General features: G+C 42.6%; 1 protein-coding gene across 7 annotated transcripts; it reads right to left on the bottom strand.

The window, feature by feature from the left end:
• Positions 1-1,844: 1,844 nt before the first annotated feature.
• Positions 1,845-217,746, bottom strand: FMNL2 (formin like 2). Of its 7 annotated transcripts, none has more exons than XM_066611970.1 (28): positions 217,187-217,746; positions 91,806-91,889; positions 78,863-78,943; positions 78,049-78,125; positions 71,644-71,727; positions 69,259-69,411; positions 60,299-60,407; positions 59,277-59,353; positions 58,752-58,845; positions 51,388-51,462; positions 44,213-44,323; positions 39,106-39,255; positions 33,323-33,424; positions 30,823-31,135; positions 28,880-29,083; positions 24,441-24,461; positions 21,375-21,499; positions 20,627-20,826; positions 18,975-19,209; positions 17,417-17,485; positions 16,857-16,937; positions 15,524-15,653; positions 14,041-14,204; positions 13,300-13,401; positions 12,311-12,409; positions 10,402-10,525; positions 7,162-7,208; positions 1,845-4,678 (listed from the first exon to the last, which is right to left on the bottom strand). In XM_066611970.1, exons 1-28 carry the CDS (start codon positions 217,301-217,303, stop codon positions 4,640-4,642), a joined length of 3,267 nt encoding a protein of 1,088 aa, XP_066468067.1. In that variant the 5' UTR covers positions 217,304-217,746; the 3' UTR covers positions 1,845-4,639. The 7 variants fall into 7 exon arrangements, with proteins under 7 accessions (XP_066468067.1, XP_066468063.1, XP_066468069.1 ...); XM_066611967.1 differs by having other exon boundaries at positions 4,597-4,678; positions 7,115-7,208; XM_066611966.1 differs by lacking the exon at positions 7,162-7,208.
• Positions 217,747-242,856: the final 25,110 nt, after the last annotated feature.

Below are 242,856 nucleotides of genomic sequence, written 5' to 3'. Positions count from 1 at the left end.
TTTGCAGTATAGATGACAGAATAGGGTGTCTTCGTTCTGTTGCCATCAAGTGTAATAAAACATTAATCATCCCCCTCATATGCAGCAAACTGATAACTTCTTAGTGAAGAATTATTTGCAAATCTCTGGCTATAGCTAATTGTAAGAGCACAGTAATAAAACGTCCAGGAAATTATAAAGTAGTGGGTGCGGACATGGTGGTGACTGGTCCAGAATTACATGGCAAGAGTGCCAAGGCTTGAAAAGATGTGGTTTTATTCTGTTGCGCAATTGCTGGGACTCCAGGATCTAGATCAGCACATTTTAAATATAGATATGTTAATCTTGTAAAAACATCACAACACTTTACTGTGTGGGTGTGGCTTTTTGTTTTTGAGAAATGTGCAAGTACTGCTAACTAGTTGAATTACATGCCAATAGTAAAACCTAGTTACAGTATGTAGGTTAATAGCTCATCATGTCTAATGCTCAGTTGTATGTTGAACTGGAAGGAGCAAATCATAGCACTAAAACAGCTGGAATTTAAATTATAGCTATTCTTCCCCTCCACTCCAAATGCAACAGAATTTATGTAAAATACTTTGACTTGCATAATTTACATGAAGAAACATGTTTCTAAGTAAATATTTTTAAAGCATTGTCTTTATTTTTCCATTAAAAATAAAAAGCTATACATATAAAATTTCTACAGACTTATTTCTACAGACTGCCCTCTAGATAACTTGCTATTGAGATACTAATTTTGACACTCAGAACCTGCTTAGTACCAGCAAGATTGTTGCCTTGTGTGCTTTTCAGACCATGACTTGGAATTACAAGATAAAACCTCTCTCCTTTCCTTGAGTGCTTATAAAATAGTTTCTGCTTTTTCTATAGTTGGATAATTTGTACATTTGGACAATGTAGCAGAAGCAAATGAGAGTATGGGAACATAAAGCTGCACTCTAATGCACATTAACCTTAGAAGGAACCTCATTAAGCCCTGTGGGTTGCATCCAGAGTAACTGGATGCAACCCACAGGGCTTAATGAGGTTCCTTCTAAGTGCAAATTTAATGCCTTTCAGCTCCCTCTCTTTGGCAACAGCATGATATGTAGCACAGGGGAGGGAAAAATAACCAGGAACCATAAGAACACGTGTAGTTGAATCTTTAGTTTTTTGTGCTCCCTCTCTGTTCTGTATCCCACACAGTTGCCAAAGGTTCATTGATGCTCAGCAGCAGCTTTGGTGGGTGGGCAGGCTAAATGTAATATCTGTGCTTTAGAAATGAAGGTGGGACAAAATGAAAAGAAGGCAGTGTTATACCATTCGTGCCTGGAGCTTTGCAGAGGAAAGACATGATGAGAAAGTGTTTAGGTAAGATGGGCATGGTTAGATGTTCCTAGAATTGTGATGGTTCCGGAAATCTTTGTGTGATGGGCATTGTCAAACCGTTGTTGCATTTGAGTGGTTTCCTTTTTATTCCACAACACTATGGGAGTAGGCTTGACCCATCACTGCTAGAAGAGTGATTAAAAAAAAAAAATCTTGGACACACTGCTTGTTGTGTAAATCACAGCTTTCACTTTCTCAGTGTTAAAGCACTTCACATTCCCCCCATGTAGAAGGGAAAGAAAATGAGAGAAGGAAGCTATGGAGTTTCAATGGTTCAGTACTGCATTGAGCCTGTCCATGCAACTGGTAGTATGAGAATGCCAGTAATTGGCGGGATGGGGGGGAGTGACACTCAACTGCATGACCACCTTCAGGTTTTTGGCAACATTCCTGCTATGCGCATATGTCTGGCCTCAGTAAGATCAAGGTGCCTGAGTAAAATCAACAACTAAGAAGGAGCTATGGAGCAGTTGTAGTAGTGTAAATAGTTTATTTAATCATATGCCATGAACAGATCAGAAAAGTAACATGAACTGTTTTTATAAAACATGGATAATATTGCTAAGAAGCAGGTCTATTACTAGATAAAATATCTGAGAACATGCCAATATTACAGCCCACTTGTTCATATTTAAATGTTTTTAGTATATTTTGGAATACCCTTGCAGCTTGAACAGCCCTTAAATTGTTGCCAAATTGTATTTGATTTCAATAGTCATCTTGTCATGACGGAAAAGGTGTAATCTTGGCATGTTCTCTTTAGCATGTCAAATACGCACTGTTGTAAGTTGAGGGAGTGACTGGCAGTTTAAAATAAACTTTCTGTGAATAGGTAAGCAAATGCCTAATTTTGGAACCCCAAACTGTTTTAGTTAAATATAAAAAAACTATAAGTTAAAATAACATTCAGATTGTATAGCACAGGCTGATGTATTTTCAAAACAATATTTACAATATTACCCCAAGGCTAGAGTGGGAATTAAAGAGAAGTGTAAAAACCATAAAAAAGCACCAATTTTGTAGCAAAATATCTGTACATTTTAAAACATATTATTATATAACTACACATTATCAAAGGAATATGGGACCTTTTACCAGTGGTTCACATACGCACAACATAAAAGGAAAGGAATTCATTGGTTAAATACTATACAATATATTTTACAATTAACATAGTGATGCAGTGCTACCAGCAAAGGTAAGCTATAAGCAAGATATCCCTTAAGCTTCCATCCAGTTTTTGACTTGGGAATAAACCAAGTGTGCTTATAGCAATATTGCGATCTGAAACAGTTGCTCTTAGTGGCTAAATCCACTTTAGACGTTCTAACTGGTTCAAAGCTCTATTACACAAGTACCCCATGAAAAGAAAGAGTTCTGGAAACTGGACACGTTTTTCAAAAGATGTCTACCTGCACTGCTTTACTTTCAATGGGATGTGAATCTGAACACACTACTTTCTCTACTGAGGAATGCACATCCCACTGAAAGCAAGGGAGGGGACAGAAGTGATCTGACTTTCAGGTGTGCATCTATCTGGTATGCAGGTTTTGCGCCTGCTTCTATGGGCAGTTCTATGGGGTGACAAAAGTTCCACTTCAGGTTTGAGAATACATGTGCGGATGTAATACACCAATAACTGCACTTCAACTGTGATACAGCTTTTGAATCGTGCTCCAACGTGGATTGTCGCAAGGTACAAACAGCTGGGTAGTTGAACATTTGTGCAGCACAAAGATGCAAGAATGCTCATGGAGGGTTTTCTAATTTTCTTAGGAGGGCACCAGATTTTCCCACTGTTCCAACAATGCAGTGTTTCTCAAACTGTGGGTCAGGACCCACTAGGTGGGTCGTGAGACAATTTCAGGTGGGTCCCCATTTATTTCAATAATTTATTTTTAATATATTAGACTTGATGCTACCATGATATGTGACTGCATTTGGGAAAATGTTATAGACCTGTACTTGTAACAAGCTACTATGTATATTCTTTTAACAATGATAGTAAAGGAAACACTCCTGGGTAAGTGTGGGTAGGATTTGCAGCCTAGGATAGTTAAAAATTTTCCTGCTTGATGATGTCACTTCCGGTCATGAAATCACTTCCTGTGGGTGGGTCCCAACAGATTCTCATTCTGTCCCGGTGGCTCCCAGTGCTCAATGTGAGAACCACTGCAACGATGGGACAGTTATGATCAGGAATTCTAACACTGATTATTGAGAAGTTAGTATCTTAGTGCTAATTAATAAATAACATTGTTAACCCAAAAGCTGCCTCTATCTGAACAAAGTAATGCAGTTTTCACATGTCATTTTTCTGTATATGCAGTGTGGTCAAACTCTTCAGTTGTACTTGCTGACTTCTGCTTCATTACCATCCAGTATAGGAGGGGTGAAAGTGGTCAGTTATGTATATGATAGAAACCTCATTTTATCCCATCCTATTTACAGCAGAGATCCCTAAATCCAAATCTTTATCATCCCTTTTCACTTTTACCCTTTGCAAACCACTCACATCTATCTCAGCTTTGTTTTATTGATGCTTCCAACAGCCTTAAAATAAAATGAAATGTTGAAAGGGTATGATTTACATTATATGGATTTCCCCCTTTTACACCTGGTAAGTCCTTGTCTATGCGCATAAATCTCCATACGCATATATAATATTAATAAGTGCAGAAGAAGCTCAGAGCTCTTACCTTCTTTGACTGTGCAGGAATGTAGTAAAAGTTGAAAACAAAAAAGTCCACAACAGATCACATCCAAATATTACCTATTTACAACAGGTTATGAAATCGTGGTCCACTGATGACCATTAATTACGTTGGATGTCGCCATAACAAAAAAATACAACATGTATTTTACATTTTGGTTAAAAACACTGAACAAATGTATTGGTGTAAAAAGATACCCAATCAAATAAAGTCCTATTGCTTTGATTAATTTGAGCAGGTACTTGAAGTTTAGGCACTTGGTAGCTACAGTTGAGTGAAGAACCCATCTTTTCTCTCTCTCTCTCTCTTTTTTTTTTGCATTCCTATGTATGTTCTGTCATTGCTGAGCCCTTCAGACGATAAGTTAATGTACTGTGATCAAGGCCGTGATTAAAATGATAGCGCAAATATAGTTCACATGGCAAGGAATCAGTCAAGCACACTTTCTAACTTTATACATGCAGGTTCCCCCAATCCAGCTCACATGGTGATTTCGGCACCATTGAGTGAGCGCAAATTCTGGTCATCGAAACGCCTCCTCACGCTTCGCCTCACCGCATCGGCGCGTCTGTAGGGCTGGTTTCTAAGATCTGTAGGGAAGAAACACGAAGCTATTAGGAGTGGCCTCTGTCTCAATATCTAGCCAAGAAGAGAGTCCTGCTGGAAGCCAATCAAAGCAGCTTGAAGCAAAAGAGAAAAAGGGACTGTTTAAACTCATGGCAAACTTGAGCAAATCTACTGCTCCTTAATTACTAACTGTAAGAAAAGGTAGAGTCATTTGTGGAGTTTCTACCTAATAATATTTAATGCAAGGGGCTTATATCATTCTTCATTGGTGGTTGCATTTGATAAACCAAATAGCTTCAGGGTGGCTTGTGGGTGACTGAAGTGGGCCATCTCAAAAGCTTCCTGTACATGGAAAGGATACTTTTTATTTTCCCTGGCTGTGTAAGCAATCTTCATGCATGGAAATTCAGCTGTCGGGGTGCTTTCAGCTAAGTTCCCCCACTGGAATACTATATAGTGCACCCCCAAAAATCTTTGAATTGGTTCCTATTGCTTGCTTCTTACAAGGAGAGAATGGATGGTGTTTAATCACAGACAGGGGTAGCGGCAGGATTAGATACTAACGCTGGACTGCACTAATGAGAGTTGGATTTCACTTATTTCACCACTCTCTCCCAACCCTAACTTCTCCACTCTGTATTTTACTATTCCCTGTATGGGAGGCAAATCTTGATGCAAAGTAAGCAAACCAATCTAACACTTTCCAGGATATACAATTTGGATTCTTTACCTTTGTCAACAGCTTAAAGAGACAGTTACAGTAAAATACTATTACAACTTCCTTTCCCAGTTGCCCCAATCCACAAGCAATCACACAACCATCTTATAAGATTTACACCTCACTCAGGTGTGCCTAGTTGCTAGGTTGTAGCAACTTGCCCATCCATTCATATATTTAAAAGCCTGAGCTCATCCCTCGCCTTCACTCATGATGGAACAGCAATAAAACAATCCAGTCAAGCAGTGGGAAGCCAGTTCATGCATGACTTGGATGCATGTTGGTCCCAATAATGTTTGAAAAAGTGAATTGTGTGGGAAGGACTGGTTTGTGACTCTCCCACAGGAGTATTGCCCTGTCCTGTGCTATGCTGTCGGGCAACTATCCTGACCATGCTATTCACTTCATTTGCTGAAACTAGGGACAATACTGCAGTGGCGAGTGGGGAATCCACCCATCTAGCCTCTCTCTTCACCAAGTGAGATTTCAACAAGAATACAACCTCTCTACACACAACTGGCTCATCATGGTAACAAGAACTAGCTAGTTGCCTACGTTCTATGGTTTTAATCACTTGGTCATGCTGGATTTTGAGTGCCAAGCATACTCCTGTCCAAAAAAGGTAGCTTTCCACCCAATCCTAACCAACTTTCCAGCACCAATGCAGCCCTGAGATGAGGGGGGAAAAGACATTCCTTGACCTTGAAGAGGCCTCGTGTGACTGCCATCCCCACCATGGAATGCATCAGTACTGGAAAGTGGGTTAGCATTAGACAGTTTATATTGGATGTTCACATTTCAGAGAAACATTGCCTACCTAGCAGATGCAGATCAGAGCCTGCCTGGCTCCGCTGCTCGCTTGTTCCACAGAGCTTTCATCATTGGCTTTCACAAGAAATCTTAACACTCTCCATGGTGGCAGCAGTTTTGTATGAGGGCTGTTGCCGGCACAATGGGAGACCAGAGAGGACAGGCTTGCCTGAGCCCAGTCTTCAGTCTCCGCAGCTCCTCACGACCCGAGTCTGGCACAGAGTCTGGCAGCTGCAGTGGAGGAGTTCAGTGGGCACGAGGGAGGAACAGTCTCTTAAGCTCTGTCCAAGTGCCAAAAATCACAAGCACCCAGTTTCTCATTCCCTGAATTTTGTTCCATTAATTGATGCTGTCGCCTTTGCAGGGTCTCAGCAAGGAGAGAAAATAAATTTTAAAATGGTACCCAGAAGCTCCCATGACTGAGATATTCTGCGTTTTCTCCTTTGCCAGAGATTAGATTCTTACTGTCCCTGCTCCTGTGCCTTTAATTGCAAAAGTGTAGCTGGTGAAGCTTTTTGTATTTCTACATCATTGGCTGCATGTGTTGTTAAAAAGCACAAGGTCTAGAAAGAAGAGGGCAGGCTTGTCTTTACATACCTCCCCATTCTGAAGTATGCAAGTGTGAAGTATACAAGTATGTATGTAAACATACAGTATGTCGGTCTTATACATAACTCCTCATCTGTCTGAAAAGGGAACTAACCATTAAGCTTGTGACTTCACAATGATTTCATCTGATGCAAGCAAAAGCAGCAATTACATATAAAAACACTTTATACAGAGGAAAGCTCTTAAAGCACAAGGAAAGCTCCTCAATCCTGACAGTATCTCTTACTCCTTTGCACTCCTACCACAACTACTCGGCTGGGGTTTGTAGCAGTTTGTGTGGCATACAGAGAGAGGAGGAAGCCAAGTAAAAAGTGATGCTTGCCAGCTCTGTGTATCCTCCACCACCGGTGTGCTAGAAGAAATCCTTACCCTCGAGTGAACATTTGGAAATTTAGTGATATTATTCTTCTTTAGGGCTAAACAGAAACAAAAAACACAGAATGATGGTTAAGTTAAAATGGGATGGAACGTGAAGAGCAACTCAGCGCCAAAAAAAGCCTAATAAAATGAAATTATAAAAATCCCAAATGTGTTAGCAAGTAGAGCACGAGAGGGTGAGGCCAAGGCAGTCAGAAGGAGTTAAAAAGAGACAGGAGAAGAAGAGGGAGGCCACCCGAGTCTCCTACTAACAAAACTCCAAGCTGCTTTGACCACAGGCTCCAGGATGACTGCAGAGCAAGTAACTTGAACGAGCAAACAGGAGTTGAACGAGTTACATCGCAGTTTTAAACAGCCCCAATGAAATACTCTACCAGCAGGAAATGAAAATGCTGTTTTCTTTAGTGTCTCATTTTTTGTGTCAAAGACAACAGCATTAAAAAATGCATGCAGAGTTAAGTACCGCCCAAGTTTTCATCACAAGAGCTAAAGTGATCCAGTTCCATGACAATAACCTGGGACATCTGTGTCTGCTGAGTAATTCTGAAAGCTTTGCTGGCTCTGATCTTCCACCTGGATATTTTCATTATCCAGTGTTTGATTCTTGATCAGAAAATAAACTAGCATGGTTTATTTGTGAAAAATGGTTTGATATTTGTGTCCATCTTCTTAATATTTGGCTTAGAAAGTAAAACTTGCATAAGTACAATGAAGCAGGCCATCAGAGTCCTGGTTTTGCTCAGGCTCTTCCTTACAATGACGAAGGATTGTATTTATTTAATTGTATTTTCAATTAAGTTACCATGGAACTGAAGCACACGTAAATGTGGGCGTGACTGAATGAAGGCGTGGGATTTACGGGCAATTTATCTGATTTCACATGCCAACACAGACATGCAAGTTTGATGGTTAGAATGGCTGGTGTGGAATGCTTTTGCAAATCACAAAGAAGGAAATGACAACTGTCTCTTGAGTGCAACAAGGCCAAGCCTGTGAAAGGTCAGCTCAATTGGTACACACTAGACCTATTTCCAGATGTAGATTGAACTTAACAGAGGTTCATGCAACACACATCAATTCAGAAAAGGAAAGGATGGAAGAACCTAGAGAGTTTGACATAGAAAAACCAAGTGAACAGTCTGTCACGTTTCTCATTACGACCCGCAAACACCTTTTTCAAACTGTGTGAGCCGATGTATAGCACAGCTGCCTTGGGCCCAAGTGCCATTTCTGTGACTTCCAACACTTGCTGTTCTATGGCGTTTAGCGCATAGACCAAGGATGCTTCTGGAATGCGAAAGGTGGTGCAAAGTATCATGTGGCTGATGGAAGGGAGCAAAAGGTAACTGGCAGCTAAAAACGTGCAATGAGATGATGATGGAGAAGAAAACTCCAAGGGGGTGCCAGACATCATGAATCCATTCAAGAGCCACATTGCCTTACACACAAGTGGAGAAACGTCAAAAACCTATAGAAACCTTTTTTAAGAGCATCGGGTGTGAAAGAGGAATAGTTTAGTAATGGAATTCCTCTGTGAGGACAGGTTCGCAGAAAAACCGAGAGCCACGCTTGGCCGTTCGAGCGGTAAAGGGCACTGTCTTCAGCACTGCATGGAAAATAACAGCCAAACAAGACAGAACACAGTAAGAAGCAAAGATCTATTTGCATTAGTACATTGTTAGTGCTTTGTTAAGGATGTCCTCAGAAGGCTATCAGTCATTTAACCAATAGAATGTGTTCAGCTGGGCATATTGTCAGAACCATGGTTCTGCTATTGCAAATTGGTGAGACTGGTTTAGAACTAAAAAAGAGACATGGGGGTGTCTCTTCAGATCATTCAGACCGGCATCATTTTATCTCAATACAACTGTCTTTCATGTGGCCATTTTCTTCCTTTGACAGGCTCTTTCATTTCATAGGGAAATGAAATTGCCCAATCAGAGCAAAGTCTTGATTAGCACAGAAAATGACTCATTCAGAAGAGCCGGCAATTCCAGAGGGTTCTAGTGGAAAAGGGCTTCAAGAGTGGTTTGCATGGATGCCGTTTTTAAAATCACTATACATTTTCTTTGAATTTGAGACTAACTGCCTCAGATATTACTTTTCACAGAATGACCTAGGACCGGGTACACACACAATTCAAAGAAAGCGTATCTATGAGTTGGTGACAGTTAATGTCAGGAAAACTTCAAAATCAGCTGTTTATCACCTCTTTCAAGTAACAACACACACACTACAACAGCCACAGAAGTCGCCCAAATCAGATTTCAGGAGCTAATTTCTCCATTGCAGGACTATTGTGCTCCCACTGTGGTTATATCTGCTATCAATTAGGTCCAGCCACTGTCACACTATTCGTTCAGTCTTGGATTGCAGAAATAGACAAGCATTAGTCTGCTGCAGGAAGAACACACCACTAACTCCAAATATTAGTATAAAGCAGTGGTTCCCAACCTGTACCCCCAGGGCTACTTGCCAGGAAAATTGAATAATGGCAGAAAGAGGCAGGTCTGTATTAGAATGCCTTGCAGCACTGGCATGGCAGGAAGGAAGGCAGCTGTGAAAGCCCCAGAAACTGCTAGTTTTTAGTCATCAGCTTGTGTGTTATTGGATATGGATCGGTAGTTGAAAGCATATAAATTTGAAATAATAGCCATTATATTAATTACCAACATTTTGCTAAAATGAGGGGTACAATTTATGGAGAAGAGCTACCAAGGGGTACGCAAGTGAAAAAACTTTGGGAACGACTGGTCTAAAGCATTCAGCAATCCAAACCAAATGGTTTTTGCCTCAGTTATGTATTTAATGCTGTGGCAATAACTGTTAGTCACATTTTAAGGAGAAAACAAGCATGTAAATATTAGGTAAACACATGTATGTTTGGACTCTGCACAGAGACCAAACATATGCAGAGATTTAACTGGCATGCATCTCTTACGCAAATATCTCTACCAAAGCTCTACAGTGTCTGTGGCTTTAGTCACAACAACATGCTAACAAGAAAGAGAACTCAGAAAGGCATAAAGGAGACCTCTGCCACTGAAAAGGCATGAAGTCATGAAAATTTAGCTTCACTAGTAACTGAGCCCAGTTGGTTAAATGACCGGTACATTTAAGCAATGCCAATGGATTCAGTTTATAATGGTAGACAAGAGAACTGCTACACGGAGAAAGCTACGATAAGACACACTGTGTTGCCTTTGGAACAGCCTCCTATTTGTTTGTTACCTGTGATGATATCTTCGATAGCGCCATCCTTCCCCTCGTATACATGTCTATTGTCCTTGACTTGTCGCCTTCTAAGCTCTGCAATCAGCTCTTGCTGCTGTCTCTTTGTTTTATGGGACGGAGACTGAAAGGGAGCAGAACAGCATTGCAAAAGATCAGAAAAAAGTCAGGCACAAAGGCATGCATACCCTTTCCCTTGTCAAAAATAAAAGGCACCAGATACAACCTCAATTTGCAGAGAAGGGGTTTGAGTTCAACAAGGAAAAAAAAGGGGGCTCAGCTCCTTTGCAATATTTTTTCTAATTTCAGCCTAGTCCGGAAGCAGGTTTCACTTTACAAAGTGAGATGTCAGATCATTTTTCAGCAGAAGATGGTGGACAGTTGTGGTTTCCAATCTGCAGTTTTATGATATAAAGGACATTCCCTACATTCTAAGGAATGATGAATTTTGACAGTATTGCCAGGATCTCATAACTTATTAGTGTGATTATCTTGCCAAAATTATCCAGGTTTGCTATTGCAACTCACCATGCTAAACACAGTTCTCCGTGACTTAAAGATCTCTATTGGCTCCCAGTTCATTTTTGGACACAAAATAGAGTACTGTATATATAAAGCTCTAAATGATTTTTAAAAAACCCAGGATATCTAGGACTATCTTTTCCCAAAAGATTCCACCTATCAGCTGAGATACTCAGTGGTTGGGCAAGTGGTCACCAGAGAAGGGCCTTTCCTGTGGTGGCTCACTGATCACGGTACCGTTGGCATTGCCAGGCACGGCGTGCATGGCATGGAGGTCACGGGGATGCTTTTTCCTGGTCTGATTCTAGGATGGAAGCTTCTAACAACACACCTGAAAAATCTTACCGGTGTGAGTACAGTGTTCTGTACCAAGCAGAGCAATGGAAATTGCTAGACTACTTTAAAATTAAGCATGGCAATTCATATTCTCCATCCATTGCCACTTCTGCTGCATGGCTATTATTTTTGGTTAACACAGAATTATATCTCTGCATTGTATTTCTTCCTCTTACAAAACTGCCTGACCAAGATAACAGCCATTCAATCTTCATAAGCATCTCTGGATCAAAACACATTCACAAAACACATTGTGGAAGGGCTTTAGGATAAAAACAGCCCAATCCAGGCTGCCGTTGCCGCCTAACACTGGTGCTGGGTGTAGTAAATGTACCATAAAGCATATTTGCACCACCTGACAAGTAAGCAGCACCAGTGGGAAAGCCTGCACCACCCCAATGCTGCAGACGAGGCCCTGGCCACCAGTGGAGCCCAAGTAAATACCGAGTGGCGCAGGGGTGTGGTGGGAAGGCAGTAAGAGGCATTTATGGGCTGAGGGAAGGGCAGAGACAGGGTGGAATGGGAGGAGAGAGAGGCCTAGGAGGGGGTGGGACCGGTGGAGGCCTCCTCCGCTGAATCCTAATCTCTCTGTCAGGTTCAGAAGCCCAACCAGCAATTTAGCTGGCGCATACTTGAGAAGCCCCATTGAGCTCAGGGTAATGTCCTATTCCCCCAAGGAGACCTCTAACCCACTCGGATGCAGCACAGGATCCAGCAGAAGAAGCTTGGAGGTGCCACTCCTGTGCTGGATAGGATTGGGTTGTAAAAGTCTTTTTGAGAATTAGAACCACCGGAAATGGGCACATACATGACTTCCTGACTTCCAAAACACCTTCTTGGATAGTGGCTCTGTTAAAGACTGATGTGAGACAGCTTCATTAGCTATCTTTGAGAGAAAACATCCCAGGGACTATGGTTTGGGGTGCTGCTCTTTTGTTGAGCCCTCAAAATGAGAGAAAATAAGGTGATAACTTTTCCTGGCCCGATACCTGTCACTGTAACGATTTCATACATCTCAAGTCTAGTTGCTCAAGATTTGGTTGTTTCCTACCTTTTGGTCTTGTTGCTCCATCAGTGCTTCTTGCTCTAGGAGTTTTTCCATTAGTGCCTGTTCTTGCTTTTTTCTCAATTCATTCTCTTCTTCAGCTTGCTGTTGACGTTTTGAAAGAAAATACATACCAGTGAGTGCTGGTAACCACCACAAGTAAATAGAATTTTTTTTTTGGTTCACTCAAGCCAGACGCAAATCCATTAATAACAAGTTTAACTTGGGATGTTCTGCCTGTGCAATGGGGCACAGCTTGATTTCTTGTGTCCTTTGCAATGTGATATGCGGTTTTGTAATAGATCATATTGTGTTTATAGCACTGTGACTGGTCTTTGCTGCTGTGGTGTTGGTTATTACTTTTAAACTGTTGTTTTTATAGAGCTTTACATTCTGTAGGCTGCCTGCAAGAGGAAGTCGGGGTACAAATATTTTAAATAAAAAAAATACAAATTGTAAATTCTCTCTGAAACATCCCCAAACTGCTGCAGATCAAACTGCTTCCTCTGTGTGCTGGTAAATCCCTTACATTATGAAGTATCTGAGATGTGCTGCTACTTGTTCAAATGAGCATGTATAACATGTGAATGGGTCACAAGAGCAGAGAGATAGAGACTCATGGAGTAGCCTGGAAATTCCACAGAATCACCACTTTTTCAAGACCTCATTCGGAAGTGTAATTCCTTTTATGCCTCTGGTTTCCTTCACAACACAGCACAGCACAGAAGTTCCCATTTTATCTCAACCAATGACATTCCTTTGAAGTAGTTTCCACTATCTATTTGCCTCTTGCGAAGGAGGTGCAACTTAATTTGCACTATATCTGCCTTGATTAATTCAATAGAGATCTCCGTGCTAGTGTGTACTTTTGGTCCTTGTAAACCATGGAGTTGGAGCTGATCGTTACCTGCCCCATAATCACAAAGGGAGGCTTTGCTGAGAAAGTGCCTCTGCATTCATAAAACTACTATGAAACACAAGTTACAATTATTTACCTTGTAAGCTTTCACAAATCGGACAAAAACTGGGAAAAAGACTGAGGGTGGCGTCGTCTTGGGATTCTCTCCAAAATATTTCACAGCATCATCAAAGGCATCCTGAAAGAGAAACACTGTTCTTCATTTCATGTACTAAAAGTATCAATTTGAAACAAATTGCATCAAAACAAATACGAGATACCACTTAAGTGAAACACCCCCTTCCCATCTCCGTTCCTCCCTCCCTTTGATCTTTCCCACTGCTTGTGTCGGCCTGCCCATGCTGGCACAACGTCACCCTGTCCCAGTGCCACTCCAGCTCTGCTGGGTCAGCACATGCCCATGCACTGGCCCAGCCTGCTCTCAAGAAGCCGCAAAAGTGCTTTACAGCACATTCATAACATTCAGGAGCCGGCACAAGGGCCATGTGCCGGCTCGGGGGACGACAACAACAGGATTGTGCCGAAAGTCTGCCAGACAGTGCCAGAAAAAGAACTGACATGACTTTTGCCACACAATTCAAGAAACTCTTGGATTGGGGTGAATGTGTGGCTGCATATGTGATACTTATGGATGTGATTTACAGATGCATTTTCCTCCCCTGGAAAAATAAAAGTCTAGTGGTGGTGCAAGAAGGAACAGTTCCAGTTTGGGCTCTGAGTTTCCAAGGACAAGCTTGACAATACTACATCTGCCAGAGGAGTGTCTCAATGCCACTGGATTTTCTGACAAGAACAAACTTTTCCGTTTGGCTATTACCTGGGCGATTTTTGCATCATCCTGTAACTTCTTCAGCTTTCCTTCATTGGTCTGAATGAATTCCTTCAGCATGGTATTATGGTCATGCATAGTGAATTCTCGCTTTGTTAAGTCCAGGCCTCTTTGGAGTTCTTTTACATCCAGTAGAACATTTTCAAGGGATACTAAAAAGGAAAAAATAACATACATCCAAAAAGGTTAACACGGACCACAGATGTTACCTATTTGAACCCTACCATCTTCAGTAAAAAGATCTCATACAGCAAAGAGTGGGAAATATGCTTGCCTGAGACCTTAGAGAGTTTCATCTGAGATATGCTGCCATGTACAGCTGCTACTACTAAAGGTTGATAGTGTCTCCAGTGCTACACAGAAGATCAACAGGCCCAATGCTAATCCCTTATGTCAGTGCTTTCCAGCACTGGCATAGCGGTGCCAATGGGACATGTGCTGCATCCAGCAGTTGGGTGTCGGTCATGGAGGACTCCTCAAAGTAAGGGAATGTTTGTTCCCTTACATCAGAGCTGCATTCCCTTTATGTCAGTGGTGGAAAGCACTGACATAAGGGGTTAGGATTGTGCCCAAAGTGATATAACTGCAGGCCAGAGGACTTAAAGTCTACTGGTAGGACTGACACCAGAGAAAGAGGTCAGCTAGGAAGAGAGGTTGAGGAGCATGGATCCCATGAGAAAAGTGAGCAAGAATACTTCATGGAAGGGATTGTTTTAGATGCCGTACTCAAAACGCACCTATATTGATATAGCTACCAGCTCCTCCACATTTTTTGTCATGTCAGGTGAAGTCACGAAAAGACTTCAGAAGAGGCAGTATTTTTTCTGAGGCCGTGTTTACACAATGTTTATGCAACATACCTGTTAGGTGGCTCGTCATGGCATGTATGCCATCATAATGAAATCTCTGAATTGATGTTTTTACACATACCAGCAATCAGAACTGTGCAGTAGCAACCAAAGAGGCATGCAAACCATGCCAGTTCAGAAATACAAAGAAAATCAAAGATGCTGGTCTTAAAGAATTTAGGAACAAAGCCTGATTACTAGAAAGGAGGAGGTTATTTTAAGAATATGCCAAAATACACTAGAAGATATTCTTGACGTATGCAGCTTCTATGACTTGTGGCACTCATCAAATCATGATGACTGTATGCAACCTCCAGGTTTTTAGAGGTTGTATATCTCTGAATTCCTATGCAAAACAGTGGCAGCAGAATACAGGGATCTTGTGGTCTTGTGTGCTCCAAGAGCATCTGATGGGCCAGTGTGAAGCTGGACTAAATGGGTTCTGGCCTGATGCAGCAGGGTTCTTCTTGTGTTCTAAACTCATCTTAGATGCCCACCTAAGGGCATGTTCTACAGGCCAAATCACTTCCAAACAGATACCTTTGCCATACAGTGTTAATATATGCATGGAATAGATCCAAACATCCTTCAGATTTCTGGACAGTGAATCACGGTCACATTACCTGCAGCAGCTTTCTCTACATAGTGAAGCTCATTATAAAAAAGTGATACTTGTTGATATTTTTCCTTCACAACATTTGATATATAGTGCAATAGGGTTTGTTTTCTGTCTGTTGATTTTGTGTCCAGTAGCTGCAAATAAAAGGCAAAAGAGATGTGTTAGATTAGAGGCTGTATCTTAAGAAAGCCATTCACAACTAAGCGTCAGTGAAATAAGTGAGAAATTAGTTGTGAGTAACTTAGGCCTCATGAATTTCAATGGGACTTACGGCCCATTCGATCTGCTGCAGTAAGTCCAGTTACAGTGGTGCAAAAGGCATGCCACTGCTAACCGCTCCAGAACCACTGGCGCAAATGACCAGAGGTTCTCCACACCTGCCAATGGATCACCCAGGTTGCACAAGAGCAGGTAAGTGGTGGGGGTGGGGGCAAGTTGTTAGCAGTTCAGGGGAGGGAGGGAGGAGCTTGGTGGCAGCTGTGTACACCTGATCCTATCCTCGTTTCCCGGCCAGAACCTGCCACTGCCTCTCCTCAGAATTATCCCACCAAAAGAAAGATGATGTGGGTCTGAGGAGATCCACTGACAGTCAAGAAGCCTACTGATACGTAAGTATAAAATATTTTTACTTACCTCTCCCAAGACATCTGGTCACCGCCATGCCCCCCTACAGCATGCAGTGAACACTCTATAGGCAGTTCTACATGATATGGACTGATGGAGGATAGGAATGGGCTGTTAGCCACTACTTTCTTAGGATACAATCCTTTAGATAGCTACATGGATCCCAGATAGATGCCGTGTTCAGTCCATTAATCAGGTTTGATTAATCAATTAAAACCTTTTTGATCTATTAAAAATTCCTCCAAGGGCATCAATTTGAATATATTTCAATACAAACATAAAAAGTAAGCATCTGGCACCATCCTGGTAGACATTTCTCAAGAACGCTGACAGACTTATAGCAAAGGCCGACAGAGTAAGTGATGGTGTTGAAGGGACTTTCCCGCGACTGAGAACTTAGTACAATCTGCCATTCATACTTCTTTCTTAGAAATTGTCCCCTGTGCTGTGACTGATATAGTAAAGAAGAATTCCATAAGTACTCAGAACATCAACTACAGGAGGGTTGTAAAGTTTTAGGGATCAAATCCACCTTCAATTTATATGTGAGCTAAGACGTTTTCAGCAATTTCCACATCAGCATATTAACGCCTCACAAAAAGGATACATGGCTCTTTGCATCACTGTCAATCATATTAGCTGTGAGAATGAATGGTGAGGCACAAGAAACCTTCCAGTCAACCATATGCGGCAGTCAATTTTTTGCTGCTTACCAGATCTAAGCTCTGTAGTTTGAATCCATAAACAGCTCCCCTTTTACTGCTATTCATATAGTTTCCCAGAGCCAAGATTATCTGTGCAAATCACAGGGAACAAAAAGATCAGCATCAACAGATAAGAACATTAAGAACAGCCCCACTGGATCAGGTCGAAGGCCCATCTAGTACAGCTTCCTGTATATCAGAGTGGCCCACCAAGTGAACACACTTCAGGGAGCACACAAGACAACAAGATACAACCTGCACCCTGTTGCCCTCCCCTGCATCCGGCATTCTGAGGTAGCCTGCTTCTAAAATCAGTAGCTTGTACATACCAATCATGACCTTTAACCCATGATGGACTTTTCTTCCAGAAATTTATCCAATCCCCTCTTAAAGGCATCTGGACAAGATGCCATCACCACTTCCTGTGGCAAGGAGTTCAGACTAATTACATGCTGGGTCCACAGCATTTTGTGATCAAAATAGCAATGTCAAGTATAAACCCTTTAGACGACCATTAATAGTAACCTTTAATAAATACTAAGGAGAAAAAAAACCAAGATTACACTTGCCTCTAGTATTTTCTTTAGCTTCTGGGATGACTTTATTGAGACAGATGCTGCAATTATTGCGTGAAGTTGCTAAAGCAAACACAAGAAATAATATGAACATCTGTAAAAATTAAGAGCAAACAGTATTTGAAATCTACAGATTTCTGCAAGACAGAGCATGACCACATTCAGAAGTCACAACACATGCCATTCAGATCAATGATATTGTGGTGCTAGCAACCACGGTTTCCTGTACTCAGGTAAAATTGGAATTCTCATTGTTATAACCCACATCTGGAAGCTAGTTTCCTTGTGTTGAACACAAATGGGACTTGAGAAGAAGCGCGCAGACCCAAGGCTCACTGCAGCACATTCTTACAATGACATAACACACAGCCTCTTATCCAGGGAAGAGGAAACAAGCTCCACAGAGTACCGCATGAGTGGAACAAGAAAAGAGTTCCGCTGTTGCAAAATGGCCGCCAAAAGCATGCCAAGCACTCAATCAGCAGCCATCTTCAGAGTGCAGCTACAAGAGGCAGCATCACTCCCCATCCATTGCTGGACCCTACTGCAGCCACAGGAGCAGGTAATACAGCAGCAGGAGGGGGACGGGCGGGAGGAGATGGGGAGGGGCTAAATTGGACAGGGGAAGAATGGGGGTGGGGAGACTGTGGGAGGGGGTTTTCCAGCCCCATTCTCTCCTCAGTCTAGTGCCAGCTCAAGGGCTGATGCAGGTTCGAGGCAACCCACTGGAGAGCTGGAGGCTTACAGAAGGATAAGAGGATTTAAATCTCCTTTCCCTTCTGAAGCCTACTGATCTGCCTATTCCCCAGGACACAGCACCTTCCTTTTCAGAGCAGTGACACCAGCAGGGGGAGGGGAAGGATAGGATTGGGCTTACATTTTATCATTACATCTGAATGCAGCCACTGCCTGACATGGGCCGAGTCCTAAGGCAGAATTGTATGGCACAGCAGAAAGCACCTTTACCTTTCTTCCCATTTCACCAACTAATTGGGGATATGGCTGATTTTTAAATAGGATTTCAAACTGTACTTGGTTAACGTAATGCAATTCATTGATGAAACAATTCTTTTGCAATTAAATTTTTCTTCCAATTGATTGAAGTTGTTATTTGCAACTGCTCAGCAATGCTGAATAAAGCTGCCGGACCTGATCTTTCAGTAGTTTCAAGTCGAGCCCTTAAATCAACAACTGGATACAATTCATCAAAGGTAACAAAGCCCCTAACAAGGCATAACGCCAACCCATCTCTGAATGATAGAAACTACAGGGGTAATCCTAACCCACTTTCCAGCACCGACATAAGGGCAATGCAGCTCCTAGATAAGAAAACAAACTTTCCCTTACTTTGAGGAGACCTCAGTGAGTGCCCCCCAACTGCAGGATGCAGCACACGTCCCTTTGGCACAGCTATGCCAATGCTGGAAAATGGGTTAGGATTTGGGCCTAAATCAGAGTAAATTGTTAGAAATGAAACACGCAGAAGCTGAAGCTTCAAAATTCAGTTCTAATCCCTTTCAAAAGACATCTCTCAGCTTCGCGTCTCACTCACTGGAGTCAGCATCTGGATGCTTTCTGCAAAGTTTCCAATGAATGCCATGATGGTCATCTTCTGCATCAGCCTCTCAATCTTGCTAAACTGCATCATGAACCGGTCTTCATCTGACAAGTTCTCAAGGGGTTTTCTCTCCCGCTCATAGAGTCGCAACATTTTCACTTCATTTTCAGTGGGCAGGAACCTCATCAGGCATTCTACAAAATCTACTGGCAGTGTCTTCAGATCAAATCTGAAGAAAAGGCAGAAACAGAAAAATTAAAAAGGCAAAAGTTTTCCATAGGGAAAAGTAACAAATCTATGGTCAGTAGAGATTATTTTCAGTAAAGTCAGCTAATGAATGATGGTATGATTTCCTTGCAATCCTAAGTCACTTCATTTTATTAAAGTTACGGATATTTAAGGCCACATCACAATTTACTTCACAGTCCCAACTGCTGCAGGTGCAACAGTTTCACATCAATGTTTGCTGTAGCCAGCAGTCTGCATTTTTAAACATCTATGCATGTAAACCCACTGGGCTGCAGCTCCCCACAAACAAAGTACAGGTTGAGACTAATTATTCACATGGGTTCCTTTCCAAGCACTCACGTGGATGGCAAAAAACGCACTATAGTAAATCAATTTTAAAAAACAAAGTTTCTTTGCCCAATCACGACTAGTTTTGGAGATATAGCATAGCCTCTTTAGTGAATAGTTCAAGTTGCTTCCTCATGAGGAAGCCTACACCATGGCTTCCTCATGAGGAAGCTGACTGAACCATTCTCTATACTATATCTCCAAAACTAGACGTGATAGGGCAAAATGGATGCCATTTTTGGAATTAGCACCCCAAATTCATATCAGACCACTATAAAGTTTGGGAAAAACTTTTCTGACCCTCAATTTTGTAGGCCTGTGTAATTAGTCTCTTCCATAACTTGATAATATGAAGATTTGCATATTTTCTCTTCTGTCATTTGCAGTTAATGAGTAGAGTAAGAAAAAGGTGCTTATTTCTGGTCATGACTTTCTTAATGACATCACTTCCTGCTTAATGACATCACTTCTGGCCCTCAGTACTCATCATGAATGCACTTCGGCCTGCTGTATGAAACGGGTCTGACACCCCTGATCTAAGATCTGTGAGGCAGCAAAATGACTGAGCTGTGCATCAAGATTTCTCCAATTTAAATCTCGCCTCTTCCACAAATGAAAATGCTACAGGATGAAAAACAGGCCCTTTCACACTTCCCTAACACGTACAGGTACCACATTTACCTGAAAATTGGATACAAATTGCTGCTAGACCTGAAAGTATCGTAAAACTATAATCATGGATTGCCTACATTAATGACATTCTTCCAAAAACCAATGATTGGTTTCGACAGTAAAACCAACTGGTTGTATCATGTTACAGTCGTATGCAGTCCAATCCGATGCATATCTTTACAGTAGGAAATCCCCCTGAGTTCATTGGGCCAACTCTCAAGTAAATAAACATAAGAGTGAATCCTGAGGATGATAACCTGGGGAATATATTTATATGAGCACCACTAATATATGAAGAATAAAAACAGCTGCGTTAGATCTTCTTCAACTGCAGAAATACTACTTGCCAGGTAAAATAATATATCTGAAACTACATTCTTAAAAAGACTTTTACTCACGCCTGAATAGCTTTGCATATCTCATCAGCAGTCTTTCCAGCTTTTCTTAAGGTGATAGCTAAATTTTTGGCCCTATTAGCTTCCAATAACGTGACTTTGTTGGATCCTTTTTGAGTTATTTGCTTGCTTGAAGAGAGGTCGATGGCTGGGCCCTGGGCTTTCGTCTTGAAGATTTCTTCAAATTCATCCACATTTAAATCCTTTTTTTTAAAAGACAGAAATCAGCCAGGTATAAAAACTACAGTGAGCTACACAATCTGCGTACAATCACAGTTTGTGAACATGTGCTACATTTTATTGACACATGCACAAAACAATTTTAAAAAATCCCTGAACTCATATAGTCTGCAGCAGTAGTTCAAAACAGAGATACTATGATGAACATAGGCAGATTGTGAGAGATTATTCTCAGGATCGCGCACATGCTGTGATTTCATGGTACCATAGAAAACCTATGTGATTTGGCTGAATTCAGCTTCTAGAGATTCAACACAATAACAGATCTCTATGGACTGCTGAAAATCTACTAACAGCACAGTCCTATGCATGTTTACTCAGAAGTAACTCCCACAGTGTACAAGAGGACTCACTCTCAGGTAAATGTATATACGTTTGCAGCAAAAATGTCCTACCTAAAGTATATGACAGTCTCAAAATGACAGTCTCGAAAAAACTCCTTTTTTCGAACGCATGCAATAACTTCCAGAGGAAGCTTCCCAAATCAAAAAACAATATACAGAGTCCATACCTCCAAGATCCTCTCGTCATCAATTTCATTGAAGACTGTCCCATTAATCTGATTAGGCTTTAGTGCTACCCAGTTAAATACTGGCATGCGGAACTTTGTCTTAATTGGCTTCTTGATTTTCACAGCTGTGAAGAAAGCAGAGGGCACAATTACAAATTTGAGAAGAGAAGCTAAATATCTGGCATAACTTAAGAGCAATTCTGGAAGATGGCACTTCAACACTGGGGGAAAGTTGGCAAGACATAAACATATTAAAATTAGACTGACGACAAATCATCAAGGAGGAGGAAAAACGTTTTCTCTAATGAAGTGGGTTTGCCTAACATTCACATAAGGGAAGAGTTTTAATACAGTATATATTGTATGTGGCACATAGGCTGCCTGTATTTAGGCATTTCTGTAAAGGTTTATTCTCCAGTCTTAGCAGAATCATGCCCTGGGTTATTAGTTTCTTTGACATCTTAATTTTGGTAGTCTACCTAAGTGCCAGATCCTATTCAACTTTCTAGCACTGGTGCATCCTCAATGCAGCCCCAAGGTAAGGGAACAAATATTCCCATATGTTGAGGAAACCTCTGTGATTGCCTTCCCATCACAAGATGCAGGGCATATCCCATTGGCACAGCAGCACCAGCACTGGAGAATTGGATAGGATTGGGCCCTAAATCTCCCGAACATGCTTTCTGAAGGATGATTTACCAATGGGTAAATAAAAATAAGAAGCAGGAAAATGTAGTTTAATTACTAAGAGAAAAGCTTTCTGATCCCAGAGCCATTAGGCTATGAAGTTCTCAGTCAAGGGGGTTTGAGAAAATATTCATCAATGGAAATATTCTGTAATTAGTAATTCATTAATTATAAGCATTAGTTTTCAGAACATTCAAGAGATGCCTTTAAGGGAGGACATAAACCTAAAATGTTAATTAAGGCACAGCTTTTAAGATGGCCCCACAGTTTAAATATTTGGGCTGCAATCCTGTGTGTACAGTACTTAGCTAGAAGAAAGTCCCACTGAACACAGTGGGTCTTCTGAGAAAACATGTGTGGGATTGCACTGGTGGTTAATCCATCAACAAAACTACATTCTTTCTCAACTACATGTTTTTAAGAGCACACTATATAGCTTGAAATGGGACACAATAAGTGCTGAGTTCAATTTCTAGTGTCTCCTGTAGTAAAGAACTGTAAATGTACCGTGCCCCACAACTACAAAGGAATAAAGTCCCATCATAAGCAGAGAAAATGCTACCCTCTTGTTTTAAAAATGTATGTTATTCAGTGAGCGAACAAGCAGTGGGTCAACTGCATTTGTTCAGAACAAACTAGCGAACCTTTAATGTCTTTTGCAGGTTGCAAAGGGTCCAAGAAAAAACCCTTGCTTCTCATTCCTCCAGTTTTGAAAAAGTGACTTGGGATCCAATCTGATTTTCCAGCACTGGTGCAGCCACAAAACAGCCCCAAGGTAAGGGTGTAAATGTTCCCATACCTTAAGGAGTCCTTAAAGGATGCAGTGCATGCCCCATTGGCATGGCTGCACTACCACTGGAAAACTGGATAGGATTGGAACCCCAGCCAGTAAATTGAGACATAGGCATGCAAGTGATAGTATTCATAGTGTTGGAATTCATCTCCAAGATTGGAAGGAAGGAAGATTGCCCATGAAGCATTCTCATCTTTATATTGTCGGGCTGGATGGACTCTCGGAACTGTGAATCCCAATTTGATAGCTTGCAGACTCATGTCATAAGATGATGTCATGAGACATTCAAGGATCAGAATCAAAGTTCACAGTCCAGATTTGCTTAAAAGCTCATCCTGCTTAGATGGAAGGTTACATCACCAAGACAAAAATGTTTCCACCTGATGATAGCTGAATGGTGATTTACGGCCCAATCCTATCCAACTTTCCAGCCCCGGTACAGCTGCAAAGCAGCCCCTAGGCAAGGGAACAAATGTTCACTTGCCTTGTGGAGGCCTCCATAACTATCTTCCCACCTCAGGATGCAGCAACAAGCCCCACTGGTCTGGCTACACCACGGCTGGAAAGTTGGATCGGATTTGGCCCTTAAACCTTTATAGTCTAGCAAAAGAGGGGATACTGCACACTACGGTGTTACAGAGAATACCCTATGGTTTCTGGTTTATGGAAAAAATAATGGAATACTGCACTCAGGTATATTTAACTGGTAAGCACCCCAAAACTAGCAAGATGAGTGCTGGTGGTGGGAGGTTCAGAAGGTCCCTATTACAAGGAGTGCACAGTCTTTTTTCTTCATAAGAACCACTGTCATTTGTCAGACCAAAGGGTTCTTTCAGTCTGGCAGTCTGTTTTCCAGAGTAGCCAGTCAGATGCTTCCCAAGCAGAGAATGAAGGCAGTCTAATCCACCCCCACTGTTGCCTACTTCAAATTTCCCATATGAGAAAACTGACAAGGGAAATGTTATAAATATCTCCTGTCTACTTCCACAACCTTATGCAATATAGTGGTTAAGCACATATGTAATGAAGCAGGAATCCCTGAAATTCAGCTTAGTCATAAAATCAATAGCTGACCTTGGACAAACTTCTCTCTCTTAGCATCAGGTTTCCATTGTAATGGGGGGGGGGATACTTATAGGGTTGCTGTCAGGATTACCAAGCTCAAGTACAAAAACCACTTGGAGAATTTAGGAAAACTTGCTATGTATTACTGTTACATTTAAGCTGCACATACATCAATACTAAACCTGTCAATAAAGGCATAGATTAGGTTTTTAGAATTTGGTGAAGTAAGAACTGACCCCATGCAAAAATGAGTTGCTGATTCAGGGCCTTGCTTCTATTGTTTCTCACAGAACAAACTTATTCGTGCATGCAGTTTATGCTCACAAGGATGAACAAAAACAATGACACAAAAAGTTTTGTGCCATTTAAATAAACTCAAACGCAATTCATGCTTTTAGAGAACACAGAAAGACAATTTTAAAAGTGACATACAAGTGGATATGGTGATACTAGGACAATAAAAGGCAACACTGGAAAATAGGGTTAAAAGTACTTAAAATACTTAGCAGGAAGGAACCTACAGAAAAGCTTGATGGGCCCGTCTTACAAGGAAGCAGAGGGAATAAAGAAGAAAAGGGTTAGCTATGGTTGCAATAGTACAGGTCATTTAATCACTCACAAACAGAATGATAACTATGAACTTTTCACTATTAAGGGCTGCTGTTCAGGGCTGCTTCACACATTACAATGTTTTCTAAACAAAAATAATGACTTTGTACTTCAATTGTATGGACCAGGCAGTGTTCATATACAATGGATGCAACGAATACAAAGTTACTACATTCATGGTGAATATAATTTCCCCCGTTTGGTTCTCACAGTGTAGCAAAACTGCTGAGAATGAAGCCAATACCTAACAAGTGCATTTTACTGACCTCAAGCCTCTTCAAGGTAAGGGAACACTCACCTTGGGGCTGCATCGGCACTGGAAAGTTGGAAAGGATTGGGCCCTAAATAGATGCAATGCTCTGGCTTGGAGTTAAAGAAATCCACACACATGCACATGAGGCAGGAAGGAGGGTTGTCACTTTTCTGTTCTCTTACACCTTACAAAATGCTCTCTGGAAGGCTCCCCCCTTTTCAGAGGGAGTTTTGCAGGACCTAGCCTTTGCATTAAAGGTGCTTCAGAAATTCACAACGTTGATCTCTAAAAATATTCCAGATGTGCTACATTCCGCAGGGGTCTACACACTGTGGCTTGGCTTACTATCCAGTTATCCTTTATGGTCAATTAACCCTACCCGGAGTCCTTTGGCATGTACAGATGGATTAGGAGAGAGGCAAGGCCTTCCTTGATTTGTACTGGGGTGTGCTGTTTCCACTGTTCAGAAAATACTTTAGCTGTTTCTTAGTTCCTCCAAATCTTAGCACAAACCAGAGCTCTAGAGAAGGGACTGGTGCACTGCTTATCATCCCGCCTGCCAGGGACATTCACCCATGGCATCATGGCAAATGGATTTGTAGGTGCCTGACTTTATGGTTAATACTTTGATCCTTGTGCTACTTTTCATTGGATGAATTATTTCCAAATTCACTAATCTGAATAAGTAAACAGTTGTTGTTTTTTTAAAAAGGTAATCCTGTAATAAAATATACAACTGTCTCTTTTTCAAAATGTGACAAATCAATCAATTATTTGCATCTTAAATTAGCAACTACTGAAAACCAAAATACAAAGCATTCTTGTCCATTCATCTCCAATTAAAGATTATGTTTCAGACAAGCTTCCTATGTGGGTATTAGAATACACAAACTGTGCTCTTTGGAATTTTTGTTCATTTTGCTTCTGAATTTTTCTGCACTTCAGTTCTACCATTTTCAAGAAAGGCACTGAAAATGGCAATAAATTTCACCCCAAGTCAAAATTCAGCCTGGGTCCAGCTATGCCTAAATTGGCACTAATACTATGAAACTTTTCTCATTAATGAGCTTTGCAAAGGGCCCTGAATGGATTTTAATGAGCAATCAGAATCATGGTTCATAATCCTCCAAATCACACCTGACTCAAAGGAAACAGTATTAATTATAGAATGACAATAGATAGCAAATTAGAAGGCTGGCTGAACATTAGATGTACAGAAAGGACTGGAATTAATGACAAAATCAAGCCAAGGGCCGCACATTGAAAAAATGGAATAGGCTGAATGGAGCTACTCAGACAATGTGAAAGCATTCCAGAACCTGAAAGTGAACCTCTCTTCTGCCAACTTCACGTATAATGTCAGAGGATGGATGAGCAAGGATGTTGGACCACATTCAGAAAGAGAAAAGTCAAAGAACGTTCTTTCCAGAAAGCCTTGGACTTGGTTAGCTGAAGATAGTGGGGTGCCAAATAAATGTCCCAGAAGCACAGAGGCTTTGTATCCCAAATGCTGGTGGCTGGATTTTTTGGATTCTTTGTTTTTAAATAAGACTGCAAGAGAGTGTCTAAATAAGATGTATATGAGTTGGTTCAAATATCCCTTTCTTCCTTCAATTCTATTATGAAATCTGTTTTTTTGAAACTGTCCCTAAAAGCCCAATCCCCCACCACACTACAGCATGCAGCCTTGCCAAAAAGCCACACACTGCAAGCTGTAGTGGGGGAGGGGAAACCTGAAGGCAAAATGGGTGACATATGTCTGAGGAGACCCATGGGCAGCCTGAGGGCTTACATGGAGATAAACTTACTTATCTCCATATGATTGCCACCATTTTGGTGGTGTATGTCTGAGGAAAGAAAAGGGGTAAAAAGGGGTAAGAAGATTCAGGGTGTGTGACTGCTGTTGGATCCATCCCCTCTCTTCTCCCTCCCCATCCATGGCCTGCCCTCTCTGACTCTCAAGAATTTGGGGGGCCGCTGCCGTGCAAGTGGTACTACCTGCTATTCCTAGCAGTGGCATGTGCATGACAACACATCCCATTTTGTGACCCAGTAAGTGGGCTGCACTGCTGAAATGAGAGTTACGGCAGTGCGGCCCTGTGCAGTACACTGTGATAGGATCGGACCATTAAAAATCTTTGCCGATTTAGACAGAATGAAGAGAAGTGTCATCTGTTTAAAATATATTAGGAAGGCTTGCCCAAGCTATCTCAATCTACAGTTACAACATCCTTCCACAGCATGTCCTATACATTACCAACTGGTATTCACTTGCTTGCCAGTGGTTTGATGACCCACATCCACAAAGCTCCCATGAGGTACACAGGGTCTCAGACCTCCATTAGCCCAGGTGTTGGTCTAATATATTAAAGGGCACTTGGAGGGAATGTGCACACTTCAAAACTATGATGCTCAACATTCCTATCTCCCTTTGGAGGTCTGGACTTCTGGCTGAGGGATCATCAGCTCATATGAACACTTGCAAGTGCCTTCTATTGAGTCAGACCATTGATTCATTCAGCTCAGCACCATCTACATGGCTAGACAGCAGCCCTCTCCTTCTGAGTCCCAAGTATTTGTTCCATCATTGAGCTACAGCCTCTCTCCAGCTCACCAAGAGACTAAACCTCCATTAATTTTGGATAGATACTGCTGGGCCAATGTGATTTACTGTATGAAACAGACAAAGTTTTTTTTACAATTTAACTATCATTCTAAAAAGAGACCAACCTAGTGAAACTTCAGTGATGTTCAGACACATTTAGGAAATCTGATCAGGCCTAGAATTTTCTTAAGCACGTGAGGTATAATTTGGAACAGAAACTTTGAAACTTTGTAATACAGTATCTTGGTAAAGCAATTTAAAAAAAAAACATGGTTGAGCCCCTCTGGACCTAATAGCAACACAAGCAAACACCTGCCTCCAATCCTGGTGGGCAGGAAATGACATAAGCCTTCCTTCATTCCTGAAGCCTAACTCAGTCAAGTATAATTTTTCCTGTGACATTTTCTTTCACCAATGTAGTCACAGAAGCTATAAGCGCTAGCAGAAGACTGGGGTGGGGGAGACATAATCCTTTCCATCTGGCAATTTTTCTGCTAAAATATTCCCCAAAACCCTTCACACAAACATGAGTTTCTTCTGGAAAGCGCAGTTTGGAGCAGGGATGCCTTTTCTGCCTCCTAAAAATCAATCATTGCACAGTGAATGCCCAACATCTAATGAATGTCAAGACTCGCATGCAAGTACTGAGAATTCCAGACCAATTCTGTGCATGTCTGAACACCAGGGAACACTGACACCCATCAAAATGTGTCTGTCAGAACTGATCCCAGTTTGTCCAAAAAGGACAAAAGGAGGAACACACATCTGTTTTAGGACACTCACAAAATTCATCTGGGACTGTTGGCATTGACATGCAAATGTCAACACTCACTAAATTGTGGAGAACAAACAAATACACGAAACAGAGGCTGTGTTAAGTGGGAATGCTAAATGTTCAGGTGTCTTCTGTAGCAAACACTCCACTTTTCATAGAAAGGCCTGCCTCATTTGGACATTTACAAGCACTAATAACAGATGGCATTTCTTAGCAATTTTTCACTACCACTGTGATCTCATGAAGTAATTCTAAAGTTTAGAGTTCAGAGTTTAGAGTTTATAAAGCCTCTGTTTAACAGTATTAGAAGATAGGATCTAGGCATTCTCCTAACAGCTTCAAATCCTTAAAGTTATTCATAGGGGGAAAACTCTTCCATTTTAAAAACCTGGTATTGCCTCCACAATGCCTCTCTTCTAGCAGGCACAATAGAATATAAGACATATATTATTTTTTTGTAAAACTATCGTCTCAAACTTTTAAAGATGGTAATAGATCAGTACCTCTTAACGCTGCCATGTCTTCCAAAAGTTAGTCTGCCTTGAAATTGCCACTGCTAAGAATTGTAGTGTCAGGATACTGATTAATGAAGCATTCAGTAAGGATAGCATTTGATAATTTTTTTCAACAACCCTCCTGACTAAATCTTCTTGACCAGCTAATATCCATTCTATCACTGCCAACAAGACAGCAATCAGTGATGCCTGCTCCTTCTTACCTGCTAATCCTGAGTTGAACACTACTGTAGGTGAAGCTGTTCCTGGAAGAGGAGGAGCTGATGGGGGAGGTGGGGGTGGGACCGGGGGAGCTGGGACCGGATCTGCAGCTGGACCAGGAAGAGGAGGTGGTGGAGGTGGCGGAGGAGGAGGTGGTGGTGGAGGTGGTGGAGGAGGCATTGGTGCTATCACTGGATCATTTTGCACTGCAAAATAGAATGGCAAAGGCATTTAAAAATATCTACCAAGACATGGAAGTGTTCCCTGCAAACACACAAAAAAGTTTTTCTGGACTACAGGATTGTGAAAGCCACTGATATCAGCATGGTAAACATGACGAGGGGAATTAACATGATGAGCTCTGCTATGTATCTTGTTCACAGAGAGAAAAGGCTGCCAAACAGATGTTCTTTTAACCAGCTTCCTCATGGCTGGTGTACTGTGAGAATGGACCTCATCATAAGCTGGCGAGCTTTGCATTAGCTTTCTTTCCTCTTCCTCCACTTGGCTGATAATGGAAAGGGAGAGGGTGCACTTGTGCAGCTGGGTAAGCATGACAGCAGATGAATGAAGAAGTTGATATTCTGGTGTGTGCATTTAGGAGTCAATTTTTCTGAAAGCAAGACTAAGGGAGCAGGATGTGGAACTGTGCTTTTAACTAAATTCATGTTAACTGACTGTGGTTGGGAGAATTTCTTCTGTCCCTATGGCATTTGCTAGCTTCATGACATGTGCATATACTGCTACATTCTGTTGGAAGTTCTGGCTCCCAGTGTTATTTTTCATTGGTCACTTATAGCCCCTTGAATGTCATAGCTCACTGCAGTACCACCAGAAGAAATTACATTCAAGATTATCTTAAACCTGTAGTGTGTAGACTCAAACCCATAAATTAAATACACATACCATGACTCAAAAAGAGTTGCCAGGAGTAAAACTGATGGATCCTGTGTCTAATTCACAGGCCTACAAAATTGAGGGTCAGAAAAGTTTTTCCCAAACTTTATGGTGGTTTGATATGAATTTGGGGTGCTGATTCAAAAAATGGCATCCGTTTTACCCTATCACGTCTAGTTTTGGAGATATACTATAGCCTCATTAGTGAATGACTCAAGCAGCTTCCTCATGCAACCAGATGCAACCAGAGCACAGTTCCAGTCATATTCGGCCAAGTGGGCCAGAGGCTTTCAAGGAGACAAGAGGATGGCCATGGGCCGGATTGAGGCTGGCCACGGGCCACATGTGGCCCCTGGGCCGGGGTTTGGAGACCCATGGACTAGAGCACCACCATGAAAGGGGGAGGCATCTGGTGTACCCCTTCAGATACTAGTGGATTGTGTCCCAGTCCTGCTCAGGTTCTTAGCAATTGTGCTAAAATAGCTTTCAATAGTACCATGCTTCAAGGTAATTTTTTTCTGCTCTCTCTAATAAGACTATTTGGCTACAGTGAACAGTACAGGGAGAGTGTAACGGGGCTGGGAGTGGGTGGCGGTGGACGGTGGGATGGGTGGCCAGGGTCGTGGGTGGGGACAGGATGACATTGGGTTTCCCAGTCTGATTCATTCATTCATTCAGGTTGTGGCACGAAAAAGGTTGAAGACCACTGGCTTAGCTGAAGAGAATGGAAAGTGGGAATAGGGTTTGGTAAGTTGTTCAGGATAAGGATGTGTGTGTTTGTTTTGCTTATGTACATAGTTGGAATAGAGAAGAAAATGAGACAATCATGCAATCCAAGGCAAGTTAATCAACAAACCAGCCTTTAAGGTGTTTTGTAGAAGGTAGGCCTTGTTGTTTTCAGGGAATTTACTTACAAGTGAATACATTGTAAAGGCAGTGGTAACTCTTTCAGTGGGACTTTAATGCATGCAGTTTTCATCCAGCCTCTCCATGTGTGGTCACAAGGCTTGCATAACAGTTCTTGATGACTATTTGCCTGAGTTCTCACCTGCTTCTGATTCTGCTGCAGAGGCGGGTAATGGGGGTGGTGGAGGTGGCAATGGAACAGACGTTGTAGCGCCAGAAACCGATCCTGCGCACGAGGTAGCTGCAACTTCTGACCCTGGTAGTATTCCAGCAGTCACCCCAACTGGAAGAATGTTGATAACTCCATCTCCTTTCTTCTGAATTTTAATGGACCCCTGCTTCTCCAGCTCTTGGATCTTTTTCTCCAGTGTCGACTGTCGTTGAATGGCTTCCTCTTTTTCTTTGACCATTTTTCTCAGTGTGTGAACCTGTGTGTTGGCATCTTTATAAATTTCCTGCAAAACAGCCCCACAGGCAAAGAGTTCATTTGCATTCAAAGGACAACAAAGCACACAGATTGGAGAAAGAATATGAGGCAGGATTTTTGGCTATGCTCTCTCACTGTCTAGAAATGTGTTTTGATGCTCGCATATTTCTTCTTTTCCAGATGCTTTGCTTGTCACTTCCTGCATCTTAACTGTACACTCACTATAAGAAGATATATAAGGGATTTCAATTATGGCCACCAAGGAGGCCTTATGTCGGGGTCCACAGCAGTGATATTCCTTGCTAGAGAGAGAAGGAAGGGCTATATTCATCCCAAGTACACAGAACAAATTGTATGACACACCAGTTCAATTAAGTCCATGGTAATCTCTTTCAGGTGTCCTAACAAGACTGCCTGATGTATAATGGAAGTTATCTACTACTCCTAAGTTTTCAAGGAAATAATGAATCATTTTGCAAGGAAGGGGAAGCCCTTCCTTGCTAGGTTTAAGAGAAATGGCACTGCTAGCAACTTAGAGCATCAGTGTATTGTCTGGATTGTATTTCCTTAAATAGACCATGTGTGGATCGAGGGAAGAGTAAATGCAGAACATACATTATTATTAAAAATATTTATATACAGGTGCAGCCTATTTATCCACGGATTTTTTATCTGTGGATTTGTCTCAACGGGGGAACTGAAAGTCACACACACCTTTGCCTCCTTTGCCCTGCACTGCCCTGCTCCATTTCCAGGCAGCCCAAAACACTGCAAAAAGGCTCTGCCTTCCCCAGGCAGGGAAATAGCCCTTGAGCCCTGGAAGAGGTTCCCCTTGCAAAGGAACAGTAACACTCCTGGAGCCCCTGAGCCAGCAAAGAGGCTGAAGAGGGGAAAGGGGGGGGGCGAAAATCTCTGTAGCCAGAACACATGCAGCAAGGTGGAGCTCTCTCTCTCTCTCTCTCTCTCTCTCTCTCTCTCTCTCACTTACTCACTCACTCACTCACACAGGGGCAGGTGTGGTAGCAACAGAGGGGATTGCTTTAAAAAAACCCAGGGAGTGTTTGCCAAATCCCCCCCATTGAGATGGTGCAGGCAAACACCAACACAAGCAACGCCCCCCCCCAATGGTGCAGGCTATCACGGACACAAGCAAGCCTTCCCACCAAGCAAAGCATGAGATTTAGCCTATAATCATCTCCACACTTTCCTAGGAGTAAGCCCCATTGACTACAATGGGGCTTACTTCTGAGTAGAAACGCATAGGGCTGGACTCTTAAAAGATCTGCATCCCATGTGAAAGAAGCCCAGCAGCTAGCAAACGGGAGGGCTGTGTGCGGAGGGGATTGATAACAGCTGCCTTAGTTTCCTTCCATCCGGAAGTGTCAGGCTGCAGTGTATTTGTGTAACTCTATGGAATTTAGTACAACACGTTTTTTGTTAATCGCGCCGAGTCATGGAACGGAACTAATGCGGATAAACAGGCTCCACCTGTACTGCTTTTTGATATAAATATTCATAAAGCAGTTCAATAAATAGGAGACTGAGGGCCCAATCCTATCCACCTTTCCTGTGCTGATACAGCCATAATGCAACCCCAAGATAAGGGATCAAAATTCCCTTACCTTGAGGAGGCCTCTATGACTGCCTCCCTACTGCAGGATGCACTGCATGCCCCGTTGGTACAGCTGCATCAGCGCTGGAAATTTGGATAGGATTGGGCCCTGAGGCTGAGCTCCAAAGAGCCCCTTGTGTATCTGAATGTATCTGTGCACCTGAACAGAATGCCCGGAATGCCCTGCAGATCCTCAACACGCAGCATTAAAAGTTCCTGGTTCACAGAGGACAGCTTATCATTAAGTGCAGAGAGCTACAGTTAGAGATTCACAGAAGCCATGTGGCATGAACTTCATGTGACCCTTCTAATTTCAGCTTAAATCTATAAAAAGATACAATGACATAATTACATATTCCACACATTAGCAGCTGTCAAATGAAAGGCAGAATTATTTGCAGAAAAGCAAAGGGCCAGTTTGTGCACACTGAAATTAATTACATAGCTCTAGCAGCCTGTCAGTAAATTGGCCTATAGTCAATTGTGGTTTTAAAAAGGTGGATATAGTTCAATATGTCAATAAGTTTGACATATTTGTGAGCAACCATGGCTGACCATCTGGAGAGTGCTTTAAACAACATAAGGTGCTGTCAATGCACTTACCCGAACAACATCCAGTTCTTTGTTTCTCTGCATGAGTTGTTTTTCCAGTTCCACAATCTTTGCCATAGCTTCATTCTCTGTGTCTTGAAGTTTCTCTGATAACTGTACATTGAGGGGGGGGAAAGGGTGATCTAGTGAAGACTTCATAATGATTAAAAAATTTAAAAAGGCCAAAAATTGAAATACGTACAAAATCTTGGCTGTGTATTGACACTGCACTGAAATCCAACAGAATTGTAACAAATTATCATTGGATAATACAGTATAAATGTTTGGAAAAATGACTAGGGATTTTAGAAAAGGAATACTGAAGAGGAGACACTCTCGCTTGATGGGGATAGATGGGGATCGCTTCAGGTAAGAGTGATTTTGGGGGCACAAGAAGTAGGGATAAGAGCCTGGGGTGGCAGTAATTCTATTACTTATGAGCTCCTGATACTCATCACTTGTTAGTTCAGGGCAGAAGTGTCAAGTAAAACACCCATGGGCCTTATCAAGTTTTTTAGGCAGTCCACAGTGTCATCTGTGCAATCCCTACCAGTTTCCACACAAATTTCTTGAATCACTTTGAGTGTTAGGATGTTGATGTGCTTACTAGACCAATCCTTTGCATGCTTATGGTTGGCAACCTTCAGTCTTGAAAGACTATGGTATAAGCCTACAGCACCAGGTATTCCCAGGCGGTCTCCCATATCCAAGTACTAACCAGGCCTGACCCTTACCCTGCACATCCCTGATCTTGTCTGATCTTGGAAGCTAAGCAGGGTCAGGCCTGGTTAGTACTTGGATAGGAGACCGCTTGGGAATACCTGGTGCTGTAGGCTTATACCATAGTCTTTCGAGACTGAAGGTTGCCAACCACGCATGCTTATTCAGGACGTTTATTCCTACTGTGTTCAGTGGAATTTATTGCTATGTAAGTGTATGATCGCAGCCTAAATGACTGATGGCCCAATCCTGTTGGATACCTACAGCAGCAGAACTCCCTGTCCACCACCATAAGTGTGTAGCAACATTGCAAATGGTGTGCCACTGCTGTGCTCTTCGGGTCTGCTGGTGCAAACAGCCAGAGGACCCAAGCAAGTGGCTCCGGCTCCTGGACACTGCATTGGAGCAGGTAAGATGGCAGAAGGGGCCATTTAGGAAGAGGAGTGGGACAAATAGGCAGCGTTTCAAGAGCAGGAGGACGTGGATCCTGGCACTGGCAGCACACGCCAGGATGCTACCTCCATTATCACAGTCAGACATGCCCCCGACTCTCCTCAGCAAAACACACCTATTTATGGCCAGGTGGCCTACAGCGTAGTAAGTAAATATATAGTACTTACCTCCCCCAGGCCATCTGCACAGGTTCCTCCCCCCCCCCCCACAAATGCCTGCAGTGTGTGCTCTGTCGGCAGAACATGGTGGGGGATAGCACTGGGCTTTTTACTCACTCATGGTTGCTATTGCAGGTCACAGTGATGCATTATGAATTTAAACATAATTGTTCTCGCATTTGTGCTGCAAATGTTTAAAAAACGGTAACTTGCCAAAGTTTTAGGAATTAATTCTGTTCTTTACAGTTTTCAGGTATAATTGAGGTGGATTGACATTTTAGTGCCGAGCGTGACTGGAACTGAAATTCCGAAGTAAAGAATTGTGAGTTTGACCCATAAAAAACTGCTAGATAATAACTTCTGACTCTAACCTACTTGGAGTTTGACTTGATTCTTGCTTTGGCCTAAGGACCCAGGTCAACCTGCCTTTCACACAAAATATCCCCATTTCTGTCATTTCTATCTGCAGTTAAACATTTCAAGGAGCAAGGCTCAAGAACACCACTAACTGCCAACTCGAGGCGACAGTGCTGGTCATTGTAGGCTGACAGCCCAGTCCTGAGCTGCCCGGAGCTGCAGGACACAGTGGCTCCACGGAGGGCTCCCACCGTATCCAGTGCCTCCTGCACTACCACGGGAGGCTCCTTGGCAGAAGGGGACGTTCATCCCCTTCCCCTAAGGCAGGGGTGCCCAAACCCCGGCCCTGGGGCCACTTGCGGCCCTCGAGGACTCTCAATGCGGCCCTCAGGGAGCCCCCAGTCTCAAATGAGCCTCTGGCCCTCCAGAGATTTGTTGGAGCCCCCACTGGCCTGATGCAGCTGCTCTTAACATGAGGGCAACTGTTTGACCTCTTGTGAGCTGTGGGATGAGGGCTCCTGCCACTGCTTGCAGTTTCACATCTGTGATGCAGCAGAGGCAGCAAAGGAAAGGCCAGCCTTGCTTTGTGCAAGGCCTTTTATAGGCCTTGAGCTATTGCAAGACCTTCATTCATTCATATACGTTCATCTTTAATATATTCATTTATGTAAACTTATGTAAATTTATTCAAATTTAAAATGTAAATTAATTCTATTTTTCCCCTGGCCCCCGACACAGTTGCAGAGAGATGATGTGGCCCTCCTGCCAAAAACTTTGGATACCCCTGCCCTAAGGGAAGTAGCCCCACAATGGGGCTACTCACTTTAGCAGTGACTGTTTGGTCGCCGCTAAAGTAAAGGCGCTCGTGTACGGCGAGCAGCCCTGCCCGAGCGCCTTGGATCCTGCGGAGCTCGGCTCTGCGGATCTGCCTCTCCCCCGCCCCCGACCACGCCTCCCCCACGCCCCTGACCATGCCCCATCTCCCATTCTGCAGCCTGGCAGTCCTGGAGACCGCCAAGTCACGGAACTCAGGTGCCCACCATGCGCTGGCTCAGCACCAGCCGGAGCTGGGTTAGCTCCAGCGGGAGCCCAGCAGAAAGCACCCCAAATGAGCCTTACGGCACGTTTGCAAATGTGGTCCGCACCGCGGAGGCCTGGACCACAGGATCGGTCGGGCTCTCAGCCGGTTAGGCAGCTTCATACGCTCTTCATTTGAGGACTAGATTTATACTATATTTTGGCAGCAGCAGGGACAGGATTCTGATTACAAAACAGTTCACTCTATGAACACATTCTCTTTTATTTTGCCAGAGATTGTGAACATCTAAGTTATGCCCTAAAACAGGGGTGTCCAAAGTTTTTGGCAGGAGGGCCACATCATCTCTCTGACACTGTGTTGGGGGCCGGGGGGGGGAGAATTAATGTACATTTAAAATTTGAATAAATTTACATAAGTTTATATAAATGACTATATTAAAGATGAACTTACATATACGAATGAAGGTCTTGCAATAGCTCAAGGCCTATAAAAGGCCTTGCACAAAGCAAGGCTGGCCTTTCCTTTGCTACTGCTATTGCATCACAGACGTGAAACAGCAAGCAGTGGAGGGAGCCCTCATCCCACAGCTCAAGCAAGAGGTCAAACAGTTGCCCTCATGTTAAGAGCAGCTGCATCGGGCCAGTGGGGGCTCCAACAACTCTCCGGAGGGCCAGAGGCTCATTGGAGACTGGGGGCTCCCTAAGAGCCGCATTGAGAGGCCTTGTAGGCTGCAAGTGGCCCCAGGGCCAGGGTTTGGGCATCCCTGCCCTAAAATAACTCACACCTGCAGTGAGGAAAAACCTGGGATTTACAGATTAAATCATTTTATTGCTTTAGAAAACTAAACATAAGTACTGCGTGATGGTGAATAAGTGCGGCTAAGTTCTTTTTACTGAGTCAGGCACAATACTCCCAAAGCCTTTATCTCTAGAAGGCTAAGAAACAAGGAGGTAGCTTAAGTGCAAACATCTTCTCCCCATCTATCCCATTCCAACAAAATCCCTGGAGCTGATAAATTTTTAAATGCAAAAGCCAAGCTTTCTCAGTCTGGTTCTGCTTTGCAATCACTTACTGTATACCTTAGGAGCCATGCAGATTTTTAAATGTACTTTTTCGGCATGAAACATCGATTTGCTATATTTGTTTGTTCTATATGTCCATGGAATTTGCAATTTATATGTAAATTAGTTTTCTCTAGCCTATACCAGACTTCTTGATTAAACTACTCTACCAAGTGAGTCCATATGGAATTGAAATTCAGTTGAAATTAAATACTCCAGAATTATTTGAGTCAGTAATATAAAACAAACAAACAAAAAGCCCACATTAGCACAGCAGGAGATGGGAGCACCAGATACATATGGCATGAACAGGAAACTGTATACATCACAGCTATGATTCTAGCGCCCCAATTCTATCTAATACCTTCCCCTGGTCAATACAGCCATGCCACAGGAGAGCTGCATCCTGGGGGGGGGGCAGGGCGGAGAGGAGTCCTCAAAGTAAGGGAACATTTGTTTCCTTGATTCAGTGCAAGCTTCCACTGCCCCAGTGGGACCTGCCCCAGTAATTTTGCTGGCGCAAGTCCAAGTGAACCCGTTAGGTCGATTGAGGACAGGAAGGGGGATAGGATAGCAGTGGAGCTGATGCCTCTGATATCTGCCCCCTTCCTGCACTTGACACACCCTCACCCCTGCCCTCGTCATAACCCATCTCCGGGCTCACTGTTTGCAACAGCAGCCAGGTTGTGCTCTACAGTGCATCATATTTTGCAGTGGCCATGAAATATGTTATGCTGCTGGAACACGTTCCAGGGATGCAGCAGGACTTATAGGACTGGACTGTAAATCGGCCCCAAAGTTAATTCCTTGTTCTGAGTCCTGAGTAACTACAAGTCAAGACAGCAATCAAAAAAACTTTGCTTAGCAAAAATCACCACAAACCTCTAGAGCAGGGGTGGCCAAACTGCAGCTCGTGAGCCACATGCAGCTCTGATGTATAATGTGTGGCTCGTGAAATACGCTGGACAAGTTCCTTCTTGTATCACAATTAATATAAAAAGTAAATATAAAAATTTCAAGCTTTATAATTATTTACCAGGTATAAACTGATAGTCCACAGGATTAAAACACAAGTTCAGTGTTCATGGTGAGTAAATATATCTAAGAATTTGAATGCTTCTTAAATATTGTGGCTTTCAAACATCTGACGTTTACTGTATGTGGCTCTCAAGCAACTTTGCCCACGCCTGTTCTAGAGCAAATTTCACTATCTCTTCGCTGTATAGTGCGAGCATAAGAATCCTGCTGAATCAGACCATTTAACCCAACATTTTCAACAACGCCCAGCTGTATGCTTTCAGGAAACTCACCAGGAGGACATGTAAGCAACAGCCAGCCTCTTGCATCTGTTACACAACATAGAATACTTTTCCAAATATATGTCCATTTTGAGCATGGATAAAAGCAATTCCTGAGTTCAGGTTCAAGGAGATCATTGTCCAGCATATCTTTCAAACTAACTGTGGACTTCTATGCACCCACTGCTTAAACATCTTGCGCTTTGACAAGAGTTCTCCTTCTCTAGATCTAGAAGACTCATCAATTGTGCTTGGCGGATATTTTAAGCAAAGTTGTCTAAGGCTACAATCCGATCTTCACTTTCCTGGGAGTAAGTCCCATTGAACACAACAGGACTTACTTCTGAGTAGACCTGCATAGGCGTGTGACTTTTGTCTCCACCAAGATAAGCCAGTCACGTCATTGCAGACTGAATGAAAAATATTTTTCAAACAGATTATCCAAGGACATTAGCTTTCCCTCCGCATTTCAGTATTCTCTCTCATCAAAACAGCAATTAAAAAGCAGACAAATAAAACAACTTTACTGGCACCAATGGAATCAACACAGAGGAAGTATATTTGAAACCACAGCCCAATGCATCAGTCTAGCTGTACTTTTGGGGCACAGCCATCTGCAGCAATGACACGGAAGTTGAACTAACTTAAAAAATAAAAATTAACTTCAGCTCCCACCTGCACAGTTTAAAGCAACAGTGTATATACTAACATGAGATATATTTTCTTCCAGCTCTTCCACCCTTTCCAATGCAGCATTCTTGGTCTCGGCATCTTCAAGCAAAGCTCCCACATCGAACACATTGTCCAGATAAGCTTGAATCTGCACCTGCAGCTTGTCACTCTCTGTGTGCTTCAGTTTCTGGAAAAGCCCAAAGGAAAAAAGAATTCACCAGAATGCTTAGGTTTGGCACCAAGACATACGTTGCTGAAACCCTTAATTTCTTTTCTAAACATTGCTGAACAAATGATTCATTTTAAACTAAGAAGCTTTCCCAAAAGATTGAAAAAAAATAAAAAATAAAAAGGATATTGGCAGATATTTTTCACATCCCATAATGCAGTCAAGGTCATGAAGACCCCTGGATTCCCTGGTTCAGTTGAAAGAACTTTGGAAGACTTTCAAAGAAGATAATGCCTAGTAGTGTCTAGTGCTGGAAATGCCTAGTGCACGTCTTAATTCATCTCCATTAGCAGGGAGGGGGCACAGAGAGTGGTAGTAAGATCTAGTCATTTCTGGTGTGGCTCTACCACATTTGGAACATCCCTCAATTTTTAGAAAACATTTTTAGGACGTTCCTGTTTAGGATGCCCATTAAGTATCAGGATTGATAAATACAGGAGGTTTTATTGTACTATTTATTTAGCCTTGGTCTGCCTGCCTATCTTTTATAAATGTTTACTGTATTGATGGTTATTTGATATGCGTGGCACAGCGAGTCAGACAGGGCTAGTTAGGTAGGATATAAAGAATTCAAAAGATATAAATATTTCTAAAGGAAGCTTTACATCTTCCTGAGCCCATCTGAAGCTGAGCCAAGTAGTGAAATTCTTGTCCCGCTCTTTCTTTACAGTCAGAAGAAGGGCCACAGCAAAGTGGTAGAGCACATCCTCTGAACGTAGATGCCAGCTTCAAGTTCTGCAATCTCCAGTTAATGGGTCAGGTAGCAAGTGATTAGGAGGATCAATGCTTGAGACTCTGGAAACTGCTGCCAGTCAAGAGTAGACAGTACGGAGCTAGACAGACAAGTGGTCTGACTTAGAATAAAGTAGCTTCAAATGTCCGTACAACGTAGCTAGCTGCTATATGCTCTTCTAACATTCACCAATGCTGCAGAGTGCCAATGCACAATCCATTACTTTTCACGTGCTTTTGGGGTGAGGGTTAGCTCTCTGGGCTCTTAAAAGTACAGTATGGTCCTGCTTGATCTTATGTCATTTATCACAGCTACTCTTGAGGAAGCTGAATCAGTTTTTTAACTCTCAACTTAAAGAGCTTAGTATAACTCTTTTTGAGGATTGTATTATAGTGTTTCCACATATGAATAATGTTTCTCTGATTGAATTCTCTCTCTCTCTCTCTCTGTGGACACATGCATACACATGTGTATAAAAAAAGAAACAGAGTATATATTTAAGTAAACAACAATCACACTACTGCAGCATCAGGAGGAACGTTATATGAATGATAAATATTCCTGATAAGAGTATATGGAAGTAGCTCTGACGATATTATAGCATGGAACAAGGCCAAAAAGCAGCAAGAGCAGCTAAACTCCTAAGCAACAGAAATTCTGTTTTCATTTTAAAATTCCTAATAATAGATCACCAGGGAAGGGAGAAAAGAAAAACAGGTTAAGATGGAGAAATGGATTACAAAAACATTGCTGTAGTGCGCGCCAGCAAATCCATTTCAGGTATGATAGAAAAACTTCTCTGTATAAAAACAAAATGTGTTCATTTTTATCACAGCTCCCCTGAAGGTAGCAGATAACCATGGAATTGAGTCTTTTTGCTCTAGACTGACACTATATAAAAAGCACACTACAACTGTACTGAAAATTAACTCCTTCATTCAGCAAGAACATTCACATCATCACATGTGTATTTAGTCCTTGTGTTTCCAATAGGTCTTCTAGAACCATTTTTTTTTTAAAGTTACATTTTACAACAACCTATGATTACAAAATGCGGATCTATACGGTCACCAGGGATGAATCTGGTCTCTCTTCACAAGGCTCAGTTTTAGAATAGGATATAGTTAAGACTCAGTAAGGAGTCAGGCCTCCAATTGCTCTATGGAGTACACAGTTCAGCAGTATTAAGTTTGGTGTGTGTGTGTGTGAATCCCAGATGCACTGTTGCATACATAATCCAATCAGCAAGAGCCAGGCTCCCCAACCCTAAGGACCTGCCTTAGCTGCAAGGACACAAACAACAGTTACCAATTACTGGTGCTGCGCTAGTCTTTAAGAAAGGAATGAGCCTACACAGACACTGGGGCACTTGTGCCTGATACTGTGAGCCACTATCTTGGTGCAGTAACTCATAGGATTTAGTCAGATGTCTAATTAATTATTATAACATTTTGTGTTCTGTAACATGCATGCAGTATATTGGTTGAGTATCCCTTATCCAAAGTACTTGCAACTGGAACTGTTTTGGATTTTTTCGGATTTTGAAATAATTGCATAAAAAAAACAAAATATCTTGGAGATGGGATGAGGGCCAAGTCTAAAGGCATGTGAGTCTTGGCCCCGTGTGAGGCATCATCCTACGTATCCAAGGATCTTTCAACTAGAGACACATGAGAATGAACACAAGGCCTTAGGCAGCCAAAGAAGCAACTGGCATTTGGCGCGTATGATCTGCACGTGTGCTGTCTGTCCCCTACATGGGTGAAGCCCCCAGCTAGCTATCACCCCCTGGAAGGCCCCCCACACCAAACCCACCTGCTTGGCTCTATGCCACCTTCTGAATCGCAGCCATCCGGCATGGCCAGTTTCCTCAGCCCAGCTGACTGGCACAGGTCACATGAGGTCACATGTTGGCACTCAAAAAAACTCTTTTTCTTCTTATAAACCCTTTGCTTGTAGCACTTGAGGGTGGCAGCAGCTTCAACAGTGCCTGAAGTGCTGATAATGTTCCCAAAGACCAGCTTCCATTCCTCCAAGAATGCACCAGAAAATTACCTCACACATTGTGAACAGGAGCCAGCTGCTGGGAATGGTATCTGTGCTTTAAGCACTGCTGAAGCCGCTGCTGACCTCAGACATGGTGAGGAAAGGATGGAGAAAAAAGTACCACTGCAGCCACTCACCCCATATCTTGTGCAACTCCACCTGCAGCAGAACTGCTGCTGCAAACATATATTGGATATAAGTGAATTGTTCAGATCCTCTTTTACTGTGGGACTATCCGGTTTGGCATAAAGGCCAGAGTCACAAGACCACTCTGTATGTAGCTGGACATTTTCTCCCCTGTCTGGATTACATGCTGTGCTCAATGAACAGTTGATCTGAATCATTCATCACTGGAAAGACAAATCCCATCTTCGCAGATTTCAGGTCAACCCAACTGAGGGAGATTTGCTGCACTGAGCAGAATCACAGAATCAAGTGTTGTGAAAAACAATTCAGATGCCTTGCTCTGAATTCATCACATGCAGTCATCCATGTGTAGACAGGTAATATGAGTTTCAAATCCACATTCTTTGCAGACATGTAGTCTTAATTATCTTAACCACAGCAATGGATCCCTTGGCTTCTCTTGGAGAGACAACCTCTTTGAAAATCCAATCTCATTGTCAACACCAGGGACAAAAATCAAGCAAAGGGTACAGGTAGGGGAAGAAAGACAGGGAATGTCCTAAGTCAGCAATGTTCTCATTACAACAGAGTGGGACATTTCAAGTGAACATCTGAAATTACTACTTCTTCATGACTGCAGTTTCTCACTTACACCCATGTCATCATCTGTTTATTCCATCTCTACAGTTGTGGTTAGAATACTGCTGCCAAGAAGGCAGTCATGTATTATGATTCCTGTGACTGAACCATAGGGGCACAGAATGACTAAAGCCTTCAGAAGGCTGCACAGCTGCACAGCAGCATGTCACTCTGCTTACTCAACAGTATCAGCAGAAAGGAAAAGAGAGAAAGAGTTAGCTGCCAGAATTCCTGAAATGGATCCAGCTGTCTTAGCAGCCGAGGTCAGTGCAGCGGAGGCGTACATAGTAGAAGCATTTTGTTGGAGCAAAGGTCACTGTACCAGGAGTATGAGTAGCATGTGGTTTCATTCACTTCTCTTGGCACAGTAACTGGGTGGCCACTTTGTACAAAGTGCAAAGTAAGAGGGGTATTTTTTTCCCTCTTCCAAGTTTGTGGCTTGCTTGCAGCCAAGGACTGTAGCATCAAAAGTTCAAGCATCAAAAGACCCCTGCTAATTGGGTAAGAGGCACTTTTTCAAGTAGGTGCTCCTTTTTTTAGCAAGGGGAGAGTAACTGGCCCACCTCATCCCAGCACTGTCTGTTCTAGTGGCTGTCTGCTGGTATTCCTTGGCATCTTTTTAGATTGTGAGCCCTTTTGGGACAGGGAGCCATTTAGTTATTTGATTTTTCTCTGTAAACCGCTTTGTGAACGTTCAGTTGAAAAGCGGTATATAAATACTGTTAATTAATTAATTAAAATTCACCAAATGAAAAAAGCATAAATGAAATGTACCAGGGATAAGTGGTCACCAGAGGCCTGCTAGAGAGCTAGGTGCATTTTGAAGAGGACCTGGCTTGGGCAGTAAGGAAAGGTGTTCATACAAGGAGTCCCTATGGTTGATTTTAATAGCTAGACGAGAGCTCCTATGTAGTTTGTACAGCCCTGGCTTCCCTTGAAGCAATGACATTCCTAAGGAAAGGCTGAAACAAAACCCCTGATGTGAGCAGATCGCCTGAAAGAAGCAATAGGTATCTGGCAAAATAAAAAATGCATTTCCACGTAAGTAGAGACAAACTAAGGAAAGAGAGCTGGCAGGTGTTCCCTTTTTAGAAGTGAAAATCTTCTAACTCAGATCTTTTTTGGAGACAGGTGTGAATTGTATGCATTATGTTTGGCTGGATTGTTTTCATAATATGGTTTTGTTTTAGCATGGCCAATACTTGGCAAATGTTTAAAAATGTAAAGTAAGAGCTCTCCATGGCTCTCATCGACACAGAAGGTGGTGATTGATTCTCTGCATGATCCGTCATAAGTACAAAAATACACTCAAAGGTCACATCGAGCATCATGCTTGGTTGGCAAGCGTGAGTCAAAGTAGGCTGTACTTACATCCAGATATTCATCCAGGCCGAGCTTTGTAAATTCATACTGGAGGTGAACTCTGAAATTCATGTCTTCTACTGAGTGAACCACTATGTTGATGAACTGCATACACGCCACCTAAACAAGAATGGTCACAAAACAAAAACACATAAGTAGCCCCGATTTTGCACAGAAACAAATTCGCCATGTATCAGCTGTCTTATACAGTCTAAAACTGCCTACCTATCAAACTCTATCAACTTGGGATCCTGCCCTCTGTCTCAAAGTGATAGACTATGCCAAAGAAGACAGTGTAGCACATGCAGTCATGAGGCCTTTTCAGGAATTATGTGCTATTGGTAGTTACAGATAAAGCATATTGCGCTTACCAAAATAAGAACAGTGTGTCCAAGTAAGAAGTAGGACAAGGTGAGGAGAGTTGTCAGGGGAACCTTTAACACGTCTTGATGCCCATTCTTATGTCCGGTTTTTGTGTACATCATCACCAGGACTGTGATTCAATAAGCATACCAAATACATGCCAAATGTGATACTGGGTGCAAAATCAAGCATCGCCAAAAAACCACGGGATCTGGCTTAAGAATTATTCAGTGGATGAACAAAGAAATTAGCAAGCAAAAAGCACAGCTCTGAGGAAGAACACCCCAAAGATGTCCTCTACTTCATGGACATAACTGTGGAGAGGCCACAGCTCGTTACAGAGCACTTGCTTTGTATACAGAATCTTCCAGGTTTGATCTCTGACAACCCCAGGTAAAGGTAAAGGTTGAGGGATTAGGTGATTAGAATAGCTCTTTGTCTGAGTCTCTGGATTGTCAGTCAGAGTAAACAATATTGGGCTGAAGAGACCTACAATTTGACTCAATGTAAGTCAACATTACAAGAAAGTGCAGTGGTTCTGGTGTTGGACTTAGACCTGCCAGACCAGATTCCAATCCCCACTTAGACCGGAAGTTTCCTGGGTTACCTTAGGCCAGTCCCTCTCAGTCTCACCTACCTCACTGGGTTGTTGTGAGAAGAAAAGGAGGGAAGGAACCATGCACACCACCCTAAGCTCCTTGGAGCTTCCTTGAAACTTCCTCGGAGGAAGGGCAGTATAAAAATGTGATGGAGGAGGAGGAGGAGCCAACATGTCTCCAGGGGCTCCTGAGAGACAGACTGTTTTCCCCCCAAAAAATGCAGGTCTGAAGAGGATCTGAAGATCTTTATCAGGAGAGATAAAGATCTTTCCACGGTGCAGGTACCTGAGATTTTGAAAGCCCAACTGAGGGGTGGGGGCTCGGAAACCTAATCGTCAGGGACAGTATTGAGGGAGGTGCAGTGTCTGCAATCAAGCTGCTGGCTCCGTGCTAAGATATCATATAGAAGAAAAAGCATGAAGCGTAAAGTTTAAGTTGGAAATTTAAGATAAGTATGTGTTAATATTGTCCCCAGCTTTGATTGACTGATTTGGCTAAAAGCCCTGGATACACTGGAGGTGTTAATTAGAAACTTTTTAAGGATGTTGAAAGTGCTTTTTATCTTTGTAGTGGAATAAACTGGTCGTGGATTATAACTATAAATATAATTTGGTGTGTGGACTAAAATCCAGAATTACTTCTGGACATAATTTTTATTAGACTTGAAAGAGTTTTATCTTCTTGAGACTGTTTCTTTTGTTTTGTTTTTCTCCATTAACCAAACTGTTATCTGTAAGAAAAATTCGAAGAATGCCTGACCAAAAAAACATGTGGTGGAAGTAAGGAGAATAATATACTGCGGACATCTTGTGGATTAGAGAGAAATTGCAAGATAGAGCTTCCAGATATTTGGATTCAAATGATCCTGACAAATATGAAAAAATTGCTCACAATGAGAAAACAGCAGTTGAGTTGGTCCTTGCTGATTCAAGCCAGTTTAAAGACTCTATTTCAACAGATAGATGTGTGCAAGGAGCAATTGGAAGATGTGAAGAAACAAGCAGAAGATAAACAGAAGGAGAAAGCGGAAAAGATGATGGTGAGGGATGAAATCATCATCAGAAGAGTGGATACAGAAATTAGAAGAGTGGAAAATCAACAGGATCCAGAGGGGACGCTTATGGAGATTAACACAGAAAAGATGGACAGAGTAACATGGGTGCACAAAATTTGTTGGAACAAGAAGAAAACATATCCCAGTTAATTGGAAGAATGAACATACCTTATACAAGAAAGTGTAGGCTTATTAGATTCTGTTATGGAGATAAATTATTAAAGATATTACAGGAGAAAAAATGGAAAGAAAGAAAGAAAAAGAAACCAGAGGGTTAACCTGAGGGTTAAAGAAAATTAGAGGATTTTATCTAGTTAATAACTGGTTTAAATTTACTTAAAAACAAATACATATGAAATTGATATATATGAATTAGAATGAATTAGACAAAATAGCTGGAAATGTTAGCATGTGGATGAATTGTTTTATAGGTGGTTATTATGTTAAAGAAAAAAAATGTAATCAGATTGGAGAATTAGACTGGAGAATGGTAAAGAACATATTACAAGAGATCGTTGGTTTTATTATAATTTGGAAATTAGATTATTATTATTTGATATTAATGAGTAAATTAGTTGAGATGATAAAAAGTGAATATTTAGAAAATATATTATAAGGAAAAATCTATCATATTTTATATAAGAAATACATAAATGAGTAGAAGAGTTAGAAGTAGATGGAAGAATTGTTTTATATGTTGTTAGAATTTGGTAATTAGATTATTTTGTTTTAATATTAATGAGTAATTGAAGTAAGTTTGTTTGATAGTAAGTGAATATTTAGAAAATATAGTATAGGGCATTAGGGAAAATTTAGTATATATTATATAAATAAATGGATAAACTAATAAGAGGTAGAAGTAGATGAGTAGTAGATTAGGAGATATAGTATGATTAATGAGTAATGGTCTATGGTATTTAGCACTCCTAAATGTATGTTATATGTTTGTATGTCTGTGTGTGTTAATTAAAAATAAATAAATAAAAATGTGATGAAATATGTTCATAGGAGAATAAAGCTGAGAATGTATCCAAAGATGGTAGAATAGTTTCAGATCTTTCTATAAATGAGGTTGATCCTTTTCTTAGCAAGTTGAATATGTAGACCTTTAAAGTTTCCATCCTCAAAGCCTCAATTTCTCCCTATGACCCCCAGCTATAGTTCTATGGCTCTGAAAGCATATGGACAGAAACCAGCAGAGCTAGAAAAATTGAGTTGGACTGAATGAATGGTTGCTACAATGGGGACAAATCCTCATTTCCACACTAACCAAGCACATATTTAAGGAACATGAGCTCTAGTTTACTGAAGCAAAATATCTGGGTTATTTTAAATCAGCACTCCAGTCTCTGGCATGGTCATCATAATCCTATCTGAAATGCTTTTTCAAATCCTCTATGTCAGGATGCTAGCCTTTAGGAAAAAAAACCTTTCCGTACTTCTGTCCAGGTTTCTTGACAAGTTAAAGTTCAGTGTTCAAAAGGAACCATTTTGTTTTTGTCCTCCTGCAATTATTCATATTTCAGAAAGCATCACAGAGCTTTAGACAGACCCTTTTCCAGACATCTTGACCAATGTTGTTTCTGTTTTGCTAATTAGCAACCGGCGAATATTAAAACCCCAAATGGTTCCATGATGCAGGTAGCTCAGTACCTCATTATGCAAAGCCTCTGTTTTACTCTTGCATGGCTCAGCTCCAAGCCCAAACCTTCTGAAGATGTGTGTCTATGTCACACATTGATAACAGCATGTGGGTCAAGTTAAAACCAGATGGCAGCAAAAGCGTTTGATTTCTCAAACCATGCATCATTCATTCTCAGTTGTTTCTTCAACGTAAGTATGATATTTTAATCACTAAGGGGGAGGAAGTGGTACAAACACCCTGAGGATGTACATTTTATTGGTAATAATCCCCAGTTACTGAGGTCCTTATTTCCAGATGTATGGTGTGCAAAGCAGATCTTGACAATCACTTTTAAAAATGAACACCTGCTAAAATTCTGATATTTTGCAGAAGTGATGCACTTGACACCATCCTAAGGAGTATCAAGATTTATTCTCCAGTCTTGCTGATGGATCCTGGAATAAATTACAGCTAGGACTAATTTAGCTGCTCAGATGTCACTGCCCCCAGCTACCCAACTAGTCCTGAAAAGGGAGGCTAGAAGTTTCTTATAGACTGGTAAACAATTTTTGCCCAGAACAACGAAACTGCATCTTCTGTTTTCCTGAACCAATTTTGACTGCTCATTGTGGAGAATATATTTCTGATGGTACCACTTGCTCTCATCAACCTTTCCCTGGCTTCTGCTGCCTACTCTCAAGTTTTGTTCCCTGTCTTGCCTCTAAGCTTGATTTCTGTCTAGCTGAGATGCTCTTGGATTTGATCCTGCATAGCTGTCTATCCTGAATCTGACCTTCTCTTCTTCCCAGTTCCACTCTAGGTGTTGCCATGTGAATACTCTAAGGGTGCAATCCTAACCCCTTATGTCAGCACTTTCCAGCACTGACATAAGGGCAATGCAGCTCTGAGGTAAGGGAACAAACATTCCCTTACTTTGAGTAGGCCTCCGTGAGTGACACTCAACTGCAGGATGCAGCACATGACCCATTGGCACCACCATGCCAGTGCTGGAAAGCACTGACATAAGGGGTTAGGATTGCGCCCTAAGATAGGTTTCTCAGAAGCTTGTATGCCATCTGAACTTGTTGGTATTATTCCTAACAAAGAGTGATAAGTGGCAGGTTAGCAGGCCACAAGTTGTTGGCTTCTCTCTCTTCATTCCAGACAGCAATTCCTTTAGCCACCAAAATAAGTATGTTAGCCACTCTGTTCCCCTCAGGGATTTTCATGTCTTACTTCCCTTTGTAATATACCTTTGCCAGAGGTAAGTTATGTCATTATGATCACAAATGGGAAGGAGCAATTTCATTATTGCAGCTTATTACATGTAGATCTCAGGACATGAGGTTCTCCCCCAGAGCTGCCCCTTCTATACATACAACAGCTATGTGAGGTAAGTCAGGCTGTGAGAAAATGGTCCAAGTTACTGAGCAGGTATTTGAACCTGGGTGTCCGCAATCCTACTTTGGGGGCAAGCATGAGAGGATGACAGAGATGCATGTATGCATGGAGACTAAACTGCCCTGTTTTCCAAAATGGTGAACTTTCAGTACATAGTTGAGTCCCTTCAGCATTTGGTGCACAGAATATACAGAACATGAATTAACGTGAACTATTTTCTGACCACTTTGTACCAGACATCTGTCTATTTTCTTTTTTGCTCAAAGGGGATGTGGGACCATTGAATAATTAGGCACATGCAAATGGAGGAACTGATAAAAATGGAAGTGCTAAATTTATCTATAGAGCAGAAAGAGGAACAGCAACAGAGTCACTTTTCCATCTGATTCATGAGGCATAAGTATAGAGCTGAGGTATTCAATCTGTGCGTCCCGCCTCCCTAGTGAGGCATGGCTAGCCTCTAGGAGCGTCGCCAGGTATCTGGGGGGAGAGGCTGGGCTGGGCTGTTCTGCTCTGCTGCACGTGCTGCCTGTTGACTTGTTGCTTTTCTGCAGCTGTGAACGAGGTGGGTGGGGCAGCGTAAGGCTGGGAGGGTGTGTGAAACATGGAGGGGAGGTGGGAGAGAAAGCTGGCTGGGCAGGTAGGCAGAGATGCACAAACGGCACAATCCTAGCTAGGTCTACTCAGAAGCAAGTCCTATTGTGTTCAATGGGACTTACTCCCAGGAAAGTGGGGTTAGGATTCCAGCCAAACAGTCTCTAGGTCTCAGTTTGCATCAGTCTGCAATTAGCAGATACACACAAAACAAAGTCTTCCCCTCCCCCAGCAGATTTATCACTTCCCCCTCCCTTTCCAAAACCCTCCAGGTGTGCTGCTAACAAACTCAGGGCACAATCCTAACCAGGTCTACTCAGAAGTAAGTCCTATTTTGTTCAATGGGGCTTACTCTCAGGTAAGTGTGGTTAGGATTGCAGCCTCAGAGTGCTGGCAGTCTTGTTTCTAGTGTATAATTATTTTGGGGGTAACTGAGGTGAGGTGTTGTAATGGAGAGCCGTGGCCAATAGCTACAAGGATCAGGGGAGGTGCAAGCCAGAAAAGTTCGGGAACCACTGGTATAGAGTATACATCTTGGGTTTTCAAGTACTCACCAAGTTTTCCCATCAGTTAACAGTGAATCTTGCTTTACAACAAGACTTTCTAGACAACGGTTGCATTTCTTTGACTATTATATCTCACTGATTTCTACGGTGCTCAGCATCAGTAGTTTTCAGAATTGCAGCAATAGGGCTGATACTCAGAGGAAATTAAGCATTCCCTTTAGGAAACATCAAAAAGGCATCCAGATATTTTCAACTTTTATCATTTCAATATTTGTTATCACCTGCGGCTGGTTCTGGATTAAAATCATCCAGATCCTCAATTAACCAGCAATGCTATACAGCAGTGTTCCTCAACCAGTGGTACTTGTACCACCGGTGATCTTGAGGTGGTATCTGGTGGTACACTTGGGACCTTCACCATGTAGCAGCGAGATCAGCAACACAACAGCACTAGGAGGCTCAGCTTGGTGGGCAGAGATCCAGCATATGCTTTTGTCATGCTTGAAAAAAAAGCCCTTGCATCCACCCTGAGCCTATTACCCATGTTTGTTGCACAGTGCCTGGCCCTCAATGTGGAAGTAACTGGTGATGACATCACCGCCAGTTACTTCCTGTGGTACTTCCAATAGATGGACCATGCAAAGTGGTACTGTGGGGAGCAAACACTGAGGAACACTGCTATACAGTTCTGTGAGAAAGTCCCATTGGACTCTGAGGGATTTATTTCAGTGTGAACATGCCAAAACTGGGGCAGATTGTGTTGCTAGTTAGTTATATAACACTTTCTTCCCTTCCTTTTAACCAATTCATCTGCAGCCCTGTGATGAGAGCAACTGTTGCCATTTAGGCCCATACTGTCTTTAAGATCAGCCAAGATAAACACTCTGGTGTTCACTCAGGCTGACCATAACAATCTTTTAGACCCTGATTTCCAAATGAAATATATGCTTAAGGCATTAAATATAATCCAAAGCAATGTGTGGAAATAAAAAGAGTCTAAACCAAGAAATAATGGCCATGCATCATAAGTTTATGAGGCTTACCATGAAATCTATATTGTTATCTTCGTTCCGAAAATGTTCCATCAGTTTCTCAAACCGCTGCTTTTCTCCACAGACCTGAAAAGGAATTGCAGATTGGTTCATTTATGCATCTGAACACTAGAGGGAGTGCTAAAAAAAACACAGACAAATTTTCTGCTACACTGAATTCATAGGAGTTTTGAACTATGTTAGCACTAACCACAACAATCACTGTTTAATGCTCATCGAAGGAGAGAGTGGGAAATCCCTAATATTTCAAAATCAAACTTGAACCATTTATCCACTCTGCATCTATTACAGTGAACCGTAGTGGTATCCACTTTTTACCTGCCTTGCTCCTGTCCTTTTAACAGTAGTCTAACATGCAGAGATAACACAAGTGAAGCTTTGCTTTTATGACATGTGGTCATAAAACTCCTGTATGTCAGGGCATAACTCCTGTATGTCAGGTTTCTCTTAAAGGGGAAGACGCAAGGTCAGTGAAAAAAGGCTGGCAACACTAGTGAAGGTTCACCATGTCTACAGGACATATACTTTGGGGCCCAAAGCCCCAAACCAAACAGAACATCCATGAATTTATGGTTAAAATAGTTCCTGATAAAGTTCATGCTAATGTCAAGTTCATTATGTTACAGGACCTGAGAGCACAACCTCGATGAAGACTCTGTGAGGCTGAACTGCTCCATGGATTGCAAGCATTTTAGACTGGATCCTACCCACCCTTCAGTTCTATGATCCTCACCTCCACCTATGATCCTCCTTGACCTCAGGGATTTGGGGATTGTGAAGGACATCCTAGTAACCTCAGTAAGTTTCCTTTACTGAACTGAACTGAACTCCTCACTGAACTGAGAATATGGATGACTACATGACATCATGATGGGCTGCCAATAGTAGCAGAGGTTTTTCTGGCTCCTGGTTACTCAATATGAAGCACAAATATTATCTATGGGCCTGACCAATGGACATAATGCTACTGTCTGGAGCAGTATATCTATGGCATGGCAACTCAACCTTTTGCAAAGGCCATAATCAAGCTTAAGAATCTGAGACATGTTAAATTAATATTCTGTATTTGACTGTATGCTGGCAGTTATGTAGAAATGTATGTTCATTCACAACTGATTAACAGCTCCAGACATTCAGAGCAAAACAAAAGACCAACTTTTCATTTTCATCTGTCAAAGTTATGCTCCAAAATGAATAATAATCTATGCTGGAAAAACTACATGTATTTGTCCAGACCCAAGGCCAAAGGCAGTCATGCCAGGAGAGCACTCACAGCCTGTGACCATGTTTCAAGAAGAGATGATGAACTGCCACTTCAAGATACTGAAGAGACAATGTTTGGAATTTTCTTGTAAGCAGAGCTAGTCTGACATAAGTGAAGCTGCTTTTTTCTTACGTGAACAAGCATTATAATGCAAAATATGACTGAATAGGTGGGTAAACATAGCAAAATGGAAAATAAATTCAGAGCAACAGATTCAGAACAGATGGGAAAGATAAAAGGAGGGAAAGAAAATAGAAAAATGGCAAGTTAAAGGTCAAAAACAACTTCAAGTATTATTTATTATCATGAGTAATGGATTCCAGTCAACATCCAGGTGTTTTATGTTCTCCTGTGCGCTGCTATTTCAGATCAGTCTTCTAATATACATCAGTGGTTTAAAGCCTCCCCAGTCCAATATGTTATCATTGCCTATGTGGCACTTTCCCTGAAGTTCATTGTATTATCAGCTCTCAGAATGGTGAGCATTTTCATACATTTCTTAAGAAACGGCATATTTAATAGGTTCAAGGATATCTAAGTGGCCAAACATAATTTGCTGGTGCCCACACATTGGCACTCTAAGAATTGTTCACTGTGTCAACTAATAAACAAGACCAGACAGTGGTTGCTATGATCAGTTTCTCAGTGGAGAAAGGATAAGTGTATCCACCAGAAAGTCAAGGAAATGCAGGATCAAATTCCAACTCACCTATGAAGTTCATTGGTTGATTCTCGCAAGGTACTTACTCTCACTCCAATCTAAACCACGGGCTTGTTCTGTGACGAAAGCCCAATCCACCTAACTAGCACACAGGCATAGTATGTGCTCTGTAGGGAGGGGCAGAACAGAAGTGGGGAGGGGGTGTAATGTGGGGAGGGAAGGGAGGGGGAGGATCAGGCCTGGGAGGGGGGCAGGAATGGCAGCAGTGGCTACCGCCATATCCAGACTCCCTTCCTGGGCCTGATTTCCAGTTATGGAGTTGCTCGGACTTGTACCAGCGATTTTGCTGGTGCAAGCCTAAGTAATACCATACCACCTGCTGAAGACTACCCTGTGGGAAGGGGACAAATGCCCCTTTCCCTTAGGGAAACCTCTAGTAGCCTCTCTTTCTGCACTGGATACTTCGGAGGCCATTTTGGATCTGCTGCACCACTGCACAGAACATTAATTAGGATTGGGTTATTGGTTGAGAGCAAGTTCCATTTAAATCAATAAGATCTGTATCCATGTAAATGTGTTCAGGGTTGGGGACACAGTTAAACAGTGAAGACACTTGCAAGGGACCATGTAAGTATGCTGCATAAGTTCAATCCATTCAAATAGTTTTACTTAGAAAACAATCCATCCAGGACTCAAGGCAAACATGTATTAAACCAAATGCACTTTCTAAACTATTAAATCCTAATGAAAGGAGCTGATACTTTGGACTACTATTTCCACGAGACACACAGGCCAGTTCACAGCTGTCAACATTGATGCAGAGAGTTGTAAAGTCCAATGCAGATGGGCTTTATAGACAAGGAGAAACCTCTCCAGAGGCAGGGGAAACAAAGCATTTGGAAAGCGACTGTTACAGTTAAATATTTACACTGTGACTTCCAAGCAAAGAGATGATTTCTCGGTGAAAATTCTCTGAGAGCCAGAATGGTGTAGTGGTTCTGGAGTTAGATCTATCCCCACTCAGCCTTGAAGGTTCCTGAGTGACCTTAGGCCAGTTTCTATCTCTCAGCCTCACCTACCTTTCACATCACCTTTTAGAGAAGTAGATGGTTTAGTTCTGTGGCAGAAATGTCAACTTTTGAGGGAATGAATTTCCAAAAAAAAAATGCATCATTGGTTTCACATTATAATATTTTCACAATATAATAGTGTCTCTGGAATGGACTGCCATCGTAAAGCAGGGTTCCACTCTATATGAACTGTAGTCCAGGAAAAGGATATATTGCTTGGGTGTTTATGATTGTTCTAAAGCTCAGCAGTACTGTAGACCAGCCCAAACCCCAGCCTGGGGGCCATTTGCAGCCCTCAGGAACCTCCAATCCGCCTCTGGCCCTCCAGAGACTTACTGAAGCCCACGCTAGCCCAATGTGACTACTCTCAGCACGAGGGCTGACTGTTTGACCTCTTGCGCAAGCTGCAGACCGAAGGCTCTGTCCGCTGCTTGCTGTTTCACATCTATGAAGCAGCAGCAAAGGAAAGGCCGGCATTGCCGTGTGCAAGGTCTTTTATAGGCCTTGAGCTATCATGAGACCTTCATTCATTCATATAAGTCCCATCCCTAATATATTCATTTATGTAAATTTATTCAAATTTTAAATATAAATTTTTTTCCACAGCCCCCAACACAGTGTCAGAAAGATGGTGTGGCCCTCCTTCCAAAAGGTTTGGACACCCCTGCTGTAGACTATTAAAAATTCCTGCACAAATTTTGGCAGCACTGGACATACAAACAAAGATAGCTGAAACAGAAGCAAAGTCTATCAAGGCCCAAGAGCCAATGGCCCTTCCACTGATAAATCCCATGCTTGTGCCAGCCATTGTCAACTAGTAAACTGCTGTACACATTACGACCCAAAACATTTCTTCCACTGTTCATGTGGCCTATACAGCAACTAGAATATGCACACAAGCCCTAGGACTTCACTGAGGCTTCAAATTCTAGAATGCTCAGTAGTAAAGCACAAATTTGATGTAGACTTCATTTCACAGAAAACTCAGGTTGGGATGGGAGTCAGGGAAAAGCCATGAATATGATCTCATGTTAATTATGCTTAATGTCACACATTTTCTCTCTCTCTTTGACCCATTCTCCTCAGGCTACAATTATTTCTTTTTAGCACAATGGCTTTAAGTGCTTAGCCAATTTCACTGTAGGCCAGAACTTTCTTACAAGCAAGCATTACACACTTCCAGAATGTTCAGAGAACAAAAGATCAATTTTCTTGTAAACTTCTGGTTAGGTTAACAGCAGTTTAATGTTTAGCAGGCTGAAAATGCTTTTTGTTTTTTAAGAAAGATGACTGTACCGTTTGCAGATTACGGCTCTGGGCAAAGACAATGGATTCATGTTTTCCAACACATCCTGCTATTACTTATAAAATTAAATAGCTGCAGTGACCAATAGGAACACAGCTTGCTTCTTGTTTGCAATAAACTCCCCTCCTGAGTTGCAGTACATAAAGTGAATTTCAATTAATTTCTGCAAGCAGTACACAATATACTCTTACTCCACTGCAGAGAGATATAACAAAAGGCAGGCCTCATTGGCCAAGCTATTTTTTTAACTAGGTCACTACAATTTAAAAAAAAAAAAAAAAGAAATTGAATCCTTCTATTAGAAGCCCAAAATTCTGATGCTAAGATACTGTATTTACTTGGAGTTGTGCCCTATTTCAGTAGATTTTTTTTTCTTATAATCTCATCCATAGCCCCTTTAATAAAGGGGGTGGGTGGAAATGGTTGGTGCAAGTCATTTCCCCTGTCAACTCAGGGCCCAATTCTATCCAATTTTCCAGTGCCAGTGCAGCCATGCCAATGGGTCATGCACTGCATCCTGCAATGGGGAGGCAATCACAGAGGCCTCCTCAAGGTATGGGAACATTTGTTCCCTTACCTCGGGGCTGCATTGCGGTTGCACCGGTACTGGAAAATTGGATAGGATTGGGCCCTTAATCACAGTAACACACAACTGAATTTTGATGATAGTACAAATGATAGTGGAGCAGATGCTACACTGATAATTTTTTGCTTATCTTTATACCACTTTGGAAACAGGAAACAGGTTTGATTTGTCTGTCCTGGACACGACGATAGCTAGCAAGTTTTTTATAGATATCTCATTTGTTCTAATCCACATCTTGGACCACCTGCACATCAGACTGTCTGGAAATGTTTATGTTCTCTAAAGTTTATCTTCTGTTGTAATCTACAAGCATCCATTTTTTTTTTCTCTTTGCAAATCTATGCTGCAAGAGCATCTGCAATATCATCTATTTCAAAAGATTTACAAAGTTACTAGCAATCCAATTCCATCCATTACCTCCCCCCACCTATGCAGTAGTGCCAAAATGGTGACCAATCTTGTGGAGAGAAACTGATATATGTCGACTCCACACAGACATTTAAAAGACTGAGTAATTTAAGGCGCAAGACTTATCACTAGGATCTTGCAACCCATATCTACACACATTCATGTCTTAACAGTTTATGAGACTGTTGTAAACAAAACCATTCAAAGCAAGCCAGAAGGCGAGAGTTAAAACCAAAGCATAGTTGGAGTATATTTTATTGCATGAGGGATGATAGCTACAATTCATTTCTTATAAATAAAATAAAATGACATAGAACAGGGAGAAGGGGGGGGGGTTCCCTTAGAGAAAAGGGAATGCTTGAAATCCTATTCTGCAGTTGCTGTACTGAAGAGTAGTTCTCTGTCAATTTTTTAAAAACCCATAAAATAACCCATCCAACAATTGTTAGTATCACCATAATAGACTCATAATCCTTCTATCCCAGGATGTTTTAGAGGCTGGACCAAACCAGATTAAGCACTGGAACCAACTCAAAATGTCTGCCTGACTTCCTGCCCAAATTAGCTGCTCATAAATAAGAGCTTAGCAGATCTCCACATTTCATTTTAATAAAGTGAAGAGCAACTTTCCTTTGACACGCAGTGGCCAAACAATATAGTGAGACTGTAATGAATGTAATTTATTAGAGCTGGGATAGCAGAAGGGAACATGCTAGTACACAAACGTTCTGAAGGACAACTAACAGTGTATAATGTCCAATAAAACAGATGTCCAATTTAAAAGGTCCACATCCTCATAGACATCTAAAGTCTCATTGGCGCTTATTTCAAGGTAACAGGATTGCAGCCTAACTCATTTTAGGGTCCTTAGATGATATGTATATTGCAACAAATGCAAAGTTTGTTATAGCACAACCAGAAATCTTTCCTGAGAACACCACTTCAGGGATGCAGGGACATTTCATGTTCTCAGCATTTAAATCACATTATTTTTGGCCCGATCCTACTGATGGGTTCCACCATCAAAACTAGCTTTTCAATGGCAAATCACACTTTCTATCCATTGTAAAAGGAGATTTGGAAATGGGCATAGCCACCAATTATTTTTTTTTTCTGGTGGAGGAGAGGTGGTCATGGATAAATTACTGAATCTGAACCTGACAGAAAAATGGGTTAAACTCCTACAAAGTGAAAGAAGTGAGGAAAAGCGGATCAATGAAGAGAAAGAAGAATAGCATGTGAAGGGAGGAGCAGTTAAAAGCAACCTTAAAAATTTTTATTTGCAAAAAAAATCCAAATAAGCACATGGATATGAACAAACGTTATACTGTACATCAGCGGTTTTCAAACCCTCTTGGAGAGTTTGCACTACTGCAAGTCCTTGTGGGAGCAGAGGGGAGGCAGCTGTGGCGGGGGGAAGGCAGCGATGCGATCTCCAGGATTGCGATACTCAGGAGGGCTGCAGGGACTGGGATGTACTCACCAGTGAAAGTGGAGCAATTGCGGAAGTGGAGTGCGATCACTCCACTTTCACTTCTAACAAGCTGGGTAGCGCTGCAGGCACTCGCGCAGGACTCCCCACACCCCCTATAGGCTGCTGCAGGGACTGGTGAGTGCATCCCAGTCCCTGCAGTCCTTCTGAGCGGCACAATCCTGGGGAACACATTGCTGCCTCCTCCCTGCCTCCCTCCTGCCCCCGCCCCTTAAGGGGAAAGAGGCCAGGGCCTTCAGGCTGGGGCGTTGTGACGCCCCAGTCTGAAAACCACTGCTGTATATCATGAGGCCCACTGACTTCAGAATGATTCTTCTTCTAATTGACAGTCTGAATTGATGTCAGAAGTTTCCCCGCAAATTATGACTACTGTCACTGGACTACAAGTGGAGTGAGATGCCTTCTGGAACTTTTACCCATCGTTGACATCAATTAATTTATGAATGATGCTGCATTACTCCCAGACTGTGCCTCATGAAATAAAGATTAGCCAGCAAGCTTCAGTCAACCTTATCTAACAAAACTGCACAGGCACATGCTGTTTCTCTGGTTAATGAGAGTAACCTACCTCTTTAAAATTATCAAATGCTGACAAAATAATTTCATGTCCTCCTCGTACAAGACAAACTGCCGCTAACAGTTCTAAGACCAGCGCCTTTGTTCTATGCAAAGAAAGAGAGAGAGAAATCAATTACTATAGTGTGATGACTCAGCATACACCAGATAGACGCAATGACATCTGAAAATAATAATTTTAAGGTACCACTGCTGCTTCAGTTGATGGACCCAGCCAATACCTTCAGGCAAGTTGTTGCAAAAACTTAGTACCTCATCAGGTCATTGGCCTGAAGTCCCAATTCTCTTAAAACTGCTTTGTTTTTCAAATGAACACATATATAATTCATCCATTTCAAGAACACTAAAGTCTAGTATAGTGGTCACAAGTTTAGATGAAAGCAAACCAGCCGGAGAAGGAATTAACTGGGGGCTGCAGTGTATGTAAATTAGTGGGTTCTTGCAGAGCAACTCTGAACAGACAAAAACTAATCAGCTGCACACAAAAATCTCCAACACATAAAAGGGTCTTTCTTACCTGGGATTCTTATTGTTGAGGCTTAGTGCAATTTCATTAACAGCATGGGGGTGTGACATGACCATATTGAATCCATACTAAAACAGAAATTGGAAATAGAGTTCAGTATTTGCAATGTATTAATAATCTTTTTTTTTAATGCGAGCCATTGCACACAGAAGCAAACCAAGATTGTCTCCAAATTGATCATGCAAAAGAGAGGCTGACTCTCTGATAAGTATACATGAATATTATAATTTTATACAATAATTAAAATTGTCATACAGTAACTTTAAAGTGGTGCCCTCTTATATTTAGTAGGGGGAAAGCAACTATCCCTCTTTATCCCAGCAGGGCATCTTTCCCAGGGCCATTGCTGGGGTCTTATCTGTATTTTTTAGACTGTGATCCCTTTGGGGACAGGGAATTAGTTATTTGATTTATTACAATGTAAACTGTTTTGTGAGATACTTTTATTGAAAAGTGATATACCAATAGTCTTCTTCATAGTAAAAATAAATATATTCCTGATTATGACTTTCTAGCATCATACTTTACAGCTTAGCTGCACAGTTAGGTGTCAAGCTATACAATGTAATGTGTGAAATACAGATCTATGTCCAGCATTTGCCCTATTCCCTCCTATGATCCAGATCGTACCATAGCTGCTCTTTACCAAAGAAGAAAGCTCTGAAGACCATTGCCACCTAAATCTTTTTATTGTCTTGGGAAAGATGAGTTAGTTATTTTCTTGACTTGGAGGAAAGAAGCCCACTTCCCCCTGCTAAAGGAGCAAAGATGCACTTCTAGAGTAGTGCTCTAGTGCTTGATCGGGGGAGAGCAACTGTCCTTCAACCCAGTATGACATCTTTCACAATGGATATTTGCTGGTGTTTCTCCTGCATCTTTTTAGATAGTGAACCATTTCTTGATTTATTTTTGTGAACTTTTTTGTTGAAAAGTGGTACATAAATATTCTTATTCTTATCCTTACACAATAACAATATCTGAAATTTCCTGTCCTCATAAAAAGTTGCCCATACCTGGTAATTCATTATGGCACGCAAACACATGATGCAGACATGAACGTCATCCTTTTTACTCACTAATCTTGAATTTTTTAGTGTTCTTCTGCTTGGTAAAGTGTTATACCTGCAAACAAAAGGGTAACCTAATCAGCAATTGGTACTTGAGCCATTTCTGGCTTTACATTGCATATGCGCAACAGGGAGCAAATGTATACACCACTGGCTTCATACATATCACCACCATTTTTTAGTTATGAGAACATGCTCAGGTTGTAAAATAGGTCATAGTGCATTTTTTTTTAAAGGTAACGACACAAACCATGTTATTTAAGACATTTCAATGGAACTCATAAAATACAGCACAATTGTTTGGATAGTATAAACACCATAAATTTCTTCAGTCCTGTGAGAAATTCTGAGGGTCTTTTGCTATAAAGTAGAGATTAGTGCACTTGAAGAATACTCTGCTAAATTTCTCAAATTTCTGCATCCTCTACAACATTTTCTGGGTTTATATATGCACAAAGAAAGCATTATCTACAACAGCAAGAGAAGATGCAATGGTGTTAGTTTAATAACTGTTTACACTGTGTTCATAATCTGGCACCTGTCTGGTCCTGGCACTCCCTCAATAAACAATGTCCAAAGCATCAGTTAATTATTCTTGTGCTACTTAGGCCAAAGCAAATCCACTTGTTACTTCAGAACGAAGTCTCTGAGTTGGCAATGTCTTCCTTTTTAGCATAATGCCTCTGCCAAGTGTCACTTGCCTAAAGCCTACAGAACTAGTAGACATACAGCAAGAAACACTAATAAGTATGTGCCTACACTTGCAAGCAAAATGGAATATTATGTGCGTACCTGTTCCCGATTTTCTATTACAGGGTGTGCTAACAGGAGCACACTAAAAAAAATTGACTTCATGATGAATATCTGAATAGTGCAATAGTGATTTCTTTGGAAGGCACTGATTACTAATTCACATGTTTTAGTGAAATCCAGTGGTGTAATATGCATGAGAATGCACCACTTCAGATGACAGGAATCCCTCATCTGAATACATACTGACACACATATGATACACAACCCTTATGTGTTACGTGCAGCTCACCGAAGAAATTGAACCCAGGCTTCTTCCTGGTGTGCTGCTTTCTTATTCATGGGGAGTTGTACAACTTCAGAGAACCATAGTTCTAAATGGGTGCTATTTCCATCTGCAAACTGAAGTGGTACAGTTCCAGGGAAGCTGCAACACCAGGCAATTTATCTGCTTCTTTAGATCACTGTGTGTAAAAATGACTTTTTCAAGAGCGGGCTACTAAAGTATCAATTTTACTAGTAGATTTACAGAGCATTCCTATGCAAGTCTATTCAGAAGTGTTATTTATTTCAGTGGGACTTAAGGTAATGCGTACATAATTGAACCCTAAAGCCCTAAATCAAGCATTCACATCATGTGAATACGAAATGCACAGAGATTAAGGGAGAAAGCTTTGCTCCCTATTTATGTGTGTTTATCTGGGCTGAAAAAACGTTCTTTGTGTATAGCTGTATGTCTGGGCGGTTCTGTTCATGTAATCAGGAACCCTGCCTTTATAGTAGACCAGTAGTTCCCAAACATTTTAACAACAGAACCCACTTTTTAAAATACTCTGTTGGGACCCACATAGGTTTACAAGACTTTAAAAAAGGGAGAGCTAGATATAAATTAATAAATAAAATTTATTTATTCATTAGTAAGTAATGAATAAGTAATGATAACCAGAAAGTAATAAGTAATGATAACCAGAAAAAAGACCCTCGGACATTTATCTCTCTATATTTACACATGCTTGCAAACTGCAGGAACTGAGCTCTTTGCACGGTAATTAACAGATACAGTATCTGATTTTTCAATATCCTCAAGGCTTGAGTCAATGACTTATCTGATCTTTCCATCAACCTTTGGCAACCCACCAAAAATCAGGTTGCGACCCACCAGTGGGTCCTGACCCACAGTTTGGGAACCACTGCAGTAGGGAGAGTAAATCAGAAAGAGAACGGCAGAAATAAAAGGGTGGAAGTCAAGAAGGAAAGGCAGTGGGAGGGAGACACACATGGGATCTGATAGAGGGATAACAAGAACGGGAACAGTTTGAGCAGGCAATAATGAAAGAGATTGAAGAGATGAGGCATGGACTGTGCCTAGAACTGCTTGGTCTAAACCTCTGGATGTGGAAAAGATATATGATAAAGAGAAGATGGAATAAATAGGTAAACAACACATACAGGCAGGGCTGGTGGTGGCAATGAATAATACTTGCTACCCACATATCTGCAGCTGATTGACTGTGCTGGATGTTGCCACTTTCCTTAATGTACTGGTTCATACAGTAGGCAACCTAATATGGCTAATATATGACAATATCTTCCTAGCCCGAAACATCTGTTCCAGTGACCTGCCATGTGCATTTACTGCTGCCACCACCCCCTACTGCCTTTAAATGCAGAAATGCACTTAAAAATCCTTCTAATAACGTGATTTACCAGCAATATCATTTTAATAAGTAGGTATAACTACTCACAGCTTACTTTTTTTTTTAACAATCCAGTGCTATTAACTGCCAAATAAAATAACCTAGTGTTATTAAACTTACATAAATAAAAGGTAATATTCCAAAATTGCTTTAGTGGTTATTTTTAATGGCTGCTTTACCAAATCAGATAGCATAATTTTGCAAAAACTGGGACCCTAAGCAGAAAGCAAGTTCTACTGAAATATATGAAGCCAAAAGATATTGGTCTGGATACAATTATAATTACATCTGCATTTAACCAAAACCCTTACTTACTGGTATAAAGCAAACATTAGTTTAACAGTATAGAGTTCCATGGTAATATAGTACAGTATAGAAAAATATTTCCTTTTGTGCTCACTAACAGTCTTGCCTACTCTCATTGGTACCTACTACCATGTGATGATCGAAATCACTATGTGAATATCATGGCTTTTGGACTCACTGAGCATTCTCTTAAGCAAGCATTCTAGGCCATCCAAGACAGCTGTTGCTACAAACCAGCAAATTACAGGGAAAATTCTCATCCTGTGCCCTTTATTTAGCATGGAATCTGAAACTCAGAAAATTCATCTGGGACAGGGTGACCAGATACAATGGAGGATTGAGTGCCTATACCTTTAACCATTGCATATAAGAGGGAATTAGGAATTTTAAACCCTTTCATGTTGAGCTGCACCTGCCCAAATTCCCTCTTCTGTGCAATGGTTAAAGGAATAGGTCAGCCATTTACAACCACTTTGCAGTGGCACATTAGTGTGCCACAAATTATCCCTAGGTTTGTTGCGAAAATTTGGGAGAGGGTCATTGGGGGATGTGAGCCCCCCATTGGCCGCTCGATGTGCCTTGTCAATTGTCAAAAAACCGATGGTGTGCCTTGCTAGTGTGCCATGAGATGAAAAAGACTGAAAATCACTGTTATAGGTATACTGTCCTCCATTGTATCTGGTCACCCTGATCTGGGAGCAACACCTGCAACACTGTTTCAGAGACTGTTTCAGAGACTCATACATACACTGGCACTTTCCATAACTTTCAAAGTGAGAGATTAACTACTTTCTCCCATCATGACTCTATGTCTCTAACAGTGATGAACAACAATTGTAAGCAATGGATATTTCCCTTTGGCACAAAACAAATCAATGTGACTGAATTCACTCCATTTGGAGCCCCCAGCTGAACATAAATTGTGAACTGAAAGACACCTGCATACATTCATGAGGATATATATATTTCAGATAGGTTGAAAGTTTAAATATAGTTCTGTACTTGGCAACAGACCTTCTACAGTTCTGTTCTTTTACCACTCGAGTGCAGTTCATCATGGGACTAAACATCATAAGCTATTTTAGCTCTAATATTAACCAACCAAGCTAGTTTATGTTATCGTTTGAAATAACTATTAAAATACAAGCATATCCTTGTCGTAATTTCCAATATTCCAACAAATCACATTTCATTTACACTCATTTCCCAATACTGCTCAAGGCTTGCTTTAAATGGATTTAAGAGAAAAGAAAAACTTCTGAAATGTTGTAAAAGAACTAGCAAAATGTCAGCATGCTCAAATATAGTTTTCCTCAGAAAGGTTCCAAACCCTCAGACCTTATTAATAATGCAATTCAGGGATAATTCTCACTTTAAAATAAAAACTTTTACTCAGGTGCATTCAAATACTGAATACAGGAATGACCCAATGGATGTGAAGAGCATATGCATGGCATGTATAGTTAGGAATACGTGGCTACAATCCTATCCACACTTTCTTGGGAGTAAGTCCCATTGACTATAATGGGACTTACTTCTGAGCAGACATGCATAGGATTGGGCTCTGTGTCTCTTAAAAAAATACTCCTCCTCAGATTCCAGAAAGGAATGTGACAAAGATTTTTTTTGTTTTTGGGTCACACACCTGATTCTGGACATGAGCACATTTCACATTTGATAGGTCATATGCCTATTTTGTACCTGAGTATACACAGCTAAGAACACAAAGCAAAGCAAGAGCCTTCTTTGTATTCCTTTGAAAATTCATACTGACACGAACTCTACAACATCTGAAAAAATTTTCTCAACTCATTTCCAGATGGTTTGCATCTCTTTCCAAATGCCTCAAAACCTAAGCAGGTTTAAAAAACTAGGGGTGCAATCCTGGGTCGCCCTTGGGGTGTTGCGACGCCCCAGTCTGAAAAGCCCTGCTCTAGCCAATGAGGGAAAGTAGACATATAAGAAAAGAAATGAAAATGTCCTTTCTTTCCTTCTCACAAATGTGGTCCATATTGCTAGGAAAAGTGTACATGCATAGTTCAGTTATTTGAGAATGAAACTTACTGGTGCCTTTATGAAACTATTGGGTGCCCTCCCTCCTGTATGGAGGACCTAAGGACTGCTGATAGAATGCAGTGGAGAAATTTTAGCATGGCTGTGATTGGGAAACTATCTATTCCCTTCCAAAAAAAGTAGCAACAAAGATAACTCTATTCATACTTCATGTGCTATTTCATGTTTTTATCTGCATCAGCAGCACTATCTCTGTTTTCCCCCTTTTCAGGTCTGGTATTTTTGGAGGTCTGGTCTAGAGGGTAGAGCCTCCGTTAGCCAGAAGGTCGTCAGTTCGAGACCACCAGTAGCTCCGTGAATGGCAAGACCTTGAAGTAGCTGACAAGCCAAGCTGAGTTATTCCATCTGCTCTTTGGTGTGAGCAAAGAAGGGTCTTGGCTGCCCTTCATGTGAGAGATGAAGGAGCTGCTTCTCAGCCTGCGTGGGAGGCAACTGGAAGCCGAAGTGAGACCAGAACAAGAAAGATCCATCTGAAATGGTGTGTGGTTCTTGAAAGAGAGAACCTTTCTATGATTGTAAAAATCCCCTCAAGGGATTTAGAAACAGCCTGCCTATGTAAACTGCCTTGAATAAAGTCAGAGGAGTAATTCGATGACCAGAAAAGGCGGTATATAAATACCCAGTTGTTATTATTATTATTATTATTTTTTTAGTGGGAGGAAACACCATCAGCTACCAGTTCAATCGTATCCTCCACCATTGTACAGCTGTAAAGCTGGCAGAATGGAAGACAGACTATCTAGTCCATGGGACATCATCAGCTGGAAAGTCCTGTATAAACCCTATTGAAATGAATGGAAATGGCACAAGAGAATGGCAGTGAGTATGCTTAGCTCCCATTCACTTGATGAAGTCTACAAAAAATACCTTTTTGGCACATTAAACATGTGCCGCTACCTTATAAATGAGCCAAGTGTTTGGTAAATCTAGCTCAAAATGGTCAATACTGATTGGCAGAGGTTTTTCAAGGTTTAATTCGTATTGTTCCCAGCCCTACCTGGACAAACAAGGAAATGAATATAAGAGCTCTTACACGCAAAGCAGATACTCTACCACCAAGCCACAGCACTTCCTTTAATTCACAGATTATATACAATGTGAGTTACTGGAACAGACTTTGTATATAGTCTTTATGCTGCAGGCTGATGGGCTGGCCTTGAGAGCTCCACCAGTACTGTGTGAGATTCTGGAAATAAGGAGACTAGGATCTGATACCCCATTCTGTGAAATGTAGTGTCATGAAACTCACTGAATGACCTCAAGCCAGTCACTATCCCTAAGCTCAGCAATTTTCAACTACCCTGGTGGGCACAAATAGTCTGCAGGTGTGCCACAGGAATTTGACGGAGGTTCATTTATTAGTAGGGCCATTGGGGGATGTGAGCCTCCCGTCAGCAGCACAGCATGCTTTGTCAATTTTAAAAAGTTAATGGTGTGCCTTGACAATTTTATAGCACCTTGTCAGTGTGCTGTGAGATGATAAAGGTTGAAAATCACTGCCTTGGCCTAATTACCTCACAGGGGTGTTTTTAATTGTATGCTTAATTGTATGATACCTTAAGTTCCTTGGAGTAAATAAGGAATTAAAATATAGCCAACAGCAAACAAGTTCATGGGACCCAGCCGTTTGATATCTAGGACATATCAGCTGTTAACTGAATAAAACGTATGTAAAACCATTCTGATTTAGTCAAGAAAAGGTAAGGCAATACAGAAATTGCACATGATCATGCAAGGAGTTTGTACTGGAGATTCTGATCCCATAATATGAGTATGAAGATCATTGCCCAGAGTAGGCCCGGAAGACCACTGGCCCCGAACTAGAGCATAAGGCAATATCCCTGTAACGGAAAGCATATATATGTATGGGTCAACCAATTTTACGTACCAAGTTCTCTGCTAGGCGTTGCCTCCATTACATTTCAACACTTGAGACAATGGGGTGCTTTGACAATTGACTAGGTGACTTTGGAAAAGGATTACCTAGATTCTGTGCATAAATGTAGTGTCTGAATTATGTGGGGGGGGGGAGAGATAGGGGTCCCTTCAGCCTCATCATTTGAACATTGCATAAATGAGGAACATATACGTGGGTGGTTGCCATTTACAACTACCCTTGGAATTTTAATTCAGTTTAGAACACTGTATAGAGATAAACCGAACTTGACTAGTAATGGGTTTTAATTTTTAGGTAGATTTAAAAATAAAAGTTCCCCCTTGAAGACAGTGACAAGGTCTGAAAATAGGCCAAGCAAAGCCTTAAAATGCAATAGCCTGTTATGAAATACTGTCTAATAAAAATCAAGCTAAGCAACACAAAAATGAGGCACTTCCTGTGGTGTATTTATAACTGATCACAGACAATGGGAACTCAGAAAAAAACAGTTGTCTTTTTGTCCCCAAAATTCCTTTCTAAATTTTTTTTTACACTTATACAGAAGTAAGCTTCAGCATATGAAATATAATGAGATAACACACATCTCAGATATGGAAAGGTCTTTGCCTGGAACCTTTCGCGTATGACATGGAGTTACCATCATTATAACACATGGAAAGCAGTGTGAGAGGACCTGCTGCCATGTACTACACAGCGTTCCTGGGTGTAGATTTACACCCATGACTTACGAGATTTTCCGGCTTGAAGCCTCACCAGCAGAGTGTAAACTGAAGCCGCTCCAGAGGCAGTTGGGTGAAAAGCAGCTCTGGCGGCGTTTGAACTGAAGTTGTTCAGGCAGACAAACCATTCTGGTGGCATTTTGAGACACAGATGAGCATGGAGGAGAAAAAGAGAAGGTGGCAGTGAGGAGCAAAAGAAATGGTGGTTCAGAGAAAGAAGAAAGGCATAGGAGGTACAGGGTGGGCAAAAGAGGAGAAGGTATACAGTAAGGGGGTCCATGGAAAAGGAGATGGACAGGAAAGGAGAGGAGAGGAAGAGAAAAAAAATGTAAGCAATGTACAATGCACACCTGAATTTTTAATTGCTGTTGCAAATATCTCCCAGGGGAAGGGGGGAGGAGAACATGACTGCAATCCGCATAATAAAAACATTCTACAATGGACATACAACCATCGATTTACCACATTTTCAAAATATGTTTTCTTGAAGGTCTCTGCAGTCTACACAGCTGCACAAGAGATACATTTAAGTGCATTTCCCTACAAACCACCAAATGTCCAATAACAGCTACATTATCTTCTGTAGAAAGCAGCCACATTTCTATAAATAGCTATCATGCTCCACTTTAAACAATACATCTTCCATGCTTTCAGATCAAATCTAGCCCGAACATCTGATCTTCCTCTTTACTTTTTACTCACGTGCTCTTCATGTCAGTTGCATGAGTCACTTTTGCATATTACCAGTTCTCAAAATTCCCTCCAAGCTTCTGCTATGTCTTGTTCCACACTACCACATAAGTTAAGTTACTTCCTACTCTAAAGTTTACCCAGCGCTCACGGACTATTCCAGAAAAACCTCGAGCAGCTTTACATATAGGTGTATGTAGATTCAAGCATAGTAGGTATAGTAGGCAATATAAAGTAACAAGTTTATACGAGGCAAAAATGATCCCTTTTTGTTTTCCAATGTACACACCGCATTTCACCACAACCTATGCAACCAGTGCTTCCTACAGAAAGGCCAAACCGGCTGAAGCAGAAATTATGGTAAACATAACATATGATAAGTGATCCGACATATGATATAGTTTAATTATCCTTGCCAGCTTTATTTCAATGAGCTCTGTGTACAGTATTTGTATTTTCACATCACAAGTGCTGATTGCTTTCGCAATGTAACTACTACCATGTGCCAGAACTTAACTGCTTTGCAGTTTCACAACATAAGTAAAGAGGAGGGCACTCCTGGAGACTTGATAGTCATTTGCCCCAAAATCAATTGCAAAATAAAAGTGACACAAGATTAATCTAATCTTAGCTCATCGCAATTTTTTTCTCTCTCTCTCAGCAAATGTTTACTTTAATAAATAGCTTCTAAGATTTGGCATTATGAAGAGAGTAGACTACAGAGAAGAGTCCTTCCCACATAAAACTCTCTTCTTTTCCTAAGGACGCTCTTACCGTAGAGTAGAATGTCTGCCAGAGCGGGAAATGCTATTACCAACAGGAGAGGGTAAATTACTTCCACGGTGTAGATCCTCAATGGATCGGCTCCAAGGTTTAGATTTATCCATTGAGTTTTCCATATTGTTTTCCAAGCTTTCAAAGTCAAACCTGGAAAAAAAAATAGACATGTCAATGCAGGTTTGTAAAAACACAAAATTAACCTAAAGTAAACTCTAAAAAATGAGAGTGAGCATGAGAAATGCAGATAGCATTTTCCTTCCTGCCACTGAACATCTGCAGATTTACTATGTCCCAACAGATTACAGTCAAGGATAAAGCAACAGAACACACTGCAACACATTTCCCCTTGAGCTGGAACAGAGTGCTAGTTTTATGAATATTTCACAGTAAATTTGTATCTTGGGAAATGAGTAAAGGGCTGTCACAGAGATTGAATTGAGAAAGCACCTTACAACCTTATAGAGACTTTTCCTAACTTTAGCACAGCTTGATCTACTGATGATGACAAACCTCCAGAGCTGCCTCAGAGATGTAATCTCAGAGCTCATGTCATTTTTTTAAAAAAATAAATCAAGAAGCTTTGTGCTCTAACTTGTTTGAACTGTCAATATGCAAGTAGGCATTTGCTCCAATGTTGGCCAAGACTGAGGTCTAAACATATGAAATGCATTACTGTAATCATTACACATCATTCTTGATTTTTTTTAGTCCTTGCCCAATATAGCCTGATTAAAAAGAGAGTCAATTCTCACTCCCTTCCTCTCGCACACACACATGCTTTGAGATTATTTCTCAAAATTTACCAAATTAAAGAAGAGAAAATGGCACACAAAAGTGCTTGCTAGCCTTCAATTTTAAACTCTTTAAAGCAAGCACATTTTGGTACCATATGCAATTTTTTCTACATCAATAAGGTTTTTAGAAATGTGTAATTTTCTGCTATGAATCTAATTTTAATAGAAATAAAATCCCAGTCAAGCTCCTTTCTGAGCAATAGAAACATTAGGATATCCAGTACACAGCTTAAAAATAAAACGGCATCTCCATTCATCCTAGAATCAGCAGTCCTGATTCAGAGAACAATGAGAGATGGTGTGTGTGTGTGTGTGTGTGTGTGTGTGTGTGTGTGTGTGTGCACGCGCGCTGCAGGATTCATTATCATGATGAGCATTTGGAATGGAAAACAGGCAAATGCCCCTCATGGCCTTGACTATCTATTTATTAGGTAAGGAGGCAAATGGGGAAGCGGAACTGAAAATCCTCCAAGTCATCAACTTCTCCCCAGTAGCAGAACAGCAATGTGAGAGGTTTTCATATGGGAAGTACATATGGCATCTGCATTACTTCCCCACCCCCACAAAGTATTTTTTGCTAGCAACCACACCACTGCCACAGTCAGTCTTACTCCAGCTATTCTTAAGGCTAACTCAAATAGTACAGACAGGGAAAGCAGAAGTAGGACTGTGGTATACTTTGCTTTCCCTGCTTCTCCTGGAACATGCAAAGTGGAACACGTGGAATGACACTTGGAGTTCACTGATACTAAGATAGGAAATCCTTCTGTGCAAGCTAGAGCAGAAGCAAGAGAAAGAAAGAAAAATGTCATTCACTAGTACTTTTGCTTCCCCTACTTCTATAGAACTGGTTTGCACTGATACATTCTGAAGAGTGACCTGCAACAAGAAGTTACACCTACCCAGCTCTAATGCCCAATTGTCTCAGACAGGTCAATTCCCATTCCTGCCCCACCCCCAGTATGCTGCTATTTTCCCCCTCAAAGTCCCATAGCTCCTAAGGCCACTGAACAGGTTCAACCCATATCAGTTGGTTTTGAGGTTGTCTCCTTTTTCTTTCAAATTTCCATACTTTTCTATCTCTGCATACTGAGGAAGTCTCCCCAAGTATGTAAAAACCACTTGCCATGTCTGTGCTTGGCCTCATTTAAAATACAAATTGATAGGCACACACACGCTTGAATTCACTATCTGTATATAGATGGACTAGCTGTTATGTGTGTAGAATACTACACCTCAGTGTAGTGAAGCAAACCACATGGTATTCCACATTTTCAAGCTGTTATATTAATAGCACTAATTAACATTGACAATATTCTCTGTATAATACATTGATGATAATAATTATTATTATATTGTCATTATATTTACAGTTCTACAATATACAAATTTTAGCAGTGTAAGCAGATATCTGAAAGGGATCTTTTAAAGAAAGGCATTTTACTGTTACAATGAGAGATTATTGCACCAAATTTGCTCATTCTTTAGTGCACAGTGATGAATACCGACACAAGAAATCAGCCCACATTTTAAATGGGTTTGTTTTTCTACTGTGGGAATAAATGGGAAGCCATGTCTTACTTACGTGACTGCATACTGTGCAAAAGACAAATACTCCACCAAAACATCCAGACCTTTGTTTTCTTCATTCAAAAATTCCCTGACCCAGCTGTTAGAAAAAGCATGAAATTAGCACATCTGTACAAGGTTTGTGCAATGAATCTTTCTTAGCAGATAGTTACAAAACAGTCATTATTGAAATATATTAAACGAGTGGTTCCCAAACTGGTGGTTCACAATCCACCAGGGGAACCAGAAAAGGGCCATTCCCCTTGAATTAACAGCAACACAATTGGGACAATCACGCTGCTGCCGGAGAGGGGAAGGTTTTTCCAACTTACCTGGGGGTCACTATGGCTCTCTGGAGGGTCTGGGGAGCATGCAACCCCCTCTGCAGCCCTCCCTGAGGCTTCAGAGTTCCATAAAAAAAGAAAAAAGTTCACTTCTGGTTTCCTGATGAAAACAGGAAGTTTTTTTTTCTTTTTTATGGGACTTTGAAGCCTCAGGGTAGGCTGCAGAAGAGCTCACAGCCCCCCCCCCCCGACCCTCCGGAGAGCCATAGTGACTCCCAGGTAAATTGGAAAAACTCTTCTCCGGAAACAACACAATCATCCCAATTGTGTTGCTGCCCCTCCCCTTCCCTCCCCAGCAAATACATACAGGGTTTCTAAAGTCAGAGTAGGACTTTGGGAACCACTGTATTAAACTATGCAAAACCTCCCTATTTATCATTCAGGAACATTTAGACAGAAAATGCAACCGATGCTACTGAAACCTGACAAGCCCAAGACCTCACGTAGACTCAGGGTTGACCCTGATAACAAAGCAGAGTAAGACAGTCCACTGCATGCATGGTTATGATATGCTGTTGGTCAACGACATTGTTGATCACATGGTTTAATGCAGTGGTTCGCAAACTTTTTAGTATCAGGACCCATTTTTTAAATGACACTCTGTTGGGACCCACCCAGGTTTACCAGCCTTTTAAAAAATGCAATTAGAAAGAATTGCAAACTGAAATGCAAACTGCAGGAGCTCAGCCCTTCGCAGAGTAATTAGCAGCTACAATATCTGATTTTTGAATAGCTTCAGGGCTTGAGGCAATTCGTTATCTGATATTTCTATCACATATTTGCAGCCTACCCAAAATCAGGTTGTGACCCACTAGTGGGTCCTGACCCACAGTTTGGGAACCACTGGTTTAATGTACTCTTGCAGCCACTGAAGCTGCCATTTGGGTTTTCTGCCTCAGGCACCAAAGCACCTTGGGCCACCTCTGCATAATGTCTGTGCAAAGCATATGCTTGTTCTATTGTTTGGGAAAACCTGGAAATGCACTTACAGTGAAGGACCATCATTCAGTTAACAATAAGAGGGGATAAAATCAAGCATGTGTGATAGCGGGTCTATTCAAACTATGACAAAGTCATAAAACCAAATATGTTTTCAACTTTCCTGGGGTTCTGTTGGAGAGGGAACTGACCCAAGCCATAGCAAATATAACTCACAGTATTGTTATAGCCCTCTATTCCAAAGGAAACTCAACATCTGAAGAAATCCTGGAGGGATTCATAATATACTGGGTTTTATTTTGCAGTAATCTAATGCACTTAATAGTATCACACCTATTTAGTTTTAATCTATGCATTATTTTGGGGGCAACCTGCACAGCATTGTGTTTAATAATGTAGAAATCTCTGCAAGCTTGAAACACTGTTCTTTTAATGAGAACTATATAATGAATGTGATATTAGGAAAATAGCACTAGATTTAATAAATGCAGTATCTTAGCCCACCACCACTGAGTTACAGATTTAAAAGAAAGGGTCCATATTATTTGGATTTCTTACTGTATAGGCAGAATGATACCATAATAATTCTAGACTGGGCTCAGTTCCAAATCTACACGCATTACCTTTCTGGCATAACAAGCTTCATAAAACCAGTGATCTAACCAATACTTGAACAGAGTTGATGGGCTTCTTGAAATATTGTAGTCAGAGTGGATTGGCTCACGTACTAACATTTAGCAAACTTTGAAATATTTATAGCAACAAACAGATTGCAGCATAAAGGTCATGGAAAGTGCCGAGCAAATTATGTGGGTCTTTTGGGCTCACTCCAGTGAAGAGTAAAAAAGATCCATCAATTAAAGTACGTTAATGCTAACTTAATACCCAAAACTTGATAACTATGTTTTCACCAAGATCTCTCATTTTGGCCAGATATTACTTGACAGGCCAATCCATCATAACTCCTCATGGGTCAAAGCAGCTAATGTGTGTGTGTGTGGGGGGTGACTTCTGGCCTCCAGACCTCCTCGGGCCAAAGGAACATTTGCCATGGGGTAAGTGCCTGCTGGCCCACTGGGTCTACTCAGACCTGTGCCAGCAGTATCTGTAGTGGAAGTTTGCATGCATCCAGGAATGCAGGCCAGGATGGGGGTTAGGTATCAGCATGTACTACTGCTGCTTAAATTGTCCCCTCTCTGGTCCCCACTTTCCCTACTTCCTATCCCATTGCGAACTTACCTGGGTCAGGAGGCATTAAGCATCTGCTGCCATTTGGAGGTGGCCACTGGCTACTTGCAGAGCTGGCCAGAAAGCATGTTCTAGCATGTCATCTTTTGTAACAGCTAGAAAGCACTTAGTACCTCTGGAACACTTGTTCCTGCAAGTGCGAGGCTCCTTTAAATTGCACCCTTAATCTTATTTGCATCTATACTCTTCCTCTAAGGAGCTCAGAGAAAAATATACACTGCTCAAAACAATAAAGGGAACACTTAAACAACACATCCGAGATCTGAATGAACGAAATATTCCTATTAAATACTTTGTTCCTGACATAGTTGAATGTGCTGACATCAAAATCACACAACAATCATCAATGGAAATCACATTTATTAACCCATGGAAGTCTGGGTTTGATGTCATACTCAAAATTGAAGTGGAAAAACACACTACAGGCTGATCCAACTTCGATGTAATGTCCATAAAGCAAGTCAAAATGAGGCTCAGTAGTGTATGTGGCCTCCACGTGCCTGTATGACCTCCCTACAACGCCTGGGCATGCTCCTGATGAGGTGGCGGATAGTCTCCTGAGGGATCACCTCCCAGTCCTGGACTAAAGCATCTTCCAACTCCTGGACAGTCTGTGGTGCAACGTGGCGCTGGTGGATGGAGCGACACATGATGTACCAGATGTGCTCAATTGGATTCAGGTCTGGGGAATGGGCGGGCCAGTCCATAGCATCAATGCCTTCATCTTGCAGGAACTGACACACTCCAGCCACATGAGGTCTAGCATTGTCCTGCATTAGGAGGAACCCAGGGCCAACCACGCCAGCATATGGTCTCACAAAGGGTCTGAGGATCTCATCTCGGTACCTAATGGCAGTCAGGCTACCTTTGGCGAGCACATGGAGGGCTGTGCGGTCCCCCAAAGAAATGCCACCCCACACCATTACTGACCCACTGCCAAACCAGTCATGCTGGAGGATGTTGCAGGCAGCAGAACGTTCTCCCTGCCGTCTCCAGACTGTCACGTCTGCCACATGTGCTCAGTGTGAACCTGCTTTCATCTGTGAAGAGCACAGGGCGCCAGTGGAGAGGTTGCCAATCTTGGTGTTCTCTGGCAAATGCCAAATGTCCTGCACGGTGTGGGGCTGTCAGCACAACCCCCACCTGTGGACGTCGGGCCCTCATACCACCCTCATGGAGTCTGTTTCTGACCGTTTGAGCAGACACATGCACATTTGTGGCCTGCTGGAGGTCATTTTGCAGGGCTCTGGCAGTGCTCCTCCTGTTCCTCCTGGCACAAAGGCGGAGGTAGCAGTCCTGATGCTGGGTTGTTGCCCTCCTACGGCCTACTCCACATCTCCTGGTGTACTGGCCTGTCTCCTGGTAGCGCCTCCATGCTCTGGACACTACACTGACAGACACAGCAAACCTTCTTGCCACAGCTCACATTGATGTGCCATCCTGGATGAGCTGCACTACCTGAGCCACTTGTGTGGGTTGCAGACTCCGCCTCATGCTGCCACTAGAGTGACAGCACCGCCAGCATTCAAAGGTCACCCAAACATCAGCCAGAAAGCATAGGGACTGCGAAGTGGTCTGCGGTCACCACCTGCAGAACCACTCCTTTATTGGGGGTGTCTTGTTACTTGCCTATGATTTCCACCTGTTGTGTACTCCATTTGTGCAACAGCATGTGAACTTGATTGTCAATTGGTGTGGCTTCCTAGGCAGACAGTTTGATTTCACAGAAGTGTGATTGACTTGGAGTCACATTGTGTTGTTTCAGTGTTCCCTTTATTGTTTTGAGCAGTGTATAATGTCTTGCCTATTCTTATCTTCATAACAGCCAAATAGCTTTATCAACCCCCAACAATGCAGCCTCGCCACCAGAGTATGTGTTGCATCCAGCCAGAGGTCTTCTCCAGGTAAGGGAACATTTATTCCCTTGGCTAGGGGCAAATCTCCATTGCCTGGTCTACTTGGACCCACATCTGTGAGTTAGCTAGTGACCCTGGGAAGGCAGATCAAAACTGGGAAGAGGAATAGGGCAGCTGCCAACCACACCCTTCCTGGCCTTGATCTGCTTTCCTTCCCACCGCTTTCTCCACCTCATTCTTCAAACATAACATCTGGAGTTGCATAGAGCAAGTCATGAATTTTGCTAGGCGTGTGTGTGTGTGTGCATGCACGTGCGTTTTAAGTTAACTCTCAAGCAAGTTTCCAAAAAATGTAAGAATACGATGACAAGCTGACAACTTCTACTAAAAATTTGGTTTGGAAAATGTTTCTGAAGCTTAGGGTTTAACTGATGACAAACTGCTTCAATTGCTTACAGACATTATTGGCACATAACCTCAAAGATACTGCCGAAACATTTACTTCTTTGCCAACCCTGTATTAAGAAGTGTTGGCCTAGCTTTGGTATTTCATGGTCAATTTCACTTCAACAGGCTTTGCAAAAGGTGCAATTAAACACAAAGAAGAACTTTAACCAAAATAGTTTGTGAAAGATCTAGGGGGATGCCAACACACTGAAATTCTACATCTTTCAATCAACTTAATGTGTCCTATTTACATCGCAAAATACAATTGTGTGTGCTCTAGGGCTAAGTTGATGCTCTTCATGCTTGCATGAAGCAAGTGTGTACCCTAAAATGAGAGTGGCCAGAAAGTAGATGGGGATACACTGGCAGTTCTGACTTATTTATTTATGGGTTTCATAATCCTACCTATCCAGTGAACCCCGAGGCAACTCACGAACAACAAATCAAACTTTGAATACATTTTCATAAATAATTAAATACTATTACCATTATTAAAATTTCACAGTAATGCAAACAGGACAAAGAGCAGCAGAGAAACACAAGCCACCTCAGCAGCAGGACAATCAACATAACTGTAACACCTGGTAAAACAAAACACTCTTCACCAGCTCCAAAACACCAAAAATGAAGGGGTGAAATTAGCCTCCAAAGGCAAGGAGTTCCCCAAAGGCAACCCCCCAACTGAACTTCTGGTGATGGAGGACAGTGGAGCAGAGTTACAGAGGAAGAATGAAAGAAGTGAACAAATCCACATATAAGGAGCTGCTCCTTCAGATAAACCTGGTCCCATCATTTAGGACTGGTCATGATTGCTACCTATGCACTGGGGAGCACCCCCAAACTATGTAAACTGTGAGCATGATTTGCAGTAGATCTGCAAGGATCTTTTGCTCACAATTGTTTAACAACAGCAGCAAAAAAGACATTCCCCACCGCTAAAATGATAAAATCAGTGGAGAGAACCAGAAGTGGCTTTTTGTATGAAAGGACAGTGAGCGGTGAGCTCAGTTCTGGTATCCAAAACCAATTCCCAGGTTGAGCATAAGCTCAGACATCATATTCCTTTTTAATACAGCTTCAGGGTTCCGAAACAAAGGAGATCACACAAGCCTGTCCACGAGCACACATGCCAAAATTCTCCAAGCATAAGGAATTCTATAACACACGTTCAGGAATTCCTCCACAGAGAAGTCAAAGTGAAAAAGATTGACTGAAAGTATAAAGCTCAAAAACAACTGTTCTTCAGTATTTCTTTTACAAATTGAATTGCAAGGGGGCACAATTGGTTCAAGAGAGGGGAAGTAGTAGAGAGAAACTATAGTCTAATGGTCGAGCACCAGTTCCTCTGCCTTGCGTGCGGAAGGTCCTTAGTTCAGGTGCCAGCATCTTCAGGTAGGGCAAGGAAATATCCCGGGCTTAAGCCCTGAAGAGGTGCTCCCAGTCAGTGTAATCAATACTGTGATTGAGAGATTATTGATTTGACACCTTCCTGCGTCCCCTAAGGAAGTTATCAGTTTTGACTGGATTATGTTGGGTTGCAACTATCTTCACTGTGAATGAAGAACAATATTATTAGAATATGCTTACCCGATGTGGTTGGTTCTTAAAGAAATTTCTAGTTCTCGTAATACTTGTGTGGATTCTTGAACTCTTCTCCTAAACTTCTATAATTCACAAAGCAAAAAGATGGCTGAGTGCAATATTTAGATTAACAACATGACATATAAAACCTTCAAAAAATGTCATGACTGAATGAAGTTCACATAAAATGTGGACTTTATACATATCGCATTCCCATAACCTGCAGAGGCTCACGCAGGACTCCCCGCACCCCAGGACACTGCTCCAGGGACTGGTGAGTGCACCCTAGTCCCTGCAGCCCCCGAGTGGCGCGATCCTGGGGATCGCTTCACTGCCTTCCCCCCGCCCCCGCTGGCTCCCCCCACCCCTGCAAGGACTTACTGCAGGTTTCAAACTCTGGGAGAGTTTGAAAACTGCAGGTATAATGGAAGCAGTACATTCTGAAATGAAAACTTCTCTTTTCACAGAACATTTTTCCCAAGCCAAAGTCTCCAATTTTCTATCAAGACAAATTTCTGATACAGTATTAACAGGAACTATGATTACAGATGACCTTTTCACCACATAATCTGAACATATTGCACAGAAAATTTATCCTTACTGCTTGGCAGAAATGGGATGTCTGGGGTGGGAAAGTTCACCTCAGGATAGTGAGCAATCTATGTTTGGTTTGTGGCACCTAGTCCTCTCATGATTATCTTAACACCTGTCAGGGAAAGAGATTCCCAGAGAAGGCAGGCTCACCAAGGGAAGTATTTCCTAGTGATCAGAATGCCAACACCCCTTCATTTTGTTATCAAATAAAATCAAAATCACTTACCTTCCTAGTTACAGCTGGATCAAGATAGCCTTTTAATTTCTGGATATATGTGTGTGGAGGATTCTTGACTTGAAACCTTTCCTATAGGGAAGAAGAGCAATCATTAGCCATTCACAGTTACTAGATCTGTGCTACAGTTAGATGCCTTTACTTAATATGCCTCGTTGCACTTTACGTAACAGACACTAGAATACAGGCCCAGGAGGTCAAACGCCCTATAAAAATTAAGTATGCCGAAATTAAAAAAAAAGTATTAGTTATGCATGTTAACAATACTACTACCTCTTGTGTCAATTAATTTCACAGGTTAATTATGCACTGTTAGGAAGTATTTCCGCGCGCGTGTGTGTGTGTGTGTGTGTGTGTGTGTTAGGAAGTATTTCCGTGTGTGTGTGTGTGTGTGTGTGTGTGTGTGTGTGTGTGTGTGAGTAAAAGAGAGGGAGGTGCTGCTTATCCACTAATTTTTTTTTAGTTTTCGCACATGGAATGTTTTCTTCATCCCACATTTTAAATAACAGTCATCCATTTTATACACCTCATTCTTTTGTGTCAGCAAGAGTTTTCATTCCTTAGGAAGCTGAAGCCCATGGTATTGTATGGATGTGCACACTTTTTCCAAGCACAAGAACCAATTATTTCACATATTTATACCACCCTTCCTCCAAGGGGCTCAGGGTGGTGTATATAGTTCCTCCCCGCCTTCTCTCCTCACAACAGCCCTGTGAGGTAAATGAGGCTGAGAGATACTGCCTGGACCAAGGTCATCTTGTTCTTGTTATTTACTATAACTTTTTAGGCTGTGCCAAAATAACAGTCTATTTTTTTTTCTAAATTTAACCAGCAGTTTTTCTAAAGGTAATGTGAGAACAGGAGTTCACATGGGCAATTTAAAAAACTTTAGACTAGATTCATGCTCTATTCACACATAAATTGAACTGACTCATTCGCTATCCTGGTGGTGATGGTGTCTGGCCTGGACGCCTTTAAAAGGGGATTGGACAAGTTTCTGGAGGAAAAATCCATTACGGGTTACAAGCCATGATGTGTATGTGCAACCTCCTGATTTTAGAAATGGGCTATGTCAGAATGCCAATGCAAGGGAGGGCACCAGAATGAGGTCCTGTTATCTGGTGTGCTCCCTGGGGCATTTGGTGGGCCGCTGTGAGGTACAGGAAGCTGGACTAGATGGGCCTATGGCCTGATCCAGTGGGGCTGTTCTTATGTTCTTATCCTATTGTCACTGTCATCAGAGTGGGGGTATGTATATATATTCTGGTCCCTGGCAGTTGATGATTTGGGGCCCAAGCCTATGTATCTCTCTCAAGACGTAAGTTCCATTATAGTCAATGGGGCTTACTCCCAGATAAGTGTGAATAGGATTGCAACCTTGGTCCAGCTTCTAGGTTCTTCTCTCCCGGAAGAGAGATCAGAAAGTACTGAGGATGGACTCAGATGCCAGACCACAGAAGTAGCCTCTTAGCCGGAAATGAGCTATTTCCTGCAATATGTTTTTGCCTCCTGTAGCTTGGAAAAAGACCTCTGAAAGCGTCCTTTATGTTTACATACGATTTAATAATTACAATTATGGCAACATCTCCAGCACTGTAATCCACTTCAATGCACTATGTTAAGTGTTTGCTTATCTTCTGTAAATATCCATTAAATCCACAATACTGAATCATAATATCACATCCAGTTTTTTATGTCAATAACAACAAGAAAAAAAACCCATGCATATGAATATGCTTATCGCATTCAGGTCTGCACATACCAAACATGAACGTTATTTCAATGCTAAATATTGATAACCAAGTCCTACAAGAAGAGCAAAACAGAAGGTTCTATTGTTTCGATACAGCAATGATTCACAAATCACACAGTCTTAAATACCCGTTTATGACTGCACCTGTTGGGATACATTACAACCCACATGACTTTTTCTTTGTTACAGCATTCCACTTTGATCGCTAGATGAAAGTGCATAAGTAGCAGTGGCCAATATCATATCCTGAAAACATGAACAGAAATCAAAAGCTTGTGAACTGGGTTGCAAAAGGGAACATCTAGTAAATGAAGATTCATCTCTAAGGTCAAGCTCTGGAAAAAAAAATGGTTCTTCACGTTTGTATGAAAACCTGGTTGAGGTTAAGACCAACTGGCTAACATAAATGACATTGTAGACACTTCTACCACTCCCAAATACCACAGCAGTTTTGATTTGCTTTTCAACTGTTTCTTCTATTTTTGTTTCTTCAATAATGTAAATAAAAGACTATAATACACACACTTTTAAATATCCAATTTGCATGTTCAAAACCAATATGAGGGCAACAAACTATGCAAAATCTAGAAGAAGATTTCACTTTTTTCTTTTAATCCACATTTAGGCTGCAATCCTAGGCACACTTACCTGGGAGTAAGCGCCAGTGTACTCGGTGGGACTTACTTCTGAGCAGACATACATAGGATTGGACTGTTATGGTCCAATTCTATCCCCCCTCCCTGCCACCGAAAGATGCATTCCAGTGGCGCGGTATGCTTTCCAGCCATTGCAAAGGGCCTTCTGAAAGCACAGGGAGCAGGATGCTTCCGGAACTCCAGCGGTAAGGCCAAAGCGACTCCACGCATAGCAATGGCTCCATGGAGGTCTGCCAATGAAGGTAAGATTGCAAGGGGCAGAAGGGAGGCAGGGAGGAAATGAAACAGAGAGGCAACAGATGGGGAAAGATCAGACCCAGGAAGGGGGCGGGTTCAGCAGCAGAAGTGTCTGCCAAATCCTAGCCACCTTCCCAGGCCCGATTAGACTTCAAGAATCCACTCAGACTTGTGCCAGGAACAGGTTCAAGTAGACCCACTGGCCTGGCAAGGGCCTTCCCTGGGGCAAGGGAACAAATGCAATATGCAGCAGACACCACACTGGTGCCGCTGCATGGCCACACAGGACGTTGGATAGGATTGGACTGCTAGAGAAGAATGTTATGGAAAAGCACTGGTACTCATTGTGTCTTTATTCTGCTGACCTACATAAATCATAGAGAATGCTAAGCTGCTCAGATTTATAGATCATGAAGAGTGACAAATGAATCACTCCTGCTTCTTTTCCCAGCAGACAAGTGCTAAATGTGGGTGTCTTTGGGCTTATTGGTAGGGAGCAAGGCAGAAAGGAACAAGGGGAAATGGCTTTTGAAGAGGGCTAATGAGTACCTGCCAAAAGTTAGGATTGTTCTTATGGATGAGTCTCTCTCTCTCTCTCTCTCTCTCTCTCTCTCTGAAAGGGGGGGGAGAGACAGAGCGCTGCATCTTTAAAGTATAGCTAAGAGAAGTAATGAAGAGTTTCATAGGGTATTCCCTGACGCATACCTTTCTTTAACAAACCATGTGGGAGACTGCTCATTGGATCATAAACCTGGCATGCACAATTCATAAAATGAACATTTAGTCAGAACTTGTAAGAAAAGCATCAATTTTCTGCCAGCTTCTTTTAAGCAGACAGATATCTATTCTAAAGCTAATGGCTGCAGAAAGCACATTACTCTGTTGGGAATAGTTTGCTCAAACTTGTTTACAACTGTCTGCAAATCATTCCCTCCATTCTTATTTCCTATCTCTTGTGCCCTTCCAGTTTCTATTGTTTTCCATCTACATGCAAATGAAGAGTTCTAGGAGCACAATGTTTTCTTGGAGTGCCTGGAGCATTGCTAAAACAATATATACTCCAGGGTTCTGAACTGAATGCAACTACTAAAGGTTCCAGACACAAGGGCTGGTAACTTCTCAGCTTTCATTGTAAAATTGGCCAGAAAGACTTCCTAGTTTGGGAACAGGCAGTGAAATTCAACTGCCTCAACCCCTTTTAGGGGTGAGGGTTGGCATAGAGAAGGTAGGATCATCAGCAGATGTGTCAAAACTCTGAGTCAGGGTAGGTGCCTACTCTAAAGAAAAAGGAGAGTTCAGAGATAGGACCTGCTGCAAGGCTGACATTACCCTGCTGAATGGTACAATTCAGTTATAATCCCCAAACCCTGCCTCGGGTTTACAGGGAGGTACAAGGACACAGTACATTGATCAGGTGGGAATACAGTTTGCTCAGATTTGTTCACCACAATCTCCAAACCACTGAAGAACCATTAAAAGTCATGTTTCTTGGGGAAATGGGAGGCAAGATTAAATCTGAGCTCGGTGACTTGAATGAAGACAAAGGAAATCAGTTTTTTCTAGCTGGACAACTGGGAGCAGGCCCATGCTGGTGGGAATCAACTGCTTACTCTTAGCATTTTTCTACTCTTTGCACTATCGACACGGTACACTGAAAGACTTATCACTACTACAACAAAATACTTCTCAGCTTTCAGGTTATAGAAAACATTTCAGAAACACATCCATCAGGACAAACATAAGAACAGCCTCACTGGATCAGGCCATAGGCCCATCTAGTCCAGCTTCCTGTATCTCACAGTGGCCCACCAAATGCCTCAGGAAGCACACAAGACAACAAGAGACCTGTATCCTGGTGCCATCACTTGCATCTCGCATTCTGAGGTAATGAACCCCACACCACCCCCAGCAAAGCATTTATTAAATGCAGGATTTTCTGTGCTTATAGTTATTTGTGCTTTATTCTTGCATTGTTTTAGGGCCCAATCCTATCCAATTTTCCAGCACCAAGACAGCTGCAATGTAACCCCAAGGTAAGGGAATGTTCCCTTTCCTTGAGGAGGCCTCCGTGACTGCAAGATGCAGTGCACAGTGCAGGATGCAGTGCACAGCCTGGTGGAACAGCTGCATCAGCACTGGAAAGTTGGATAGGATTCGGCATCAATCTGCTATAAACCACCTTAAAAATAATTTGTTGAGAAAATGGGCATAATCTTTGTGTTTAATGGGCATAATCTTTCCGAATTCTGCTGTCCTCTGCCATATTGATCCTATTCAAGGAGGGGTCACCTTATCCTCTGGAATTGAGTTTTGGAAGACACAGAGGCTGCTGTGCTGAAGAGGCAGGGGAATAGTGTGCTTTCATAAGCGTCCTTCCGCATGTGCTCCTTAGGATGGAAATCAATCAATAAAGGAGCATGAGTTTGGTTCCAGGATATGTGAAATAAAGTCCAGCTACAAAACCCGTTTACTTGCAGACTTCAAAGTCATAAAAGCAAACAATAAAATTAATCCGTTTTTTTCATGCGTAGTGGAATATTGAAACCAGGCACCCAACGAAACATTTTTTCCTCATGATTCTGAACTGCTCATCCTCTCACTTCTTGGGAGTTCTTCAATGAATATACAGTGTTGCTGTGTTTAGTCTAATTGTCAAGGAATTCTTCATTCTTTTGGCAGCATGTAATGCTTTTAATGATCAGAAAACATTATAGGCTAATGTATGAGCTCGTCCAAGCAGCAATTTTCAACTCCTATGAGAGTGAAAGTGCATTGTTAGGAAAATCTAAGGGAGCACATGTTTACAATTTATTTCCTGACCAACTCCATACATTTTTGTTGTTCTTGTTTCTCAAATGAAGTTACATTTTTTTTTAAAGTTAGTAAAAGCTTTTTTAAAAGGTGAAAACAGCATTTTTTGTAACTCGAATAAAGTGAACATGAGTTGAGTGCCCATCTCTGGATATTAATTTTTGGAGAACATGTCTGTCAATGGCTATTGGGTACAAAAATGCAGAGGTAGTATGTCACTGAATTATAGTTGATGTCATGAAACATTAGGAAAGGACTATTGGCTTCAAGCCCTATTCATGGGCTTGGTGAAGGGTGGATACTGTAAGAAACAGGATGCCAGAATAGATGGGTCTGATCCAGCAAAGTTATTCCTACATAGCCATCTGTAGCAATATTGCCATCTGTAGCAATCCCAATCACTGAAGGTAATTCTTACAACAACTTCCACTAGATGTGATCTACTTACGCTCATCAGCTGCTTAAGTTTCAAAATACTGAAAGCCTTCTATTCCCCAGATAAAACCAAGAGAGAGAGAGAGAGAGAGAGAGAGAGAGAGAGAGAGAGAGAGAGTTTGAGCTACAGAAAGTCCTCTTAGCTAACAATTAGACGTCCCCATCACCATCCTACACCTTTAATCTCCTGCCACTTCCCTCGAGAGGCATGAAGCCAAAGGATTTCCTTCCTGCTAGGTTATACCGCATTACTGCAACTCCCTCAAGCACAACCTGGCAAACAGAACTAGCATTCCATTTGTTGTATATGAAAATTTGAATTCAATCAAATTCCATTTTGCATATTAAAATACTTATTACGTTTGCATTATGCAGAGTCATGAATATTAAGAGTCCAGTTCTCTTCTCTTTTACTCTGCCTCCAGGTAGTCTGAAGGAACTGTTTCTTCCTTGTCTTATCGCCTATCATCACGTGCCAAACTTCATTCTACCATCTTTCTTTGTGACAGACTGCAGAGTGTCTTTCTAAAGGAGGCAGTCAGCTGGACTTAAATCAAATATTGAAATAATAATGTCCCTAATGGACTTGGCATGAGTTTCAACTCAGGTAAAAGATGCAGGCATAGAGGCAAAGAACGATATGAGGTACCAAAGATCTTTTGGATAAAGAAGTGATGGAATCAATACACTCGTATGAAGAAATGCTTATGCAAATAATCAGTTAGGTAAAAGCAGGAAAAATAATAAAAGTAATTTTATTCAGCTCCAATGAATAAACCTAGGGCCCAATCCTATCCAATTTTCCAGTGCTGGTGCAGCTGTGTCAATGGGGAATGCACTGCATCTTGTGGTGGGGCAGCAGTCACAGAGGCCTCCTTAAGGTATGGCAACATTTGTTCCCTTCCCTTGGGGTTGCATTGCGGTTGCACTGGTGCTGGAAAATTGGAAAGGACTGGGCCCCTACTCAACAAACAGTTGGATTATTTTAAGTGAGAAGTGGAACACTTCCTTTGTAGAGGAAAAAGAAAAAAGAACCAGAGAGCTTATTTCATTTATATGGTGCTTACGACATGACATATGCCAGTATGAAAAAAATTTCCATGGCAGTGATTTACTTGGTGCTTGAGACTGCTGCACCAGATAAGGCTGGCACTGGGGCACCTGTGCTACTGCTGCTTCAAGGAATCCCAGTGCAGCTGAACATACAAGAGCTGTTCAGCAATAACTGATGGTGCTTAAGGGGCTTTGAGCAAAAGCAGCAATATGTTCCTAGTGCAACCAAAGACAAAGTCTGAGCTCAAATAGTATTTTTTTAAAAATCACTTCCACCCAAAAAAATTACCACTTACAAGTTTTTAGCTTGATTCTAGAGATGGTTCATTAAAGAAAACATTTATTAAAAATTTAAAACAATAGGTCCAGTGTGAGCATCCCTTATCCAAGTAACAAGGTGAAACCTTCCCACTCCATCGTGCTCATGACTCATCTCTTTTTCCCCTCTGTACCCAAGCTGGCTCACTTTACTCACATCCAGTTAGCCTCTAGTATTCTTGCTGTCCACATTGCAGTGTTAACGCAGTGTTGTGAAAATAATTTTATCATAGGTATGCATGTAAAGAAAAAACAACTTATACATAGGGTTCAATTTGCAGTTTGGGGCATCCATGGTATGTCTTGGAACACATCACCTGAGGATACGGGGGACTATACAAGTGTGGAGAAGACAGATTTTGTTAGTAGATCATTTATAGTATAACGCTGCTGGATATTACAGGTGAATGTTGCTTAGTGATGTTCCAACTAGCGACGGCCCACATATGCAACGTTGCCTCTGGTCCCTTCCCCCTCCCCGCCCCTTCCCTCTGAAGCCAAGGGAGCTGTGCTCTCCTCACCTCCAGAGGCTTTTCTGAGCACCGCAGAGGCAGCGCGCGTAGCTTCTTTTTGGCCAAAACGACCATTCAGAGCCTTGCACTGTGTCTGCAGGGCTCAGAAAAGCCTCTGGAGTGAGGGGAGCACAGCTCCCCTTGGCTTCGGAGGCTTCATTTATTGACAAACCTTGCTTGACAAATGAGGGTGCTGGTCTGCATCCCTGTCGTTAAGTGACGCACGACTGTATTTCCAAAAGATTGCTTCCATGTAATATTTGCATATTGTTTGTATTACAGTATTTTGTATCTTAAGTGCACAGAGTTTCTTCGAGGAAAGAAAAAATTTCAGTTGTTGAAATCAATACTGATTCTTAAGAAGTAAAATGAGCATTTTTGCTATGAACTGTGATACTGAAACTGAGAATATTCCACTCTTCCTCAGTAAGAAATATTCTCTCCCTCCAGAAATGATATCACTGTGCTCCCATTGGCCATGAGGGGGCATAAATGAGCTTTGTTATGTGTTCCCAACTCTCAGTGTTAGTGCTGCCTTCCCAATATTTTTGCCACAACCCTAATAAACAAACAAATAAAATGTACTGATCAATTCCAAGTCCAAGAGATGCAATGATCATATGACTCCTGAAAGAAAACTTTTCATCAATCTATCTAACTCATACTTACTCTAGTCATGAGGGTTCTGTTTCCAGACTATAATTTCAAAAGTAGACTAGGCAAAGATAACTTTTTCCCCCCTTTTAGTACTGGTCTTACCCTCTGAGTCAGTCTACTTCTGGTGTTGTTGCTCTGAGCTTCTGCACATCTTATAATCTTTTCTTCCCCCCCCCCCATTTAAGTTTATAAGCTTTTCAACTGAAGGTACAAATACCTCTGGGGAGATAGCAACACACATCTCTTCAAAAAAACAAAAAACCCTACTTTATGTGCTAAATCAGCAACAGGATTATCCTTCCCACTTCTGGTTCAAGATTCATGGCCATTTGACAAATGCAGACACTGCTTTGATAAATCAGGGACAGGACAATATTCCAACATGTGTTTCTAGTGCCAGCAAAAACCTCACACTTTCTACCAACAATAAATGTTGGATGATTGTATTTTCTATATCATTCCTATACTACAAAATATGTATACATTGCTTTTCAAAAAGTTCACAAAGCAATTTACATAGGGAAAAATTTTTAATGGTCCCAGAGAACTCACAATCAGCAAAAGACACAAAGGGGAAAAAATTGTCTGCTAAAGCTAGAGTCCTGTGTGCATTACATTCGACATGCATGACATGCAGAACCTATCCCTGGGGCAGCTGCTTTACCGACACGCTATAACTGCATGGCTAGTGATGCAAATATTTCATGCATGGTATGCTGCATCAGAATCTCTTTCGGACATTTCTGCTCTGTGGTGGTTCTAATTTACACCCACTGGCAATGACCCCCAAGAAGCCAAAAGGTCAGCTGCAGATGGGTTACTGGAGCACTGAAGTACTCTGATGGAAGTAGAACATAATGGCAAAGAAGAAAGTGAAAAGTTTTGGAATCCCCCTCCTCAGGTGAGCAGAGAATTGACAGTAGCTTGAATAACTTATTTCTAGCAGAAAAACCCTGTAAACCAAAATGTTTCAGAGGGTAATCTCAAAATACATAAGTCTTCCTTGGATTTCCCTCTGTCCCCTGATTTAGATGCTTCACCTGTCTTCCTGAGCCTTGCTATCACTGTATCTGCAGACTTGAAGGCTGCTGATCTTTATCTGAAACGGCAGAGCTGTGTGCCATAAATGAGTACAATTGACTCTGAGGTGTGAATATCAGTGCCTAGGCCTCAGCCATATAGCAAGTGCATTCTTCCCAAATCCTGCTGGCTGACAGTGTATACAACCAAGGACAAAGCTCACAATTCATAGAGGCTTTCGCTCTAACTGTGCAGGCTGTAAGCAAACAGCCCCGAGGAAATGAGTTACTTACAGCAGATTAAGCAATTGGCCACAGTGTCTCAGTAAATTGTAATTGCAAGCTGTACAATGCTTTAAATGTTCTGCATAGAATATTCAGGAACACAAGCTGCTAGTTCTGTGCTCACAATCCATTTCCAAGACTATCTGACAACTGCTCTGGGGGATATATAAGGCACATCCTATTGAGCTGTTGGTTCTTAGTTATCACATCTGAAAAGCCTTAGTGTAACTACTGGTGAACTCACTGGCCCAGTTTCAGAAACAGTAAGTATAGCTACATGCTGTGGCTAGTCTTTTGGTTGCAGGCCTTTAATTTATTAAGAGTCCATCTAGTATTGCCAGTTGTCTCTTGTTTTAAGAAATGCAACCTTTTTTATTTGTTTTAAGTAACTGCTGCTAATTCAAAAGAACACACCACATACACAGCTGCACATAAATGGTAATTTCTTTCTCTTTGACTCACTACAGATATAATTGCACAGTGCAATGTATCCTCAAAGACTGTGGTTGCATGTTCTACTTGTTCTCAATGATGATGGATCTCATCCAGTAGCACAGTGTTTCTCAAACTGTGGGTTGGAACCCACTAGGTGGACCACAAGCCAATTTCAGGTGGGTCCCCATTCATGTCAATATTTTATTTTTAATATAATAGACTTGATGCTCCCATGGTATGTGACTGCATTTGGGGAAATGTTACAATCCTGTACTTTTAACAAGTTACTATGTATATTCTTTTAACAATGATAGTTAATGGGACTTACTCCTGGGTAAGTGTGGGTAGGATTACAGCCTAGGACTGTTAAAAATTTTCCTGTTTAATGATGTCACTTCCAGTCATAACATCACTTCTGGTGGGTCCTGACAGATTCTCATTCTAAAAAGTGGGTCCCAGTGCTAAATTTGTGAGAACCACTACAGTAGCAATTCCATCATTCTGAGAAAATAACATTCTTGAGATGTAAGGCAAATCACTTCTTCCTATACTCCCTCTTCAACCTTTTTCATGCCACAACCCCAATGAATGAATGAATGAATGAATGAATGAATGAGACTGGGGACCCACTGTTGATCCCACCCCCTCTCCCAGGACCCATGCACCCCATTGCCTCTGACCATGACCACCCCATTTCCCCCTAAGTTAAGGGCACGTGCTAAGCTGAGGGCATGGCACCATTTTCCTGGCAGGCTACTGAGGGTGTTTTGAGTACCATCTTAGGTTAGGGAGTAATGTGGATAATAACATAAAATAAGTGAGAATCATGTAAAATAAGCTTGAGAGCCCAATCCTATCCAACTTTCCAGCCCTAGTGTAGCTGTGCCAATGGAGTGTGTACTGCATCCTTTGGTGGGAGGGTAATTATGGAGGACCCCTCAAAGTAAGGGAATGTTTGTTCCCTTACCTCCAGGCTGCACTGCAACTGCACTGGCACTGGAAAGTTAGATGGGATTCGGCCCTGAGCCATTTTTGTTCCTGTAAGTGACAGGCTTTGAAAGGTTGCTGCGACCTCCCACCTCAAAATGAGGCTTCAAACCACAGGTTGAAGAACACTGGCAACTTAACTGAGCCAAACTGTATGACACAGAATGACATTGTTTCTTCTCTGTTTGGCAATGAAATGGTGACCTAGCTCTAGACATTAAATGGTAATAACGGTAGAGATGCCAAGCTGGGATAGCCATGTTGTGATCTGGAATGCTATCTATCAGGAACTGAACTGAATCCATCCAGTTTCTGCACAGGCCAAGAGACCATGCTCAATTTAATTTATTAAAGTTGTGACCAACATTCAGACAGGACTGTCTGAATCTCTCATACTACACCATGCCCATTCAACGTGAAAAGAAATACTGCAAACGGGAAATTAAAAAATGCACTTTCTCAAATATGGATAGGATATTTTCAATCAGAGTTTTATATTCAGCCTAACCAGTGACCTGTGCTGATGCAACTTGAGTGGGTTTAGACTCAAAAGTATGCATTACATACTTTCCCTGACTCGTTCCCCCAGTCATAGCATGCCTTCACGATTACCACAGAGAGATCAAAAATTCCAGTCTGGAACATTAAGAGCTCTGCACCCTTCATTCTTTTTGTTTCAAGTGGGACTGAGCTCTTCTTTGCCCCTGGACTCTCCGAAGACCTGATCACATAGCCATTACTTCCAAGGTACTTCCAGGGAAAACATGTGAATGCTTGGAAAGTTAATTTTCTAGTGGCATAAAAAAAAAACTGAATCTGCACAGATTCACAAAACTGGCTCAACATAGGCTAGGAGTCAATAAGCACAAGCTTTTCACACACCTAGTATGTGTCCAGAAGGTTGAACAAATAGGCCCTACCATGTCAATTTCTCTAGGTCAAAAAAATGAATTCTTTGAACCCCTTAAAACATAACAGGTTCTGATATGAAACCATGTACAACACCCTGAGCTCCTTGGAGGAATGGCAGTATAAAAATAAGGAGAATAAATAAAATATGGAGATAGAAATATAATGGGCCCTCAGAATCCTTGGGGATCTGTTCCATGACTTCCTGTGGATATGGAAACCAACAGATAATGAAATTCGTGGGGCACTGGGGGGAGCAAGGTTGTGACACCATAGGAAATCACCAGGCCCTTCAAAGGTTGAGTCCTTCTCCCAGTCTCTTCAGAAGGCCTTCAGAAACGACTGGAAGCCACTTCCAGTTCAGGGACACAACTTCTGGTCTCATCAGGAGGTGTTCTGAGGTCGGGGAAGGCCGTTGGAATGGGCTGCAGGCCTTCACCTGACCTCAGAATCCTTCCCAGATGCGACCAGAAGTTGCATCCACAAACCGAATGTGGCTTGGCTTTCAGTCATATCCGGGAGGCCTTCTGAGGCACAGGGAGGCCCCATTGGCCTCCCTGCACCTCAGAACACCTCCTGAATGTGACCAGAAGCAGCTTCCCATCATGTCTGGGAGGCGTTCTAAAGTTCTCTGAGCCATGGGCTCAATACCTGTGGATGCTCAAATCTGCAGATGTAAAACTAGTGGATAAGGATGATCTACTTGTAGTTTATTTCTGCTAAGCAGGAAGATTTCTGTTTTCTTCACCTGGGGAGAATGATTCCATGACGAGGCTTTGGGAATCTGTGCCTTCTAAAATATGTTAGATACACATACTGCTCCTTTAAGCAGCAGCAAGCAAAAAGCAGGTCTTGGTTGCCACTTACTTGATCACAGATCAGCTCCCATTTCTTCTCATTGTCATACTGGCGGAGTAACCTTGCTTTATCAGGAGGCAAGTTCATGGCATTCTGCAGAAAAAGAGAAAGCACATATGAGTAACCGCAGCAGGCTCAAGGCTGAGAGGAGTCAAATGTGAATGAACTGCAACAACATGGTTGTAATTACGTTAATTGTTTTCCTTTGAATTCTTGGTTAAGGGAGTTAATCCAACTCCCCTAAGGGGAACTGCAACAGGAATTGCGAGGAAAGAGAAGATAAAGCAAACAAGCACTTTTTCCATGGGATTCAGTTCAGCCTCTGTCAGGGACTCGAAGTTTTCCATGTGGGACAAACTGGAGAGAGAAGTCATGGGTAATTCACAGTGATTTCCTCCTTTTCTCCCGTCTCTCCACATACACACTTATTATTCTATTATTATGTGTACAGGGATGATTGGTTGCAGCTATGTAGACATAGACAAATGTGGAAAATATAGAACTACGTACAATCCAATCTCAAGCATTAACAGCTCAATCCTACTGGGCTGCCCTGCAAGCAAAACATGTATTCTGCTGGTGTCAAATGCTGCAAAGTAGCCATAAAGTGCACTCTGTGAAAAAGAAAAATGCTACCAATTGTAGCAAAAAATGTAGACCTATAGACTTTAATATTTGAAAGTACATCCCTTCAGCCTAATTGCCACGGTAGTAATGTCACAAACGCTGATTTCTTCAGTTATCTGTTAATTCTCTCCAACTGTCTCAACAACAAATTACATTTACTTTTGCATCAATCTAATGATTAATATTCTACCCTGGAAATGTTTGTGGTTCCCAAACTTTTTAGCACTGGAACCCACTTTTTAAAATGATACTGTATCGGAAGCCACCTAGCTTTACCAAACTTCAAAAAAAGATTTAAAAAAAAAACTCTTTAAAAATATCTAGAAAGAAATAACATTTAATCTCAAACATTTCTCTCTCTATATTTGCACATGCTTGCAAACTGCAGGAGCCGAGCTCTTTGCAGGGGTAATTAGCAGCAACAGTAACTGATTTTTTGAATAGCCTCTGGGTTTGAAGCAATTAGGGCGCAATCCTAACCCACTTTCCAGCACCAACATAAGAGCAATGCAGCTCCGAAGTAAGGAAACAAACATTGCCTTACCTTGAGGAGGCCTCCGTGACTGCCCCCCAACTGCAGGATGCAGCACACGCCCCACTGGCACAGCTATGCCAGTGCTGGAAAGTTGGTTAGGATTTAGGCCTTAGTTATCTGACCTTTCCATCACCCTTTCGCAACCCACCAAAAATCAGGTCGCCCAACCCACAGTTTGGGAACCACTGGTCTATGGTGTGACTTGACCTCCTTCCTCTAATTCAACTGTCTGATTAAGGCAGCCGGACTGTGCAACACTGGTATAGGCATGTTGCACTGTGCTGTAATAAGGTCGGAAAGAGTTGTGTCTTTGATGTTGCAATGGTCACATTTCCCCTCATTTTAGTGCTGGGAGAGTTAGTGTAAAAGATACTTTTCATGGATGTTGTGTAAAGCTGATATTTAGCATGCTTAAGCCTTTACTGACATAGACACTTTCAGGTATTTGCAAAGTAATAACTTATGATTAGTCTTGTGACACTTCCGTTCTGCCACTTTGGAAATTCACCACTGTTGCAATTCCAGGAAAGCCAGTCTACTGAAATTGGTTGGCTCCCATGAGAAAATGCATTGAGCCCTATGGAAAGTGAAACTGAGCCGCACGTGCACGCCTAGGAAACCGTGCCTCACTCCATTTTGAAAGGCAGGCTAAGAAGAACACAACACCACCAAAATGGTCCCAATCCAATGAATGCAGGCACACACAAAAAACACTCGAGAAGGAAGCCCCCCCTTCCATGTTGACAAGGAAAACGTATTGAGCCCTAGGGAAAGCGAAACCGAACCACATGTGCCTTTTTAGTCATGAGTAGGCAAACATGCCTTGGCTCCTGTTGAAGACCAGATGAAGGAGAACGTGAAGCCACCATAACAGAACCAATCCAACGAACATGGAGTTCAACAAATGCTCCAGAAGGTTATCCCTCCACCCACCATAGTAAAAAGCATAAAAACAGAGGCTTGAGCAGCTGGTAAGGTAAAACTGTTATTTATTTTTCTTTTTTTAGTCTTGTAAAAGCTAGGTGGGTCCCAATAGAGTGGGTTTTAAAAAGTGGGTCCCCGTGCTAAAACAGGTGGGAATCACTAAGACACTCAGTCTCTTCTTAAAGTCTGGGGTTAGACTGTCACTCAGGTTTTCTGCAACCAGTGAAAATGCACGCAGCAGACTGACTGCCCAATCCTAAGGGACAGCTCAATCCTGAGCTGCCTGGGGAGTCCCCACTCGGCAGCACCACAAGGGCTGCCGCTGAATCCAGCGCCTCCCACGCTACCACGGAAGGCACCTCGGGAGTAGGGGACGTTCGTCCCCTTCCCCCGGGTAAGGGAGGCAGCCCCACAATGGGGCTACTCTCTTTAGTGGCGCTCAAAGGGCGCCGCTAAAGTAAAGGTGCTCGTGCAAGGCACACAGCCTCCACGAGCACCTAGGATCCTGTGGAGTGGAGCTTCATGGATCCTCCTTGTGCCTGCCCCCGGCACGTCTCTGGCACACACACCCTCCCCACGTCACGCTGGCCTCCCCGCTCCCTCCCCGCGTCATGCTAGCCTCCCAGCCCTCCGGATCGCCCCCGTCCCCGCCCCATTCCGCAGCCCGGCAGTCGCAGGCACCGCTGAGCTGCAGAACGCAGGCGCTCACTGGGCATGTTTGCGACTTACAGCATGTTTGCGACTGTGGTCCACGCTGTGAAGGCGCAGCGCGGACCACAGGACTGGGCTCTGAAGCTGCAATCCTATGCATACTTTCCTGGGAATAAGCCCCATTGATTACAATATGACTAACTTCTGAGTTAACATGCATAGGCTTGAGCTGTAATTCCCTTGCCCTTTTCATTCAGATTCCTTTAATGTGACCAGCACCATATCAGAAACCCTGGCTATTTGTCACTTTCTTCTGGTTCTTATCTCGGCCTGTGATCTTGTGTTGACAGGCAGGCAGGAAACAAGTCCATACCTACCTCTCACCTGCCTTCCTGCAAAATTGCTCACTGAATCAACCCAGCAAGTGACTCATTTATTCTCTCCGAGTATGTGCTTTCTTTCCACTTTCCCTATGCAGAGTCTATTCCTAGGCTTGTTCTATTGCAAATGTTTTCCCTTCAGGCCACTTTTCTTGTTCTACCTTGTTTTGAAACTGCAACTATGTCTCTTTGTTCCTAACCTATACAGTAGATGCAAGAATTCAACAATAGGCCTCCTTTACATCCTTTTTTTCTGTCTTGTTCCGCAGTACTGGGTATTTCATTTTTTTTTTTATTCCAAGCTCTTCCATGCTATGTTTTTGTTGAGAGGCCTACTTTTAATCCTTTCTTGCAGACCAGGATCTAAATTGCATTCCAGGACCACAACAAAGCACCAAGGTTATGTAAAAGCATTGCTATTGGCAACCAAACCACTAAATCACCTTGAACTGTGATCTTAGAAGCAACACAAGGCTAGTGAGAACATTTCCTCTCAAAGTCAGAGCTCAGGCAAATCTATGATTCCTTGCAAAGAAAGGATTGCAAGAGATTCAAGGTAATTCAGGGTTGCTCAGATACCTCTCCTATCACTTCTTACTGACACAAGAAACATTACATCTAGTGCCCAGGCCATATGAAATAGATCTCTTTTTAGTACCCCAGCAACAATAATAGGGGTAGGATGTAGGGTTCGAGCAGCTTTTACCTGTTAGCAAATTTGACACAGTCGTCACGTGTTTTCCTATTCTACACCAGAATCCAAAAAAAGCATGCAATATGCATAATATCAGCCATCCCTGTTGACCACATTTTGACTTGAAATGAAGCATTTGCAAATCAGTCTCATACGTTTGTTACATGTAACCATCTGTACGCAAGTAACCTATCAACAGCCCAATCTTATCCCCCATCATCTCTGATTGTCTCTGGATCATAGCCATCATTTAATATAGATGTGTTATCATTAGCTCTCTGGATTAATTTGAGATGTCTCCATTTACAGGCATCCAAAAATCATTTTCCATACAAATACCGAAGATTACATTCCTAGATATATAAATGGTTATATCCTCACTCTGAGCAGACTGCTGTGTAGGAATTATTAACGTATTATCCTAATGTAGACTTATACACACGTAAACGGCTATATACAGCTGGTGTATATACTCTGTGAAAGCGCCACTAATTGCAGCTTTTTTGCACATGCACACAAAGCAATTTGCATGACTGCAGGATTGTTATAAGTTACCATCCATATGTAAGTAAGTAACATATTAACCCATTTCTGCCCAGCCCTTAGGTGTACACATTTGATCCTTGTTGCGTATATGCAACGTTGGACAGAAATGGCTTAAAAGCTCAATCCTATCCCCCGCCATCTTCCACCATGCAACCACATTGACAGAGTGCATGTGTGCTGCATGCTACGGTGGTGGGGGCAATTTGACAGCCAGTGAGAGGCAAGTAAAAATCTTTTCTACTTACCTCCCACTAGGCTGATCACCTTTGGATCTCCTCTGACCTGCACTAGCTATTTTGCTGGCCCAATTCTGATGAGAGGAACAGGGTGGGGTAGGTTGAAAAATCAGGAATAAGATCCAATGTGTAACATTGCCAAGATCAATCCCTTCCCTGCCTTGAATCACTCACTCCACCATCTTACTCCGTTTACTCAGAAGTAAATCCTACTCTCTTCATTGGGCTTACTCCCAGATAAATGTTCTTGGCATTACACTGCTAGTGTTATACAATAGCCATTTCTTACTACCACATTTTTTTTTTAAATCTAATTTTATAATAAATCCATACACTTTCCTGGGACTCTCTGATTCTGAGACTATCTACCGAGTTATACACATCTGGATTTAGATTCTTGAGTTATTACTGTGCTTTGGGTTGCCTATTAAAAATTATTAACATATATGCAACTAATTCTACCTGAAATACTCTGACTTTCTCTTGCTTTTAATAACTACCTAGTAGTATAATTTGCTGCTATAGTACTGATACCATTCTAGGTTTTCTGTCATGGTAATTGAGTGGCGCTATGTCAAATGACATAGCTTCTGAATTTTTCAGTAGAATCCAGGGGTTGAGTATGACCTTCACAATGACTGTAAATGCAGTTTAAAGGGACTCACAAAAGATATACACCGTACAGGTTCTTCCATCACTTTACTGCACATAGGAAAAAATGCCCCTGCAGAATGCCGCCCTGATTAAGGGCTCCTAAAGCACAAATTTGCCCTGCTGTTTTGGAATGAAGATGCTGTAATGATAGTCACTTCTGCAAAGGCAATGCATCCAGAGTACTAAAAGAGAGACCAATTGAGGACAACAGTTACAGCAGCTGTTAACTACCCAAAGTGCAGAAAACACTCTATCAAGTCTCCCTAAGTCCTCAAAATCAACTGCCTTATTATCACTCTGGCTGACGTGTTGCATTTGCGCACTGATACAGAATAATAAAAGCTAGTGCTGGCTGGTGCAAGATATGTGCTTAGAGTGAGAATGTTGGAACAGACCCTGGAATGTAGCCATCGCTTAACAAATAGACTGCTGGATTGTGTCTGTTCATTCATACTTTACTATGACTGGTTTTACCAGACCAGAAGCCAAAAGTTCCTTTAACTGCAATTGAGTTCACCAGATCACATTACTGGAAGCCTGGTCACACCCTTTGTTGTATAACCCTGAAGGTTCATTTCACAATAAGAGCTGATGATTGTCCTTACAGCCCCAACAAAATGCAGCTTATAGCCTTGCCATTGCGGCTATTTGTTAAGGTAAACATTCTAGACAAGTTATTTATTGCCAATGTAATATATTCCTTTTTCCAGTCTTGAGACTGTTAGCTGTGAAAAGGGTTTCCTCCTCCCCCTACCTCAGCAAATAGGTTGAACCCAGTGCTTCCCAAACTGTGAGCCGTGACTCTCCAGGGAGCCAAGGAAGCCAGCCAGGGGAGCCACAGAATACTTGCGAAAAACCCACCACCCTATACAATACATAGAATTGCAGCCTGAATGTGGAGCCACAGCCAATGGCCCAGTAGGTCAAGGAAGCCACCAGTCAAAGAAATTGGGGAATCACTGAATTAGAGGAAGAACCCATTTTTTTTGTTTAAACTCACCATTGGATCAATTTTGGTTTAAAAACCTTTATTAAATTGTTTTATTTTCAATTCAATAATACTTTTTAATGCAAAAAAAAATATACAATCAAATCAATGACCACATGAAATTACTCTCAAAACCATGGTAAGAAGCCACCTCTTTAGAGTTTTAGACGACAGCCCTTGCATCCTAGCACATATAGATTCATAAAGACCGCAGAAAACATTTGCCCCATTGGTGTTTATCTATTACTCACTCAATGGCAATTTTCATCATTTTTCTCCCCTTTAGAAATGTTACAGTCCAAGCTAAGCAACAGCCTGTATAACAGTCTGTTCACATTCTTGTCATGAATATGTACAGTTTAGACCTAGGTTAGCATGTGAAGCCTGAACCAAAGTAAGTCAGTAACGAAGAAGTGGCTAGCAGTTCCTAGCTGCAAGAATGTGAGTGAACAAACAAAAAGATTGTTGTCTCTCCTTTGCTGGCCAGAAAGGACAGACAACAAGAATTACAACCCATTGGAATGTTTAACACCTCAGTAGATTGAGGGGCGCCTGATCAAGCGGAATGGTATGCAGCTGTGAATCTCCAGTTGGGATGGGTAAGAACTAGGAGGGCTAGCAACCAGACCCACTCCGAGAAGGTTCTGTCCTCAAAAGTTTCTGATTGGACAGTCTAAATAAGTATGAAGTCACCTCAGTACTATTAGCATAAGAAATATAATGAGTGCCCCAAGGGGTGTGTCCGGTTCTTCTTGGGCAGAGTTTTTGGGGTGCAACATCCTGCACACGGTGAGCTCCATTGTCCACCATGGGCATCTGGCCTTACAGGTAGCCTGGAGCTAAGAGATCTACAAGAGTAACTGACCCAGGTGAGAGATAGGGATTAATAGAGATAGCCAGCTAGCTTTATTATTTTATTGCTGATATGTTTCCTAGATGTTTGCATGTAACAAACATCTCTAGCATTTGCATGTAACCGTATGTACTTAATAAACTAAAATCTCTTTTACCAAGTTGTCTCATTGTCTGTTGGGGACAAAGGTTCAGAATCCTGCCTAGCCATTCAGCAAGCTACCAAGTGCTCATTGAAGTCTAGTAACTTGAGGACTGAAGCTTTAATTGGAGAAAGCACTCAGTGCCTGCAAGGGATAGAATTAAGCCTAGAGGGTCTCAGTGTCCCAGGACTGAGGCACTGGAACATACAGGGTGGTGGCAGTACTACTGAACAGGGGGGCCTTCAGAGCTTTAGGGTTCGAGAACCAAGAACTCTGAGCACCCCAAACCCCCCTAAGTTTGCGACAATTCTGGAAGACTAACACGGGCAGTTGTTCAAAACCAGTTAACAGACAGATAATCTCACAACTTGCATAAACTCAGTAAAAAGCCCTAAAAAACCTGTGGGCCAAAGTAGCTGAAGGACCACCATCTACTGCATAAATATGCCCACCCTGTAAGTTCTTGAAAGGAGGCTCTCTTGCAGGCCACATCATCATTAGCAATTCAATGAGTGTTGGCTCATGAGTGTTGGTTCTCTGTTGTGGCCCTGGGAACTCTTTCCCCCCTGAAAGTGTGGTTGGTGCCCTCCTTACAGATTTTTTTAAAAATCTGGTCTCTCTCTCTCTCTCTGCTTTTCACTGTGTTAACTATTCTGTTATTACTAAGTAGGTAAGTCTTTAATTTTTGTTATAAGATGCCATGTCAGAAGGGCAAGATACACATTTATTTTTTTCAAAATAAATAAATACGTAAAAAACATAGGATGGCTATTAATAGAATGCTGGACCTGCAATAATCAAGGAGAAGTTAGGAGCTGTGGCGAAAGTAGCTCTCTTGGGCAGCACAACAGATTTCTCATCTCACGAGTGTTCCGTTTGTAGCATGAAGTCTTGGAAACAGCTGCCAATGGAGCTCATAATGCACAGTATTGTCTATAGTTCGCTAATTATACTCTGGCTCAATGATACATAGCTTCTCCGCCCCCCACCAAATTCCCAAATCATTCATGTCTTATTCTAACTGCCAAGCAATACGTGTAAGATTTCATTTATCCTCAACGCAGGCTGACAAAAGCCAGATCTTAGCAAAATTACGATAACAGACGGAAAACTGAATCGATGTTTTCAGTATCCAAAGATTGTAAATTTAGAACAGTGAACCAAGGACCTGCATTGATTTTAGGCTACCACACAGAGTTGCCTTCCAAATGGCTCCATTTTACTGACAGCTATGCATTACATGCAGAACTACAATTGTCCTGATTTTAGCTCCATTCTGTTCAAACTATGTTCATACAGCACAGCTGAGCTGTCACAACGCCAAAGTAATAAACAGTATTTTTAAAGGGCAAAAGACAGTCATGATATTAACAAATGAGCCCAGATCTGTAAACCTGATTTTTGCAGGTGTTCTGCCTGACCCACTTTCATGGAACAGAGAAACAAGGCTTGACACTGCACTATATGTACTTCGCTCAAGTTGGCTGACAGTTGGATGGAGCTCACACAATTACGCCAATTCTGTTGTGCTAAACGCTTGTGTCTAATACTAGTAACATAGAAGTAATGAGCTCATTCTACTTGCCAAAGAGACAAGCTACGTATGTGCTTCAAGCCCCGGGAGGATAGGACACATCCGGCGGAAACATGTTCCTTTCTGTGAACTGCAGGGTGGGTTCCACAAAACAGGAATTGCTCTATGCTCTGTTAACACAGCCTTGGCACCAAACAGCAACAGGAAACAATTGCAGTTAAGGTTTTTTTAATAGTCATATTCTTGGGACAGAATGCACCTAAATTATCCACCCGGATTTCTAGGAAGCAAGCCATCTCCTGTGTATCCTCTCAGTGCATTACATTCAGCTTTGGTTTCTCTCCTCACACAGTCCTCGCTATCCTCCAAAAGGGTGAAAGCCTAGGCCAGAGGGACATGATCCACACTGGCCTAACTCATACACCCACTCTGTGTTTTGTGGATATAAACACTTTCTGTTTCCTACAAAGCAGCATTCTGCTGTCTTGTAGCCGGGAAGGCTACAAGAGTCTGGATGAAGGCCAAAACGTTAGTGGGTCCATCTAAACTCAGCATTTTAAAGTCCACCCCCTCAAACAGACAAAGCTTCAACAAAAGCAGAGCTCCACTAAGGAGTGTGATGTTGAACTCTGATGTGGGCCCCCATATCCACAGATCCTGTATCTGCGGATTCACTTATCTGTGGATTGGGTCTGCAGGGACCCCTGCTTGCACCCCCTCCAGAGGTAAGGGAGCTCTGCTGAATCCAGCAGTTTAAAAAAGTGACTTTCGGTTTGTCTGTGAAATCAGAAGTGACACTTTTTATGCCTTATAAGACATTAAATTTCACTTAAGTTTCAAAGAGAAACTGGAATTTTAATTATTTTTTTAAGTATTGGACTCAATCTGACATTCATCCATGACCTCTGTTGGGTTCAGAGGACCCTCTGGAGAGTCAGGGTAGACGTTTGCCCGTATTGGCAGTTTCACATAAGTGCATGGGGTTCTGTTCTGCAGATACAGGGGCATACCTGTAATCATCTAGCTCAGTTACTGTACCTTTCTCTTCCCCCTCCAAAATTAAATAAAAAGCTTAACTCAGGTTTGCCAAAAATGATTCATCTACTTTATGCTATAGTGCAAGTTCCGATAAATGGTTATTTTTGAGGGCGGATGCACCAGTTACATAAGAACATAAGAACAGCCCCACTGGATCAGGCCATAGGCCCATCTAGTCCAGCTTCCTGTATCTCACAGCGGCCCACCAAATGCCCCAGGGAGCACACCAGATAACAAGAGACCTCATTCTGGTGCCCTCCCTTGCATCTGGCATTCTAACATAGCCCACTTCTAAAATCAGGAGGTTGCACATACACATCATGGCTTGTAACCCGTAATGGATTTTTCCTCCAGAAACTTGTCCAATCCCCTTTTAAAGGCGTCCAGGCCAGTCGCCATCACCACATCCTGTGGCAAGGAGTTCCACAGACCAACCACACGCTGAGTAAAGAAATATTTTCTTTTGTCTGTTCTAACTCTCCCAACACTCAATTTTAGTGGATGTCCCCTGGTTCTGGTGTTATGTGAGAGTGTAAAGAGCATCTCTATCCACTCTGTTCATCCCCTGCATAATTTTGTATGTCTCAATCATGTCCCACCTCAGGCGCCTCTTTTCTAGGCTGAAGAGGCCCAAACGCCGTAGCCTTTCCTCATAAGGAAGGTGCCCGAGCCTAGTAATCATCTTAGTCACTCTCTTTTGCACCTTTTCCATTTCTACTATATCCTTTTTGAGATGTGGTCACCAGAACTGGACACAATACTGCAGGTGTGGCCTTACCATCAATTTGTACAACGGCATTATAATATTAGCCGTTTTGTTCTCAATACCTTTTCTAATGATCCCAAGCATAAAATTGGCCTTCTTCACTGCCGCCGCACATTGGGACGACACTATTGGGTCGACACATTGGGTCGAAATGTTATATACATTTGCCATAGAGGTGCTTCTTAAAATAGCTTCCCCTTTGTGAGTTACCTTCATTCTAGACATGCTTATCACATGAAGTTCCCTTGTCACATTATGAATCTCCAGTCGCTCCAACTGTTGACAGGCATGTACATCCAACATGTGGTCTCACTGAGCAAGGGAAAATTTCCATGCACCCAACATTTTTGCACACTATAGATGAGATAGATATTACTGACCAGGAGGCCATTTTTCATGGTGGCCAATTAGAAGCACTTAAAAGGAGAAAGACCAACCAAGGAAAGTGCTATGAATCTGATATGAAAGATAGAAGTAGGGGTCGAACAGGAATCTTCTTAACTGAAAAGAGTGCTATGCTATCTAATTGAGCTTGTTGCTTTAAAAAAAAAAAAAAACTGGTGTCAAAAGTTGTCCTGGAGGCTTTCTGAAATCATGCTGGTGGGATATACATTTCAAAATAAAATAAACAGAAATAGTCAGTAAAAAAGCATGCATTAAAAAGGATTAGCATGCAATTATCAGGGCTAATTGCGCAAAATGGATGGCTGCTAGGCCCCAAATCTGTTCCAGAGATCTACGGACAACACTGTGGTTACTCAATGGGGAAAGAAACATGCTGACAAGTATTGTGTTTCCCAGATAGTCTGCATGAGTAGAAAAAGATCCTAGACGTTGCTAATGTGATCTTGCAGATAGGATTCCTGTGGTCGTAAAAAGGTTTTGACGCCAATCACTAGTTAGCTGAAAAAACAAATTGCACCCTGATAATGACAGTTGTCTTCTGGCTCAAAAAACATAGTGACATTAGGTAGCATCCCTCTTTTTCACAAGGTCTGTAGATTTGAACTAATCCTAACTAACTTTCCAGCACGCTGCATCCTGCAGTGGGGGGAGCAGTTATGGAGGCCTCCTAAAGATAAGGGAACGTTTGTTCCCTTACTTTATTGTTGTATTGGTACTGGAAAGTTGGTTAGGATTGGGGTGATACTCACATAGAAACCCAGCATATGTTTCAATACATGCTTAATTACTACAATATGGCTAGCTGATAAAACATTCTCATCTAATTGCAGATCCAGCTTCAACAAATTATGTCACAACACCCTTCTGATCTTCAGCAAGCTTTGCCATTTGGTTTCTTGAGAATAAGGAAATGTCAGGCTACATCTCTGTCAAGCTGCATGCACATATATCAGTATCTTTTCTAAATACCAATTTGGTGTTAAACAAAGCAAATGTGCAAAAAGGGTAATTTACTGATTCACACTTCCTTGTAAGATAAATTGGTGTTGGTTGCGGGCCTGCAAGTTTTTACACTTATGATGTCACACTCCAAAACTTTAATCCAGGGAAGAAATTCACAAAACAATTTCCTTATTGTTAATACAGTTAATTATTATTATTGTTGTTGAAGGTCCAAAGGGATTTATTTTTATGTTTCAAATCTACTCACCATGATGTCACTCGACTCCCAATCTGCAACGAGCTAGGATCATTTAGCTCTAGCCCAGCAATTTTCAAGCAGTGTGTTGTGGAACATTAATGGTGTCATGAAAGGTTGCAGGTGTGTCACAGGACTTTGGAGGACAGTCATATCTTAGTAGGGCAAGTGGGGGGATGTGAGTCCCTGGTTGGTAGTGTGGTGTGTCTTGTCAATTGTCAAAAAACTGATGGTGTGCCTTGACAATTATGCTGCAAGATGAAAAAGGTTGAAAATTGCTGCTTGAATCTAGACTAAGTACAAATGTCCTAGAGCCCAATCCTGAGCTCAGCGCACCAGCTCAATGCCAGCGTGCACTGTCACAAACATGCCATAAGAGCTCTGCCACTCAACAGTCACATGGACTACTGAGCAGCATTGAGGTAGGTGGAGATGTCGGGGGGGGGAGGAGGCATTCTGGGGCAGGGGGAGGTGGAAGGAGGACAGGGGGAAGGCATCCTCTGGCTAGGGTATTCTTTGATATAATAAATGCCTATACATTGCAGAATGCTACTCAGAAGCAGTATTTTTAACTGTATTTTTATTTTTCATACATATCTTATATATTTTCTGGTCATTATATCATGGAACATATTCCAACACACAAAGACAAAGTGCTGAATAAGTCTTATTACCAGTGCATAAACAAGAGCATGCACACCAAGCAGTTATGGAGAATGAGAAGCTTTAGTGCACCAGGTCCATCTGTCATTCTTCCTCCCCCCGACACAGCATACATTTGGTTCTGAGCTTCAATGTATCTGTATTTGTGCATTAAAATAAACATCAAGTCAAACCTGCCTTCATTCTCCACAAATGATTGAAAAAGTCCCCTTACGGGCAAAATACTATCACAATGCCAATACGTGTAGAAAATCAGAGGCGCCTTCCTCTTAGAATAAATTGCTATTACGGTGTTTTCTTTTTCTTCATAAATGAGTATACCAAAATCATTCAAGTATGTGAATCTGTTCTTCACCATCCCAAGGTGACATATGCATGCAATGCTAACCAGGAAAAAATAATCCTTTTTACAATAAATTCAAATGTATGACCTTGCCACTAATGGGAAGAGTAAAAGTTCAGAAAACAAAAGCCTTCAGGAAATAGCTGCTGCTAGGCAGAATGCAAACTCTAGTGGACTGTATGCTTTTCTTCATGCCCTGAAGAACACGGTATTTCTCTAAAAGAAAAGTAATTCCCTGGGGTACCTGAATGCTCTTTGACTAGTAACAACTTTAAGCCACTCCTGATCTGGTCTGCACTTGAACCAAAGACCTCATGGTGAAAAGCTCTGATATCCCATTACCTGTTCCTTGAGCCTGTCAATCCTCTATTAAATGATTTTTTTTCTACATCCACACAGCAGCTTCTTCTACTCTTATGTAATGCAATGTTCCTTAAGAGGGCTGTATTGATTACTCTTCTTACAGCACAACCCTAGGCATGTCTACTCAGAAGTAGGTCCCATTTATTTTTATTTCTAGGAAAACAAGTATAAGATTGCAGCCTGAACAAATGATCCTTCCTTTGTTTCAGGCACTTGCACTGAGTCAATTATCAGCCACAGAATCATATTTTAACGACTGGCAAACTGTCATTCAATCAAAATCCCAAAATCCTTTTAACCTCTATTATAAAGACATAGCCAACAAGATAGATAACTTGAAGTTCGGGTTTGATTGTCACCAAAACCAATGGTAAAAATATGTGCAGCACAATCCTATCCTGAGTTAGAACAGGCAAGCCAGAAGCATTGCGCTATATCCAGAGCGAGATAGGGCGCCAAAGTGGCTCAGTCAGAGGTAAGGAGAAACTCTTACCCCTTAGCCCCAGGTAAGCCACTGCTCCTCGGACTTGCGCCACCTCAGGACGTGCGCTTGAAGCGCTGCTCGGGAAAGGGAGTTGCGATCTGGCATAATAGCCATATCCCAGCCCCACCTCCCACTCCCTATCTGGCCCAGGGACTGCCTTCCGCCCTCCCCCCCAGTCCACAACACCAAGTTGCCCTGCCCTGCAAGCTGCCACAGAGGCTAGATGCAGCCTCCGTATGCCAACACACCTCTGTACGCTGGCATGGCTTGCTTCCAAGGAGGTGCAAACTGTGCTTTATGGCACATTTGCGACCCTCCTAGGCTGGCACAAGAGACCTGCACCAGTCTAACTCATGGTTAGGATTGTACCCTTACTCATCTAAAGTTGGACCAAAGGGGAAAATATGTAGACTTGTGTTAGTTCCTGGTACCTTCTATCTGTTTTAATAGAACAGAAAGTCTAAAACCAAGCACAGTCTCCTTCCAAGTAGCCCGTTTACTGGTGTCTCCCTTGAGCTTCTATTTTGACTGTTGTCCCTTTGATATAAGGAATCTTCTCACTCCTTCTGCTGCGTAATTACGAGTACATGTGCTTAGGATTGCAATTTAAGACTTCAAAGATTTCTAAAGAGATTCTCAAAGTGCTTCTAGTTATTCTGCATGCAATCCAAATGGTCAACTACAAACACTTTTACTACATCCTATCTCAAAGCACATAAGTTTGTCAAAGAATATAAAGCAAGCAACTGAAGGGGAGCATATGGCAAATTCTGAATAAGGAAGGATTCAGATTAGGTATTTCAACATAAAGTAGGCTTTACAGTAATAGACTCAGAGTGTCAGAAACAGAAGACGGAAATGGGCCTTCCTTTTTCCACAGCCTGAATTCCCAAGTTATTTGCTTTGTTAGGATATATAAACCTAGCTGATATTTACAAAGTCAGTTCAGGTCATTGTTTAAATGAGTGTTGTATGGGGGATTCACAGATCTCATAGCAGCTGATTCACTTATCCGCTGATTGGGTCCACGCCACCACTACCCCCCCAAGTGCCCCCTCCAGAGGGGGATTATCTGAATCCAGCAGAGGCTGCACATCTCTGCCCCCAGCCTCTGCTGGCCTCAGACTGAGCCTTAGAGCAAAAAAAGGTCAGGTTTTTCAGAAAACTGGAAGTGACTTTTTAATCCCTTATAAGGCATTAAAGGCAATAAACTCCCCTTGCCTTTGTAGGGTGGGGGAGCATTCCCTGGTATCCATGGTTTCACATAACCGCAGGGAATTCCAGAATGGAACCCCCTGATACGGGGCAGATACGGGGGCAGATACGGGGGTATGCCTGTAATTTGTTTCTTTCCCTGTTAGTATGAATACCCCTACCGAGGGACAGAAAACTTGCATTTTCTGTTCTGTATGTAATGTAGCCCAACACTATACACAGTATCTCAGCTCTCAGCACAGCTGAAAGAGATAAAGAGAAAGAAAAGAGAGAAATCAAAGTCCCTCCCATTTGCTAGCTACCTGGTTTCTTTCCAAAGGCTGATTAGAAGTAGACTGAGCAATTCCAGCTGAGAATGGATTTTGTGAGGTGACTATTTCTCCTTTGGGAAATTAAAAAGATTCCCAAATATACCAGTGGCTCAGAATTTTGCTGGAACAAGTGTTCTGGTACAGGTAGGTAAGAGGCTTTTGAAGTAGGCAGAAATCTTCCTCAAACAGGTAGCTCACTGGATTAAAGTAGGTTACTAAGATTTTAAAAAATCTTCATTCACACTACTGCCACTACTTTAATTAAATTATCTCTATAAGAAATTAAATTATCATACAGAAAAATCAATAAAGAAGTCACTGTACAACAGCAGGAAGCAATGCTAACACCTGGCATGTAGCGGAGTCATGTATCAAAGTCATTCTAACGCAATGCCAGCCATGTTTGGAGGGTTTCCATTTTTAGTATGTCTGAATTTTTTCTTCCTTTCAAATTGGTGTTTTACTCTAAGCACAGAGCTCACTTTCTATTAATATCTTTCATTTGGGCATAGTCCATAGGGAAACTCTCAATCAAATGCCATGATGAAGTGGATGGCAGCTGCTCAAGAGCGTTAATTGTGGACCATGCCATAGTGCTTTAATTGTGCCCAGTCTATATTCAACAGAATGATTAAGTTGTATAATCTTATCTTTCCTTCACACAAAACTGCCCAACTACCATGCTCAAATGATAATTTCTGTTGTAGAGCCAAAGACTGAAACAAGATTTGAACTACCTTGATACCTAGAAAAAAGGGAACTCAGAGACTGCTCCATGAGGCACAAAAATCATGAAATAGACTTCTATGTGACCTTAGACTAAATTACTGTTAATTTCGGGCCCTCAGGCTACCCCAGCACAGCAACAAGGTTCAGCATCCTCTCCTTTCCCTGTCCCCAACAACACTTGGTTGGAATGCAATAAGTGCAGTGGCATCACTAGGGTTTACACCATTTGATATGGGAGGCCAGTACATCACCCATCATGGGAGGTGTGCATCATGGGAGGAGAGTGGACCTCCTCCCATGCAGTGGGTGAGGCAAAACCCCAGGTAGTAGGCATGGTGATATACCATAGCCCACCCCTGCTGGTTTTTTTTTGGCTATAACGCTTGATAGAATATACAGTTTATTTCATTGCATTTTGCGTGAAATTACTCATCAATTGATAAATAACATGATGGTATTATTCAAAAATACTAAGATTTTAAAAATTTTGGCAAGTAGTGGCGTCAACCCAACTGCTGCGCGTGTCACCCAATGCGGACCGCACCCTCTGCACCCCCCTAGTGACACCACTGGATAAGTGTGATGGTGCAGCAGAGACTGCAAGGGGCTGTAATGTATGATGGGAGTTACAGTCCTGAGTATTGAGGGTGGGAAGTTCTGGTTGTCTACTACAAATGCCATGAGGCAATTCGCATACACCACTATGACCATTCTCAGCCATATTAGAGACTAGTGTTCCAAACAACACAGAGACTAGAGTGTTCATGTATGCACTGCTGAAACAGAGATGCCTGCGTTGGCTCGGTCATGTCGTGAGAATGGATGATGGCCAGATCCCAAAGGATCTCCTCTATGGAGAACTCATGCAAGGAAAGCGCCCTACAGGTAGACCACAGCTGTGATACAAGGACATCTGCAAGAGGGATCTGAAGGCCTTAGGAGTGGACCTCAACAAGTGGGAAACCCTGGCCTATGAGCGGCCCGCTCGGAGGCAGGCTGTGCAGCATGGCCTTTCCCAGTTTGAAGAGACACTTGGCCAACAAGTCTGAGGCTAAGAGGCAAAGAAGGAAGGCCCATAGCCAGGGAGACAGACCAGGGACAGACTGCACTTGCTCCCAGTGTGGAAGGAATTGTCACTCCCGAATTGGCCTTTTCAGCCACACTAGACGCTGTTCCAGAACCACCTTTCAGAGCGCGATACCATAGTCTTTCAGGACTGAAGGTTGCCAACTAACAACTAACTAGAGACTAGACTTTCCAGTTTTTAAAATCTGCTTTAAAACTAATCAAATGTAATTAAAAGGCAATAAACTGCCAACCTCTGATGATACCTAGAAACCGCCAAAAGTGAGGTGGCCGCATACTCCTACTGCATGGTAGGCCTGGCTGTGTGCACAGATCTACTGTGTCTGAACTGAACCAGTCCAATCTGCATGGCCTGTACACCTCATCTGGCCCCATCTACACATGCTCAGAATGAGGAAGAGCATCACTGCCATATAGTTCCTTGTACTGACAGCAAAAAGGCGCAGGCAAGACTTCAGTTCAGAACATGCAAAAATTCAGCAATTAACTCTTGTGGGGTACTGAAGTTCCTTCTGACAAAAGGATGAATCCAAGGTTTTATGCATTAAAACGTCCTGAACATAGTGACATATGCCAATTATTCTTACCCTGCAGCTGCTTAATACATTTGAAAGTTAACATTCAGCCAAAGAGGATTCAGGTTTTAGAAACACTGAAGTCTCATTAATTCACCGCTTATACAAGGGATTCATGTTCTACAAGCTTCAAAGCTCAACTAGGTGGGGTTTTACGATTTAGGTGCTGAATCACTCATGCTGGAAAGTAACCCCAAGCAAATAACCTTTCATCCTAGTACACCAAAGTCACAACAACTAAAATCAAAAGTATTTTAGGGTAGATCAGACTGAGTGAGACAAAGTATCCCAGGGATTCAAGTAAGTTAAAATACTGGAGCTGAATTGTCCCCAAGAATTCTGAATTCATTATTCTGATCTCTTAAAAAGAAATCAAACTGACCAATCCTCCTCCACCACTACTGACAACTCCCCCCCCCATGTTCACTGACCAATCCTACCCCCCACAATTAGCACAGATGCAGCCATCCTGGTGTAGCAAGCACCTCATCCAACAGTGGGGGAGGGGCAACAGGAGACCTGCCAGAGGTATTTCTGTACTTACTTTTGCATAGGGCCCCTAATGTCTTATGTGTCTCCTCAGACCCACGTCAGCTATTTAATTGGCATAAACGACCAAGGAGACAAAGGGGGTAGGGTGGGCAGAAAAACAGGGGATAAAATCTGGCATGCATGTTTGCCACCAAAATCTTCCCCCTCCGGTCCACTCCCTGCCCCCTACCTTCCTAGCCTTGGAACGCCCCCAAATCTCCCCTTCTCCACCATTTCTTCCCAGCTTACCAGCACCTACAGAGGCTCCCAGAGCTGCCGCCATGCATGCCGTACCTCTTGTCGTTAGCAGCCCTGCAGTGTTCAGCACTGGCCTGGCTTTCACACCACCCTAAAGGACTTGGCAGAACACTTGTTTTGACACCACAAGGCCCTAACAGGATTGGGGCCTTTGAGTTTTTTCACAAAAAACATTTAACCACTGAAAGAGCGAGTACTCCTAACCTTATGAAAAGTGGAAATATTTTTTAATGTTTAACAGCCCAATCCTGAGCTGCCCGGGGCACGCAGTTGCAGTGGCGCCAAGAACGGCTGCCAACACATCCTACGTGCCTCAGCCTGCTGCGTCAGCACCTAGTGGAGCTGAGTCAGCACCAGTCAGCACTGAGCTCACAACTGGCCAGATGTCATCCAGAGCATGGTAAGAGTTATGGGTGATGGTGAAGGCACTGGGGGCAGGGGAAGATGTTCTGGGGAGGGACAGGCAGGACGGGGAAAGGAACTGGGGCAGAAGGGGATGGGACCAACAGAGCCCTGCTCCGCCAGATCCTATGCTCCACATTGGGCTGAAAAGTCTGACAAGGAGCTCTTTCAGTCTACACCAGCAAAATAGCTGGCGCAAACTAGAGGAGACCCATTGTGGCCCTTGCACGCTTACTTGGGAGAAGGGGATTAAAGTCCCCTTACACAAGAAGGCCTCTGGCAGCCCGGCTGTGCCACTGGATGCAGCAGTAGCCAATTTGGCATGGCTGCACCCAGTGGAGCCACCAGGGATAGGATTGGGCTGCCCATCTCTAAACCAGAGGGCTGATTCATTCTATCTGAGCAGCATTCAAATGGCCAAAAAAAAAAAAAAACACTTGCATAACAACACACTTATTATTAAATATATGCTTTCCTGAAATAGAGACAATTATTTGTATCTGGAAAAGGCACACACTTGAACAAATGAAAATTGAATTTCCTCAAAATGCGAAAAACTTTTCAGGCATTACACCCACTTCCATTCCCAGAATCTAAGAAAAATGGGAATATTTGTTTTAAAGAAGGCTGGGGTCAAAACATGTTTAAAATTAAATGATAAAGATCACTATGCAAAAAAATCATGATGTGAAAAGGTTTTAGAATGCAAAATGTGGGCAGTCTGAGAAGAAGACAGCATTGTTCCATCTAAGTCACAGGAAAGTGAAAAATGGCAACAAGCTGCCTTTGAGATTACTTTTCATTCTATGTCTTACACAATTCTGCATTGTTTGATGGGCTGTTTATTATACAGCTTGCCTGTCCAACTCAGGCATTTGTAAATCTTTTCACATAGCTGTGCTACTGACACACATTGGTACAAAGTCAATGCTGGATGGTAATTACGTATAATTGTCTTTTTCTGTACTGCTTTGGAGGTCCTGGCTGTTTTGTTAACCATTTTCAGGTGCTTGTGGGAAAGAAATTTTCATGCAACAAGAGGATCAGACAATACTCCCAACCGCACACCAACTTTTTATGACATTTCTCGATAAAAACATCAGCCTGGAACCTGTATGCAGATTACTGTGTGCAAATGGACTTTCCATCCGTTTATCAATTTACACATTTTTTTTAAGGAATTAAGAAGGGAAGAAGTAGCTGTTGAAAACCATCTGCAGGCTAAAGGATTAAGTATTGGCTCATCAACAGAGAACACTCAGTTAAGAAGCCAAGATTAGTCTATGTGAAGAACTGCCTTATTCAATGACCAGCCCAGAAATTACAAGGGAAAAAAATTCATTGCTGCAGATGTCTACATATATTTATGCTTTAAAAGTCAGAAGGACATCATTTTATGGGTAATTCCGGGACAACTTATCAATTGTAAATTAGGATTCAGCTCAAGAATGTTCTTTTCCTTCAGCTCTGCAAACAACCCCCTCTCCAATTACCATAGATACTTGAGTATAAATAGATCTCACAGATAAGTCAAGGGCAGGTTTGGAGCAAAACATCATGGAATTTTCTATGACCCTCGAATAAGTCAGGGATAAAACTTAGGGGAGTGTCTGACTATAATTCTGGGACTCCCCAATGATAGCAAAAAACACAGGTCCTCAGGTCCCTATATTAAAATGGCATCGTACTATTTGTAGCTGGCAGACTCTAAGACCCTGCCTGCCTGATTGATGTGCTGGCTAGCTGTGAAGCATCTCCCAACAGGAGGGAGCTGTTGGGAGAGGCAAAGTGGAAAGCATGGCCAGCCGGAGTGTGAAATTGTGCAGAGTGAACTTTGCTGGCATCCCGGGGTAAAAAACAGGGCCTCTGAGAGTACGTATTTTTACCAGGGGGCACAAAGTTTCTTTTGGGCCTCTTTGCAAAGAGGGAGGGGTGAAACAGAGTGGGGGAGGGTGGTGATGGGTGAGCAGAAATAGGAGCAGGGAGGGGCAAAACAAGGTGGGGGAGGTTAGAGACAGCTGGAAAAGTCTTTGGAGCTCAGGTCTACCAACCCATGTGGCATCAGTAGTGTCCCCAGCATTACCAATCATTGTAGTGTTCCCAGCATCCCATACAGGCAACAAGTCTGAGTAGATAGAAAATTTCTGGGCCCCCTCCTTTGGCTCCTGGGCCCCCCTTTTGACCCTGGGCCCGGGGATAAATTACCCCCCTCTCCTAGGCCCTGGTAAGGAAGAAGCAAGGGAAATTTTTTTGATCTGCACTTGTACTATGTTTGTTTATGGCAGGCTCTAAGACCCAGCGGCAGCCTTCCTGCCTCCCTGCCTGCCTGAGTGACCTGCTCATTGCAAAGCCCTGCAGGAAGGAGCTATTGGGAGAGATAAAGCATGGACAACTAAAGTATGAAATTGCCCAGGGTGACCTTGTACCTGCTGCTTGTGCCTGGGTTTTTTGGTAAAAATTTCTCACCTTACAGGCGAGTATTTACGATAACTATGTTTCAGCAGTTCTTCAGTGCTGATGTTAAGCACGGATAAGGTCAACCAGGGTTACTCTTGGTCCAGAATCTGAAAACCACTTGAAAACACTGTTTCAGTTCCTGGCGAAATCCTAATGTGCAGTAGTATGCAGAACAGCGTAACCATGGTTGGAAGGGGAAGAGAAATTTGCTCCATAAAGAGAACTTGGTTACCAATTTTAAGTGCGGCTACAACAGAGACAGTATTAGTTCTCTGCCAGCCTCTCATGACAGATATTGCTAAGCAGAATCTGTCACAGCTTGCTAACTATTTAGGCATCCATCCATTCCTACCAGTAATTAAAAATGAAAAGAGCAGCAAGGCAAAGGAAAAGCAAAGGTATTCACCATGTGAACCACTGATCAAAGCACTGCCCAAAAAGAGGGGTAGAATCTGAAAAAGCAAGTTTGGTCTTTTATCTTAAGAGCAATTCCCCGGTCAGAATCCTCATGGTAAAACAGTACATTTTAGGATTATGGAGCACCTAAGGTCCAAACAGCTCCAAACACGCAGCCCTTTAAGATCTGAAATTGCTGAAACTCCATCAGACATGCCTAAACAAAACGTAACATTCCAACTTGTAGATATATAGGCTGCCCTGTGTATACCATTAAGAAAAGCCTGGAAATGGAAACTCTTGCCTAATCGCACATGGAAATTTTGTATGTACTAGTTGAAAACCAAAATAATCCACAATAAGAATTTAAAATGAATCAATCTCTGCAGGAAAAGCTATAAGGAAATTATGGCCTGCATCATGTCCTTTGATGGCTTATATTTGCTTTAAAAATTATTAATATATACATAGCCCACCTTCCCCTTCCCAGGGGACCTTCAAAATGGCTAACAGTCATTATAAAAACATCCACTCATAAAACAACATGAAAAGTATTTCTCTTTCCCAAAATAGTATTAATGATAGAAATGAGACCTGGCCAGAGGCACTAAAGAAATCTAAGAAGTTGCACTAGCAGACCTTAATATACGTTAACTTTATAAATCCCAAAAATTACCTCTGCTAGTCCTTTCACACCCTTAAGACTAAAGGAGCATTGTCAGTTGGAGGTCAGTCATGTCACTACACTGTTGGCAACACATCTTCATCCTTTCAACCCACAAACTTTGGGGATTCACAAGAAAGTTCTTCATGGTGAAACATAGATTGACTCAGGGCCCAATCCTATCCAATTTTCCAGAGCCAGTGCTGTGCCTATGGGGTATGCACTGCTTCCTGTGTTGAGGATACAGTCACAGAGTCCTCCTTAAGATGGGAACATTTGTTCCTCACCCCGGGGCTGCATTGTGGTTGCACTGGTGCTGCAAAGTTGCATAGGACTGGGCTGTCAATTCTCACCACACTTCAGCCTATGGCAAAAGAAATTTCTTCTCTATGAAAGTTTGCCACACATTTAATTCACACATCACTGAAATGCACTAAAAGTGGGCTAATACCAAATATGTGGCAAGAAAACTAACTGCACTGCAGAATGAAGCAGGCACTCAAACACATGACCATGGACTGAACGGCGAAGAGGCTCAGTTCAATGTGCCTCTCATAATTTAAGACAGTCACATGAAGCAGTTTTATGAAATAAGGGAGCCCTAAAGGTATATATACATAAATCATTAAACTAATCTGAAATTCAGTTTTCACTGTTTTAAATTGTTGGCATACAACTGACATTAGCATTTGCTTGATCAGAGTCATTTGTATACGAATTAACTGTGACCTTGAAGCCAAGACCGTCCATAATTAAAAGCCAAAAACAACGAAATCAATGCAATTCTAAAATCACACTAAGAGATCACATAACCTTGAGATTATCAAGAAACTGAATTGCTAAATTGGATCACTTCATACCAATACATTTTCCCTCTAATTGAAACATAGTTCAAAGGTTATAAACATGAGCTTTGAATAGTGACAAACCAATCACTTTATCTGCAAACAAAAGAGAAACACAGAGATAGACATAAGTAATCTTTAAGCTCTATTAAATTAGGAGTCAACAACTAATATTTTCATTTTGGCTATATATTTCTTAAATATAACAAATGTACTATGGTAGATGGAAGTGTGAAAAGCAAGAGTATTTTTTTTTCTCCAGTGAATGAAAGGAAAAAGAAATGGATCCTTAGAATTCAGTAGTGTGAACACTTGTAGTAACTACCTATAGTTACTATTTAACAGTCAGGGCTTGATTCCTAAAAGTAATCCAGCAGTTGCTTATCTCAGACATATTAAAGCAAGCAATAGAAACTAAGAGCAAAAAGAAAATCACTTTTAGAAAAAAAAACTTCAGTCATAAAATAAGCTCATGACAACTACTTTCATAGCTTCAGAAAAGCTTTGCTCTCTATTCAAAACAAGGATGGAGGAATCAGGAACAAAGGCTTGAATATTTTCAATACCACACAAACCGCTGCAGAAACACCCAGTGCTAGTAGTGCTGGCACAATTTTGTAAGCATGGAACTAATAAAATAATCATGTGCAGCTCTGGTCCTTTTCCAGTCCCTTTGCTTCAATCACTTTGCTCCACTTTCCAAAGTCCCACAGAACTCAAAATAATGTGACAAAATTGGAAAGCGAGAGTTACTTTTTATTTCCTGTTCCCCATAAACACAACTCCCACAAGTCTGTCATATATGAAGCCAATCTTTAGCTTTTTTCCTGATTAACATATTAGGATACAACCCACGGGCCCCTGCTCTATACTACATAAACCAAGCAACTATTAGTTGAATTGCAATGCTCCTTGACCTCTTGCTATGACAGACAGTAAAGAGCTATTTGAACATTCAACATGTAAAAACAAAGTAAAACAATTTGCATGCCATGTTTCAAGGCATATGGGTAGTTTGCAAGAAAAGGTTTTATAATCAAATGGTTGACAATGGAAATACTGGTCTCTCTTAAACACAGCACAAGTGATGCATAAGCTCCAGCAGAACTCAAGAGAGGAGGTGTAGCTTTCTACCCTCTATAGATGGTCCATTGTTCAGCAGTAGAGCACCTGCTTTGCAAGCAGAGGCTCCCAGAGTCAATCCTTAGCTTCTCCAGGTAGGGCTAGAATGAAACCCTGGAAAGTTGCCAACAGCCAGTGCAGACAATAACATGCTGGGTTGGCCTGACTCAATATAAAGCAGCCTCCTATGTTCAATTAACCTAGAAGGATGCCAGCTCTGTTTGACCTCCCAGAGTGTTCCTGCATAGCAGTCTGTCTAGGTTGGCTGGAAAGATTTGCCACTAAAATGGCTGAAATACACACATATGGATTATGTCTGCTCCAAACTCCTGTGCTGCTAATGGTCATAAGTGTTTATAAATTGTTCTTGTCATCTCACTGATAACATTTGTGAATTAAAACACAGCACCTCGAGCAGAAATCAAACTACTCAGAAAAGCTCTGCTGGACAGTTCCTTGCAGACACAATGGTGGCAGAGAACGTTGCCTGTTTCACTGCCATCATGTCCACTGCGTAGGCCCTAAAATGAACTGTAACCTGCATTTGATCAGACCATCAAGGGATTTCCTCCACAACTCTGGGCATCAGCTGTTTCATTGCCCACAGCTCTTCAGGAAGCCAAGAAGCCATACCTAGCTTTACAGCAAAGGCAAGGCCATTCTGGAGTGATCTGATCCAATGCCCTAGCCAAACTCCCTATATCAGAGATCAGCCAGAACATCAGCTGAGTCACCAACCTGGATGGCAGGAAAATTCTGCAAAGCCAACAGGAAACCATCTAGATCCATCAGTCTCTGGGGGCAGACCATACAATTTATGTATGGTCCAACCTCTGCATAGATGCATCTGCAGGGGACATGAGCTGTCACCAATCTAAATCTCGCTAGTCAGTTATTAGTCCATGACAAAGGAGCAATCTTAGTCTCCTCCACAACCAGATCACAATCTCCATGCCCACCAGTCCAAGTCCAATATGTGTGCCTCAGTATGTGCGCAGTTCATAATCCACTGAGACAGGGTTGCCATGGCAGCCATGAAATCTTAAGATGCTCTGTTGCGGGGACCTCCAACACTGAAATGGAGCCCAAATCAAGGTGCTGATATTGACCTCTGAAGCCCTTCACATTTTGGAAGCAGGTTATCTGAGGGACCACCTTCTTGTATTTGGGCCCACTCTCTTAGATAATCTGAGGAGGTTCTCCTGCAAGTGCTGCCTCCAACACAGGTTAGGGTGATGGCAGCACAAGTTTGAGCCTTCTGCATAGTGGCTCTATGATTATGGAACTCCTTTTCAGAGGATTTAAGAACTATCCCTTCCCTTTTTATTTTCTCAAGTGTTTGGGTTTTGGTTTTGGTAGTTGACCTCCTACACTTGTATAGTGTGTATTGTTTGCCTCATTTTTGCCTTCCCATAGACACTTTTTACTCCTAGCTATAGTGCTTTGCTGGAGTGAACTGTTGGTTCCAATACTGTTTGTTTATTGTATGTTTTTATTATATGCTTTTACTGTTTTATGTTTGTATGAAAACCTTTGTAAGCTGCCTTGGGCATTTGCCTTAACAAGGGATAGGTGGTATGAATTTTTTAAATAAATAAAAACAGTTAGAACATCCTGTTTGGAAAAAGGTTCTGCTGAGTTCAAAGACTGTACTTCTCTACTTTTCCAGTTTGTTCAGTACCCTATACATTGCCAATGTGTTGGCTGAATAATTAATCACAAGTTTTGCATACTACTAAAAACTTTTCCAAAATGGCATGAATTGTTGGTACTTAGAATTGTGACTGCAGCTGTGATAAATTGTATGATTGTGGTTGTAATTGTGATATATTTTATGTGGAGTGTATTTTTAGTCCATTGCTAATGCTGATTTATTGTATTTTATAGCTGCCTATTCTTTTAAATATTTTAAATCTTGTAAATTTTGTGTCTCTTAAATGCACTGCTGATTTTTATTGGAGTATTTATTGTAGGATAGTTTTACTGTTATTATGGGTATTTATGTATTTTACTGTTTTTTTCATTTCATAAGCTGCTTTTTGGGGAGAAATGCAGGGTCTAAATTGGTTTAATAAATAAATAAGGGCTTAGAAAAGGTTCCATAGCTCTCATAATACCCAGCTCAGGAAGTAGCCTAGATGATACATTTTTGGTATAGGCCAGGGGTCTCCAAACTATAGCCCAGGCCACATACAGCCCTCCACAAAATTTTATCTGGCCCACAGCAATTTAAAATACTGTTTATTGCTAATTCCTTTTGCTAATGTTTGACATTTTTACTCATATATTTCTCAGTTTAAGCTCATCATTGTTTCTTTGTAATTTTTACATTTTTACCAATTACAAAAAAGATCCAAGTAGAACTTATTCATTCATTTAAAATTTCATAAGTAAAACTGATTTTCACCTGCGAAAATGTGTAATATATACGATGCGGTCCTCATACTGAGAAGTTTGGAGACCTCTGGTATAGGCCATTGACTGAACAGTCCACCCACCTCCGGCTTCTGCTCTGAAATACTAGACTATTTATCCATCCCGCCTTTCTCCCCAAAGGGACCCAAGGCAGTTTACAACAGTGTGAGGAATTAGAAAGAACATAAAATCACCATTAAAAATACAAGTTACATTAAAACCCTTCAAAATTAAGATAATAAAACAGCAATAAAATATTAATACAATAAAAAGAGCAGCAGCAGCAGCAATCTTACAAAAGCCCCAAGCCTGAAAAGGCCAGATGTTAAAAAGATGTTTAAAAGGCCGAGAACTCAGAAGGCCTGTCTAAAAGAAAATGTCTTCAGGCCTCACCAAACGTTTTTCTCACCAGAAGGTTCTTACAGTGATTTACAATTCACATGAAAGGATTGAGGGCTAGGGAGTGCACAGACCTTCAGCCAAAGCAGGGGGATTTAATAACTCCTGTTAACAGGGTGAAAAGCTTCCCCAGAGATCACTTTTTTGGGGCTTGGCAAAGAGCTTGGTATCTCCAAGACTCAGCAGCTACGCCCCCCCCCCAAAACTGCCCCAAACCCAGTCCTTCCTCAATTTCTTCCTTGTCCAAAGACATCTTTCAATGCAAAAACAGAGTCTGAAGAATATTCATCTCAGCATAACATTTTCCAATAATGATTGAGAGCACCTTTCCACTGTAGCAGGCTAAGTGAGGAATGAGTCACTGGGAACCAAGCTATGACCACAATACAAAACTCCTATTCACAGTCACTTCGGTGGTCTCCTTAGAAAATGAGCGGTGCGTGCAACCAGGCAATATGTTTTAACTGCACACATCTGGTTTTTGTGGAGGGAATGATCATGAAAATGCCTACTGTGTAGAAGTCCTGTGTTGTCTGCTTGGTTCATTTAAGCTTTAGCTGATCTGGGTCATTCCCAAAGCTCTTCTTAGAACAAAATACGTCTACATGTTCTACTCTTTGAATGCCACTGTTCTGCTGATTCCATCAGATAAGGAGTAACACTCTAGCATAGGGGTGTCAAACATAAGGCCCGCGGAAGCAATTCATCCACAAATGCGGCCCCCAGAAGCAATTTATCTGGCTCCCGTTATAACTGGGTTCTCCCGGCATGATAATTGGGGCTCTCTCATATCTTGAAAATATGAACAAGATTTGCACATTTTCTATTCTGTGATTTGCAGTTAATGAGTTTCTGTGTGAGAACAAAGTGCTTATTTCTGGCCAACATCTGCTTAATGATGTCACATTCTGCTTTATGATGTCACTTCTGACCCTCATCAGGTACCATGAATGCTAACTTCAGCCCTCTGTATGAAACGAGTTTGACACCCATGCTCTAGCAGAACTACAACAGTCACATGGCATTTGCTGTGTCAACAAGTTATGAATTCCCTTGAACAATGCATAAAACTTAAAACATTACCAGAATTTCATCAGGTCAGTAGCACACATTAGACTCCCTCTAATCAACCATTTCACCACATCCTACAATTTGATTCACTTTATGGTGCATTTCAGTAAAATAACCAGTAAACTTGCTAAATTTCATACCACATATGAAGGGATATGACTCTTTTAAAATTTGCCAATAAAATTGGAAACACTACAAACTTCTATCTCAATTGACTCAATATAAGTAGATGATCAAATGTTTAGAGAGCAGGTGTCATCTACATGGAGTGAAAGTACTTTCGAGTTCAATTTCTTACTTCATGTGCTCCAGTAATCACATCACAAGCTGGTGATCAGATGTTATGCAGATGATGAAGTTTATTTTGTGAAAGCTTAGAAGCTCCACACTGATATTAGGTCACAAAAAAGGCATTAAACTTAGGTGGAAAAGAATTTCAGATACTCTTTGTATCAATACATTCCTGCTCTTCATGAATACTCATATCTGACTCTACAATCAGTAAATTACTGTACATGAAGCTCTACATTGATTCCCATTAAATTGCTAAAAATACGTGCTTTTGATTAGATTTATTCTTAAATTTAGTTCTTGTTCAAGTCAATGGTAGCTCTGCATCAACTTCACCAAATCCTAATGCATAAGATGTATACTTGATATAAAGCACTCACAGTCCAACACTGTCCTTGAGATATGCTAGCATATCCATGTATACTGGTGCAACCATAGTCCCAGCGCTGCAGAAGTCCACTTGCAAACAAATGTGCCATGGATGCCGAAACAATGTTGGCAAAATGCCACATCAGCATTACTCAGATGCTGGCACAACTCTGCCAGAGAGGCCGAAGTAGGAAAGAGATTTGGGCATAACAGGGGACAGATGCAAGAGGGCCATGAGCAGGACAAGGAGGAATCATCATGCACCATATCTGAACCCCCACTTCAGATAACAGACATGTTCCCAACACACACACAAAAAAACCTACGCCAACAAAGGAGCTGGTGTAGTGAGAAGTAAACCTATTGGTAACAATGGAGAAGAGAAAATACTAGAAAATTGCACCTCCTGGCACCACCTCCCCTCCCACTTCCTATGACAAAGCATAGGATACAGCACAGCCAATCACTTCACATCCACCTCAGAATACAAATCCTGGCCACAGAGACTCCACCTCTGATGACAGAATGTGTTGCATGAGGCTATATCTCCCTGGACACTCAAAAGGGAATTATGTTGATGGGAACTATGGTGAAAGGGTATTGCAAGGAAGGAGCACTCAACACAACCTCTTGACCCTCACAACATGTAAGCTATTTGGTTAACACCTGTCTTCTCAGAATGCTTACTGCAGGTATTCTGCCCCAGGAGGCATCCAAGCAGAAACACCCAACTGGAATTTCTACCTCACTATTCCAACAGGGAAAGCAAGGACAGTGCATCCCACACAGGTAAGCAAGGTAAGCTCAGGTAAGCTCATTCAGAAAAGCTTATTCTGTAATGTACCAATGTTGCATCTCCCTGTCACGTCTCGTTCAACCCCGATAACTGACCCTTAAAGATACTCCCTTGTCAAATGTGCCTCTGCTATCAACTGTGTTGCCCAACCATCCCACCTTTTTGCAATAGCTAAGACCAGGGAGTGTCTGCTCTCTTTTGGAGAATGCCAGGGGCCCCAACTTATCATTTCAAGTAAAGGTGTCAAAAGTAAAAAATGCTGCACCTTAAGCCAGTGCTATTCAAACTGGGGCGTCGCAACGCCCCAGCCTGAGGACCCTGGTCTCTGCCCCCTTAAGGGGCAGGGGCAGCCTAGAGGCGGGGGGAAGGCAGCAGTGTGATCCCCAGGATCGCGCCGCTCAGGGGGCTGCAGGGGCATGGGTGCACTTACACAAGCCTCCTGCAGCCTCCCCGGGGTGCGGGGAGCCCAGCGCAACTTCTGGCAGGGCTCCCCGCAGCAGGGAAAGTAGATGCAGAGCGACTGCGCTCCACTTCCGCTTTAGCAGGTGCACCCAAGCCCCTGCAGCCCCCTGAGCAGCGCAATCCTGGGGATTGCGCTGCTGCCTTCCCCCCGCCCCTGCTGCCTCCTCCCCCCGCCCCTGCAAAGACTTACTGGCTCTCAAAATTTCCCAGAGAGTTTAAGAACCACTGCCTTAAGTTATGATCTAAGTTTATGGCCTTGGTGTGCCTTGCCTGCCTAACCTTCACTTGAAAGGGTGATCTTTTTTTTTCAGCTTCTCATTGTTGCCATCCACTTACTGTCAGAAGATGCATCTTCTGAAGGAGCACTACAGATGTCAAGTTGAACAGGGCATTAGCTTTTACACACACACACACACCCCAAACGCACGCACACACTGCCAGAGAACTAGGTATTAAACATAAATGAAGAGCTGCTTCAAGCCGAGAAATGGCCTCAAGAGTACCTAACAGATTTGCTAAAATGCTGACTTGTTACATGCACTCCTTTTCAATGACTGTATGCAAAATGCTGCTTTCAACAAAACCTATGCATTAATTGCAAAAGGGGAAGACAAAAACTTATGCATATTTCAGAATACTGCAGTGTCATACAGCAATTATTCAAGTTACAATTTGTTATAGAAGTATAGGATATGCAGATTAATAGGGGTATAGTACGCTTTTCCTTCACTGCTTTCCACACGGCAGTACTGGATACTATAAGATTGCTGGTATAATGAAACAAGCAAGAAGAACTCAAACCCTCCAAACTCTAACTGAAGGCAGGAATTAATAATTAAGCCCTGTGTGAACTATTCCTATTCTTCCCACTGGGCTATTACAGATCATGTCAAATTGTGACAGTTTTAAGTGTTACAATCTCTTGGATGTTTACTGTACCAGAAACAGGCATTTACTCTAAACTACAGTATTCAGTTTTTCATTCTCTGTCCCCAATCTTCAGTAAAAAAAAAACAACAAAAAACAGTGCCCTAAAGGTGTAATTTATAATGCAGTAATTCTAAAGTTCCCCTTGTTCTATTTTAAGGATTCAATGCGGCATTCACTTTTCAGGATCTCAGTGTGGGGAAAGAAACTTAATGAACTTAATAAGCACATATAAATCTTCCCTGACCCACTTTTACCGCTGACACCTCAGAAGCATGAAGGATAATCCCAGGATTTGTGGCTATGACCCATCTAAACACACACAAGCATCACAGTATCACTCGGAGGCGACATTTTCTAAATGCAGCTTTCACCACAATGTCTGTGAATATGTCACCTCTGAATAACAAGTCAACTTTTCTTCCCACAGAATCAATACTTTTAAAAGCATCCTTTCTGAAGTATTTAATACCCAACCAATTTGCTTGGGGTTCCTGTCTGTCAGAGCACAGAGCCACTTTTGGTCATGATCTGACAAAGGAAAAAAAAAAAAAAGCACAGGCAGCTTTCAATTTACACAGAGGTTAGGTTCCTGGAAAATTGTGCATGTATCAAAAACACATAAATGAAAGCCAGTTTCCCCATAGGAAACAATGGAATTGGCATGGGTTATGGGAACAGTCTGCGAGCATTCACTTTGACAAATGGCAATTGCAGAGAGAGGCTACTGGGAACCAGGCAGCAAGGTTGCTGATGGCTCAGATAATGCATTGTCTCAGAGTGTTTTGGAGAAGAAGGACAGAAGCTTTGTTTGTGTGGCTTCCCCCCCCCCCCCCGAAAGACCTCTCTGTAATACTGAATAACCAAGTTCACATCTCTGCTCACTTTGGAGCTACATGTGGTGTTGGGATCATCCTCATCTAAGAGAGCCAAAGCACGCCATCCGAAGCGGCGTGAAGCAGGGCTGTGTTCTTGCACCAACCTTGTTTGGGATCTTCTTCGCTGTCCTGCTGAAGCAGGCCTTTGGAACTGCAACAGAAGGCATCTATCTCCGGACCAGATCAGATGGAAAGCTCTTCAACCTCTCCAGACTGAGAGCAAAGTCCAAAGTCCAGCTGAAATGTCTGCGTGACTTCCTCTTTGCCGACGATGCAGCTATCACTACCCACTCTGCCAAAGATCTCCAGCAGCTCATGGATCGTTTTAGCAAGGCCTGCCAAGATTTTGGACTGGCAATCAGCCTGAAGAAAACACAGGTCATGGTTCAGGATGTGGACTCACCTCCCTGCATTACAATCTCTGCACATGAACTGGAGGTTGTCCATGACTTTGTGTACCTTGGCTCAACGATCTCTGACACTCTTTCTCTCGATACCGAGCTAAACAAACGCGTCGGTAAAGCAGCTACCACGTTTTCCAGACTCACAAAGAGAGTCTGGTCCAACAAGAAGCTGACGGAACATACCAAGATCCAGGTCTACAGAGCTTGCGTCCTGAGTACACTTCTGTACTGCAGCGAGTCATGGACTCTTCACTCACAACAGGAGAGGAAACTGAATGCTTTCCACATGCGCTGCCTCCGACGTATTCTCGGCATCACCTGGCAGGACAAAGTTCCAAACAACACAGTCCTGGAACGAGCTGGAATCCCTAGCATGTATGCACTACTGAAACAGAGACGCCTGCGTTGGCTCGGTCATGTCGTGAGAATGGATGATGGCCGGATCCCAAAGGATCTCCTCTATGGAGAACTCGTGCAAGGAAAGCGCCCTACAGGTAGACCACAGCTGCGATACAAGGACATCTGCAAGAGGGATCTGAAGGCCTTAGGAGTGGACCTCAACAAGTGGGAAACCCTGGCCTCTGAGCGGCCCGCTTGGAGGCAGGCTGTGCAACATGGCCTTTCCCAGTTTGAAGAGACACTTGGCCAACAGTCTGAGGCTAAGAGGCAAAGAAGGAAGGCCCATAGCCAGGGAGACAGACCAGGGACAGACTGCACTTGCTCCCAGTGTGGAAGGGATTGTCACTCCCGAATCGGCCTTTTCAGCCACACTAGACGCTGTTCCAGAACCACTTTTCAGAGCGCAATACCATAGTCTTTCGAGACCGAAGGTTGCCAACTACTCTGTCAACCACTTAGCTGTTAGCATTCGCCTAATATCAGCTGTCTCTTTGATCTCCTCTTCCTCCTGCTCCTTCTGCTTCTCAAGCTCAAGCAGATCTTGGGGTGAAATCTCCTTTTAGTGAGCATGTAACAACGCCAGCACATCTTCGAAATTCACCTCATCAAAACCCACTTGCTTGGTGAAGCTCGCAATGTTCTCTGGTTGCAAAAAGGTCACTTTCAACACTGAAGCCCCAAATGTATGTTTCTAAGCTGTTTTTGTCCACTTTGAAGATCTGCTTGGCAGAGTAGCCTCCCTTTTCAATGACAACCTTCAGGATGTTCACAAACCAATCAGCAGCCATGGCATTGGCAGATGCAGTCTCCCTCCCTGATGTTGTGATAGCCATATCTTTGCTGAAAGTTAGTGAAACAGCCTGAACTTATTGTTAATAGCTTCAGGGGGTCTCCTGCTTTCTTCAGGTCTTCCATAATCATGCAGCTTTTTTCCTGGGCCAGGAACATGTTGACTGGGACACCGTGCTGATTCTGATCCACATGCTCAACATTTGCTTCACAGCCAGCTGGACTGAGTATCTCTTACCACTGCAGAACTGCCTGCCAGAGGAGGGATGGTAAGGGGGTGGCAGTGCCATGTCTGCTCCTGCAGCTTCTGCCCTCCATAAAGGGCAAACAAAGAGTAGATGGATAGCAGCGGCTGCAGGAACACAGCCTTCCATTCCCTCACTGGCACCTTCCACCTTCCTGCCTGCTGGCCTGACAGACCTTCTCCTCGGGATGGTGGCCACCACTCTGATTCAGCAGGAAGTCAGTGAGACTTGTCAGGGCACTGCTGTGCAGATCAGAAAATACTGTACAGGTTGAGTCTCATTATTTGCTAGGGTTCCCGTGGATGGCAAAAAACACACTATAGCAAATCAATTTAAAAAACAAAGTGCTCTGGTGATTTAAAAACAACCTTGCTGACCTTTGTAATGCACACAGAAGCCATCAGTCTCTCTCCAGGAGCTTAGGCTTCCTTGGAGGCAGCAATCCCTCCCTTCACCAGAAGTCCCAGCAAGGGGGAAAGAATGAAGAAGGTGATAATCGCTGCCATTTACCCTTCTTTCACATGCTCGGGGGGAAGGGAGGAGTGTAGCCTGCAGAGAGAATGATTGATGGATTGTTAGCCGGTTGTCCTCTCTGGCATTATTAAACAACTGCTGTCCTTTAATTTAAAGGGGCTTCTCATCAGCTTAGAGATAGAAAAATCTGTGGCTAATTAGATTATACCTCCATAATGGGAAAGCAAAGTGTAGACTAGGTGGAGTTGGAGGAAAATTTTTCAAATACAGTATTTTTCAATCCACTGGTGTACCTGGGGGAATTAGGGGGTAAATGCCCCAGGGCAGCACCCCACAGGGGGACACTGTGACCCTTCCCCTGCTGCCTTTTTTTCTTTTTTGGACCCATTTTTGAGATCTTAGAGGGCCTTTTAAGGGCCAGGAAGGCATTTAGAGGCCTTCAAAATGCTGAAAAATGGCATTTCTGGTTTTCTGTGAAAACTGGAAGTTATGTTTTTCAGGTGGTGGCAGCATTTTGCGGTTTTGTGCCCCAAGGTGGTACTGGGGTCAGGTCTGCAATTGCTTCAATCCGCAATTGATCAAATACATGAATGCAAAGCCTGAGAACAGGAAGGACCGACTGTATTTCAAAATGGGCAAATCAAGATCTACAAATATCAGCAAAACGTGCCCAAGTAGTTATACTACTTCTGGTTCTATGGCTCTTGACCAGATGGAAAGGTCTTTGACACTATCCATGAAGTACTGTAAGCCCCTTTTAAAATTTTCCTCAACCAGTGTCCCTTGTTCTGTTCTGACATTTCAAATTTGCTAACCACCTCTCCCCGACCCTGACCCCAATGCATGTTATGTGAACATACTGACTACATGAAGCTGCCTTATACTGAATGAAACTGGTCTGTCTAGTTCAGTATTGCCTACAAGGACCAGAAATAACTCTCCAAGGTTTCATGCATTTACCTAAAAACCTTTGGGTGTGAAGTGGGAGCTCTTCCACTGAGCTATGGTCCATGCCCATTTCAGTGGACATGAAAATCTGGGTGACATCGGGAATCCCAAATATCTCAGGAAAACGATGGGAGGGGAGAGACACTGCACTCTCAGACTGCTAAATTCCCCTGCAGAATACAGTATAAGCTGTCCTGGCCCCAATGCATTAGCGCGGGGAATTTTTGATAGGATTGGGCTACTCCTGTCTTTTTTTAGATATTACACATACAGATACACAGAGTTAATTGATGATAGATTTTCAAAATTATGTTGGTGTCAGAAATTATTCTGTGAAGAACAAAACACTGTATATTCAGTACCAGAGGCACAGCCTCTTCCTTATATCGTCTTTAAAAGCAGATAGATCCTGTTCACCTTTTCTATCAACCATCTATTACAGCCTGGCTTTTCATTAATGAACAATGGCATGTGCTAGTTCACAAAGAGAAAAGGCAATTATCCAAAGTGCTTAATCTAATATGCCACCTTATAAGTGTCTCATCACCCTCCTACCCACATGGTTTGACACTAATGCAGAATGCTCTTTCTGTTGCACCATCAGCTTGATCCTTCTCGTACGTTCTGCAATACGTTTATTGCACAAGACTTCATGTCCCCAACCATCAGCCACCTCCTTGGTCCAAAACAGATAACAATTTATATTGTCCTTTTGCAACACAGATTTTCCAAGCAAAATTCCCTGTGAAAAGTCACTTACTCCCTCCCTTTTGATGTTATTAAAATCTTAACAGCTAACTATCATGGGACATAGAATGCTACGCACTGGCTTCCTACACACACACAAAGCTTCAGACTGGGTTATATGACTAGAGGCAGACAAGTGGTTGTGTCCTGTTTGACCAAGAGAACTCCTTTTGCCTCTTTAATTAATTAAAGACTTTGAATTTGACATAGAGCCAAGTCTTAAGCATGGACTTGGACCAAAGGCAATTAAAACAAACAGATTACACAGTCTGCCCTTCTGCTAAGAGGGCAGTCACCGTTAGACTAGGTCAGCTAATCAGAATACAGCGTTCAAATCAAAACTCATTGAAAGCTATGCACACCAGTCTTTCAGTTTCTTTTTGTTGATTAAAACGCTGAGGCCAGTCAGCTTTAATATTGAAGAGTTGGCAAGCTCCATTGCCAGTAAGGCATCATACAACATTTCCTGCAGTAAGTATCTAATCACTATTAAAAGCCCTGTCAGCAATGAGGAATGCAGAATCTTTAGAATACCACCAGCTTGGCAGAACTGTACTTCCTGTCACAAACCCACAGAGTATCCACAAAGTGTTCACTATAGTCACCTCTGCCAGACATACATATATACATAAATAAATAACTGAGCTAAATGCAGGAAAGAGCAAATTTTAAATTGTCCATTAACTTCCACTTAGGTTAGGTTTAAAAAACAAGGGCAGAGGAAAGATTTTTCTCAACCTCCTCCAGTAAGTGCTACATTAGGCATCTGAATAAATTCATAAAAGAAAAATGACAAGGAAATAACCTTGTACATCACAGTCAACAAAGCAAGTACGCCTTTCCAGATTAATTCTGTGCAGTTGTTACTAATCTGTGTTAGAGAAACCAGACATCTTTCCTCATGTACTTCTGATGGTGTATGTCAAACTCCAATTTGAAAATTTTGCCACTGGGAAAGTATAAATTCTTCACTTCTCCTGGCTATTGCTATTTCAAGTTCTATGTGGCATGTGGTATTCCATGCAACTATTTGATAGCACATACATCAACTCTAATGGGAAGCAACACAACATCCCACCCAAACTGACATCACTTTGTGAACTTTTCCAAAATAGTTTTTTTTCAACTTCTTGAGAGTCTAAGAACTCCTATAATGTGCCAGCCAAGCAATAATTACAGCATTATCTAAATACTGTAATTATTATCTAAATACTGTAATTATTATTAATTTTTATGTGGCCCCAAAGTGGTGAACTCCACCAAGGCTCTCTTTTCTCCCTTTTTGTCAATCTGCTTTTGGCCTACACGGGCCTACAAAAGGCCTACACAGGCCTACAAAATTGAGAGTCCTTATGGTGGTTTGATATGAATTTGGGGTGCCGATTCCAAAATGGCACCGTTTTGCCCTATCACGTCTAGTTTTGGAGATATAGTATAGCCTGATTAGTGAATAGTTCAAGCAGCTTCTTCATGAGGAAGCTACTTGAACCATTCACTAAAGAGGGTATGCCGTGTCTTCAAAACTAGGCATGATAGGGCAAAACAGATGCCATTTTTTTAATCGGCACCCCAAATATACCCAGGAATTGGTGTAACATTTAAGAAAGCAAAATGTGTGTTGGCCTGTGTAACTTGTGAAATGTAGGAAGACTAAAGGAAGATGGATGTCATGGCCCAAGACTCAACCATGGACACTTCTAGTTTACTGGATTGGGATGACAAGCCACAAAAGGGTCAAGCCTGAGCTCACCTATTGGCTTATGTCCCAGCTCTGGATGTTAACCCAACCAACAGTAGATTAACTGTGGTTTACAAACCAGAATACAAAACCAAAATCAAATCTTCCCTACATTTCCTTGTGAACACCAGTTCCAGCATTTGGATGACACATAGACCAGAGGTTTCTTTGTATACAAAATGAGAGGAAAGGGGGGTTCCTTCTTTGGCTCATGCCCCAATCAAAAGAAAAATTGTCCAAATCAGGCCTTAAATTTGCTTCTTATTCTCACAGTGCATCATCCAACATACTCATGCTAAACATGGTCTTTACCATCACTTACCTCTGTGCAACCCATAATACTTAGCATTGGTTTGGGGCTTTTGATTGTTCAAAGTGCTTCTCATGCATCATCTTGTTACAATCATAATAAACCCATAAGGTAGCTCAATATTATAAACCCCCATGTTGTGTGTGTAAGGGGTAGCTGGGAGAGAGAGGCCTAAGCTCAACTAAGGTCAACTAGTGAGTTAATGGCAAAGGTTTGACTTTAACTGGGTCCTCCTGATTCACAGCTCAGTTTCTTAGGACCCTATTCTACCCAACTTTCCAGCACTGATGCAGCGAAGCCAGTGGGGTGTGCACTGCATCCTGTGGTGGGGAGACAGTCATGAAGGCCTCCTCAAGGTAAGAGAAGGTTTGTTCCCTTACCTTAGGGCTGCACTGCAGTTGCATCAGGGCTGGAAAGCTGGATAGGATCGAGCCCTTAGCCAGTATGCTATACTAGCTCATCCATCAGCAGAGTTGCAGGTACCCTACAACCCTACCCCAGCTGCCCACCAATCTGCCAACCCACTCAGACACAGCACTGGCTTCACTGCAAGCTTTTGTAACCAACAGGAATGAGGGTAGAAAAACAAGCAAAGTTGCTTCATGCTTGTGCTGAAAATTTCAGGAGAGCCCCTTGCTGATTTAAAAGCCCCATAATGTCTAATACTCCTCTCTGATTAAGCTCCATTAACAAGAGAATCCCATTTGCAGAGTTGCTAAATCTCACCACAACAAAACAAGAATTAATCAGAGTCATGCAACAGACACATGGCCAGCTACTTCTCTGACCCTTAGGTTTGACCTTGTTTTTATCTCACTAGTTTATTTCTCATTATAACCCAGTAAAGAAACAGTTGAGGGTTAGAGGAACTCTGAAAAAGTTCCCATGGCCTCTGTAAAAATAGTTTTGGTTTCTGTTTCTCCAAAGACAACTTTACCTATCTTTCAACAGCTGGGGTGGGAATTGGTGGTGGTTGGGTTTTCCCCTCCCCCACAGGTCCTCTCCCATAAATGCAGAGATCTGAACAAGACTATTTGTTGTATTACTTTCCAGCTTACTTGCTGTCAGAAACATAGCTGGGGGGAGAGATGGGGAGAAAATGTTCTCTTAGAAACAGAATGATCTTGATTTGCTAGATCAGGTAGAAAAAATACCGCAGGGCAAAGTGATGGAACTCTAGCTTCTGTACAGTTATGGAGGTAAGAGTCTTGAAAATTATTAGGAATAGTCTGGTGTTATTTCTTTGCTTTTTAAAATTATTTAATATGACTCTGTCGTGAATTATGGTGCCAGAAATGCCATAGACTAGCTTTCAGATCACAATCTGGAACTGATTAAATCTAGAATACTAATTTTATTTATTGTCATTACAACTTTAGGCTTGATGAATAACACGAAGGAATAAACAAATGGCCCTCTGAAAGAGGGTTTAAAAAAAAAAAGCAGTGGTCCTTTTAAAAATAATGGTGAATTAATCTCTCTATGAAACATCCTTCAAAATAAACGTTCACCTGAACAAACATGAGCATGCTCAACATCTAGCATACTACACACCTCAAGAGGCAGATCAGAGCAAGCATCTAATATAAGGGAGAGTTTCCATTTCCTAATGAGAAAGTCTCTTGGGAAGCACTGATGTCAGAATTCTTTAGAGCTGTTAAAGTGAAGATATCTCTGTCAAATCAAACCATGGTTTTTCCTAGCTTCCCCAGTTGGGAATTCAACAATTCCCTGAGATGGTAATTAGGTTAAACAGTTCATCAGGCTCACTCAGGAGTAAAGTATGGCCCAGAATGAAAATGAGCATGCAAGATACCAGAAACGTTTCAGCAGCCAATTATAACGACAGCAAGCAGAATTACCGGAGACACTCGCCTATAAGTCGACCCCACAGATAAGTCGAGGGCAAGTTTTGAGCCAACAATCATGGAATTTTCTATGACCCTCGGATAAGTCAGAGGTTAAACTTAGGGGGGTGTCTGACTATAGTTTTGTCTGATTTTACCCCAGGCAAGATCCTGAAAAATCTGTTAGAGGGCCTCAGGCACCAGGACCACGCCTTTTTGGAGTCACGATCTTTGGAAGTGAAGCCACATGTTGGTGGGTAAACTTCCTCTCAGGTTACCAGTGTGGGACTTATGGTCAGCAAGTATTGTAGGCAAAAAGTGAAATCCAGTTAAGTACAGAAAGGAAAACTCAAAAAGAGCTTAGAAGATGGTTCAAGAAGCCCTTCTGAGCAAAGGATGAAGAAATTAGCCAAATTTATTTTGCTGAAGCAAAAAGTAGAAACGTCTGCATTACAGGCTGTTTCTTAGATGACCCAGCTGACTTGAGAAGCCAGCTAGATGTTTCCAAAGGGAAGCAAATGGAAGTCAGAATAACCGGCAACAGTCTTCTATTAATGACAAAACTCTTCCCACTAAAATGAACACATAAATTCATCAGAAGTCACACTATATTTTTATATGAAGCTATGATAGCAACAGCAATGGAAACAAAAGTGAGTAATCCAAGAAAAATTGATGAGGAACAGACAAAATAAACCTTATAATGGGTGGGCACCAGAATCTGAATTGCCTATTAAGAGGTTAAGAACAGCACACATTTTCTCCACTCACTGAATAAAATCAGACAAACACAAGAGTACAAAGAGTGGTGATGGCAAGTGCAAAATATAGGCGGCAAGCATGAGGATAGCCAATTTCGGGCAGTGATCACAATGGCAACTAACTGCTGCAGGGGATTCACTGCCCATCAGTACACTCTAGGACTCCTGGACTACCACTTCACCTGTGGCTAACAAGTCTTTTTCAGTTAATTCTGAAGAGGTAAAATAAGAATGAATAACCATTCATGTTGCCAGCTGGGGAAAGCAGCTTCTGCATTAATGCTCTCTTGACTGGGCAACGGCCTCAGCAGCACCAGCCAAGTCATAGCAGACGTCTAATTACAATGTTATTATATATAAGCACATTTCCAGAGTCCATGACTTTCTAGGTTTTTAAGGAAAGATAGAAGGAGGTGTCTATGTAAGAGGATATCAAAACCCCAGAAACAGCCCTGCTCACAGGTTCACAAAAGATATTGCTGTTGTTCCCAGATCAGTTGTTGACTGAGCAAGTGACTGCAAATGTCAAGGTCTCACCTGCCTACTAGTATTGTGTAGGGCGACACAACAGCTTGTTCCCAGGAGATCCCATTTTTAGAAATGACCATTCTTACTTTGGAAAGAGTGCTAAGAAGTACCTTGCTATTGCCAAGGTAGCACAGGGCACATACCCAATGACCACCTCTCATTAATCACAACCCACAATTGGCAGATGAGGGCTTTTGTGGAATCTGTTAATAGGCAGAGAAAGGTGACAGGAAGCTGAGTTTCCTTTGGGCCATGACAAGACAGTTCTCCCACTGGCAACAGACTAGAGAAGTGGCTTGGACGGAGGACGAGGGAAGAGGAGCATTGTCGCTGGATACTATATCAGGAACACTTGGGGAAAATATAGTTTTCCTAAGGGCGATCCAAAGCCCTTCACACTGTTTTCTCTAATTATATGATATAAACACACACATACACACACACCATATACAATGTAGTGTTTGTATATTAGATAGGGGGCTGTGACTATGTACAGTAACTCTGCCTCTCTCCCAAAGAGGCAGTGTTGAGCTGCCCAATGCTAAACCAAGGAGCAAGTAAGTACAAGAAAACACACTATGAATCTTCTGCTTTAATACCTAAATGTTTTGTTCTCTACTGGCACACATGGTGGGTTGAGGCCTTTAACTGAATGGAAGGTAGCATTGCACACAAGTCACAGTTAAGAAGTGTAAAATGTAACCACCTGTTACCAATTGCATTGGCAAGGCAGCTAGCCTTGTCGCTGCAAATCCAATACAAGACTCCCATCTGCTATTCTGTGGGCCAATGGTTCCCAAACATTTTAGCACCACGACCCACTTTTTTAAATGACACTCTATCAGGACCCACCTAGCTTTACAAGACTAAAAAAAATAAGTTTCACTTTACCAGCCACTTATGCCTCTCTTTTTATCCTTTTTACTATGGTGGTGGGGGGATCATCTTCTGGAGCATTTGCTGAGCTCCATGTACATTAGATCCAGACCATTCTGGTGGTGTTGCATTCAGAGTTCCCCTTCACCTACCCTTTGAAATCGACCATGGTGTGATCTCCTTCTCATGAGTAAAGGGGCATGTGCCGCTCCTTTTGGTTTCCATAAGACTCAATACATTTTCCTTGTTGGCTATCAGCTTGTCAGCTTCACAACCCACTAAAAATCAAGTTGCGACCTACTGGTGGGTTCCAACCCACAGTTTGGGAACCATGGCTGTAGGCTATTAGTGGAGCAATTGTTTTATCCGTTCACTTGCACCATATATCTCTCCGTGCAATAACTATTCAAATGAGGTTCACTGGAGGAAGGGGGGCATCTGGAAAGTAAAGTGAAACTGCCGCCACTGGATGTCAATAACAGCATGTGCTGTTGAGAGCTGTGGGCCAGAAATGATTCTAAGGGGCCTATTTGAGATTGCCAAATTGACCCCTGTTCTTGGCATCTCTCACAGAGGCTCTCTCTCCCACATTCCAGCATCACATAGCAACCTTCTGCACTAACATCCACATCCAGTCAGGATGCCCAAACAGACAGCCTCTCTGGAGCCTGCTGGCAAAGGCACTTCCTCTTCAGCAGGTTTCGCAGCCAGCCTTACTGACGTGGATTAGCAGCTACTTGCGCAAAGTAGTCCAATTGCTAATGAAAGGGAAGTCATTAGCGCACATTAACTCTTTCATTAGTGAATCTCATTGGCAACTGGAACAAGTGACCAAATAATGATATCCTCAGAAGCCTTCAATAAAATCACAGTAATGATGGTCTAGTGGAGTCCTTCTATGGTAGAAAAGGTGACAAATGGGATGGTTGTTTGCGGGGAGGGTGTTTTTTTGGATGTGTATGTGTAGTTTTGTTTTTGGACTGCAGACAAATACAAAACTGATGTCTGGTTGCCAAGGCACTAAAAATAGCCTTTTCTCTGGCAGGCTGCTCAGAGCCAAAACTTGCAACTCTGCAGTCCTTACATCTTTGTGCCTGAAACCCCACATTCAAGTTACAGTGCCTGACTGTTAAATCCAAAGTAAACTGAAGAGGCTTTGTTTTGTTACCCAAAATCAGCATGCATATGTGTGTTTCTTGTATTTGCTTGGCCAAAACAAGACTGAAAGCATGACAATGTGAAAAAAAAAATTTAAAAACCAACAACACACACCTTTCCTTTGAAGGTTGTAGGAAATGAATTTGTTAACGTATCACTCATAGTTTGATATAAAGGTGAGCACATCAACTTACCAGCAATGCTGTTGTAAGAGGATATTTCCTTGAGTGGGGAAATTTATCCCTGAGGCAGGGCAAAGCTACTTTTCCTGTTGACTGTTTGTCAGACATCACTATCATCACAAGGGAAAGAGTTGGCGATGGAGGGCATTTCGTATTCAAATATTAATGTGTTTCCAAGTGTTTCACTTTTCAAAATGCCTCCCCCCCAATTAAACACCCAAATTCCTACGTACTAGTTGTTAAAGAACATCAAGCAAATCTTCATAGAAGTTCAGCCCAAAACAATCTTGTTATGCTCAGCCTTCTATCACAATATGGGGCACAGAATGAGAAAAAGATGAAAACGATTAACTACAACGATATCAATAAATATAGACAATAGTTGTCACCTGTGGATGCTCTCTTTCTAAATTTTTAATTTCCGTTATACTACATGGTTGCTAACCAATAAATTAAGCAATTTGTATGCATGCATTTCATTCCCATTAGCATCCTAACCTTCCTCCTCCTTCCCTTCAACACAGTAGGTGACAATTCCAAATCCTCTGTAAAAACTCCTCCTACAGAAAAATAATGGAATTTTTACAAATCTTTTATACATGTAGTCCCCATTCAAACTTCCATATCCATGACAAAGGGATAATTAAATAAGCAGGGAAGTTCAGGTCTGTCTGGTGTGAGGGACAAAGGAGAGAGTAGGAGAGAAAAAAGACAAAGAAGAAACCACAAACTCTTTAATGAAGCTTTTTACTATTGCATATACTTGCACAAAATTGCCCCATATTTTTTCTCTCTGTCCCTTGATTTTTATATGCTTCTCTGGCAGCCAATGCCAGTAGCCATAATTTCCATTGTACCTACGTCTGGTTTAGTTTTATCCTTCCATAGATGCAACATCTGCCAATGTTGTACTGATTCAAGTTGCTTGCTCCTTCTTAATACTGTATTCCAAATAGTGGGAATATAGCCTAATACTGATATTTTGGGAAGACTATTTCTCATCCCTTACTTGGACCAGATAATATACCTCTTCCCAGAATTCAGTAATATGACATCATTTAGAGGTATTTCCTTTCTAAAAGATTTTCAAAAGACAATTCTTATCCCATTTCATAGAAGGGCAAATACAATGTAAGAATTTATAAATGCTCAAATCTTGTTGTGAAAAGCTAGACATTTAAATACATATTTTGACACCTATACATTAGATTAATTAACCATGATGCTATATAAAATTCATTATTATATTCACATATTAAAAGAAGTGTTTTAGTGCTGTTGAGTTGTCATGATTTTATAGAAGGAACTGAAGGCTTTTAAAAAAATCTCATAGTAAAGTACAGTACCTTTTTTTCTACAGAAAAATAAACGCAAATGAAACTCGATTGAGACTGCAAAGACCTCTTCCATATCAGATCTATAGATATCCAGTACTGTGAATTCCAGTAGCTCTCAACTCTTCAGGGTTTCACACAGAGATTATTTTTTTCAGTAGTGAAATGTAGAATCTTTTTGCAAGAGGTCCCAGAAGCAGCATTTATATAGCATTCAGAAATCAAGACGTGATGGGGCATACTGAGTGGATGTTGGATTAAACTACTGAGGACCTGGTTGATGGCAAAATGTTGGTGGTGGTTAGATGATTCCCTTAAAATGACATTCATCTGTTAGCATGAGTTATGCCCCCACAGATGCCGAAACCTGCAGATAGTCAAATCTAAGGGTCAGGCGCCCTCCAAATTCAACTGGCAGCTCCAGCCGTGTCCAGAGGGCCTTCTGAGAGCTGGGGAAGTCATGCAGCTGAAAACCAGAACTGACAATTTTTGGCCCCCAGAATACCCTAAGGCTTCTGAGAATCATGGAGGTCGCATGCAGCTTCCCCAGCCTTTTGGATGGGAAAAGGCCCAGCCAAACCCACAGCTTCAGAATCCATGGTTAGATAAAACCATGGATCCTGAATCTGGATAATCAGTCTGGTCCTGTATTTTACAACACTTCACACACCCTGCTACCTGAAGCACACTACTTTGTGAAAAAGTAGAGAAGCAAATATGGAAAAAAAAACCTGTCAAGGAAAGGTAATTGGGCCAGTTGATATATGTCTTCCTCTCTATCTTATAATCCTATATGAGAGACCAAAGGCCCAATTCTATCCAACTTCCCAGCACTGATGCAGCTGTGCCAGTGGGGTGTGCGCTGCATCCTGTGGTGGGGAGACAGTCACAGAGGCCTCCTCAAAGTAAGGGGAAGTTTGTTCCCTTACCTAGGGGCTGCATTGTGGCTGCATCGGTGCTGAAAAGCTGGATAGGATTGGGTTTCAAGTGACCAATTATGTATTTTAAATTTCTTAATTTTTTTAAAGGGCTGAGATGTTCTTTCATCATTCCAATGAAGGTCAACTGTGTACAATTTGTGGGCATAAAAACCCAAGAGATAATCTCAGAAAACACTGACCAGTTATAAATGTAATCTGCTTACACATGGACTGGGAACTCTGGGGCTTTCCAAATCAAACTGTTGCTAATAGTAGCTTCCTGCTCACAATACCCAGCAGTTCTTCCCCCCCCCATTATCTATGATTTGTTTGATAACTAGCTAATGATTTACTAAGTTGTTTGGAAACTGAAAGCCAATTTATAAAAATCCCCATCCCTCTCCAATCCCCCAAGCCATGTATAAAAGTACATGGAGAAAACGACACTAGTTATTTTATTTTCTAAGTGTTCTCATTCTCACTACTGAAATTGAAAGCAAAACTAATACATAAAAAGAAGATGAAGCACAAGGACAGAGCTAGCAGGACAATATTTTCTGCTTTCCCTTTCCTTTCAGTATTTAAATAAGATGTTTCCTTTGTGAGGAGAATGGTCTGTGAAAGCAGCTGACATCCAGTTCTTCCCTGAACAGTCTTGTGATCAGCTTCTTGACCCATATACATGCTCGTCCCTAAAATTCAATAATGAAAAGTCAGAGCATCTCCCCTGGTTTTTGCTTTACATGTTCTCAAAACTACATGCACTAAAAAGCAATTGGCTTTGACTCCTACAAACCAGAAGAACTCTCAACCAAGCGACAGAAGAGAACAATAATCCAATCAAAACAAATTACTTCTCCAGTTTGGCACTGTGGAGCTGAAGTAAAGCATGCAACAGTTTTCACCTAACCAATCAAAATAAATTAATAATGTTAGTTGATGCTCCTTCTCCCACTTCAGAAACAGGAGCCTACAGAGAAACTGGAGTTAAAGACACCTATTCTATATTGAAGGTAGGCACTCCATCATCTCAGCTGGGCCCAAAAGCTACTGTATTCAGCTTCTTTTCTTCTAGAACAATATTAGTAACTATTCCATCTGACTGCAAGTGAGGGTAAAGTGAGAGAGTAAGCCCACTCCATTGGCTCAGCTGGGACCACTTGCCATTTGGCTCCTCCCTGCTCAGAACCATCTCCTCAGTCACCAACCAATCCGGTTAAACTTCAAAGTACCTGAATTGACTTGACTTCCTTCCCCATCCCTCTGTTTCTTCTGTCTTGAGCCTACAGGACTGTAAACCTGTGGACAGCAACAGTTTTTAACTCTATAGTTGGCCTATACCAGGGGTGCTCAAACTTTCAACTTTAGGGATGCTGGACCTTTAACAAGTGTATAGAAGAGAGAATTTCAGCAGGTGCAACTTGTCATCCCACAGATGACAAGCTGCACCTGCTGAAATTCTCTCCTACACAATTTTAAAAGTCCAGGATCCCTAAAGTTGAAAGTTTGAGCACCCCTGGCCTATACGATCCATAGGGGATCTGTTCCCAAACACACACACCCGCAGATCCTGATATCAGTAGATAACGGAATCTGCAAGGTGGGTCTCAAGGACCTCCCGGAAATCCCTTCCGGTTGCATCTGGAAGGTGCAGGGAGGCTGCACTCAGCCTCAGAGAGCCTCCAGAAGGCACTTCTAGTTTACAGCGAAACCAGCAGTGCCTCCAGATGATTCCAGGAAGCTTTCTGAAGCCTGGGGAGAATGGGCTTGGCCTCCCCGGCTTCAGAACACCTCCCAGATGCAATGGAAGGCACGTCTGGTTGCGTCTGGGAGGGCCTTGAGGTTGTCCAGACACAGCATTGGCACCCACGTTGAGTCAAATCCACAGTGCCTAACCTGCAGATAAGGAGACCAACCATATAGGTGCTTTGTATAGAGATAATACAAATACTTGATAGAGCTATAAGGTTATTTCTTATCAACTCTCACACAAGCTCCTAAATACTGCTGATCACAAGTGTTCTAACATAATACTTTACCTTTATGTCAGTTTAAATACAAATAGCTTTTTAAAGAGAAGACTAGGATACAAAGTGAAAGTCTTACCTATGGAAGTGCAGCCCACTGCAAGAACAGGCACAGGTTTTGCCCTGGGTCTTGACTAAGACAGAAGATTCCTGCTCCACTCAAAGTAATAAAGAAGTCCATTTGCTCCAAGCTTATTGCTCAGATAGCCCTACAGTTTGCCCCCAAACTACTACCACCCTTCTTTTTGTGTTCACGCTGAATATTCATCTGTTTATTTGGAAAACGTCCATCTGATTGCTGGTGCTTGAATGTACTCTGAAGGTAATCCCCCATTAGGAGGACAGTCAAAGGATTCAGCCTGCAACCCTATACACACTTTCCGGAAAGAAAGTCCCACTGAACACAATGGGACTTCCTTCTGAGTAGACGCATATAGATTGTGCTGTCAGTTCCTTAACAGGATAGTAGGGTTGCCTAGCTGGTCACTTTGCTTTGTTCACTGGTCTTTCTCATGTACAGAAGTTGTATACAATGAGTACTCACAGCCCAAGCCTCCGAGAACAATTTCACTTTCCAGAACCATGTAATTTTGCAGGCTCTTTGTAAACTCTAGTATTTTCCTTAGAGTTATGGCATTTGATATCTTATGTCACTATACTAGAAACATTATTTATTTCTTTTATATGCTGGAACTTATGTTTAACCAGTCGAATTGGGGCTTTTTTTGCCCCAGGTGTTTAGAAGGCCTTATCCAACAAAAGCTTGCAATTATCTGATACACTGTATTACAAATGGGGATTACCTATCAGCTTGGAAAGCTACATGACTTAACTAAGGAAGAAACTAAGGAATTATAATCATGAGTTTTACATCTTAACTACTGAATCTCCTGAAATGTTTGTAGACTTTGTTGAATTACATTTCCCCTTCTAAACCAACCCTACATGACACTGTACTCAAGCCCTGATCCCTCCCCATCACATCCTTACTTTTGTCATCTCAGCGATTTTCAACCTTTTTCATCTCATGGCACACTGAGAAGGCACTAAAGTTATCCAAGCACACTATCAGTTTTTTTGCTTTTGTTTTGTTTTTTTTACAGCTGACAAAGCACACTATGCTACCACTGGAGGGCCTCCAACCCCATTGACCCTACGTAATATAAGACCCTCCCCCAAACTCCCACAGCACACTTGTAGACTATTTGCAGCACACCATTTGAGGGAGCAGTTTACATTAGCACACACACAAACACGTGCCAAAATTAGAGAAAGAGAAAGTAACTGGGAAGGGAGAGGAGGAGCTATAATGGGTATGTAGTTAGAGAGTGCATGCATGGATGATAATGTGAGGCCTGTTCAGGCAGGGGAGGGCAGTATAATTTGATTATAAGCTTCTTGGTACACTGGAAATATTGGATGGTGGCCATTACCCAGAGTCTGGCACAAAGGTGACTCAAATATGTTGAGCCTACTCTCATTTGTGAATTCTAAAGTGACCTCCAAGTAGTTCTGTATCACGTATGGCAAACATGTAGAAAACACGGAAAAGACTTTGCAGTCAGGACACTGTGCATTCAGAAACACTGAATATGAGGCCATTTCTGGGGGGGGGGCGGGGAAGGAAGAAGGAAAATGGAAAATGAAAGTAATTGAATTGTCACTCCCTAAAGTTGTTCATGGTCTACCTCCTAAAACTGCAACATCAGCCATGTTTCCATCTGAGTAAATTCTTCAAAATTAGGTTGGCTACCTGCTGCTGTTTCCAGTGCTCTAACTATTTCTGACATGAACAAAAATGCGGAATTTCTGCAGCTGATTCTCTTCGGTGAGCCAAAAGTAGAGTGCTGAATGCACAGAAGATTTATACTTGCAATGAACCACACTTGGAAGTAGAAAAAAATATCTTCCTAAAGGAAGATCAAACAGCAGAAACTCACTAGCCTGAAATATGTCCACACAAAAAAAAAAACACCCTTAAAATCACAGTTGGCTGCAATAAACAATATTTTAAGCAAGAAAGAGGACATCAAGAGACAATTCAATTTTAGGATACAACATGGTGGTTCCAAGCTTCTCCTCCGAACTCTGTGGACTTTCAAGTTTCTACAGTTATTCATTTATCTTCTTTAAGTGACAGGAGAAAAAAATTCAGTCTAACCCCAGAAAAGTGGATTAAGGACAATTTTGTTGGCAACCTTCAGTCTCGAAAGACTATGGTATCGCGCTCTGAATGGTGGTTCTGGAACAGCGTCTAGTGTGGCTGAAAAGGCCAATTCGGGAGTGACGATCCCTTCCACACTGGGAGCAAGTGCAGTCTGTCCCTGGTCTGTCTCCCTGGCTATGGGCCTTCTTTCTTTACCTCTTAGCCTCAGACTGTTGGCCAAGTGTCTCTTCAAACTGGGAAAAGCCATGCTGCACAGCCTGCCTCCAAGCGGGCCGCTCAGAGGCCAGGGTTTCCCATAAGGACAAAGGAAATATTAAACAGCAATACACTTAAAAAAAAATTAAAATCAGGGTACCATCTCACTGCCATCTTGGTAATCTAGGGTTATTAAAATATCTTTTAAAATGCAAAGTTAAACTCATCATGAATATTCAGAGCCAAGACATAAGCTTTGGCCATACTGCCTGATGCATTAGCTTGCCAACCCTTGTACCTAAGGGCTGGAGCTACAAGAAACATGGGATTGCTGCTTAGTAGCCTTCAGTGGATCCTCTCCATCTGAAACATCCAGTTCAACATACCCTATGTCTTGACATCACAATGTTGTGTGCTTCCCTACCCAGCAGCAGCCAATGATGTGAAGAATGGGTGAGAAACACAGTGCTGTTGCTAATTATTAAGAATATTTGCATACACTTTTCAATACAAAAAGTTCATACAGTGGTTTATAAGCAAATGTAAGAACACAGAATAAGTTGAGCCGGATGTTGCAGAGAGGGAGAGAAAATTCAGCATGGAACTGCTATTCTCAGCAGGCACACTATGCAACATTTGGCTCTGTAGCTCTTCCCTGCCTAAGCACTCACAGAAGCCAGCGGGAGATTGCATCAGGCTGTAGCATAAGCACATGCTAGGCATTTCAATATAAGATGTTGTTCCTGAACTGACACACTTAACTCTATGACTATGTAATATCTACAAATAACCACAATACATACACAGGAGTCCATGCTCCTTAGATGGCCTTGGAAGTCCACAAAACACTGATTTGCTACTGACCTGGAGAGTGAGGGGAGGGGTCTTTTATCGAATGTTGCACGGAGCTTTGGAGGTATTTTAAAAGTGTCTGAAACCCAGAGACTGAGGAGGTGACCTCTACTATCTTCCTCAGCTCAGAGAGCTTCTGTCCCTGTTGCTCCAAGATTCACTGTAGACCAGAGGTTCTCAAACTCCTATCAGGGAGTAGGGAACCTCATAAGTCCCTGCAGGGGCGGGGTGGGAGCAAGGGGAGAAGCCCCAATGGTGCCACAGCTATTGCAGCACCACGGGGTCCCAGCAATATCTGAGTGTATCTGGGGAACTGCTGAAGCATCCACGAGGATCATGGAGGCTCGCAGCCTCCACTGCAACTGCACCGAACTTCAATTGCCAAATGGAGTTCACTTCAGCAATCAGAGCTCTGTGCAGCCACGCAGAGGGGGCTACAAGCCTCCAGGACCCTCATGGATGCTTCAGCCGCCCCCAGGTACATTCAAATATTGCTGGGACCCTGCAGTGCCATGTTCACTGTGGCACTGTTGGGCACCCTATTTCTAGGCAACTCCCCTTAAGGGGGAATGAACAGTTTACAAAGTCAATGATGGGTCACAACTCACAGTTTGGGGACCACTGCTGCACACAATACTGTTGCAAGAGTTACAGGACACTGCAGGCAAAAGCAGACTACCCAAAAAACCCCAATGGCTTAAGACAGGCTTGCACTAGTTTCCACCCTGCCTCACACTAGATGACATCCCCATCGCCTGGACAACTGCACTGCCATGTGTTTCCATGCTGATAAAACATGCCCCCTCAGACTTCCCCCAGTAGATGCTCATGAGGTTCTGTGGCTTCCCTTTGTGTGACCTTTCCATCACCTCCTTGCAGGTGAGGCTAGGGACCCAGACAACTCTCATATATAAACAGATATATACCTACATAATACCTGAAGGCTTAATACCGACATAGCTCGTATAATCCTGTTTACTGAAGAATACTATCCTATGTTCAAGTCTATTTTTACTTGCCCTTGCAAGTGAATGTTTCATCTTTAAAGATTTCTCATCCTCACAGATTACAGCCAGCATAAAGCAGATTGACTATGGGGCTTTATAATCCATGCCAGTACTAGAACTATGCCTGGTGATTATGAACAATGATTTCTTTCTGCTACAATATTTTTAAACTACTCTGGTGTTAGAAAAAACAGAGGAGAGATTTCTTGCTTCAATAAATAAAAGGTAGTGAAAGAAGCCAAGAATTTTTATTTTTATCTAAATTCCTTCATAAAACTCAGTGGCATGTCTGGAAGCGGAGTTTGGTAATTTACGGTGAGGACAGCAGGTCCGGCTTTCCACATCGCTATGCATTATGCCATACTGCTCTTTGAAGTCACTGTCAGCATTGTTGTCTAGTTCTCCAGCTGATAGTGAAATGACACGTTCAGGAATCTGGACGGTCGTAAAGCTGAGAAGAGAGGTCAGCCATGTGTTATGCTTCACGTACAGACTATCTACTGTGGTTAAGAGCCAATAGCTATGAGAAAGAAAATTCCTGCTTGCTTGCTTTCTGTAGCAAAGGCCCAACTTAGCTAGTTGAAAAAAGTGCATTTGTATAACAAAAACTTTACAGGAAAAAAAAAAAAAAAGCTTGTCTTTCATGTTTACCCCAGTGGAAGCTTTTATGCATACTCAACTAATATGAAGGATGAAAACAGTAATAACACAGAAACTCTTAGGGAATGGTGGCAGAAAGATCCCTGCTCTCTTAGCCATGACAGAAGTTGTTTCTCCATTTCTTTGTGTGTCAAATTCTTTCATCCTACGTCCCTCTGTTGTAGTATACAGTACGAGTGTCCTCAACTATTCCTCCCACCATTCAGCAGTCTGAAGCTCACCCAGAAAAAATAACCCCCCTTATAAGCAACTCCCAGTGTGAGGCAAACAAAGGCAACTTTTGTTGCACTGAAGTAATGGAAGCAAAAACACACGTGCGCAAAAAGGCAACCACCTTTCGCCAGCTGTTGGGAGTGCTTTCCTCACATAGCAATGCTATGCTTCGCTTTCCTTATTTCACCCAGAGTCCCCTGCTCACTTCATGACACTATGTCTGCAAAAAAGGAAATGGGTTTTTCTAGCAAACTACAGGCCAACAGAATACTCAAATCTCATGCATCATCAATAACCCAAATCTCATGCATCATCCTCCATGACCCTGAACTTGGAGGAATGGAAGTACATTAACTTAGATAGATAGAGAGAGAGAGAGAGAGAGAGAGAGAGAGAGAGAGAGAGAGAGATGGCAGGCAGGCAGGCAGGCAGGCAGGCGTGTATTTTTTATCTTCAGCACTGGTTCAAACCTCCCCCTATTATTTGGGAGATGGAATTGGTGTATTGGTACAAGTAAGTCATAGCAAGAAGGTCTATTTCCTGTGCTTACAACACAGCTTTAGATGAAGGACTGTAACTAACATCAGCTCCAAGCATCAGGCTGAGAGTTCGAAGTACTTTTTAAATGGATACATCACTTAAGGAAATCTTTAAGATACAGAAGAGGAACATATTTGATTGGACTGAACCAAATTTTCTAAAAAGCAAAATTTGAATGCCTATTTTCAAATTACATGTATGTTTTTCATTATGGATATGTGTGGTCAAGATGAAACTAAAAAGCAGTTTAAATTTATATCCACAAATGTTGATGGTACTAGAAGGCTGCAATCCTTTGCATGCTTACTTGGGAGTAAGCTCCACTGAACACAGTGGGACTCGTTTTTGAGGAGACATGCATAGGATTCTGTGCTATAAGTTAACCAATAATTCTAAGAACAAAGGAAGGTAGATGCAGGGATTCTCTCAGGATAATTTTTAAAAACATTGTCTTCTGACCACATTTGGTTCACTTGTGGGGTTCAAATTCAGGATTAAGTAATAGCACACATCACAAACTATTTATGATATGTCATTCTGCAATTTAGAGCCCAGTTGTATCCTTCCCTGCCCCCCCCACTAGCGCAGCCGCCTGAAAAACAGGCAGCTATAGCCAGCAGGGGGATGGGGACAGAAGGCTTCTAAGGGGATCCCTTTACACAAGTCCAAGGAGAGAAAGGAGGTGGGGAGGCTGCAGAAAATGGGAAATAGGATCCAGAGCAAACCATTGCTGCTAGATTCACCCCCCCCCCCATCCCTGCCACTGTCTTACCTGCTCTGTCAGGTTTAGGCAGCTCCAACAATGAACTGGGAACATTGCCACCATTGCACAGCAGTGCTCCCAAAATGGCCATCCTTCATAGAATTTGGCTGTTATCCTATACACACATACCACGGAGTAAGTCCCATTGAATTCAATGGGCCTTACTTCTGAGTAGATTTGCATAGGGATGCACTTTTAGTAGAGCTGTCCAAGTACAAGTATGTGACCCGAGAACAACAGCATATAAAAACAAAAGGGGTTATCATCTGAAAACAACAGGAAACAGCCTTGGAGTTTCCATAGCATTTTCTTGCCCATGACTGATTTGTTGCTATCATGCTGCTATGAAATAATCCAGGAATCCACTCACACAAGCTGTTTAAAAACTCTTGAGTATCTTGGCTATCTGAATAAATACTTCTGACTTTCCAAGTTCTGTTACACTTTATCACCAAGGCACTCACAAGAATCCCGTGTCTTCCACCCCACCAAATCAAATATGACTGCCAAATACATTGGCCCCTAACAAGACTGGGGTTAATGAAGTCAGGCTTCCCACATTTCAGGGAAATTCTTCTAAAAGCAGCATACCCTCTTAGACAGACAGGCAACAAAGAATCTTCCAAATGTTATGAAGCAAAACGCCTGCTGTCTTAACTGTGCACTTGTCAAATCCTCCATCCCAGGCTGCTGTTTTATCAGCAGCTTCAAAAATGTATTGCTGGAGAACTACTTTGGGAGGATAGGACTTTTCTCCTAATAAAGAGAAAATCAGAACACCAACACAAAATGTACCTCTGGAGGGCCACTAAACCTCATTTCTGCTTCTCAAACTAATTTTTAGAGAAGCAATTTCTTCTCCTAAGTCTAAAAAATAAAAGGCCCAGGGCACTGTACCAGCTCACACATGCAAATGTGTCACTTAGGGCAGAATCCTAACCCCTTATGTCAGTGCTTTCCAGCACTGACAAAAGGGCAGTGCAGCTCTGAGGTCAGGGAACAAACATTCCCTTACTTTGAGGAGGCCTCCGTGAGTGACACCCAACTGCAGGATGCAGCACATATCCCATTGGCACTGCTATGCCAGTGCTGGAAAGCACTGACATAAGGGGTTGGGATTGTGCCCTTAATTTCTCATCACCCAATTACTCTACACTTGTTGATTCACAGCTGCATGTGTGAATGGAGAAAGCACCTTCTTTGAGATGAGGTAATCTAAAAGTTCCACTGATAATGTCTTGACTGTGATGGCTCCTTCACACATATAAGTCATTATCTAGCCCTGCAGTAATCAAACAATGAACTTCCAATGTGAGAATCAGCTTGACCCTGCCTGAGGATCTATTTGGGAGAGAGAATTTTTAGGGCATGGCTTAGCCCAGGTTAAAAAAACTTTTAAATTTGATCATTTTCTATGGGAAAAATGCTAAGCTAAACATATGCTTAACAGCCCAAGCCTATGTGTATCTATGCAAAAGTAAGTCCCACTGTATTCAGTGGGGCTTACCCCCAGGGAAGTGCTTATAGGACTGGAGCCTCTCATTAAATTAAATGGGATTTTAACGTGTTTTACTCTGGGCAGATCCTGCCCATAGCAAGACTCTCCAAACTTTGCCATTCTTCTCCTAGGGACAGAAAGTGCTCTCTTACAAAAATAAGTCTGCAGTGTTGCTGAGAGTATCTTCAGCTTTTCACTACCCTATTCTACACTCCCCAAGATACTTGAACACTGTCATAGATTAATTTAACTTAAGAATTTTCAGTGCATTAAATATTCAGCAAGTACCCAAGAGCAATCACAGGAACCAGTAGCATAGCTAGAGCAAAATAGTAGTGCAAAATGTTAAGTAGTGAAGGCTTCCAAACAGGAGCGTAAGCAGCCCTTTCCACTCACTCGCCTTTGGAGCTATCCATGCAGCAACAGCTACATAACAGCTGTTACCTCCTGAATGGCTACAAAGGTGAGTGGAAGGGGCTGCTTACACTCCCATTTGGGAGCTTGCACTACTTACCATTTTGCATCACTCTAACTACACTACTGATGGGGACCTTGCATTATCATGGCACTTACAACTTGGAATGCAGAGAATCAACTGGAAAGAAGGTCCACTAGCACTTGTCATATTCTCAAGGAGTAACTATATTACTCTGGACTTGAGGCAAAAGACTCATTTGGCTGAACAGAGCACTATGCATCTGGTGAAATTGGTTCTAGACTATGAAAGCTTATGCCACATGATACTTCTCAACCAACTGAGAGACAGGATGGTGGTGATTCAGGAGTTGGACTTAGACCTGGAAGATCCAGGTTCCAATCCCCACTCAGTGATGAAGCTTCCTATGTGACCTTGGGCCAGTCACTATCTCTCACTCTCACCTATCTCACAGGGTCTAAGGTCTCACCGAAGAACTTCACGAGCATGACAGTGTAAGAAAATCCTGGACAGTTATACACAATGTTCTACACATCATTAATTCCTTACAAGTGCTACGCCGTACCATGCCTGTTCGTTTTCACTCAAGAGCAAACTATTAATGTCGCATTCAAAATCTGTGAGAAAAAGTAGGCTCACCACCTATAAAAATGGTGCCACACCCTGGCGCACAAAAAAGCCAATAACCACTGTAAGAACTGCAGAAATACAGGGTATTCCAGAAAACAAAACAATAAAAGCTATTATGAAATCTTAAGACTATAGATGTCTTTTATAGAAAGCATTCAGGCTTCTCCAAAAGGAGACCTATCATTTTCCTAAATTTATTACCAAGCTGAAAAACAGTGAAGGAAGACTAAATCATCCAGTTGTCACTAAGGATCAGAAGCAGGTAAGAGATTTGTGTGCCTGCTGATATGTGCTGGACCAGTCTGGGTACTGCAGAAGTGGTCTTGGGGCATCTACATTGTAGCCTTCAGCACCTAACCATAGTAACAAACTAAATAACTGAAGGTCATTGCCTGACAACCTCTCACCCCTGCCCTCCATTGCCTAAGGGTACACTTCAATACGTACACAAGCCTTCTAACAGTGCAGCCCACACAGGCACAACACACCTCAGCAATGAAGGTTACTTGGCAACTTTTGGCCACTCACCATCCCCGTATAACCTAACTTACAGGGTTGTTGTGCAGATATAACAGGGGACATTGTGGACATTAATCAGTGCTCCTTGAAGGAAATGCAAGATAAAAATGAAATGAATATATACACACTTAACAGTGATAAGTATAGTCCATACAACACCATTGACTGCAAGCCTATACACACTTACCTGGGAGTAAGTCCTGTTGAAAACAGTGGAACGTATCCCTGAGTAAACTTGCATAGGATTGCACTGTCAGAATCCTTCTCAAGCACCTTATGCCACAGACTTGCTGAGCTCATATTCTAAATGCAATATTGGTTCAAGAAAGAGTCAAGGATTCAGTTATTATAATAGCTACCAAGAGAGACATGCATCCAAATCCTTACTGAGAGCCCAAATCGATTCCTGTTCCCCTTGGTCACGTTCAGGACCAGCGGGCACTTGAAGTGGTAAGCACTGAAGTGACAGAAGGCAACATTTCCTAAAGTACTGGCAAAGCTTCCCAGTGCACAAATCCTTGCTAGCAGGTAAAAGCAGAGGGCATGCTCGCTTCATTGGCTCTTCTGGTATGATAAATGTTACTCTTGCCTCACTGCCCCTTGGAAATTGACAGCGCTGCAATGGAATAAAATAAAGTACCCTTGACAAGTGGCGGTTTAACAGCACAGATCATTTCATCTTTGATTATTAAGTGACCTGCTATCTCCTTTTCAAAAGATTATTAACCAAAAAATATACATTAAAGCCCACTGGGATCTGTAATTGCCAGCAATATATTAGCAAAGCCTTTAAAAACTGTAATACAAAGGAAAACCAGGCAATACGTTAAAAGGCAAGGATGTTCCAATTCCAGGATGCAGTTCAAAGCACATTCCACTGAAGGGATAACCAAAGCACATCCTTCAGAGTCAACCCATTTTAGAGGCCAAGTAGCACCAGCAAAGCATCCATTCTGAAAAAGAAACTGACCATCCAATTCACAAAATGCCTAATTCTGCAGAAAAATTTGTGAAATCCACCATCATCTCCTCCCTTTTTTTTGGGGATATCCAAAGTGGCTCCCCTTCAGACTTTGCTGGTGGTGAGAGACCCCAAGATCTGTAGGGGGGTTCTTAAGACCTCTGATAGAGGGTTGTTCCTTAGCCTTGCAGTCATTTTCTAGAGTACAGGAAAAATTTCCCATGTTTTAAACAGGAGTCTCCAAACTTTTTGGCCAGAGGGCCGCATCAAATATCTGGCATGGTGTTGAGGGCCGGAAAAAAAAATTAAATATAAAATTTAAAGAGATGGAACTTAGATGAGTGAATAAATGAATGAATGGGCTCATTCATTCAACCTCTCTGGCCCTCAGAACACCCTCCAGACACAACCAGAGCACAGCTCTGGTTGTGTTCAACTGAGTGGGCCAGAGGCTTTCAGGGGACAAGAGCCTGGCTGTGGGCTGGATAGAGACTTGCTGTGGGCCACATCTGGCCCCCAGGCTGGGGTTTGGAGACCCCTGTTTTAAACAAAAGGAAATGTAGTGCATAACAGTTACTCTTGAAATGATATTTTGTATAAAAGATAAGAAAGCCAATACATGAAGAAGGATGTCCTAATTTTTGTGTCCCTAAATCAAAAGCAATTCTAAATGACAAACAGATCTCATTCTAGGCTGCTCACCCCCATGCTAAATGCAAACAGACTGCTATGTTCAAGTACACACTTTATTCCACAAATCAGAACCAGGTGTTGCTCCAATGCAAACCACAAACAAGGGGAGATGGTAAACCAAGCCAATCTAGATGACAAATTGGGTAATCAAGTGACTGAGGGCCAATATTGCATTCGACTTCAATTTGCAAATCTTTATATTTTGTGATCTTTTCCTGTTCTTTTTCTTCAATTCTCACATCTCAGGTATTGCCACACCCACTATCCAGATCTGCTTCTTTTTAACAATTCCCAAATTGGGGGTTTTGGGGGCTAAGTGTTTGTCTGTTTGAATACGAAAACCCCACCACATTTTTACATGCTCATTTTCAATAACGTCCTCAGCTTTGTAGTCTCACCAAATTTTGGACACGGGAATATTAAAATTTTTGCAGAGATTCCAGTGCACCATTGCTGCAACTTTATTCTGTCTTTCCAAACAGTGTGTCTGTGAGATCTTCTTTCAGCTGCATAGCAGGTGGTCCACTGTTTCCTCAGCCTCTTTGCACAATTTGCACTTGCCGTCATACAATTTTTCAATCCAAGTTGTTGCTGTTATTAATGAGCGAAACAAATTACAGAACACAGTATTTCCAGACAGGGACTTGGGTTAGGTCTCAACCAAAGATGGTTAATCACATGTTCATGACTTTTAGCCTGTGATCTCCCATATTGTGTTTCAATAGAAACAGCACTCCTGTTTCTAGCTCTGCACGCTTCAGAATTTCCCCAAGAATAACATCACTTCAGTGCTATCAGGAATTTTTCAGGAATTCCAGACAGAGACGTAAGAAGAAATTCTCTGGAAGCAAACAAGAAGCTATATCTACTATACAGTAGACTAAACTTCCAGTGCTGTTGTGAATTTGGCTCCCTAACAGCCACATATCTCTCAGAACATCTGACCTTGCACACAGAACCCATGGATGCAAGCTCTGCCTCAGCTATGTGCTGATACTTCCTCCAAGTCGGGTGGGGGGGAGAGTAGAAGAACTCTTTAGAACTGGGCTTTGTTATTCTAAACCCACTCTTGCTCATTAGCTTTCACTTCTGCCTATGAAAATGGGTCACTTTTCTGTTTAGTTCCCCAATTAATACTAGAGAAAATTATGGGCTGCCTGTTTCAAAACAAGGCAGAAAGAGAATATTATAGTACCAGTGGGAACCGCTCTGGAGGCGTTGAATGCAAAAGCTAGCTGTGTATTGACTCTTCTCGTGATCTGCCAAAAAAGCAGGAGAAAAGGCAATCCAGTATTTCTGCAGATGAAAGGATTAAAAAAAAAAAAGAATTATGATCAGTCTTGTTCCCCCAAAAATACAACATCCAACAAACTCTGAGCCTTTTTTTCTGTTACTAGAATTATTATTATGTATGTGTATTTCTATCAATCATAAAAGCCATACAAATCAAATAAGTTGCTTGAGCTTTCAACACCTAAAGAATAGACAATCAAGCAAGAATAGCAGCTTGGGTATCCCTTAGGTTGAACATATTCCTTATTGGGTGAACATATTCCTTACATATTCCAAGAAAAAGCACACACAGCTCCTTTGGGAAGACAACTTCACATTGTCCAAAGCCTTAAGAAACAGAACACCAAGTCAGCTTGCTTTGATTTGAGTTATAAACCAGAAAATCTAAGTTCAGAGATCATAAACTTTAATTAATACATTTCGCAGCTGAACTGCATTAGACCAGAAATCGAGGGATTGGGATGCCTGGCTCCTGCTCTTGTAACATTTGTGTCTCTTCTCAACTGTCTTTGTAATAGACAAGAAGAACCACTCAGCGGTCAAAGGCAACACTTGATTAAATGATGCTTGCAAAGTGCTTTCAGACGTCCAAGGTATTTTTTGAATTACAATACGAATAGTATAGGATAAAATCCAGAGGCTGTTGTGTGTTCATTGCTGAGAATTGCTCAGCAATGACAAAATAATGAGATGGAAGCACAATTCAAAGTACTGGTAAGACCTAAATGGCTTGGGCTTAGAAAACTGCCGTATTTCATATGTCTACCTGTTGAATGAGGTCATCGGAAGAGGTCTGCACTGCATTCTCACCACCCTCTGAAAATTGGTTGACAGGCCCTTCTCACTGGCTATGCCGGAACTGTGGAACTGCCTTCCCCAGAGCCCATGTGGCTTCTCTGATCTTCCCCTTCAGACAGATTGTTGAATTCACCCTTTTCTACCAGACATTTGCAGTTTCCGTTGATAGTGCTGATGCAGTTGTTGCATTAAATGCTTGCTATTTTGTTTTTTAATGATAGAAAGACTGTTGATGCCTTTGGCACTAACAGTCAGTTGCCCCCACCTTGTGCAGCCAGGCTGTGGCAGGGTGCCCACATTGGCTGCAGTCCAATTGGCGGGATGGGAACTGAGCCTGGAGCAGGCACGTTTCACCCAACCAGGTTCAGTTCAGGAGCAGATGTGACCCCTCTCCCACCATTTACTTCAGTCTGAGACTAGCTGGTCACTTTTCAGGACCAGAAAAGAATTTTTTGCTGACATCCTGACTGGCTCTTGGAGGTCAGTTTTTGTTTTTTGTTTTTTGCCTACCCCAAACTGAGATCAGTTAGGGATTGTCACACTGTTTATTAAGTTTTCCCCTGTCACTGAGGCATGAAGCGTGTAGGGTCTGGGTAGAAACTAGATAGGTACAGCTCCATGTCCATCCAAAGCAGCAAAGTTTTGGAATGAGCCAATACCGCCATGATGAGCCAGTACCGCCCACATGATGCCTGACCAGTTCGAAGAGGCAGTGTGGCAAGCCTCTTTGATTGGACTTGCAGGTTTGGCAAGGCTTGTCCTGCGGGCTAGGCAATCCTATTGCCTTGACCCTTATGGGGCAATGTGGACAGACTGTCCTGGGCTTGGACTGGAAACAACCTCGAGTCGGATGGTTTTGCCCAAAAGACCCCAGGGGAGATAGACGGCTAGGTCCACTTCCCCCAACATTAGAACCCTACACCCTGTGAGGATGGGCTGTTACAATAGGAATAGTATAGGATAACTTCCCCCCCACCCCACTTGCCCAGCTGAAAGCTTTAAAATCAAAACAGTGGCCCAGTTTTAAACCCAAACTGGAGTCTGGTGTGTTTATTTGGTGGGGTGCATAAGAACATAAGAACAGCCCCACTGGATCAGGCCATAGGCCCATCTAGTCCAGCTTCCTGTATCTCACAGCGGCCCACCAAATGCCCCAGGGAGCACACCAGATAACAAGAGAACTGCATCATGGTGCCCTCCCTTGCATCTGACATAGCCCATTTCTAATTTTGCATGGGTAAAAGAGGTTTATAAAAAATGTTGCTTGTATACCACCTTGACTGCATTTTTGGTAGAAAGGTAGTATACAAATTCTATAATAAGTAAGAACAAATCACCCATTTCTCAATGGCATTACTTAATGCATAATTGCAATAATTAATTGCTTAAATGCATTCAGTTGTGCCTCGACATTCACAAGGGTTCTGTTCCACGGATGCCAAAACCTGTGGATAAACAAATCTATGGGTCAGGGTACTCCAGAACTCCTAACAAGACCTCTGAACAAGCACAGTTCCAGTTGCATTGCGATGATGCAGGCTGGGCCTCAACACGGTTTAGGGGATAAACTGCAAGAGCAATATTTGCCAGAAAGGAGCATGCCTAGATGCCAGTCAACAGAATTTGCAAAGGTTCCCTTCCTTCCTTTCATGGTATCAAATATGCAAGAATTCGACCTCTACCATCCCTGCCCCAGGTTGATCCTCCCTTGTTATCACATATCACGCCTGTAAAAGAAAATTCAAATTATGTGCAATGTCTGCATTTCTGCAATAAGAATATAGTGCACTTCAAAAAGAATATAGGGCACTGAATCTATTTAGATTCGTGCCAAATGGGTTCTCTGATTTTTTTTATTTTTTTATTTTTAATCCTGAATTCATGATTTAGGTTCCTTCAGTGCAAACTGAAAATTAAGTGACGACTAATATGCCTTTTATGAAGGACACTCAAACCTACAGTAACAACAACAATATCCTCTGGTACTGAATGCGGAATTTTATCTAGGGAAGAAAAGCATTAAGAAATCAGTCTTTCTTCTCATCAAAATATGGGCTGCCTCTATCATATTATGAAAAATGGTTAGACGCAGAGTCTGATTCCTTGGGGCCAGCACTTTGTGCCACGTATCAATGAGCTTTCACCTAATCAAAACAGGCAAGGTGCATAATGAACAATTTTGTCTCATATATACTACGCACACCTTGGAGCGGGTACGGGTGAGACATAAGAGAGACACAGTGGGGGGGGGAGTAAAAACACAGCAAAGGCCATTCAGGAAGAAATAATTGCTGCAAAGCTCAAGAAAGGGGGAATTAAAAGGCATTTTAAAGGGCACGGTTATTTTTTAGTTGAGAAACAAGCGCTCAGGCAATGCAGTAAAATGCTATTAATCTCAAAACTAAGCCCAGCTTTATTGTTTAAGCAGGGGGAGGCAGGAAAGCAGAGAGCTCTAACTCCAGGCATCTTGCATTTGCCTCGCTCTGGGAGGTACAATAGCAACAGCCTTCATTTGTATAGTCCAGCATGAGTCCTCATGTTAGAACAAGACAGAAATAATTTCAACTTGTATATGAAGTCAGAACTTGGCGTTCCTTCTGAGTCTCAGTAAAATGTGAGGCACAGGACGAGAGACAAAAGCAAGTGACCCTGTCAAGACAATTCTCAGTACTATTCTGGAAAGTCAGCCTGATTGGGAGAGTACAAATTGGGAGAGTACACAACACAGGACTCAGCACTACCATAACAGGAATTAAAGCCAAGAGGACCCGGAAGTAAAAGTCACACACACACACACACAAAGGAACGGACAATTTACACTGCTGTAAGTAAGCAAGCCAGCTGGAACTCAGTCCCTCACAGCAGAAACAAGAGAGGGCTGACTTGGTGAGAAGGACACCAGAATGCCCTCTGAGCTCTTCATCTCTTTTACAAAGAAGAACCCAGAGAGCCAAGATAAGGCCCAGATGGCCAGTATCTGCATCCAGGTGAACTCTCAAACTTTTTACCTATTAGTTAAAACAAAAGGCAGGCAACTGGGCCACAAGGACAGGGAGGATCTGTGTTCATGCTTCACACTTGCTTCTTTGACATCGTATTGTCTAAAATAAATTATTTTCCAGGACCACATATTGAGACTCACTGTTGACCATTACTGTCAACAAATATTCATTACGGGAAGTCAGGCATTTGTTAAGCAAGATGGAATATTTGGGGTCTTCTTATCAGACTAAGCCAGTGTCTATTGTCATGTAGTCTCAGCAACAAGGTTGGTGATGACCTTAGTGGGGTTAATGGATGCTGAAAGATTCTGCCTCAGATACAAAGGAAGACACAAAACATACTTTGCAAATCAGTCACTTATGCATAGCCATCAACAAAGCTAACAGCTTATTTGGCAAGGCAACAGCTGAGGTTGAGCATCACATTCACACACATGAGGAAAGCCACACTCAAAGACAGTCAAGACAAATTTGGCAGAACCATCTCTCACTATGCTATCTCATGGTTCAATTTCCAAAGCCAGGCTCAGTGGTTCTTTTCTTAAAAATAAAATTATTCACAAAATTTTAAACGCATCAAATGACACAGTACCCCAAAAAAAGGGTGTCGGAGGGCCTGGATTGCTGGATAGACAGCAGAGACGGAGAGCTGATGGTTCTGCAGAGATGGTTTACTCATGTGAAAGCTTTTACATTCATGGGAACCCGTTACTCCACAGGGTACCCTAGCAGGAGCACCTCCAGTTCCTCCCACCAGAGAGTCCCTTGCCCCAACACTGCCCCACAAGACCACAAAGGGGCATTCCCACCCAGGGTCCGTCAGGTTGCTGGTGGTCCAGTCCAGGCACCCGCATGAAGCCCATCATCCCAGGCACAGGGTAGCCATGTCATCTGTAGGCACCCCCCAGGGGGATTCTGCTGCCCAGCTATCCATCCCCTCAGGTTCCAAAGCAATGGGGCTCACCCCAGGTCAAGAAGGCTCCCTCCCACTGTGGGCTTGCCTTAGCCTGCTCAAAATCCCAGAGGGTCCCACCCTGGGATGCTGATGGCCAGGGTCTTTAAGGCCAGGGACAGGCTGAGGTTTGTGCCTCATGTTGTTCCCCTCCTTGTGCTGCAACCACAAGGAGAAGAGCCACCTTCCCCCGCCTGCCAGGCCTCTTAGGAGCCCAGCAGCTGGCCCAGCCAGCCCCACCCCTTCTGGCCATGTGATCAGCCCAAGATCTCACAAGATCATGGACCCTACTCCCAGGGAAACCCTCGACATGGGAGCCAGGTCCAGACAGCACTCATCACTTACTCCCAAGGAGACCCATGCTCCTGAGGAGACCCTCATTGCAGGGGCCAGGTCTCAGCAACACTATCTCACAATTTGTATTACTATCAAAGACCTAAAGATCATTCTCCCTGCTGCTAATATACTTGGGCTTCTGGACCAGGCAGCCTAGCCTTACCTGCACTCTGCTGCTGTTTGTTGGACTTCACTAGGATCTTCATTTATTCTCATATTCTCACTGATTGCCAAACAGCAATTTTGTGTTGTGTTTTAAAAGCCTCTCCCTCCACATCTCTCAGGGATTTCCTGCCTTGCCCAGCTCAAATGAGCTGCAGCTGTTCACCCTTTACTCCAAGGCAAGCTTGAACTACCACCTCCTGTTGCCACTGGGGCCCACTGTTGGCTGCTAAGCCGTTCCTTACACATGTTCTGTGCTCTTTTTCTTTCATGCCTTGCATTTCTCAAAATCAGAAGTATGTGTACTTCTGGCAGAATTGGCAGAGGTGTCCCTTCTACCTGTTGCAGCAGCAGCAGCAGCAAAAAAAATGCTATCCCCTAAAAAGAGCTGTCCTAGGTAGCTGCTGATGTTGCTTAATGGTGATGCAGCCCCCCCATACTTGGGTGCATGTCACAAAAGTAAACCCCTATCTTTCCTGATGTTATATGGATCCTGGCAAGCATCGTGATATCACACTGTCTTGTACAGGACTAAACTGAGTAAAGGTCAAGATTTCAGAAGAACCTAGGCTCACTATGTTTTAACTTGGAAATCTGCTCCCTGTGTACAAAGAAAGGTTACGTGGCCAAATCAATGAGCCAAGGAACATTTTGACTGTCTTGTAAAGAAATGAGGAGAGAAAGAAAAACACAATGATGAGCTGTAACACCCATAAAAAAAGGGAAATTTGGGTGTAGCTAAATGTTAACAGACTTTGGCACCATTATTAGGTTATCCTAGTTGCTCCTGCACATCCCTAACAACGAAATATTCTTTTCAAAACAATGTAGCAAGCAGAAAAACATTTTAATAAAGCGTAACTTTCCAACGAAAGTATTGTGGTATCCTACAAAATATATATATATATAATTCAGCACAGGACAGGCATTAGTTTTCTCATTGATAATTTTAGCCTCATTAAAATCTTGAATAACCATAGGTAGCACAAGTCAGTATGGCAGACACCCCACAGACAACAAATACAGAAAAGAAGGAAGACTCTGCTTGGTATTCCCCAATAATCTTCAACAAGTTGGGGGGAAAAATCCCCAGGAATAGCTTGACAACCCTAGGGGGAAAGGTCGGAAAGAAGCAGCAGTGAGAGAAGGTTAAATACCTCATCAGCAAAAGGAGTTGATGGTTAAAAGAATAAGGGAAGAAAAGTAATGCATGGTTGAAAGCCATATAAAGATTTTGATATACTACTCTGAAGCTCAGGCACTTCCCCCCAAAGACAGTTCTGCTTAATTTTCTGCACACTTAGCATAAAAAGGTACACTGTGGTTCACAGGCCGGTGCCTCATTCATTATCTAATCAATGACTTTATTTTCAGACAGAAAATTCACATATAGATAATAAAATAAACACAGAGGTTAGATCTCAATGACTTCTCAAGCTCTGTTGCAGTAAAAAAATTAAGATAATACTATCTGACCTTCCCCATGTTTCACTAAAAGCCTTTTCTGATCATTAAAACTTCAGCGTTTTTTGTCTGACATCTATACTTGCATTAATTCTGATCCAGCATCAGTGTTGTGCCATCCTGTCCAAATGGAAAGGGGGAAGTTAGTTATGCTACAGACACTTTTGCATGGAGTAAGAGGAGGAGCCCTTCTGCTATGGACAGCTTTACTTTAAAAATAAAAACAGGAGGGATGTGCACTCCAGCACCAGAGAAAGCAAGTGTGCAGCCTTCAAATACTTGAATAAAAGATTGTTTGAAATAGGAAGATGGAAATAAAGTGGTAGGGCACTGCAGCCAACTAGAGCTACTAGAGTTAGCTCCTCTAGTATTACCACGTTTTTCAAGGGCTACATGAGCTCAAGTAGACCATTAGGATGCTCTCAGCTTCTAAATGCAAGATAGAGCTGACATTTTAAATTGCTGGCAGAACTAGAATTCTACATTAAAAACTTTTCAGGAAAATTAATATGAGTTCCTGCTGTGTTCCCGTCCTCTCACCCCAACTGTAGCATCATCCACCATGCTGAGCCCTTCCATATGGTGCATTCAAAACCTGCAGGAATAATTAGTTAATGTTTTAAAGGGCTTTAAAGTCGAAAAGTACTATATGAATGCTAAGCAACCACATTACTATTCCAAAGCTCAGCAATGCTTCTCTCTGACTTCATATACATCATATTGATATCCTGGAATATAGCATTTGTTAAAAGGAGCAGAAATGTAAGCTTCCTGTCTAAATTGCTTTAAATCAAATTGTAAACCTTGGCATTTCTGCTGAAGTTTACTCTTTTGCTGCCCAAGTGTCACTATCTTGGAGACTGTTTCTGAAAATCAGTATATTCAAAACATTTATTGCATTTAGTTCCCCTTAGCGCCTATTCCTGCAGTGACTGACATATTACAATACTCTTACAATCAATCATGAATGCTGAGGTATAGGGCCATGGTAAAATATAAGAAGGTTCTACATCAAAGGTGACTGGAAGGAGAAGAAATAATTGATACAGAACAGAAATCAAGATGCTGTAGAAAGCAGCCACCAAGGTTAGCGACAGTCAGTCAGCCCTGCTGGGATTAAGAAGCATGGAGACCTGAATAGGATGGACACTCCAAGTCCCAGAAACTTAACAAAAGATTGACATGTCTTGACAATCCAATGATTAAAAGAACTGAATAGCTGCCAACAACTTACACCTGGATCTTGTCCCTTTGGAGAGCTGGGAAACTACCCACACATTTCCAAAGTGTGTAGGGCAAGGCTGGACAAGTTTCAATGTGAATGTGTGTTTCTCCTGGTGAAACTCCAGGATGAAGTCCTGGGGAAAAAAATCTGTGCAACTTTTGATGGGTTCCATCTAAGTCTGAAACAGATTTACAAACTACAGTACTTGTACTCTCAGTGGCATGCTCTCTAATTAATCTTCTGCATGAAAAAGCACACACACATACACCTGCCTCTGTAACCACTTGCAAGTTTCTCTCCTCTCCTGAGACAAGGCAACAGTGAGACAAGGCAGTTTCAACACTTTGTGCCACTGCAAAGCAGTCTGCTAATTAAAACATTGGAGAATCTTCTTTAATTAGATTTGTTTATTAGAAGTACCACCAAGTAGGTCCTTTAGAGATATTCCGGGAGGGTTCCTGGCACAACTGATTTACCTTCCTCAAAGGCAAAGGTCACTCAAGGTACAGATTTAGCACTTCCATCTGTTGGTGCATTTGGAAAACAAAAGAGGAGACAGGAAAGCCTGGAGTCTGCCAAGTTCCTCAAAATATTTTATTCTGCAAATGGTTTTTTTGTTGTTGTTGCTGTGCTTTTAACCCAAGAACAATACAATAATTTGGCTGAGGATATTCTTCAGTGCTTATTAAAACTGGCAGCTTATGATCCTGATGCATACACTTTGGCTTACACATTATTGCAAAATCAGAAAGTGATTGAATCATGATGTCAAGCTTTAACATGCTGAGTGAGCACAGACAATCAGACACTGTGGGTGTAGAACAGAGGTACGGAATATCTAGACTGAAACAGCAGCCTCAACCAAAAGTTCGCCAAGTCAGCTCTCAGAGTTCAAAAACTCTGCACGAAGATGGCCAATAAATTAAGTGTACACAGACATTTTGTTTATTACTATCAGTGCCACATACTACTACTACTACAGCATGCCCCAAAGTCTGAAAAGATGCTAACAGGACAATCTCAACATACCAACTGAGCGCTGTAGATTAGTTCAGCCAGTCTCCAAACAGGAAACCACTATGTCCCCAAAAAGCCCTCCCTGTCCCAAGCGGTGCTTACCATTCTGCCATGGTGTCACATTTTTTTCAAGCTGATCTGGGCACAGGGATGCAGAACAGTAAGTGCCACTCACGGGGGGAGGGCTTTTTCCAAATCCTGGATCCGGCCTGCTGGCCAGAGTTTGGAGAGCCCTGGATTAGTCCTAAGTATATGCCCCAACACAAAAACAACAACAACCACAAACACCACCAAATACTACCAAAAACATTACTGTGGGTCACTTTCAGTTCCTTTCTTGGCTCATGAGATTCATGTTGCTGACAACTTATGGATTTCAGTCATGGCATCCTAAACAAGCTATTAATGGCCAATCCTACACACATACTGACTGATGCAGTAACACAAAAATGGCGATTTTTATGATTTGTTAACTCCCTCAGCCCATTTGAGTTACAGGTAATTCAAAATAAAAACTGGACCACAAAAACATGCTCGTCCCAGAGTCTCTTCTTCTGACAAGCCCACACCTCTTTTCAGCCCTCTGGGTGTTGAACTACTCTCCTGGGGAGGAGGAGATGTCGTGACAGCAACAGAACTATGGTACAAAACTCCAGTGCTTTCATAACACACTGCAGAGGGGTACCTATTTCAATCCATAATGCATTAGTTAGCAACCGATGGCCAGTTCAGCTGTAGAGAAAAAAGCACTGTTCATTGCTCTTGAAATGATATGCGCCTATGATCTCCTCCAATTATGTACTGTACATACAGGTGAATAAAAATGCATCTACTGCCTGTTCAAGGCATATTTATTAAAACCAGGATTACCCCTACTCCAAATACTCCCAACTGCCAACACAGCAAAATTAGATTGCCTCAAGCCAGGAATTATATAAAATAGCATCCTCCATAAATTTGACTATCAGCAGTGTACAAAAGGCTTCCTTATAATTCAGCAGTGTTACTCAATGACGTACAAGCAAGCATGCACTACCAACAGATGCTGCAAACAATAATGCAGTCATGAAATAGAAAAGATGGCAAACACGTAAAAGGAAGTTAAAATTTTAAAATCAGTTACTTAGTGGTTGATAGGAAGTGCACATAGGTTATATGCTATTTGCTACTAGTGAAAAGTTTTTTTTCAACTCAACTGAAAAAATCTACACTGAAAAGTATCTTCCTTCTCTAGGCTATGCTTGACAGTAACACAAACATTCTGCTGTTTTGCGGACATGGTCTACTTACAGATCTGTACTTTTAACAGTGACTATATATTTGCTTTTAACAAAGATCGTCAATGGGGCTTACTCCTGGGTAAGTGAGATAGGACTGTGGTCTTTGGAACATTTGGGGCATTTTTAAAAACAGATCAGCAACTGCTTGGGACAGTTCTTTATTTTAAACAAATTTTTTAACTTATACTTATTGTAAACTCTTAATTTACTTACTTAATTTGATTTTGTTGTATGGGGGTATTCAAAATTTTCCTGCTTGATTATCTCACTTCTGGCCATGACACCACTTCCAGGTTAATGACATCACTACCAGTCGGTCCTGACAGATTGTCTTCTAAAAAGTAAGTCCCAATGCCAAAACGTTTGACAATTACTGCTCTGCACCATTGTTTCACTAAATTAAGTAACTAAATTATGGACGCAATCCTAGCCCCTTATGTCAGTGCTGGCATAGCGGTGCCAATGGGACATGTGCTGCATCCTGCAGTTGGGTGTTACTCACAGAGGCCTCCTCAAAGTAAGGGAATGTTTGTTCTCTTACCTCAGAGCTGCATTGCCCTTATGTCAGTGCTGGAAAGTACTGACATAAGGGGTTAGGATTGTGCCCTAAGAGATTTTTCAGTAATAATTTAGTGTTAACAATGTTGAATTTGCACTAGTGGTTTATCTCTGGTTTACTGCTCTGTGTGAGCCTGCTGCTATTAGGTAATACAGTAATAGGGGCACATCCAACTGCAAAGGAGAGACAAATCACAAACTGCAAACTCACCATATTGTTCATGTTCTTTTAAAACCTCTACACAAACACACTATCAATGCAGAAGAAAGCAAGATTAGAATTTGTGAGCTATCTATTAAGACACTACAGGCACAATCCTAACTTTTCAGCACCCACATAAGGGCAATGTAGCTCCGAGGTATGGGAACAAACATTCCCTTACTTCGAGGAGGCCTCCATGAGTGCCACCCAACTGCAGGATGCAGCACGTCACATTGGCACAGTTATGCCAGTGCTGGAAAGTTGGTTAGGATTTGGGCCCAAGTCTGCGGTTTTCAAACTCTCTGGGAGTTTGAAACCCACAGTAAGTCTTTGCGAGGGCGGGGGGAGGCAGCGACGCAATCCCCAGGATCGCGTCACTCAGGGGGCTGCAGGGACTGGGATGCACTCACCAGTCCCTGCAGCAGCCGCCCGTGTGCGGGGAGCCCTGCGCAAGTGCCTACAGGGCTCCCCAAGTCAAGGAAAGGGAGAGTGGAGCGATCTGCTCTGCCTCTGCAAAAGCGGAAGCGGAGCACCATCGCCCCACTCTCCCTTTCCCTGACCTGGGGAGCCCTGCAGGCGCTCGCGCAGGGCTCCCCACACACAGGGACGGCTGCTGCAGGGACTGGAGGGTGCACCCCATCGCTGCAGCCCCATCAGAAGGGAAAGCGGAGCGATTGTGCTCCACTTCCGGTTTTGCAGAGCGGGGCGCGATCGCTCTGCTTTCACTTTTCCTGACCTGGGGAGCCCTGTCAAAGATTGCGCAGTGCTCCCCGTACCTCCAGGAGGCTGCAGGAGGCTTGGGCAAGTGCACCCAAACCCCTGCAGCCCCCCTGAGCGGCGCGATCCTGCAGATCACTCCGCTACCTTCCCCCTGTCTCCTGGCTGCCCCCACCCCTTAAGGGGGCAGAGGCCAGGACCCACAGGCTGGGGCATCACAACGCCCCTGTTTGAATACCACTGGCCTAAGTGATAAAGAGAAATCATCTACAAACATCACTTTTACCTTGACAAAACAGTTACACAATGATCCAAGAAACAAGGCAACCCATCAACAGCAGTTAAACAGCTTGCTTGAATATAAGATGATTTATCTGTGATTATTTCAATGGGACTTGATAACCTGAAATCAAGTTTGACCTTTTAACTAGGTTGCACTTGATAATGCCAACAGTCTGAGGCAAACAGTCTTGGCCAACAGTCAACTTGATAATGTTAGTGATAACCCAATCCTAGCTAACATCCCAGCACTGATGCAGCCATGCCAATGGGGTGAGTGTTGCATCTTTTGGTGGTGGTGGGGGGGGGGTGTCAAAGAGGCAACAAAGAAAATTTGTTCTTTTACCTCAGAACTGCACTGTGGCTGCATCAGTGCTGGAAAGTTAGTTAGGAAAGGGCTGTGAGGTAGCCATTGTTGGGAAGCCGCATTTAACAGGCTCCCTTCTTCCAATGCATATGGGTCAGAAAAAGACTACCCAAACACCATGCTGTGTAAGTGTTTCAACCTAGTTGATGAAAATAGAAACTCACTGGAGCAGATAGTTACAATATACACTCATCTCTCAAATGCAATAAAAAGCATTGCTGAGTGCTGCTAAGAATGTCAGTCTTCCAAGAAGGAAAAAAAAAAAACCACACTCCTCATCTGAGAGGAATACTAATCGAAAACCCACATTATGAGCCTTGGTAAGCAAGTCAGTCTAAATTAAAGCTACTTACTCAGAGCCATCGCACCAGCAAGTGAAATCAAACTAGTTAATTCCTGGGAGAAGCCAAGAAATATTAATTGGAAGCATATGGTGACCACTGCAATGGGTTCACCTAAGATTATTTGGCCTTGTGGCCTATGTTTCTCCCTTTTCTGGTGCTGCAGAAAAATCTAAAACTGAAAATCTCATTCAGGACTTTAATATGGAAATATTTTCCACCGTAAGAGCCAAACTCTGCCTTGAGGTGCTCATACTGAGCTCCCAGAGTAGTTAACTGGAGTTGTTCAGAAGGCAAGATTATATACATTTTAAAGTCTAGTTTTCTCTGCACACTGAATTCTAATCAGAGCTGCATTTTTACTACAGGTTTCTTGAGGGGTTTTGTTCCCTTTTACCCATAAAAGGTTACATCGTTAACACAGTTACAATTAAAGCTGGTACAGAACTGTAAGCAGTGCTTCTGGTTTAAAACAAAAACCTTTTATTTATTAAACTGAAAACAAAATGATTTTAAAGAAATAGGAGTCTCTCAAGCTGCCTCCCTCCTTCTCTTCAAAGGGTGGAAAATTTAATACAGTATGAATAGTTAGAACTGGAGTTAAGAAGAAAATTAAAAGACAAAGAAAGTACATATTCCCTCCACCTTGGACTCTGGTTTCCACGAAAATGAACTCTATTAAAACGACAGATAGTGGCATATGGAAATAGGGTGAAAAACCCACACTACTAAAACTTGCTTGCAGCAATTTGTAAACAACAATATAGAAAATGAGGAACTTACATGCCAAAATAACATTTTAAAGTAACTTATGGTCCATTCCTCTGTTGGCCTTACAGTGGTGGCTCTCAGTATCCCACACCATAAAGCCTGAGATGTTGGCTTAAAAGACACACCACTGTCATGCACTTTGGGGGCACCAACACAAATGGCTGAAGGCCCTGCTCACACAATAGCAGCTTCCAGATGCCTGCTAGAGGAAGTAGGTTGACAGCAGGGGGCAGTTTGGGGAGGAGAGAGGGCCAAAAGAGGGTGAGAGGGGTAGGAACTTGGCAGTAGCAGTGCATACCATATCCCCCTTTTCTTAATCCCAAATTTCCCCTGTGTCTCTTTGGCCACACATCAACAAAATATCTGGTATAGGTCTGAGGAAACTCATTGGAGGCCAGGTCATCCATACTATGTGCAGTGGCCCTGCATGCTATGGGCTGGGAGGGAATAGGATTGGGTTGTTACATGTTCAAATAATATATTAAAAAACCTTCATTTTCACATATGCTTTCATTTTTAACCAAGATGGGAGGAGAGCAGTTTTTGGATAGTTAGTGATTTGTGTCTAGGATTTTATCGTGTGTGTGTGTGTGTGTGTGTGTGTGTGTGTGTGTGTGTGTGTGTGTGTGTGTGTTTAAAGATCTGTAATCTATAGCAGGGGTGCTCAAACCCCGGCCCGGGGGCCACTTGTGGCCCTTGAGGTCTCTCAATGCGGCCCTCAGGGAGTCCCCTGTCTCCAATGAGCCTCTGGCCCTCCGGAGATTTGCTGAAGCCCACACTGGCTCAACGCAACTTCTCTCAGCGTGAGGGCGACTGTTTGACCTCTTGTGTGAGCTGTGAGATAAGAGCTCCCTCCAATGCTTGCTCTTTCACATCTGTGATGCAGCAGCAGCAGCAAAGGAAAGGCAAGCCTTGCTTTGTGCAAGGTCTTTTATAGGCATTGAGCTATTGCAAGACCTTCATTCATTCATATAAGTTCATCTTTAATATATTCATTTATGTAAACTTATGTAACACACACCAGTCCGATTGCGATAATCTTTATTCGGTTAGGACCAGCAGATCTTACCTGAAGAAATATAAATATCTGGACACAGTTTAGCCAAGTATGCCCATTACTGCAAATAAATAAAATGAATGCCAGTATTCATTACTGAATGAATAATTTTATCATCTGAAATAGTTATGGATAGGTTTGGGAACACACACAACCTCATCATGCAACATGTTAAAAAGAAAATACAACCAAGAGATTCTTTTTTTTTTTTTTAGCAAATGTAGACTCGTTTCATTTCCTGATTTTAAAAAGCAAGCTTATCAATCAATCTATTACAAAACATAGATCCTTTTCTGGAATCTTAAGGTAGCAAAGGGAGATGAGTGGGCAGTGTCGGCAATGTAGGTGAAAGTTTCGACCAGTAGTAACAAATAGTGGTGGGCTCAGATGACACCCACACCAATTTTCCCCAAACCACCCAACACTGTTGCAACAAAAAGATGGCATTTGTGCCACCAGAAGGCCACCAGGTGTGAAAGCTGCTGCACAGGCACCAGTCAGGATGTGATAATGTGGATATTCAAAACTAAGGGCATAGCTTCAATTTAACTTTATTCAATTTAACCCCTGCTAATTGGGTAGGAGGCACTTTTTCAAGTGGGTGCTCCTTTTATAGCAGGGGGAGAGTAACTGGCCCACCTCACCCCAGCACTGTCTGTTCTAGTGGCTGTCTGCTGGTGTTGCATCTTTTTAGATTGTGAGCCCTTTTGGGACAGGGAGCCATTTAGTTATTTGATTTTACTCTGTAAACCGCTTTGTGAACTTTAGTTGAAAAGCGGTATATAAATACTGTTTATTATTATTATTATTATTATTATTATTATTATTATTATTATTATTATTATTATTATTATTATTATTATTATTATGGGCTATTGCTCATTTCAGGGTTTGGCTGAATCCTGTCTGCAAGAGAAGCAGTAGGTCAATGAGCACTTGGAAGGAAAGGGAATTGTTCCTCTTCTCCACCTAAGCCAACTCTCCTCAAAGTTCAGACAAGCTGACTACTCAAGCAGCATGTGCACCAAAAAGTTCGGCTGCCTGCATCTGTCACAATCCTCAGCAGCTGAACAGGTCTCAGCCACTGAAATTTGACATCTGAAGGATACAGTGAAGGGCTGAGTTGATACAAGAGTACACACCAGTCCAGCACACTCACCTACCTATCTACCCACTCAAGCAAAGCAGTGCTGCTCTCCTCAACAGCTGGGACCAGACATTGCAGACCATCATTCCCTGCATGTGGCCACCAGCACGTGAGTTGGAAAGCAGAAGTAGAGAGAAGGTTGCAAGGAAGTGTTTCTATCTGTGGGCGCAATCCTAACCCCTTATGTCAGTGCTTTCCAGCACTGACATAAGGGCAATGCAGCTCTGAGGTAGGGAATAAACATTCCCTTACTTTGAGGAGGCCTCCGTGAGTGACACCCAACTGCAGGATGCAGTACATGTCCCATTGGCACTGCTATGACAGTGCTGGAAAATACTGACATAAGGGGTTAGGATTGCGCCCTAAATGTCTTTGGGTGCAATCCTAACCAAATTTCTAGCACTGACATAGCTAGCTGTGCCAGTGGGGCATGTGCTGCATCCTGCAGTTGGGGGGTAGTAACGGAGGCCTCCTCAAGATAAGGGAATGTTTGTTCCCTTACCTCAGAGTTGCATTGCCCTTAGCTTGGTGCTGGAAAATTGGTTAGGACTGCGCCCTAAGTGAATCCATGTCTTAATGTGATTGCAGGAAAGGAGATTCTGTGTATGTTATGAGAGAGAGAAAGACAGAGAGGCAAAATCACTGAAGAAGGGAAGGAGCAAGGGGACCAAACTTCCTTCCACCCAACTTCTTGAAGCTTCCCACACATTTTTCAATGTCTTGCAACAGCTCATGCCTATCCTAACTCCTACACCTTTGGGAGACCTGCCTCCTATCATGAAAAGTATGGCTTCAGACAAAACAAGCTAAATAATGGCAGTTCTAAATCTCAGTGTCTGGTGAGTTTAGTCAGCTTTGTAGGGCTTCACCATTGGGTAATTATCTTCTGGGGTACATCACTCTTTGGTTGTACCACATTATCACATAATACACAAGATGGCACTACTCCCAAAATGAATGTCCCAAGGAAAGAGGAGTCGGCTGATGCATTATGCAAAAAAAAAAAAAAAAAAAAAAGACATGTTAATTACTGTTATGGATAACTGCATTACTTCGTGACTATTGTACCATAATGCCACAGGCAAAAATGTCTTTCTCCTAACGTCATTCTTTGTAGTAATAACTCACTTGTCATCCTACCTCAGAGACATAAGAGAATTTACTACATGTCAGTGCTCCTCAAACCGCCACATCATGACTTCATGTGAAACTGCTTACAACAGAACCAAAAAAAAGGAGTTAAAAAAAAAATTTACTAAGTGGCTTCCCACGCAGATTTAAGTTACACACAAGATGAATCTTCAGTTTGCTATTTGGAGACAGGGAGACTGGAACTGGAACCGCAGGGGACAATATGGCAATACTCTGAATAGCACAAGGGAAACCCAAGTACTGAGTGAAATAGCACCACTGGAGACATCATCAATCCAATAGACAGGAAATTAATGCTAACTGGCCCTGAATGCACTGCTCCCACTGGTTAAAATGGCTGTCAATCATGCTGAGACAAAGAGTGGTGTGACAACTCAGTGTTAAAGAAAGCAGTGTTATGGAAGGTATGACTGTATTCCTATCATTCAGTACCAATGGGAACAGTAGCTAAAATGAGACCTTCCATGTCCCACTGGCATGGGTAGATTTGGCAGCAGCAGAACAGGTCCCAAGCAGGCTTTCCTCCTATTTCTCACCAAGGTCCCCACCATTTTCAATTTCTCAAGCTCTAAAATAACTACATTTTGCTTCCTTATGAAGACAAAGTCAAAAAATAGAAAAAAGAATAATTCAACATAGGCAGCTTGTGAAAAGTCTCTATGACTCAAGATTCTGCACTTTCGTAACAAGTAATTGTGGACGCTGGCGACCAAATCCACTTTACAGAAGAATGGCAACTGCTTTTTTTTTTAGATGGCCTCTGTAACAAGCCCTAAGAGGGAGAGCGATAGTTTGTCACAAGGCTCCTCCTGCAGCTGGGCATTTTTTGGTACAATATAGATATTTCCTGTCAAGCCTTTTTCTGTCCTCTCTTCTGTGCATTGGCCAATTATTTGGGAAGGTTGAGTTTCTTACAATGCAAACAGCAAATGTGTTGCTTTTCACTTGTCTCTTCAGTCATCTTGGTTACACAGTAATTTTTATTCGTGTCCCCTCCCCCATCGTAAAAAAATTCAGACCCCTCCCCATCTGAACATTAGAACAAGGAGCAGAATTTAAAGTAGGCTATCATGGAAGGAATGTATTTCATCTTCATATGAAGGGCTACAGTTTTTGTAAAAAACAAACAATGAAATACTGTATTAAAATAAAATTCAATTACCTTTATAAAAATACAAGCAAGACAGCTTCACTGCTAACAATCAAGTACAAGCATAAGGTATGCCTGAAATAGTATGTGGGTGCAATCCTAACCCCTTATGTCAATGCTTTCCAGCACTGGCATAGTGGTGCCAATGGGACATGTGCTGCATCCTGCAGTTGGGTGTCACTCACGGAGGCCTCCTCAAAGGAAGGGAATGTTTGTTCCCTGACCTCAGAGCTGCATTGCCCTTATGTCGGTGCTGGAAAGCACCATCATAAGGGGTTAGGACTGCACCCTGAGTCTATTTCTCTTTCTGCTTATTTGCTCCCTCCTGCATGAATTTAACAAAATCAATATCTTCATTTAAGATTCTCATGGTGAAATCCTGAATGGTTGCCAAGTTCCCTCTTAGGCAGTTCCTTTTTTCATTCTATATCTAATAAAACTTTGTTTGCCTATGCAGTGGCGTCACTAGGGGGGTGCGGGTGGGCGTGGACCACACCGGGTGATGCGCAAGAGGGGGGTGACGTGCACTGGGAGGGTGATGAGCTAAAATTGCAGTGGTTAGGAGTAAAACCATCATGTTATATACCGTTGGATGCGGAATTTTGAGCTGAATGCAATGCAAAAAACAAGAGTGAAATATCACCTTTTTGTCAAAAGTTATATTGGCAAAAAACCGGAAAACAAAAATTGCATGGAGCCCAATGGAAAGTGAAACCAAGCCATATCACGCGTTTACTCTCAAGTAGGTGAACGTGCCTTCATCCATCTGAAAAGGCAGGCTGAGAGGAATCCAACAACACCAGAATGGTCCTGATCCAATGAATGTAGTCCACAAAAAACACCTGAGAAGAAGGTCCTTCCCTCCAAGCTGGCAAATGTATTGAGCTCTATGCAAAGCGAAACTAAGTCACGTGGTCACGTTTACTTGTGAGTATGCAAACGTGCCTTGGCTACTGGGCAGGTCAGGCAAAGGGAAATGTGAGGCCACCAGAATGGTCCTGATTTGATGCAACTGGAGCTCATCAAATGCTCCAGAAGGCAGCTCCCCCTATAAAAAGATTGAAACAGAGGCTTGACAGGGTAGGGTGAATTTTTTTTTCTGTTTTAGGCTGCAATCCTTTCCACACTTTCCTGGGTGAAAGCCCCACTGACTATAATGGGACTTACTTCTGAGTAGACAGGCATAGGATTGGGCTCTCAGACTTGTAAAGCCAGATGGGTTCTGATAGTGATATGCTTGAAATATAAGAACTTAAATTGAACTGGGTACTGGGTAGGGGTGAAAATCTTACTGATGCTTTTTTTTTGGGGGGGGGGGGATATTATTGAAGGCAGCCTACAGAGAAAATTCACTTGGTGGAACAGGGCTAGCTTTCCCTTATTTATTTATTTTACTTTAATTTATTTATAATTATTTATTTTAATTTGCTTTATGATGGGTCCTGGACAGATTGTCATTCTAAAAAGTGGGTTCCAGTGCTATAAGTTCGAGAACTGCTCCAATAGGGTGTTAGTAAGTTGACACCCGGGGGGGGGGGAGGTGACACCACTAGTGACCAAAATCACTAAAATCACAGTTTGCAAAAATAATACCTTCATGTTATATACGTATATCAATCAATGTATAATTTCATGCAGAATGCGATGAAACAAACTGCATTGACATATCTTTATTCTATCAAAAGGTACAGCCAAAAAACCAGTGGGGGCGGGGCAATGGTAGATCACCAGACCCACCACCTGGAGTGTTGCCCCACCCACTGCAGGGGGGTGACGCGCTGGCCTCCCGCACCGGGTGACGCGAACCCTAGTGACGCCACTGTGCCTAAGCATATAAGGTTAAGTGTAGCTTCATTCCTTCATTCTAAAGCGCTGCAATGCCAAGTTACAGACTCCAGACTGATTCTGGACACTTGCCCTCAGCCTCATATGCTTAGCCTCATCACCAGGAAAGTAATGAAAAAGGCACCGCTGTAGTTAAGATGCCTACAATTACATAATGTGTAAATGAAGCAATCCAAGGACAATAAGTATTGCCTAGCACAGCCCACCTACATGAACTACAGTCAGCCAGGATGAATTGTAACAGATTTCCAAAAGAATTCGAGGAATGCCCTGAAAAAATATCTCAAGCAGCTCCATATGCTTCAGAGGGCCAATCAAAAGACAAGATGTACAGAGATGTTCCATCTACCCTTTCAATTTGACAGCATGTCTCTAATTACTTTCAAACATTTTCAGCCAGCAGGTTCAGTCTTCTTATAAGAAAATGGACACATTCACAACATTCTTTAAAAAAAAAAAGATTGTAATAAAGGCTGCCAAATATAGAAAGGGGAAAGAAGGTTCCTAAATGACAGACACACATTTCTAAGCCTCATATTTTTATAACAGTTGGAGATTGGGGGAAAGGATTCAAAGGAATTTGGGACCACCAAAAGTGCAAATAGCGATTTCTTTATAATAATATACAATGATGCCAAAACCCTGAAGCTGGACTTGCTGCCTTCACCCAGTTCTTTACATTCGCTTCTCAAAAACCCCACATTCAAACAGGTTCCCAAACAAAAAAACACACACCAAGCTCACCGACCACCCAATTCTCTTTGGTTTTACTGTGGGGACTGAGGAAAAAAACTTACTCCTGTTCTCAACAAGCAACTAACTAAACTCACTTTTATTTCATGACATCTTAAAGTTTGTTTTATTTATTTTTATTTTGTCTTTTTACGTCTTGGCTTGATAACATATATAGATTCCTTTTTAAAAGGGGTAATTCACTTGCTCATGCAGTCCAAAGCAAACAACCAACTTGTTTCTAAAGAGGGAAGCAAGGGGTCTTGCTGGGATCCTCCTGCCACATTTACAAATGATAGCAAAATATGCTACTGACAGGTGGACGCTACTCCTAAAATAGGAAGTACTAATCTAGAACTAATGTATCTTTGGATTGTGACATAGCTGACTTAACCATTTTTAAGAAAAGAAGAGAAAAAACCTATTCAAAGGAACATATTTTTAGAAGCACGTATAACAACTGTTACATATGTATATACATCTGCACACCAGATGTGGCTTTACGAAAGAATCTAAGTGCAACATTTGCCAAGTTCTCCTCCCCCAAAATGTTAGACCCCTTTATCATGCACAATTAATTCAAAAATGAGATTCCTTTTTAAAATTTCTTTAATGAACTGTTACTGTTTCATCCTAGACAGAATGAATGGGAATGATAGACATGGGAGGAGACAGAACAAGAATGCTCACTTGTCCTGCCAAAGGGCATTTATGTCAGCCATGCATTGGCCACAATGTTGGAATAGTACCTACACACATAGTCCAATGAACAAAGATCCAATCCATGCAACTGTTGCCATCAAAATCAGCACTGAATAGTTACATGGATTAAGTGGTTGAAAATGGTTGATCTAAGCAAATGGTTGATCTAACAACAGTGTAACTGAATAGTTACATGGCACAGTGGTTGAAAATGATTGTTCTAAGCTGAGTGGGAGGCAGTAGCTCTCCAGTGTTTCAAACAGGAGTTTTTCCTAGCACTACCTGAAGATGCTAGGGACTGACCCTTTTGCATAAAAAGTATGAATCACAATCACACCATATTTAGTCTATCATTCTACCTTCTGCTGTAAACTGATGCCCCTTTGCAGCTTACAAGTAGAGCATCAATGTGACACCTATCCAATGTTGTTTGTGGCCAGAATTTGATTCCCAAGTCTGGTCTAAATGTGCAATAAATGTGGACAAATCCTCTAGCAGTGTTGACTGCAGATGGAGTCCCATTTTTGAGTGGTCTCCCATGTAAAATCGCCATGCAAATAATAAACTAGCACACCTCAGAGTTCAGTTATAACCTAACCCGCTCCCAATTACGCTTTCAACCTCCAGGAAGTTTGTGTGTGTTTGTTTTACCGAGGGGATCTTTACAAAACTTGGAGTCTGAATTCCCACAGTCCATTTCACCAACCTCAGATTTCTGCCACTTCATTAGCACCTCATTCTGCTGCATTTGAAAAACAGGCCTCAGAAAGTGAATACGGAAATTTCCTGACTAATACCTAGCTGCTGATGGACATCTCCTTCAAGAATTGCCTAATGTCCCTCAACATGCTGATGGTGCTGGGCAGCCAAAGTTTACAGAAACAACATAAAACCATCATATTCAGGTTCTCCTAATGCTGTCTTTGGAAAGCAACCTGCAATATGTCACTTTTGGCCTTACAAATACTCTGCACCTGCTCTAACAACTAGCATCATTCCACAAGCATGATCCCACCTTCTCTACCTTCCCGTTCTTTGCTGGGGTTAGCCCAGTAAACAGATCCACACGGAAAATATATAGCATTAAAAAAAGACAGCAAGTGGAAAACATTTTCCATCGGGCTTAGAAAATTGTGTACATTGGGATGCTAAAGATAGTCACAAGTGTCAGTCCTCAGAAGAGGGTCGCATGTTCTGCATGTTCTAGTAGCAAGGTGCTACAAGAAAATAGGAGGTGTTCGAACAAATAATAATAATAATAATAATAATAATAATAATAATAATAATAAACTTTATTTCTATCCCACCCTTCTCCCCAAAGGGACCCAGGGCGGCTAACAACATATAAAACAGATTAAAACATAATTTCACAAACAGATAAAAACACATTAAAAAACACATTAGCAGAACCCATAAAAACAGTAGTCAGATAAAAGTCAGAATAAAAGAGCATAAAACAGCAGTACTTAGAGGAATCAAGCCTGTAAAAAGCAACTAAAAGATGTATAAAAGATGTTAAAAAGGCCATGAAGTCAGAAGGCTTGATTAAACAACAAGGTCTTCAGGCCTCGCCGAAAAGTCTCCAGAGAGGGAGCCATTCTCAAGTCAAGGGGAAGGGAGTTCCACAACGTTGGTGCCACTACTGAGAAGGCCCTATTTCTTGCCGCCGCCCCACGTACCTCCTTAGGCGGCGGCACTTGTAAAAAGGCCTTCTCTGATGACCTGAGAGGACGAGCCGGATTGTACGGGAGTAGGCGATCTCTAAGATAGCCTGGCCCAGAGCAGTATAGGGCTTTAAAGGTCAAAACCAGCACCTTGAATTGGCCCAGAAACGAATGGGCAGCCAATGTAGCCCCCGGAGAAGCGGGCTGACAGAGTCAAACCGCCTAGCTCCAGTGACCACACAGGCCGCCGCATTCTGCACTAATTGCAGTTTCCAAACCGTCTTCAGGGGCAGCCCCACATAAAGCGCGTTACAATAATCTAACCTCGACGTCACCGTAGCATGGATCACCGTGGCCAGGTCTGCACGATCCAAGTACGGATGCAGCTGGCACACCAGCCGAAGCTGAGTGAAGGCCCCCCTAGCCACAGCCGCCACCTGGGAATCCAGGAGCAGCTGCGAGTCCAGGTGGACCCCCAAGCTGCGAACCTGCTCCTTCAGAGGGAGTGCAACCCCATTCAGAACAAGCCGATAATCCAGCACCTGCATCGAGGATTTCCGAACCAGGAGAGCCTCTGTCTTGTCCGGATTTAATTTCAGCTTGTTAGCCCCCATCCAGATCCTCACTACTTCCAGATAGCGCTCCAGGCCCTCAACCGCCACCCTGGAGTCTGGAGGAAAGGAGAGATAAAGCTGGGTGTCATCAGCGTATTGATGACACCCCACTCCAAACCCCCGGATGACCTCTCCCAGCGGTTTCATGTAGATATTAAATAGCATGGGGGACAGAATTGAACCCTGCGGCACCCTGCACCTCAAGGGCCAGGGTGTCGAACAGGCATCCCTCAGCACCACCATCTGGGACCGACCTTCCAAGTAGGAGCGGAACCACCGCAAAACAGTGCCTCCAACTCCCAGCTCAGCCAATCGGCCCAGAAGGATACCATGGTTGATGGTATCGAAAGCCGCCGAGAGGTCCAGCAGGACCAACAGGGACGCACTCCCCCTGTCCAGTCCCCGGCGTAGGTCATCCACCAAATAATAAACAAAGGGCCAGAACCCCAGCACAATAAGTCCATCAGTAAACAAAAAAAAGCTATTTTTAAGCAGAACCACAGTCTGAGGAATAGCTTCAGCTAAATTTTGGAAGGGCAAGATTTAAAAAACTAATCTTGCATATACAGTACTCCATGGCTTTTCAAACTGGGGCTCCACTCGATTGCTCCGCATTTACGTACTTTCACTGCTGCAGGGAGTCCTGCTGCAGGTCGCGCCGGGCTCCCCCAGCCTGGGGAGGCTGCAGGAGGCTTGGTAAGTGCACCAAAGCCCCTACAGCCCCCCTGGGTGGCGCGATCCTGGGGATCGCACCGCTGCCTTCCCCCACCCCCGCTGCCCCCCCACCCACACAAGTACTTAGTGGCTCTCAAACTCTGCCAGAGAGTTTGAGAACCACTGCAGTACTCAATAGTAACTTGCAAAAAAGTGTCTTTATTGATATTAACTGTGGGTTTCTCTTTTATAGGTCACTGTTACAATAGCAGCATTATAAAGGCTGCAATCCTATGCACATTTACAGGAGCAAGTTCCATAGAATTCAACAAGCCTTACTTACAAGTAAACATGCCTAGGACCAGGTTTTAATAAGAATCAGGTTAATATAAGGATCAAAAAGCCACCCTTTTTATTCCTGGAGCAAAGACATTTGCACTAGGGGTTTGAATACCTATTCAATCAAATACAATTTACTTGTAATAGTCTGTGCTTAGAACAAATGAGCTGTCCAGAAATATAGGTGATCCTGAGGAATAATCAGGTTTAGACTGAAATGGTGTGGGGAGAAGAACTTCCCCCACTTCCTAAATGTAGCACCTGACCAGCTTAGCTTTTTAGCTATAAGAGCCACAATGGATCACTTCTTCAAAGCACCATTACAGTTCCTTTGGATCATGACCAAAGAGCAGACAGATATAATACTTGATACTGAAACAGTATGGGATTTTAAAGCCTCAAAGGGAAGGGGGGCTGTGATCTTTATATATTTTTTATATTGGTGCAAGCAGAGCCATTTTCTCTTGTGTCTTTATAAATCAATTTAGGAGTATACCACACAGAAACCTGGAGGCATATCTGAAACAACAATGTGCTTTTCAAAACTTGTGCCCTTTTTGCATTTTCCTCAACATTGTTTGAACTACAGCCATTCTCATCACACATCATCTTCAAGTTCAAGACTGAAAAAGGGTTCTTTTAACATTTACATGTATACTGAGACCAGTTTCCATAGAAATCATTGTAACCATACACAGCTATAAGATGTTGCCTCATATTGCATGGAGGCAGAACACATGTTCTCTCAGCCCGTCAGAGAAAATACGTGTGCATGCGCACATCACACATGGTCCATCATCAGGGAAACCATAGGAACATGCTCATCACCACAGCAAGCTTTTAAAAACATTTCTCAATAAGAGGAATTTTAAGGAGCTGAAAACTGTAAAGGATAACATCAAGAATTGCCTAGAACAGTGGTTCTCAAACTTTTAAGCACTGGTACCCACCTTTAGAATGACAATCTGTCAGGACCCACTGGGAGTTGTGTATTGGTCAGAAGTGACATCATCAAGCAAGAAAAAACATATACAGTGGTGCCTCGCAAGATGAAATTGATTCGTTCCGCGAGTCGTTTCGTATTGCAAAAATTTCGTCTTGCGAAGCGCGGTTTCCCATAGGAATGCATTGAAATTTAATTAATGCATTCCTATGGGCAAAAAAAGTCAGAACAAAGTCAAATTTGGTTTACAAAGTGTTTATTAAGTGCTCTTTAAAGGCATACATACTGTACAGAGGATTTCAAAAATTTCAAGCACAAAACTTCAACTTTTTAAACATGCACAATGCATCCTGGGTATTAACGGTTGTGCGATTTAAAACAAACCAAAAAAAATGCAAAAAAATTCATCTTGCGAAGCACGGCCATAGAAAAATTCATCCTGCGAGTCACCAAAAAAATCGCAAAACGCTTTCGTCTTGCGAGTTTTTCGCTGCGCGAGGCATTCGTCTTGCAAGGCACCACTGTACATAGTAGCCTGTTAAAAGTACAGATGTGTAACATTTCCCCAAATGCAGTCACATACCATGATAGCATCAATTCTAATATATTAAAAATATTGAAATGAATGGGAGCCCACCTCAAATTGGCTCACAACCCACATAGTGGGTCCTGACCCACAGTTTGAGAAACACTGGTCTAGAAAACAAAACAATGGAGAAGCCATTCATTCAGAAGAGACGTGCTTTGCCATGTATCAAGGTCTTAAGCTGGCTCCTTAATTTCAGATAGCAGGGTTAACACTGGCAATAGCTGCTGCTAGAACAACTGACACTCAGAATAGTGAGTGTTAATACCCTAATAGTTGGAGCACCACAGCAAACAGACTTGGGCTACAGTGTTTGCTTCTACCAAGATCTATGCAACGTCACTCAACTCAACTACCTTTAATTATCTTAATTTGTTTTTAAAAAGCTGCTGAATTTGGCTGTCAACATTCTTGTCAGAATAATTTCAGTGAAAATATATACACAAGGAACTTTGTCAATCCAAACAATTAGACTCCTTTTTTTCTTCTCAGTCTCTGGATGAAGCAGAGTGGGGCTAATCCAACCCAAAAAAGTTGTATTGTTCAAGGTAAACAATTTTTAAACTACAAGTGGAAACAACTATGTGAGCCTGGTTTGACAATAAAGTCCAGGCCACCCACTGAAGAAGGGTGTGCATGTCTCTCTCCCTTACTATGTGGTATGCCATTCAGCCCCACATACTCACATGGAGGAGGAACCATCCCTATCCACATGGTTCCAACACTATTAATATTGGAATGGCATGACAGGAGTGGCCCAACCCCACCTAAGTATGTGAGGTGGAACTGTGCACCGGGGGGGGGGGGTGGACAAACAGGGGCACTCTCACTTCTAATTGCACAATGGGTTGGTTGGTCAGATGGTATCATCCAAACTGATCATGTATCCAGTCACACCTTTTCATACCATTTTGTAATAGTACAAATGGGTAAGTGAAGACTAATGAACTCTTCTTAGCGTCATAGTTCACTAATCAGAATAAATGCATTGGCTTGCATCCAGAGAATTCACACAAAGGGACTTCCTGATCTCTTCCTCCTTCTCACTGCAGACCCTTGTATCCCTCCCCACAAACCCACCCACTGCTGTTGGTCAGGGAAGGATTGGAAACATCTTTGGATGTTTCATTGAAAGGCTGAAGTTCAAGGGATTATCAGTGGAAAACAGCCACACCCCTTATGGAGAAGTGCCTTCTGCTTGCAAATACAGAAGCTCTTTGGATCTGAGCTATTTTAAAACATGTACGGTTACTGTGTAACACACCAAGCATGGCTCACCTGTATCAACAGCTCCTGGAAATCTTCCAGAATTAAGACTGTTTCAAAGCTGTGACTAACAATGGTGCAGTCAGATGAATCCTGCATCCAAATTACATCACAGGTTGAGATCCAACTTTCAGGTACTTGCAAACAGGTTTTCCAGATCCCCTCCTAGTACTGTTCCTAAAAAGCTATTCCTAAAGCTCCAGGGACCACAAGGAGTACAATCAGAACAAAAGTTCTTAAAATTGGCAAAGACTCTTACAGAGGGTATTCCAGTCGCTACACTTATGCGGTAGGGAAGTTTCCCTACACCTGACTACTGTATAATGGCATCTTCATTAGCAAAGTAAGTGTCCTTTTTCTCTAGGCACCTTTGGGGTGCATTTGTATTGAGTGCACCTTGGGACCAGTTGTATTCCTAGCTTAATGCTTCTCTGTCCACTTTTCCCCTTGGGCTATCAGCAAGGGTTTGAACATTCTGAGTTTATTACCTCTTTTCCACTCCGGGTGCTGTTCCAAGTCAGCCAAAAAGCTGTCTGGTCACTTTATGGCAGCAGAGTTTCGTGGGAGGCGAGGGAGAAGGTCCTTTTTCTTCCCCTGCCAAATTATCACTTTGTCAGCACCTAATTGGTGCCCTATCTGCATGAAAGAGGTGAGGTGAAAGAAAGAAAAATAATGCTTGCTATGCAAAAGACAGGAGACAAAGGTGTGACCAAAGACTTCTCAGTCTCTCTAAGGTGAGGTACAAAGACAGGCACTGTGTTGCCCTATGAGAAGCAACAATACCCCAGTGTTCTCTTCCTCTTTGATTATAGGAATAATGTGGGAGGGGGCATCCAAGGAAAGAAAGGCTTTCAGTTCTCTCTCTCTCTCTCTCTCTTTGTTTGGAATAGCTTGCAACTGTCACTACAAATCTTGCCTCTTGTTCTGGACCAAGTGATTAAGAATCTATTGTCTCAGGCAAGCCGCCAAAGTCCATTCTTTTGGGCTCCTTCTGCCAAGCCACAGATCAGTGCCAGGTATCCTATGAAGTCTTTCTGACAAACAGGATTGCCACCTGGCTGAAATCTGAGGGTTGCTGCTAGCTGGCTCAGAGAAAGCCAATGAAAAGTCCAGTTTGCTATTGTCAGAGGTGAGAAGGAGCAGGGAGGTGTCGGCTATAATTTGGTCATTAGTGCACAGGCTTGGACTTTAAAAGAATACACACACCAGGAGAGATCAGTATTGTTGCTGGACACAGAATTTTCAAATCTTTTGTGCAAGTGGCATGTTCACCCCTTCTTCCTCCACCCCAAGATGGGAAAGTGGCTCATAAGAAAGCTAAAATATTTTGATTTTATAAATGGTTTAAAACCAGCTTCTGGAAGAGGGTACTGAATGTACATCTCTGATTGTGCAGCAGGATGCTAGAATGGGTGGTGTTGCCCAAGTTGTCCCTGTACTTATTATTAAACATTTATTATTACACAATTATTATTTATTAAACCATTTAGCCTTCTCACCCTTCACCAATCTCTCTCTCTCTCTCTCTCTCTCTCTCTCTCAAAACATTCCCTCCCCTTCACAACCGGCTCAGAAAGTTTGCTCCCTTCCTTGAAAATGGGCTCTTTTTCAAATTCCATTTCAAATACTAGCTCCCTTATCAGTTGTCTGGGATGCTGGTCACTTACATGAGTCTCATGTCCATTATTATGTCATATTACAGGCAGACTTTCAAAGGCTCAGCTCATTACATTTGAAAATTACATTTGAGGACAGGAAATTTCCATTTAGCAAAAGAACAATTCACCAGAATAGTGGAAGCATGCATACATACATACTTCTTCACTCCATAGAATCAGACAAAATTTGTCCTGCTAACCTGCCCCCCTCATACATCTCCTTAGTGCTGGTTGAGTCCCTTCTGCGGTTTCAGCCAAGTCATGTCAGAGTACCATGGCAACTTGGTCCAAACGTGCAGCCATGCCACATCTGAAAGAGCACGCCAATGGCAAACGTCAGCTGACCATTTTCAATGTTTCTACACTAGGATTCTCCTTTTTCAGGGGAGGATAGAAATACTCGACAACGTCCATTGTTTTCTTTCAGAAGAAGTATGGGTAAGTATAGAGAAATTCTAATGTGGAACTCCGGAAGGTGGACAACGATAGAAGTAAGAGTCTTTAAATTAGAGGAAAATGAATTTGATGTTTGTTTGGACATGCGATTTGGAAGCACAATTATATACTTAAAAGTGATTTCAAACAATAAAGAGAAGAAACAATCCCCTATTTTTTCTGCAAACCAACAGTCACAATTTGTAGTAAAATTCTCTTTTCATTAAACTGCAGTTTGAAATCAACTTACTCTGTAAAGAACACCTGATAAATTATTCAGAAAGTCAGACAAATCAAAATCAAGTATTTAATTCCCCACTTATTCCTTTCCAAAACTACTAACTGGTTAGGTCCTCTTTTTTAGTGCGACTTTATGGAATCTCAAACTCAGTGTAAAATTAAATAATCAGCAAGATAACTTGGTTTTTATTTTCTTTATTTCAAATGATGTCTGTAAATTATCCTGATTATCGAGGATTTTTTTCTAAGCTCTATTTCCCTAGCCAGCGGTAAAAGCCCTGTGATAAATAGACATACAGGTGTTGCATGCTAGGTAGATGTAACCTTAGGAACATAAAGATTTGTTATAAACAGAAATTTACTAGGGAAAACCCTCCATGGACAAATAAGAACTGCTAGTTGGAGTCTGCAAGTTAAAACAAGCAGTATATTCCCATGCACAATAACTGCCATTATGAGATGCATTCTCTTACTCAAGATGGCCATGGGCTGACATCTCCAAGTGATATAGGGACACAGTTCTAGTTTGAATAGCCCACCTCATAATAGATGTTGTTTAAATTGTGCCATATCTAAGGGCTGGAGAAAAGAGTTAAACTGTCCTCCAGGACAATGTCTGTGTGCTAGACAGTGAGTATGGGGCTGCCTTCAATCCTTGATGTGGTTTGTGTTTGCTCGCAATCCCCATGATCTTTCAAACATGAAAACTGACAGCAACATCCTAGAGATGAAGCAATTGTCTTCTCTGTGATGGATTTGAATTAAGTCATAATAATTTGTCTCTCCATTCCTTTTCTTCCACCCATTTCCCTGTCACTGCTAGGTGAGGCCGTTTTGAGTAAATGTAACCACATTTTAAAATTTTCTGACTCAGAGAAACAACATCACAAACTAGTAATGACACAAATTCCTCAATATGTTTCTTGAATAAAATACCCAATATTCTAACCAACAACTATTTGGATATTAGACCTCCACTATGCCTTCTTTAATATTTCATGTAAAGGGGCAAGAGTAAGGGGGGAGTCTATTGCTAGCACAGTTTTCTGACTACTCCCGGTAGCGAGCAAGCTCTCCTTCTCATTGATGCTTCCCTTACAAGAGATTGGTGAAAAAAACTTCCAGATTCAGACAGAGTCCTGCTTCACTGTCCCCACACCTTCTTTAGGAATCAGCTTCAAGACTACAAATAACAGGTTTCAAACACAAAGACCACAAGTACTCCCTTTTAAACAAAAACACTACAGGTCACTAACTTGTACCTTTGCTAGTTCATCATGACAGACAACCCAAGAACTTAAAAGGACCAAAGTAGTAAACAAAAGAGAGAGAAAAGGAATGGATGCAGGGCATCACACTGGCTACAGCAATGCAGTTACAACTCTCCTATCCCCACTAACTAATGTGTTTTTCCTAATTAATGTGTTTTCCAATTTTCCTAACTAATGTCACTAGATACTGTCCATACATTTCCACACTTTCCACCATCGTGACAACTGAAAACCAGCTTGTGAGTAATAAAAGATGTGATTCAATCAGCTTAGTCCTAATAATATTTACCTGCAAGTCTCATGGATTCAATCGGGACTTTGTTTCAAAGCACGTATGCTTAGATTTACGACTTAGCAATACCTAATTCTGAGACAGGCTCAGGATTTCACGCTTAAGTGACAAACTCACAGGCATGAAAAGTATCTGGCATCCAGGGAGCCAGTAGCATTTGGACCAAAATATAATTATAGATCAGCAATTAACCCCTCTGCTGATGCAGCCACACCAACAGAGCATGCACTGCCTCCTGTGGTGGGGGGCAGACATGGAGATCTCCTCGAGGTAAGTGAATGCTTGCTGCCTTACTCTGGGGCAAGCCTCCACTGCCAAAATGGGCTTCCCATTCCCAGCCATTTTGGTGGTGCTGGTGGAACTCAGTTCCTTATCATGATTTGCAAAGCACAGTCAAACCACAATTCCTGACATACAGAGTTATGATTTACCTAACCAGGATTCTTCTCTCACAGCAAGGTATGCAAGGGGAGGAAGAAAGGAGTGAGTACATGAGCTCAGAGCTCCTTAGGCTCATATCCATGGTCCAACAAACCGCAATCGTTAAGAGGCCACTGAGAGTGATATTGCAGCATTTTTTCATGAGCCTTGTTACTAATGTTATACATCAGGGCAAATAAATTATCTGATGCATATTATCCATGTAGCACTAGAGCAGCTTGATGTCAAACACTTCATCCTAAAATTTTACTCTACTGCAGCTGGTCTCAATGAAGCTGGAATTTCCATCACAAGTTTTGACATAGTATTTTCAAAATACTGTGACATTCCAGATCATAAAATGCTGAGTGCCCATTTATTGAATAGGCAGAAAGTTAATGAGTTTCATGAAAGGAAAGTCAGTGTTTATACTGATTCTGTGGCTGATTCTGCAGCTTTCAGTAAAACTTTTTCAGAAGATCCTCAGAGCCCACCTCCTTTTTTTATCCATAATTTGGATTTGTGTGTGTGTGTGCAATCATAAGCAAGCAAGCTTATAAATCTCACTGGAAATCAATGGAACTTAATTCAAAATAAATGTAGTTATGAGTTGCAAGTTTGCAATCAACATTCCACTGGTCAATAACAAGACTCCCCTTGTATAGAATGATTGCACAATGAGAAAGGAACTGACTTTAAGATGCTTTTACTATCCTGTCATCTAACACAGGGGTGTCACTCGTTTCATACAGTGGGCCGAATAGCATTCATGACCTCTGCCAAGGGCTGGAAGTGATGTCATTAAGCAGGAAGCGATGTCATTAAGCAGGTCACAACCAGAAATAAGTATTTTTTTTTCTCATTTAGGAACTCCTTAGTTTCAAGTGACAGAAGAGAAAATATGCAAATCTTGTTCATATTTTCAAGATATGGGAGAGTTCAATTATCATGCAGGCTGTTCTTTCAAGCAGTGACACCTTACCACAGCTCAGAAGCTGAGAGCAGTTGATGGTGGTGCTGGGGGGACCCGAGGGCTAGATAAAGGGCTTACGCAAGCTGTATCCAGCCCCCAGGCCTTATGTTTGAAACCCATGCTCTAACACAAGCAGAGTACTAAAGCATGTTTTATATGAACTCTAAGCATGTTTGGGGGAGTATTCTAACACTCATGCTCTAAGCCTTATTTTTTTTTCCCTCAAGGCAATAACCTAGGATAGCATGAAGGTTAGCAGATCAGCAACAATGGTCATTCTGCACTGGAAACGCTCATCAGAAAAATGGGAATATTTGCATTCATTGCCAGATTTTGGCAAACACTATTTGAGCTAAAACGCACATGCACACGGATACACAAATGCACTAAATATTGTGTGTACTTTTCATTCATGGTGGGGGAGCTTTAGCAGCCTAACACTGGCTCTGTGTATATGATTCAATCACCTCATCCAAGTGGGCTGGCAAGCACCATATTGGGTCACAATTCTAGCACTCTCCAAAGGCAGCTGTTTGGGACTATAGCATTCATCAACAAGCATCCATAGCATTAGCCCAACACTGTAGCCTCTAAGGCAATAAAAAGACCATTTTCATTTTGCATAGTCGAGGGCTTAACCCCAGCTGAGAAATAAAGACAAGCAGCACAGTTCAATTTAAACATCTGTGTAGTAAGCCTGTGTCTCTTTACATTACGTTATGTTTAACTCAGTTTCAAATGGAGCCCCTTTGAAAAAGAAGGGGTGAGTAGCAGCCAACTAAGTTCTTCCTCCTGGAAAAGGTCACATGAGGGAGCTGTTTATCTTAGGGCAGTATTTCTCAAACCGTGGGTTGGGACCCACTAGGTGGGTCATGAGTCAATTTCAGGGTGGATCCCCATTCATTTCAATATGTATTTTATTTTTAGTATATTCGACTTGCTGCAACCCTGGTATGTGACTGCATTTGGGGAAAAGATACAGATCTGTACTTTTAACAGGATACTACATATATGCTTTTAACAATGCTAGTCAATGACGTATACTCCCAGGTAAGTGTAGATAGGGTTGCAGCCTTTGGGATGTTTGAGGAATTTTTTTTTAAACAGATCAGCACCTTCTTGGGAGATTTAGGAAGGTTCTTCTTTATTTAAAATAAATTTTTAAACTTATAGTAAACTTTTAATTTACTGACTTAATTTTGTATGGGAAGTGTTAAAAATTTCCTTCTGGATGATGTAACTTCTGGGTTTATTCACTTTCTGGTTAATGACATCACTTCTGGTGGATTCCAACAAATTTCCATTCGAAAACATGGGTCTCAGTGCTTAAAAGTTTGAGAACCACTGTTAGGATTTATTGTTCCTTAACATCCATGAAGTATATTGTGTAATTCAGCTTTTGTCTTTATTTAGTTTCTTTCAGTAATCACTACAAGAAAAAAAAATCTCCATAAATAAAAGGAGAAAGGGAGGGGAATCACACTTTCAAGTAACAGACCTCTAGGGTCTGCTCTTTCACAACAACTTCCGGTGAGTAGATTAGGTCACTTCCTTCTAAAACATAATAGTTTCAGATCCAAACAAACTTGGACCCTGTAACCGTCAAGAGTAGATTGTGACTGATTACACAGGATAAGAGACACATACTCAATTGTTACAACAATTCATGTTTCTTAGGCAACTCAGGAAGTGACTGAAGATTTATCACTGTTTTCATATGTGTCCTGAGAGAAGAGAGCACACAAAGTGATAATAACATACTGATTACCTAGAATTGGGAGCCAGTGGAGCAGAGCAGAGCTATTCAGAACGTTCTGGAAGATTAGGAGGATGTCAAAGCAAGTTAGTTCAGCTAGATGACATAAAGTTAAAGCATGAAACAGGACTTACATAGGAAATAGAATGCTTTGGCATGACCTGAGGCCTGAAAATTGCCTCACCTGTGATGAGTAAGAATTACCTCCAGACAACCGGGAAACAAAGGCAGGTAAAAGTTTATTCTTTTTCTCTGAAGTCATTATTATGACACAAGTGACTCACATAGATAAGTGTGGCCAGGACTTCTATTTGAACCTATTGTAAGCTAATAACTTTAATACCTTTATTTGCAAGGCTGTCGTAGGTAGGACTTCAGATTCAGATCATGTGTCCCACAGGATCAAGGAGAGAAGAGAAAGTTAACTTGGGTTGATGGATCTCAGCACAGGTGAGATGCCTGAGTCCAACTCAGCATGACAGTCCTCCTTCCACCTCAGCTTTGTGTAGTACAGAGACCATCTCTTCAGTTACAAGCAGCCTGTTTCAAGAGTTGTGTAATCCTACAGCAGGGTGTCTAACATAAAGCTCTTTATCCAGCCTGTGTGATAATTTGTCTCTCCCACAACACCATCAGCTGCTCTGAGTTGCTGAGCTGTGAAGTTACACCATGGCAGAAGCAGTGCTGCTTAAAGGGCAGCCCATACGATTACTGGGCTCTCCTATAACTTGAAAATACGACCAAGATTCGCATATTTTCTCTTCCGACATTTGCAGCTAATGAGTTCCTAGGCGAGAAAAAGTGCTTATTTCTAGTCATCACCTATTTAATGATGTCACTTCCTGCTTAATGGCATCACTTCTGGCCCTCAGCAGGTGTCATGAATGCTATTTGGCCCAATGCATGAAACGGGTTTGACAGAACACCTCTGAAGGGCATTCTTCCACGTTAACCTAAGCATCACTCACCCATGATTAATGTGTCTCCCACTACTTCCTTTTCCCTCCGGCATCACTGTCACTTTCTTACAAAGTAGAAGCCATGGCATTTTCATCCTTTTTCCCTTGAACTCACTACTACTGAGACAGCTACATAAATGGCTGATTAAAGTTATAGTGAAGATTGTTGACATAGAGATCTCGGCACTGTTAAGTATGAAAAATAAAAGAATAAGATACCTATTCATTATTGTACCAGAAAATTGGAATTCCTTCCCAGTCCCTATTGCAATGTGATTACGTATTGACAGATTATGGGAACACTATTTTGCTCACCAAAGAGAAACGAGTATGTAAGCAAGGAAGACCAATAATGAAGTGCCAAGTCATGTCTGGGTGCCATTGGTTTAGATGCTATGATTTCAGAGAGAGGTAGGGCAGCCTTAGGCTGCTGTGTACCAAAGCTCACAGGGACAATCTTAGAATTGGAATTTTAGGTCAGTGAGAAACAGCTGGAAACTAAACCCTGTAAGTCACATCTTGTGGGAACAAACCAGTTGACAAGTTCAGGAATAAGCTCCTTATAAGGCTCACAGCCAATCCTACCCCAGATTCTGCTATTCGGAGCATGGCTTTACAACAGCAGAATTCTGCTGGCATAAAATGGCTCCCATCAGAGCATGCAGTGTTCTGTCGGTGGCCGATTTGGAAGTGCTGCACTTAGAGGTGGCAGCACTCCATGTGCATTGCCAGACCATGCTGCACCCACTGGAGAAGGCAGAGACATGGGTGGGGGATGGACAGGGAGGGGGGAAAAACTGGGCAGACAGGGGGAGGAACAGGGAGCAGGGAGGCTGCCAGAGTGGGTGGATCAGGCAGTGATGGCATGCACCGGATTTTATCCCCTCTTTCTACAGCTTCCCCATCCTTTTTTTCTCATTGGACTTGTGCCAGATACAGGGCTGGCACAGGTTCGAGGAGACCTACTGCAGAGCAGGAGGCTTACAGAAGGGTAAAGGGAAATAACTCGGCATTCTGAAGCCTCCCAATCTCCCCCCCTCCCCGTGCTGGACAAAACACACTCCTTTTTGGTGCAGCTGCATTGGCAGAGGGAGGAGGACAGTATTGGGCTCTAGTAGATTTAGGAGATTGTAGGATATAATGCCTAACTATTTAACCTGAAGTGTCAGTTCAAAAGCATCTTTTTGGCTCTGCTGAGCTTGCTCAACCTACTCCTGAGTAAGTGCCATAAGAACTATAACAGCAGCTTAGCAAGTCATATAAAACTTAACAGGTCTCTGATGTGGGGACCTAATGGAAAATCATGGCAACACTGAAGGAGAAGAGGGGAAAACTACTTTGGCATTCCTAGTGTACCTCCACAGACTGATTAAAGTTTAGACAGCCATGACACACTATCTTTTATGGTAATCATTTATGAACAAAAAGAAAAAGGGAAGCAAGCATTAAAATGATATGCCCCTATCAATGTCATAGCCTCTTTTTATCATTTCAGATTTTATTAGCTGTGTCAGCTGCCAAGGTCTCAGGTATAGTAGAGCACCAAAAGGACTGTTAAACTAGATTGGCACATTTTCAGATTAATGTGAAATTATTTTTCTGTATGCACACATACTACACACTTAACATCAGTGTTTTTTTTTTTAAAGCAGAGATGCCAAAATCATCTCATGTTTAAAACTTAAGTATTAGGAAAACTGTATTTCTAATTTCCCTTAGCGGCTGATTTGTTATCTTTTTTTTTTTTTAATCTCAAATCAAGTAACAGCTTTAAAAGTCACAAGTTAAAGGAGGTTTTCTCACCATTCAGAAACTGTGAGTTACAGTTTAAAAATAGATTACTGGTATTTCTGACTCAAGTGCTGATCCAGTCTTTTTTCAATAAGAGTTCTATTCTTTGTGAAATAATTAGCATAAGAGTTCTATGTCAAGATCCTTCATGTGCATCACATCAACAGCACAATCTTATGTGTGTCTACTCAGAAATAAGCCCCACTAAATTCAAAGGGGAGTACGCATAGGATTTCAGCCTTAGAGTGGCGCAACACAATGGCTGAGACCTAAGCCCCTTTCAGACGTGAGGTTCAGTGAACATGCAGGAGGTGTGACAGTATGCTCCACCATCACTCCCACCATATACACATTCATCAGCATGTCTGGAATACCAGCATGAATGCACGCACACACAAAATCAGGAACCTTACAAAGTTCCCAACCATATAAAGAGGGGTTAATGCACAAACCACTTGTACATGAACAGGCACACTGCACATGTACAGTGGAATATCTGCAGGGGACTTTAAAAGACATACAATGTGCAAAGATATTTGCGGTTTTCTTAATGTTTTTGCTACACAATACCTTCCAGCACTGAACTTGAAAATGATTTTAAGTTCTCAACAAAGCAAGGAGCTACTAACAGTTTTCAAAATTCCTGAAAATGGCATGTTTCTTTTGTACCACTGACACTACTGGACAACCAGGTTTTGGGGGAAAAGGTAAAAAAAAAAGTCTGCAAAAGTTATCTACCCAACACAAAAATAGCAATGAGGTACAAACCACTAGCAACTGCCTTTCTTTCAGAGCACAGTTCTCTGAAACAAAGTGTAATCTGTCTCCAGTCCCAAAGGAGAGTTAAAAGAGAATGACTAAGGATCTAGGCCAGTGGTTCTCACATTTTTAGCACTGGGACCCACTTTTTAGAATGAGAATCTGTCAGGACCCACTGGAAGTGATGCCATGATGGAAGTGACATCATTAAGCAGGAAAATTTTTAACAATCCTAGGCTGTAGTCTTACCCACACTTACCCAGTCGCATATACATAGTAGCCAAAGTACAGATGTGTAACATTTCCCCAAATGCAGTCACATACCATGGTACAATCAAACCTAATATATCAAAAATAAAACATTGAAATGGGAACCCACTTGAAATTGGCTTGCAACCCACCTAGTGGATCCTGACACACCGTTTGAGAAACACTGATCTAGGCAATATCACATGAGGAACATTTGAAGCAACTGGGCATGCCTAAATGAATATTGAACATGAGGAAGAACTCCCTAATCATGGGAAGTGATCAGCAATAGAGCAGCTTAAACATAGTAGATTGCTTTTTACGGAGTCATACCATTGGCCAATCCACATCAGTCTTGTTTACATGAATTGGCTGCAGCTTTCTAGGCTTTCATAAATAGGTCTCTCCTAGCTGTATCTGGAAGTGCCAAGGCTTGAAACAGGGGCCTTCTGCTTGCAAAGCACTCACTCCACCACTGTGCTGTGATTCCCCCCCCCCCCCCCACAGACTACATAGGGAAGTTTGAAGATAGCATATCCATTGCTGGAACTGGCGTAAAGGCCTGTGTCAGCCCTCTCACAGAAGGAGCGGAGCGTGCAGGAGAAGGTAAGATCCACACTGAGTGGTGTGACAATAAAATGGGGTGGGGGAAGGCAGCGACAAGAGTAGAGTGGGTGGATCAGGCCCAGGATTGGAGGCCGCCATGCATGCCATATTGCATCCCCCTATAAGGACCCGATCTGCCAACACGGGTCCACTCAGACTTGTGCCAGCAATTTAACTCATGCAGGTCCAAGCACACCCATTGTGCAGGTGGGGGCTTACCCTCAAGGAGTCTGCCAGCCTTCTAACTTCCCCCACAAGATGCATCACAATCCGCATTGGCCTCACTGCATCAGTATTGGGGGGGGGGGGTTTGGATAGTGTTCAGTTGCTCACCAATTGTATATGAAAATCGATTTGTGATACTTTTGGTCAAGTATGGAGAATTAAAAAAGAAAACATAGTGTGCCTAATCAAATGAATCTGTCTGGGATGTTTGCGTCCTAGGGCAATTGGAACTGTAATTCCAAATGTAGAACTTTATAAAAATACATTTTGGAGTTGCCAAAAAAGGAAATTTGAGTTAAATGTTGTATGACAGAGGAGTCTGAAAACAAATACATACAGAACTTATAAAGTGATCAACTCTAAAATGCATGTATACGTTTGAGTTGCATAAATTCAAACAGACCCTTTATAATACAGAGAGGCATGCAAACATCCTAGTGCCAAAACCCCTGTCTCTGGAACACAATCCTAACATAATCATTGTGTTTTGCGATGTCCAAACGAATGCACAGTTGCATGGGAGTAACTAAAGAAGTATAGGATTGCACTGTTTTATAAAGGTGATGTGCACCGTTGCAACAGCCCACCCTTACCACTTCTGTGGCAAACCTTTAAAACCAGTATGGTTTAATAGCTGGAGTGCTGAGGATTTGGGGGATCTCCTGAATGGGTGGCCTTAGACAAACAGTCCCCTTAAACATAATCTACCTCACAGGGTTATTGCAAAGATAATGGGAAAAAATTTTCTGACAACCACTCTAAGCTCCTTGGAGAGACAGTGGGATAGAAATGCAGCATTACATAAAGACAATATATCTTTTAATGCTATGGATGTGATCCTGGAAAACAGAGTGCTGTGTGAAACAGTGTTATAGGAGGTAATTATAACATGTAGATGTGTTCTAAGGTAGCGATGTGTACAGTGCTAAACACCAGTGAGTTAAATCTGCTGCATCACTGTCCACCACTGCCATTGCTCCTCCTATAAAGCAGCAGAGGAAGATGACGGGAGAAGCTACTCCTAGGAGAATGAGCCAGGTTGTGACTCAGCTTTGGGAACTTTGGGAAAGAAGGACTTTTCAAAGTGGTGCCCTCGTATATTTAGCAGGAGAAGAGCAACTGTCCCTCTTCACCCCAGCATGTTGTCTTTTCCAGTAGCTGTTGCTGGTATCTCTTCTGTACTTTTTTTTTTTCCAATTGCGAGCTCTTTGGAACCATTTACTGATTTGTTTTACTATATAAACTTCTTTGTGAACTACTCCTGTTGAAAAGTATTATAGAAATATTCTTGATAATAGTAATTTCTTAATTATATTCTTAATAATAATAATAACCACAAGAGAACTCATCCTTCTTGTTGAAGACGTTTAAGGTAAAATGACTTGCCTGCTGTTTCCTCTCCCAAAGCATTTCCTGGTAGTAAGCAACTGGGCCCCACGCTAACCAGAATACACCCATCTCATTAGCATACAATTATTCTAGCCAGAGTATTCTCTATCCAGAATATACATCTTCCATTGGCTGAAACAGACAGCTGTACTTTTACACACCAAATTTTTGAATGGTTTTACAGACTTTAACCTTTTTTCTTTTTTATTAAACTGTAAAAGTTACATCCAGGACAAAGAGCACTATAACAAATCAATAGGAAGCATCTTTATAAGAGGTATTACCCTAGGTGCAGATGGTTCTTCTAACAAAATGTGAAGCAGCCTATGTTCAAAATGAAGAGGGTGCCTCTTTCTGAGATCATGGAGTCAACCCAGAATATCCCTGTAGTTAGTGGACAGAGCTAGGTGGTCCAATTTCACGATGTCTGAAAGACAGTCCAGTGGCATAGCTAAGGGGGTGCAGGGGGTAGCAGTTGCACTGGGCATCAAGCTTTAGGGGGGCAACAAGCTGAGCTTGAAACTAGTGACCAAAATTGTGAAAATCTTGGTATGTATGAATAATACCATCATGTTAAATATAATTGGAAAGATAATTTAATGCAGAATGCAATGTAACAAACTGCAATGGAATATCTGTATTCTATCAAAAGTTATGGCCAATTAACCAGAAAATGAAAAAACTGCCTTATGGAACAAAAAGTGTATTTTCTTAATTCAAAACTGACCTATGACATTGATTGTTCTGAGAGCCAGTGACATGTCATTATATTATTAAAATGTTGCAATGACATGTTATCATGATACAGCATGTAACCAGTAAGGTCTTAATATGAGTCAGCTTTCATTTCCATGTATCATAATATAGTTACCCCTGCTAACTGGGTAAAAAGGCATTGTTTCAAGTGGTGCCCCTCTTATATTTAGCAGGGGGAGAATAACCATCAGTGTCTTGAACCAATCAGGGGCACACTCTTTATTTACTTAATCAAATTTGATTTTGTCTGAGGGGGGATACAAATCTTTTTTGACCCCAGGTAGATGCTTTAGATGACCCCAGACAGATGCCTTAGCTTTGCCACTGACTGGGGAGAGGCAACAGAGCAAATGGGTGGTGAGCTGCTGGGGGAGGAGGTGGGTTCCTCCAAATTTTCACTTTTTAAAAAGCCCGGGTGCAATGGCACTTCTGGTTGTGACATCACTTCTGGGGCAACATTTTGAGCTTGGCACCGCGCTACATGATCATTAGCTACACCACTGAGACAGTCACTGAGAGATTTTGAACTTCAACTACATAACCAAAGCAATTTTGACCATCCTACATGTGAGCAATGAAAAGACATCTGGGACAAATCAATCTTTCTTTCAAGATATATTTTTATTTCTCCAGAGCGTACACCTCACGTGCCCTCAGACAAGCATCTGCCAAAATATCAACCAGAGGGACAAGGGAAAAGATAAAAGGAAACCATGAATTATTTGCAAATGTTAAGAGTGGAGCAGGGGAGTATCTTATAACGCAGAAGCCTAGAACTGGTGACATCTATGGATTTTTTGTTGTTGTTTAAGTAATCAACCAAACAAAATACAAGTCACTTTCTTAGGTCACTGTCTGGATTCTACAGGGAAATGGCAGATGGTTATATGAAAGTGATAGCACAAAACAACAAGGTCAAATGAACGGAGCTGAGCAAGGCAATTAGCAGAATAAATGTACTTAAGTTCAAGGACTTAATCAACACGTTGCCTCCAAAAGGAAGACCTTACTCCTTCATTTTTCAGCTCCTTTCCCCAGCAATAAACAGCAAGTCTGTCCAGCCCATCAAAGCTTCAAAACGTTGCCTCTGGAGGCACAGCAACCTTCATGTGAAACAGCATCCGCCCACACAACAGATAGCAATGCAGGCAATAACAGATTGGGGGAAGGAAGCGTATCCCAGGGAATATTTCACAGTGCTGAACTACAGCTGAACCAGCTGGAAACATGCACCGGCTGGCAATACTTTTTAGTGTAGCTCTGCTCTGCAGACACTATTTTTTTCTTTTAGCCACATTGCTGTCTGAACAATGTTCAGAAAAAGCCCTATAAAGCCCTATACTTTAAAAGGGCTTTAAAAGCCTTTAAAGCCCTATACTGCTCTGGGCCAGGATATCTTAGAGACCACCTACTCCCGTACAATCCGGCTCGCCATCTCAGGTCATCAGAGAGGGCCTTTTTGCAAGTGCCGCCACCCAAGGAGGTCCGGGGGGCGGCTGCAAGAAATAGGGCCTTCTCGGTAGTGGCACCAACATTATGGAACTCCCTTCCCCTTGATTTGAGAATGGCTCCCTCTCTTGAGAGTTTTCGGCGAGGCCTGAAAACGTTGTTTAAACAAGCCTTCTGATTTCTGGCCTTCTTAACATTTTTATACATCTTTTAGTTTTTTACAGGCTTGATTCCTCGGTGACTTGCTCTTTTATGCTGTCTTTTAATCTGACTACTGTTTTTATGGCCTCTGTAATGTGTTTTTAAATGTTTTTATTTTCTATGTATTAATGTTTTTAAAATCTGTTGTTTTTAATATGTTGTTAGCCGCCCTGGGTCCCGTTAGGGAGAAGGGCGGGATAAAAATAAAGTTTTATTATTATTATTATTTATTAACACCACCAAATGCACTTAAGGAGTTCCCATGTTATGTGTTGCTCTGTCTAGTGCCCATGGAAAACCAGCAAGTGAATCCAAAGGGGTTTAATTTGATTATTTTCGAAACATAACTGAAAGAAATGAAAGAACAATGGTGGCCGTTCTTTGACAGAGCCATGCTGCATCCCACCTACTGAATAAAACACATTTCAGAAAATAAAAAGCGTGTGCAAAACAAGGAAGTCAGCAGTTTACCATGTTTCCTTTCCTAATTCCTTTGCCTCACCACTGATTCTAACAATGCCATAATCCCAGTCCTCCAATGTGAAACGAGGTTTCTGATGAACATACGGAAAAGCAAACCACCTTCCTCAAGGCAAGAAATGGGAACCCCTTGCGCAGCAGGGGTTTTTCCTTTTACTCCCATTTAAAGTACTTGAGAATTTAATGGTCTCAGTTAAAGGTCACCTTTATTATCATTTATAATTAGATGTATGGATCTTGTCAGGAGACATCCACTAAAATTGAGTGTTGGGAAGGTTAGGACAGACAAAAGAAAATATTTCTTTACCAAGCATGTAGTTAGTTCATGGAACTCCTTGCCACAGGATGTGGTGATGGCATCTGGCCTGGATGCCTTTAAAAGGGGATTGGACAAATTTCTGGAGAAAAAGTCTATCGCAGGTTACAAGCCATTGATGGGTATGTGCAACCTCCTGATTTTAGAGGTAGAATGCCAGATGCAAGGGAGGGCACCAGGATACAGGTCTTGTGTGCATCCCTGAAGCACATCGGTGGGCCACCGTGAGAGACAGGAAGCTGGACTAGATGGACTTCTGGCCTGATCCAGCTGGGCTTTTCTTATGTTCTTATGTCAGTCTTTAACTCTCCCCCTCCCCAATGTTAAGACAGTAGATTTGTGGCTGCTCTCCAGTAAACAGAAGAGCAACTTATAGGATAATTAACTCTGGTACCATGAACCTGCAGAAATCAACATTCCTCATCTGATTACCTTAAAAGATCCCAGATACCGTATTCTATTTGGCAAGCTCACCAGGATGTGCAGCTTGAAATGCAGGTACAGCAAGAGAATGAAGAGACCCCAGCAGAGTTGCCAGATCAGTCAGCTGGAGAAAGGTAATTGCCTTTATTACTCCCGTTGAAGTGGAAAAGGCAGTTGTTGCTCCTCCCCACCCTGCTGTCCACCCACCCTGACAGGAGCCCCTGCTGATGTCAGTGGCCTGAGCCCACACAGTGGTCCCTGTCCATTCAGCAACTGTGCACTTGACTGAATGTAAGAGCAGAGATGCCCCACTCAGCTTGATGCCCCACTCACCTTGATCACCCCACAAAGGCATGTAGTCACTGCGGGGATTAAACATGAGGTTAGAAAGGGAATAGATATCCAGGCCAGGGAGGGAACAGGCAGGAAGAGCAGCAGCTGCCTTTTCTCCTGCTGCAACAAGAGCATGAGAGATAATTATGTTTCTCCAGCTGACTGATCTGGCAAACTTAGACCCCAGTGATGACTGGCCTACCCTGCACAATAAAACTAAGTTTTGCAGCACCACAAGGACACTGGCAAAGGCATTCTTTGTCCTGCTGCTGATATTAGGCTGCGTGAACTCTTACACATATTCTTCTATTAGAAAACAAAAACAAAGCAGAGAGAGAGAGAGAGAGAGAGAGAGAGTTTGTGCTTCATTTATGGCAGGAGTTCATGCCTGAGCACTGACAAGGCCCACCCAAATGCTGGCCTGTGTATGACTTCTTCTGGATTCTATGCAGTTAACACACCCAACTGTTGCCTAATGATCATGAACGGAGGAAACAGGAAACCTAAGTCGTCATCATCAGAAATCTGCCTGCATTAAAAAATATGCACTGATCACCCAGGATGCTTTTAGACATAGGGCACATACAACACCTGCAACTAAACAGAGGCTCTGAGTCCAATCCTATGCATGCCTCAGAAGTAAGTACCATTACAGCCAATGGGGTCTTACTCCTAGGTAAGTGTGGATAAAATTTCAGCCTCTGTCATCTTACCCCTGCCACTTCCAAAGTGGCATGCTGAGGACTAGTGTGATCTGTGCAAAAGCGTGACTGCTGTACAACACACACACACACACACACACACACAAAATGGTCAGTTCCTCTTCCTTACGGAACTTCCTCCCCACTCTCTGGCTTAACACTGCCATTAATGTTACAATGCTTGTACAGATTAGATACAGCCCTGCCCTTATGTGACAGAAAATGTCTGTTTTCCAGCTCCCCTAAGCCACCATAAATCCAGCTCCTCCAAGCCAGTCCATACCCCATAAATCAACCAACACAAAAAGAGTAAGAATTCTTGGAGAATATTTCCTAGATTGAGAAGCCTCCGATACCAGAAGAATTCCAAACACATGAAGATTCCAGATACTTTCATGTCCGGCCTAAGTGGAGCCAGTTCGGTTCAATGCAGAGTAAGTGGAGAGAATGTTCCATGCACAGCAATTTCTTCAGCACCCTTGGTTCAACCCTCTGACTCAGAGACCTCTACCTGGTTTCTGGCTATAGTGTTGCTTTCTGCCACAGGCCAATGCTGGACTGTCTTGTTCGTCACACAGCCCTCAGTGTTTTTATATAGATATGCAGTCTTGGGTTCCATTCCAGCTTTGATATCATAAGTTATCTTTGTTTTCCTTCAGTCTTTCCTAGCCTCTGGAAAAGAAGGCCCATTATCTTCACGCTACTGCCTTTACATCCCCCATAGAGACATTTCCCAACCCCAAATGAGGTGGAACGTTGCCAATTAAGAACCATTGCCCTGCTAAACTGAGTGCCATGGAAACAGCTGGTTTTTTCAAGGTGAGAATAAAGATGTCTCTTCCCCTCTGCAGGCCCCCAAGAGGCAATTAGTCTTTATACAGGCCTCTCATTCAGCACACACCCTTACAAATTTCATTCTTGATATTTATGTTTGCAAGAGGCAACTCCCACCTTATAAAGACAATTTAAAAAATTAGAAATGAAAAGAAAAATTGAAGGACAGAAAAAAGGCATAAAAACAACCATTGCAGGAAAACCAAAGCGAGAGATGGCTACAAAAATCCCCAAACGGTCTGAAATTAAACAATAACAGAGCCTTCACTAAGTATCTCCTTTTGCTGCCAATACCAAAGCTGTGTGGCTTTAAAATGAGAGACATGAAAATTACAGATTTTTTCATGTGCGGCCCAAGTGGCATCACTTCAGGGCCACCAGAGCACACAAGCGCATGGAGTATCAAAGATGTCTTCAAAACAACAGCTCCCACATGACTAGTTTGCCCTAGCAGAATAAGAGCCTGCTCATTTTCAATGAATGACATGTAATTGTTAATCAAGCAGGGGGAAAGTGAATGCATAGGAAAATATGGCAGTTGTGGATTGAGAGGCAGTATTTATTTTTCCACCTGCATATCACAGCCCATTTACCTTGCCAGTACACCAAGTCCTTAGGTTCCAATTCACAGCAATGCAGCAAGAATAAGACTGCCCTTTCCATCACATCTAGGGGTAAGGGCTGGAGATATTAATTCTCTTACTCTACATAACTTGTGTACTTTTCAACACATATAATATTCTATGCAACACATATAACATTCTATTCTAGCTCCAAAAGGCTACTAATTCATAACTTAATAGCTCCTATGCAGTTGCTACTGGGAGCATGTGTGGCCACCAACACGCAAGCAAATCATGCTGATTATTCAGAAGGCTAGTAGAAATGTTCTGGCCAATGTAGAAGAGCTGATACCATCTTCCCTTCCTTCACCCCTTCCCACTGGCCACCTTGATGAACAAAGCTTTGTGAAAGAATGGGCAGTTTCTGAAACCGCTTCCAATGTTGCATAGAAAGCTGCTTTTCTTTTTAAGAAAGAAGCACCTCTGGAAAGCTCATTCCACACAGTTTTCTGATTCAGGGCTGTTATGTCTACAAAATGTTCTATACTTCTTGGTCAAAAGTCACAGCAGGATCATAGTAACATGCTAATCAAAAAGTACTTTTTGATGCGTCCATGCCTTTTTGCATTTAAAATTAGCCAAGAGGCTGAGTATTTCAGAAGAAGAGCACTTCAGGATTCAGTTCAAAGACATCCTGCAGAAGAAAATGCGTTTGTTAAACTGTTCTGATCTTATGAAGTGCTAAACGATCTTTAGAATAGTAAAACAAGTTCCTCATTTAGAGTTGTATGAGATGATTAAATAAGCATGCAACCAAATACACACAGTAGTTATAGATTTCCTGTACCAAAGATGATGTAATTATCACTGTGCAGAGAATGCTTTCCTTTGATTACTGAAATAAATGCCATATCCTTGAACATTTCACTCAAACATAGTACTATAATCATCTATGTAGCTATAGATATTAGGGGATTGTGCCTATAACAGGTGAAAATGTTCTACTAAGCAGTCTTCTGAATGGCATTCTCTGCCTGCCAAAGCAATGGCTATAGAATGATTCCTACCTGCTTCTGCTGACCATTCCTCACACAAGAAGGAACAGCCCACAATATGGGCAACTCCACAATTCCACAATTTGGACAATTTCACAATGTGTATCCCTCCCCTTTGAAAGCCGGCATATCGTGAATAAGTGAATACTCTGCCACATCCTATCCTTTGGGTCAGGCTGCAAAGCCCGACACAGCGTGCAGACTTGAAAAGTCCCATGGTGGGGCTTGGGGCCTTTCCGAGGGAGGGGGACGAGTGCCCTTCTCCAGAGAACACCTCCAACAGCCCCAGCAGAGCCACTGGATGCAACAGTAGCCATTTTGGCACCGCTGCACCCGGCGGTGCCACTGGGGATAGGATTGGGCTGCCCATGAGCTATGATTATATCCATAGCGTTCCTAATCACCGCAGACTGTAAAAATAACTATTGCAACCCATTTCTGGTTTGCGATTGTGAAACTGGAAGTGGGTGGCAATCGTTCTTTTCACAGTATCCGCAGCTTTAGGAGCCCTGTGGAGGCTTCTGTAGGACTCCCCGCATCCCCAGAAGCCTGCTGCAGCTTCTTGTAAGTAAAAAACAGCCCCTGACACCAACAATAGCAGTGCGATCCTGGGGATCATGTAGCTGCATTCCCCCCTCCCCTGCTAGAACTTACCTTGGGAGTTGTACTCCTGAGAAGTTTAAGAACTCCCGCCCTATATATCAAACCCTACATCAACCATATAGCAAACCAGAGAGCCAAAAATAATTCAAGAAACTTTTTTTTTAAGCGTGCAGTTGTCATAGTAGGAAGGAAATCCAGGATTCCGCAGCTTAATTAATTTCAAAGTATACACTGCTATAAAGTAAGATAAAAGGATCATAATAGCATTGAAACACTTAATAGTATTGTGGTGTAGCTCACAACAGATATTAAAATCTTTTGTCTCTTAATCCCTGAATCTATGCGATGACATCACACCAATCAACACCATACATGTTCAAACATTAGCTGCTTTGTAGTCTTAAAAATATCCCATTCATCATTTGGGTCTGCAGGGGAGAAAAAAGCCAGGAAAGGCCACCCTCCAGGAAGAAAGCCCAGGTGCGATGATTCTCCATATTTATTTAATTATTTTAAAAGATTTATATTCCGTCCTTTCCTAAAATAAATAAATGAAACTGATCAGCTAAATGGTTGGCAACCTTCAGTCTCGAAAGACTATGGTACAAGCCTACAGCACCCTGATATTCCCAGGCGGTCTCCCATCCAAGTACTAACCAGGCCTGACCCTGCTTAGCTTCCAAGATCAGACAAGATCAGGTATGTGCAGGGTAACAGTTGCTGTCTAATCAGCTAAAACAAAATGAAACAATAATAACCAACTTGACAGAATATGTCAATAATATGTCAAAAAAACGATAAATGAAAGGCTAGGCCAAATAAAAATGTCTTGACCCCTCCCCCCCAATAAAAATGTCAGTAGATCAAACCTCCACTGGGGCAGGGAATTCCAATGGCTCGGTACCACAACAAAAATGGCCCTGTCACTGGTTACTGCTAATTAGATTTTCAAATAGAGGTTGAGGGCCCAATCCTATCCAACTTTCCTACACCGGTGCAGTCATGTCAATGGGGTATGTGATGCATCCTGTGGTGTGAGGGGCAGTCACAGAGGCCTCCTCAAGGTAGGGGAACCTTGACTCAAGGTAGGGCTGCACTGTGACTAGCTGAAAAGTGCTGAAAAGTTGGATAGGATTTGGCCCTGAATCAGCAAATCTCCCTAGACAATCTCACTGAATGAGCAGATACAGTTGGAGAGGTACAGTCCTTTACGCATTTAGGTCCTAAACCATTAAGGGCCATATGGTCAAAACAATTACAATTACCTAAAATCCACATTTCTTCACTGGATCAAGGAAATTCATCACTACTGCATCGGTCCAATTAAACAGTCACCCACAAGGACTAGAGTTTGGTTGTTTCCCACACTGTATCACATGAGTCATACTCAAAATTTTTAAGTGACTTACAGTCACATAGGATAGATATGTGGTTATGATAAATATGCTGCAGGCAGCATGACCCCACCAGCCACTGAGCTCCTGCAGAAAACAGTGGCATTACCTGCAGCCCACTACCACTACCGGATACCCACAGGAGCACAGGTAAGCCAGCAGAGGAGGTTGACAGAGGGAGGAATGTGGCAGAGAGGGATTGGAAAGGGGGGAGTATCTGGAAAAGGAAGGGGCGGGTAAGCATTGGGAGGGAGGGGATGGATCTTGGTGGCACCGCAATGCATCAACAGGCCTTGCTGAGAGAGAATCAGCATGGCTTCTGTAAGGGTAAGTCTTGCCTCACGAACCTTATAGAATTCTTTGAAAAGGTCAACGGGCATGTGGATGCGGGAGAACCCGTGGACATTACACATCTGGACTTTCAGAAGGCGTTCAACAAGGTCCCTCACCAAAGATTAGATTATTGTAACGCGCTTTATGTGGGGCTGCCCCTGAAGACAGTTCGGAAACTGCAATTAGTGCAGAATGCGGCGGCCCGTGTGGTCACTGGAGCTAGGCGGTTTGACTCTGTCAGCCCGCTTCTCCGGGGGCTACATTGGCTGCCCATTCGTTTCCGGGCCCAATTCAAGGTGCTGGTTTTGACCTTTAAAGCCCTATACTGCTCTGGGCCAGGTTATCTTAGAGATCGCCTACTCCCGTACAATCCGGCTCGTCCTCTCAGGTCATCAGAGAAGGCCTTTTTACAAGTGCCGCCGCCTAAGGAGGTACGTGGGGCGGCGGCAAGAAATAGGGCCTTCTCAGTAGTGGCACCAACGTTGTGGAACTCCCTTCCCCTTGACTTGAGAATGGCTCCCTCTCTTGAGTCCTTTTGGCGAGGCCTGAAGACCTTGTTGTTTAACCAAGCCTTCTGACATTATGGCCTTTTTAACATCTTTTATATATCTTTTAGTTGCTTTTTTTACAGGCCCGATTCCTCTAAGAACTGCTGTTTTATGCTCTTTTATTCTGACTCTTCTGACTACTGTTTTTATCGGTTCTGCTAATGTGTTTTTTAATATGTTTTTATCTGTGAAATTATGTTTTAATTTGTTTTATATGTTGTTAGCCGCCCTGGGTCCCTTTTTGGGAGAAGGGCGGGATAAAAATAAAGTTTTATTATTATTATTATTATAAAGGCTACTGAAAAAACTCCACAGTCAGTGAATTAGAGGGCAGGTCCTCTCCTGGATTGAGACCTGGTTGAAGACCAGGAAACAGAGAGTAGATGTCAATGGGCAATTTTCACAATGGAGAGAGGTGAAAAGCGGTGTGCCCCAAGGATCTGTCCTGGGACTGGTGCTTTTCAACCTTTTCATAAATGACCTGGAGACAGGGTCTGAGCAGTGAGGCGGCTAAGTCTGCAGACAACACCAAACTTTTCCGAGTGGTGAAGACCAGAAGTGATTGTGAGGAGCTCCAGAAGGATCTTTCCAAACTGGCAGCAGCAAAATGGCAGATGCGCTTCAATGTAAGTAAGTGTAAAGTCATGCACATTGGGGCAAAAAAATCAAAACTTCACATATAGGCTAATGGGTTCTGAGCTGTCTGTGACAGATCAGGAGAGAGATCTTGGGGTGGTGGTGCACAGCTCGATGAAAGTGTCGACCCAATGTGCAGTGGCAGTGAAGAAGGCCAATTCTATGCTTGGGATCATAAGAAAAGGTATTGAGAACAAAACGGCTAATATTATAATGCCATTGAACAAATCTATGGTAAGGCCACACCTGGAGTATTGTGTCCAGTTCTGGTCGCCACATCTCAAAAAGGACATAGTGGAAATGGAAAAGGTGCAAAAGAGAGCAACTAAGATGATTACTGGGCTGGGGCACCTTCCTTATGAGGAAAGGCTATGGCGTTTGGGCCTCTTCAGCATAGAAAAGAGGCGCCTGAGGGGGGACACGATTGAGACATACAAAATTATGCATGGGAAGGATAAAGTGGATAGAGAGATGCTCTTTACACTCTCACATAACACCAGAACCAGGGGACATCCACTCAAATTGAGTGTTGGGAGGGTTAGAACAGACAAAAGAAAATATTTTTTTACTCAACGTGTGGTCGGTCTGTGGAACTCCTTGCCGCAGGATGTGGTGACGGCATCTGGCCTGGATGCCTTTAAAAGGGTACTGGACAAGTTTCTGGAGGAAAAATCCATTACGGGGTACAAGCCATGATGTGTATGCGCAACCTCCTGATTTTAGAAATGGGCTATGTCAGAATGCCAGATGCAAGGGAGGGCACCAGGATGAGGTCTCTTGTTATCTGGTGTGCTCCCTGGGGCATTTGGTGGGCCGCTGTGAGATACAGGAAGCTGGACTAGATGGGCCTATGGCCTGATCCAGTGGGGCTGTTCTTATGTTTCTTATGTTTTTTAAGATCCTAACTCTATTCCTTCTTCCTTACTCTCCTCAGTTCTGCACCACTAAAACTGCAGGTGCAAATCTTACAAAATCCATGCAGGCAGCAGAGGCTTGTTACAGTGTAATGGAACAAATGTTCCCTTACCATGAGGAGACCTCTGCAAAAGCCCCTATCACCAACAAAGGATGCGGTGTACTCTCCGTTGGCACAATGACATTGGCAGGGGGGCTTAAGCCATTTCTGCCCAACATTGCATATATGCAACAGGGACCAAATGGCACACCTGGGGATCAGGCAAAAATGGGTTGATTAGGATCAGGCTGTTACTTTAAAAAAAAAATAGAGTTAAAAGAAAGAAAAAAAGGAAAATAGAGTTAATAGTAAAATAGAGTTAGAGTTAAAAATAGAAATGTCTTAGAAACAGACTGATGTTCCTTGCACCACTTATTAAAATGTCCTATGTGTATGTGCATTTAAACTCTGTTGCGCATTGTTATAAGAACTCCCAATGAGATGCAGTGGCAGATCTCCCATTTACATTATAGGGCAAATGTGTGGAGCCTCACGCACCTTTAGGAGCCTGCGGAAGCCTCCCTGAGGCTCCCAACAGGGTCAGAAACTGTGCTTCTGGTTTGCCGGAAGCACAGTTTAAAGCATCAGGGAACCTTCAGGAGGCTTCCCTGACATGTCCTGGAGTCATGTGAGGCACCATGAACTCCAGGTAAGTGGAGGGGGGGTGGATTTAAGCTGGGGAGTTGCAGCATCCTGTGGGGGGGGGTACCATTGCAGGCCTTTGTCCCAGGGCATGGGGCTGGGGAGGTCCACCACTGCTGAGATGCATCCACACATTCTCATTTTGTCCACTCCAGGCGGACAGGATGAAGCATCACCATTAGTCATTTCAAGCTTTTCGACAATAGAACTTTTCCCTGGAGGGAAGGATGATAATGGTGACATATGATGCGTTTCCATGCAGAACCAATGTGCTTGACACAAGGGTCATAAAACATTGCTTCTTCTGTCCATTTGATCCTCATCCAGTCAAACACTTATATGTCGATTTAAATACGGATCTGGCTTCATGGGTCCACCCATAAACTTAAAAGTAAACATTCACTCCTAAGCTTTAATGGATAACCAAAGTGCTGTGTCTAAAGTCAGAAATTTCCAGTCTCGTTCAGGGTAAAGAGAACTATCAGTGGTTCATCTGGATGACCTTCCAAGGCTTCTCAAAAAAAGAGTTCCCACAAGCATGTGCAAATACAGAGAGCAAGAACAGGCACATCTCACACAGGTTTTAATCTAGGTCTCAGATGCTCTTATGCAGCATATTTTACCATTGCGCCAACACACTCTCTGAGTAATACCACTTCTGAATCTGGGTAGCATCTGGGTAGCAGGCATGCTCAGGCGAAAGGGAAAGTTGACTCATTCCCCACCTATAATTTCTCTTCCTTGCTGCTTTTCTTTCCTTTTTCCTGGTTTTTTTTGGGGGGGGGGGGTGGGTAGATGTTTTTCTCTCAGTGGGGCTCCAAGATTGAAAATAATTGAAATGATTTTTCTCCCCCTACTGTGAAAAAAAAAAAATTAAAACAATTTTTTTAAAAGATATTGCAGGTGAAAAAGCATGGGTGCAGGGAATGTTCTCACACACACACCCACAGCCACTTTATAGGAAACCAGCAGGCCATTGGTTGGCTCCTGCCATCATTATGTCTAATAGCACCCTAAGATTTAATAACAAAAAAACTCATTTACAGCCCCTGGGCTACTATCCCCTTTCTTGGATAACACACAATCAGAGGGCCTGGAGGCACTCTTATTGACTGCCTTCACTGTGCAAATGACTGTAAATGCAGTCAAATGCTATATTAACTTTTAACAACAATTAGTGCTGGATCTAAATGGAAGTACTTTTAGAAACTGAAAATAGTACTCCTGACAGTTTTTCTACTGGCATTCGACAATGGCTTGTAGCACTGCCTCCATCCGCATGAAGTCAGCACAGCCCCAGTGGCAGCCCAGTGCAGCCAGAAGTCGGAAACTGAGGACACTGCAGATAATTCAGGAATTAGGAATAAAAAACTTCTGAATGCTTAGAATAACAAGGACATCCTAAAAAAATACACAGACCATCATCGGAGATACCACAAGGCCGGGGGGGGGCAACCTGCCCCAGGAACAAGGCTCGAGGGATCAACCACACCACCCAAGCCTTCCTTCAGCAATCTTTGAGGCGCTTTGGGCCCATCCGCCACATGCACTCTCCATGAGTCATGTTTTCACCACTTGCTGACAAGAGCTCACAGCGGCTGGGCCCGAAGCAGCCTAAAGATCGCCCCAAAGGGAGGTGGGCTTTTCACGTTTTAATCAATGCAAGAGCTGAGAAGGTTGGGGGTGACATGATTATATCATTGTTTCATCCCTGAACTTCCAGAACGCTGAGCTCCAAGTAAGAGTCGCTGCTCCAGTAGTGACGATCTGCGGTAGGAGTGCCTCTGACTGTCATATCTTTTTATTTGCTGCAAGAGTGTGTCAGAATGCCAGTACCAGCACAACCTACAATAAGGAAGAAACTGAACATGTACTATCTTAATAGTATTGGTAATCAGACAAAATTACTCCAGAAAACAAGGCTACAATAGATTCCAACAGTGGAAACAAGGAGTCAATGGACTCTTGCTAGTATGGAATTATGAGCATGCAACATGGCCTTATTTTACTTAATTTGGACAAATCCCACCATCATAAGTATGGTCTGGTTGCAACCCATCTCTGCCATCTGAAATCATTTCACTTCAGACTGAACCTGGGGCTATGTATACTCTGCTACTGAATGATAACCCATCAGCAGGATCAAGAAAGCCAGATTAGCTGCTAAGCTTCCATATGGGTTCCTGCTACATAGACTTGCCCAAAAATTGCCTTTTAAAGGCCCAGAGCATGGTCTGATGTCATGTGAGATAGACACCTTGCTGAAGCCAAACGGGTGTAGGTCTGGCCAACACCAAGGGTGTTGGTGGGGAAAATCCCGCAGAAGCTGCCTTCAGCTCTATGATGAGAAAAAGGCAGAATATAAATGTAGTATGTCAACTGTTATAATTCACACAGATGCACAAATTGTATGAGTCCCTTCAAAAAATAATGAATACTAGTTACTATAAAAATACTGTACTTAATCCATCCCACCAGTCTTGCTGTTGAATTATCACAGATTCTAGCCACTAAAAGCCCTGGACAAGTGTGAAAATCTTGACAAAAACGAAACAAAAATATCTCAACCAGACAAGAAACACGATGCACTTATTTAGAATCCTGAGGATGCCAAGATTTGTTTGAAAATCCCAGAATATCTCTAGCATTCATAGCAGCAAAACTGGAGAACAATATTAAAATTATTAATGACACATATTATTTCCCAAGGGGCCACAGCAAGTAAGAAATTAATGACGGACTGTTCTGAAAACAGGGGTGTGGGAGACACTGACCAGCTTCAGACAATCAACTAAGCCAAGACTGTCAAACATAAGGTCCACAGAAGCTCCTTATCCGGCCCGCATGATAATTGGGCCTGTTATAATTGAGCTGCGCTCCTCAGCAGCACACCATAGGAACATGAGCAGAAAGAAAAAAAAAGCTACTGCCAATTTATTTCTTTCCTTTGTTGTCTAATCTCTTTCATGCCAGCTGTGACCAGGAATGCAGATTGCTGAAAGAAGTAATGTTTCTAAGGAAGTCAGTAACTTAGGGCCAGAGTGTGGTGACTGAGAGCCCAATCCTGTGGTCGGCGGCACGGGGCCGTGCCGCCGACCACAGTTGTAAACGTGCTATAAGGCACGTTTGCGGGGCTCACTGCCGGGCTGCTGCCAGTGCTGGGCTAGCGCGGGGCGGTCACCCAGCTTCCATGGCTCGGCGGTCTCCTGGACCGCCAAGCTGCAGAACGGCAAGCAGGGATGTAGATGGGGGCGGGGAGGAGGCGTTCCAGGGAGGGGAGAGGCCGGTGGGGGCGAAGAGAGGGCAGGGAGGAGGCATGCCAAGGGGCAGGCAGGAGGCGTACGGGGGGGCAGGAGGAGGATCCAGGGGTAAGCACCCTACACGAGTGCCTTTTCTTTACCGCCGACCAAATGGTTGGAGGTAAAGTGAGTAGCCCCATTGCAGGGTTGCTTACCTTACTCGGGGGGACAAACGTCCCCTTCTCCCGAGACGCCTCCTGCGATAGCTTGGGAGGTGCAGAATTTGGCGGCAGCCCGTCTCAGTGCTGCAGAGCCTGGGCGTTCCGAGCAGCTCAGGATTGGCCTGCCCAAGAGGCAGCATTAGAGGGTGAGTGCTGGTCAAGGTAGGCTGGAGTTTGTGGCTGCATGGTCATTACAGTTGTCTGGTTGGCTATTGCCTGTTTTAAGATGACAATGGTAATGTGCTGCTCATGTCATTAACTGCTCCACATGCTATGGACAGAAACTAGAGGGAGCACTGCTCAGCAGAACTGCTGAAAGGGCACCTTGCACCATAATGAGGCTCTCCCATATCTTGAAAATATGATCAAGATTTGCATATTTTCTCATTTGCAAATCTTGAAGTCGTTTGCAGCTAATGCGTTCCAAGGTGAGAATGAAGCGCTTATTTCTGGTCATCATCTGCTTAATGACATTACTTACTGCTTAATGATGTCACTTCCGGCTCTCAGCAGGTGCCATGGATGCCAACTTCGGCCCACTGTCTGAATCTGACCCTCCTGATCAAAACTAGACAAACACTAATGGTAGCAAACAAGCTTGCCCTCCTTTGCTTTCAACTCCATTCTACCCCTCCACATGCCAGAGGAAGAGATCAAAAGCTTCCACTTTTGAACTATCCACAATCCCAGTTATGTCCAAACTCAGGGAACTAGCATCTTAAAACAAACTCATCTGAAACTTTTTTTAGCGTTTTGCTATCTCAATAGAAAATACTTATTTCAGGATACTTATTTTGATCATCTCAAGTTTAAAAAAATCAGGATATATAAATTAGCTTTTCATGACTCTGATTAAAAAACTAAACCTTATCAACAAATATAATTAAATTACTAATCTCCCAACTAAGAAATGCTTCCAATGTCTGCTTAGCTTCAATGTATAAGCTATTTGCATCCCTTGTTGCACTGGTTAGTGTACAAGGAAAGATTTTTTCATCTTTTGGAGTCGTCATTCACATGATGCTTAGTTAGGATCAAACTACGTAGATGTTAAGTGGCAGACTTACAAAAGTATCCAAACTTTTTTTCTACAGTGAAAAGAAACCGCAAGGAACTCCAAGGTACCACAGAAGGGAAGGGTTGCTTAATCCTTCCCTTCTGAACTCTTTACAGCTCAAAAATACAACCATATACTCCAGTTGCTGTTCCATTCAAAAGTGAAAAGATATGGGTAGCTCTGGTTCTGAGTACCGATTCTTGTGCATCAGCCTATGCTGTGTCTGAAAGAAATGACTAGCCCCTACGCTTGTGGTTTTATTCTATGGTTCTGTCAAAACGCATATTCCAAAAGGAGTGATTTGTGATGTATGGATTCATCCATATCCATGTCAGAGCCATAGAATAATCCTCCTCATCAGAGTCTTTTTTAAAGCAGGGCTATTACTTTCTTTCAGGCGATTCCAAGCTTACTGAAGGCTAGATCAAGTGACACATGCAGCTTGACAGAATGGGTTCATACCTTCATCAGTAAAGCTCCAATAAACTAAGTTCATTATTTGGTATGGAAATATGCTATCAACACATTTGTACACATACACACACACACACATGCCTAACCATCTGAAAATTATTTCAGGATTTCAGACACTAGCATTCATTTACAGTCTATCTCATCAGCAAAATGTTATCCCGAGTTGGCAAGTAAGTAGATCCATACATACTGTACATAAATCTGTAGAAACACAGAGAGATAGAAAAAAAACTAAAGAGATCTAGAGAAAACAGGTTGTCACAAACCGTACCTCTCACATTTTATACCCACTTGTCCCTGTTGTACAATTTCTATTTTTGTCTATACTCATGCACACACACACACACACACACAGAGGCAACCTTCAGTCTCGAAAGACTATGGTATCGCGCTCTGAAAGGTGGTTCTGGCACAGCGTCTAGTGTGGCTGAAAAGGCCAATCCGGGAGTGACAATCCCTTCCACACCGGGAGCAAGTGCAGTCTGTCCCTGGTCTGTCTCCCTGGCTATGGGCCTTCCTTCTTTGCCTCTTTGCCTCAGACTGTTGGCAAAGTGTCTCTTCAAACTGGGAAAGGCCATGCTGCACAGCCTGCCTCCAAGCAGGCCACTCAGAGGCCAGGGTTTCCCACTTGTTGAGGTCCATTCCTAAGGCCTTCAGATCCCTCTTGCAGATGTCCTTGTATCGCAGCTGTGGTCTACCTGTAGGGCGCTTTCCTTGCACGAGTTCTCCATAGAGGAGATCCTTTGGGATCCGCCCATCATCCATTCTCACGACATGACCAAGCCAACGCAGGTGTCTCTGTTTCAGCAGTGCATACATGCTAGGGATTCCAGCACGTTCCAGGACTGTGTTGTTAGGAACTTTGTCCTGCCAGGTGATGCCGAGAATGCGTCGGAGGCAGCGCATGTGGAAAGCATTCAGTTTCCTCTCCTGTTGTGAGCGGAGAGTCCATGACTCGCTGCAGTACAGCAGTGTACTCAGGACGCAAGCTCTGTAGACCTGGATCTTGGTATGTTCCGTCAGCTTCTTGTTGGACCAGACTCTCTTTGTGAGTCTGGAAAACGTAGTAGCTGCTTTACCAACGCGTTTGTTTAGCTTGGCATCAAGAGAAAGAGTGTCGGAGATCGTTGAGCCAAGGTACACAAAGTCATGGACAACCTCCAGTTCATGCGCAGAGATTGTAATGCAGGGAGGTGAGTCCACATTCTGAACCATGACCTGTGTTTTCTTTAAGCTGATCGTCAGTCCAAAATCTTGGCAGGCCTTGCTAAAACGATCCATGAGCTGCTGGAGATCTTTGGCAGAGTGGGCAGTGACAGCTGCATCGTCGGCAAAGAGGAAGTCACGCAGACATTTCAGCTGGACTTTGGACTTTGCTCCCAGTCTGGAGAGGTTGAAGAGCTTTCCGTCAGATCTGGTCCGGAGATAGATGCCTTCTGTTGCAGTTCCAAAGGCCTGCTTCAGCAGGACAGCGAAGAAAATCCCAAACAAGGTTGGTGCAAGAACACAGCCCTGCTTCACGCCACTTCGGATGTCAAAGGGGTCTGATGTGGAGCCATCGAAGACAACAGTGCCCTTCATGTCCTTGTGGAAGGATCTAATGATGCTGAGGAGCCTGGATGGACATCCAATCTTGGGGAGAATCTTGAAGAGGCCGTCCCTGCTGACCAGGTCGAAAGCCTTCGTGAGATCTATGAAGGCTAGAAAGAGTGGCTGTCGTTGTTCCCTGCATTTCTCCTGCAGTTGTCTAAGGGAGAATACCATATCAGTGGTGGACCTGTTGGCTCGGAATCCGCACTGCGATTCTGGATAGACGCTCTCTGCAAGTACCTGGAGCCTCTTTAGTGCAACTCGGGCAAACAACTTTCCTACAACGCTAGGGAGAGAGATGCCACGGTAGTTGTTGCAGTCACCCCTGTCACCTTTGTTCTTGTACAGCGTGATGTTTGCATCCCTCATGTCTTGAGGTACTCCACCTTCTCTCCAGCAGAGACAGAGGATTTCATGCAGCTCAGTGATGATGATCTCTTGCAGCACTTTAGGACTTCAGCAGGGATGCTGTCTTTTCCAGGTGCCTTGCCAAAGGCAAGGGAGTCCAGGGCCACATGAAGTTCTTCCAGGGTTGGTTCACTGTCAAGCTCCTCCAACACAGGCAGACATTCAATGTTGTTCAGCGCTTCTTCGGTGACTACATTTTCTCTGGAATATAGCTCAGAGTAGTGCTGCACCCAGAGTTCCATCTGCTGCGCCCAATCCTGGATGACCTCGCCTGCTGCAGACTTCAGAGGGGCAATTTTCTTCTGTGTTGGACCTAGGGCCTGCTTGATACCATCATACATCCCCTTGATGTTGCCTGTGTCAGCTGCTATCTGTATCTGGGAACAGAGCTGGAGCCAGTAGTCGTTAGCACATCTCCTGGCAGCCTGCTGGACTTTGCTGCGAGCAGCTCGGAGGACCTGCAGGTTGCGCTCACTGGGACAGGCCTTGTAAGCCCACTCTGAGGAGTTGACACCAGTCATTGAGGAAAAGAGGAGAGCTCAAGCAGCATACTCATGCACAAGTATAAATATATATATACAAATATACATTTCATTTACAGACACATTTCCCTCCCAGTTCAGGATAACACTACAAGCATCTGTGGAAGCAGACTGTGCTTCCCATGAAGATTTGTACTGAAATTAACTGTCAGTGTTCAAGGTACCACAGGCAAGTTGGGTTTTGTTTTGTCGCTACCACAGATCAGCATGGCTTCCCTCTGGAAGGGATCGTGTAGTCTGTATCCTATTTCCCTCTTCCAAATGTATTGTTCTGTGTCCCTCAGGAGCCACACACAGAACTGTCATCTGCCCAACAAAAGACCACATTTTAAGACATGTTTCGTGTTAGCATCACCACAAATATGTGAGCCAATGATCAAACTGTGTCAGCAACAGCTCATTAGACCTTAGCCCCTTCTGCAGGCTCTGCCATATTCCCCTCTTCTTGTCCATGTGTCCTCTGTAAACATAAAAGCTATTAAAAGACTGAAACAGAGACCACCCTGCTGGAAGAGCTGCAATTTCAGCATTCTCCTTTGAGATCCCAGCCCAAACTTCTTTGTACAGAAACCAGAGGAAGTGAAGACCACTGCAATTATTTTGCTCCATCTTAAAACTGGAACGTAAAGAAAAAGATATGCGACCTCATAATATTCCACGATGCTAAGCAATTCTGGGTGAATGTATTAATGACAATTAATGATATGCAATTGCTAGCAGCATCTGGGTCCAGACTCACACTGGCTCCAGACTCTTCAGACACTACAGATCTGGGACTGGTGAAGAAAAATCACTTGACCCTCTTGCACACAAAAAAGTCAGTCCCATTTGGGCAAACTGAAGTGATATTGAGAATCTCTTTTCAAAACCATTATAGTCACCTGCCTTCTGTCCCACTGCTATGTCCAACTGGAACAGCAATATTAGGTAATGAGGCAGGATCTAAGAAATGGGGTCCTGAGACACTGCATGTGATGCATCTGCCCTCCCCAACACCATTTAGAATGAGGACAAGAACCCACATCCAGACCTGAAATACACCCTGAAGCTTTCCTCACCAGCTCTTTCTCCATTTCAACCACCTGAATGCAGTGACAAGAAAGCTCAGTGAGACCTCTTCAGGCCCTAGATCAGTGATCTCCAAAGTGGGGACCGCTGTGCACTGGCAAAGGCTTCCATGGCACAGACAGTGCTTAACATTCCGCCAGGGAGGCTCCACAAAACCTTTCCATGAGTCCCCAGTCTTCACCCCAGCCAGCTACATCTGGCCAGAAATCCTGGAGTAAAGCCTGCTAGGGCGTTGGAACCCAGAAGCAGCTGGCCAGCATGAAGACTGGGGACGCATGGGGAGGCTTTGTTGACACTCCCTCACAGAACAGGAAGTGCTGTTCATGCGGGGAGGGCTTAGGGCAGGCACAGAATCCAGCCTATAGGCCAGAGTCTATGCTAGACACTGCCCCCAGTATGATCAAAAATGTCCCAGGTTACTAAGAATTATGTTTCCCATGATGCCCAAAGTCTCTAACTCAGAGGTCTGCAACATTTTGTTTAACCACCTAACCACGTTTCGCCACACTTGGGAGTAAATATACAAGCTTATCAACACATACAGGTTGAGATGTGCTTCCAGACTAGGGACAGACAGACAAAGGTGGTCGAAAATATTAGGAGTAAGGGGGAAAAGTTACTCTGCAAGCAGGTCAAGTATGACCTAATTCATGTTATCTCACTCTCACTTTCTCTTAGGCAAAATGACTCGTATTATGTATTTAATTACCACCTTTCATCATCATGTATTACTTAAGGCCCCATTCAGCAAGGCTACAATTGCAAAACCAAGAATGTTGCAAGTTCAGAAAAAGAAAATGTGCAATCCTGACTGGTTCTGTCAGAAGACATTATTGCTTCTGGCTGGACTTGAACTCAAGTTTGGAAAAAAAAATTCCTACTACAAAGGCTGATTTCCATAGTAAATTATGCAAAAGGTTAAGAAACAGGAACTATTATGTAGCTACTGGCAGCAAAGTTGGAGCCTGAAGCCTCTGAAAACTACTGACACAGCAGTTGGGGGGAAAAGTTCCTCACTTCTTGAAAAATGTACAAATCCATTCAAGGGACTCTTACTGTAAAAAAATATGATCATTTCCTTCCTTAAATAATATCTAACATGCTGCTTGGGCATTAAATAATGGTTCACATGCTCCTCATATACTGCATGATGGGCAGGATCTGTATGCAGGAGTTTCTATACCCCAAAATTAAATCCACAGCCAGTACTGCCCAAAACTAGCACTAATCAGCTGGCTCCTTTGGTAAGGTACAAATTACTGTGGGGTCTCTAGAATACATAAAGAGAACCAAGATGAATGTTTAAAACCTGCCTGAAAGACTATTTAGTAAATATTTTTTTAAAACACAGATATTAATTTCACTTGAATTTAGCATTGCTACCTATTATTTTATTTGAGTGAGAAGGGGATAGACTGTGAGAACTTCTGGGACATGGAACCACTGACTGATTTTGCTGTGTGAACTTTTTGTTGAAAAGCAGTACTGTATACATATATTCTTACTAATAATAATAATAATATAGCTGCCTAGTTCATTGTTTCTAGAGGTTTGTCCACTGAACCACTTCACATGGTCCACTAATACCACCAGAAGCAACTGGCAGTGACATCATCGCCAGTTACTTCTGAGTTGGGAGGCCAGACGCAATGCAACAAACACCAGTAAGAGGCTCAGGGTAGACGGGAGGACTTGTTTGAGCACAGACAAGCATGCTTTGGAGTTCTGCCCACTGAGCCAAGCTGCCTACTGCTGCTTGTTGCATCATGTTCCTGGTCTTGATACCAAGTGCCAGGGTCCAGGGGTCCTGCAAGGACCACCAGGCACCACCTCAAGTACCACTGGTGGTACCCATACCACTAGCTGAGAAACCCTGGCCAAGCTTCATAGATCCACAGTATACGAAAGCAGAGTTAACTTTCACCTTTCTTAGGAGTAATTTTTTACCCCAGGAGCGCTTTTTTGTTTACACTTAAAAGTTAGTGGATTCTGTTACTTTGTCCTTTTAGGGCATTGCCATAGGCCACATGGTGTATGATATACACCAAATCAAATGAATAAATATTAACCATTTTTCTCCTAGGACAAAAAAAAAATGTATAGGGTCACTACACCAGAAATGAACTGAATGTCCCTTTGGGGTAACTACCTCTTGGCTAGGTTTTAATGGTTTACCTCTACTCACTCTCATTTCTCCACTCCAGCAAGTTTCTCTACCTTAGCCACACCACTGCTTTACCTTGGAAAAGAATTTGAAATTACACCTGGTTGTCCTTCTGTCAGACATAAGTAGTGTGAATCATTGGCCCGGACTGCTCTCTGAAAAGCAAGGCAGTTGATCTGATTTTTTGACCTTACTTACTGACCTTAGGGAATTATATACATATGTACTGGTACCTGCAACACAAGTTCCACTGAAAGTAACAGAGCTTAATTCTATCCTGAGCAGGCATGCATAGACACTGTGAATGCTCCTATGAAGTACAAGTGCAGCTACAAGTCACCATCACACATGAAGATGTTTGTAGGACATGTGGTGGTTCAGTGACAAATCTTGACTTCTACTGCTGGATACAATTAAATGTTGTGGGGTTCATTTGTAAACAGCACAAAATCTACCTGGGGTAACCACTTATCCATCTAAACAGAAAAAAAGCAAGGTTTTCTCTTGTTTCCAAATGAGGATTAAAGGCTCTATAAAGAAGAAGGGGGAAAAAGGCGTCCTCATCACGCCCTCTTCATCTCATTGTAAGTGAGCAGATTGCAAGGAGAACTGTGGCCACAGCTGCGACCAGGTGAGTTTTACTAAGTAAGAAGGGGGGGAAGACAAGGGAAGAGGACTGGATTGCCCCACCCCCCCGTGCACGAATCCGATTTAAACTCAGGTTGCAACTTACTTGGAAGTAAGACCCCTTCAACTCAACTGAGCTTACTTCCGAGTAAGTGCGTACAGAATCGGGCCGCAAAAGCCCACCGTGGAGGAAACGACACACGCGTTGAACTTCCCCACGAGCAGACTGTGAAGAACCGAAAAGAGGTGCAGCTTTGCCAAGCCAACTCTTGCGAACTCCAGGGCTGCGACACTCGTGCGTTTTCTAGCCTTACAGACACAAGCACCTCTCTGTGTGCGTGCTGCACTTTTCAGCCTTACAGCCTCACGTGTGTGTGTGCTGTGCTTTCTAGCCTTGAAGATACACGTGTCTGTGTGTGTTGCACTTTCCAGCCTTGCAGACACACGTGTCTGTGTGCTGCGCTTTCCAGCCTAGCAGCCTCTGGGTGTGTGTAGAGACGCAGCTCTGTTCCTTAGCAGGGGCTCCGCGGCTACTACGAGTCGCTGAATGGCCGCCTGAGCAGCCAGAACTTTCAAGGGAACCTCGGGGTGGCAAACCACATCTTTGACTCTGCGGGTCTTGGCTTGGGGAGGGGGCGGGAGGGATCGATGGCTTGGAGGGAGAAGGAAGGGGGCGAGCCCGAGCGAACAAAACCCATTCACTCCTCCTGCCTCTCCGCTGCGCTTTCACACCCACTCCCACCCAGGAGCCGCTCTCCCCCTCCGCCGCCACACAGCACCGCCGTCAGCCCGTAGCCCCCTTCAAACAATGGATCAGCTGCTACTCCACAGGCTGTTGGGAATCCTGCCTCCAACTCCGAGCCCCTCTGGAAAGGCAGCCACAGCGCTCCAGGTCTCAGCAGGCTGGCTGGCTGGCTGGGGGGTCTCCCGTTTCCAGACCCCTTCGACCCCTCCATCTCCAGAGGGAGAGCAGACGGAGAGGGAGGGCAGGGGGCGAGCCAAGCCCCCTCCTCCTCCTCCTCCTCCTCTTTCTTTCTCTCTGCCCGTCTCGCCCGGGATGGGGGGCCAAGGCGAGCGCGCCGCGTCCCCCACTCACCAGCACCACGGCGAACCTCTCCTCCAGCTCCCCCGGCTCGGGCATCGGCAGCTTGAGAGGCATGTTGTGCGCCCTGAAGTCCGTCTGCTGAGAGTCCATGCTCCCCGCATTGCCCATGGCGACGGCCCTTCCTCGGGGATGGGGGGCGCAGCAGGAGATCCGTCCAGCCCTCTCGCTCGCTGGCTGCCGCGGAAGAACCACCACGGGGTGACTCCTTCCCCCTCGCCCCGGGGTATCCTCTCACGTCCACCGATCCCCCCCTCCTCGCCCTCCCAAATGGGAAACCAGAGCCACGGGGAGGGAGGGAGGCGAGGCGCACAGATCTCTGTCTCCCTCTAGCACTGGCCGTGGAAATGATCGCCTTCCTCCTTCATGCTCTTCCTCTTCTTCCTCCTCCTCCCCAGCACAATCGGGCTCCCTTTCTCGGAGAGGTGCTGGCGGGGACCCGGGACCACCTCAGCCTCGGCATGTTGCAGCGCTCTCTGCACCCCGAGCAGCCCTGGAGGGGTAAAGCAGCATGGTGCAGGCGGCCGGACGGAGCGCTCCTTCCCCGCACGCACTGCCCGATGCACCCGGCGCCCGCTTGGAACCCACACCGCGCGCAGCGCCCACAAAGCGCCAGACGCAGAACAGCAGCGCGCCAGCCAGACAAGCACAAAGCCCCCTTTCCGCAGCCGCCTCCTACAGAGCTGCTCTCTGCCCCGGGGAAAGCTGGGAATCGTAGTCTGCCTGTCTCCCAGCGGCCCATAGAAACCCACATACAAAGAGGGGGATGCGCGCAGTGGCTCAGCATGGAAAGGAAACTCCAAACTTGCAGAATTTCAGTCCTACCGTGTGAAAGTGTTGGGCCTGTTTTATTTCCAGTGAGCAAAGTCTATCCATCCATACTGTGAATCTATAGGGTCTTCTTTTTTTTTTACATGCCCTGTCAAAGGAATGTTTTTTAAGGTACATTTCAAAACACATAACATTCTCCTGCCATTCAGTTTACAAGTGGTCTGACTTTATAGATTCTTGCACATTGTCTCTCTCTCCCAAAACACTTCCCGGATCCCCTTAGCTATGCTACTGGAGAAGGATGAAGATAAATGCGGATTTTTGAAATCTGAATATCCTGGTTCTCAAGGCAGAGGGTCCATGTGTCAAAAGGATGCTCCTGGCAGAGCATGTCCCAACATAAGGTACACCTCAACGCAGTGGTTTTCAATCTTTTCAGTCTCGTGGCACACTGACAAGGTACTAAAATTGTCAAGGCACGCCATCAGTTTTTGGACCATTGACAAGGAACGCCATGCCACATGTAGGGGGCTAAATCCCCCAATGATCCTACTAATAAATGACCCTTCCCTAAACTCCCACAGCACACCTGAAGACCATTCGCGGCACACCAGTGTGCCAAGGCACAGTGATTGAAAATGGCTGCATTAACGTTTTGGCAGTTTGCAGTGGTGCCGCGAAGGCATCTGTTATCGGGGGTCACATAATATTTTGTAGACCCTCCCCCCCAAAAAAACCACAAATTTAATTTATTAAGTAAATAAATAATAAAAAGTTTTCTGGTTAATTGGCCATTACTTTTGATAGAATACAGGTATTACAACATGATTTGTCTCATTGCATTCATTCAGCATTAAATTACTTTCCAATGATATATAACATGAGGGTGTACCAACGTTTTCACAATTCTGGCCACTAGTGTCAAGCTCAGCTTGTTGACTCCCAAAGCTTGTTGCAATTGCTACCCCCTGCACCACCTTAGCTATGCTACTAGAGAAGGATGAAGATAAATGTGGATTTTTGAAATCTGAATATCCTGGTTCTCAAGACAGAGGGTCTATGTGTCAAAAGGCTGCACCTGGCAGACATGTTCCAACATAAGGTACACATTAAGGTCACTTTGCACATTACAGGTGAAAAATACTTTTCCACAAATCACACTCAATCACCAATTCATGTTGGTGATTCACCAGTTCCTGTCCTGTATAAGGTCTTGTGTCCTACATCCCTATTATGTGCCTATTATGGTTTGAGTGTGCCCCCCACATGTACACACAACCATCATCATACTGAAATCACAAGCAGCATCTAACAACTAACACAGAGTACACCTGGATGGAAAGCTCCCTAGTATTTTTTTTTCCCCCCAGCATTGCAAGAAACACTGATGTTCAGGTTACTGAACGGGAAACATGCCCAAAATGTACAGAAGAACAAAATGTACAGAAACATGCCCAAATGTACAGATGAACAAAAAAGTAGAAGGAACAACCTACAAACTTCTGTGAAATTATGCAGGCTAACAACGATATCATTGCAAAGAGGTATCATGAATGTTATTTATCAATAAATATTTTAAATAAATAAATACATTTCTATTTTCAGTGATTTTTATATTAATATTGGAAACTCTGCAGTTGGAAGAAAGTGAAAGCCGTTTCCATTGTGTTGCGTTTCCGTTGTGTTCCATTGTGTTTTGTTGACTATGTAAAACCCTTCCAATAATGCTTAAGTTGGTTAAGTTGGTGCTTTAGTCCACTGTTTAGGTATTGGACGTGGCTCAAACTTATTCAAATGTAAATAAGGTATCAGAGAATATCCCATTATCTATTACTTATCGATCTGCTCCACCAGATCCTATGCTCTGTGTAAGGCTGGAAAGCCCGACATGGAGTGCCTCCAGTCTGCGCCAGCAAAAATAGCCGGTGCAGACTGGAGGAGACCTATTGCGGGGCCTGCACTCTATTTCCCATTAAGGCCTCCACTACTATCCCCACTTCTACATACTAGTTTGCCTCTATTTGTCATGGAGCAAAACTGAGAGGTATGTATCAAACAATAGTGATTAGAATCTGCAGTTCAGCAGCTCAACATGCTTAGGGGTGAAATTGAGTCACCGTTTTATTGGTCTCTACCTGCGATGCTTTGTACCTCTGTGAACCACCTTCTGTTTGACTTTGGCACAATAAGGTGTTACCTTTTGTTTGAGGACAGCACTGAACTGACACTATTATCACAGCTGGCCTTGCTATTGTATTGTTTACCATGCCTGTCATGACTGAGACAGGCAATGCCTTGTAATGCTTGGCACCAGATGAAAATCCCATTTGGATACATATGCTTCTCTGGAGCAGGCATGAATGATGGAGTCCATACTTAACGAATCAAACTATGCACATGAAATTAAAAGTGTTAGTATATCACTGATTGTCTGAGAAAGCCCATATTGTCTTGGCAGCCAACACAAGGAACTTAGGAAATGTTATGAATCACACAGTACAGAGCTTGATTATTATTGTTCATGCTTTGGCTCAGGAATCTGCAGTAATATCAACCTATTTCTTCACACAGTTAAATATTACCTTTGAACGAGGTTTTTTTTTCCATTAATAATTTGAGAAACCTGGGGTTTTGCCAGGAAGATCAATATTTGTTAAGGTGATGTAGCCTGACTGCTTTGCCTTGGAAAGGCTTGGCACGGAACAACTTACATCACGATGATCTTGTAGAAAGCAATTGGGCCTGTGTATTGTTTAAGGAAGAATGTTCTGTTATTTATCTGATATGGTATAATTGTTCTTGCTAGAGGCAGAAGTTCAGGAGCTGTCAAAAAATATATTAAAATCACATTTCACTACTGCATTTATTAAAGCCAGACAAGATTACAGTGTTTATCTCTTTTACTGCCATTAATTAAAGCAGTATATCTGTTATAGAAGAGAAACTGTAAACCGTAAAAGCCAGGCACACTCTATCTATCCTGTTTTACCTGTATGCCTCTTCTTTCATTAAAGCTGATTTGGCTGGTTGCACAACATAGGAAAAGCCAGGATTTGGTCTGTAAGGGATGTTGCATAGTTGAAGTTATCCGATTATGTTATGAACTCAGTGATGCACTAAGTAACAAGCAGCTTTCAATGTATTCTCATGTGCTTAGGTCCACATATACAAATATATTTACTGAAAAGAGTTTCCGGCTGCCCACATTTTGACTGTTGTCTTGGACAAGTTGAAAGAGCTAGAAGACATTTTACTTCTGGCATGTTTGCATTGATGTGGAGCAAACAGTCAATACATAAGTCGACCACACACAGAAAATCAACTGGTGAAATAAATAAAACCTTTGCCACAAAACACATTTTGCACAGAAAAGTTGACAGTTTTGGATTTGTACATCTGTTGTTACAAGCCAATATGAACCATAGAGAGCCGGTATAGCAGAGTACCTGCAGCTGAGCTACAAATCAGAACTTCCCTGGTTTGAATCTTACCTCTGCCATGAACTCAACAAGCAGCCTTATGTTAGGCATTCTCTTTTAGCCTCAGCTTCCCAGTCGCAAAATGGGAATAACAACATTTACCTTTAAGGGTAGTTGCAAGGATAACAATAAGATAATATGCATGAAGTCATATGTTTTGAACACTCAAAAATAGCATTAATGAGTTAAGCATTATGATGCCTAACTAAGCAATAACACTCAGTTGGTACCAGTATAATAATAATAATAATAATAATAATAATAATAATAATAATAATAATAATAATAATAATAATAATAATAATCAGGGCTTTTTTTCTAATGGAACGCGGGGGGACGGAGTTCCGGCACCTTTTTGCAGGGGCCCCTCCCCTTTGGAGGCATTCCAGGAGGGGGGGAGCAAAATAGAGGCATTCGCTGGGTGGGTGCTGGGGGGTGCAGGGTGGGTGGGCTCCTGGCCCCTGCCTGAACACACAACGACTCCCTCCTGCCCCATCTCCAAGCTCTTGCCTGAGCCCAGCCCGCCTCCCCTTCCCCCGCGCTCTGCTTCCCAGCGCAGCTTCCAAGCGTGGAGGGCGCGGGGGACACCGAGGAGGAGGACAGACAGACAGCCAACCAGGGAGACGGGCTGCGGCACCCACGGAACGCCCAGGTACTGGCTTGGCGGAGGAGGAAGGGAAGGAAACTGGCTGGTGCAGCCAATCTGCCAATCTGCAGCACGAGCCTAGGCGTGTCTACTCAGAAGTATGTCTCATTGTGTTCAATGGGGCTTGCTCCTGGGAAAGTGTCATAGCCTTGCAGTCTGAGTAGACAGGCAGAGGAAGGGCTCTGTGGCTGCAGTCCTCTCCACACTTTCCTGGGAGGAAGCCCCACTGCCTCTAGTGGGACTGACTTCTGAGTAGACAGGCACAGGATTGGGCCCTGAGGCTGCCATCCTATCCACAGTAAGCCCCATTCACTAAAGTGGACTTCTGAGTAGACATGCATAGGATTGGGGTCTTAGGCTGCAATCCTAGGCACTTTCCTGGGAGTAAGCTCCATTGACTAGAATGAGACTTCCTTCAGAGTAGACATACCTAGGATTGGGCTCTTAATCCTGGCAGAGATATATATGCTAAGGGCAGGTGAAAAGGGATTCCACGTGTGTACAACATGCTGTCCAGCCTTGCCAGAGATCCTCCTCATCCTTCCCCCACAAGCATGCCCTCCGCCAGCCAGCGTTTGCAGCTCCTCTCCAGCAATGCACAGCAGCTGCTCAGGGCAGCAGAGGACATACAATTGCATGCCAAGCGCCTTCCCAAAGACACAGAGTATTCTGATACCTGAATTAAACCATATTTAATCGCTTGTTTGCAAACGTAGCTGTTTCTATGTGCACCTAAGGACCCCTCTCGTGTAAGAATTCCTTTTTTGTTCTTACTCCCACAGTTGCTTAGAGTAATTTTACTACATGGAACTCATGTAAGCCATTTTTCGGAATGCATTCACTGCTTCCTCTGCTCGAAGTAGTGCCGCACTACATACTACATGCTAGAAGTGCACCTGTACAGTATTTTTCCCCATGTGTAGAAAAAATAGCTAGGGGGAAGGGGATGTGGAGATTGACAGCCCAATCTTATGCATGTCTACTCAGAAGTAAGTTCATCTTTAGGGGGGAAGCACATAAAAATATTTTATTTCTTCAATAATAAATAAATAAATAAATAAATAGATTAACAAGTTGTGAGTTCCTGCACCTTTTTATGGAGATCACACCATTTGGAGTTTCTCTAATTAGATGTTCTTTAGCATTTTGTTGTTGTTCTAAATGCACAGTTCTACCTTTTACTTCTTACCTTAACATTGCAATCCTCAGCTCCATGCCACATGCACGATGTCAATCATCTTTGCTACAGATCTGCGAGGTGGGTCAGTATTATTACCCCCATATTTCAGAGCCATGTGTGTGTACATGCACTCAGAGAACTGTGTGTCACCTAAAACCATTTTGGGTTCAATCCTACAAATATTCCCTTACCTTGAAGAGGCCTCAGTGAGTGCCACACAACTGCAGGATGCAGCACACGCCCCAGTTGCACAGCTATGTCAGTGCTGGAAAGTTGGTTAGGATTTCGGCCTTAATGAATTAATGGCAGAAGTGAGATGTCAACCAAAAACTTCCTGATATGCAGTTCAACTACTATGCTACATGAGCTCCCAGATTTTCATTCATTTTAGGTGACTTGATTTGTCCATTGTCAGATGCTGGCTATTGACTCCAATGCTACTGTAAACTCAGAAGCAACCCGCTGATGCTGGAGGAATTTACTGGATGTAACACTGCTATAAGTTATGGGTTAAAGCCTGTTAGTTAATTCCTAATTCCAAAAGGAAGTTGCATAATGTGTAGCTCAGTACACAAAGGCACCAGCTTAGATGGTTCTATTGTTATCTGTCTGTCAGTGCACAAGGCCCTATCGCACTACATCAGGCAGAATCAGCTGTTACTCAATAAGCATGTGTGCACAGGCTTGGAAAATGCCATTATAGTACAAGATACACAGACAAACCGCTCACCTACATATAACAAAGCCAGAATAAAATCCTCCGTATGCTACACTGGCTTGTGTTGGTCTTGTAGAACAGGGGGGTCCAAAGCTTTCGGCAGGAGGGCCACATCATCTCTCTGACACTGTGTCAGGGGCCAGGGGAAAAAAAGAATTAATTTACATTTAAAATTTGAATAAATTTACATAAGTTTACATAAATTAATATATTAAAGATGAACTTGTATGAATGAATGAAGGTCTTGCAATAGCTCAAAGCCTATAAAAGGCCTTGTACAAAGCAAGGTTGGCCTTTCCTTTGCTGCCATTACTGCATCACAGACATGAAAAAACAAGCAGTGGAGGGAGCTCTCACCCCACAGCTCATGCAAGAGGTCAAACAGTCGCCCTCATGCAGAGAGCAGTTGCGTCTGGCCAGTGTGGGCTCCAACAAATCTCTGGAGGCTCATTGGAGACTGCAGGCTCACTGAGGGTCGCATTGAGAGGCCTCGAGGGCTGCAAGTGGCCCCAGAGCCGGGGTTTGGGCACCCTGTTGTAGAATATCATCCACAGAACCAAATGCTGATGGGAACTTTTACAAGTCTGAGTGAATTCTTAGCTTTGAAATGTTTCAATTTTTTTTTTAAACTTGACTGTTAAGGATACTAAAAAAAAAAGATCTTATATTAATTATTAATTTGCCTAACCTACAACATGATATCCTATTTTTCTAAAAGAGCTAAATAAAGCAGCATCCCTAACCGAGATTTAAGCATTTTGAATCAGGATTTTTTTTTAATGTAAACAAATTCAGGCTAAGACCTTTGGTGCAAGACAGCCAATAAATTTGAAGAAGGTGATTTAAGGTGCAATCCTAACATGTCAGTGCTGGAAAGCACTGACTTAAGTCAATGCAGCTCTGAGGTAAGGAAACAAACATTCCCTTACTTTGAGGAGGCCTCCGTGAGTGACACCCAACTGCAGGATGCAGCACACGACCCATTGGCACTGCTATGCCAGTGCTAGAAAGCACTGGCATAAGGGGTTAGGATGGCACCATTAGTAGCAGAAGTGTCTGATACTTCAACAGATGTGTACAACTGTGAATAAAGTATTTCTTTTGAAACCTTAATATCCTCTGCTCCAGTGTGCATATTTATTGATAGCAGTTAACTAGCTGGGTGGTAGAATTTCTCATAGGTAAAGGATTCTTCTGCTGTTTACTCTACTTCTTAGAAACTCTAGAAACTGCTTCCTAGTACCCATTTCCAACAAGGGTAACACCTTGCTTCTTGGCAGCAAGAAAAAAAATAGATATAAATTAGGACCCCAAAAAGCAAATATATTGACGTGAAGATGCTGTTTGTCTTATAACAAGCTTGTCCAGATGAGAGGAGAACACGCAAACACTCTTGGAGATGGTTTGTTACCATTTTTCAATTACCACAATAGAAGCAGGAGGTCTGGTCTAGAGGGTTGAGCCTCCATTTGCCTGAAGATAGCATCTGAAGGTCGCCAGTTCGAGGCCACCGGCACCGTGCGACCTTGAAGCAGCTGACAAGCTGAGCCGAGCTATTCCATCTGCTCTGAGCGTGGGAGGATGGAGGCCAGAATGTGCGACCAGATCAAGAAAGAAACATCTGAATGTTGTGGTTTCTTGAAAGATAGAAAACTTCTTTCAAATTGTAAACATCCCTACGGGGATTTAAATTGCCTGCCTATGTAAACCGCCTTGAATAAAGTCTAAGGAGAAATCTGAGGACCAAGAAAGGCGGTATAGAAATACCTGTATTATTATTATTATTATTATTATTATTATTATTATTATTATTATTATTATTATTATTAGTGCTTTTTTGTAAATAAAAAGGTGCAGGAACTCACAACTTGTTAATCTTTTTATTTATTTATTTGTTTATTTATTTATTTATTAAATGGGGGGAGGGGAGGCGGGCTGGGCTCAGGCAAGAGCTTGGAGATGGGGCAGGAGGGAGTCGTTGTGTGGTCAGGCAGGGGCCAGGAGCCCGCCCACCCTGAACCCCCCAGCACCCACCCAGCGAATGCCTCTATTTTGCTCCCCCCCTCCTGGAATGCCTCCAAAGGGGAGGGGCCCCTGCAAAAAGGTGTCAGAACTCCGTCCCACCGCGATCCATTAGAAAAAAAGCCCTGGGTGTGATCATAATTATGAGATAAGCAAATATGATTTATCTTTCTAAAATTAAACTTTCTATAATATCTTCTGGCGGCAAAGCACAGTATTGCAGAATTTTTGATTAGGATAGCAATGAAGGACTTGCTATCTGTTGTTATTATTCTTTAGATACACATGTTTAAATTAATGTATTTACATTTATTAAGTTATTTTGCTCATCTTATTTCTGAGGCTTGGAGTGCAAACATTTTAGGATGTAGGGCAGCATTTTAGAACTGTGGGTGCAAACAGCTGTCTGTAGCCTGAATCAGGGCTACAGACAAGGGAATGAGCCCATAAGGCTGGGAAAGCACTTCATCCACTTATGGTGGGGCAGTTAATCTTTCCCACAGAACAGACACACTTAACTGATGTCTCAAGCCTCCTAGAGAAGGTGCAGCTAGGTCTCCTAGCTTTGAAGGACTTAAGGCTTGTAAATAGCACAGCTAGCTTCAGAGTGCCAGTGGAGACCTTCAGAAGTCTCAGCTGCATTCTGTGGGTCTTTGCCATCATCCTCAGGTCTCTTGCTGGCAGGTTAGTAACCTCTCCCCCTAAGCCCACTGACTCCATTGAATAAATGACTCCCTAACCACTGATTCAGTATTCACTGGGACAGGGCTGGCCCCAGGAGTGTTGGGCCCAATGTAGGACATTCCCACATGGCCCCCACCATCTCCGCAGGGCTCCCCACTTGTCCTACAGCCATGCCAACTACCACCTAGGCAAGAAGAGTGCTTGTTGTGTCACATACAAAGCATGGCACTCAGAAACAGTTGGTGGTGACATGTCAACATCATCGCCAACTGCTTCTGGGAGACCCATTTTGGGCTGTTCACAGGCAGGGGCAGGTGAGTGGGCAAGCCCAACATGAAATCACTCCTCTCACCCCGCTGACTTACAGCCCACAGAAATCGTGGCTGTGGCAGTTGGCAATCCACTCACTGCACCGGTGCAAGGCCCAATGTGATATTTGCCACATTGGCTTAAAACAGGCCTTGCGCTGGGATTTCCAGGAACCTAACCCCCAGCAGATAATGAGAACTGACTTTGTTTTGATGATGATGAGGTAGTATTAGTCAGTGGGCTGATTTTCAGAGAAGCTGTCAGTTTAGCCATTATTTTAACCCTTTACTGCTGTGTGAGTTATGTCTTGGATAATCTTATTATCCAACTGAATACGTCAGACATTAGGATAATTTAACTCTCTGCCAGACAGTTCCCCTAAATGACCTCATCACTTTCTCTCTTTGGGAAAAATTGCATAATTTGCTCAAGCATTTTCTCTAAGCAAAGCCAGGCATGCAGGGGAGGGCACTGACAGCAAAAGAGCCCTGTGATCCACAGCACAAATTGCGGGATTTGAAGTCTTCAGGTTAGACTTTCTGGTTTTAAACCAATTTTGAACTCCTTGGGACTAAAATCTGTTTAAATCCAAAGAGCTCCCTTAACTTGGTTGTGGACTGGACTGAGATTCTATTATGGAATGGTTTATTGAATTGGATGGTTAGACTAAGCGAAAAGCCCCCCAGAGATTCTCACTCTTGCATCTTAAAGGGCACATCCAGTGGACTCTGCATCTAGATGGATCAGTTTCTGAGCTAGTCAAGGAGCTTCCTGCCTCAGCTCAAAGGCAGAAGCTTGAGGTCTGGTGTGATGGTTTCAGCCAAGGGATATAGAATGCATTGCTCTGATTCTCTTCAAAGCACTCAGCTTTGGTCCCTGCTGATGCCATCTGTTAAAACACAGCAGGAAGGAAAAGGAGGCAGCTTGGAAGAGGGGTGGCTTTTTGTTTTTGTTTTTTTTACTTTTTCTGGGAAGATGAGGGAGGGATGCTTGTCATCATGGGCTTTCTCTCCTCCTGACCCTGAAGAGAGCTGCTTCTTGAGGATCCCAATTCTACAATGATAGAAGCAGGGGCCTTAAGACCCTGGCTGCAGCTCTCCTTTTGTGCAGTGCTGGTATCCTTAATCCTCCTTCAATTCCCTTTTTCATAGCAGCTCCAGTCTCTGAGTGTCAACTCGCTAGGGAAATAGGCTAGAAACACATACGTTCTGTACTCCATGGCATGGAATAAATCCTTTTTTTTTTTTTTTTTTTTTTTACAAAAGCCCATGTGTTCTATTTGGCTCTCTCCAAAGTGATTTTGGCACACTGAGAGAGAGAGAGAGAGAGAGAGAGAGAGAGAGAGAGAGAGAGAGAGAGAGAGAGATTCCCAGATTGTTGAAAACCATTTGCTCAGAGATTCAGCTGCATTATCACCCGACTGAGGCAAACACCAAACTCGTTTGGGAATGAACCAGTCCCATCATAGACTGGATGTAATCATTGCCTGTGTATTGTTCCAGGGTAAGGAACATCTCATCAGTGCCCTTTTGGCATACTGAAGCAAACATCTGGGAGCCACAAGCATGGCTGAGCTTTTCATAAAATGCGCAAAGGTTCTGGCCATTTAGGAAGGTCAGCTGGCAAAATCTACATACAGAATGGCATGGAAAGGAATTGCTGAGAACTGAGAGACAGAAATAGGTCTACTGACCTACCACCAGCTTCCCAAACTTCCTTGTTTTACGCTCAGGTATTTTTCCATGTCTGCTAGATGTATACAAGGCACTGAATGAATGCATCAATGAATGAATGAATGAATGAATGAATGAATGAATGAATGAAATTACTTCTAGGGTTGAGCCCCAGAACTGAACTCAGTTTTTGAGACTGATGGTTTTCTTGACACCTCCCTTATTTAAGCTGTGTATGTCAGGAAATCTGAATAGACCATCCAAGGAATTTGTAGAATTCCTTCTCTTTTCCTGGAAGTTTTTAAGAGAGTCTGATAAACATCTATCAAGGATGATTTACACTTACATTGTCCAGAGTTGGACTACTTGAGCCTCAAGATCCCTTTCAAATCACTCATGATTTTATAAGGTCTAGTAGAAACAGAAAAACAAGTCCTTAGCAGATGACACTCTTACTAGGGGCTTTTTCACAGGAATCTGAAGCTTTTTCTATGATAACAGACCTGTTATAAAAAGAATAGTTTCAAATGTGGCCGCCATATGGGCTGCAAGTCACATACAACTGTCTAAATTCTCACATTGCTTGCATTCCTCTTTAACCATTTCGGAGACTGCAGGTCTCCTCTGTAGTCCTGTTTCAGTCGGACAACAGACAACAGCAAATAGCATCCAAAAGGGAGTCACGGCTTATTGGGGAAAACATGTGGCCCAGCAAGTCACCAAAGTCTATCACAGCCTACCAGGATGACATATGTCAGACCTCTGAGAGCAAAGGCACACTTGCCTTGCAAAGAGTTTGCCACTTTATAATAAGGGATACTGTTTCAGCATTCAGGAGGGGGGGTCTCTTTACTTAAATAGCATTGGGAATGTATATGGCACTTCACAAGAGAAGAGCAGACAATTCCCGGCCTCCAGGGGGTCATAATCTAAATACAGACAAGGGAGCCAGCAGAGAAAGGGGAAGGGAGTGGTGCCAGGTGGTAAATGGGAAAGAATATGTGATTATTTCATGTAGATGTACTTAAGGTATAGTTCTATACATGTTGACCTGGAAGTAAGTCCCACAGTGTTCCATGAAGCTTAGGTAAATGTATATAGGACTGCGGCCTGAGTTATTATACTCTGTTATATTCTGAGTTTATTACTGCATATAAATGTTAAGCATTAGGATTAGTATTATTACCTCTCAGCCTGACCTATTTCACAGGATTTGGTGAAGACAAAATGGGAAAGGGGAAGAACCATGCAGGCTGCTTTGAGCTCCTTGAAGGATGGGCAGGATAAACATTATTATTATTATTATTATTATTATTATTATTATTATTATTATTATTATTATTATTATTATTATTATTATACTTCATCATAGCCTATGTTTCACAAGAAGTCTTACTTAAAGGTTTATTCCTGCTTCCCACTTATTGGATCACCACATTTTTATTCTCATTTTGGACATTTTCCTGTAAGTCCTTGGCATCCTTCAGTCTCGGAAGAGTATGGTATCGCGCTCTGAATGGTGGTTCTGGAACAGAGTGTCCTCTCCAGTGTGTGAAGCCTGGGTAAAGTAGATATGGAAGATGAACTGTTTCCCATGCAGCAAATCCCCCCTCTCCACGTCGCTGAAATGGTCCAATGGAAAGGCAGGAGCCAATACAGTTGGCTCCAGCGGCGTTGCAGGAGTTGCCAGAATGTGACTGTGTTCAGCCATGAACTGCCTCAGAGACTCCAGCTCCAGATTTTGCCTCGAGGTTGACTCCTGAAGCCTTTTCCATAACTGGATGTAGCCACAAGGCAGTGGAGGTTTGGGATCAGTGTTTTCCTTCTCTCAGATGAGCTGCCTTCCCAGGCTAATGAGTCCCATCTACCCGGTGGCTGTTTAGTCGCCTCTTACGACAAGTACAGCCAAACAGAGGGTCTATTCTTATCCCCCAGCCCCCAGGGGTAAGTGGTTGAAGAAATAACAACAACAACAACAACAACAACAACAACAACAACAACAACAACAACAACAACAACAGGTATTTATATACTGCCTTTCTTGGTCGTCAGATTTCTCCTCGGACTTTAATTCAAGGCGGTTTACATAGGCAGGCAATACTAAATCCCAATAGGGATTTTTACAATTGAAGAAGGTTCTGCCTTTCAAGTAAATAAAATAAGGTTATGAGATAGATAGAGAGGGGGGGGGAAGAGAGGGAGAGTCAGAGAGGAATATTAAAATACAATAAATCAGAATAAACAATAAAAGTATACAGTATAGCCAAGCACCAAGCCCATACATTTTTAGAGCAGTTATTATGGCTACTTTTTAATACCTCATAATAACAAACCGATGTGTGGTCTGAAAGTGCGTCAGGATAGGGGTTTCCAGTTTTCAAGCTCTGAACTTTAGTTTAGCAGGAACTTACATTTCACAGCAGGGAGATGTATTGTCACCTGCTAACATCTGCAAATCAAGCTGCTACTAAAGGTACAAGAGCAGGGCCTGGTAAAAGATGTTGACAACCCTTCCATCCTTTCTCAGTGGTGCCTCTGCTTTCACTGCATTGGCTCCTTAACCTGGGCCAATTATTGGGGCATAACCATCCTTCATGGAACAATGCTCCTTTACACTAGCAGATATTCTGAGCATGATCTTTACAGTATAGTCCAGTTTGAACAGGTTTCCTGAAGAATCTGTTTTAAATTATTTGTCTTTGATTCTGCCAAAGTCAGCAAGAAACGTTGGTGTTAAAAGAGTAAGAAGTATTTCTCCCATGAAAGTAAAACAAAGTGCATCTGGGTTGTTGTTTTTTATTACATTGGAATGTATATATAAACACCTTTGCCCATAGGTCTGTCACTCACAGCATGGCACATGCCACTTTTAATGTAGAGAATCTCGAACACGCCACACGTGGGGTGCCAATCTGTTGCACCTTGGCGTATCCAGAAGCACCAGCTGGCGTGCAGCTTGAGTAACATCCTAGCAGGCCTTGCACAAGGCTGGCTGCTGAGTGGCCCCACTGATTTGGCAGCAACTTGGTAGCCTTGGTGCCAGGCCACAGCCTGTAGGAGGGAGTTCAAGGTTGGTTGCCCCAGACAGGTGAGTCAGCTCCTGACATTAAAATTATATATATGGCGATGTGGGCATGTGCCATTTAAAAAGTGTCCACATGCCACTAGTGACACATGTGCCATAGGTTGGCCAACCCTGCTTTAAAGCAATGCATGGCACATTATTTGAGGCAAGAAATTAAAACCCATTGCTGCAACCATCATTCATCACCATCACTTCCACTGAATGCATAAAAGAGTCGTTTTCCATTCTCATGATTCTTAATATTGATCTGGTGGTGATGGTGCCAATGGCCTGGTTCAGATACAATGGGAAATCCATGAGTTCTCTCTAGGACAATGAGCTGCGCTGATTGGAAAATGTAAGATCCCAGGAAATTTTTGAACCCCCTCCTTTGACTCCTGTGCCCCCTTTGGGACCCTGGGCCCAGATACAATTAACCCCCAGCATCCCCCTCTCATGGGCCCTGAGCCCCAAGCTCACAGACTGCCTTCTCCTCTCTCCTCCTCTTTTGCATGCAAGAAGAGGAGTTGGAAGCTTCTCCTTGTGCATTGAGGTAGGTTGGCTATGTATAAACTCTGGTTTGCTATTAGATCCTGGTTTGTTTTCCCTGTGGTTTGAAGTAAACCACAGTTTCCAAAGTTTGTATGTAACATGGAAAGAGGTTTACTTCGAACTGAAAGAGAAGCTTGCCCTCTCCTTTTCATGCGCCCTATTCAGACAATCAGAGAATCTGTGTAAACTCAGTGCATTGGTGGTGGCAGCTGGATTACATTGCTGGGCCTCCCCCACTGACCTCCATGTTTTGACTGTTCCTCTGCGCATAGCTCCCTGGCAGATCATCTGTCTCCACAAAATCAGGGATGCCAACATGTTCTTGGCTTTCAAATGTATGCACAATTGGTGTGAACATATTCTCTGTGCACACAGGAATACTGTAGTCAGTGTCCTGCCAGTGACTTTCATCTCCTTTAGCTAAGAAGCCACCTTCCTTTCTGTGATACTGCATGACAGATGGAAACAAGAACACCTTTTTAATAACACCCTTATTCAGCTCCAAGATTGAGCAACATAAACCATTCATCTTCACAATTACTGAAAGCTCTCCCTCTACCAAATGCTATCCTCATTTACTCTTGATAGTAAATGACCAGATAGGTGGGGGCTGGCAGGAGGTGGCTGGTGGGCACAGGGCATCCCCCACCAGCTTGCCACCTCCCCTAGTCTACCACCTGAAGTGAGGGGTTCAGTTTGCCCCATGGCCGGGTTGCTCCTGTAAGTACATGTAACAGAGTCGCATATTTATTTGCTGTTTGCCCCAGCCTTCATTTGCCTCTTTCTTCTATTGTCTTCCTTGTGTATCAGAGACCAGCCTCTCATTCTTTCTGAAGTGCCGTGACTCCAAACGGTGATGATTGTTGAATAAAATAAAAAACACAGAAACTTATTATCCAAGATGAAGGTCAGAACTTTGGAAACTGGAATAAGCTTCACAAAAGAGCCTTGGATGCTGGGACAACCGTATACTTAGGGACATATAGACAGGCTGGGCAGTGCTCTTGGAATCAACACGTTTTTTGCAGCCACAGATGTTGCAAGTCATCGTTGTCTCTTTTGAGAGCTGTCCTGGGGTACGTGCTTCTGCAGCTCAGGAACAACACGAGATGATGGAAAGACTAAGGACCTCCTGCTGTGCAAATACCTACCATCAATCATCACCAGTAGTCATTGCCACCTATCATGTCCCAAGGTAGCTCCCATATTGGTGTATTTGTCTGAAGCGTTAGAGGCAATGACCTATGACGAATTGCTGCTTGATAACTGATACTGGCTGCTCTGCACATTTGGTTTATCCGATGTAAATTAACAATTATCATCACTGGCACCTGATCCATGCAAGTGGCCACTGTCTTTGTTTTATTTAAAAATATTTTTATCCCACCTTTCTTTAGGAAAAAATGTCAAGGCAGCTTACAGCATGAAAACAAGTTACCAATAAAATCAGATACAACAGTTACTGTATCCTTATACTGTGGATATATTTTACTGACTAGTAGCTTACTATGGTATACATGTGGCCACTTGGCAAATGGTTATCATGGTTGTACATCATTATCATCATCATAACAGTATTTACACATCACTTTTCAACAAAAGAAGTTCGCATTGTCATTGATTCAGAGGCCCTAGGGGTTACGGAGAAATTATGGGTACATGGTGGGGTCATCAGCATGAGTGGTACATTTCACAGTGAGGAACAGTGTACAGAACCCTGCTGGCAGGAGCTAAACTATTTTGTTGCTCTCCTTCCTCTGTTAAAGTGGAAAAGTAGCTATGGGAAGAGAAGTGACAGAAGGTGTCCCTCTGCCTGGAGAGCAAGAATGTCTGTGGATGTGGGAATGGTATGCATACAAGCTCTTAGACTAGGTCTGCCCAAGTTGGGGGCCACCACATCAAATGTCACTCCACCAGCCATATGACATCCCATGTGCTTACAATCCCCTTCTTTTTAAAGTCTTACAGTCCAATCCTGACCTGTCCAGTGCCCAGGGCTGCAGCAGCACCAAAATGACTGCTGCTGCATCCTATGGACACTGGGTAGCAGCCAGCAGCTCCTGACATCTCCTTGGGTGAAGGGGACATTCATCCCCTTTCCACAGGTAAAGCAAGAAGCCCTCCAACTACTTGACTCTACATCTCTGTGTCAGTCTGAGAGGCCCGATGTGGGGCTATGGATCCAGTGGAGCAGAGCTCCACCAGTTCCACCATCTTCCATCCTGGTCCTTCCCCCCCCCCCACGCCTTACCCCGCCCTCTCCCCGCCCTGGAACATCTCGCTACCCATCCCAACCTACTGTTCCGCTACCCAGCACTTGCATGGAGTGCCAGGCCATATCTGGCCTGTCTCTGACTGGCATTGGCCCAGCACAGGCTCACACCAGGCCAGTTCCAGCTCTGGGCAGGGGCTAACTGTTGTAGGCATGCCTTACAGCAAGTTTGCTACAGTGCACGCCAGTAGTGGGCTGGCACGAGACTGTCAGAATCAGCCTCTTAAACAGCCATTGTACAGAGCCCTGATGGACTCCAGTGCCTAACTGGTGGAATATGTTTGGCTCAGAGGGAGACAAACAACTGTGTATACCAGTTTTAAGCTATGGTATAGTATAAAGCAGTGGTTCTCACACATTTAGCACTGGGACCCACTTTTTAGAATGAGAATCTGTCAGGACCCACCGGAAGTGATGTCATGACCGGAAGTGACATCATCAAGCAGGAACATTTTTAACAATCCTAGGCTGCAATCCTAACCCACACTTAGCCAAGAATAAGTTCTATTTACTATCATTGTTAAAAGATTATACATAGTAGCTTGTTAAAAGTACAGGTCTGTAACATTTCCTCAGATGCAGACACATACCATGGTAGCATCAAGTCTAATCTATTAAAAATATTGAAATGAATGGGGACCCACCTGAAATTGGCCCACCTAGTGGGTCCTGACCCCACAGTTTGAGAAACACTGGTATAAAGAATGTTTGGCTTGTCTTAATCCACATATATCTCACCGCCGCAGTTGCAACATGTTGGTGGTCAGTTTCTGACTGCTGGCTTTCTGATCTTATCATTCTGCTACAAACCCAGACCAAGCCTGTAATTATTGCTTCTGACAGGAAAATGGAACTGAATACAATCGGTGGCTATGCAAGGAATCAAGATATTCATAAGAGAATTACTTATTCAAAAGGGCTTTGAATAATACCGCACAACACTGTGGCTGCATTATCAAAAAGCAATTTACAGAGCACTTTTCCACAGATCGGTGCTAACCCATTCTTGCCAAGTCAGCTTCTCTTTGTTTTGCTTTTCCTTGCTTGCTTGGACTGAGATGCTGCAGTGTGCGATTCGATGCATGACCTCAGCCTCACTGCCAAGTGGATGACTCAAAAGAACACAGAAAATACATTCCATTGTTTTGCAATTGCAATGCCCACTTTGTTCAACGCACTGTGTCTCTGTAGCTCTCTTCAGCACTGCACGCAGGTTTAACCACAAAGAATCTTTCTGGCATGACTTATGCAAATTAGTGGAAATGATGGAGGGGTTAATAGGTGCACAGAAAATTTCCACCAAAAGGCACATATGCACAGAAGTCAAGAGCTTCATTTATTTATTTAAAAGATTTTTATCTCACCTTTCCTCTGCCGGAGCAGATGTCCAAGGCAGCTTACAATTTAGAGAAATTTTAAAAATACAATTTATAAAACAATAAATAAATAAATAAATAAATAGAACCAATTGAAGGCAGGCAAAACTATTAACACTCAAGAAACTGCTGTAGAGACACAGGAGTCAGACAACATCACTCAAATGCCAAACGAAACAAAAAGTTTTGAGCCCTTGCCAAAACACCATGAGGGAGGGGGTAAATCTTAATTCCCCGGGTACATTGGCATCCTTCAGTCTCGGAAGACTATGGTATCGCGCTCTGAATGGTGGCTCTGGAACAGAATGTCCTCTCCAGAGCGCAAAGCCTGGGTGAAGTAGATATGGAGGATAGACTGTTTCCCATGCAGCAAATCCCCTCTCTCCACATCGCTGAAATGGTGCAATGGAATGGCAGAAGCCAATACGGTTGGTTCCAGCGACATTGCAGGAGTTGCCAGAATGTGACTATGTTCAGCCATGAACTGCCTCAGGGACTCCAGCTCCGGATTTTGCTTCGAGGTTGACTCCTGAAGCCTTTTCCATAACTGGATGTAGCCACAAGGCAGTGGAGGTTTGGGATCAGAGTTTTCCTTCTCTCAGATGAGCTGCCTTCCCAGGCTATTGAGTCCCATCTACCAGGGTAAGGAGTTCCATAATTGTGGCACCACTGCCAAGAAGGCTTGACCCCGTGCTGCTATCCCCCTAACTTGGGAGAAAAGTGGCACTCGCAGGAAAGCCCCCTCAGATGACCTAAGTATATATAAGCGTTTGAATTTTATTTTTTTTAAAGACCATTTGTGGCCATTCGGTATAATGTATAAAGATCATGGCAACAGTCACATTAGAAATATAAACCACTTCAGAACAAGTTAAAAACCTGTTTAACTGTGATGGCTGACAGCTAATCATGGCTTGAATTCTACTTTTATGATGGTGCTGAGTATTTTTTTGTTGGAGACACAAAGCAGATGAGTTGATGAGGTAGTGATCAGACTGAGTGATAGAGTTGCAAATCAGAACCTGTTCAAATCTTGCCTCTGCTATGAACTCACCAGGTGGCCATAGGCAAGCCACTACCTCTAAGCCTTCACTTCCTCATCTGCAATACAGGCATAATAATACAGTACAGTACTTACCTTACAAGGTTATTGCAAAGATGACATCAAGTGAATGCATGGGAGGCACTTTGCACACTCAGAAAGTACTAAGCAAATTGTATGTGCAGCAAATGCAACACTGGGCTGCTTTATTGTTTTTCATGGTGGACCTTTTTGCAGCCATTGTTTTTAATTTGTGTTGTTTTATTGTGCTTTCATTGTAACAGTGAACTGCTTTTAATCCTTTCTGATTGAGAAGAAAGGCAACATACAAATATTCAAATAAAGTGTTGTTGTTGCTAGCCTTGCTCAAATGGTGCCTCTGGAACAATGTCAATATAATCAAGACCAAAATTTGCCTCTTCCAAACACTGATTCTGCCAATTCTATAGTATACTGATATGAAACATGCTCACATCAGACATGAACAAGCTCAAGGCCTTCCAAATGTGATGCTTGAGACAGATCCTAAGTGTCTCTCTTTGTGATTGCCACCGTAATGAGACAATTTGGATTTGTTGCAATCATCAACCATCTTCAGCCAGTTGAAGAACAAATTAAAAAACACAAAGTACAATGGTTCCACCATGTCTGCAGAATGAACACCAGTCAGCTGCCACACAAGCTTCTCTGGCATGAGCAACCTCTCTACTGGAGGGTTCAATGGGCAGCACCAAAGAAAATGTGAATCAAACACATTGAGGAAGATCTCAGAAACCAGCGATTGACCATTGACGAGGCCATAAACATCACCAACAATCGCAAAGAGTGGAAGCATGTCACAAGACACACGGATCCCAGAGGCATCTACAGCAGCGTATTGGTTGAGAGGACAAACTGCTCCCCAAGTGCCAGCTAAGGAATAAAGAACTGAAGGCTACTCAATGAACTATAATTCCCAGGGTTCTTTGGTGATACAAGTTTGAAACTAGTGTGCATTTGTCGCATAACTGAAAGCCTATTTGTTAGACTTTGGGCCCAATCCTATCCAACTTCCCAATGCTGGTGTAGCCATGTCAATGGGGTGTGCACTGCATCCTGTGGTGGGGTGGGCAGTCACGAACACCTCCTCAAGGTAAGAGAAAATTTGTCCCTCACCTCCAGGCTGTATTACAGATGCATCAGTGCTGAAAAGTTGGATAGGATTGGGCCTTTAGGTGGTGATTCTAGACATCTTCCCTGATACATTTCCCCAGTTAACTGGAAATCAACGGGACAACTTACAAACCCATTTTGCATATGGCTCTGCTGTATTTTTTTTCCCTAGCCCAGATTGTGCTGTGCAAGCAGCAAATGGATGGACTAAATCATCAGGCAGGGGCTCAATCTACTAAATACCAAATGATTTAGTCCACCTATTTGCCAATTGTGCATAATGCTACTCAATATACATTGGGAAGCTGATTGACCTGCTCACCACATCCATATACAACCCAGGCTGAGACAAAAGCTTCCAGAAGAAATGGAAGGAAATTAGGCCAACTGGCCAAAATAAACAGATCAACATGCTTAGGATCATTAATTAAAACAAAAATAAAGTCAATCCCACAACACAATCTCAATTATTTTCTGTCAAGGTATAGAAATGCTGGGAGAAAGGAGAAAACAAAAGAAGCAAAATGATAGCAACAAGGTAGGCATCTGTCACACTGTATTTTGCAGTAATTATTGATTGAACTGGATACAGACCATACACAATATTTAGCAAGGGTCTTCATTTAACTACCTTCCTCTAACTCAGCACACTAATACGAGCACACTAACACTCGTACAGTAGTATGAATGAATAGATCTGCATAGACCTCTCTGATCACTTGGTACTGTAATTACTTCACACATCATGGTCTCCTCTTAACTAGACCTCATGGTAAGCAAAGGATTTACTGTTGGATAATGGCTCGATAACTCTTCATCTATTCCTGGCTAGCTACTCCAGGAATTGCACTGGAATGAAAAAAAACAACCTGAAATGCTGCTGAATCCATAAGATCCCTTGATCGTAAACCATTTAGAAGGTATGTTATTATGGGGATTTCTCTCCCTTGGTTGCTGAAATCAGACTTTTGTTATTTTGGAAGGCGAAGTCCATCTGCTCCAATCACTCAGAAGGAACAGAAACAAACAAGTATGCCTCTAATTAATGTAGTGTGCAACCCATTATTTATTTAAATGTCATCTTGAAGAAATTAGTGACTTTTTTTTTTGCATGTGCTTTCATTTACTGTTGCATTGGGCCTGAGAGCGTACAACACTACGCAAATCTCCTTTTGCAACCTGTGCCCCAGTGCCACTTTTTAGGTACTGGCTAAGCATTTATACAAAATGTTCTGTTCGGGGGGGGGGAGGGTTGAGAGGCAGGAGCGGCAGGGCCTAGGAGAGGGGGGTAAAGGGGGTAATTTGTACCCAGGCCCAGGGTCAGAAAGGAGGCCCAGGAGACAAAGGAGGGGGCCCAGAAAGTTCCTGGGATCTGACATTTTCCTGTCTCACCCGAACTCGCTGCCTGCACATGATGCTCGGGCACAAGCAGGTGCAGTGCCTGCAGTGTTAACTGCTGCTGCAAGCCATGCACACCGGGCCCAGGAATGCATCCCATGTCAAATCAGGAAGGAAACTGGCCTGCTACAGTAGCTCTCTGGCTTGTGGATTTCCTTAACTGTGAAGGAGTGTATAGAAACTCATGGACCCAGCTTTGGGGCTACAGCTGCTGCAGAAGTTCATTTTGGTCCATTCTAGTGTGAGCCTAAATATGATGATGCTAATTTTCTGCAATGCATTTTCTATATTTCAAAGATTTTCGAGAGACTTAGGAGTATCTTTGGTTTTCCATATTACTTTATCTAGCTGCCAGTGGTGCATGGTCAGGTAGACCTGGGCTCTGCATCAAGAAGCCTAGTAGCCCTGGGCTCCAAAGATAATGGTGGCTGTCAGCACCCTGCCCTATCTTGCCCCCCATTCTACTGCCCCCATTGCCTCCTCCCCCTTTTGGAAGAGGCCCAAAATAAACTTTGCACCCCCCAATAAAATTGCTCTCATAGGTCCTGAGGAGTGGTGTGCCTCAAGAGAAAAGGTGTGGACAATTGCTTATCATCGGCTCATTATGCATCAGAAACTCATTTACACATGCTACTTAAAGGTAAACTGATTTCAATCTGCTAGGCTGTGAATCCTTTAGTTGGGAGGAATAAAATATAAATACCTTTAATCTCTGGCTGCAGTTCTTCCTTCTTTTGAAGTGGGACTGGTGTGCCAACACGTCACTCTTTTCGTTGCTCCTTTGTGGCTTTGGGTGAATATAATGGCCATAATCACAGGATGTATTAAACACCCCTTCTGAAAAGACGGTCACAACAGGAACAACCCCTACCATTTGGTGTGTGTATATAATTTTGCTTATCAAAATCAGAGACCTTTGTAACAATCCGCAATTATGGAGTTGCAAAGTTTCCTAAAACAGAGCAACACTTGCACTTTAATACCAGAGACCTGATGACGTTATCATGGGGCAGGGTCAAATAAAGGCTCCAAGGAAATGGATACATATTTCAATATTTGCATCTAAGATTCTCTGAAGGTTTTATTAAGCTGTAAATTGTCACATCTTTAGCCCCTGCCATCCATAGCCAACTGCTTACAATTTTCAGCCTTTGACATAGAGGTGTGAGGGCACTGCCTATGGCAGACTGAACGAAGGGTATCCCAAGTCACTAGTGTGGAATCATTTTCAATTTTCAGCCTCTCAAAGAAAGGAGTCAAAATGAGAATACCCCACTATACTATACTGGGTGTATACCTGGGTGTATACACCTGGGTGTATACCTAGTAATACCCCAATACTATACCCCACAAAATATATCTGCAACTCCTTCTGTCTTGCAGCATCCTCATATGGTCCACCTCCCTTCTGCATCAGACATGCTTTTCAGCCCTCTTCTTTGGTGCTAACAGAAGCTTGCTCTCCCTCTCTCATAAAATAGTACCCATGGGGGGCTGCTGTAGATTGGGATCTACCCATGCAGTGGAATGAGGTGGGAATGAGGATGTAGGATTAACTGTACCACCTAAGAATACAGGTGAAATATATATATTTTTATACTTATTTATATCAACATCTCTGCAAGTAGAAACCTAGCACAGCAGGAAGAGAGTTGGGCCAGCTGTAAGAGGTTTCTTTTGTTCATAGGTTGGCATTTAACTTTTTCTTGGTTTACATGGGAGTATTCAAAAATTGCACTCCACACCCAACCCGGGACAGTCCCATTACCCCAGAATTTTAAAAGTTCATTCTCTAGTGTGTAGAAGACCAGGCCCAAGCCTCTCCTCTTCTCGTTCAATCCTTTAAAAATGCCAGCCTCCTTCACCTTCCTCCCAATCTCTCCTCCATTTGCTGTCTTGCTTTTCAGTCGCCTTGTAAGGATTGGAACACCTATCTCCCTTTCAGATCAATCTGAAAAATATGGGGGGGGGGGAATAGTTCTGGTTCCAGATTTGGGGGGCCCTTTAGCAAAAAACCTTCAGTGGGGGTCCATTTCCTCTCACTCCCAGCACCACTGCCCCAGAGGTGTGACAAGGTCTGGTGGCCAAGCCAGTGCCTACCTGAGAAAAGCTGAGCAGGTTCAACTGCAGTGTCAACTTTGGATGGAGACGCATGAAGGCACACTGTGAGAGAATGTGGAATGTCAAGGAGTCAGAGTTGGATAACATCTTTAGCACCACCCGTGGCTACTGTGAAAGTCTGAAAATGCAGAGCACAGCCAGGATAATGGCTGCAGTTGGAAAGAAAGCATCTGATGAACTGCGGGTGCTGTGAGTTCCTCCCATAGAACAATACTGTAAAAACCCCATTGAAAAATGGTGGTTTAGGACTAGCCTGCCTGTGTAAACCACCTGAAATACTGTGTGAAAACAGGAAAGGAGTACAGTATATAAATACTTAAATGAATAAGGTGAGTGGAAGTGGATGTGGCTGCTCCTTCTCCTTTTTCATGTCACATGCTTGAAAAGGGCAGGTAAGAAGGCAACAGCAGCAGCAGTGTGCCCTCTGCTGTAGTATCCAATTGCTATTATGCAAACCTTATCACTTGCTTTTAAAGGTAATTTTTGTGAAAGAAAGAAGGTGCCCATTGATGCTACCCCTGCAAACAGCCTTAGAAAGAACAACAGAGCAAGAGCCAGTGACGTCACTAGGATTCGTGTCACCCAGTGCGGGAGGCCTGCACATCACCCCCATGCAGTGGGTGGGGCAACACCCCAGGTGGTGGGCGTGGTGATGTACCATCACCCCGCCCCCACTGGTTTTTTGGCTGTACCTTTTGATAGAACACAGATATTTCAATGTGGTTTGTTTCATTGCATTCTGCATGAAATTACACATTGACTGATATATAACATGATGGGATTATTCCTTCAAACTCTTTTAGTGATTTTGAAATCTTGTAGAGTCACACTCACACCCATGTCAACTTACTAATACCTTATTGCAGCAGTTGTCAAACTTTTAGCACCTGGACCCACTTTTTAGAATGACAATCTGTCCAGGACCCATTGGAAGTGATGTCATAGCCAGAAGTGACATCATCAAGCAAATTAAAATAAATAATTATAAATAATTAAATTAAAATAAAAGAAATAATTAAATAAGGGGGAGCCAGTCCTGTTCCACCAAGTGAATCTACTCTGAAGTAAGTCCTATTGTGGTCAATGGGGCTTACTCTCAGGAAAGTGTAGGTAGAATTGCAGCCTGTGAGCTCAAGCCTATGCATGTCTACTCAGAAGTAAGTCCCATAGTGGTCAATGGAACTTACTCTGTAGCCTGCCTGCAA

This window comes from Tiliqua scincoides, chromosome 1 (assembly GCF_035046505.1).
Source record: "Tiliqua scincoides isolate rTilSci1 chromosome 1, rTilSci1.hap2, whole genome shotgun sequence".
NCBI classification, from domain to species: Eukaryota; Metazoa; Chordata; class Lepidosauria; order Squamata; family Scincidae; genus Tiliqua; species Tiliqua scincoides.
Note: the sequence above shows the minus strand (reverse complement) of the source record. Positions and strands in the feature narration are given on the sequence as shown.

What these genes read in the sequence shown, in the direction of transcription:
- FMNL2 (XM_066611966.1), bottom strand. Translation starts at nt 217,303, where the DNA reads ATGGGCAATGCGGGGAGCATGGACTCTCAGCAGACGGACTTCAGGGCG. An exon ending in AGAGGTTCGCCGTGGTGCTG is followed by an intron (nt 91,890 to 217,186) that starts GTGAGTGGGGGA and finishes CTTTTTCTGCAG; the next exon opens with AATGCCATGAACTTGCCTCC. An exon ending in GGCAGACATTCTACTCTACG is followed by an intron (nt 60,408 to 69,258) that starts GTAAGAGCGTCC and finishes TTTTGTTTGCAG; the next exon opens with GTATAACACTTTACCAAGCA.